The sequence below is a fragment of the Festucalex cinctus genome, chromosome 17 (genome assembly GCF_051991245.1).
Source record: "Festucalex cinctus isolate MCC-2025b chromosome 17, RoL_Fcin_1.0, whole genome shotgun sequence".
NCBI classification, from domain to species: Eukaryota; Metazoa; Chordata; class Actinopteri; order Syngnathiformes; family Syngnathidae; genus Festucalex; species Festucalex cinctus.
This window is the reverse complement of record NC_135427.1, coordinates 4,777,399-5,030,166: the sequence shown is the minus strand read 5'-3', so window position 1 is coordinate 5,030,166 and position 252,768 is coordinate 4,777,399. Positions and strand designations below refer to the sequence as shown.

Below are 252,768 nucleotides of genomic sequence, written 5' to 3'. Positions count from 1 at the left end.
GTTCTTCGGGCTTGGGCCGCAGCTTGTCCTGCCAATCCGAGACGATCGGATCTGCCAGCCAGCAGGAACGTTAATTACTTGGCCAATCTTCAGGCACAATTCGGGCGCAATCGTTCCCATCTCGCCGCCGCTCGGCCCCATTCAGGCAGCCCCGCAAACCAGGCCGTGCCTCCCATTCAAACCCCATTTCAGGGAAGAATGTAATCAAATAAGCGGAACAATAAAGACGGAATCCAGAGAAACATTCCCCTCGCCGCCCCCGTGCGATTTTAAATATTAAACGTCCTTTGCAATCTCCAAAATAGCCGGCGTGATGATGGATAATAGAGGCTTTGGCGGGGAATTGCGTCTGTCAGGGAGTTAAAGAGAGGCTAAGTGACTTAATGAGACAGATTGCATCTTAATTATCAAATCAAAGCGCTTTTGTTTTCGTGTGAATGACATTACAAACGCCTTCTTTTCCGTTAATCGGGCCTAAACATTCAACAGAAGGTAAACGTCGCCGCGCGTGGCTCTGCATCTTCACCTCCGCGAAGCTGTTTTGATCAGCCTGATTTTTCATTTCACCACCACTGTCACAACCTCCATTAGGCTGCACCCTCCAATCTTCAAGGCGCACCACTTTTCCGATGAGTGTCGGCGGAGCAATTTCACCACGGCACATGCAGGTGCCGCCTTCCATCCGGAGTGATCCATCAGGAGCCGGAAAAAAAACGAAGGGACACTAGAACGCACCCCTGCTGCGCTCTCCAGAAATCAACAACCTCAATGGGTCGCAGGTGTGAGCGGGTGTGGCACCCCGCTTATGACACCGCGCCGAACGCACTGTCCGGTTTCCTTTGGTGCGTCCAAGGTTACGGGGCCCTTTTGGTAGCCGCTACATCGGCAAAGCTCCTCAGGGTGAGCTGCCAACAACACAGCATCCAGACCAGCAAAGTGCCGTCACTTCACAGGATGGCAACAGACGACAACTCCGCAGGCAAAGCCGCATCCCACCCGATTAACCAGTCAACCGTGACGTGACCCAATTGCCAGGAGCTCACCGACATCTTGACCCATTCTCCTGTAAAATGAGATTCCGTACCTGGAAGGCGGTTGACGAAATCCAAGTGAAAAGGATACTCGGATATCTCTGAAATGGACCAAACAGAGATTTTACCCAAACTGAGCAGCAGCATACCGAGCATTGGGGCACAGGTTTAACTGATGAATGAGTCCAGTTCCAAACTAGCAACAAGTCTTTCTCTTTTCTTTTCCTTTCTGTCTGTCTGTCTTACCATCTTTCTTCCTTACTTGTGTCTTTATTGCTTTCTTTTGATCACTAGACCACCAATGAATACCAGTTCAGGATCTGGTCGTTTGTATGTCTGTCCCAATCCCTCAAATGCCAAAGTTGTGTAGCATGCTTGGATCTTTCCACCCCCACTAGACCACCAAAACATATATCTGGCGATTCTACGGCTAAGTCACAGACTTGTCTTGGACCTCTTATTCAGACCACCATTGGCATACCTGATGGTTCTTGGTGCACCTGGCCAAATACAAACGCTCTCAGAAAGAAAACCCTTTCTGGATTCGAATAACTCCTAATTCTGATTTTTCCGTGGCTATTTTTTTACCAATCGGATGTGCAGACGTTACTTGTGGGTGATATGGACAGAAGAGACCGCGAATCAAGCAAAGTCCATTTCAGGTTGTGTCCCAGAGGAAATCAAAGAGGCTGCGGTGGCTGTAGAAATTTGGGGAGACGATTCCAAAACCTTCAGAAACACACTGACATTCATCCCGATTGTGTATAATGTTAATACTTTTCTCGATACCGTTGATATTCCCGAGTCTGAGATAACCAATTCCCAAAGGCAAGATCAATCCTTCCAGAGTTGAGTTTCAGTCGTGCGTTACAGACTCGCCGAAAACTTGTCCATCTCCTCGTCCTCCTTCTGTCTCATTCTCACTCACTGGTCCAGATGCTAAATCAGGTCGTTTAGCCAGAGGATACACACATGCTGTTGCTTTTTCAGCGACACACACACAATGCCTGACTGACAGCAAACAAAAGATGACCAAAAACAGCCGTATAGGTTTTGGAATTTAATATTAAAGATGGTATCCAGAATCTGAAAGGTTGTAAAATGTGGGACCTGATCCAACAATATTGCCTTAAATGTTGAAAAAAAAAAAAAAAAAATCAGTTTTGAGTTTGGTGGCTAGAAACTGACGGGCAGCAGCTTGGAGCTAAAAAGCTAGCAGCATTGTTTGGGTGGTGAAAATCCACTTTGTTCTCTGGCGGCCTGAACACAATCAGAAACACTGACCTACATTTAGAACTTCAATTCTAATTTGTTTCGGGAAGCTGTTTTGAATACTTGCCAACAGTGTATCCGCTTTCATTTCACAGCATTTCTCTCAGTCACACTTTCAGTACATCTTATTAGGGATGTTCCGATGACACTTTTGGGACCTCAGTCCAAGTCACCTCATTTTTAAGATGTGCCGATTCAGTCCCGATTCCTCAGCATTTTTTTTTTTAACAAAACTAAAAGCTACTACAGTTAAATAGAGTTGTGTGCTGAGAGGTAGGATCCCAAATGAAGACACAAATAAGTTTATTTATTTATTCACATTGAGAGGAAACTAAGAGAGCGGTACACAGAAACAGTTAAGCAGTAATCCGGCAAAATACTGGTACTGACATGGGGTTCTCTGATTGGCTGTGACTCAACAAACATCATATAGCATAAAAGATCCTTGATGTCATATAGTCCAGACATCATATAGCCTAAAACTAGTTGAAACTGGATGCTGTTACATCAATACCCAAAACAGACACGTAACGGGTCATCAACTCTACTCGAACTAAACCCAGGCGTGGCCCCAGACATGAGACAAGACCCAAACATTACTCGTGCATGACTCGAGTCATGACAAATAGGTTTTATTGTGTTGCCAACCCAGAGGAACCCCGTCGTGAAATCAACAATTGCTAGCATCTCAAACATTCATCGCTCAGTGTGATACGGGCTTTAGAAAGAACACGTTTCTTAGAATACATGACATGAACAAAATGTCGTGTCAAAGCACTTTTTTTTTTTTTTTGCTGCTCACATACACACCGTATCTCCCGATGGGCAGAGTTGACAATGATGTTCATTTTGTAGCTGTTGCGCTTCTCATTTGGTGTTTTTGGGGTTGCAGGGCAGGAGAGATGGGCAAGGGGATGTGGAGCGTGAAGTCGTTAAAAGGTTTGGTGACGGTTTGCACACCTTCAATTTGTCCATGACCTCCAAAAAACCCCGCGGGCGTACTTTTACACACAACCTGCGCACCCTTTCACAGCGCGTGACCGTAAACGTGTCCCAATTTCACCTGCGCAAAAAACATCTAAAAAGTGTGACTCATCCGGAACGTCTTGATCAAAAAAAAAAAAAAAAAAGAAAAAAAAAGGTCTTTCTGTGATTTGAGGCACAAACGCTGAGGTTTGAACGCGGAATTCGGCGGCCCGTGGGACTTGCCGGTTGAAACGAGTCGGCGCTTCCGAAATGAGAGGAGCGAGGCAAAACAGGAAGGGGCACCTGACGTGATTACGGCGAGTTAAAGAGTATTAAATGCCATCACGCGCACACAAACTCTGAACTCGCCATGTGAGGGTTTGTAATAGATGAGCACGTCGCCGCTTATTTGAAAGGCCGAGCGGCACCGATGTGCGGAATTAAATCGGCATGAATAAATAAGAGTGCAATAATGACGACAGCCTGAGAAGCTCGGGCAACATCTCAACACTAACGTTTGCAACCTCATTTCTATCTGTCAAAGTAAAACCCTTCACCAAAACCGACGCTAAACCCAAAACCCTAATGCTAATCTAAACCATGCCGTAAACCCTCAAACTGAATTAACTAAACCCTGACCCTGAAACTTGATCCGAACACTGATCCCTAGCACCCAAACAATAACATAAACCCCCAAACTAAACCAATTCTCAACTGAACACTAACAAATAACAGCTAGCCCTAACTCTAATGAACACCACACCCTGAAACCTAATCCCAACCGAAAACCTTCTACCCTAATACCAAATCATAACCCTTAAACCCGGATCCATAACTTAACACCAAGCTAAAGAAATAACCAACGCTAAACGTAACTAACACCAATGAATGCTGATTTCACGTCAGGGTTCATACAAGGTCGCAGAATTTCCTAAACATTCTTAATGGTTCTCGAAACAGTCTGAATGGTCTTTCTTGTTGCATGGAAATTTTGAAAATTTTCCTTGTTGCAACAAAGAGCACTAAGTCTTAATTGTTCTCTAAACAGTCTGAATGGTCTTTCTTGTTGCAAGGAAATTTTGAACATTTCCTTGTGGCTGTTTAGAGAACCATTAAGACTCTTTAGAGAACCATTAAGACTTTTTGGGGAACATTTAGGAAACTCTATGACCTTCAACGAACCCTGACGTGAAATCAACATTTGTTAGCGTAGCAAATGTTTGGCTGTCAGTGGGATTCGGTCTAAACCTGTAATCATAACCTTAAAAATAAACCCACAAAGCCCCTATCCCCTGAGGGATGAACGTTTGCAACGCGAGTGAATGCTGATTTCACATCAAGGTTCATACAAGGTCGCAGAATTTCCTAAACATTCTTAATGGTTCTCTAAACAGTCTGAATGGTCTTTCTTGTTGCATGGAAATTTTTAACATTTTCCTTGTGGCAACAAAGACCATCAAGTCTTAATTGTTCTCTAAACAGTCTTAATGGTTCTTGAAACATTCTTAATGGTTCTCTAAACAGTCTTAATGGTTCTCTAAACAGTGAATGGTCTTTCTTGTTGCAAGGAAATTTTGAACATTTCCTTGTGGCTGTTTAGAGAACCATTAAGACTCTTTAGAGAACCATTAAGACTCTTTAGAGAACCATAAGGACTCTTTAGAGAACCATTAAGACTCTTTAGAGAACCATTAAGACTCTTTAGAGAACCATTAAGACTCTTTAGAGAACCATTAAGACTGTTTAGAAAACCATTAAGACTTTTTGGAGAACATTTACGAATTTCTGTGACCTTCAATGAACCCTGACATGAAATCAACATTTGTTAGCGTAGCAAATGTTTGCCTCTTAGTGGGATACGGTCTAAACCTGGAATCATAACCTTAAAAATAAACCCCTAATAACCCTAATCATAACACTAGTGCATAGACCCCAATCCTGAAACCTATAATCCTAACCCCAAACCGTAATTAAATCCAAATCCTAACTCTTGAACCTAACCCCGAATCTCTAATCTAACTCAAACCACAGCTAAAACCTTTTTTCACAACGGCAATACAAAAATGAATAAGGGACGCGGTGACCTCTGCGGAATGACCATGGACGCCTCCAAATGCGTCTGGCCCTCCTCTTCGTCCTCTTGCGACTCGCATGTCAGATGAAAGCGACGAATGTCAACTTTCGAGATCGTTGCCATCAATACTCCATGATGGGACTAAGCCCCTTCCACACAGTCGAACCAATAAAAAAAAGGTGACGTGACGACGTACGACAATCATGATGGTTTCATGTCACGGGTATCTGGTGCGCCGCGATAAAACAACAGCAAGGATTTTGTCCCGCAGGACAAAACAATCCAATAACATTGTGAAATATTATGTCACTGACCTGCTTTCAACAATAAACAACTTGGTGGAGACGCTACGCCACCGCAAATCTTTGAGGACAAGGTCACTGCAACTCCAAAACATCTCTTTGTTGACATGCAAATTGGGACAAGAAGACATGTCACAAGACTGAAGTGAGCTTTCAAGCACTGATTTTTTTTCTTTATTTTTATTTAATAGAATTTGATATTATTGATGATGCCAGTGTTGGGGCCATGAGGGATGGTGAAGGGGTTAAGAGGGATGAAGGCACGTTGCTTCCTCTTCCTCACCCGATCATGCTGCTCCATCGCTTGACGACGTCGTCGCTGAAACGTTCTTGAGGTGTGACGAAGAGGAAGAGGAGGAAATCATCTGTTGTTGGTCTCCCCCCCCCCCCCATCATGCGACGCCGCTTCTTCAACATGGCGCGTTCCGCCGACCGCCCGTCAGCCCGGACGCTGAAGGTCAAAGATGATGGCGTTAAATGAGGTGTTGGATCAAAGTGACACGATGGGGGCGCAGGTGGAATGGTAAACACGCAGGCGTCCATTTTGTTAACAGGATTCAAACAACAAGGCTGCGATTGACTTGTTTGGGTGAAAATCTGCAACTTGTGGGCAGAACTTTCAAATCAGCAGATTAAGCCAATCCAAAAAAAACAAAAAAACAATTCATAGTATGGCAGCTTATCCATAACAGACTTCGTTTCATTTCTTGTTTTTGTGTCTTTCATCAAACCTCATTACCAGCAGGTGTGCACCACATTGACCACTGTAGACCAAGGAGCACAGGTGGACTAGGACTCATGTCAAGCCATGTGGCAATACTCAAGGTAAAGAATTTAAATTTAAATTTTGTGATACTTAACTCATTTGCTCCCAATAACATGTAAATACGTTTTTGTAATGTTCTAAGTGTCCCAAAGACGTATTTATACGTTTTTTTATGCTAGAGCATACAGAAGGCTTTGATGCAGCCTCTCAACTGCAAAGAACGGTTGCAGAAATGGTAGTTATTACACAAACGGCCAGCAGGAGGCAGCAGAGCAAAGGAGATCAACCAGGGCCATGTAGAAAAAACCCCTCAATCACTTACAATTTTGAATAGATTTGTGAAAACTGATGAAACTTAGCTCTCTTCTAATGCTAATTGCTGCAAAACGGAAGAAGATAGAAACATACTTTTTTTCCTGATGAAAGAAGAGACTTTAATCTTTCTTTTGATGGGTTCCATGCTTTTATAGCAATAGAACACAATATTCTGTGGGCCTTGCAAAATCAGTCAAAATCCAGTAAAACAGCGAATGGGATTGCTTCTGTGAAAATGGCTGGGAGTGAATGAGTTAATTGAATCATATGCCACGTTCAATAAACCTGAAAGCTAATTATCACCCCTCCCACCTACCCAAAACTCTCACCCGAACCAAACTCGAGCTGTTCATGCAAATTCCTAAACCCAAACCATACCATGTAAATGTTGCCAAGCTCTAACTCCAAAACCAAACCGTAACCTTACAAAGCAAACTGTAAACTTACCCGAATAACAGCCCAACCATAACCCGCCAACGACCTCATTATAACCCCCAACCCTTACGCAACCCTGAACGTGGGTATACCGCGGAGGCTTGTTCAATACAATAACGCCGCAATGTGATTCAGCACAGAAAGAATTATATATATGATATCATAGCAAAACTAATTTTAGTTATCACTTTGACCTCACAGAAGCCCATCAAAGATACTTTGCAGTTCTTTTTTTAAGCCCTCACATGAGCTAAATATAAACCAAGGACTTTTTTTTGAAGCACTTCATAGCGACTTGAGTGTTTGAAAGATGATTTTTTTAAAAACGACTCGCGGTGTTCAAAACCTCTCTGATTCATTGCAGCGATTGTGACATTTTATGAAATATTACAAAAAATAACATCCCGCTGCATGTCAAGTAATCTCCGTCGAACGAAGAGACGAGAGGCAAAAAAAACAACAACAAAAAAACAGCGCATATGAATCACGGATGTCATTTGCGGTTATTACCGCCGGCCGCAGTGATGGACGACGCGAGCGGAGCGACGGCGAAAGGAAGCGGCCCCGAGGGCAGGAAAGATTGGGCCCCGTAATGACGCTAATGATGATTACGCTAGGGATAATACCTGGGGCTTTAGCGAAAGTAACACCCCCAAAATTTAAAATAATTGGTACTCATTTGTAGTACTAGTTTTGAACGTAAAAGTCGATGAAAATTTGTTTGAGGTAAAAACGTAATAACATCACACAGTCCAATAAAACTCAACCTTTGCCGACACAAACCCACACAAAGGACAAAAGAGAAGAGAGATGAACAAGTTTTTCTTTATCGATTGTTGTGATGGCTGTTAGTTAGCTAGCAGGAAAACGCCCCCTTCATGAATACAAATTTTTGACCTCCGATTGTCAAGCTTGTTTTGCCTTTTTATTTTTTTTTAATCACAATGGAACAAATTTCCTCTCAAATGGTACATTCCTGTTGTCTTACATGACAAACAAGAAAGTACTAGCCGACTAGCTTGTAACAGATAGACGCAAAAAAAAAAAAAAAAAAAACACACCCAAATACATTAGCTTAAGAGGATATTGTTGCCTTTTAAGTTAGAAACATTTATGTCCTAGACGTTTAAAATCATATTGTGCCGTATTTGAATCAGAAAGTCACCAGCTAACTAACAAATACGAGAAAACAAACAAACACGCATGCTATGATAGCTAGCTAGATTGCTAGCAAACAACAATTATATTTGTTTAGTGGGAATTTTGTTTCTTTTTGGCATTTTATGTAACTGAGCACCATAAAGCCACTGGCTAACAGGCTAAGCTATTAGTTGTGAGCACATTCAGTCCACTGTGTCATACTATGAGATCATAAACACTATACAGGTGGCTGTCATCTCAAATACTACATTCCTGTTGTCTTACATGACAAACAAGAAAGTACTAGCCGACTAGCTTGTGACATGTAGACCCAAAAACAACAAAAAAAACACCCAAATACATTAGCTTAAGAGGATATTGTTGCCTTTTAAGTTAGAAACATTTACGTCCTAGACGTTTAAAATCATATTGTGCCGTATTTGAATCAGAAAGTCACCGGCTAACTAACAAATACAAGAAAACAAACAAACAAACACGCCATGCTGTGATAGTTAGCTAGATTGCTAGCAAACAACAATTATGTTTCTTTAGTGTGAATTTTCTTTCTTTTTGGCATTTTATGTAACTGAGCACTATAAAGACACTGGCTAACAGGCTAAGCTATTAGTTGTGAGCACATTCAGTCCACTGTGTCATACTATGAGATCATAAACACTATACAGGTGGCTTTAGCGATAAGCAAAATATTACACAATGCAGTATGTTATGATACACATCAGTGTAAGAACAAAGAACTATTTTTTTTAATCCAAAGCTCTTTTCGTGACTTTATGCGATGAATACATCAAGATACTGCGTTAAAAAAATGACGTGTGTATACACTACACGAGGAACAAGTACACACAATGTAATCATAACACACACAAACATGCACTGACGCATATATTTGAATGAATGACGCCCATGCTATCAGTTAGCGCACCATCAATCACCCATGACACATTATTAACCATAATAGTTCTGGAGGAAATATCTAGATTACCTCGCCGTATACAAACACATACGCACACACAAATACACACAAACTATCAGTTATTCATTCAGGCTAATTGAATTTAGCGTCGCCTAATGCGACCGTTTTGTTTTGTCAGCGTGGTTGCTTTTTTTTTTTTTTTTTTTCCCCCACTTTAAAAAAAAAATGTCAGGTGAGTTTGTTTTTCTGGCACCCTACTGTTTTATTTCACCCAGGAACAAGAATCTTTCACACAAATTGGTGCCCAAGGAGACTCAAACTCACTTGACAGACGTGAGCCATCGAGCCGAGAAGTCAAACAAAAACGATGTGTCTGAGACAGCCTGATTGGTTCGTGCATTTTTTTTTTTTTTTTTTAAATGCTAATTTCGGCCTCAGCGCTATGAGGGTCTTTGGACTGGGAAAGCACATGTGACCCATAGGGAAGCACCCCAGACGTTGAGATGACTGACAGCTCTGCAGAGAGAAATATGCTAATAAAATGAACTTTTTCATGGTCCGAAGTTCACACTTACTCTCTAACAAATTGGCCAATTAGTGTTGAATGACTTTAGGTCCCGCCTTCTTGACTGTCAATCATTACATGTCGGCACCTAGTAGTCGGTTGGTGGTTATGTCAATCACTTTTCTTTGGTCGAACGACATGTCGATTACATTTCCTGGTGTTCGATAACATTTAAATGGCATTTGGTTGGTGGCCTACTCATCATTGTTTCACTTACAAGTCAATCGTCACTTAACTCATTCACTGACGGCCATTTTCACTGAAGAAACCCCTTTTACTGGATTTTGACTGTTTTTGCAAGGCCCACAGAGTATTGTATTCTATTGCTATAAAACATGGACTTTACCAAAAGAAAAATTAGCATCTCTTCTTTCATCAGGAAAAAAAAGGTATATTTCTATCTGTTTCCGTTTTGGAGCAATTAGCATTAGAATATAGCTAAATTTAATCCCAAATCTGTTTAAAACAGTGGGGAAAACAGTTTTTTTCAACATGGCTCTGTTTGATCTCTTCTACTCTGCTGCCACCTGCTGGCTGTTTTTGTAATAACTACCATTGCTTCAAGTGATTTCTTCAGTTCCGAGGCTGCATCAAAGCCTTCTGTATGCTCTAGCATTAAAAACAAAAAAAAAAAAAAAAAAACACACACACACACACAAAAAACGTATAAATACGTCTTTGGGAGCAAACGAGTTAATATTGGCGATCATGTCTAGTTGGTTCGATCGTTGATTTTTCATTTTAATTCATGATAAACAATCATACATCGGAATACATTTCAAGTTGTCTAGCCGGCGTTTCGTTCCACTGGTGAATTTTGCGGCGCACTCAAGAGAAGAGCAACTTTTCACTGCCTCCTGCAGATGGACGGCGATGGAGGCTGACAACCGGATGTCTTGAGGGTCCAAATTATTCCACCTTTTCTGTCAGCCTCTCATCACATCTTCCGTTGGAGAAAAAAAAAGGCAGAAAATGGTCATGTTTCATGAAGACAATCCTCTTAACAGGTCCGCTTGTTGCTCCTCCCTCACATCTCTTCTGGAGATTTCTTTGCCTTTGTTTCAATTCAAACTATCCGCGCTGCTGATTATTAATTCATTGAAGCTAGATTTTTTTTTTTTTTTTGGAGAACTTGTGAGAGTTCAAAGGTGATTAAAGACATCCCATCAAAAATTCCCCCACATGATGGCGCGAAGGGCCCACATGAGGAGGGGGAAATCTCCATAATGAGAGGAAATAGTCCTTTCACGCTTCCCGAGCGAGACAGCTGTGAGCGGGCCCTTCCCTCGACAGACCGTCCATCAGTCTGTCGGGCCCCGTGACGGGCGGACGGAGACACCGACTGACACGTCGGGAGGAGAAACCAGCCAAGAGGAGGATGACGGATGATGTAAGTTTTGTCTGCGGGAACAACTTGTTGATGCTCAGGAACTGGGAATTTGTCTTGTGAACGGTCCCACCTGGGGCAGATATTAACTCATTTGCTCCCAATAACGTGTAAATACGTTTTTTTTTTAAATGTTCTAAGTGTCCCAAAGACGTATTTATACGTTTTTTTGTTTTTGTTTGGTTTTTTTATGCTAGAGCATACAGAAGGCTTCGATGCAGCCTCTCAACTGCAAAGAACGGTTGCAGAAATGGTAGTTATTTCACAAACGGCCAGCAGGTGGCAGCAGAGCAAAGGAGATCAACCAGAGCCATGTAGAAAAAAAGCTCAATTACTTACAATTTTAAATAGATTTGTGAAAACTGATGAAACTTAGCTCTCTTCTAATGTTAATTGCTGCAAAACGGAAACAGATAGAAACATACTTTTTTTTTCCCTGATGAAAAAAAAGAGACTTTAATCTTTCTTTTCATGCTTTTATAGCAATAGAACACAATATTCTGTGGGCCTTGCAAAATCAGTCAAAATCCAGTAAAACAGCCGGGAGCGAACGGGATTGCGAAATGTGAAAATGGCGGCGAGTGAATGAGTTAAGAAGCTAATATGGATTCATGTACAATTTTTTGGTACCATGTCGTTAGAGCGGAATGGCACCAAAAAGAGAAACCCTAGAAACAATGGTGCCTGTTGATTGGCGGACAATGACAAAAACCCATCACACTCGAAACCGTCCATTTTGATCCAGATGCATGGTTGATTTTGAGCACTAACTGGCCAATTAGCGCGACAGCAAAAGCATACCTGGGACCACAAAAGAGTCAATTTGCATAGTCCTTGCTGGGGAACTGTCAGTCATCCCAAAGTTGGGAAAAGTGCTTTCCCTGTGGGTCGCCAGGCCCGATTAACATGATTTAAAAAAAAAAAAAAAAGCTGTTTGAAAGTGCTATATAAATAAAGATGCCTTGACTTGACTTAAAAAGTACACTTTAATCGTGCATTTACCTCTGCCTGTTTCGAACAGATTTGATGATGGATCGATTGCTGTTACCTGTTTAGTCTGTTACTTTACAGTTCACAGTGATTGCTCGATGTTATGAAACATAACGAGGTTGGGAGACAAATCACTTTATTCTCAGAATTCTCACTTTTAAAGCCAGACTTCTGATTTTAATCTCACAAGTCTGATTTTTAAAGTGAGATTTCTGACTTTATTCTCAGAATTCTGACTTTCTGACTCCGCCTTCCACCCCACAATTCATAGCGCTATGTCACAAAGTGAGAATTCTCACTTTAAAGTCAGAATTCCGAGATTAAAGTGATAAAGAATTCTGAGATTAAAGTCCGAATTCTCATTTTAATGTCAGAATTTGGTGATTAACTCATTCACTCGCTGCCGTTTTCACATTTCGCAATCCCGTTCGCTCCCGGCTGTTTTACTGGATTTTGACTGATTTTGCAAGGCCCACAGACTATTGTGTTCTATTGCTATAAAAGTATGGAATCTATCAAAAGAAAGATTAAAGTCTCTTCTTTTATCAGAAAAAAAGTATGTTTATATCTGTTTTAGTTTTGCAGCAATTAGCATTAGAAGACAGCTAAGTTTAATCAGTTTTCACAAATCTTATTTAAAATTGTAAGTAATTTAGCTTTCTTTATAGATGGCCCTGGTTGATCTCCTTTGCTCTGCTGCCACCTGCTGGCCGTTTGTGTAATAACTACCATTTCTGCAACCGTTCTTTGCAGTTGAGAGGCTACATCAAAGCCTTCTGTCTAGCATAAAAAAAACGTATAAATACGTCTTTGGGACACTTAAAACATAAAAACGTATTTATACGTTATTGGGAGCAAATGAGTTAAAGTCAGAATTCTAAGATTAAAGTGAGAATTGTGACTTTATTCTCAGAATTCTGACTTTCTGACTTCCCCTCCCACCCCACAATTCATTGCTCTATGTCACAAAGTCAGAATTCTCACTTTAAAGTCAGAATTCTCAGATTAAAATGAGAATTCTCATTTCCGATTGAAGCGATAATCCTGCCAACCCCTTTTTCCCCACTCTTCACTGGCCTTAATCCTCTTCCGTAGCGAGGCGTACCTGATAAACAATACCAAAACCAAGGTTTAGCTCACCATGCTAACTGGCATCAATTCTCGCTATTCATCTGGATGAAATGCGACTCCAAAATGTGTCCAGTGGCTAAGCAAGAAGAATTCTCATTGGTCCTCTTGCCATCTGTATATTCCTATTCCCTCCTCTAATTGGCCTCTTGGCGCTTCCTCCCGTAGTGATAATCTCCCGTCAACCATCTGTTGCGCCTTCCTTCCCGATGCAGGAGTCGAGTTGGCGTTCAACCAACACTGATGATCAACTAATCTCGTACCTTTCGGCAAATGGAGCAAAACTGAAAGTTGCCGGAAAGATGAATCAGAGAGTAAAGTACAGATATGTGAAAATTCTACCGAGTAAGTAAGTGACTGTTTATTGTTGAGCGCAGCGGGGCTAAAAATAAGCGGCACTGAAGAAGTAATTGTAATTTCCAAGAAAAGATGATGCAATTATGTCACCAACAACGTGAGGATTAAAGTTCAAATTGCTCATTTGCAAAGACAAAGTAACAATAACGAAAAGAGGATATATAATAATGAAGAATCGCACCATGAATTATTGATAGGACTTATATTACATGTCACGTATTCACACTTGGTGATTAAACTTTTTTTTCTTCTTATTTTTAAGCAATGTAAAACATGAGCTTTTTTTCATTATTTAATGCATTTCTTCGCCCTTACAACAATGCAAACTTTGCGTAATTTATGTTAAAACACACCCTTAATTGAGCTTGAGTGCTTCCATCGAGCTACTTAAGCAGCATCACGGCAGCGCCCGCTCTAAAGCACAAATTAGAACAAATAACATCTGCGCGTCATTTAAAAAAATGCACGGCTTGACTTTTTTTGTGCTGCGACATCCATTAACCCTTAAAAAGCGTGACCTTTTGGAAGCGACTGGCCTCTGAACTGAGGACAATTGAGCTTAGTCAACCCCTAAATAACTTCACCGCCTCATCTCGATCACATTAAATTTTGAAGCGGCTCCCCAGCCCAAGTAATAAAGTTAGGATTGATTACACAGGAGGGCCTACAGCTGCTTAGAAGCAATAATGCATCTATCCAAAAGGTGAGAGTCGGGGTCGACCCTAGACTGGTTGCTAGCCAATTGCAAGGCACTAATAGGCAATCATTCACACTTACATTCACATGTATGGACAATTTAGTCTTCAATGCACGTTTTTGCAAAGTGGGAACAAGTCCCGGTTTGATTGATTCCACCTTTGCGTGGCAAAAGCAATAATAAGAGTAATTAAGGAGCTAAGTAGAAAAGTGAGGATTTGAATGTTCCATTTTTCATGTTTGATTTTTGCAGTCACGCATCCGGGAGGGAAGCTCGAGAAGCGGTTGGGTGTTTATACACAGTACAATATCCCCACCTAGTGGTCATTGCGCAACCATTCAAACGTTTTGTACGGCAGCCTCATTTACAAACTTAAAGGCTGTGGTTTATTTTCTTTTACTTTTTAACTATGTTACACTGACATTTTATCAGTTTGTATTTATTTTTTCTTTCCCCAATATTGGTTGGAAAAAAACAAACAAAAACGGAAGTAGTGGTCATTGCGTAACCATTCAAACGTTTTGTACGGCAGCCTCATTTACAAACTTAAAGGCTGTGGTTTATTTTCGTTTACTTTTTAACAATGTTACACTGACATTTTATTATTTTTCTTTCTTTATTTTTTCTTTCCCCAATATTGGTTAGAAAAAAAAAAAGACGAAACGGAAATACAGGACCAAGATGGCGTATTGAAACTTCGTCACCGGGAAGCACTGGAATAAAACAGTCGCGTTGTAAACGAGGGTTGTGTTCGATAAATGTCTCTTTTTAATTATAAGTGAAATCATGAATCATATGAAGCCCACTAAAATGTGTTGTAGGTTTATTTATATACTGACTTTCGACAGTCATATCGTCACAGCGCCGCTGGTGTAGTGGTATCATGCAAGATTCCCATTCTTGCGACCCGGGTTCGATTCCCGGGCGGCGCACGTCTTTTTCTTTTTTTTTTTTTCATAGTCGTCGTCACCTTTGAAGTGTGTGCGAGCTCTATGTGGCGACTTCGTGTACGAATTCTATCATCAAGACGCTATGAACACCCATAGTGAACGTAATTGTAAAAGAGTTACACATCAACTTGACATTAAATCATTTAAAATGCATTCTGAACATGCGCCGCCCACTGTGAATGAATCAGTGTTGTGTAGTAGTCACATAACAACACAACTCGTAACGGGCATCGCCTGGTAACCAACCACGCTTGCAGCCCAAACAAGCCAGTCCAAATGTCCGACTCTCAGAGTCCTCCAGCCCGCCAGCCGGCGTGCAGCAACGCGGACGGGCCGTGTGGCATGTGCCCGACCTGCCTCTTTTCCGACCCCAGACCGAGCCAGCCCTCGCCGACGCCGCTGAACCTGTGGAAGATCTCGGACGAGTCCCACCGGAGTTTCGTCGTGGGAATATTGGTGCGGTGCAGGAGCATTCCGGTGCTGGAGAACATCCAGAGCTCGCTCCGCCTCACCTCGTGGAACTTGCTCAGCTACGCGCCGTCCAAGGGCAAGACTTTACCGGAGCTTTATGCGCGGCTCGACCGCAAAACGCGGCCGTCGCCGCTGATCCGGGAGATCTGGGAGTGGTTCGACTGCAGCCCGGAATGGGTCCAGACGCGCTACCTTTGCCTGTTGCTGCTACGGTGCGACCTGGAGCTGCTGAGTATGGCCAAGAATCTCATCGGTGTGGCGGTGACCAGGCTGCAGCGACAGCTGGATGGTAAGATTGTCAAAATATGACCTATAGTTAGGAAGAGAACCCCAGAGAGTTTTATATTTATGTTAGTGACTACAATTTTTGGACCATGTTGAAGTTTCAAGTAGTGCAGGCCAAAGCATGAAATGGGAGACATTTGGACCAGGAAGTATTAAAAAAAAAAAAAAAAAAAGTTGCTGCTCCACAGAAGACATTTTTATCCAATTATTTCATATCTGATGTGTTTTGGCAGTGAACATTTGCACAAGCAAAAAAACAAGCCAAGCCAGCAAGGATGATTCAACGGAAGCTGTGGTTCTTCCTGTGCTTCCTCCCGGATCCTCCAGATCTTTGTTAGCACTCAGCAGACCCCGAGACTTCATAGGCGGCCTTCCCGCCGACCTCTCCATGAGGATTTTGGGTACGTCCATATCCACAGCTAGTCTGACAATTATAATTTATTTTCTACAAATGTATTTCTATACATCTATGTTGTTCAACATAGTTCACAAAGTGTTTATTTGGACACTCGTTGCTAGGCAGCGGTCACGGGGCACAATTTTGTTGCGTCACTTGTCGCTAGGCAGAGTTCACAGAGCACAAATCTGACCTTAAGCTGTGAATGTGCGTGTGAAACAAAACAAAACAAAATCGGTTTGGATTATATGTCGACGTCATGTTTGGAGTCAGGGCTGCTCGACGAGGCGACGCTGAAGCGCTGCACGAAGGTGTGCAAGCAGTGGAAGAACCTGGCGGGAGAGACCATGGAGGAGATGCGCTTCAGGAAGCTCTACCAGGAGCAGGTGGACGCCATGATGAAGGTTGGTAAGGTGGCAGACATTTATGGTCGCTGTTGCTGTCGGCGTTCTGACACGTGTTTGTTTTTAGCGCTACAAAGGCGTTCACATGGTCAGCCCTTCCTACGCGAGGATGGTGGACGTGGAGGTGCCGGCCGAGGACCACGAGAGCGGCAGAGTGAAGTCGACACATGTAAGGCTTAAACACAACATTGACGTGGATGCGCAGACATGGCGTTGACATTATTTAGGTCACAAGTTAGCATGCTTGTGCAAAACTACTTAATATTTAATAGTTAATAGTTAATATCATGATTGAGCTACTTAATAGGATCATGATTTAGCTACTTAGCATAATTATACAAAAACTAAGCTTAGTTAGTTCATTTGCTGTTGTTATGCAAATAAATTCCATTTAATTTGTCTTTTAGCTGCGTACGTGATTATAAAACTACGCCTTGTTTTTATGTTCTTAGTTATAGTTAAGTTGTTAGTAGGGCCCGACCAATAATAGATTTTTTTTAGGCTGATGCTCACATGCGAGAGAATAAAAGTTTGATTACTGATTAATTGGCTAATTAATTAAAAAATATATACATAATATATAATAATAATTATTGGTCTCCTAATGTTTACAACAATAAAGCTATGAATTTGATCGTTTTACAATACTTTGCCCTTTATCATTTGTTTACCTTTACCACAGAGAGAAAAATGGGCAAAAATTAACCAACAACAACAACAATTAACATAAATTACCCCCCCTAAAAAAAAAAGTCCGATTTTAAAAGAGCTCCTATCATCTAATTATATCTGATTAATCGGTCGGGCCCTGCTAATTAGCATATGTAAGCCGACGCTAAGTTTGGGTGGTAAAGCTAGCACGATTTTACAAAGGCTACACTTAGTTTGCTAGTTAGCGCATTAGCATGATTATGCCAAAACTGTGTGTAGTTCATTTGTTTGTTAGCTAGCTAGCATGATTATATCAAAAGTAAGCTTAGTTAGTTATGCGAAACTACATTATAGCCTACCTAGCATGTTAATTACCTAGCATGTTAGCATGTTAATTAGGTAATGATAGATGATTGAATGCTAGTTGACGCGTTAGCAGAAATCGAAACGAGTCTTATTGTGTATGACGTGAATGTGGTTTCGTTTTTGTAGATGTGGCCCTTTGAAGCGGCCTACAGCGACATCAAAACCAAAACAGTGCGGATGGAGGAGCGCAACATTTACTGCGGCGCATATTTCACTTCCGTGCTGGTTGACGAGTGAGCATGTTCTTACATTAGAGATGGGCAAACGTGTTTTTTTGTACAGATCATTGGAAGATAGAGTTAAAAAAAAATGTTGAAATAAATGAGCGCAACAAATGTCAGAGGCCAGCTCAACGAGTGAGTTCTTGTGTTGTGGTCCATAGACCAGGATTCATTTGGCCACCTCACCATGTCACGGTGGTACGTTGACTTTTTCAGCGAAGACCCCCACCGCGTGGTGGACTACAAGGGCGGGCCCCTGCTGAGCACAGCGTCCAAGGACCGCGCCGTGCGTCTACTGTACGTGGGGACGGCGACCAAGCAGGTGGGGCTGATGAAAGGCCACGTGGGCGGCATCCGCGTCGTCCTGCTATGCCCCGAGCGCCACCTGGTCATCACGGCCAGCTGCGACACCAGCATCAGGTGGGCGGGAGTATCGCACGCTCACCTTGGTCATTTTTTTGAGTCCGATGTCATCCACCATTTTGTGTTGTAGGTGTTGGAGCGTGAGGACGGACCAGTGTGTGTTGGTGCTATATGGTCACTCCAGCATGATCAACTGCCTTGACATCCACGCCGACAGACTCGTGTCCGGTGCCAAAGACTGCACCGCCAAAGGTAAATCGTCTACATGACTAATTAGCATAGCATAGCATAGCATAGCATAGCATAGCATAGCATAGCATAAATTCCGGAAATAATGAGACAAAGGCAAGTTTTTGCACACCAAAGTCACTGGCACTGGTAGCACGTTTCCCTGGTTAGCCTAGCGCTAGCTAGGTGGTACGACAGAAACCGGATGGACTAAAAACGACCAAAACCGAAACAGGTTCAGCCATTGGCCAGGGTACAGCGAGGAATCCTAGAGGTTAAAGTGAGTTTTTTTTTTTTTTTTTAACTAATAAGCATTCAATCCCAAAAACGTGTAAAAACGTTTTTAAATACTTTGTCCTTCCCTCCCCAAAACGTGTAAAAAAGTTTTTTTTGTTTTTGTTTTTTTTTTGTAATGCAAGAGCATACAGAAGGCTTTGATGCAGCTTCTAACATAAAGAGGTGGATTAAAGCAATGGCAGTTAGGGCCATGTTGCAACAAGCTCTTTTTGTCAGTGTTTTCACCAGGACTGTGAATATTGACGAAACTTAGCTATAATCTAATGTTAATTGCTGCAAAACAGAAACAGATGGTAATGTACTTTTTTTCCTGATGAAAGAAGAGACACCAATCTTTCTTTTGATAGGTTCCATATTTTTAAACACAATATTCTGCGGCCCTTGCAAAATCAGTCAAAATCCAGTGCGCGAAGGGGGTTGCTTCAGTGAAAATGGCTGGTTAATTTGGGTTTTGATTGTAATTGGACAAAAAAAATAATCTGTGCCCAATCCTTGTTGTCGTGCTCGCTCTGCCAGTGTGGAGTCTGCAGACCGAAAAGCACCTGGAAGACTTCAACTTCAAGCATCGCAGTTCCGTGCGCTGCGTGAAGATCAACGCCACCGCCGTGTTCAGCAGCTGCGACCGAGGAGTCGTCAAGCTGTGGGACGCCGAGAATGCGTCGCTGCTCAGGGTGAGAGTCTCAGCTCGCCACTTTGCCGACCACCCCACCCTCTCCTCTCTCTGACGCTAATTTGCGCCGAGCGCTAGGTGATCGACGCCCACAACAGCGCGGTCCGCTGCATGTTTGTCGACGACTGGCACCTCCTGTCCGCCGACACCAACGGTCATGTGATGGCCTGGAGCAGCAGATGTGAAACCAAAGGATGCCTCATGACCGTCAGTCATCCAAAGTAAGCACCGACCAAAGTCAATTAATCATTTAGGGCAGGTGTGTCCAAACTACGGCCCGGGGGCCATTAGCGGCCCGCCGTCCATATTTTAGTGGCCCGCGACATATGCTAAAAATGGCATTTGACTCAGTTCAAATAAAAAAAATAAAAAAAATAAAAAAACAAAATAAAATAAAAATAAAAACAAAAATGTTTGGAAATGGTCAAAGTAAGAAGGGAAGGTGTCGAAAAACACAGGTGCTATTAAAGGTTATTTTAGTGAACTAAAACTAACGAAAAAACTAAAATTCAAAAAACAATTTCATTTACGAAATAAAATAAAAACGAAGATGCTTTTTAAAAAAAATAAATAACTAAAACTACAAAACTATGTAAAATAAAACTAACTATAATTATAGCATAACAAGGCCTTCGTTTTAGTCTTTGGTAAATAATTTAATGCATGAGCCTTTGTGGATGATTTTAAATATGATTTTTAGTAGATTTATTTTGATATAAACCGGAATAAAGATGGTGTTTTTTAAATATTGCGCACAGTACTACACACACACAAAAAAAACTAAAACTAATACTGAAACTAACTAAACTAAAACTAAGCATTTATTAAAGAACTAAAACTAATAAAAAACTAACAGAACCACCCTGAAAACCAATTAAAACTAACTAAATTAAAAAAAAAAAAAAAAAACTCAAAACAAAATAAAAACTAAAATGAAAAATTCCCAAACTATAATAACCCTATTGTCATATTACAAATAAATTGGTTTATATACTGTAGCATTTTTCTAAATATGCAAAAGCGCAAATAAATTATTTGTACAATTTTTAGGACTAAACACAATTTCTCTTCATAACATGATGTGGCCCTTGCGTCCTTCTGATTTTCTGTATGTGGCCCTCAAATGAAAAAGTTTGGACAGCCCTGATTTGGGGCCTTATTAGACGGATACATGCAAATGGCGATTTCTACAGGGAGGTCAAGTCCCTGACACTGGCTTACCTCCGAGTGATCACGGGCTGCGTGGACGGGAAGATCCGCATCTTCAACTTCCTGACGGGAGCCTGCCTAAGGACCATCCCGGTGGAGGCGGAGACCACCGGTCGCATGCTGTCACTGCACTTCTGCGAGAACAAGTTAGCCTCACTCAACCGTCGCATACGTACCGTATACACACTTTATATAAGTCTCATTGGCTTCCTCCTCGCCAGCATTTTGGTCAACGCCACTTCCTGTGTGAAGCTCTACCAGTTTGCGAAAGTCTTCTGGGATTACGACGAGCCGGCGGATGAGGCGAGCTCTGGTGTGGCCGCCTCAACGCCGCCAAAACCGGACCCTCCCGCCACCTGCGCCAGGGAAAATCACGTAACTACAGAACAAGGTAACTATTCCAAGTAAAAAAAATTGCGTTCTGTGATCAAAAGTGACTTTGAGTAACTGTCGCATTTTGTCTTCTCTGTACAACTTTACATTTGAGGGCCACAGACAAAATCAGAAGGACGCAAGGGCCACATAATGTTATGAAGAGAAATTGTGTTTAGTCCTAAAAATTGTGCTTTTGCAGATTTAAAAAAATGCCAAAGTATATAAACCAATTTATTTGTAATATGGCAGTAGGGTTGGAATTTTTTATTTTAGTTCGTTTTTAGTTCGTTTTGAGTTTTGTTTTTAATAGTAATAGTTTTAATTAGTTTTCCGGGTAGTTCAGTTAGTTCTTATTAGTTTTAGCTCTTTAATAAATGCTTAGTTTTAGTTTACTTTGTTAGTTTCAGTATTAGTTTTATTTTAAGATATATATTTTAAATGAATCTGTATTACTTGTGCGCAATATTTAAAAAAAACACACCATACTTTCAAACGTCATTATTCCGGTTTATATCAAAATAAATCTACTAAAAATCACATTTAAGATTAAATTAATCACCAAAGACTAAAATGAAGGACATTTTTGCTATAATTATAGTTAGTTTTGTAAACATAAAATGTAGTTTCAGTTAGTTTTCGTTTTTTTAAAAAGCATTTTCGCTAAATTAAATTAAATTGTTTTTTGAATTTTAGTTTTAGTTATTTTGTTCGTTTTAGTTAACTAAAATAACCTTTAATGGTACCTATTTTTCGACACCCTCCCTTCTTACTTTGACCATCTCCAAACATTTTTGTTAATTTATTTGAACTGAGTCAAATGCCGTTTTTAGCATACGCCGAGGGCCACTGAAAAACGGAGGGCGGGCCGCAAACGGCCCCCGGGCCGTAGTTTGGACACCACTGCTGTACAATCTCCTAATGTTGAGTTTCCCCCCAGTTGCAGAGCACTGGAGAAACCTCCTTCGACCTTTGACGGCCAACGCCGACCAGCCAACGCAACACGTCGACCAGCTTAGCAGCCACCGCTCGGAGGACAACCCGCTACACTGCCACCGCCGCCGGCCCTTGACCTCTCTCCGGAACCCTCAGCGGCCTGTCAGCGAAAGGTTGACAAAAAGACATCCCCATGTGCTTGAAGATCGTACAAGTAGCAGGAATACAATGTGATCAATTATTGTTTACTTTAAAGTGGATATATTATAGATAGTTATTTTATGTTTATATATGTACTTCAATTTTTGGAGTGTCTGTCAACCAATCAAGTATGGAATTTTACAACCGAATGAATTTGTAGTTATCTGCCGGTTTCTGAAAATGTTTCTGTTAGCATGTTGCTATGAAACATCGGGGCTAGCTAATTAATATCATAATCACACCCATAGCAAGTTTTGAGCTAATGACTTGGCAATTTAGCTGCCCAATGTTCCAGAGTGAAAGAGCCACTTTTACAGAGCCGCCAAAGCATTGTTAAAGCCAAAAGGAAAGTTTAGCTGTAGTGTTAGCACATATTAGCACCAGCTAAGTGTGCTACTAGCATTATCTGCTAATATGTTATGCCATAATTATCTTCCAAAAGACATCTGAATAAGATGTATTTGTCTTTGTATTTGAATCGCAATCGTAGTGTTAGCAGTGCTAACAGTGCTAGCTAATGGCAATATGTGCTAATCTAGATTAGCATTTTAGCTAGCAGTGTTACCAGCATTAGCTGCTGTTAATATATAATGTCATAATCTTCTTCTACCAAGTTGTTGACATCAGAATGTATTTGTATTTGAATCTCAGTTGTTGAATTAGCAAGATTTATCCAGTACACAGATTATTGTTAGTTAACAGTGTTAGCTTGTGAAGAATGACACAAGCTGTCGATTTGCTCTGTTAAATTGTTGGTGAGGCAGGAAAATAGACGGCCAATAGCCAGCAGGAATATGTCAAGTAAATAGTTTGGACTGAGAAAAGTAATACCTCATTTTGAGTTGTGATTCCCAAAGAAAAGATGACGCTATTCAGCGCCATTAAAACACAATTCTGTATCATCGGATAATTTCACAGCCTAATGGCGCATAATAGCGTCGCCCTTTCTCAACGGATCATCACAATTCCATCAAAGGACAAAAACGTGCAGCTCTTTTTGGGACGTGAGCCCGATTGTCAGTCCAAACACGTTAAATATTCCGTGGTCTTTCAATCATGTTTTGGCATGTCATGAAAATATTACTGGACTATCTTAAATAGATGAGTTTGATTCTCAGTATTCAACAAACCCTTGCAATAATCTACAATAGTTTCATCAGTGCCACTAGATGTCAGTATTGTATCATTGAATGCTAAATTGTTGATTCTGATCGTTTTACTCATTTATCATCTCTCCCATTAAAAAAAAAAAAAAAAAGCAAATTCATCTTCCATTCATTCCACTCAAGCATTTGTACGCAAATATCCATTCCTATTGTCGTGGGTAGTTTAGATAGAAAACGTGGAATTCCAAACCATTTATAATCATTTGTCCCGGCCGGCGAGCACCTGCCGTCTGAACCGGAAAGTTCTCAGTCACTGCTCACAAGTCATTCTTTGAAAGTGTCTTTTGAAGATGTCGTCAGCTTCTGGTGGAAAGATGAAGTGAAGTCATCAGAGGGATGGGGCGACCCCCCCCGCCATGCTGCCCTCTTGGCCTGCTGCCTCCGGGGCATCATTAGACTTGAGGATCAGGGGTGGAAGCACCCCCGCAACCCCCTTTTGCTTTGACAGCATCGGAACAGCTGGGAACAACAAAGAACGAGGTATAAGGCCTCTTGTCCATGGATAATAAGTGCAAAGTCCCAGGAAGAAAAGAAGGCTTTGGTTTTTATACATGCATGAGGTAAAAGTTTGACAGAATTGACAGGCAAGGTCTTGAGGGTCATAGGATCAAAAAGGAATCGTCTCCACATTTGCATCACAGTTCATTTGTCAAATTAATTTCCCCACTCCGTTTTTTGGTCACGCTATGTCAGTGACCAACAAATCCTCGTCAATTCCGCACGCATTTGAAGGCGGCATTCATCCGGGTCAGTGGAGCGCAAAGGTTCTCAGGATAGTACTGGCAGAAAAAAAAAAATGGGGAAAGAAGGCCACATTTGAAGGTTTCATGTCAGGCCATACGTAAAGGCTAAATTTCAAGATGAACACATCGAAAGACGGCCTTTGTAGGTGGCTTCACATGAATGTCATATTTGAAGGCAGGGAGATAGTCGTCATATGCATCTGAGGGATGCATGTGAAGGCATCATTTGCTGGTGGCTTCACAAAAAGGCCGCATTTGTAGCTTCCATTGCAACGCAAAATTTATCGTATTTGAAGGAAATAGGATCACAGTGATGCATTTGCATAAAACGGAAAGTGAAGGTAGCAAGTAAAAACTACATTTGAAGGCCTCATTGCAAGCCTGCATTTGAAAACGGCACTTGCAGTTAGCTGTATTTGTAGGCCACATGTGAAAGCTAAATTTGAAGGCAGCATTTGTTGGAGGCTTCATACAAGGGCTGCATTTGTTCATCACATTTGAAGGCCACATTTGAGAAAGATATCATTGTAGTGTTGTTACTTGCTGAAATTGGGAATAGAAGGAATGCTGCATTTGAAGGAAGAATTTGTTGGAGGCTTCATACACAGGCTGCATTTGTCTATCACATTTGAAGGCCACATTTGAGATAGAGATCGGATAATAATAATGTTTCCTGCTGAAATTGGGAAAAGGTAGCATTGGAATGCTGCATTTAAAGGTCACAGCGTTTGAAGGAGGTATTTGTTGCAGGCTTCATACAAAGGTTTGTCACATTTGAAGGCCACATTTGAGTTAGCGATAGGATCAGATTGACGTTTCTTGCTGAAACTGGGAAAAGAAGGTAGCATTTGAGGGCTGCATTTGTAGGTCACATGCGGTTGTAGATGGATGCAGCCGTAGACCAGTTTGAAGTCTGCATTTGAAGGCACAATTAGTTGCTGGCTGAATTTGAAGGCCATTTTGGAAAACAACATTTGTAGATCACATTGGAAGGCTAAATTTATAGACAGCATTTAAAGGCCAAATTCGAGGATTGAAGCAATGCATCTAGCAAAAAAAATGGGAGACTAAGATCACATTTGAAGACAGCATTTGTAGATGTCCCATTTGAAGGCAATATACTAGAAAAAATATTGTGGCACCTTACAGTCTTTTATTATTCCACTGTTAGAAGTACACTTCTTGCATTGTCCACTAGGGGTCGAGCTTTAGCTACATACGTATTGACATGTGCAAGCCTGACAGCTTTGACGTGTGATTGCTGTATTTGCATTTTCGACAGATAGACTGAAACATAACCTTGTAATCAGTCTCAATGTCGTCACTATGTTATTTTATTTTTTTTAATTTTCCTGACGCCAAAAAAAATAAATAAAAAATGTAGGCGCTTGTGTAATAACAACAGGCCCGTGTGAAAGGGTTCATTATGGGACTCACGCCGCCATTGGCCAACAGCTCCAGACGAACGGCGACCAGCGTTAAGTAGTCATAATTTCACTATTTTCTCACACGTAAATGCGGAGAAGTGAGAGTCAAAGGGCAGCTGCGTAAAACTTCCTTCGTGTGGAGGTCATTTGGCGCAGCTGGAGGAGTTTGGGGAGGCCGCGGTGGAACAAGAAGGCGATTCATGGAGGGTGCGCGGACTTCCTCAAGCATGGTGACATTTCACGTGTCACCTTCTTTGGTGTTTTAACGACATTGTAATGCTAATGAACGATAAATGCGAGGTCAGGCTAGCTCGGAAAAAGTTATAGACCCTTCCGGTGTGACGTCACGTTTAAGTGCTGTGGAGGGCAGGGTACAATTTGTTTGTTAGCAGCTAGCAAGCTAAGATAGCTTGAAAACTTTGATATACAGGAAGAATTACATATACATAAGATATACAGATGAATTTCTACTTTAGGGGGCGTGGCAAGGGTGGTGAATCCCACGTGACAGGAAGAGACTTCTCACCTGGAGTGGAGCTTCTACATTGTGATTTTTTTTTTTTTTTGGTCACGTTCAAAGATGGCAACCTTTCCCAGGTAGGCAACATCGTTTTTGTTCATTGTTACTCTGAATTTTAATGCCAAGCTAATGGATGACACATGAGTTGATCTAACTTAGTTTGTTTGATTTCAGGTGTTCATATTTTTCACCAATAAGATGATAACACCACCAAAAGAAACACCAAAGGTAAGGTTGACAAAATGTTTAATTGTTTGAGATACTTTTTCTGTGCACTATGTGAAATATACATGTTCCAATTACCGGTAGATTTCAACAATAAGTTACCTTTGCTGTATTTAAAAGACCTGGAACAGATTGTTTGATGAGACATACTTGAAAATGTTGACTTTTAAATGACTGTCCATATAAGTTTCTAACATTTGAAAAGATAAACATCTGACTTCAGACTACTCTAGTAGGATTTCAACATTTCAGAAAATATGTCACAGAGTCACAGTTTAAAGCGATACTTGACTCATTGATCCATTTTCAGCAGTAAAAAGTTCATATTTTATCCAGAATTAATTTGATAACGTCATTTTTTTTTTCATATAAAATTATTAGCTATATAAACACATTTTTTGACCGACGTCATCTTTGCTGAGGAAAATGGGTAACGACCAATCACGGCTCACCTGTTTTCTGGGTTTGGTCAGTAAAATGAGCCATGATTGGTCGTTACCTGTTTCCTCAGCACAGGTGATGTCATTTTCAGTTGACAGAAAGTGGAAAAATGTTTTCAAAGGTATTAATTGCACATGAAAAATAATGAAAGTATCACATTAATTATGGACAGAATATTTACTTACTGGTGAAAATGGGTCAATGAGTCAAGTATCCCTTTAAAAAATCAAAAATCCAAGTTTATGCTCACAAAATTGCTACAATTTTCTTGAAAAAAAGTCAACTTCAATCTCATAAAATTATTATTTTTTCTTAAAAACACTATTTGTTTTGAATTGCTACCACCCCCGCCCTCACCAAAGAATACAGATTTTATTATCATAAAATTCTGTTATTCTGCTATTATTTTCCACCAAAATATGACTTAACATTCCAACTTCTGACAAAATTACTACTTTTTCCCTGGAAAAAAAAAAAAATTCTTACTACATTTTCAAGTAATTTACATCAGATTTGTATTTGCAAAAATTGCTACTTTTCTCCCTCTCAAAATATCAAATCTTGTAAGATTACTTTTTCTCAAGGTAAGTGACTCTGGGAAAAAATAAACATTTCTTGTGAGAGTCGTGGGAAAATTGCATTGAGTCGACATGCAGAATGCAGCACACAAGGTCTTCTGACCACAGTCATGCTGACCGTAAACATTGAACCATCTCGTGCTCACAAACATGCGACTGTAGAATAGAATATAGCATAGTATAATAATAAGACGTTATCATCTGCTTTGCGCAACCCGAAGTTGCACTTTTCCCTCATTTTTCATCATCTGTCCACCACTTAAAGAATATGACGGTAAACACGAACACCTGCCGTTGACAAACATGTTAGTGAGTCCTCGGCGCTCGTTTCAAACTTCGAAACGACCCAAAATGTCGTGGCCGTCGATTTTTATCGACAGCTGTTTAAACATTCCACTTCACCACAAGCCTGCCTCCGCCCCCTTTTAATTATTCCAATGTGTCGCCTGTTCGTCTAATAAGCCAAATCAGGACAATAATCCGTTTCTTGACTACTGGCTTTCCTCAACATCTCATAATTATTAGATTTGTCCCATAACTCCTATGCTTCGACACATTTGGGGTTGGAGGTGTTGAACATTCTCAATTAATGACGCAGTGCCGTCCATCTGTTTGGCCCCGAATGACGTGAATGATTTTTTTTAATTTTTTTATTTTTTTTTGTAAGGTGTCAACTGATTTACATCGAGTTGACTGCGGTGAACAATATTTATTAGGGCCTGAGCATGTAATGTAATTTTAGAAAAAGATTCAGCCCTCCAAGCCAGTTTCACTGACTAGCGTGAAATTTTGTAGGCATGTATCATGAGTCACTAAAAAGTCTCTCAAGGAGCCATGTTGAAAGGACACAGTAAGTCTGCCATTTTGTCTTTTCAAATAGACATTTTAGTCATTTTTAACATTTCCAAGGCTCGTTCAGAGAAAAACATTTTTTTTTCTCCAATTGCTACCAAATTTGAATGCTGTGAGATGGTCTTAGCGATGTGAAATTTGGTCAGCATATCAGCTGTGAGTAGACCAAAAAAAATGTTTCAAGGAACCAATCTTGAAAAGACACAGGATGTCAGTGATTTTGGTAAAAAAAAAAAAAAAAGTCATTTTAAGGCATTTTTTTGTTTTTTGTTTTTGTTTCCATTATTTTTTCACATCTCTTCAAAGACAAATTTGACCTGCTAGGCAGGTTTGTGATGCTAAATTGCCAATTTTAGCTTGGTCATCATATGTGGACAGAGCATGGTAATTAAATCATTTGCTCCCAGGTTGGCCGATAGAATGAAAATAGCAAAGGCCCCAGAATTGAACCTTGTGGAATACCCAAAAAAATGTAGATTAAAAAAACGTATAAATACGTCTTTGGGACACTTAACTTAAAACATTAAAAAAACAAAACAACAAAAAACGCATTTATAAGTTATTGGGAGCAAATGAATTAAGTTTGACGACTAAATTTGATTTTTTTTCCCCAGCTGACAAATAGTTGCTTTTATATTTTTCCCCTCGCTTCTCCTGAAATATGAATTTGTTCTCATACGATCGATTATTTTTGTATTACACTTTTTTTTTTTTTTGTCTGACTTAAATCGAAAATTAACTTTTCTAGATTGAAGAAAACACAATAGAACAACTTTTACCATATTTCAACTACGGAATTTGTTAGAGAAGAAAACTCATTAGATTGTGATCCCCCCCCCCCCCCCCTTTTAAAACTCTAACTTTTTGTTCATAACTTTTGTTCTTGAAATTCTTCCCAGCTGCTTATTTCCCTGCAGTGATTGATTAAACCTACATTGCATCTGTAAGAGCTGTTAGAGCTTTAATTTGGTGTGGGGAAACGTGGATAATGGGTAAATATGGGTCCAGAAATGTCCGATATTAAGCAGAACACATTTACGGTTCTCATTGGAGTTAAAAAAAAAAAAAAAAAAAAAGGAAAAAAAAAAGTATCGTATGAGATAAAAGATGTAAGTGATACTTGTGCAGCTGTAGTCTTAACGCGTCCGAGCATTTAAAACTGCTCTCTGGTTAGCGCACTGCTTTTCTTCAACAATAAAAGCACAAAGTAGAAATGACAAGGCTAGAATTGTCCTTCCCAAATGTTGGATAAAATAATATTTCAATTGACAAACAAATTCAGGACTTCACGAGTAGATTCCAGGAGCATTTTAGGGAGAGCTCTTTTCCCCAAACACAGGAAATCCGACACCGGTCTGGAAACATCTTTTCATTCCCCGAGTGTTTGTGTAGCGAGCGTCCCGACGAGGCCACATCAGACGGCGGCGTCACTGCAGATTGGGTGTTGCGGTTTGCCGCCCTTCAGGGAAGCTTCACATGGTTTGAATTAACTGCAGAATGCATTAAAAAAACGACTCCGGCAGGTTGAGAAATTGGCAAGGTGGCCATCATTACCGCAATGCCACGGTAGGGATCACCAACGGTGACTTCGACTGACGTCATTTGAAAAGTAAAGTCAAATTACATGTAATTATGAAATATATAAAAATTTAGTGGTCATTTCATTACATTCAGTTGTACTGTTTGTGATTATACATTTCTTTCTCTCAATTGGTCCTTAGAGCTAGTGCAACATTCTTGTGGTAAAAAAAATAAATAAACTTGACACTTCCAAAATCAGGCAGTTCACAATCTTATTAATATAACTTTGTTTCAGCTGGGGTTGTTTTGTTAAAGTGCTCAATAAATAAAGTTAAGTGAGATTCCATTTTAAAAGCTGGAAGATGCTTGGATTCCATTTTACTGTCCATCTCTCCCCTCGTCAAATCCTGCTGAAGTATTGTAATTAACATCTGTTGTCCAATTTTCCAGTCACATAAAAAGAGTCATAAAAGGATGCGCTTATCATGCTCAGGAATAGTGTGAAATCAGTGCAGATTGGATGCCGCGATTGGACATTTTCCCGTCGCCGGTGTCTAATGGTTTTGTAGTGATACATTAGTCCGTCACGTCCCACGGGAGCCCACCCGAGATCCCCTTGCAGATACCGCACAAAACAAATGGCAATTTTGCGACAGCGGGACACAAAGCTTCATCCTGCCCCGTCCATTAACCCCTATCACAAAGCGCCCACACACTGCAGTCGGCGTTTGTCGGCGTCCCCGTGACAGACGGGAAGACGGAGCGCGGAGGGAAGGTAGGGGAAGTTTGGGGCGGGAGGGAAGCGGTGACAGCCTTTGGAGGGAAAATGATAAGGAGGCGTGCAGAGGAGAGGAGAGGAGAGCGGTCGCGGTGAAGAATGAAGCTGCCATCGCGGGTGCCAGAAGTTCTACGACGGGACATTGCTCATCCCGACTGTGCTGTCACAACAACAATGCAAAAAAATTGGAGGAATTTGAGAAGGAATAAACCCAAAGACAAGAAGGTGACAAATGAAGGTGAAACCAACAACTTAACAGACAAGAATCTGGCGTCACCTGAGATAACACACCTGGGTGTAATACTGGCGCTGATAGGTGTCATCTGGACAGGTCGTGGAAGGTGGAATTGTAGAGTTGTTCATGGTCAAGATGTTTAGCTTTGAATCCAAAAAGATGCTCTTCCCTTCTTCCTCTAAAGAGAAAGCCTTAGGAGTGCACAAGAAACCAGACCAAAGATTAATTCAAGATTCCTTCAAGTCTTTAAAGAACTAGAATCAGAAAGTCTGTGCAGCTTCGTTAAAACCAAAATCACTGAGTTGGGGATAGGGTCAAAGTTAGGGTTGTTCGAGGTTAGGATTGAGATTTTGGATGGGGTCAGGGGTCCCAATGCTGGAAATGGGGTTATGTTTCGGGAAGTGAAATGAATGGTTCGCTATGAAGGGTGACATGGTAGTCTATAGGCATGAGATTCAAAACACTTTACTCCTCATATCTCCAACATTTCACCCTCCAGGGTGCAAGTCCCTTGATTCTATGCATGGGTACGGTGTCTGGGGCCTGGGCAAGCCCGGAGTCAAAGGGCCGCTGGGGTTCCATTCCTGGAATGATCACCGGAGTCAAGGCACTCTTCCCGGAACCGTCGACCTCCCATGGTGCAAGTCCCCCAATGCCACGCGGGTTGGGGCGGAGGGGATGGAGACGATGCATGGTCTTCGGGCAAGCCCAGGACCCGGAGCGCCCGGAGTGGGGGTTAGGATTATATTTAGGGTTGGAGTTTAGGTGTTATAGTTAGTTGTTAAGGGTTGGAGTGAACCCAACGTTCTCAGACTCACTTCTATTTACTAGTATTTTCCCCCGAAGACAGGAAAATGTACGTGCCCAACATAACGGCAACACTAGAATCGACAACTACAGAATGAGAATTTTAGGGCTCTTAGTGTTGAGCCTCAGGGTCAGACATTCTGGTAATGTGAGTCAATGGTTGTTTGCCATTGTGTCCTGACATTGACCGGCAACCAGTCCGACGTGTACCCCGATCCTAGCCACAAAGTAAGCCGGTGTAGACTCCAGCACATTCGGGACCCATAAACTAATAAGCGGCCGATACATAGCTGTCCTGATCCTGCGAATGTCTTGTTAGTCCATCGCCCATCCTTGTAGCAGCTCAATAGCTTCCAGCTGCTCTTGTGAAGATGCAGTCTTGGGGCACAGAGGAATCAAGGGATCAGCAGAAGTGAAATGTCAAGACGCTACACGAACAAGCAGATGTCGCATCCATGAAGTCTATTTACTGACAAGTGACGCGTGCTAACACATGTTCCTCAGTGGTTCTTTGTTGTGAAGTCAAGACAACTGCCGGGAGACATTCTTACAAGATTTAGATAGGACGTTCAGGTCCGCACACCCTGGTGCTGATCTAACCCAGTCTCTCCAAGTGTTTTTGAACCTTTTCTTTTGTGTCCTTCACTCCATCTTGTCTGGCAACTAACAAGACAGTGATTGGATGATATTTTTAACCTGTTTGTCCAAAGGTCCTTGGCATATCGATAAAAACAAAACAAAACAGAAAGACGAGCAGGAAGAAAGATGAGCCGTCATCCTGACGCATTTGTGTCAGACGGGTGTCCGGTGTGTCGCTGTAATCTATGGGAGCACTTCAGGTCTGTGACGCGAAGGGGCATTCATCACCCCACCCCCACCGCCACTCCCCATTCGGTCTAGTGGCACGGCAGCTCCGGCGGAAGAATTTCAATGCAATGCATCACGATGGATGCGGTCCCTCACCACTAATTCATCATGTCTGCTTTGCATTTTGGACGCACAAACGGTGTCATTGCCAAATGTTTCACGCTGTCAACAGAGCGTAAGATTGAAAATGGGTTACAACAATAACACTAAGGTTTCCATTGTACTCCACTGTTGAGGAGAGATTGAACTGACCAGGTAGACATGACCTTGGTATGAAGGTTTGGACGAGATCCTTTTTGTTGTTCCCGAAACTTAATACCTCATTGGTTGTCTTGTGGCAGACGGAGTGTCCTTTTGATTCATTTCACGTCTGTTTTTTTTTTGTTTTTTTTTGTTTGTCTGTGAGATTATGAAACCTTGAACTCATATTGGCTGTCATGTCGCCCTGGTAGTAAATTCAATTCATTTTGTGGACTGGTGTTAGTCTGAGTCACTCACCAATGTGATCCGGTTCACTTGAGTGAATGTGTTGTTGTCCGCAGAGTTTCATAGTCCGCTGTTTATCTGGTTGCGGGAAGGTAGGAACGCAGAAACCCTTTTATGCCACAACTTTACCCAAATTGGCGCTTCTGAGGCATCACAGGAAGCAAAAAGGCAGAAAAGAAAATGTTTAAAAACTATAAAATGTCAACATATGAAAGATGTCCCAAAAATTACCATAAAATGTCCACAAATTCACCCCAAAGTTGGAAAATTGATTTAAGAAAAGGCAGGAGAGGAAATGTTTAAAATGTAGCCATAAAATGTCATAAAATCTTCAAAAATGTCAGAAATTTGACAGAAAGGCAGAAAAGTCTAAAAATGTATGAAAAATTACAAAAATAAAAATGGAATAAGGTAAAGGAAAATGAATCTCTATGTATTGGATGCTGCATATTTTTCTGTTCTGGTGCAGATCTACGTAATTAGCTCTTGGGCTCTCAATGCATTAGACTAACACTAACACACTTGTTTCCTTCGTTACAATCTTTAAATGTTTTGCGACTCCAGACAGAATTGTGGTTATTTATTTGGCCTAAAATGGCTCCTTTGGCATGAAAGGTTGCCGACCCCTGTAATGGACTAGAGCTGTAGTACATCATGATTGATTCATTAGTCAATTGACAGTCATGTCCCAATACTTTTGCCACATGCACATCTTTAATGGAGCTTTTCACAAATGGATACAGAAAATAAGAAACTATTCCAGGTAAAGGCAAGAAGCTGTGGATTACTGCGGCTCGTGAAAATGTGGAAAAAAAAAAAAAAGTCAAGTTACGACTCGGCGGCGGGAAAAGCACTGGTAGCGCTTAATTGAAAGTGTAGCGCTCTCGGGAGAGAAAAGGCGGCGTGCCAAACGCAAATCCGCTTGGCACTAAAAGACGGAGCAGTTAGGGAATCTTTAACGGGCCGCAATCCATTACGGCGAGCCATAAACGTCGCAGGGAATACACACATCATCGCAGAGTGGAATGTGCGCGCACTCTTCCTCCAGACTCATCCTCCTTTATGCGGCCATAAGACAGACTTTTATGATGACTTTGTAGAAGTTTGTCAAAGTAAAGCTCACTCTTTTTTTTTTTTTTTTTTTTTTTTTTTTTTTAATGAGTCTGAATGTTGTTCATTCACTGAATGTGACGCCGTTGCGTAGTTGTATGATATGGGGTAGCGGATAAGTCTAAGGATGAAAATAAAGTCCTGAAAATTACAGCAATAATAGTTAAAAACACGGGAAATGTGAAATTTGGAGAGATGTGCTTAGGTTTGGGGTTAGGACAGCAAAGTTTCCATTGGCCAAAGCTAAGCGTTTGGTCTGCTGAGCTGTGTTTTTCGGTGGTGTATAAAACACGCGGCACGTTGCCAAGCCATTTGTCTGCTGCTCGTTAAGATTTAATATTACATCATGTTTTTTAATAACAACTTTTGTGCCATTCACGAGGGAGAAGGGGCGGTAATGCATCAGCGGCATGCGTGAACGAGCCGCCGCCGGCTGCTGCCACATGATGAGCGATGCTTCACGTGCGCCCGACGTAAAATGAAACAAACTGCCATTTTGCTAATGCGCCGCACGTGTGCGCTTGTGCGTGCGCGGCATTATTCATAATACTTTCCTGACGGGAATGCCAACGCTCACAAAGAGCATATTTCAGCTTTTACAAGCACCTGGACATTGTCACGTGAAAAGGTTACGCTTTGAAATAACCTGGAGCGCAAAGCATTAGCACGGAGTCATGCTACGCTAAATCCCCCGCATGTGCACTCCAAACATTCCGCGAGCTGTTTCTCCTCATCCCCACGTTGTCTCCGGACTGAGGTTTATCTCCTGCGTTTTTTTTTTTTTTTTTTTTTTTTGCTGGAGCGGTGCCACGGTGCGAGGAACGTCCACGGGGATAAACATAACTTGAGCGCTGACGTCTTGTTTGTCAGCGGTGCCCCAAAACGTCTTCGACACGTCCGAAGATGGTGGCCACGAGTGCTCATACTTTGGTTTAGTGTCGTTGCTGTTCTGTTTAAGCCCTGTAGGTGCCGCTAACGCGCATTTCATATTGTTGCCAACTGTCAAAACAAATCAAGGCAACAACATGCCGGCTTTATGTGGATTAGTTAATATTAATAGCAAGATAACATGCTTCCCTTGTCATCCATATTGAAAATGAGATGGTATGTGACCATATTTGGATGAGAGGGGGTGGAGCCTAACGTCGCTGCCCAATGAAAACCTTGCACAGTAACTACTAATTTGTGGACGCGGGAGAGTTAATAATGGAAAACAAATAAAACTAGAGCTGCGAGCAGCTATAAAGGGCCCTCGCAGCCCGGGCCACGTTGGGGTCCTTGCACGTTGGGGTACTTGCACGTTGGGGTACTGGCACGTTGGGGTACTGGCATATTGGAAGCAAAATTTCTTTGAAAATGGCATAATAAACGTTTACATGTAGAATATTTTTTTGCCAGTGTGTGTGTCAAGCTCAACGGGTTTTGGTGATTGTTAAGACCTGCAAAAATCAGCGTCCTTTTTTATTTTTAGGCAATGAGTTGCCCTGATTGGTATTTTTTTGTAAAAGTGTATATACACATCATCGCTCGTTGTACTCATTGCACAATGTTACTTTTATTGTCCAAAGGGGCAATCAAAAATGAATAAAACAAAATGGAAACGTACATACGTTTGGATCGGTGTGAAGCCAGTGAACAATTTGAGTGGTGGAAACTAAAAGAATATTCATAAATGACTTAGTTATCACACTTAGAATGAGTGTACATTTTTTGTACAAAATACCGTATGTGGGGTATTTTTTTTTTTTTTTTATATAAGCCTCAAGGGCTAGGTGGCGCTGTATTTATAACTGAATGTTGTCATAGAGATACCTTCAGGCCTTGATTATAAGCATACATGTCAAGTGTGGGATTTTTTTTTGGAGCATGTACCGTGGAGTTATTAAGCATATCCTTCATTCACGATATTGCTTTTAATGTCCATAGAGGCTATCAAAAATAAATAAAAATATATATATGTTTGGATAAGTCTGATGCCAGTGAACATTTTGAGTGGTGGAAACTAAAAAAATATTCATAAATGACTTAGTTATCACACTTAGAATGAGTGTACATTTTTTGTACAAAATACCGTATGTGGGGTATTTTTTTTTCATGCCTCAAGGGCTAGGTGGCGCTGCATATATAACTGAATGTTGTCATAGAGATAACTTCAGGCCTTGACGATAAACATACATGTCAAGTTTGGGATTTTTTGGAGCATGTACCGGGGAGTTATCAAGCATATCCTTTTTCATTGTGAAACACAAATTTTGATGCCCCGCCCTCATCATATAGTATTTCGAAAAGTCAAAATTTTTCCCCCTGTCGTTGGCTCAGGTCTTGACATGGTCCAGGCCAAGTCTTAACTCAGTCGGATGAAACGTGTAGGAGAAGTGGGCAAAAGTCTGCCCCCTGTGAATGTGCAAAAATCGTCAAAAATGGGACATTCAAAAATTCGTAGCTCACTTCCTGTTCATTTTAGCATATGGGTACAAGAGACTTTTTTGTAGGTCTTGGGCTCCCTCATACACTTAAAAATATTCGGCGTTCTTGCTTAAACGTACAACCGGGGCTGCTTCGTTAAAAATTTCGAGGGGGCGCTATTGAGTCATTTTTGTAAAAATAGCACAATCAACAATAAAATATTGCTCATTTTACCAGGCCAGATGTGTGTGCCAAGTTTCAGGAGTTTCTGTGCATGTTTAGACCCTCAAAACTGGCGTTGTTTTCTTGGCGAACAGCGCTTAGCCACGCCTACAGCAATTCGCGAAAACTCACAAACTTCGTGTTGTGACATCATGAAGGCCGAAACCCTCCTCTGAGCAAATATGAGGTAGGTCCAGTTAACGTGTTTGGAGAAAAACGTAGAAGAAAATTCGTAAGAAAAAAAATTGCCACTAGGTGGCGATATCAGTTAGATGAAATGTAAGTTAGTAGATGTCTTTAGAGCTGGACTCTCATCAAATGTGTGAAATTTTGAGAAGATAGGATCATCTCGGTCAAGTTAATGCAGCTTTTATTTTCACGAAAAATCTTCAGATTTTGCGTCACCGTAGCGGCCACGCCCTTTGACGAAAAGTTACAATATTCGGTGTGGGGCATGATCAACATCTTAAGGCTTTTCTGACCAATTTTCAAATGGATCCCTTCAACAAGCTCAGCACAGTAGCTAAAAACATAAAGTATGACATTTATTGTAACCACTAGGTGGCGCTATATGTATAACTGAATTTTGTCATATAGATGTTTTCAGGCTGTGACTATTACGTTGCCTGAGAAGTTTGAGATTTTTTGGAGCTTGAACATGGGAGTTATTAAGCATTTGCTCTTTCTGGACAAATGAAATTTTAAAGGCAATATTTGATGCTCCGCCCCCGTCGTATAGTATTTCGAAAAGGCAAGATGTTTTGCCCAGCTGTTCTCTTAGGTCTTGAGATGATAAATGCCAAGTTTGAAGTCAATTGGATGAAAAATGTTTGCAAAGGGGGAAAAAGCATGACCACAGTGAATGTGCCAAAATAGGCCAAAATTGGACATTAAAAAATTCATAGCTCACTTCCTGTACATTTTAGCTACATGGTCCCAATAGACTTTTTTGTGCGTCTCGGGGTGCTACACGTGCCTGCCAATTTTCGTTGCTCTAGCTCAAACGTGTCGGGCTTGGTTTTTATTTTTCTACGCTAGGGGGCGCTATAGAGTCGCGTTGTTATAACGACTTCATAATATCAAATTTTTCGCCGGACCTGAGGAGTGTGCAAAGTTTGGTGAGTTTTCGTGAATATTTAGGTACCCAAAATCGCGATTGTTTGCGGAGAATAAAGAAGAAGAAGAAGAAGAATAATAATAACTAGAGCTGCGAGCAGCTATAAAGGGCCCTCGCAGCCCGGGCCACGTTGGGGTCCTTGCACGTTGGGGTACTTGCACGTTGGGGTACTGGCACGTTGGGGTACTGGCATATTGGAAGCAAAATTTCTTTGAAAATGGCATAATAAACGTTTACATGTAGAATATTTTTTTTGCCAGTGTCTGTCAAGCTCAACGGATTTTGGTGATTGTTAAGACCTGCAAAAATCAGTGTCCTTATTTATTTTTAGGCAATGAGTTGCCCTGATTGGTATTTTTTTGTAAAAGTGTATATACACATCATCGCTCGTTGTACTCATTGCACAATGTTTACTTTTATTGTCCAAAGGGGCAATCAAAAATGAATAAAACAAAATGGAAACGTACATACGTTTGGATCGGTGTGAAGCCAGTGAACAATTTGAGTGGTGGAAACTAAAAGAATATTCATAAATGACTTAGTTATCACACTTAGAATGAGTGTACATTTTTTGTACAAAATACCGTATGTGGGGTATTTTTTAAATTTTTTTTATATAAGCCTCAACGGCTAGGTGGCGCTGTATTTATAACTGAATGTTGTCATAGAGATACCTTCAGGCCTTGATTATAAGCATACATGTCAAGTGTGGGATTTTTTTTGGAGCATGTACCGTGGAGTTATTAAGCATATCCTTCATTCACGATATTGCTTTTAATGTCCATAGAGGCTATCAAAAATAAATAAAAAAATATATATGTTTGGATAAGTCTGATGCCAGTGAACATTTTGAGTGGTGGAAACTAAAAGAATATTCATAAATGACTTCGTTATCACACTTAGAATGAGTTTACATTTTTTGTACAAAATACCGTATGTTGGGTATTTTTTTTTCATGCCTCAAGGGCTAGGTGGCGCTGCATATATAACTGAATGTTGTCATAGAGATAACTTCAGGCCTTGACGATAAACATACATGTCAAGTTTGGGATTTTTTGGAGCATGTACCGGGGAGTTATCAAGCATATCCTTTTTCATTGCGAAACACAAATTTTGATGCCCCGCCCTCATCATATAGTATTTCGAAAAGTCAAAATTTTTCCCCCTGTCGTTGGCTCAGGTCTTGACATGGTCCAGGCCAAGTCTTAACTCAGTCGGATGAAACGTGTAGGAGAGGTGGGCAAAAGTCTGCCCCCTGGGAATGTGCAAAAATCGTCAAAAATGGGACATTCAAAAATTCGTAGCTCACTTCCTGTTCATTTTAGCATATGGGTACAAGAGACTTTTTTGTAGGACTTGGGCTCCCTCATACACCTAAAAATATTCGTCGTTCTTGCTTAAACGTACAACCGGGGCTGCTTTGTTAAAAACTTCTAGGGGGCGCTATTGAGTAATTTTTGTAAAAATAGCACAATCAACAATAAAATATTGCTCATTTTACCAGGCCAGATGTGTGTGCCAAGTTTCATGAGTTTCTGTGCATGTTTAGACCCTCAAAACTGGCGTTGTTTTCTTAGCGAACAGCGCTTAGCCACACCCACAGCAATTTGCGAAAACTCACAAACTTCGTGTTGTGACATCATGAAGGCCGAAACCCTCATCTGAGCAAATATGAGGTAGGTCCAGTTAACGTGTTTGGAGAAAAACGTAGAAGAAAATTCGTAAGAAAAAAAATTGCCACTAGGTGGCGCTATCAGTTAGATGAAATATAAGTACGTAGATGTCTTTAGGGCTGAACTCTCATCAAATGTGTGAAATTTTGAGAAGATAGGATCATCTCGGTCAAGTTAATGCAGCTTTTATTTTCACGAAAAATCTTCAGACTTTGCGTCACCGTAGCGGCCACGCCCTTTGGCGAAAAGTTACAATATTCGGTGTGGGGCATGATCAACATCTTAAGGCTTTTCTGACCAATTTTCAAATGGATCCCTTCAACAAGCTCAGCACAGTAGCTAAAAACGTAAAGTATGACATTTATTGTAACCACTAGGTGGCGCTATATGTATAACTGAATTTTATCATATAGATGTTTTCAGGCCGTGACTATTACGTTGCCTGAGAAGTTTGAGATTTTTTGGAGCTTGAACATGGGAGTTATTAAGCATTTGCTCTTTCTGGACAAATGAAATTTTAAAGGCAATATTTGATGCCCCGCCCCCGTCATATAGTATTTCAAAAAGGCAAGATGTTTTGGCCAGTTGTTCTCTCAGGTCTTGAGATGATAAATGCCAAGTTTGAAGTCAATTGGATGAAAAATGTTTGCAAAGGGGGAAAAAGCATGACCACAGTGAATGTGCCAAAATAGGCCAAAATTGGACATAAAAAAATTCATAGCTCACTTCCTGTACATTTTAGCTACATGGTCCCAAGAGACTTTTTTGTGCGTCTCGGGGTGCTACACGTGCCTGCCAATTTTTGTTGCTCTAGCTCAAACGTGCCGGGCTTGGTTTTTATTTTTCTACGCTAGGGGGCGCTATCGAGTCGCATTGTTATGACGACTTAATAATATCAAATTTTTCGCCGGGCCTGAGGAGTGTGCAAAGTTCGGTGAGTTTTCGTGAATGTTCAGGTACCCAAAATCGCGATCGTTTGCGGAGAATAAAGAAGAAGAAGAATAATAATAATAATAATAATAATAACTAGAGCTGCGAGCAGCTATAAAGGGCCCTCGCAGCCCGGGCCACGTTGGGGTCCTTGCACGTTGTGGTACTTGCATGTTGGGGTACTGGCACATTGGGGTACTGGCATATTGGAAGCAAAATTTCTTTGAAAATGGCATAATAAACGTTTACATGTAGAATATTTTTTTGCCAGTGTGTGTGTCAAGCTCAACGGGTTTTGGTGATTGTTAAGACCTGCAAAAATCAGCGTCCTTTTTTATTTTTAGGCAATGAGTTGCCCTGATTGGTATTTTTTTGTAAAAGTGTATATACACATCATCGCTCGTTGTATGCACAATGTTACTTTTATTGTCCAAAGGGGCAATCAAAAATGAATAAAACAAAATGGAAACGTACATACGTTTGGATCGGTGTCAAGCCAGTGAACAATTTGAGTGGTGGAAACTAAAAGAATATTCATAAATGACTTAGTTATCACACTTAGAATGAGTGTACATTTTTTGTACAAAATACCGTATGTGGGGTATTTTTATTTTTTTTTATATAAGCCTCAAGGGCTAGGTGGCGCTGTATTTATAACTGAATGTTGTCATAGAGATACCTTCAGGCCTTGATTATAAGCATACATGTCAAGTGTGGGATTTTTTTTGGAGCATGTACCGTGGAGTTATTAAGCATATCCTTCATTCACGATATTGCTTTTAATGTCCATAGAGGCTATCAAAAATAAATAAAAATATATATATGTTTGGATAAGTCTGATGCCAGTGAACATTTTGAGTGGTGGAAACTAAAAGAATATTCATAAATGACTTAGTTATCACACTTAGAATGAGTGTACATTTTTTGTACAAAATACCGTATGTGGGGTATTTTTTTTTTATTCCTCAAGGGCTAGGTGGCGCTGCATATATAACTGAATGTTGTCATAGAGATAGCTTCAGGCCTTGACGATAAACATACATGTCAAGTTTGGGATTTTTTGGAGCATGTACCGGGGAGTTATTAAGCATATCCTTTTTCAGTGCGAAACACAAATTTTGATGCCCCGCCTTCATCATATAGTATTTCGAAAGGTCAAGATTTTTCCCCCTGTCGTTGGCTCAGGACTTGACATGGTCCAGGTCAAGTCTTAACTCAGTCAGATGAAACGTGTAGGAGAAGTGGGCAAAATTCTGCCCCCTGTGAATGTGCAAAAATTGTCAAAAATGGGACATTCAAAAATTCGTAGCTCACTTCCTGTTCATTTTAGCATATGGGTCCAAGAGACTTTTTTGTAGGTCTTGGGCTCCCTCATACACCTAAAAATATTCGTCGTTCTTGCTTAAACGTACAACCGGGGCTGCTTCGTTAAAAACTTCTAGGGGGCGCTATTGAGTCATTTTTGTAAAAATAGCACAATCAACAATAAAATATTGCTAATTTTACCAGGCCAGATGTGTGTGCCAAGTTTCATGTGTTTCTGTGCCAGTTTAGGCTCTCAAAATTGGCGTTGTTTTCTTGGCAAACAGCGCTTAGCCACGCCCACAGCGATTCGTGAAAACTCACAAACTTTGTGTTGTGACATCATGAAGGCCGAAACCCTCATCTGAGCAAATATGAGGTAGGTCCAGTTAACGTGTTTGGAGAAAAACGTAGAAGAAAATTCGTAAGAAAAAAAATTGCCACTAGGTGGCGCTATCAGTTAGATGAAATATAAGTCAGTAGATGTCTTTAGGGCTGGACTCTCATCAAATGTGTGAAATTTTGAGAAGATAGGATCATCTCGGTCAAGTTAATGCAGCTTTTATTTTCACGAAAAATCTTCAGACTTTGCGTCACCGTAGCGGCCACGCCCTTTGGCGAAAAGTTACAATATTTGGTGTGGGGCATGATCAACATCTTAAGGCTTTTCTGACCAATTTTCTAATGGATCCCTTCAACAAGCTCAGCACAGTAGCTAAAAACGTAAAGTATGACATTTATTGTAACCACTAGGTGGCGCTATATGTATAACTGAATTTTATCATATAGATGTTTTCAGGCCGTGACTATTACGTTGCCTGAGAAGTTTGAGATTTTTTGGAGCTTGAACATGGGAGTTATTAAGCATTTGCTCTTTCTGGACAAATGAAATTTTAAAGGCAATATTTGATGCCCCGCCCCCGTCATATAGTATTTCAAAAAGGCAAGATGTTTTGCCCAGTTGTTCTCTCAGGTCTTGACATGATAAATGCCAAGTTTGAAGTCAATTGGATGAAAAATGTTTGCAAAGGGGGAAAAAGCATGACCACAGTGAATGTGCCAAAATAGGCCAAAATTGGACATAAAAAAATTCATAGCTCACTTCCTGTACATTTTAGCTACATGGTCCAAATAGACTTTTTTGTGCGTCTCGGGGTGCTACACGTGCCTGCCAATTTTTGTTGCTCTAGCTCAAACGTGCCGGGCTTGGTTTTTATTTTTCTACGCTAGGGGGCGCTATCGAGTCGCATTGTTATGACGACTTAATAATATCAAATTTTTCGCCGGGCCTGAGGAGTGTGCAAAGTTCGGTGAGTTTTCGTGAATGTTTAGGTACCCAAAATCGCGATCGTTTGCGGAGAATAAAGAAGAAGAAGAAGAAGAATAATAATAACTAGAGCTGCGAGCAGCTATAAAGGGCCCTCGCAGCCCGGGCCACGTTGGGGTACTTGCACGTTGGGGTACTTGCACGTTGGGGTACTGGCACGTTGGGGTACTGGCAAGTTTAGGTAAGGCACATTGGAAGCAGAATTTCTTTGAAAATGGCATGATAAACCTTGACATGTGGATTTTTTTTTTTTTTGTAAAAATACCGTTAAGTTGGTGTATTTTTTTTTATGCCTCTAGGGCTAGGTGGCGCTGTATATATAATGGAATGTTGTCATAGGGATACCTTCAAGCCTTGACTCTAAACATACATGTCAAGTGTGGGATTTTTTTGGAGCATGTACCGTGGAGTTATTAAGCATATCCTTCATTCACGATATTGCTTTTAATGTCCATTAGAGGCTATCAAAAATAAATAAAAAAGTACATGTTTGGATAAGTCTAATGCCAGTGAACATTTTGAGTGGTGGAAAGTAAAAGAATATTCATAAATGACTTAGTTATCACACTTAGAATGAGTTTACATTTTTTGTACAAAATACCGTATGTGGGGTATTTTTTTGTTTTGCCTCAAGGGCGAGGTGGCGCTGCATATATAACTGAATGTTGTCATAGAGATACCTTCAGGCCTTGACGATAAACATACATGTCAAGTTTGGGATTTTTTGGAGCATGTATCGGGGAGTTATTAAGCATATCCTTTTTCAGTGCGAAACACAAATTTTGATGCCCCGCGCTCATCATATAGTATTTCCAAAAGTCAAGATTTTTCCGTCTGTTGTTGGCTCAGGTCTTGGCATGGTCCAGGTCAAGTCATAAGTCAGTCGGATAAAACATGTAGGAGAAGTGGGCAAAAGTATGCCCCCTGAAAATGTGCAAAAATCGTCAAAAATGGGACATTCAAAAATTCGTACCTCACTTCCTGTTCATTTTAGCATATGGGTCCAAGAGACTTTTTTGTAGGTCTTTGGCTCCGTCATACACGTAAAAATTTTCGTAGATCTTGCTTAAACGTAGAATCGGGGCTGCTTCGTTAAAAATTTCTAGGGGGCGCTATTGAGTCATTTTTGTAAAAATAGTACAATCAACAATAAAATATTGTTCATTTTACCAGGCCAGATGTGTGTGCCAAGTTTCATGAGTTTCTGCGCATGTTTAGACCCTCAAAACTAGCGTTGTTTTCTTGGCGAACAGTGCTTAGCCACGCCCACAGCGATTCGCGAAAACTCACAAACTTCGTGTTGTGACATCATGAAGGCCGAAACCCTCATCTGAGCAAATATGAGGTTGGTCCAGTTAACGTGTTTGGAGAAAAATGTACAAGAAAATTCGTAAGAAAAAAAATTGCCACTAGGTGGCGCTATCAGTAAGATGAAATATAAGTTCGTAGATGTCTTTAGGGCTGGACTCTCATCAAATGTGTGAAATTTTGAGAAGATAGGATCATCTCGGTCAAGTTCATGCAGCTTTTATTGTCACGAAAAATTTTCGGACTTTGCGTCACCGTAGCGGCCACGCCCTTTGGCGAAAAGTTACAATATTCGGTGTGGGGCATGATCAACATCTTAAGGCTTTTCTGACCAATTTTCAACTGGATCCCTTCAACGAGCTCGGCACAGTAGCTAAAAACGTAAAGTATGACATTTATTGTTACCACTAGGTGGCGCTATATGTATAACTGAATTTTATCATATAGATGCTTTCAGGCCGTGACTATTACGTTGCCTGAGAAGTTTGAGATTTTTTGGAGCTTGAACATGGGAGTTATCACACTTAGAATGAGTTGACATTTTTTGTACAAAATACCGTATGTGGGGTATTTTTTTTTCACGCCTGAAGGGCTAGGTGGCGCTGCATATATAACTGAATTTTGTCATAGAGATACCTTCAGGCTTTGACTATAAACATACATGTCAAGTTTGGGATTTTTTGGAGCATGTACCGGGGAGTTATTAAGCATATCCTTTTTCAGTGCGAAACACAAAATTTGATGCCCCGCCCTCATCATATAGTATTTCCAAAAGTCAAGATTTTTCTGCCTGTAGTTGGCTCAGGTCTTGACATGGTCCAGGTCAAGTCTAAAGTCAGTCGGATGAAATGTGTAGGAGAAGTGGGCAAAAGTATGCCCCCTGAAAATGTGCAAAAATCGTCAAAAATGGGACATTCAAAAATTCATAGCTCACTTCCTGTTCATTTTAGCACATGGGTCCAAGAGACTTTTTTGTAGGTCATGGACTCCCTCATACACCTAAAAATTTTCGTAGATCTTGCTTAAACGTACAATCGGGGCTGCTTCGTTAAAAATTTCTAGGGGGCGCTATTGAGTCATTTTTGTAAAAATAGGACAATACATGATAAAATATTGCTCATTTTGCCAGGCCAGATGTGTGTGCCAAGTTTCATGAGTTTCTGCGCATGTTTAGACCATCAAAACTAGCGTTGTTTTCTTGGTGAACAGTGCTTAGCCACGCCCACAGCGATTCGCGAAAACTCACAAACTTCGTGTTGTGACATCATGAAGGCCGAAACCCCCATCTGAGCAAATATGAGGTTGGTCCAGTTAACGTGTTTGGAGAAAAATGTACAAGAAAATTCGTAAGAAAAAAAATTGCCACTAGGTGGCGCTATCAGTTAGATGAAATATAAGTTCGTAGATGTCTTTAGGGCTGGACTCTCATCAAATGTGTGAAATTTTGAGAAGATAGGATCATCTCGGTCAAGTTCATGCAGCTTTTATTGTCACGAAAAATCTTCAGACTTTGCGTCACCGTAGCGGCCACGCCCTTTGGCGAAAAGTTACAATATTCGGTGTGGGGCATCATCAACATCTTAAGGCTTTTCTGACCAATTTTCAACTGGATCCCTTCAACGAGCTCAGCACAGTAGCTAAAAACGTAAAGTATGACATTTATTGTAACCACTAGGTGGCGCTATATGTATAACTGAATTTTTTCATATAGGTGTTTTCAGGCCGTGACTATTACGTTGCCTGAGAAGTTTGAGATTTTTTGGAGCTTGTACATGGGAGTTATTCAGCATTTGCTCTTTCTGGACAAATGAAATTTTAAAGGCAATATTTGATGCCCCGCCCCCGTCATATAGTATTTCGAAAACGCAAGATTTTTTGCCTAGTTTTTCTCTTAAGTCTTGAGATGATAAATGCCAAGTTTAAAGTCAATGGGATGAAAAATGTTTGCATAGGGGGAAAAAGCATGACCACAGTGAATGTGCCAAAATAGGCCAAAATTGGACATTAAAAAATTCATAGCTCACTTCCTGTACATTTTAGGAAATGGCTTCCACTGACTTTTTTGTGCGTCTCGTAGTGCTACACGTGCCTGCCATTTTTCGTAGCTCTAGCTCAAACGGACCGGGATTGGTTTTTATTTTTCTACGCTAGGTGGCGCTATAGAGTCGCGTTGTTATGACAACTACATAATATCAAATTTTTCGCCGGGCCCGAAGAGACTGCAAAGTTTGGTGAGTTTTCGTAAATGTTTAGGCCCTCAAAAATGCGATCGTTTACGGAGAAGAAGAAGAAGAAGAATAATAATAATTCTTACAAAAACAAGAGGGACCTCGCAGCGGTCGCTGCTCGGGCCCTAACTAGAGCTGCGAGCAGCTATAAAGGGCCCTCGCAGCCCGGGCCACGTTGGGGTACTTGCACGTTGGGGTACTTGCACGTTGGGGTACTGGCACGTTGGGGTACTGGCAAGTTTAGGTAAGGCACATTGGAAGCAGAATTTCTTTGAAAATGGCATGATAAACCTTGACATGTGGATTTTTTTTTTTTTTGTAAAAATACCGTTAAGTTGGTGTATTTTTTTTTATGCCTCTAGGGCTAGGTGGCGCTGTATATATAATGGAATGTTGTCATAGGGATACCTTCAAGCCTTGACTCTAAACATACATGTCAAGTGTGGGATTTTTTTGGAGCATGTACCGTGGAGTTATTAAGCATATCCTTCATTCACGATATTGCTTTTAATGTCCATTAGAGGCTATCAAAAATAAATAAAAAAGTACATGTTTGGATAAGTCTAATGCCAGTGAACATTTTGAGTGGTGGAAAGTAAAAGAATATTCATAAATGACTTAGTTATCACACTTAGAATGAGTTTACATTTTTTGTACAAAATACCGTATGTGGGGTATTTTTTTGTTTTGCCTCAAGGGCGAGGTGGCGCTGCATATATAACTGAATGTTGTCATAGAGATACCTTCAGGCCTTGACGATAAACATACATGTCAAGTTTGGGATTTTTTGGAGCATGTATCGGGGAGTTATTAAGCATATCCTTTTTCAGTGCGAAACACAAATTTTGATGCCCCGCGCTCATCATATAGTATTTCCAAAAGTCAAGATTTTTCCGTCTGTTGTTGGCTCAGGTCTTGGCATGGTCCAGGTCAAGTCATAAGTCAGTCGGATAAAACATGTAGGAGAAGTGGGCAAAAGTATGCCCCCTGAAAATGTGCAAAAATCGTCAAAAATGGGACATTCAAAAATTCGTACCTCACTTCCTGTTCATTTTAGCATATGGGTCCAAGAGACTTTTTTGTAGGTCTTTGGCTCCGTCATACACGTAAAAATTTTCGTAGATCTTGCTTAAACGTAGAATCGGGGCTGCTTCGTTAAAAATTTCTAGGGGGCGCTATTGAGTCATTTTTGTAAAAATAGTACAATCAACAATAAAATATTGTTCATTTTACCAGGCCAGATGTGTGTGCCAAGTTTCATGAGTTTCTGCGCATGTTTAGACCCTCAAAACTAGCGTTGTTTTCTTGGCGAACAGTGCTTAGCCACGCCCACAGCGATTCGCGAAAACTCACAAACTTCGTGTTGTGACATCATGAAGGCCGAAACCCTCATCTGAGCAAATATGAGGTTGGTCCAGTTAACGTGTTTGGAGAAAAATGTACAAGAAAATTCGTAAGAAAAAAAATTGCCACTAGGTGGCGCTATCAGTAAGATGAAATATAAGTTCGTAGATGTCTTTAGGGCTGGACTCTCATCAAATGTGTGAAATTTTGAGAAGATAGGATCATCTCGGTCAAGTTCATGCAGCTTTTATTGTCACGAAAAATTTTCGGACTTTGCGTCACCGTAGCGGCCACGCCCTTTGGCGAAAAGTTACAATATTCGGTGTGGGGCATGATCAACATCTTAAGGCTTTTCTGACCAATTTTCAACTGGATCCCTTCAACGAGCTCGGCACAGTAGCTAAAAACGTAAAGTATGACATTTATTGTTACCACTAGGTGGCGCTATATGTATAACTGAATTTTATCATATAGATGCTTTCAGGCCGTGACTATTACGTTGCCTGAGAAGTTTGAGATTTTTTGGAGCTTGAACATGGGAGTTATCACACTTAGAATGAGTTGACATTTTTTGTACAAAATACCGTATGTGGGGTATTTTTTTTTCACGCCTGAAGGGCTAGGTGGCGCTGCATATATAACTGAATTTTGTCATAGAGATACCTTCAGGCTTTGACTATAAACATACATGTCAAGTTTGGGATTTTTTGGAGCATGTACCGGGGAGTTATTAAGCATATCCTTTTTCAGTGCGAAACACAAAATTTGATGCCCCGCCCTCATCATATAGTATTTCCAAAAGTCAAGATTTTTCTGCCTGTAGTTGGCTCAGGTCTTGACATGGTCCAGGTCAAGTCTAAAGTCAGTCGGATGAAATGTGTAGGAGAAGTGGGCAAAAGTATGCCCCCTGAAAATGTGCAAAAATCGTCAAAAATGGGACATTCAAAAATTCATAGCTCACTTCCTGTTCATTTTAGCACATGGGTCCAAGAGACTTTTTTGTAGGTCATGGACTCCCTCATACACCTAAAAATTTTCGTAGATCTTGCTTAAACGTACAATCGGGGCTGCTTCGTTAAAAATTTCTAGGGGGCGCTATTGAGTCATTTTTGTAAAAATAGGACAATACATGATAAAATATTGCTCATTTTGCCAGGCCAGATGTGTGTGCCAAGTTTCATGAGTTTCTGCGCATGTTTAGACCATCAAAACTAGCGTTGTTTTCTTGGTGAACAGTGCTTAGCCACGCCCACAGCGATTCGCGAAAACTCACAAACTTCGTGTTGTGACATCATGAAGGCCGAAACCCCCATCTGAGCAAATATGAGGTTGGTCCAGTTAACGTGTTTGGAGAAAAATGTACAAGAAAATTCGTAAGAAAAAAAATTGCCACTAGGTGGCGCTATCAGTTAGATGAAATATAAGTTCGTAGATGTCTTTAGGGCTGGACTCTCATCAAATGTGTGAAATTTTGAGAAGATAGGATCATCTCGGTCAAGTTCATGCAGCTTTTATTGTCACGAAAAATCTTCAGACTTTGCGTCACCGTAGCGGCCACGCCCTTTGGCGAAAAGTTACAATATTCGGTGTGGGGCATCATCAACATCTTAAGGCTTTTCTGACCAATTTTCAACTGGATCCCTTCAACGAGCTCAGCACAGTAGCTAAAAACGTAAAGTATGACATTTATTGTAACCACTAGGTGGCGCTATATGTATAACTGAATTTTTTCATATAGGTGTTTTCAGGCCGTGACTATTACGTTGCCTGAGAAGTTTGAGATTTTTTGGAGCTTGTACATGGGAGTTATTCAGCATTTGCTCTTTCTGGACAAATGAAATTTTAAAGGCAATATTTGATGCCCCGCCCCCGTCATATAGTATTTCGAAAACGCAAGATTTTTTGCCTAGTTTTTCTCTTAAGTCTTGAGATGATAAATGCCAAGTTTAAAGTCAATGGGATGAAAAATGTTTGCATAGGGGGAAAAAGCATGACCACAGTGAATGTGCCAAAATAGGCCAAAATTGGACATTAAAAAATTCATAGCTCACTTCCTGTACATTTTAGGAAATGGCTTCCACTGACTTTTTTGTGCGTCTCGTAGTGCTACACGTGCCTGCCATTTTTCGTAGCTCTAGCTCAAACGGACCGGGATTGGTTTTTATTTTTCTACGCTAGGTGGCGCTATAGAGTCGCGTTGTTATGACAACTACATAATATCAAATTTTTCGCCGGGCCCGAAGAGACTGCAAAGTTTGGTGAGTTTTCGTAAATGTTTAGGCCCTCAAAAATGCGATCGTTTACGGAGAAGAAGAAGAAGAAGAATAATAATAATTCTTACAAAAACAAGAGGGACCTCGCAGCGGTCGCTGCTCGGGCCCTAACTAGAGCTGCGAGCAGCTATAAAGGGCCCTCGCAGCCCAGGCCACGTTGGGGTACTTGCACGTTGGGGTACTGGCACATTGGAAGCAGAATTTCTTTGAAAATGGCATGATAAACATGTGGATTTTTTTTTGTTTTTTTGCCAGGTGTGATGAGTGTGTCAAGCTCAATGGGTTTTGGTGATTGTTAAGATCTGCAAAAATCAGCGTCTTTTTTTTATTTTTAGGCAATGAGTTGCCCTGATTGGTATTTTTCGTAAAAGTATATATACACGCATCATCGCTCGTACTCATTGCACAATGTTGCTTTTATTGTCCATAGAGGCGATCAAAAAAATAAATAAAACTAAATAAAAAATACGTATGTTTGGATCGGTCTGATGCCAGTGAACATATTGAGTGGTGGAAAGTAAAAGAATATTCATAAATGACTTAGTTATCACACTTACAATGAGTTTACAATTTTTGCAAAAATACCGTAAGTGAGGCATTTTTTTTTTTTTATGCCTCAAGGACTAGGTGGCGCTGTATTTATAACTGAATTTTGTCATAGAGATACCTTCAGGCCTTGACTATAAATATACATTTCAAGTATGGGATTTTTTGGAGCATGTACCTGGGAGTTATTAAGCATAGCCTTCATTCACGATACTGCTTTTAATGTCCATAGAGGCTATCAAAAATACATAAAACTAAATAACAAAAATATGTATGTTTGGTTAGGTCTGATGCCAGTGAATATTTTGAGTGGTGGAAAGTAAAAGAATATTCCTAAATGACTTAGTTATCACACTGAGAATGAGTTTACATTTTTTGTACAAAATACTGTAAGTGGGGTATTTTTTTTTCATGCCTCAAGGGCTAGGTGGCGCTGCATATATAACTGAATGTTGTCATAGAGATACCTTCAGGCCTTGACGATAAACATACATGTCAAGTTTGGGATTTTTTGGAGCATGTATCGGGGAGTTATTAAGCATATCCTTTTTCAGTGCGAAACACACATTTTTATGCCCCGCCCTCATCATATAGTATTTGCAAAAGTCAAGATTTTTCCGTCTGTTGTTGGCTCAGGTCTTGACATAGCCCAGGTCAAGTCTGAAGTCAGTCGGATGAAACGTGTAGGAGAAGTGGGCAAAAGTATGCCCCCTGTAAATGTGCTAAAATCGTAAAAAATGGGACATTCAAAAATTCGTAGCTCACCTCCTGTTCATTTTAGCATATGGGTCCGAGAGACTTTTTTGTAGGTCTTTGGCTCCCTCATACACGTAAAAATTTTCGTAGATCTTGCTTAAACGTACAATCGGGGCTGCTTCGTTAAAAATTTCTAGGGGGCGCTATTGAGTCATTTTTGTAAAAATAGCACAATCAACAATAAAATATTGTTCATTTTACCAGGCCAGATGTGTGTGCCAAGTTTCATGAGTTTCTGCGCATGTTTAGACCCTCAAAACTGGCGTTGTTTTCTTGGCGAACAGTGCTTAGCCACGCCCACAGCGATTCGCGAAAACTCACAAACTTCGTGTTGTGACACCATGAAGGCCGAAACCCTCATCTGAGCAAATATGAGGTAGGTCCAGTTAACGTGTTTGGAGAAAAACGTAGAAGAAAATTCGTTAAAAAAAAAATTGCCACTAGGTGGCGCTATCAGTAAGATGAAATATAAGTTTGTAGATGTCTTTAGGGCTGGACTCTCATCAAATGTGTGAAATTTTGAGAAGATTGGATCATCTGGGCCAAGTTCATGCAGCTTTTGTTGTCACGAAAATTCTTCAGACTTTGTGTTACCGTAGCGGCCACGCCCTTTGGCGAAAAGTTACAATATTCGGTGTGGGGCATGATCAACATCTTAAGGCTTTTCTGACCAATTTTCAACTGGATCCCTGCAACAAGCTCGGCACAGTAGCTAAAAACGTAAAGTATGACATTTATTGTTACCACTAGGTGGCGCTATTTGTATAACTGAATTTTATCATATAAATGTTTTCAGGCCGTGACTATTACGTTGCCTGAGAAGTTTGAGATTTTTTGGAGCTTGAACATGGGAGTTATTAAGCATTTGCTCTTTCTGGACAAATGAAATTTTAAAGGCAATATTTGATGCCCCTCCCCCGTCATATAGTATTTCGAAAGGGCAAGATGTTTTGCCCAGTTGTTCTCTCAGGTCTTGAGATGATAAATGCCAAGTTTGAAGTCAATTGGATGAAAAATGTTTGCAAAGGGGGAAAAAGCATGACCACAGTGAATGTGCCAAAATAGGCCAAAATTGGACATAAAAAAATTCATAGCTCACTTCCTGTACATTTTAGCTACATGGTCCCAATAGACTTTTTTGTGCGTCTCGGGGTGCTACACGTGCCTGCCAATTTTCGTTGCTCTAGCTCAAACGTGCCGGGATTGGTTTTTATTTTTCTATGCTAGGGGGCGCTATAGAGTCGCGTTGTTAAAACGACTTCATAATATCAAATTTTTCGCCGGGCCTGAGGAGTGTGCAAAGTTTGGTGAGTTTTCGTGAATGTTTAGGTACCCAAAATCGCGATCGTTTGCGGAGAATAAAGAAGAAGAAGAATAATAATAATAATAATAATAATAATAATAATAATTTTTACAAAAACAATAGGGACCTCGCAGCGGTCGCTGCTCGGGCCCTAATAATAATAATAATAATAATAATAATAATAATAATTTTTACAAAAACAATAGGGACCTCGCAGCGGTCGCTGCTCGGGCCCTAATAATGAAAATGCATCGATGGAGAGAAAAAATAGTGGATTTGTGTTTAATAAATAAAAAGGACAAATTTTAAAGTCTCCCTATAAAATTAAAGTGTTTAAAAAAAATGAAAAGATTTAAAATTGGATTTTTTTTTTTTTCTTATGAACATCCTATTTTAATTTCAGCCTTAATAAAACATACATTGTAAAAAATCATTCAAAATAATGAAACATGCAAAATGAGAAATATATGTTTTATATTTAGGTTTTTGTGGGTGGTACATTTATTTTATTTTTGTTTTATTTTTTTTTTTGGTGGAAGAAAAAATACAAAAAAATCCATTAAATATTAACAAATTTTTTAAAGTGAACCTCATTAAAATAAGACATGAAACTAAAATTAGCAAAATTAATATTTTTTATTCTGTTATGGATTAAAAAAAATATATTTTGTTTTGTTTTGTGAGTGAAACATGTTTCTTCTGGTAGGAAAAGAAATCCTACAAAAATCCATAAAATTGGAGATGCATGTTCTTTTGTTTTGTATATGTATTTTAAATCTAGTTTGAAAGGGATTGGAACTGGACTGCTGCTGTGGTGCTCACGTCCATTTAGTGGGCCAATTCGCACAAAAAAAAAAAAAAAAGAAGAAGAATCCAGAGCTGGTCCATTAATCTCCATGTGTGTGTTGTCATCGCTTTGCGTGCAGCGTATTAGAAATCGCTCTCCGGTGTCGCTCGCCAGCCGAGCTGCTGATGGCTTGGGAATGATAAGTGGACGGGTAAATCTGCGCCAGTAAAAAGACCCGCGACCGTTGCTGAGCGTCCGGTTTCGCGACTTGAACTGCACTGTCATTGCACAGGTGGTGCGACGCGGTCCTTCCAAAACAACCTTTCGATTCGATCAAGGATATCACAAGGCATGTCTTTGATAATCAACTTTTTCAGCTCGCTGACATACTATGCATCTGGAAAGCATTCACTGCGTTTCAATTTTTCCACATTTTTAATGTTTGAGCATTATTCCGAAATGTATTTAATTCATTGTTCCCACAGAAGAACAGTTTACATTTTTTTCAAATACAGTTATACAGTTAAAAAAACAAACTAAGAAATCACATGAACTATGGAATTACATTCCATGAGTGTCGATGTGCAGCAATTTTCCGATCTTTGCAGAGATATTCATATTCAAGTCTGAGTTCAATGTTTGACTCGTCAGACCACGGAGTCCCTTCGGTGCCTTTGGCCAAACTCCAAGCGGACTTCAATGTGCTTTTTACTAAGTTGCTTCCGTCTAGCGACTCAATCCGCTTATGTATGAGGCACACTCTGTGGGCTCATTTTCCTGTAGGCATTCAAATACATTTGTTCAAGCAGCATATGTATATTGCAATGTTTACATTTTTAAAAATACAGTAATTGCCGTTGAGGCCTTTTGTTTGTAGTGCTCAGAGTGACCTTGTTACCATGACGCCTATCTGCGTTCTTCTGCTTTGCGCCCCCCCCCCCCCTTCAGATTAAAGACGCTTTCATCCCTTCCATTTTTTACGGCTGACTTTGCGGCGCTCTTCAGCTTCAAAGCGGCACCCGACAATAACTGCCGTTTAAGGGTCATTTTTAAGAAGTTTGATGACTCAACACAAAAAACCCAAAGCTCAAATAACCACAAGATTTTTATTTTAAATTCAGCCCCTGAAGCTAGTTTCACTTAGCAGTGTGAAATTTGATAGGCGTGCCTATCATGAGTTCGAAGCACAAAAAAAAAACCTGCCTAAAAAAAAGACCTTTGGAAGTCTGTTTACACATTTAAAAATATTAAATCGAATTAAAAAAACACTATAATTATGTAAGTTACTTTTGGACCAAACAGAATTTATAATATATATTTATTTATTTATGTTGGCAAAAACTTGAAGTTGGCATGCGTGCAGCATGTGCATTTTTTTTTTTATTTTTTTTTATTTTTTATTTTTTTTTGTACAAAGCAAGATATTAAGACTAATATAATTCTTTGAAACATAATTATGGAAGTTCCTTTCGGATGAAACAAAATTTATTAGTTATTTTATAATTTTAAAAAGTTCAAATGTATACATTTAAACATATAATCTTTTTTTTTTTTTTTTTTTAAACCATTATGCTGATTTTGCAATTGTGGAGTGTAATAATTGAAATTGTAATTGAATTTCGATTAATTGCGCTGCCCTGTTTGAGATGGCTACCAATCTACAGGTTGCAGTTTGGTTTGGTTGCATGCTGTTGTATGCTAAGAGGTTGGATCCCAAAACCCAGACACAAAAAAGGTTTTAACTATTTATTCACATAACCTGACTAAAACGAAAAACAACGAGAATGCATCGAGAATCACGAGATGCCAAGCCCCCTTGGGCTGCGAGGTAGCACAGAGGACAGTGATCAATAATCCGGCAAACCACACACAATTCTCAGACCCTTATATAGACGGTCAATCAATCTCATTGGTTGTGGCTAGACATGTGAGTACCAGTACTGACATGGAATTCTCTGATTGGCTGTTCACCCAGTAATTACAAATAGTTCCTGACATCAACAAACATCATATAGCATAAAAGATTCCTGACATCACATAGTCCAGACATCATATAGCCTAAAACTAGTTAAAACTGGATGCTGTTACATCAATACCCAAAACAGACACGTAACACGTCATGAACTCTGGTGCACGGTCATGAACTCTACTCAAACTTAACCCAGGCGTGACCCCCGACATGAGACAAAACCCAAACATTACTCCTGCATGACCCGAGTCATGACACATGCCTTTGTGATGTGATGCCGAAATATCAGGAAGTCTGCCATTTTGATGTAAAGCGGCCATTTGTCGTTTACTTGGTCCTTCTTGTGATTGCCGGAAAAATTCAGCATCCTCAGCCAGTTTGTCAGCAACATGAAAAATGAGCTTTCGGTTTTCTGTCACACCACGATGAAAGCTCAAGAATGGGCATTTTCTCTCTTCATAGATTTTTTTTAATTTATTTTTTATTTTTTTTAGCGACCAAAATCATGGATGAAAGGCCCGAACACATGTCTTCGTGACTTGAATCGTTTCCCCAAAACATCGTTTCTTGGTTACAGGAGTTAAACATTAAGAGTCTCATGACCCATGACACTAATTTAAGACGTTCTGGATGTTTGCCGTGTGTAGAATAGGCTTCGTTGCCATGGATGTGACCAGATGCCAACAAATAGCTCCTCTACATGTTGATAAAAGCCAGGCGTATAGCATCGCTTTGGCAAAGGGGTTGTCCTCTGTGGGCGGAGAAACGAGCGCTCTTTGCCAACGTTACAGTATCACCAACCGAATCTCAGGTTTGAGGCTTCTCGTCCGAGCCAGACTTTTCCCGGAATGTCTGTCTTTCCATGTGGGAAAAGTTAGCCTCACATGAGACCGAAGAGGGATTTGTTTTCACCTTCCGTCACGTTGACGGCGTGCCCATTCGCGAGCCGTCACGTCTTCATGCCGCTCGAGCGAGGACGTTCCCAGAAAGTAAACGCGGATTATTTCGCCCGGCCGTTTGGAAGGACCATCCCGTATCTCGGCCGTCCGTATCTCAAACATCTCGAGTTTTTCTCGACACGCCGATCGCAGATGTGGCCTTTTTCTGCCGCCACTACTTAGGAGTTCTTGGTTGGGATGTTTACACGGTGTGTGCCAGCTGGATCCAAGATTGTGGGCCACTGGTTTGTTTGAATTATCGATGGAGAAAAAGTTTCTCGGAGGCTCACCCTCGCTTCAAAAAGTGAAGACTGCACCACGTTTGCCCTTTGAGGTCGGCTTGCATTTCAGACTGCAATGGGGTGGTCAGGATATGTTTACAGTAGTGCTGTATGGTATTTAAAGTACTAGATGGAAAATAAGGTAGTACTTAACAAAACATTTAGCTGTTTGTAACGTCAAGCTTGAATGAAAAAATAAATAAAATAAATACGGGTACTCAGCCACGAATGACTTTCGCTCAACAAATTTGAAATGTAGTTTATTTTCTTATTTCTACTACGAAGGAAACATTTGCTTTGTTTGTATGGATGGATGACTAGACAGATGGATGGATGGATGGAGGAATGAAGGTTGACTCAATGATAATGGAAGTGGAAATGGAATTATGGATGTGATTACCTGTATTATGAATGGATAATTGGAATGTAACTTGGTGAACAGATGAACTGATGATAGATGGACAACAGATGAATCAATGATGATCGGATGGATGTAGCTCTTGACGGATGGGAGGAATAGAGGATTTGCTTATGGATGATAGGATGGTTGATGGACGATTGTAAAATGGATGAATTATTGGGGAGATGGATGAAAAGGATTACCTGTTAATGGATGAGTGGAATGACTGACAGATGATTGGGCAAATGGATGGACGGATGGAGGGTTAATGAATGGGTGTACAGATGAATGGAAGAAGGATGAATGAAAAGATGGATGGTGGATGGATGAATGGGTGTAAAACAACTAATTGCTGAACCTATGGGCAAGACGTCACACTATTCGTCTTCTTGCAAGTGAGACGTGTTCTCTCACCTCAGCCCGCCTGCCCCTTGTTAGCTTAAGTGAATTCCACCAAGCCAGAGCTTCTTTTACAAGCCTGCTAAGAATCACAGCGGCCCATAAACAGCCACTCATGCTGATCTTATGAGACAGGCCGTAAATGACTTATGAATGATGCCTCCGCTTCCGACATTACGGCCCAAGCGACGACTCGAATGGAGTAGCTTTGCCCTGTCACTTCACAACACGAGGAACCGCCTTGTGACAAACATTATATTGTTTACAATTAGTTGGCAACGGGAATTCGCTTGGGTAATGAGCCACATGCTGCTTCATCAAGTATATATCAACAGTACATTTCAATAGATTTTCAGTGTAATGTAAAAGATGTCATCTTTGAATTCCTGCGCCAAACAGTACATATGCTTGTATCGAAATACAGTCTCGCTCTCCGGGACCTATTTGGCCTCCCAGGAGGTCCCTAACTGGGGGTTGAGGTCCCCGCCCATCTGTCCTCACAGTTCAGAGGCTAAAGCAGCAGAGAAACGGGACACCATCGGCCTTTGCCAGCTTGCGGGCTCCAGAAAGGTGGACATGCGAGGGTTAAACGGGGGCCAACGTGGCTTAATGTTGATGAGTGGCCGCTGATTGCACTGCAGCCTCGTCCGCTGCTGGGAACGTAACATTGAGCTGAGAGCTGCTCTCCCGGGACCCGGGCTTCCCTCAGAGGAGGCTACCGGGACCCCCGGACAGATGAAAGCCTAACCCACCCCCCTGCCACCAAACAAATGATTAAAGGCCTGACTGCTGCCTGAAGACCTTCCCCGCATTCCCTGGATGTTCGTACACCACAGAAGCACTTTTGCTATATTTATAATTACAAAAATAGTGAAATCCAAGTTACGAGTGGAAATGTGGATTTATATGAAAACAAATAAAAAATTCAACAATAATAATGGAATCAAAATAAATGCTAAAAATGTGGTTACATTCAACAATTTGATTTATAAATATAATTTTTGAGAACAAAACAAGTAAAATTTTAAGGTTAAATTTTTAGCAATGTATTTAATTCAGCAATTCGCCGTTCATACATAGTAGTTAAAAAATCATGATAAAAATAATAGTAATAAAAACAAAAAAAATAGCTTGTAATAATGGTGGCGATAATAATATAAATAAATGCCAAAAAGTAAATATACATGGATATTTAAAATTTAATACTGTAGATTTCAAAGTTGCCTATTACACATTACTGCCATCAACAGGACTGGAGTGGAACAGTAACGTTGTAGCTGTCAAACTAATCAAATCACAGTTCAGTCAGAGTAATAATTCAACCCTTCGGCTAGTTAAGCTACAGAATGATGAAGACTCAGGGGCACCACACCTACAATTAGAATGAAAAAATTAGCCTAGCTTGGCTGTTAGCATCTTGAGGACTGTGCAAAATTTACATGCTGAACAAATCGCACCCTTGATGGCAATCAAGGTTCAAATTTTCTCAAGTTACTATGATGCCTTTTTCCCTACGTGTTCTCATTTTGTGCGTTCGCCATCATGGGACGCACTTTGTCGCTCGAAGGCGATGACTAGCACAATGCTAATGGCTAGCGGTGTCGCAGGAAGGATAAAGAGAGCGCGGGGTAGGGGTGGAAATAGGATAGGAAGGAATCCTCTTTTCCCCGACGTTGTCATCACCTTGTTCTGATTGCATTTCATCACGTTCGCTATCAAGTTTCTGGAGACTCGCCTCCTTTTTCTTATTATTTACATGGGAACTGAAGGGCGGCACAGTCGAGAGGATGTTTATGTGGGCATTTAGCGGCTTTTATGTGGACAGAGTCATGAATACGGCGAGGCTTTATGCGGTTCATATTGCCTGTGTGTGAGTGTGCCAGCTGGGAATGATGACTTGATGCCATTTGTTATTTTTTTCAATCATATCTCTTCAGTCACGGCACTAACTCAACACTTGTGCCATCACATAAAGGAGGCGGCCAAAAGCTCCATTTGTTTTACTTGCTCCACTTGTAGCAATCATCTTGTTTAACTGCCTTTTAATATTTTTTTTTTCATTCCGCCCTGCTCTTAACTCATTCACTTCCAGCCATTTTCACAGAAACGATCCCGTTCGCTCCCGGCTGTTTTACTGGATTTTGACTGATTTTGCAAGGCCCACAGAATATTGTGTTCTATGGCTATAAAAGCATGGAACCTATCAAAAGAAAGATTAAAGTCTCTTCTTTCGCCAGGAAAAAAAAAGTATGTTTCTATCTGGTTCCGTTTTACAGCAATTAGCATTAGAAGAGAGCCAAGTTTCATCAGTTTTCACAAATCTATTCAAAATTGTAAGTAATTTAGCTTTTTTTCTACATGGCTCTGGTTGATCTCCTTTGCTCTGCTGCCACCTGCTGGCCGTTTGTGTAATAACTACCATTTCTGCAATCGTTCTTTGCAGTTGAGAGGCTGCATCAAAGCCTTCTGTATGCTCTAGCATAAAAACAACAAAAAAACGTATAAATACGTCTTTGGGACACTTAAAACATTAAAAAATAACACGTCATTGGGAGCAAATTAGTTAAGGATACTGTGGAGCAAGTATTGCGTACTTGTCACTCCGCAAAGTCAAAATACAGAAGAAAAAGATCGCACCATCTATGTTACATGTTTCTTTATTTGTACTTTTTGTCTTTATCTTTTTGTCTTTAAAAAAAATAAAATAAAAAAATAAAAATAAAAAAAATGGTTTGAGTACAGCTTTAGGCTTTTAAAGTGGTGTTTTAAGACAGGGGTTGGGTTTTCAAATCAGGTTTAGGGTTCTAAATTAGTGTAAGACTTTAATGGGGGCTTTAATAGGGTTCTATAGCCTTAGTTCAAGTGTCAAAGTAACTTAGCAGCTACATTTGTATTTTTAATAGAACAATAATGTCCAACTAGCTAACTTGCCAGCTGCCCTGCGTGTCTTAGCAACCTGTGCCACCAACCCCCCACAGGCTCCCCACTGACAAGCGTATATCCCAGCATGCCTCGGCTCCTCGCGTCCTTCCACAATGGCCGCCTGGTCAGATGAAAAAGCTGCGCAGGGCCGACAACATGAGTCAACAAACTCGACTGGAGTGTCACTCCGCTACTTTTTCTTTCAAAGACGGCACGTACCGTTTTGTTTTTCTTTTATTTTCCAGTCCAGCGATGCGGGATATTGGCCACACAAAGTTTGCTCATCTTTTCCTCGCTAACATTTACGACGATTGCGCCGCCATCTGCGCCTGCCGCCGTCGCTCCCGCTGCCCGCCCGCCGCCTCGTGACACTAATGGCGCTTTAAATCAGCCCCGCGAGTTCATTACGAGGTGACGGCAACGTCTCGCCGCGACGACAAGAAGTCGGGTAGGGACTGGGGGAGGGGGGCTTTGTCATCATCGGGGCATATTGCGCGCATGGACGACAATGGCGCCATTTTGTGCACCTGTAGCGCGTCGGAGGACACGCTGGGATGAAAAACGTCTTTGTGACGTGTGGAACGACGGCTCAGAACTTTTGGAAAGTTGTGGGGAAAAAACATCACTGAATTATTCACACAGAAAAAGTCTGAAAACTTCCTGCTTTGAGTGTCTTCATGTTTGAAGATACCGCACCAGTTTTTGCTTCTTGTGCTAGGAATAAAATTTGAATAGAAGTTGAGAAAGGACAGATTTTGTAAGCATATCCTGAGAGTTGCAGACTTGCATAAATTTGGTGTGGCAAAACTTTACATCAGAGGCCTCATGAACATGACCACATTGACCAACAGAAACCTGAATTCAGGGTTTTCAAACGGGTGCCATTTATGGATTCTAATCAGGATTCAGGTTTAAAATGAGGATTTTAAAGGCACGGTCTTCCGTTCTCACTCAGGAAAATGTGCTATATAAATACAGGATGTATACACATGAATTCCTTCTCAATCGACACCTCTGGGCTTCTGTTTATGTGTGGTGGTGATTCTTTTTGTGGTTTGTTTTGGGGATTGAAAATAGTATTAGAGTTTCAAGATGTGGTTATGGTTGCGTTGCAAGACCATAGTCGAAGCCAGGGTTAGGGTTTCAAGACAGGGTTATACTGTAGTTTGAATTCAGGATTTGGGTCTTAAATGAGGGACTCGAGGCACGCTCAAGGTTTCAGTTTAGAGATGAAAGACATGGTTCAGGTTTCAAAATAGCATTAGGGTTTCAAGGCGAGGTCAAGGTTTCAGGCAAAGGGTAGGGTTTGAATTTTGGGTTTCCAGCCAGTGTTAGTGATAGCTATGTTGGAATTTGTCCCACTACTTTTGCCTGTATCATTCTTGTTCTGATCAGTGGCAGCACGTTGTGTTTATCTTAGTTCATTTTCCATGGAGCTGCCCCCCTGCTGTGATGTCACACAAACGCATCACTGTCGGTCCTCCTGCAGGTCGACCAGGTGCTTCTATTATGCAGCAGCTCTCTCCCGTCACTTTGACGCTCAAGCAGTCAGTCAGTCCTCCGCTATCATCTTACAGCCTGTAATTCCGACCAATCATCTTGGATCAAGCGCATCTGCGTCAAGGAGCCAGAAAACATCTGCTGCAGTTGTGTTAACAGGTAGTCGTCACTAAAACATGACTACCTCATCGTGGTCTTTTTGTTTTTGTTTTTTTTCTTGGTAAACTTTTTTTTTTTTTTTTTTTTCCGCCAAAGAAGTCCAATTCTGATGATTGACAGTCGCAGCCCAACACGCAGCCCGCAAGCCTCTGAGTGTGATTACGTTGTTTACACAGACAGACAGCGAGGGCGGGACTGGGTGGGGGCCAAGGAGAGACACTCAGGGATGGAAAAAAACCCAAAACAAAATACCGGGACGCTCGGGATGCTTAATTGGTGTGCATTCCAGTCGTGGTCCCTCCTCGCAATGCGCGAATGGAACATTTTGGAGCATCCAGGAATGTTGTAGTGCACAGGGAAGCAAAATCAGCAAATCTCGTGAGACTGTGGTCCGAGGATGCGTGCCAGCTGGGGCAGTGAGGGAAATGTGATGATAGGCATACAAACCGGAAATGAAACTGAGATTCGGGGAAAAATGTGGCTGCTCACGACAACATATGGCATGGTCCATCTCATGCTCCAAAATATGTCCAGCCGATGTCCATTACATTCTCAAAGTATGTCCATCATATGCCCTTTAAAAGCTCACATTTCTAGGACATGTCCTTTGTATGCCCAAAACATATATTCCAGAATACGCCCAAAACACTCCTATAACATCCTTTACATACCCAGAATGCATTTTCCCAAACATGTCCATCATATGACCAAAATATTTCCATCACTTGCCCAAAACGTGTCCGTCACTTGCCTAAAATGTGTCCATCACTTGCGTAAAACGTGTCCATCACTTGCCCAAAACGTGTCCGTCACTTGCCTAAAATGTGTCCGTCACTTGCCTAAAATGTGTCCATCACTTTCGCAAAACGTGTCCATCACTTTCGCAAAACGTGTCCGTCACTTGCCCAAAACGTGTCCGTCACTTGCCCAAAACGTGTCCGTCACTTGCCCAAAACGTGTCCGTCACTTGCCCAAAACGTGTCCGTCACTTGCCCAAAACGTGTCCGTCACTTGCCCAAAACTGTCCGGCATATGCCTGAAACATGTCCATCGCTTGCCCAAAACATGACATGCACAAAACATGTCCTTCACTTGCTCAAAATGTGTCCATTACTTGCCCAAAACATGTCCTTTACTTGTCCAAAACATGTTCGTCACTTACCCAAAATTTTGTCCGTCACTTGCCCAAAACGTTTCCGTCACTTGCCCAAAACGTTTCCGTCACTTGCCCAAAACGTTTCCGTCACTTGCCCAAACGTGTCCGTCACTTGCCCAAACGTGTCCGTCACTTGCCCAAACGTGTCCGTCACTTGCCCAAACGTGTCCGTCCCTTGCCCAAAGGTGTGTCCGTCCCTTGCCCAAAAGTGTGTCCGTCCCTTGCCCAAAAGTGTGTCCGTCCCTTGCCCGAAAGTGTGTCCGTCCCTTGCCCGAAAGTGTGTCCGTCCCTTGCCCGAAAGTGTGTCCGTCCCTTGCCCGAAAGTGTGTCCGTCCCTTGCCCGAAAGTGTGTCCGTCCCTTGCCCGAAAGTGTGTCCGTCCCTTGCCCGAAAGTGTGTCCGTCCCTTGCCCGAAAGGTGTCCGGAATACGCCTGAAACATGTCCATCGCTTGCCCAAAACCTAACATGCCCAAAACATTTCCGTAACTTGCCCAAAATGTTTCTCCCACTTGCCTAAAGCATGTCCGTCTCCCGCTCAAAAAGTTCCCAAAACACAAAATATTTGTGACCAAAGATCACTATACTCAGACTATTACTACTAACACAAACAATTATGCCACACAAATTTTGTGTGCACACAGTCGTGATGAGCAATATGACTATAATAGATCAGAACACATAATTTGTCACAATGAGAGAATGCTTCTTTTATAATGTGACAAAAAGAAGTTGTGTTGGTGTAAGTAATGTAATATGATGTATGGAGTCCTATTATATAAAGACTGTTTTAATAATAGGAAGCACTGACAGGCAGCTTTGTGTTTGTTGCTTGTACTGAGCAGACAGACTCTTTGTTTCTGCACCATTAGCCTCCATTAGTGGCCTGCAGTCACCGGCACATCGGGGACCTCCGCGGGGGGGCTTTGCGCTGCAAAACTTTTCAAAAGACCTGGTATCTGAATCCAAATTGTTTGCGCTTGTGAAAGCACAGGTGGCCAGTGTCGAGCACATCCGTCATGTCTGCCAAAATCAAGCAAAACACGCCCGCGTTGTCGCCGTGAGCTGCAAAGTAGATGTTTTGGTGTGTGTAGTAATTTTCTTTTCAGCGACAAATCAATAGCACGCACCTCGTTGTTGACGGAAGCCACCCAAGCGAGCGTCTCGGACTAATGGAGCCACAACTTGCCATCTGTTGCTGCTGGGACTCATCTCTTACAAAATAAACACATTCCGAATCACATTTTGCAACGTTTAGTTCTAAATTCACGTAGGTGTAATGATGTTAATGAGTTAATTTGGGTATTTTACCCTTTTGGAGTCATATTTGTTAACACTTTGTGGCTGCTTATTGAAGCAGAATAACGAACAAACAAACCTTTTCCCCACCACACGCACATTTTTGCACTATTCCCAGAACGTTCCTATCACATCCTGATCTGATAATTCCAATCGGTTACCCAAAACCTTTCCATCAAAATGTACCCGAAACATTGCCATCACACGTCCTACATGCCCAAAAACATTCACATCAGAACCCTCTCACACTCAAACCAAATCTCCAAAACAATTCCCATCACATGCCCAAAACATTTAATCAGTATTTGTACTGGGAAAATCTTAGCTAATTACGCTCCCATACTTAACGCGCAGGCCTAATTTGACAGCGCTCTGTAAACATGTGACGAATCAGCAATGAACATAATCTGTCATCGGCGTGCTCGTGGGCCGGTTTCATGGTCAATTAATTTGGCTTCATAAAAAGCCATTTCCTGTGGGTTTAAAGGAAGGATGGCGGGGAAGGAAGGGAGTTGTGAGGGGGAGGAGGTATCATTCTAATGGGATCATCCGTCGCTCCGGATGCTTCAATTCGGCTTGTTAATGTGATTTTTCCAAGTCTGGCCTCTTTGGGAGTCGCCCCAAACAAGCCCCTTTGCCGTGAAGCACCTGCATCACTTTTCATTTGGGAACAATCCGCCGCCCACACTTGACCTTCCCAATTGGGGACAAGTGCTCAAGTAAACACGCTAATCAGGTTGCTCAGCTCATTGAAGTCTCTGAGAAGTCAATCGTTAGCTGCTGTCTACTCCAATTAAAGTCTTGGCGAAGTCCTCCCGAACGTTGGCAGTCGTTAATCAGCCAGGATGTCTCATCAGTGGCAAATCCCGCATGGGATCAAGTGGTTTTTCCAGCACCTTGACCCTCACATGCAACTTTGTCACTTGCCTGAAACATTTCTGCCTCTTACCCAAAACTTGTAACCTTGCTCTCGCAAGATGAATTCTCGCGGTATTTGTGAGTTCACAAACTTCAGACAATACATCTTGTACCGCTCTCGCAGGTAACCGCCGTTCCGAACCGCTGGTGGTTCGGACCAATCACAGAGCGACATTGTGTTTGGGGGCGGGATATGCAACTGTGGCGAAACCAGGAAGCCAGCGCCGACGCAGGGGCTAACAAACAAACCCAACGTGGACGAATGGACGCTACAATTAATTTTGTTCTCGCAGAGGTACTGGCTGTCGCCAGGTTACAACTTCATCACTTACCAAAAATGTGTCCGTCACTTTCCCAAATATTTTCCGTCACTTGGCCAAACCATATCCATCTGGTGCCCAAAATGCTTCCTCTCGAATGCCTCATTCAATTCTATCAAATGGCAGAACATTCCAGTCAAATGCCAAAAACATATCGACTACATGCTCAAATACTTTCCCATCAAATTTCCCAAAACATTTCCGTCACTTGCCCATAACATGGCAAAAATCTATCCCATCAGATGCCCTTAAAATCCATCGATTCTCAAGGGTTTGCTGGATCTTACCCCAGCTGACTTTTGGCCAAAAGTGGGTTACATCCTCAAATGGTCACCAGCCAATCACCGGGCATGTCCTCCCTTAAAATTCCCAAAACATTGCTATCATTCGTCCATTTCATATTCATGACATGACTCAAACCCTGCCAAACATGATTATATGAACCACCACATTTACAGCGTAAACCAGCGGTACAGGTTGTTTGCTCCAATTACAAACCACATTAGCAAGATGCTAACTTGAACAGCATCTCTAATTGACAGACAACTCTCGCCTCCCACCCGTCAAAAATGCAGCCAAAGGTTAAAAAGCGGCACGGTGGCCTGCAGATGTATTTTTCAGGAGGGTGGTGCCTGCTGGGTAATCGGATCAGGGCCTCCGTAAGTCCTCCAGAAGAGTCGATCCTGCCTCGTCTTGTGCCTTCAAAGAGAAACTTTTGTGACGGCTGCTCGGGAGGCAAAGAAAGAAGGAGAAAGAGCGAAGCGCTTTCTAACTCAATTTTCCTTGGAGACGCTTTAAGGGCACGAGTGAAGCCTGGTGAAGCTCGTTTCATTTGTCAGGGGGCCAAATAAACTCCTTTTGACACTCAGACTGTATAGCAGAAAGCAGATTGGGTATAGATGTCCACTGCAGGCTGAACAGTGGGCGGCATCCTCTGGGATAGTGGATATAAAAAGTCTGCACACCCATGTTCAAATGGCAGGTTTTGTAATATATCACAAAAACCTAGCATTTAAGAAGGGCACAACATGCAGCGGCCGGCGAGATCTCCCGACGCGATCCCGCCGCGTGAACCCGTCGCTGAAAGTGCAAACGTCGTAATGCGACCGTGGCCTATTTGGAGTCAGGAAGCATGTGACACGCGGGCCGAGGATCAAACAAACACGGAAGCACCAATGGCCGCCCGGCCGCCGTCAGCCACCTAGCGACAGCGGCGAGGCCGTTTATGCTCCGGCCGAGTCGGCCAGCGTTGGCACGTCATTAAAAGGTTCATTTTAAACTCGGGGGAAGCTGACGTACCCCGTCGGTGAGCTCATCGGAATCGGCTCGCGGGGTACGTAACGCCGCCAAGTGGGGCGTCCATGTTTGACGAGCCGAGAGCGACGAGAGCTCCGTCATGTGAGGGCCTCCAGTTAACACCTGCCCTCAAAGGTGGACTTGACCCATTAGTGCATGGATTAGAAAAACATCCCTCAGGGTTTTTCCTCACCAACACATTTTGCACGGCAGCCTGCTACTCAACTGTAGTGACTGATGTGATACTTTGGAATTAGAGACTAAAGCCTTTGGGCAGTGACTGATGTGCATCTATGACATGAAGAAAACATTTTTTTTTTATCCCCCCCCCCCACTTCTGTTCACTGTAGTGACTGATGCTCAACTTATACAAAATATGTGTTAAAATGCTATTCACTGTAGTGACTGATGCACATCTTTGGTATGGAAAAATGTGTTTCTGACTTCTTGTCGTGGCTGATGCTCAAATTTGACAAGATTTGTTTTCAATAGCTATCCACTATAACGACTGATGCTCATCTTTGATATGGACAAATGTTTTTGACTTCCGTCCACTGTAGTGACTGATGCTCAAATTTTACAAAAACATTTTAGATCGATATCTACTGTAGTTACTGATACTCATCTTTGATGTGAAAATGTTTATTTTATTATTCTCTCACTTGTAGTGAGTAGTGACTGATACTGGATTTTGACGTGAAAAAGAGGGTTTCACAAACTGTTCAATGTAGTAACTGATGCTAAAAGATGTAAAGAAAAAAACTTTGATGTGTTGCCAACTGTAGCGATTGCTCTGCATACATCAAAGAAGAAAGATAGTGACTTATGTCTTAATATGAGAGAAAACACTCAAGTGGCTGATGCTCAACTTTGACGTAAAAAAGGCCTATATAGATCTCCATTGTAGTGATTGATGTTCGACATGAAAAGCTGCCCGCTGTAGTAACTGATGTTTCGTTTTGACGCGAAAAGGACATCATAGTTTCCACTGTGTCATACCTACTGCGCATGATAGTTAAAAGTGAGGTATTGTTTTAAAAATAGCACCAGCGCGATGTGTGCTTGTCACGCGGGCTAAAATTAACACCACTCACCCCCCCGTGGCCTTTGTGCGCGCTACACGCTTCCACAATGTGATCAATTATCGCCATGCCTGCGAGACGACACGCCCGAATGCCGGCGCTGCTCGGCCCGCTCGGCACCTGAGCCCGAGGGGCCTCGTAATTAAAAGATCTCCATTGTCGGGCAGGGATCAGGTGACGGCGGGCCGGGACCGGACCGGGGCGGGGCGGAGAGGTGGCCCGGAGCCCGCGAGAGGGTGACGAGGAGGAGGAGGAGGTGACCTCCGGGCCGGCCCTCGCTCGCCAGCTGCCGCCTGAAACGGGACACCCGAGACCCCTTCTTGCGCGCTCGTCCACCTGTGTCGCTTACCTGACACGCAACTCGCGGGAAATACAACCGGAGGGGTCAAACGTGCGCCGTCGCATCAGTTTGATTGACGTTCGGCAAGACGCAATATTAGCTCGAGCTTTTTGCGCAACTTTTCACATCCAAAACTTGTCTACATGTTTTGAAAGAAACCAAAAAAAAAAGATTAGCAACACTTGGGTGGAGTCATAAGGATGAAACTTAACATCAATGTAATCAAGAAATCTAATTGGTCGGTGCAAACAGGAGACCCAGAGAGGTCCCTTCCGTCGTTGTGGTGATGAATTATTTCAGGTTGACTTTTTTTATTTTTGCATTTGAGTTAATTATTAACAATCTCCTTTTGGCCCATGAGCTGCTTTGTGTGTGTTTGGAAAAGTTGTGTTTGCGCGTGTGTGTTTGAGCGAGTGTAATGAGCGGGAGGTAAACATGTCCCGCCTGTCATTTATTCATGAGGCACGCACACACACGGTGCAGTGAATGGGAACAAGTTGCTGATGTTTTATTGAAGGTGATTTGTTTCACCGGCTAATTTATTTCTTCCCTCCGCCCGCACTTTATCAAACGACAAATGTTTACAACCTCCACCGTGATAAACAACGACGCCGTTTGTTTTCCCGACATGCTCCCGCTGCGCAAAATTCATTTGTGAAACGTTATTATGAATAGAATACACGAGCAAATATTTTGTGGTGCTGATCTTTTTTTGTTTTGGTTTGTTTGGCGCACTCACTAGTATGTGTCTTTGGTGTTGTCTTTTGTATTGGTCTTAAAGATGTTTTTTATTAGTCGTTCGTATGAAGTTTAGTGGGCTTTGATCATTTTGATCCGTCTGATGTTGTGGTATATTGGCCTTATTGTCTTGTATTGTTCTTTTATAGGTCATGATGATGTCATTGGTTTTGTTTGTGAAAATAGTTGGCATTTGGTCTTTGATGTTATCTTTTGATATTAGTCGATATTGTGTATAAAATGTGTGTTTGATAAAAGCTTTGACGTCTTTGATATTGTCTTTGATAGTTTTTGTCATTGATGTTTTGCTGTTGGTCTTTGATTTTAGGTATTGGTCATTGATATTGTCTATCAGCTTTAGTATCAGAGTAATAGTTATGGTCTTTGATAGTTTGTAAAGCTCTTTGATAGTGTTTGGTTTTGATATTTGGTTTATTTACTGCTGGCCTTTGATATTAGGTATTGGTCATTGATATTGTCTTTGGAATTGTCATCAGTTTTAGTATCTTTGATGTTGTCTTTAGTGTTTGTCTTTGATGTCTTTAGTATGGGTCGTAGTAATTATGATCTTTGATCGTTTATAAAGGTTTGATATTGTCTTTGATAATTTTTGTCATTGATGTTTTGCTGTTAGTCTTTGATTTTAGGTATTGGTCATTGATAGTGTATTTATCAGCTTTAGTATCTTTGATGTCTTTAGCATTTGTGTTTGTTGTCTTTAGTGTGGATCATAGTAATAGTTATGGTCTTTGATAGTTTGTAAAGCTCTTTGATAGTGTTTGATTTTGATCTTTGTTCTTTTTTTTTGCTGAATGATGATGATGATGAAAATATCAGCTTTTTCGCCGGCAATTTCAAAATAAAATGGCTGCCCTTGTGAAGTGTCACTTGCTGCAATTTGACAGGACGCTTTCCAGACACGTTTTCATGTATCGCAGACGCGGAGGACCTGCTGCCTCTCAGCCAGGCCTTGATTGAGCCTGACGCGCCGGTTAGCACGCGTTCACGTTGGCCTCACATTTTCCCCGCACGCTGACAAATGCCCAGCGACACCAGTCAAACTCCCCACGGTCCTGGAACCTCTGAGTCACACGGCGGCGAGACCTTCGCACGCCGTGCGGAGGGAGTTCCCACAACTGACAGAGTTGTTTCTGTGGGACGTTTGTCATAATATTAGGCACAGCTGCACCGCATACAACAACTGCATCAAAAACCCAAACTGTTTTAATTAATTGTCTGTTTGTTATTGTGGTTATAGCATATTCCAACCCTCTCGTGTTACTGAATAAGACATAACAACTATGAGAACCAGCTGTCACTTAGATGCAGTGCACTTGTACACCCACACCACAATAACAAACAACGCTGTTCAAATAGAAACATAGGATAGGAAACAACTGCAATGTATCCCCCTCAACATTTTTGGGATGTTTTTGCCTCTGGCATTCCAGACATTGTAAATGACTAGATCAATACCAAAAGCTAATACCAAAGACTAATTTCAAAGACAACTATCAATAAACAATACTCAAGACTAAAATCTGATCAAAAACCAGTACTAAAGATGAGTCATAGACCAATATATATTATTAGTAGTCAAGGAGACGATAACCAATATTTTAAGCCGATATTCTTTTGCAGTAAAAGTGAAAATATTAGTGTAAAAAAAAAAAATCTTTTCATTTAAAACCTAAAAAGAATTGGTAGCTTTGCCTAAAAAAATGTAACATAAATTGTAGGGAGCTTCCAGAGTCCTCTGCATGTGTTAAGCTAAATTAAACAGCAAGTGAACAGTTTTCTACTGTAAATAAAGTTCCTCACTTTCAACATAATTTCTTCATTTTATTTATTTTTTAAAAATAGAAAGTGTAGGATCATTAGCATCATTTTTTTTATAAAGTGGAAATTTAAATAAATCCATAAATGAAAAGTTCCCAGTATCATTGCTAATGTGCTAATGTAGCTAATTGGGGGGGTTTCTTCAGGGTTCGTAAAAGGTTTCAAAAGATCTTCGCCATAGAGTGAAAAACTTGAATATGTTGTAAATGTCTTTGCGACAAGTAAAAAACTGTCTGTGAACATCTTACAAATCCTGATGAAAACCCTACATTTGCTACGTTCGCAAGCATTGAACACTTTACCAGCTGTATCAGCCTTCAAACTAATATCAAAAAGCATATCAACGACTAATTCTAAGGCCACCATCAAAGCGCGTTTTCCAGGACCAAAGAAGAATACTTGAATCCAGAGAACACCGATACCAAAGACCAAATTCCAATGACTAAACACCAATACCATGAAAAACCAAACACTGTATTGGGGGCCGATGAATCCAGGTGTCTTACAAGTAAAGATTCACACAGGTTTTTCATAGCAACAACTACCCTAGAAAGGAGGATCTTTATTTGTAACGGGGAATATTGTTCTGGGATCCGAAGACTATTATGCGTGCAGTTTATTGCTACACATAGCATAGATTCCTGAACACACTAGTGGAAAGCTGGTCCTTCTGCTGCTTTGTTTTAGATGACAAGTTGTGTGACGGCGGATGGGGAAAAGGCCTGTTTTCAGTTCCCGGATTACTGTTGCCCTGAGAAGAAATATACTTTGACCAAAAGGAAGTGCCAGGGTGGGCGTTGTCAAGTGTTTCATCACGGGAATATCGGATTTATTTGTTTCGACTTAGCATCAAAGCATCACTCTCTAAGGTGCGGGTTTGCTAGGTGCTTCAGGTTTGGGGGTGCGACACGCCCCGGTCGCCCGGTCGGCTGTTTTGATGAGCCTGGTGTTAGCGTGGAGCGTGCCTGTTGGAGATATTTGCTCAGACTCGAGCAGTGGGGGGATTACGAGGGAAAACACACTTGCGACCCGCGCTGTGTCTGTCTTTCGGAGTGCGTGTGGTCACAAAGGCCCGCATTCCTGGTCTATGAACCCCCCCACCCCCCACAAACTCCCTCCCTCCCTCACGTCATCGTCATACGAGGGGCTGCCGTGAGGGGGGCCGTGGCAGCCCACCCGTCTTGTGCGCAAAGACCCAGCTCAGTGTTTTGCGTGTGTGGAGATGAACAGGGGGGATTTTGATGGGCTATAGTTAAAGAGGGGTCCGGGAGGGGGTTAATTGAGCACAGGTGACCTTACCCAGGTGCGCGGCCATGTGTGTGTGTGTGTGTGTGTGTGTGTGTGTGTGTGTGTGTGTGTGTGTGAGATGGGATGAGGCAAGAAAACAGATTGTTGAGATTCGGCAGGGTAAACAAAGACTCTGCAGAGCTCCATTTGACTGCTGGACCGCACTTGTGGTTGTTTATGTTAATCCTAGAAGAGATTATATATATATATTTTTTTCTTACTCGAAGTAACTGGACTGGAAGATCTTGCCTGCTTGCAATGGAGAGCTCCAGCAACGGACGACGTCTGCTCTCACTTGTTGTCCAACAACTCAAGTCGCAAGTTGAGGTGACGGTGGACGCGATGGTCGTCCATTGCTGGAGCTCTCCATTCCAAGCCGGCGAGACTTCCTTGTTCACCGAGCTGCTCACTCGACCAATGACGGGCAGTTTGCAACGGTGGAGTCCAACCCAAGACACGCTTAGACCGCTCCCTCATTTGAATAACATTTCGACTTGGCCAGTACGGCCCAAAACTGCCAAAATATCCAAAATAAATAAATGACTAAATAAATTACTAAATAAATGACCAAATAAATGAATAAATAAATAAATAAATGACCTAATAAAAAATAAATTACTAAATAAATAGATAAATAAATGACTAAATAAATAAATGACTAAATAAATAAATACATGACTAAATAAATAAATTACTAAATACATAAATAAATGACTGAATAAATAAATAAATGACTAAATAAACGACTAAATAAATAGATAAATGACTAAATAAATAGTTAAATAAATGACTAGATAAATAAATGACTAGATAAATAAATGACTAAATAAATAAATGACTAGATAAATAAATAAATTACTAAAAGTGAAAATAAAAATGGATTTATTTCCATTTATATTTATTTTTTTAGATATAATTTTTGAATTATTTTTTTTATATTCATGTTTATTTGCACTTTTCGTCTTTTTTTTTTTATTATTATTTATTTATTTAGTCATTTATTAATTTCGAATTTTGGCAGTTTTGGTCCTCCATACTAATGACAGAAAAGTGGTATAGAAAATTGGTCGATTGTACCTAAGACCAATACAAAAAAAACAAAATCAAGGACATTACTGAAGGCAAAGACTGCAGATCAAAGTCCATAATCACTTAACAAAGTGCATCTCTAGAAGGCTATCTGGGATTTAAAAAAAAAAAAAAAAAAAACGGCCTCAAAGGCAACCAAGGGAACACTCAGTCAGAGTTCCATCACAAAAATGCTTATAATCACGAGTGATCCCCATCCCTGCTTTTGTGCACAGTTGAAACTTTTGATGGTTTAAATGCTTCATGTTTTGGGAAATATGATTCAAATCCCAGCATGCCTTTTCAAAATGTTTTTTTTCTAATTAATCCCATCTTATTTTCCTGCTTCTTTGCGGAGAACATTTACTCGAGACACAACAATGTCTGCAACAACATTTATAGAAACAAGAAAAGCCTCCAATGATCGTGTTCTCTTTTGATGCACATCTGCTTCTCGCGAGGCCGCGCCCAACAAAAGGAGGAACACAAACGGGCCATTGTGCTCGGCGAGCGGCGCACGCGACCCTAAGGTTTTAATAAGTGACATCGAGCGGAGGCACGTCCGAGGAAATTGGAGTCCCGCTTCGGGACGAGGAAGCTCGGGTGGCGGCGAGCGTGGAGAAAAAAAAAAAAAAAAAAAAAAAAAAGCTGCTTAGGAAGACGAGAGTGGAAGTGAAGTGTAAACGCACCAGAGTGAAGTGTTAGATGCAAGTTAGTCAAAATACATGTGCAATAAATACATTTGCAAAAATACTTTGAGAATGTCAGTAGAAAAAATGTTAAGCTTCAAATCCATTATGTGGCGTTAAATCAGTCAGCGCTTTTGTAACTATTGAAACAAAAGAATTATATAAACAAACACAAGTTCCTTCCATAAACATCTGATTCAGATTGTTACAGAATGTCACACTTTGCATATTTGATGGGATCACTTTGAGCTTTCAAGGACAAGCAACACATTTTCCACATCAAAGCCAAAAAATATATAGTGATGAATTTATGAGTTCAAATCAAACACATCTGATGTAAGTTGACGCTTCAAAAAGGGAGTATTTCAAGTTCCAAGGTGCAATTAATTTTCTTGATGAAACTTTTAAAGCTTGTATCCCACTGAGTAGCAAACATTTGTGAGTGTTTGCAGGATAGATGATAGTGATTTTTCATTAGGGTTCGTTCAAGGTTGCAAAGATAGTCCCCGACAGTTTTTCTCCTTGCAAAAAATAAAATACAAAAATAAAAAATGCCTGGCAAAAATTTAGTGACCATGTACGACCTTGAATGAACCCTAACGAGAAATTTGCTATCTTGGAAAACATGCTAGCGTTCGCCCCTCACTGGGATACGGGCTTAACTGAGCATCTAATTTTTGTGTTATTTTGTTGCTGGTGTAAAATAATTACTAAAATCACAGTTTAAAAAAAAAAAAAAAAAAAAAGACACCGCTCACCCCGTTGTTTCAAACCGAACAAAAACCCCCAAAAAATAAAACCGTTGGCTTTGATATTCAATGGTTATTCAATGGTATGATTTGTCCGTAAATGCGATTCTGTGGAAAACACATTTTAATATCAATCTTGTTTGTTCCTTATTACCATATATTTTATTATTTTTATGTAACTATTTGCATTATATTTATTAAATTGATCATTTTATATTTACATTATGTTCCATTGCATTAAGCATGTATTCGTTTTAAATCAGGTTGAAAGTAATGTCAGTGTAGTTAAAATATTGAGTTGACAATTTTTTTTTTTGCTGTAAAACAGACTTACTTCATTTCAACCCAAAACCCAGCAAAATGTAAATGTTATCTTTATTGCTAGATTTGATGTTCAGATTTAGCTATAGCCAATTTGATGGAAAAAAACAACTTGAGTTTACGTGTACCCCGCTTTTTCTCCCTGATAATCCAACTGCGGTGAAGCAGATCGTCGTTCGCCACATTCAATCATCCCATCCAAAATTGTGCGCGGTCATCTGGTAGAACTTCATGTTGAAGGGCCGGTAGAAGTTTCTGAGGCGAAGCACCACCTCGGGGCGGATGTCGGGGTGGGTGCGCCCTTTGGTTTTGCCCAGACAGTGAGGCTTGCTGCTGCCCTCGGCCTTCTTCAGGCACGGGAACCCCTTGGTCTGGTTGAAGTAGAAGTGTTTGTCTGTGATGATGCGCTTGAGGCCCAGGAAGTCCTGAACGCGCCCCAGCTCGCCGGCCGGGTCGTTGATGAGACGCTCGCCGCTCACAAACAGGATCTGCTCCATGGGGAAGTACTGCAGCCAGTTGTCCAGGTGCTTGGCGTAGATGCCGATCTGGATCGCGCTCCACGACGTGTCGATGAGGCCCGTAGTCCTGTTCTTGAAAGTGAGGCTCTCGAAGGACGGAATGTCGGGCTTCTTGGACAGCGTCTGCGTGTAGTCCGAGATGGCTCGGGTGACCGGGTCCCGCACCACCACGATCAGCTTGGTGTCCCGCGACATGGCCGAGATCCGGGCGGGCGCCTCTTTGGTCACGAAGTAGCTGGGGGTCTTCTCCATGGTGATCTGGCCCTCCAAGGTCTTGGGCATTAGATCCCTGCCAGGACAAGAGATTGGAAGGAATGAGTCACATGACTGCCTGACCATAATCCCCACAGAAAAATTGTAACTTGTAGAACCTTGCCCCAACAATTGACTAAAAAATACAACACTTTGTTGTTTTATGTTCTTTCTGAAACACTCATCAGAAGCCACAAGATGCTGCGAAAGTTCTGTCCAAATAGGAAAGTAGCACAACATCAGTGCTGATATTGACTCCAGTATAAAATAGATAGACAGGTTCCCTTTCACACAGGCACGGGAAATGTGACAGGGGCTGTTGCGGCTTCAATCAGTCAAGAATAACACGGTACCACGTTTATTTATTTGATCTTGATCAGGTGTCTGCTGAGAGGGGGTGGTGTGAGCAAATATTGATTCTTGCCGTGTCGGCGTGTCCCGGGATGTCGGGACATTCTTGTGGTGAACACCTCCAGGTTTCCACCACCATGTGGCTGTAGGGGGTTTATGAAATTAAGCTGGTTGCTCTCAGTGGGACTTTTGAAAGAGGATACTTTCGCTATCATCTAATGTGAAGCCCACTTATGAAATATTGATAGTCTAAAGGGCCTCTCAGCATAATTGATCACCTGTTTAAACCAAAGATGAACATCAGTCCCACGTGTTTTTCTCACTTCTTGTGCTTCATAATTAGGTTTATTTGAAATAAGGTGGGGGGGGGAGTCCGCTAGAATCCGGGAGTTAAGCAGTTCCACTGGTCCAACCGTTGATTCCAAACCTCCTTGAAATTAAACCCCGCTGATGAAAGCCGCTTCATAAATCCAGACTCAAATATTTACGCCGACAAAGCTGCGCCAAGACATTTTCTTGGCCAAACGTCCCAACGCCTCTTTCTGCGCTTTTCATCCGGCGACCCGAAGCAATGCAGGTAAAAAAAGCAAGCCATGAATGATTAACACCGACTCTCTCTGCCATTTAGAACCTCTGCAGAATGCAGTTTTAAAATTCACTGAAGTACAGAACGCAGATGTCAATTATTCATCCGCCTCGGCAGGCGAGGACTGAAGCTGACAAAATGGCCTGGTCCAACGTCCCGCTAAGAACCCAGCCGAACTCAACTCTGAAGCTTCTTGCTGTTAGCTAGCTCTCCAAAAGTACCATATAGTAGGGTTCCGTTAAGTCTCTAAGTAGCCAAACTCTCAGTTGCAATTCTACGATATGATTGGCTTATCCATTGATTGGTCAGTGTTGACTGGTTCTTTCGCATAAGTTACAGGAAGAACACCACTGTAAGTTGGGATGGGGAAAGGAATTCTTGCAATTTGTGTCACTTTCTTTTCAACAATTTCAGAAGGAACAATAAAGCCTGATCAGAATTTACTGATCTTGATCTCCAATTTGAATCATAGTGAATTGACTGATCCGAATTGTGGTGACCCAAAAGTTAAGTCAGGGTTTACTGATAGAATCTGAATCTTGGTAAAACAGAAATGATTGATCAGAATTTACTGATCCCAAGCTGCTTTAGACCGTAATAAACAAAAAACAATACAGTAAGCCCTTTAGGTCTTGATCATGGACCTCAAACACGTACAACATGAATCGCCAATGTCCAAAAAACTCACAGCAACTTAATGTTGGCACTGACAAATTGCCTTCCCGACGCTAGCGCGCTAATCCCAGCTCGAGGAAAAGCACCCTTACGGCAACCTCACACGAGAACGTTATTGGGCGTATGAAAAAGAGATGAGGCTGCGCTAAAGGAGGCATCCATATTTGATGGTGAGCGTCATGCTTGTTCTGTGCTCAATGTAGCAAAGGCACCAGGGGCGCTAAGGGCCGCTCACGCGGGCAGGGCGCAGTTTCAGGGTCAGTGAGGTGGATGGCGCCGTGTAGCGTGTGACAGGAAGCCAAAAAAATGTGAGCGAGTCATCGCGCGTATTTGGGGCAATGTAAATTTTATAGTTATCACAAGAAGCATTTCAGATGCATCCAAGAAGTGCAGTCATGGGAAATGGATACATTCTCCGAAGCCTTCCTGGCACGGATGCACAACTGCAAAAGCACCACTTATTTACCTGTGATTTTTTTTTTTCCAGACAGAAACTTGACTTGACTTAACATTCAGGCAGGTCACGGCCCTTTGCCCTGCACTGAGGGTAGTATGAACGTGAACTTCGAATGTGGCAATGTCCCGCCTAAGTTATTTCTGTCTGCCAAAGAAATCCCTGCTCTGCCGTTGCAGCTCTGATTCGACAATTTTACCGCAAAGATGCAAATTGACAGGTCCAATTCAGCACAACTCTGTCAACAGTGTGTCGGGTGTATTAAAGTTTACGTTTTGATTGTGACTTCACGTTGTCCCCTCTGAAGCCGGCAAATGGTGTATTATTGTTGGGCATTGACAAAGGTGGAATAATCCAACTGTGGATCAGGTCTGGATAGAGGTGTAAAATATATTTTCCATTTTTAACAACTTGAGTCCCTGTCTTCTTCGCTAATTGGTGCATCAGAGGGTTAACCAGAGGTGTGCATCATTGAAATATTGACGGAAGGTCCTTCAATGACTGACGGCCATTTTGTTGACGATTGCTATTGATGGGAAACTTCGAAAAATTGAGAAACTAAGCATTGCCGGAAGGGGTTTTTCGTCCATCAATCTGTCAGTGATGGACGTCCCATTTTGCTGACTGATGACGATTGACAGATGCCCACTTCGAATGACGGAAACATTGCCAGACGCTCATTTTGCTGAGCTATCGACGAATGATGGATTGATGATTACAATGCGGTTGCAATATTGACGGATTGATGATGAGGGAAACGTGTCCAGACTGTTGACGATTGACGAATGATGGACTCAAAATTTATTGATGCGCCCACCTCTGGGTGTAACGATAGATTTGTCTAAGACGGTATTTATCTATACAGATGTGACTTCTCGTATTTAGATAGATGTGCAGTGAACATTAAGGGCATTGGGCAAATCTCAGAAGTTCGTCAAGACTGTGAGCCAGGAAATAACCTGCTTAGATGGACAGTCTGAAAGAGGCTTAATAGTCATCTCCATGCAGTTTGTTTACACTTCAGTTCTTTAACTCACGGAGAGACTTTATCGGCAAAGTCTGTGATATAAGAAAGTGTTTTACCACACCGCCACATTTGACTTTGATGTCTCCATCCGACCGCTTTAAATCAAACTTAACATCTTGCTGGCTCGCGTTTGCTTTGGGAGAGGAACAAGAAAAACAGCAAGAACAAGCCGACTTTTGGAGGAATTTGGACGCCGGCGCAGGAACGTCTTGTGAACCTGTCAGGACTTTGACGTCACAGATGGAAAAGAACGAATAAGGATGCCAGGACTCGCTGGTTCGAAGGCATGCTTTTGCTTTTTCACAAGCCAAATCCCGCATACACGCTCAAGCGCGGTGCATCTCTCAATGCTGCCTTTGTAGGATAAAAGAAGCGGTCTGATGCATCGCTTGAAAATGAACGTGACTCATGTCTGCCTGTCATATGAAAGCCCGCAAAATCAACGCCTACATGCACCACCGGGTCTCGCGGACAATACGGCAGCCGCCTCCTGGTGTTTTCCTTCCAGGAAACGAAAGCCTTTGGACGGGAGCCAGCGCCTTGTCAATGGACAAGTGGCGGTAAGGAGGCAGAAGTGCTTCTCCTTCGCATGGCAGGCCTTTTGATTCATTTTCCCAGCTCCTGCTGCCAGGCAGCCATAAATACACTCACACCCGCAGCGCGCTCCCCCGCCACTGCCAGCAGATAATCATCTTGTAATTGGCTCAATATTTCTGCTGTTTTCCGGCCAAGCAAAGGCCGGCTCGCCGAGGCTCGGACCCCGCCGCATATTTTCCAGGTCAGTGGATGCGAGCTGAGGAGGTCGCGGCTGTGATTTAGAGTAATGGCTGCCGTGCGGTGAAGGGGAAGCCCCACCGCTCCAGGCTTTACACTCGTGCTTTTACCTGCCTTGCGTAACAGTGTGGCAAGAATAATCGTCATTCGACAAATATGTTCTAATTGAGACTCTGGCTTATTTTTGTGAACTGTGGTGCAAGAGCCTGTGCAAGAGGTGATCTTGGTATGCTTACAGACTCCAGCGCAGTTGATGTAAAAACTAGGGCTGTGCCAAAAAAATGACATAAAGAATCGCGATTCTCATTTAGTACAATTCAGAATCCATTCGAAATGTTATAAAATCGATTTAATGATTTGATACCGTCTTGCCCTTGTGTAGTGGGAACGCTGTTCATGTTGTACCCGATTTGGCCACTTGGGGACAGTGTGGTTCCGTGCGTTCTGATACACAGTTAAAGTTGTAGCCAGATTAGAGAGAAGGAAAAAGTCACCATCAAGTTAGGCCAATAAAATTTGATTTTTTTCCATATACCGGCGGCGGTGTGTAATGTTAAGATGCTTCTCTGTATACATTCCTGAAGCGTTTTGTATGAATAGTCTTTATGAGGGATAAAAATGGCGCGAGTAGCGTGCTAATTAGCATTAGCCAGTCAGACTGGAGTAGATCATGACGATTATTTGCTGATCTATAAAATGAAGCAGAAATCGTTGTCAATCAAATCATTTGGAATCAAAAATCGATTCTGAATCGAATCGTAGACCCAAAAAAATTCGTAATCGAATCGTGAGATTCCCACCCCTAGTAAAAAACCTCGATCTACTACCTTTCCTTAAATTTCTGCTTGAAATTAAAAATACAAACTTCCTTTGTTTCCAGACTTTGGTTCTTGAGACTTTTGTGGACTTATTCATAACAGACCGCCAAATTTTACTAACTGATTTCTTTGTTTTTGGAGACTTTTTTTTTTTTTGCGAGTCTACTTTTTATACACACCGACCACATTTCTATTTGCTTCGTGAAGACAATTAGTTCCACAATTATTCCCATTCTTCATTGTTATATTATCGGACTTTCATATGAATGATGTTTATGCTAGCTTTCCTAGCCTTTGAAGTTCTTTATTTATACCAGTGTCAGCAAACATCTGGACATCATTCATCAGAATCATCCAATATGAATACGGAACGAACTGAATAGGAAATATACATTGCCAGCCCCCAGGCAACTTTCAACATATGTTATCTGTCACCACAACACATTAAAATGGATTTATGACACATTCGCTGTCCATTTATTTCAATCAAACCATGTTGTATATGTTTCAGTGTGTCGGCGCGCAGTTGATTGTCCGCCACTTTATCCCTAAACAGATTTTCGAACTAATCCAAATAAACGAACAGGCAGCGTTTTAAAAAAAGATGCTCAAGCATATTCGTCATACTTCTCTCAAGTATTTTTCTACATCAGTTCAAATGTGTCCCACACAATACATTTTGTCATGAACATTGCCATCAATCTCACTATCAACTTCCTGTTATTCTAAAACTGACTTTTTCCTTTGACTCATTTTTCCGCCCGAGTGACGTTGTTATCTCTGTTTGTTGCTTTATCAAAAAAAAAAGAAAAAAAAAAGCTTGTCATTTCCCTGGCGGATGACTTCAAGACGGCGTCGCTGCATGTTATCTTGTAATTGTCTAGTCTCTCCAAATTGCTTCCTACTCCCGGACGGTTCCCATGCGCCACCCCGCTTGTTTTCTGCCGGTCTGAAGAATTTTGCTTTTGTGTGCCCTGCAATTGGCTGGCAACCAGTTTAGGGTGTCCCCCTCCTACTGCCCGAAGCCAGCTGGGATAGGCTCCAGCACCCCCGCGACCCTTGTGAGGAATAAGCGGTCAAGAAAATGGATGGATGGATGTGCCAATGTGGTGGTTCTACACCAGGGGTGTCAAACGTATCTTAGCTCATGGGCCACATCGGGCAAAATAACCGTATATAACTTAAAAAACAATTGCCGTCATTTATACGCAGATTTTCATGGACTAGCCCGGAATTACGGAGCTCAACTGTAATCGTATTATTCCGAAAAATAACACGAATGCAACGGTATACGTTCCGGATGTGTTAAATCGACCTGTTTTTCATATATATGTTGTTCCCAGAATGCATTGCGTGGCGCAGTTAATGATGTTATAAGGATGTTAATCCTTGTCATATCTATTTGTGTTACCAGTAATTGAATTTGTGTCGTATTTAACATGTTTATGTCGGTGTATGATTACAAAAAAATTAAAAATAATTAAACAAATCGTAGTTTCAGTTGTGTGTAAAATAATGACATCTAGGACGACCATTCCCCGTACAAGTTGTATTGCTCATTTGAGGACTGCTTGTGAAATTACAAATTTATATGTTTTGCTTGTGGCCGGTTGATTAAGCAGTCCGACATTATATATATTTTTTTAACGTTACAAAATCATCTCACGGGCCGGATAAAACCCGTTTGCGGACCTGATCCGGCCCGCGGGCCGTATGTTTGACACTACTGTTGTTCTACACTTTAAATAAACCATGCATCCATGTTATTTTCTTAAAATGTTGTTCTGCTCTCCTACTTATCTTTGTGTTAATGTGTATTTTATTTTTTTTTAATTGAAAAGTTTTTTTTTTTTTTTTTTTTTTTAATATATAAAGTGTCACATGGCTTGAATGAATGGGAATGTCTGCCCGTTACTGTTTCGTGATTATGCTTATCTACTTTGGTACAGTTCTCGCCGAGGGTTTGCCGAATGTGTCCAGTGGCATCTTTATGCAAATACTCATTTTTTTTACAGTGGAGATTTCCTCTGTCACAGGAAAAAAAAATAAAAAATCCATACAAAAAGCCGATTTTTGTCCTTCTGGCTTCTCGCCACAGCCTTCCATCTCATCTGGGGGATCCACTTGGAAAACTTCCATCTCACCCTCAAATATTAGACGCGGGAAGGGGAAAAAAAAAAAAAAATCATCGAATGTGCTAGTTGTGCGATATGGATTATAAATGGACTATGAGAGAGAATATTGTGTCACCCGCTCTCACAGTAGAAATAACATCTTGTAAAAATAAATACAGTACTCACCTTGCCCTCTAGCTTATCCTCATTTTTCTTCCTGCACCAAATGAGCTGCCGTCATCCAGCAGAGTAAAAATTTTATAGAGTTAGCTTTTGCCGGTGCGTCCTTATAAATTTATTTATACAACAGGATCTCTTTTTTTTCTCTTCTCCGCCACGCTGTGTTGTGCCAGTCGGTCCCCAGTTTATTGCGTAAGGGAGGGGGTTCAAAAAAAAAAAAAAAAGAAAAGAAAAAAAAGCTTTATCTTTACGGCAACATGCTCTGTGAATTATTCAGCTGGGCGGCCTATCAGTGAAGGTGCGGCGTGAGGAAGATGGCTGAGGGTGAGGAAGGATAAAAACGCACAGATATGTCATCATTCAACTTCGAAGGGTGCTATTTTAGAGCCTGGATGGAGGCTAGATGAACCAGCATGTGAGAAGCTAACATGCTGATAAAGACTCATGCCACCTTCGCCCCACTTTTTTTTGTTTTTTGTTTTTTGGAAATGAAAATATGGTAACCCTAGAATAGGTTAATATTCTGTTTACATATATTCAGTGTTGCCAGCGCCCCAGTAAAGAAAGTAGCTTGGTTGTCCTTTTTAGAAGTTGCTGGAAGTTGCTAAATGATGTCATTGCCTTATATGCATAATTAGTTTGCATGTAATTGTAATGGACGCTGAAGAAAATTTAGTTTAAATTTTTTTTTTTAAAAATCCCTAATTTACCTAATTTAGTCTCCAGAAAACCAGAATAAGTTGCAAGATTTGTCGCTAGTCGCTTTTGACTAAAAAAAAAAAAAAAAGTCTCTAAGAAGGCTTTGGAAAGTCGCCAGATTTAGCGAGAAAGTCGACAATTTGGCGAGAACATCAATTCCCGTTTTTTGTTTTTTTTTGTTTTAATCACTATACGAATACAAAGTACAAAATAACCACAAATCACTGGTTAACAAAAAATATGTTTTTTGTAAGTACACTTTCCATGCAAAATTAAAATGAATCTGATTAATCAATTGCATGATCGATAGATTAATTTTCTAAAAATATTCGAGTGACAGCGCTAACTGCATATATTACGTGTTGACACACGGTGATGATTTGCCACGTACAATTCTGCTGTTTATACCCACATCTGTGTACAGAATAATTATTTATTAGTGAACAGTTTGTGAACAGTGAACACATGCTCAGTGCAAACAAAACCCCTACACCACTGAGCGAATGCTCCCTGCACACACTCTGCCAATAAAGAGAGCGCCACTGCCCCCTAAGGTAGTGGAGGTGCAATTGCACTTTATTCTAGGTCAGTAAAAAAAAAAAAAAAATAAAAAAAATAAAAGAGCATGTTCCCCGAGGTCAAACGCGCCCCCCTATATATATAGATATAGCACAAGCTAGCCGTCAAAATCTAAGCCAACAGTGAGCAACATAGTAATAGAACAAAAGGTCGTCTTCTCACAATCTTAGTTTCCAACGTTGTCTCTAAAGTGCGCTATTAGCATGGCTAATAGCTTGTTTGTGACTTGAGGAATTAGCCTGGAGCTCTGTGTTCTTTAAGCACCCCATGCACCCTCGCGGCCCGCTGCGACGTAATATTCCGAGCCCTTGCATTACTTTTTCATACTTTCCTGACCCACTTTGCGGCGATGGCACTCGAGCAAGGATTAGCTTCACTGACACTTCCTCTCTTTGCCAAGTCAGCTTTTAGCGGGCTTAAGCGGCTGGAGGAGAGATAAGATACCTTCACGTTTAATAGCAAAGCTTATTTTTAAACGTATTGTGCTCCCCGGAATGTTGGCTTACATGGTCAACGTGGCGTCAATAGGACCGCCACTACCACCAACCCACCCAAATACTTTTCTCTCTAGTGCTCGAGTTAATCTGAGGGTGTTAAAATGCTCCCCATAAGCCTGATTTGAATACATCAAGTAAAAATGATGGAGTGCACAATAGAGCTTTGGAGTTGGGGTGGTACACTCGCTCTTGTGATAATTAGCCCAGAGGCTTTTTTGTCTTTGGGATGGTTACCATGACGACATGCTCCAAAACGAGCCTGTTGGTGAGCGAAACTCAGACGTTAGCGCTCGAGTGTGATAACTTGATCCATAAGCCACAAAAAGTGTTTTTACTGGCAAAAAGACAATCCCGTTCGGTTATTCCTTCTTTCTTATTGCTTATTGCTTCCACTGGAAATTCTTTCATTTCTTACCCCTTTCGGAGGTTCGGGCTATCCGATACTCATTCACTCGCCGCCATTTTCACATTTCGCAATCCCGTTCGCTGTTTTACTAGATTTTGACTGATTTTGCAAGGCCCACAGAATATTGTGTTCTATTGCTATAAAAGCATTGAATCTATCAAAAGAAAGATTAAAGTCTCTTCTTTCATCAGAAAAAAAAGTATGTTTCTATCTGTTTACGTTTTGCAGCAATTATCATTAGAAGATAGCTAAGTTTCATCAGTTTTCACAAATCTATTCAAAATTGTAAGTAATTGAACTTTTTTTCTACATGGCCCTGGTTGATCTCCTTTGCTCTACCGCCACCTGCTGGCCGCTTGTGTAATAACTACCATTTCTGCAACCGTTCTTTGCAGTTGAGAGGCTGCATCAAAGCCTTCTGTATGCTTTAGCATTAAAAAAAAAAAAAACAACCTGTGTAAATGCGTCTTTGGGACACTTAAAACATTAAAAAACAACAACGTATTTACACGTCATTGGGAGCAAATGAGTTAAGGATACTGTGGAGCAAGTATTGCGTACTTGTAACTCCGCAAAGTCAAAATACAGAAGAAAAACATCGCACCATCTATGTTACATGTTTCTTTATTGTTACTTTTTGTCTTTATCGCTTTTCTAGCTAGTTACTATTTACAAGCTACTAATAGCTAGCTACTTCTACTAGTTGACCATTGAGCTAACATTTTGTTTCAAATTAAAAAACAAACAAACAAAAAAAACGTATAAATACGTCTTTGGGACACTTAAAACATAAAAAAAAAACCTTACACGTTATTAACAAATGAGTTAAGTGGCTCTGTTGGGAATGACTTGAATTGGGGGGGACAAGTGGGTCGCCATGTTTGTTTGTCAAAAATTTTACTCGTCTTTGTATTTGGGGAAAATTTTAATTCAAAAGGAACGAAGCTGGGCACACTCCGCGGTCGTTTTTCACGACTTGAGAGGCCCGACTTGACTGTTCACGCTGGTGTCAGGGGGCCTTTCAAACTGTTAGTGACTGTCAAAACAAATCGAGATGTTTCTGCCGTCTGTCGACTCGGAATGAAACTCCAACACCAAAGCTGTGTGCTTCTCTGTGTGTCTCTGTGAGCTGAAAATTTCAAAGGAAATCCTTTTTTTGTAATTATTTTTTATTTTAAATTTCAGTCTCCTATATCTGCCACCATCAAAGAAGCTATTCTCTCATCTAAGTTTGCTTCTTAAGCCCTTTCCTTGTTTTAAATGACGGAAGGAATGTTATCACCATTATTTTTCTTAAATACTGTAGAACTTTGTCCTAAAATATGATTTATTTATTTATTTTTACGTAATATACGGCGTGGCATTTTGAGTAGTAGCTGTATTTAGGTCCGTTCAGTCTCAAAAAGCTAGCTTCCGCTAACATTAACTTTGTCGCTAACCAAAACAGAAGCACCTACCGAGGCACGTAAACAGTCTCGCCAATGAATTAAAGTGGAGTCTTACACTCACTGGAGCTTTTTTTTTTTTTAACGGTAATACTACTAATAAGAATAATAACAAAAATAATACAATCGTGATATCGTGATATTAAAACTTCCACAATATCGTGATTATCGTCGTCATGTTCACAACATTTAAAACGAACACATCTGTTAAAAAAAAGTCCAGTTGATTTCCATTTGTGCAGTTCTAGCACCCTCTAGTGGCTAGTTTATTTAGTGCAATTTAATTTTCATTAGGGATGTTTTGGCCTTCTATGCTTAAAATCTATGCTTTTTTTTTTTTTTTAAACAATATTGTGATCTTATGTAAATAAGACCTACCCCCCCCCCCCCCCCCCCCCCCACACACACACACACACACACAATATTGTGACAATATTGTATCGTGATGTTTGGATATCATTAGTAATAGTTGAAAGAATTGTTTGAGGTGATTTTTCACAATGCCTTTCCCATGTACCACATTACATTCCGTTATTATTTTTTTAATAGTTTTTTACAGTTCTGTGTGCCATAACTCGCGGGCCGCCAAGGGTGAGCAGCAGTGAAACCTCATCTGCGTATGAAAGCGGAGAGCCGAAGTGCAAGGAAAGCCAAATATCTGACAGTAAAAGTTTTAAAACGGAGGCGTGCGCTTTGCTAGCTGAGGAGCAACAAGTTTACGAGATCGCTAAAGCAAAGCGCCCGGCTCCGGTTTCTGTCCACAGCGACCAAAGTGGAGGCGGGCGCGAGAGTCCGGCGTGACACGGGAGAGCGTCAAAGCGATTATGCCGGCTCTTCTTTTCCGCGTGTTCCGCCATTCCCCGCGTCCCCTTTCTCCCAGGCTGGGAAACACAAAGCGGCTGGCAGCGTCCGCGGCTTCCCGCGTCCTCGTGCCAAGCCGCAGCCAGAGCGCCGCAGACGGGATTAGCAACGACGGATGCTCCCCACTTAGCACGACTCAAGAGAAAACTGGAAACCTCTTGACATTTTTCCCATGAATTTACAACTTTACTTTTTGAGATTGACCTTTTTCCAAGTATGCTGTTCGAACATTGTAAATGTTCTCAAAACATTATGACCTTACAGTCCAAAAATTACAACTTTATTCTTGTATTGTTAGTTATGTTTGAAGTATAACCTCGTCCTCCCAAAACAACTCGTGTCAAGCTCATGTTAGAACAGCAGTTTTTGAAAATCTTAAATGAATATATCTTTTTTTTGTTGTTTTTTTTTGTTCGGGGTCTAGTTTGTGTAACATTAGCACTCTTCAAAGGTCGCAACTTCTTCAAAAATTGTGACTGCTTTCTTGAAAGAATTTGGTTTAATTCCTCAAAATTTTTAAGACGGCAAATATGTATCTTCATGAGATGTACATTTTTATTATAATATAATATAGTTTTATTCTGAAAAGATTAGTATTGCAACTTTATCTTATTAAAATCATGACTTTAGGTTTTGAATAATTAAGATTTTTTTTTTTTTCCCCCTCATAAGGTTACAATTAGGGATGCAATTATGGCTTGGCCGATTATTTGCACCAATATTTGGCTTTTTGACAAATATGACAAATATAAGTACCTAACATTATGTGGTCCTTCTGATTTTCTGTATATGGCCCTCAAAATGAAAAAGTTTGGACACCCCTGGCTTAATGCCAGTAACTTAACTCACGTGCACAGCGTTGCCACGGAGACGGTAAATGAGGCGTTCGCAGGGCCGTATAATTGACAGTATCAATCAGGAGGATATTTTTCAATATTGTCTTTGACGCCGTCGTCCTAAAAGCACATTAACATTGAGATGGAACTCCGAAGGAAGATCACGGCAGCGTGACAAAACTCCGCCGGGTTCGATAAACGCTTCCGCTGTCCGCGCCGCAATTACAACAATGAATGTGGAAAGCGCAACAACAGTCATCCTTCACAAGATGCACGATTAGAAGGAAAGCAGCAAAGCCAAACGAGACAGACATTAACGCCGCTCGTTTTCCCGACAGCTGAGGCTAATGTGAAGCGCTGTCAGACACATTAGCATAATGACGGATGTGCTCACAAACACATTTCAAAGTATATTTAAAAAAAAAAAAAAAAAAAAAAAAAAAACAGAATTATGTGTGCAAATCCAAACTGTGCGTTCTCGAAAAACAAAAACAAACAAAAAAAATATTTAATCCGATTCGTAATAATTTTTTTTCCACTTTTGCGTAAATAAAAATAAAAAAAAATTTTTTCAAGCATTAACTTGCATCAACTATCAGAGAAATGGCAAAAAAATTGTGATGCTTAAAATATGCTAAAATAACAAATTTGTCGTTGGGCTTAATCAATTATATCGATTAATTCAAGCACATTTGTCAGGGTTTTTCTTAAGGTCATTACTAATTAGACATCTGAGGAGCTATATTACAAAACCAGTGCCAGTTTAATTGTAAAATAATAATAATAATAATAATAATAATAAATGTGTTGCCTTGGTACGACCAAAGCACAAATGAAAAAAAAAAAAAAAAAAAAAACTTGAATCAGGATCCTAAATTCAAATTCCAAATATGCGTCGATTTTTTTGTAATATTGCAAAAAAGTAATGACCTGGCAAAACCCAACTAAATATTAGCTGAAATTTTGTTTAACGTCAAAATTTAAGTCATAATCTTGATTAGTTCATACACCTAAAAGGACGATGTTTTTAAAATGTCTTTTGTCATGACCATCATAACTTAAAAAAAAACCCCAAAAAGTATGACATTCTGTGGCTCAAGAATATTCAAAAATAAATAAAGTAAATTGGTTCTGGATCCTGATTCAAAATGACAGTGGTGACTGGTTTTACTTTAGTTTTATACAGATTTTTTTTTTTGGGTCAACCCCCAAATTTTCTCAATAATAACGTGTTATTTGCAGTCCAACTACTCTAAAAACAGCATTCTGATTAATATGACATTTGCTCGAAGCCAGCTGGAATAGGCTCCAGCACCCCCCGCGACCCTTGTGAGTAATATAAATATTTAGTCGAATAAGCGGTTAAGAAAATAGATGGATGGATGATGGATGGAGTTAGGCAGCAAAAATCCACTAGTTTTTATCCATCTCAGGTGGCCGCCATTTTGCCATGTGCTATCGACTACAAATGACATCACAGTTGCTCAGGGCTCAAGTAACGACCAATCAGGCCTCACTTTTTTTTTCTTTTTTTTTTTTCTGTAGTTTGTTCACGTGGCGTTTACAGCTGTGCTCTGATTTCCCATTACCTGAGCCCTGAGCAACTGTGATGTCATTTTCAGCCGACAGCAAGTGGCAAAATGGATAAAAATGGATGGATTTTGCTGCTTCACTCATATTCCACAAACACAATAGTATCAGAATGTAGTGTTTAGAGTACTGGGGCTACATACAACATATTGTAAATAAAATGTTTGGGTTGACTTTCCCTTTAACGCGGTCATCTGCTGTCTTAAAAGTTGATTAGAAAATTTAGCTGGCGGCTTTTTCCAAGGCACATTTTGCCATTTTGTGCATGCATGAATAAGCTGGCATGAAAACTATTTTTGCGGGTGCGGAGTGAGGGGGGGGGTTGGGACGATCCCGGCTGCTGCTTCTGCTGGATTCAGGCCGACAGCGATTAGAAGCCAGAAAAAGTGCAAAATAACATTTAGCGCCGGCGGGCCGCTGAGTGGAAAATAGTGTGACGGTAACAAATGGTGTGTCAGAAGAAGGGTCCGCGCGGGGCCGTTCACGCAATGTTTCACCCGGTGCACGGTCGTCAAGCGTGGCGGCGGCGGCGGGTTGAGGATTTAGCTTGACAACTCCAGCCTAATTACAGCGGCTTGTCTCAGACGGTCCATAAATCAACCGCGCAGGTGAATCCGAAAAGAGCACAATCGATGCGCTTGCATCTCCGCACACTTAATGAGACTCTTACGAAAGGTGAAGACGTTCTCAAGCCAGCATGGCTCGCGGAAAGAATATCGGACACGAGCCATTTCATTGACAACATCCAACTTCTCACGAGTGTTTATACAATGACATGATGGCAGGCGTGCGGGGGTTGGGCATCAATTACACAGATAAGCAAACCATAATAAATGGCTCTCAGCCAATAACTGTCCGGCGAGCCGCGGAAAAGGGGGACAACTGGAAAAGAGATTCATTCCTGCGATATGAGGCTCCATAAATCGTGGCGACAAGCTTGACTGGATGCTGATGTAGAACTGCGGAAAACAATTCTTGATTAAAGCGGAGGAGTTATTGCATGTATACATTTCTACCAGCAGGTGGGGGGAGGCCTTCATCACAAATAACGTTTGGTCAAGATCTGTTACGTTCTGAGGTTGGATCCCAAAAGCGCAGACACAAATTAGATTTAACTCTTTATTCTCATAACATCGAGAGGCGTAGACGAGAACCAATGAGAATGCATAGAAAATCACGAGACTTCAAGCCCCCTTGGGCTGTGGAGATGCACAGAGGAACCGAGGTAATAATCCGACAAACACACACTTCTCGGTTTGGCTTAAATAGACGGTGAATTGATCGGATTGGCTGTGGCCAGACATGTGTGTCACAGGACTGACATGGAATTGTAAAAACGTAAGATGCTGTACTTACAATTACTGCTTAGATGTGGATGGAAAAGCCAAAGGTACTCATACACAAACAGACAAGCGCTAGCACTAGCTAAGCAGAAACACTGGGGACAAAATGGCGGACGAGGGACAAAATGGCAGAGAAGCACGGCCATCGTAAAGTTAAAACGTCATAGGTTGAAAGGGGGGTTAATGTTGTACTATGTTGTGTAAACATTGTGTAAACGGACTTAGTTTGGACCACCATTTTGAACACCGGATAAATCATTTCAACCTTCAGGCATGGGGTGGGCGTCGACCCAGCCATTTGCAACGTTCTATTCGCCGTCATAACCGGATCATCAATAAGGAGGAGGAGCGAGCGGCAGAACGGGTGAGAGTGGGATGTTCTCCAACAAGAAGCCTGCGTGTACTTTCTCCACCAAGTACGGGCCCCCGACCCACATGAATGATTAACCTGGCCAATTAGCAAGGCTGCATTATTCACCGGGAAGCTGCGACAGCGTCCATTAGTGGCGGTGCTCTCGTCCCGCGTGACAACACCACGTTCACAACCCACGTGTTAAGTGCTTGCATTTATTTTCCCTTATGCTACGTAGGTGAGGGGATTATTTTTATATCCGAAAGAAAAAAAACAATACGGAATTTGGTAGGCATGTGTATCGAGTAGATCCGCTAATAAGGGATACTTCACTTCTTTAGCCCATTATAGCAATAAAAAATTCATATTTTGTCTATAATTAATTTGATACTTTCATCATTTTTCACATACAATTAGTACCTTGAAAAACACATTTTGCAACTTGCTGTCGACTGAAAATGACATCACAACGGCTCAGGCAACCAATCACAGCTCACCTGTTTTCTAGGTTTGGCCATGTGACATTCACAAGCTGAGCTGTGATTGGTTACGACTGGAAAAACGCTATGTGATGTCAGGAGCTATGTGATGTCAAGAATCTTTAATCCCTCACAGGCATCAGGCATCGTCACGTGCATTTGTTTTTGTAGCGTGTTTTTTTTTTTTGGGCACCAAATATTTACAGTTGTTGTTTACAGTTACTTGGATCAACAAGCTAGTTTAATTCATTTGGAACAAGACCAACATTGGGCAATATGCCACATGCTGCTTCACCCTGTCCAAAGACAAAGACGCAGCTGGATCATTTATCTCGAAGCCAGTGACAAGATTGAATGTTGCTCAGAAGCCAGAAGGATGCCAGCAGATGGGAGGGAAAGGACGGGAGTGGCGAAGGAGTTGCGCACACGGGAGGGTCGGAAAAATGGATTTGACCGTAAAGGTGATTTAACCCCCGTTCTTGAGGTGTCCGCTTTCCACATAAAAGCAGCCCATAAAAAGAAAGGGTAAAAAAAAAAAACAAGTCTTCCGGGCGTGTGAGGTCGACACCTTTTACACCAGGAAACAATAAGGATCAATAAGTCAGTGGGTGTTCAAAGAATTCCTGACCAGTCAAAAGCTTGGCATGTTGGACAAAAGAGGACAAAAAACATTTTTTATTTTTTTTGGTTATTATTCTGAGGACAAATAAATCACCTTTATCCCTCAAATTTTTACAGGTGAATTTTTGTTAAAAATAAAAAAAATGAGCTCCCAAAGCCATTTGAAATTGTCTATCATGAGCAGATCCACAAAAAAATCTCTTGAATCCACCAAAAAGTCCGCCAATTAATTAATTTGCTCCCAGTAACGTGTAAATACGTTTTTTTTTTTTATGTTTTAAGTCTCCCAAAGACGTATTTATACATTTTTTTCCAATGTTTTAAGTGTCCCAAAGACGTATTTATACGTTTTTATTTTTATTCTAGAACATACAGAAGGCTTTGATACAGCCTCTCAACTGCAAAGAACGGTTGCAGAAATGGTAGTTATTACACAAAAAAAAAGCTCAATTACTTACAATTTTAAATAGATTTGTGAAAACTGATGAAACTTAGCTGTCTTCTAATGCTAATTGCTGCAAAACGGAAACAGATAGAAACATACTTTTTTTTTTTTCCCGATGCAAGAAGAGACTTTAATCTTTGCTTTTATAGCAATCGAACACAATATTCTGTGGGCCTTGCAAAATCAGTCAAAATCCAGTAAAACAGCCGGGAGCGAATGGGATTGCTTCTGTGAAAATGGCGGCGAGTGAATGAGTTAACTTTGAAGCGGACATTTTAGGTTGATTTATTCCAGGTATCATAGCGAGACGGCAGGTGAAGTGGAGTCTGACGGAAGTCCGTCCCGGTTTGTCTCGTAGCGGGCACATGCAGCGGACGTAACGTGATCTCGCTTGAGCCGCCTCTGGATCGTGAAAGTGATTATCGACGGGTCGTGATTGTAAAAGTGGGACGCTCACCTTCCGGGGGAAGGCATGCAACACGCCGCCGACCGCCGTTCAAACGCCCCCTCCCGAAGGGGCGCCCCCCTTCTCGCTCGCCAACTCCTTTGACCTCCGCCGCCCCCTCCGACATCCTTCCATTCCCTTAGCAGCTGAACCTGTGAGGCCTAAAGCAGGGCTCGGCGAAGTAGTGCCTGTCAGCAGCTGCCCTCCGGCATGTGGGGAATCTGCCCTGAGGGGTGTGTGGGGGGAGTGAGGACAGGTAGCAGGTGCAGGGCTGGTCCACCTGGATCGCAAGCACCTGAACGCACTCATCGCTAAAATGAGAGCTGTTGTTGAGCCACTCGTGAAATATAGCCCGAAGCTATCTGGTACCTTTTGCACATTGCATTGACAAAACAGGACACAAATATTTTTTGGTGCTACAGTAGGGATGACATTTTTATGGTTAGCGACAAACCATTTCCTAATATTTATTCATGTTACATATCATAATTTCATATTTTTTTTTCATAATACTTGTGTGATTATATCTCAATGCAACTTTCTTTATAAAGCAAGACAAGCATTGCTGTATACAAATCGGTCATGCAGTAAAGAATAAGATAAGTAAAATAAGAACAAAACAAACATTTTAAGTGAGTATACAAGTAGTTTACATCATTAAATTAATAAGTTGTTATCCAGTATGCATCTATTTTTAGACTTTTGTTTTTTCTTTAGTTGAGCATTTTCAGTCCTTTTTTTTATTTTTATTTTTCATCTAATATTTTAGATTTTCTTCTGAGCATGCTGTTCTTTTTTTGTTTTTGACTATATTTATTTTATCAATTTATTTGTCAAATATTTGATGTGGTATAATAAATAAATTAATTAATAATAATAATAATTATAATAATAATAGTTCTCTATTTGTCTTGTAATTTCCCCCCAACATTTTATAAGAATTATTCCGAATAATTATGTATTATCGTAATATTTTTGTATTTGTGTCTATTATATTGTCTTACTTCTTGTGGGGGAGAAAATAAATATAACTAATAATTTTGTAGATTTTTGCAGTGAGACTAAGATTTTTTTTCCATGGTATTTTTGTCTAATATTTGTCTAATCTTCAAGTATTTTTGTATTATTATTTTTTTTTAATTCTTAATGTGTGTACTTTATTTAAATATTATCTCTACATTTTTCACTTAATTTTTAAGCTTTTCCCCTACTATCTTCATATTTACATACAATAATTCTTTCTAATATTTTTCCCCCAAATTTCTGGGTTATCCCTCTAAATGTTTTTTCTTCGCTTTGTTTTTGTTCATTTTTTTTTTCATGTATATATTTTTTTAAATAGAATTTCCCTAATATCCGTGAAATTTAATTAAATTGTTTTTTCCGCAACCTTTTCCCTTCATTTTTTCTGGTTATCTGTCTACATTGTGTTTGTTTTATTTTTTAATCTAGTCTTTGTAATAGATATTGGCCTTATTTCTTTGGTTCTTATTAGACTGCATAATGGCATCGAATATTTGGCCATTTGCGAGTACCGCTACTTGATTTATTTTCGCGATGTTGTGATGATACTGATAACGGTGATCAATTTGGTCACTTTAATAATAATTTTGTATTAGTAATTGCCGAACTCTTGCGAGCGAGCTAGCTTGTAGCTAGCGGCTAACTCCATTGATAGCTTCCGAGGGGGGTTGTTCCGCTGAACGTGCCACCCTGGGAGCGCCGACAGATGGTTTTGAAGCGTTCCTCCTCGGGTTACATTGTTTCAAGGATTCCGTTGTTTGTTCACTTTCCCCATTTGCGTGTATACAAGTCGGCAACCTGTGCGACACAACCAAGCCGCCAAGAATCCCCGCCCTTCCGTCATATCTCCGGCCCGCTTTAAGCAGCTGTCGCGCCTTTTTATGAGGTATTAGCCCATATATTAACCCAGCTTTTATTTTCGGATTCATATTTCCAAAGGAGTGCTCGGAGGTCACTTTTTATTGTCGCTCGAGTGTGCAGAAATACGCAAGGATACTCTGGAATTGCTCCGATCGTTTTTAGCGTCGACGATAGAGAAAAAGACGCCTTTCCGAAGCGCTACACTATAGAGTTAAATATTTCTTATAAATAATTGAAGTTAAAAACAGACTGATTTGTGTTATCGGATACAAAGCAAAGAGTTGTTATTATTAGCGTAATGCATTTTTTTTTCTTTTTTCCGTTTTAAATGGAAAACGGTACGTAACATTCCACATTTTTTAATAAATGAAAAACCTTTGTGCATTTTTTATTCTATTTTTAATATGCCAATGAGTCAGTGTGATATCTTGTAACATTCCGTTGTATACATTTTTTACTTGTTAAAAATGAAAATATGCCGTGTCACATTCTACTCATCTAACTTTATTGTTTTTATTATTATTATTAGTCTTAGTAGAAGTGTTAGTTCATAGAATTATTAGTAGTATTAATTTTTTTACAATAAAAAAACTTTAATTACCTTGTGAATGGTATATTTTGTTTATTCTTTATTTTTACTTTTTTATTTAAAGTATCAGTTTAATTTCTTGTAACATTGTAATCATTCCATTTGTTTTACTTTTTTAACAATGTTTGAAATGACTGTAGTGATATATTTTTTACAGTATCTAAAAACAATGGAAATTGCAAATATATCTAACTGCATTTAGAATTGTAATGTTTTATTTTGTATGTGGCATTTATTTATTTTATTTTTTCTGTTTTAAAATGGTGTCTTGCGACTTTCTGCTTTTTTAATATAAAAAAGTGTCATTGAGAAATTAGACATAAGATCTTGTCAATTCAATGTTTTGTTTTTTTAAATAATGCTGAAACTTTGAAACATAAAATCTGTACATTAAAATTTATTTTTTTTTAATATTAAAAAATATATGACGTTTAATCTTTTTTTTTTATAATTATTTATAAAAAATATATATCATTTATTTATAAATAATTTATAGTTTTTTACTTTACTGTCTGCAGCCAGAATGCAAATAAGAATATGTTCTCAACTGCCTTTCCTGTATAAATAAAGATTACATTCATGATTTTAAAGTATGAGATCTTGTAAAATTATTATTTTTTTAAGAGTTTTCTTCATTGGATTAAAAAAAATATTTACAGTGTTATTGAATATGTAGTGATGACTGTAGTACAGAACTTTATTATAATTATTATTATTATTATTTTTTTTTACATGAAGGAAAAGCAATTTTTCGTGGAAAGCCTTGGAAGTGAGAAAAAAAAATGCATCTTCCACTTTCCAAGTTAAACATTTGCTTTGAAAAAAAATTAAAAAAAAAATTTCCCTCCCTGGCAGGCAGAAAGATTGTTGAAGGAAGTTTTTTTTTTTTTTCTCGGAGCATCCACAGCGACTGCGCTCTAAGCCACGGACGCTGGCGCTCTCGCCACTTTTTGCTATCTGCAGCCGCATGTGTGGCGATAGCACGGCGCGGCGCCAATCGCCCTGGCAGAACTCGCGGACGGAGAAACAAGCCAGATGGCAAAAACCTCCTCAGGCGCAAACCTCTGTTTGAGTGCCCAAACCTGCGTGTGTGTGTGTATGTGGCGCTATCAGTCTGGGGAAAAAAAAATCTATAAAAATGAACAAACTGGCACCATTTGGATTGGTTCAGCTAAAATGAACGTAAAATTAAAGTCAATAGATGGCAGATGTTGATTTCTATTGTGCAAGGTTTGGGAGTGTCATGAATGACTGCAACTGCGTAATCATATGACTTGTACGTTGCATGAACATCCATGCAATATTATGAGAGTGGGTTATTTGTAGGTATTCTGTTGATTTCTATTGTGCAAGGTGGAAGTTAGCATGAATAACTGGCAAGAGTAGCGATTGCATAAATAATCACGACATATACAGTGTGCACGAAAGTCTGACATGGACGTTTTTGTGGCTGTTTGGATTATTTCAAGTTGTTCCATTCATTTCGACTGTTCGAGGTGACGATTATGAATAACTGCAGAGGTGCATTAGCATAAATTACACTATATGATATGTAGGTTTTGTGCACATGACCGAGTGTCCTGTAGACTATTTTGGCTGTGGAGTATTTCTTGTTTTGTTGATTTCGATTGTGCAAGTCAACTCTCATTACATAATTATCGAGAGGAGTAATTGCATTCATTGTGACACATTATTGACATTAGTTCTAGTAGATTATTTCTAGTCGTGTTTGTGTGTTCAGGTATGTTTATTTCGATTGTTCATGAGGGGAGAGGAGGGGATCCATTAATGACACACATTGAATGTATGTGTACTGTGCACTTTTTTTTTACTATGTTGAATATTTTTAGCAGTTATTTCTATTTCTGTTGTGCAAGGTGGAATTTATTGTGAATAACTGGTTGATCGGATGCTATTTGAAAAAAATGACAGTTGTCATAATTGCTTTTTTGAATGCGTGACCGGGAATGACACAAACTTCTTTGTGATTGTGGATAATTTGTAGTGACTTGATTTCTAATGTACAAGGTGGCTCATTATTAATTACCTAGGAGAAATCACATTAATTTTGACATTTACAAAGCATGCTCTTGACCAAGCGTGTTCTGGACTTTGACTGTGGACTATTTCTAGTCTTTTTGTTCATTTCTATTGTGCGAGGTGGGAGTTATCATGAATAACTTAATCTCTCATTCGCTACGTCTGGGGGTTGCCGCAGTCTTGGCCTTTTCTTCTTTCCATCTTGTCCGTCATGCCGCTCGTTTGCGGGAAAGATGGCTGACGGCTTCCACCGCGCACGCCAGCCCGCTTTGATTAAAGCGAGAGAACGTGCTCGAAAATGAGTTTGCCACCCCGGACCGCTTTATTGATAGATGGAGGGCGACAGCTCGGCCGGGCGTCTCACGAGGACGGTGATGAAGGGTCGGCGTGGCGTCGGGCGCCATGATTGATGCGCCGGCGTCAAGAGTGCAGGGAAGCCGCTCGGTAATTCGATTAATCTCAAACTGCGCGTTGGTAATTGTTACAGTAAGTGCATGTTACACTGGAGGGAGATTGCTTTCCAAGTGAGTCCAGGAGCTAATGGTAGCAACATCCTCGCTACATGGGCTTTTTTTTTTTTTTTTCTTTGACGCCATTATTATCCTGTTCTCTTTAGATGAGGATTTGCATGTTAATGAGAGCAGCACATTTCCTCTGTTGGAGGACCACAACCAGAGGAGAAGATAGATGAACCGTGGCAGGCAGATTAGGGAGGAGTTTTTTTGTTGTTTTTTTTCCACACGTGCGACCAATCGTGATCACATGTGGAAATGGCTTCCAAATAATTTCACCTAGTAAATGTTAGCTGTTGGCATACATTGGCTAGCTATGTACTGTAGGTTATATATTCAGAATGACAGCTTTTATTTTATTATATTTACATCTAGATGTGTTAAAGCACCTTTTGTTTGGACCCACCCACTTTTCTAGTTAGCAAAAGTATTGGAACAGACCTTTTTAAATGAACTTAAAGTAAATTATTTCATGTTTGGTGGCATAACCCTTCCTTAGAATAACTTCATCAAGCCTGCAACTAGGGGTGTGAATTGCCTAGCACCTGACGATTCGATTCGATACCGATTAATCCCGATACAAATTTCTAAGTTGCTTGTTGCGATTTTTTTCCCCTCAAATTTAGAAAATACTAATCAGTAAACTTTTACATGTACACTCTAAGATTTGTATGAAAATGTATTATTTATTTTATCTAAAACTTCGTCATCTTCCATTCTTAAGGTTTGAACCCTAAGTAAGACGTTTTACTCAATATTTTTCCATCAAAAATGAATGTTTAAAAATCGATTCGGCCGCCTATTGAATCGATTCGCGAATTGCGAGCTGTAATATCACGATATATTGCCGAATCTATTTTTATTTTTAATTTTTTAACTCACTAGACTGTTGCGTTCTTAATTTGAAATGCTTTTCCAGGCCTTTACAGCAGCCTCTTTCAGTTCTTGGTCATTCCTGGGGGTTCCCCCCTTCAGTCTCCTCTTTAGGAGGTAAAATGCATGAATGATAACTGACTTGGCCAGCCTACATTTTGCTGAAATGATTGAAGTGAGATTGTCTGATGGTTCTGTTGGACTGCCTGAAATACTGGTAATTTATTTTAAAAGAAAAAAAATCTAAAAACTTGATCTAACATTTAATTCATTTTTTTAAATTTTTTTTTTAGCCACCATAGAAGGAAGGATTTTGAAATTAAATTTGGAAAAACATAGGAATTTTATTCTCTTATTTTATCTTAATTCTAAAAATAATGTTAATTTTTAAAATTGCTTACATATTTCTTTTTTTTCTTTCTTTTTTTGTATTTGTATTTTTTTTATACATATAAATAAAATTAGATTCACATAATGGATGAAGATGGAACTTAATGAGGATGCAACCAGTGATTGAACCCGACACGCATCAATTCTTTTCCAATTAGCTGATTGAGATAATGGGTCATTTTTCTTGTTCCAAGAATTTTAATTTCTAAAAAAAAAAGAAAAAAAAAAAAAAAAAAAGAAAACAGGCATGTCTGGTCCTTCAGTGTCATGCGAGCAAAACTAGCAATGAGTTGGCATGCAGTGGAAAAAAAGTCCACTTTTATGACAAATGACAGCGTTTTGCATCATTGCTTTTGGGCGTGTGAGCGTCTGTTTGGGGGCACCGGGTGGAAATTCCCACAAGCGGGACAAGTGTGAGGCCGGGGTATGTGTGTGTGTGTGTGTGGGGGGGGGGGGGGGGGACGCCGGAGAAGGAGGCCTGTTGGAGCTGCCACGTCCCATTAAGAGCTTAGGAGGCGTTAAAATATGGTCGGCGGGTTCCCATCGGGGAGGGATTGGCGCCGGCGACCCGTCCTGGCCCCGGCGATAAACAAAGATCCTGCGATGGATGCGCGCCTCCCGCATGCAGACGAGGGATGACATAACTTTTAGATGAGAGGATTCAAATTAAGATCAGTCGGATGTCGGACTTGTTTTCTGCGTGAAACGGTGCTGTTGATGGTTGGCTTCAGTTTCACATTTGACTCTGTTGACGCGGTTTGTCAAAAATCAGCTGGCATTTACTTGCCAATCAATGGCAGCGTGTGATATTGACAACATCTCAAAATCGGGTAATAAAGTCATCAGCATTCAACAGGGCGAGAGATGTAAGTGTCCAGTGTGAAACGAGACCCTCAGTTCGGGTTTCCCGTGATTCCCTTTCACGCAGATTCTACCGCCAACGCCGGAAAGTTGGAACAAAAACTTCGGCTTTTAATTTTTACACATTTCAATTCTTTCGCATTCAGCCCCTTTCACGCATGCGATATGTCTTTGCAAGATCTGTTCCCCAGTTGTCCGACACAACTATGCAAGCATGTAATTATCTAAAGGTGTCACTGTGTAAAACACGCAGGTAAAATTCTATCCAGATGGGAGCAAAAGGGGCATCTGAGGTCGACTTTGTACCCTTAACTCCGCGTCGGTGCCGTTTAACACCAAAACAGCGACCTGGGTAAAAAGGCGGAAAAATTTCCGGCTTTAACCACAAGCCTCTACATGCCTCGCCATGACCCCCCAGCCAACCACTTCCCATCTGAAGTGGGGGGAGAGATTGGTGGGGGGGCCACAATCAAAGGAGAGCACTCCAAGCACATGAACTCCTGCCGAGCGGGCCTGCTTGTTTTAACACTTATTTATTCCTCTTTGCCATTCAAGGCTGCTCCTCTTCTAAATGGGCAGCATGAAAAAGGAGGAGGCGGCCGAGGAGGGGGCGGAGGGGGGGGCAAGCGGGCCCCCGTCCTTGGCGGCACGGTCCAAAATTCCGGGGAATCTTGGCAGCGTCCCGGGATAGATGGGACCCTCTTGGATATAGCCCCCGCCCCCTCCTCCCTGCAATCCCACAATGGATGAATAGGTAAACAGAAGGGTGAGAAAGAGTGATGGCAAAAAGAGAATGTTCACTCTCATGGAGGCACAAAGAGGGAGGCGTGCGCGAGAGAGACTGCGTGTGCGCGTGGAGCCAGGCTGCTTGTGTGTGTGTGGACGGTGGAGAGTGGAAGTTCGGCGGTTCGGCCCGCTAATGGCAGTTAGCTCTGCGCAAAAGGTGAATTATTCCTCCTGAGACACTCAGGTAACCTTTTATTATGGCCCCTAATCCTTCTATAGCGCGGCCCCATTAGACACACAGTCGAGTTAATGGGAATGGGGAGGGGACTGGGGGAGCATTATACCATTATTCCCCCACCGGGCCGCAGAAACGTGAACCCGCAACACTCGCCGTGACACGTGAAATTAATCACAAACTGGGAATTTGAGCATGGAAATGCTTTTATTTGGGGAACCTTGTTTCTGGAATAACTTGGAAGTTGGAACACTCAGTTATGATAACTTTTTATTTATTTATTTTGTTGCTATTTTTTGTTGTAATTCACACTTTTTTTAATTAAAAAAAAATACTTTAAAAAAAATAGACAATTTGTGGTGGAAAAACTGGTTTTAATTTTATTTTTATTTTTTTTGTAAACACATTTTAGCTTTAAATTATATTTAATTGTGTTTTGTGTTTTAAAAAGCAAACCATCACGTTTTGTTTTGTTTAAATAAAATCACAGTTGGAAAAATAACACTAGCTTTCAATTGTGCACTTTAATTTACGAAAAGCTGTATTAATTTTAATGCAATTATATGATTTTAAAATATTCCAAACGAAGAGTTTTGCTCATTTTAATTTGTGCTTTCTTTTTGTTTTGTTTTGGCTTTTTATTGTTTTATTTTTAAAGCAAATTACATTTGTTTTGACTACTTTTTTTATTTTGTCTCACTTAAAACTTCTAAAACTTTGATTTGATTGAGAAAAATATACAAATATATGACAAGTGTCTGCTTTGCACTTGCCTATTGCAGTTATTTGCACCAATATTTTCTATTATATTATTTCAGCTGGAACTAAACAATAAGGGAAAATTGTGGCTATTATTTACCTATTTTTAGCCGTTGGATTGTCCCAATCAAACTTTTAACAAAAACTAAAAGATTGGTTGACAATGTTGTCTGTAAAAAGTTTTTCACTTATTAAATATATTTTGTTGTTTCAAATAAAACTAAAGTGTTGAACTTAAAACCCTCGTGCAATTTGCTTAGCCAATTATGTAAATTAGGTTTTGATTGTGCAGGGGAAAAAAAAATAAAAAATAAAAAAAATAAAAAAATGAGCCACGGTTTTGGAAAACTGGGGGACCGTCAAAATGCGAGTGTGCCAACATTTCTCAGCCATTGCATGAGGGAGATAACAATCATAATATCCCTGGAATCGGATTTAGCCAGCCGCGTAACATTAATGTACATTATAAGTGACATTTTTGGACCGATTGGACACTGCATGTATTTTATTGCAATTTCCGTGATTTCTGCATGAAATCCTTCTATGGACATTCCTCGACGGTGCCATGGGCATGAGAAAGATTTTGCACCCCAAATCCACCAGGTGGCGGTTGAGGCCAATTAATGATTTTCCTTGCAAACGCCGCACTGATTCCAGCACACCATATTCCACACAGACTTATTTCTTCGTGCTTTTTACTGATTGTGCATTCGACAGGATGTTAGTGGATGCGCGTGCACGTTAGTGGGCGCGCGTGCGTGTTCGTGGATGCGCGTACACGCGCGCCACTTATATTTTTGTGCAGAAAAAGGTATTGCGAGCTATTGACTTATGTTTCGTGTTGGGATATGCTGTTTTTTTGTCTGCATGGACGTGGGAAGCACGTTCCCTAGTGGGAGGGGTCGAATGGCAATGCTCGTTGTCGTTTTTATTCCCCAAAATGAGCCACTGTTAGTCGTTGCAATACAGCGGTTTTCCTCAGTGTGTGAAGGCTGTTATTTATTTATTTTTTTCTCTTTCTTCACTTCAGAACTTCAGAATTAATAGCGTGCATATTCCACACGCATGCACAGTTCGATCATCCATTTTGAACAGCCGAGCATTGACATTTGCTCTGCCAAGGCTGCAGGGGGCAGGCGTGCCATTGTGGCCAAACGTGCGTGCAACGTGGAGGTGACGTATTTCCCTTCGTGCATTCTTCAAAACATGGCAAGGAGCATGGATCGGTGGAAACAAGGGATAAGACAAAACAAAAAAAACGGTTTTTTTTGCAACTTATGAAGTGTAACATGTAACGGTTGTCGAGATGAATTCCTCGTCGGTTATCTTATCTGGCCGTTGCATTTCTACGTGTGAAAGTGCTAAGCTTCGATTTTTATTCGGCTAGTTTGTATTCACAACAACGTGCTAACGTGCTAAGAGGCTAACGTGCACGAGACATGAGCTTCGTGGATCTCAGGAAAAGAAAGAAAAGAACGGCGATCGGAGACACAAAAAGCTGCAAATGCAAGTTGGCAAGTAAGTACTTCTACAAAATAAACATAAACGAACATATGAGCACGTCCTGGAATGCCGCGGGGGACGTGTAGCTTCCGAACGGTATGTAGCTCGTCGCTGTGTTGACTTCCGTTCGCCGGATACAATTGGATACAGGCGATGTAAATTTGTCCGAAAAACACGCACGATTTCCGGGTAAAGTAAACGGACGGATCGGTGTAATGGAGCTTTTTCTTTCCGTTATTTGTCCGGAACCGTACGTCCTACGGGGAAAATTACACATATCTGACACATATCTGGAACCGTGAGCACAAGAGATACGTGGCTCGTTGAAGTGCGACGCCGGATAAGGGGGTGTAAATCGGGCCTTCCTGTATCCGAAAAACAAACACAATTTGCGGCTAAAGTCACGGAGGGGTCCCGGTGCCGCTCCGGAGCCCCACAAAAAGTACTTTTTTCCCCAAAGTTTTCTATCAAAGCTACCGTGTTGCCTGATGCTCTAACTATGTCATATGAAAGATTCAAATTTATTTATTTATTATACATATATACAACACAGTTAATTTTCTTCATAATCTATTATTTGGCTTCTGTTGTCCTATGGCGGGGGGAAATAATAATAATAAATAAATATACTATATTTATGCATAGTTTTGATGCCAATGAACATTTTGGGTGGTTGAAAGAAAAAAAAATATTAAAAAATGACTTAGTTATCACACCTCAAAGTAGAATTACTTATTTGGCTAAAATTTACTTTTCCAGGGTGTTTTGCATTAAATTGCCATTGTCAAAAAATTTGGCATGCATTGAAAAAATTGTTGTTATAACTTATTGCCTTATTCGAAGCTCTAATTATGTCATATGAAGTATTAATTTTTTATTTATTTTTTATACATGTATACAGCACAGTTCGTTTTCTTCATAGTCCATTCTTTGGGCTTGTATTGTCCTAAGAGGGGGGAATACATAAAAAAAAAAAAAAAACTTCATATGTATGGATAGTTCTGATGCCAATGAACATTTTGAGTGGTTGAAATAAAAAAAAATGTTAAAAATTGACTTAGTTATCACACCTCAAAGTAGAATTACTTATTTGGCTAAAATTTATTCTTAGAGCGTGTCACTGATTCCAAGGCACAAGGGTTAACAAACAACTTAATGATACATATGGGCGTAATATTCATGAGGCAATTTCATTTCTATAACAAAAAGAAAGTCATAAACTTGCAGTTAATGACACGCAAAGAGAAATTGCCACTGACACTTGTTAGATTGACATGAAATATAATAAGTAGCTACTGTTGGTGTGGTGTGGGTAAACAAATACAAACAAGTAACACAAGTCTAATAATTTGCATATAAACGTCAGGTGTCATGCAAAGCAAACTTTCAACAAGCAAGCACATTCACGGATTCAACATTAAAACTCCAAGTCAGTTTTCAAATAACTTTATACCAGTAACACAATAGTGTCAGAATTATTTTGCAGCCATAAATAACCAAATAAATAAGGAGAAAGTGGTGGGATATTACCTGTACCACTCTAGGCCGTTGTCATAGTTGCGGTCAAAGAAGTGCGGTTCTGCTCCCACGGCCCTGATGTCCGGATGGACCCGGAGAAACTCCAGCAGAGCCCGGGTGCCTCCCTTCTTCACGCCGACGATGAGCGCCTGGGGCAGCTTCTTGGCACCTTCCCCGAGCGGGCTGAGTCTACCTGCGAGCTTCGGCGATATCCTCCGGCCAACCGGCGCCGCTAGGATGCCGACAGCCTTCTCTCGCATCCGCGGTGCTTCCACCACCGACACCCCGCCTCGCTCGTCCGCGAGACCCCGCGAGAAGCGCCTGGAGGCCGGGTAGCTCGCCGTTCCGGTCCACTCGAGCCTCCTTCGGGAGTCTGGCTCCGGCTCCTCCGCGGAGGTGGCTCGCGGCGGGACGGCCAGGCAGTGAAGCAGCAGCAGGAGCAGAGAAGTCAGCAGCGAGCCCACCATGAGCGTCGCTCTCCGGGACTGGGACGTCCGGTTCACCGGCGAGCGCCATCCCTGGGCGGTCGCTGCGGGGGCCACCGCCATCCTAGGCGCGCATCGCCGAGTCGTCTCGTTGCCATGAAGACATCGACGAGTTCATCCACACGGCGAAAAGAAGTTGCGTTCAAACCCGTTACTTACTTAATAGTTACTGCAAGTCAGTGTCGAATTTATTTGTTTCTGTTTTTAAAGATGACAGGTGACTTTTGCATCCTCTCAATCTCTCGCTCCGGTACCACACGTGTGCGCAGTTGTAAACTTCTCGCTGTCAGACAGTGTTGTTGACGGGCACACTTTCCGACCAATCAGGAAGAGGCACAAGCAGACAACAGCCAATCATATTGTAGGTAGGCGGGACTAAACCCTAGAGGGAAAGTCGAGTGTCTCAAGGTGTGTAGCAAGCTATATTTACTCTATTACCTTTACGTAAGTAACTCTGAATAAATTGTACTTGTCAGAATAGTTTTAATGCAACATACTTTAGCCACATTCCGCTCTCTACTTGTATTTTCATCTACATGGAGCCCATTACCGTATTACAACTCTCTTTTAGGTCGTCAGAAACTTCTCACCTGACCCCATTTAACCAATCCAACATAACTGCTTGGCTTTCAGCAAGGATGTGGAGAAAAGTGAAAATAAATTCCTTGACGAGTCCACCCACCCACAGTACAGGTAAATATTACATCGTGTTGCCTTTATGAACCAGGAAGTAATCAAATACACGTTCCTCCCACTTTTGTAAAACAACAAATCTATAACAAAGAAAGGCTCTTCAGCTCCACTAAATCCTCACTATTAGCAGTGTTTACTGTTTAGAGAATTAATTCCTGTATAAATGACTCTCCGGACCTTTCTCAGCATCATATTGAGACATTTATATCTCCTTTCTCTTACGTTAACCCTAAAAGGAGCCTTGCCTGCCATTTTGGAGACCTAGTAGTCAAAATTTCCTCCATGTTTGCTCGCAGTGTGGCCTTGGGGGAGGTCTAACGCTCCACTGAGTGATATTCTAGATGTTCGTCCTAGCATTGCTAAAAGAACAAATCTAACGGTGGCCCAACAATTTTTAACTGTATATTTTTGTTACACCGTGTTTATTGTTGTTAGTCACGAGTAGGATTCCTCTGAAAAACTTTTGATGAAATGGAGGGCCACTAAAGACATCTAATCCCGCACACGTGTACGCACAACACAAATCGCTCAAAAACAAACAAGGATGTGTTTTTTTTTTTTTTTTTTTTTTTTTTTTAAATAAATACATCAATGTCCCCTCTGCCTCTCCCAAACGCAAGGAGGCCACCAGGGAAGTTTCCCTCCACCTCCATGAACTCTTTTATTTTATGGCACATAGAAGAACAAAATGGCGATAACGGGCCCTATTATTCCTTTACAAGTGGACAAGAACGGAACCAAATGTTTCACATCTGTTGCTCTGCCCGGCGGCGATTTAGCATGAGAATGTGAGGGGCGGGACGCCGGAAAAAGTGGACGGAGACCTCGACACGGCGGGACAGATGTGCCGCCGTGTTGTTGGGTTGGGGGACAATGCGCTAGGGTGTCCCCCTTCTCCCCTTCCCCCTGGCCCCAACATTGCTTAACAAATCACGCACGGGTCTTTTTGTCAATCAGCCTGCATTCCCTCACAGGCTCGCCAAAGCACAAATAGGGTGAAAAAAAATGTTTTCAAAGAATTGTTGAGTAATTTACCTGTACTTCTAGTTTGTGATATTGCTAAGTTGTATCCTTCATGTCAAGGAGCTATAGTAGAATTAGCTTAGACGTGCACATTTTTAAGATAAAAATGTTTGCTAAATGACAGATTTATTACCGTGGTTGCTGTTGGAACGGTTGGGAACCCTTTGTGATATTTTGGTTACCTTACGAGGGTCTGATTATTGGGAAATGCCTTGTGTGCAACTTGATACTTTATTTTGAATCTGTGTTACTAGTAAATATTAAAAAATATTGCTGAAGTTGTGATTTTTAGGTTGCCACGACTATTTGTTAATCTATATTATTCCTGTAGTTCAAGGTGCATCGCTCTTGCACTAACATACCTGTGAACCAAATTAGTTTACAAAAACTGCTTCAGTGTGTTCGCAATATTTTATTTCATTGCGTTATATGGTTTAAAATTTTAAATGTTCATTTTTTTTGTTCATATTTTTTTCCACGAAAAAACACATATTTTGACATGATCTCAAAAGCCCAAAAAAAAAAAAAAGAGGTGTTTCTTTTTCCGAGATGTAAAAGATGCAAGTTAATGCTGAATAATTTTCTATTCTTGTTTAGTATCCGGGCAAATAAATCAAATATCAGAAGCGGGGGAAAAAAGGAACAGCTATAAGCAAAAGATAAGTAATTTGTGGGAAAAAAAAAAAATATGAGCTCTTATTTTAAAGGGAAAATCAACCCCCAAAAATGTCTTGACAGTAATATGTTCTATGCAGCCCCACTAGTCTAAATACGATATTCAGATTAATATGCCATTAGTGGAATATGAAATAAACAACAAAATCCAGCAGTTTTTTAAAATCAACATCAGAAGGCGGCCATTTTTCCACTTCTCTTGCGTGAAAATGACATCATAGTTGCTCAGGTAACAACCAATCACAGATCAGCTTGAGAAAACAGGTGAGCTGTGATTGGTCGTTGCCTGAGCAACTGTGATGTCATCTTCAGTTGACAGCAAGTGTCAAAATGGCCGCCCCCTGAGCTGGATAAAAAAACGGCTGGATTTTCATATTCCACAAATGTAATATTAATCACAATGTCATGTTAAGACTAGTGAGGTCACATTAAACGTTATTCTCAAGAAATGTTTAAGGCTGACTTCCCCTTTAAAGTCATATAGTGCTACATTAAGTGATATCAATAACGTGAAACTGAATCAAAACAGCTGACGTAATCAATTTCACGTAGACAGGCAAGAAGCTCGAGATGCTTAAAGGCGATACGATCGTGGCGAGCAGCAAATGAGCAGCGGAGGCGTCACATTAGAGCGTGTTCATTAAAAAGCAATATGTGTGGAAGTCCCACCCGCCATTTCCTGAAAGATACCCATCGGGCCCTGCGGATCCAAAGACGACAGCGAACGCCGCGTGCGTCTAATCACCGCGCTCGATCGCAAAGCACACACTGGGTCATGTGGACGCTTCGCGAGATGAATCCGCTCAGCGTTTGTTGAATCAGGTGTTTCGTTCTAGTTCAACACTAGCGGTCATTCGTGTCAGTTCAAGCATTTATTTTCACGCTGAAAAGTCACAAAATAGCAAGCGCCATGTTCTATTTTGGGTTAGGGTTTCAAAGTAGGGTTTGAAATCTGAGTTAAGAGTTCATTTGGTGTGTTCAGATCTGAGTTAGGGTTTAAAGTTCAGGATGGAGGTTCAAATAAGGATTCAAGCAGTATTAGGGTTGAATGTAAGCCTGAGTTGGGGTTTCAAAGTTGTTACGTTCTGAGGTTGGATCCCAAAAGCGCAGACACAAATAAAATTGTAACTCTTTATTCGCATGATATCGAGAGGCGCAGTACAAACTTGACTAGACGAGAAACAATGAGAATCCATCGAGAATCACGAGACGCCAAGCCCCCTTGGGCTGTGGAGATGCACAGAGGAACCGAGGTAATAATCCGACAAACACCCACTTCTCGGTTTGTCTTAAATAGACAGTGAATTGATCGGATTGGCTGTGGCTAGACATGTGGGTAACATGACTGGCATTGAATTATCGGATTGGCTGTTGACCAGAAAAATCGATTACAGATTCATGACATCACATAGCTTGAAAACAGTTGAAACTAGATGCCGATAACATCAGTTCAAAACATCACTTCAAAACAGACACTTGATCTAACGATCATGACCCAAACCTAACCCTGGCCTGACCCAGTCATGACAAAAGTAGGGTTTCAAGATGGATTAGAGGTTATGGTTTCGAAGTAAGGTTTCATTTGTGTAGTTTTTTTGTGGTAGGTTTTCATGGTGGCGTTTGAAATTATGATTTAGAAGGCAAGGTTAATGTTTCAAAGTATGGCTTGAAGCTATAATTAGGGTTTCAAATTAGTGTGAAGCTAAAGTTAAGTTTTCAAAGTAGGGTTTCAAACCTGGGTTAGGTTAGTAGGTGTCAAACTTGGACGAGTGGCAGTGTTAAGGTTTCATCATATCATTTGAATCATTACACTGTAAAGTCAGATTTGGGGTTTTAAGACGGAGTTAGGGTTTCAAATTAGGGCGTCAAACAGAGGTTAGGGATTGAGGGGAAAAAAAAAAACAATCTTCATCCCCCCCTCCTTCCTTATAATAAACTCCTTGAAGGCTGTATGAGCAGAGAGAGAGCGGGAGACAAGGCTGTGGCGGATATTGCCTTCGCTCTGGAGACAGACGAGCCGCTAATGACAAACGGACGGTTGAAGTGGCTGGAAAAAGATCCATTTAGCGCCGCAGACGTTCCCGCTTTTCCTGGACGGCCTTACGCCAGCCCGACCCAAGACTTCTAGGAATGTCGGAATCTGCGGCGCATTCGGGACGGTGGGCTTCTTGCGAGCTGGAAAGCGGAGCCGGGCAAAACCTTGCGGCTAATGAGAAGTGCGATGATTGCCAGTCGTGATCTTCTGGCCGATACCTGATACAGTATATTCGAACGGCGCTCAAAACACAGCAGAAGAACATGCTAAGCAAGTTGGGAGCGATGTCATTCGCTGACACTAAATATAAAACGCAAACCGCACAACTGTCACAGTGCGTTGCATTTTCTAGGTAGGGTATCAAAGCAGGTTTCAAGTTTGGCTTTCGACTCAACTCAACTTGATTTATAAAGCAAATGAGGTTTAGAGTATCGAGCCAAAAATAAACAAGGGTTGTGTACACTGTAGACAACCTTTGTTGGGGTTCTTGTATTTGACACCTGAACAATCCTTCCAAATAAAAAAACAACAACTGAAGACCTCAGTCGCATTCCTGCTCCCAGCTAGCGATGTTGAGACGAGCCCCTCGGCAATCCTTCCTTGTCACCCGCATCGTAAACTCGACATCGTTGAGCCGCTAACCTCCTCGCCCGCCCATCCGCCGAGTGCCGTATTCACAACCCACAGGATCTTAGCCGGTCAGGCGCAAAATGTGTAATGAAGAACATTTGTTATTGTCAGTGTCTGCCCGTGAAATTGTAGTTTTTTTGTTGTTTTTTTAACACAACTCACTCGCACACACACATGCGCACACACCTCAGAGGTCCTAATAAATGACGGCCTTCCACAGCTTATTATTAAAAAGGCAGTGATGGGATTATGATGGTGAAACATCGCTATTACCCCTTTTGAAACGACTGTTTTATCTCAACAAGTCGAAAGGCTAAACCAAAACCCAACCCCCCCAAAACCAAAACATGACAATTAAATTTTTTAAAAGTCATACAATTTTTAGAATTAAGCTTAATTTTTCAAGAATAAATGCGCATTTTCCCCAAGATAAAACGGTGAGTGTGTGTGTATGTGAAGCCATGCATATTTTTTGTGTGGAACTACTACTAACTACTTTTTGCTAAAAAAAAAAAAAAAAAAAAAAAAAACCTCACATAGCCACAACTTCCTGTGTGTTTTTGTGCTCTTGTTGTATTTCCCTAAGATGCCTCCTCTACTCCTCCTAAGGTGCCGTATTAGCATTAGCAAAGAAGTAGCTAGCGGATAGCGATAGTGAGCTAGCGTACAGCACCTTGCTACTGCAGGCGAGTCTCCTTGTGGGGTTGAGAAATCAAGGTAGTAAACTTTCCAAGATGATGCAGGGAAAGGTCCGGATCGTTCTTGGTAGTGGTGGAAAATCTTATCTGTGAAGTAGTGAGGATTCAGTGTACCGTCCTCGCTAGTAGGATACAGTATCGCTCTGCCAAAACTGCTATAATACATCGTGATAGTCAGAAAGTGAAGCCTTCATCTGCTTGACCACGTCAACGTGAAACTCCTGGAACATCTCTTATTAATTCATCCAGGACGAAAGGAAGGAACAAAATGGCCATAAATAATTGGAAAAATCCTCCCCATCCCATCCCCCTTTTACCTCCATCTCATTTGGATGTACAGATAGCAGAGATGGGGGCCACAGTTTGACACCACTCATTTACAACCGCGAGCCTCGAATACATTACCTTGCCAGAACATCATCATAATGGAGGAGCATCCATCTCTTTCACACATACGCACTGTCTCACACACTCACGCACACAGGCAGCACAGTAATAAAGCTTATCTGCGGGTGACAGTACGTCTGACTGGGCCGAGCCAAGTATCCAGCGGCTCTGCTTAACAGCACATAAATATGCACTTGTGCCAGCATGCGCCGGACGACGTTTTAATAAGGCAAAGCTGACGGCTCGGCATACAAACACCTGCTTGTATGTTCGCAAAATATACGCGCGAGCTGTGAGGAATTGCTACTTTTTTTTTCTCAAAATATTTAAACCCCTTAGCTGTCATTACGCACCCCTCCAAATTGTCTGACATGCATGTGTGCGTGTGTGTGTGCACGCATACACGCACCAACCCCCAAACATTTCTCTAATTTTTTCCAGACATCAACTCTCATCTCCACTTTTGCACGTTATTCGGACGTACGCGTTGAAAGCTCGGTTTTCGCCAACCGCCGCACCCTCAAAGTCCTCATTGTGTCCACGTTGCAGCGGCGCGATGTCACGACGATCGGACCCGTGGGAGAAATTGTGGGAATTCTGTCTGGACAAGGCCGTACATAGCGAATACGATTAGTAAACGGCTGTCGAGGAATTGAGAGTAGGATTGGGCGATATAGCCTCAAAAGAAAATCTTTGTTTTTTTTCTTGTTTTAGCTTTTAAGCACTATCCTTAGTTAACATTTTCAGTGTTCAACAATTTAACACATTCATTGCCAGACCAGCAAAAAAAATTGCATCATTTGACGTCTTTTTCCGTCAATGGCAGTGAATGAGTTAACATAAAAAAATGGGTTAGGGTTACCCCAACAATGACTGTCCTTTTGCCTGGAAGTTCCTTTTCGGAACATATTTCTAAAAGCTTATGTCCTAAACATGTTCCCGTGTGACAAAAGTAACCTAAAAAAGTATTACCAAGACTTGGAGGGGGCGAGGGGACGTAATCAAGGACTGCTCAAGAGGACGGAAAATGTGTGTTTTTGCAGCGTGACGCAATGACACTGCGCATTACGCCTGATTGACAAAGTGTACGAGAGTCCATGGCATGCAAAAACAAAGTGGCACAGTTTGGATTACTCACCACATGAGAAACGCATAAGCGCTTTAAGTAAATGCCCCCCGACCTTGTGTTTTTGTTTCCAATGGCACGCGACATGATTTTAGAGTTGAGCAGCGACCAAAGTTTTTATAAATAGTCTCAAGACAAAGTCACAGAATTTTGTATTTTAAATAAAATGCTCATGCTACATGCTTGTAATTTGTGATATTTGACACGGTGGAAAAAAACAAAACAAAACAAAACATTGTGACAGACAATCCGTCAAGAAGAACCTTTTCCGTACTGATCATATTCCGCTTGGTCAATGCAAATATGTAAACATTAGCTGGCTAACAGCCGTAAACCGATGATACCTTTATTAGCTTGTTAGCCGTTAATGGTTCTTGTCATAGCGTGACATGACGCATCGTTACTATTGCTAACACAGCCTAAATTAAAAAAAAGAAAAAGTTAGTGTTAGAAAGGGTACCGGTACCCTTTCTTTCTTGACCATGACCACAACATGCTTGCTGTTAGTTCTTATGTTAACCTGGCCAACGCAAAACAAACAAACAAACAAACATTAGCTAGCTAGGATAGCTATGTACTTTTTAAGAGGATGACGTGGTGTGATGAAGTTGAGCGGTCCGCTTAAGATCAATTTTCGCCAGTGTAGTCGTCAAAAAATGTTGGTACTGTACTGGCGATCCATAAGAACTCTCTCCATCCCGGCTTTGTTAGCATACTTGTCTTTAGCACTCATGACCAAAATGAAAACGCAAATACTATAGTAGAGAGGACAGGCATGTTATTTTCGGACAGATACAAGTATATTGCTTGCATAGGCTCAAACCATCAAAAACTTTTACTTCCGATCTATCTGTAAGAACCACAATCATCATAACCGTGCTAGCATGCAGGCTGTTAGCCCTCACGTAAACCTGACCAGTATTACAATGTGAATGTTAGCTGGCTAGCACGGATGGCTAATTCTTTTTTGGAGGATAACGTGACGTGATGAAGTTGAACAGTCCCATTGCATGCTATACTCATACTAGCATAGCCTCGAACAACCCAAAATGCTCCATCTTGACCTTGGTACCCCCTATTAGCATTCCAACACAAAAAATGGCAATGTTAGGTAAAATAAATTCTCTAGTAAACTGGTAATGCTACGTTGTCTTTTTTTTTTTTTTTTGTGTACTTTCAAGATGATGTCGTTTGGTCCGAACATGAGTGAGTCTCACTAGCGTAGCATCGGCTTGTCATCCCGCCGCGGGGCTTTAGCGGCGAGCTAGCTCAGCTCATATCTCGCCAGGTGGCAGCCAGTCTGGTGATAAGCCGCAGTCAGACGGCACCAATCCCGTCTGGTCCACGGCCCTTAATGCCACGCCCTCGCACAAAACACCGGCACAAACACAACACTACCTCAGCTGTCAATTTTACAGCCGACTTAGCATCTCGCCTTTTGAGGATGTGGCGGACATTTTTGTCATTATTCACAACTTACTTTGACGCTGAAGCGAACCCTATTTTTACCCTTCCAGGCTCTTCTTCTACCGTTTGCATAATTTAGTTTGACGCAGGCACACAAACAAAAAACAAATATTTAGAGAGCTGTACCTAGGCAGCATGGTTTAGCACATCTGCCTCGCCATTCTTGCTGCTTCAAGTTCGCGATTTTTGTTTTTTTTTCTGCATACTCCAACTTCACCCACATAATCCAAAAACATGCTTATTAGCTTCTGAAAACGTTAAACTGTCAATAGGTGTGAATGATTGTCCAGTAATTGTCCAGGGGGGTCATTTCCAAATAGGAAATTCAACCTCAGTGAGCATCCAATTTGAAAATTCCGACTAGAAACTCTGACATTCTGACTTCAGAAATACTTCCTGGGTTTGCATGTTCTCCCCGTGCCTGCGTGGGTCTTCTCCAGGTACTCCGGTCTCCTCCCACATTCCAAAGTGCGATTGGCTGGCAACCAGTTCAGAGTGTGCCCCTCCTACTGCCCATAGCCAGCTGGGATAGGCTCCAGCACCCCCCTTGTGAGAAGCAAGCGGTTCAGAAAATGGATGGATGGCTTATTTATTTTTGGAAAAAAAAAGTTTGCTATATGGAAACCAAATCGCAAAATGGACTCAAAATCTTTTAAAACAGCTCAATTTTCTCGATTAAAACATTTAATTACCCAGCCTTACGTTTAGTATAGCTTAGTCAGAAGACCAGCTTGGTTCTTTAATGTTTGTTACAGTAATATAGAACATATTGTGATGCTATTAAGGCTTCCAGAGAGAGACATTATGAAATGACATTGTGTAGCTGTCCTGCATCCCGAGTGGTGTCTTGTCTTTGTGTTTGCGCGCAGTCTGCCGAGCAGCCTAGCGGGAGCCGTAATGGCCGGAACACTGATGAAGTCCCTCCCCGTTCTTGCAAGGCTGCTCTAAACTGCTCTCAAGGGCCTTACGAGGGAATAAAAATCCTAATAAGAGTCCTCTCCATCCCGAAAGTTTCATTTCAAGCGTAATCCCGCCGTGCGCAGAGTAGGATTTGCATGGCTAATTTAGAGGCTGTCTTAGCCTTAGCTGGGCTTTGTCCTGACACCGAAGGGCGGCCGAGCCCCTCCTCCGTTGGCACCTCTGAACCGAGGCTTATGGGGGCTAAACGAAACATGTTTTTTTTTTTGTTTTTTTTTAAAGTAAACCACTTTGTTGCATATCATCCTGCCTTAGTGACAGTTTGTCCTAACTTCTCCTCCCTCAGTATGCTGGGTCTTAGCTTGGTGTGGCCTACATTTTTTATTTTTTTTTTGAACTGCCACATAAGTCTGGTATAAGTATTTGAAATCTTTAGTCCTTACTTGAACTAGCTTGGGCTCTCTATGCATTAAACGCCCCACATAGTAAGTCCCTGTTTATAAGACTTTTTAACAGTTTTCTAACTGGTATACAAAAAGAATGTTGCAGTAGTTTTTGCTTATTCATGCTAGCTAGCTAACTACCTAACTAATTAACCAAATGTTACATAATCATGCTAGCTACTTAACTAGGCTTCGTTTTTGAATGATTGAATGATTAATAGGGTTGTGAACGAACTAAAATGGTGTTTCTGAGTAATCGTTCTAGTGAGCTACCTAAAAAAACAACTTTTGTGTTTTGCTTAATCAGCCTAGCTAGGTTAACATTTAAACCTAAAACATATTTACCAAGTGTTGCATTTGCGTAATCTTTCTCCCTCCATTCCCTTGTACCTCAACTATCTAAATTCATGCTACCTAACTAACGAAGCTTAATTTCTGAATAATGGAGCTAACGTTGTACACACGATGGGAGTGAAGAGACTTATACTGTCAGCAACATTCCAAATTGTCCATCTGTCTCCGGTTTTCCGTTGTCGTCGTAACGAGTTCTGTTATCTGGCTGACTTTCCTACTATCGCGTTGGCCTCTCCTCCCACCTCCTCCTTGTCCTCCGCTTTTCTCCTGCATGCTATCTGCTGGCCGTCCTTGACTGCGGTTCCCTCCTGCTGTAAACAAGACCGGGGAGTCGCACTTTGGAATTCCTCAAACAACTCCGGTTTGATTTTTACAAGACAATTAAAACCATGCTGTAAATCACAGGAAAAGCTGCTTTGACAGCTTGTTTTATGTCTTCTTTTTACTTTACTTTTGAGTGACGCGCACTCACTGGCTTCGCAATGCTAAACTGTTGGGGTGTTCTAGGTAATTACTAGTTAGCTATCTTTGTACTTTAGCAAGCGGTGTTTATGTGCAAGCATATTTGCTACGTAACGAGTAAACTAAGCAACTAAGAAACTTAACGAACGAACTAAGTAGTAGCTAGCTAGCTAGCTAGCTAGTAGCTAGCTAACTAACTAACTACACTGTCTGTCATTTCCATTATTTTTGCTTTGTGTATGCTATTTTGATTCTCTGGCGTAGATAAATAGTCCAGAAATTAGAAACGTCTGTCAGCCTGGTGCAGTATAGTGGACTAAATGAACAGTGAATGAATAAATCTCCCACAGCTACTAGATGTATGCTAAAGCTGTCACTTGAACGGAAGCATTTGATTCATCAGGGAGGAAAAATCAATAGTGGAAATATTCCGCACTGTCGCTTGCGTACCATTAATCTGTGGCGAGATTAAAATGTCACATAGCAGCGGCTGTTCTTCATATAGCTCTACGCGCCGGACAGTAATTGCATCCGCTTATCAATCAAGACGTGTGCCACGTTGTTGCTTGTCCGTGCTAAGACAATATGAATTTATTGCATGCGCACGTTAATGACGAATCAAAACATAATTTTTTTTTTTTTTTTTTTTAAACAGCCTAAGATAAACTTCAGCAATCTCAAAGTTTAGCGATGACAATCGACCGTTCCATTTTGTATAAACAAAATGAAGGAATGTACCTATGAAAGAAGTAACAAACTAACGAAAAAAGGAATGCAGAACGATATAATGAACAAATTATGTCAAACAAAAAATGCCCATGTAAAATTTTAATTTTATTGATATTGTAAAGAAATTGATAATGATCAAATAACTAAAGAAAAAAAACTAAACTAATATTTTAGAAACAGCAAATTTTAGGAAAACAATAAGCTAAAATAATGCAACAAATAAAACAACTTACCGGTATTTTGATAATTTTCACGAGTAAGAATTACTATTTATTATCTGTGTTAAGATATAGTGGTGTCAGTTACTCACAGATTTTCACTATTTGCTTCAGAGCTTGGTCCTAAGACCCCGTGAATAATGAGGGGTCCCTATGTAACGTGTAGGTTTTATCATTTCAGCGATATTGGAAACATTAGGCAAATATATGTTTTTTTAATGATACCCAGGCTACTTTGCGCTGTCAATATTATGGTGAGTAAATTACGGGCAGATGCGACTTCCTCTTGGCAGCCTTACAAGTTCTCCCTTTGGCACCTCGCTGCCTCGGAGGAGTTACTTTCAGGAGGAGCAGATGTTATTGTGCAAGCTTGTTCTCTTAGAGATCATCAAGGGCACTCGAGGGAGTCGTTTTGGGTGCAAAAGAGCGCTCTGTGGTACCTGCGAAGAAGCCGCTCGACAAGCCCCCACGTCAATACTTTCACACAACTTTCTAAACCACCGCTTTTTTTTTTTTTTAAAGCGTCTTTTCTCATGTGCGCTAATCCTTGTTTGGTTAGTGTGCGGCGCTTTAAATTCTTTGTGAGTCAAAACGTAGGATTAGCAGCAGTGTAAATCTCCTTAGGATTACAAAGTTTACTTTCGACTTAGCCACGAGCGATGCCGCTCATTGAACGGCGGCGGCTTCATTGCTAACGCTAATGACCTGGCGTAGTGGTTTTTATTTGTATTGGCATGGATGAGTTACAGCATAGCAGCAAACTAAGTTTTGTTTTTACCTAATAATGCTATCTAATGCCATAAAAAAGTACTGTACTGTATAGTTGCCCAATCACGTTAAATAAGCAAGCGTCGTTTCTGCATATTCATACTAACAAAGCTAACAAAGTAAGCTTCAACCAACTATAACGCTTACGAACTAATCTTAGTTTCTACAGAATCATGTTACCCGGCTTTGTTCTTCTATTATATTCGTGCTAACTAAGCTTTTTTTATGTAAAGTGCAAACTAAATTTTGTTTGTATTAATGCTAGCAGCTAACTAAGCTTAGCTTTTGCATAAAAATATTGACTAACGAATACGGATGTAACGATAACTGCGATATCGTGATTTTAAAACTGTCACAATATCGTCGTCGTCACGTTCACAATATTTAAATGCAGCACATCTGTTAAAATATTCAGGTTGATTTCCATTTGTGTGGTTCTAGCACCCTCTGGTGGCTATTTTTTTTTAGTGCAACTTAATTTTCATTAGGGATGGTTTGGCCCTTCTATTAATCTAAACTAATTCAGTCAGATGAAGGGGAACGTAATACGCATGTGAAGCAAGTCAATATGTGAGGAATTCAATGTGTGCGTGCATTAACAACATAACATAATAACATATCAATGCTGTTACGTACAAAAACACAGCTCTTTTTTTTTTTTTTACAATATGACCTTTTTTTTTAAATATCGCCAACCTCCCCACAATATCGTGATAATTATCATATCGTGAGCTTCATATTGTGACGTTTTTTATATCATTACATCCCTACTAACTCAATAACTGACTAACACAAAAAATATAATTTTGTTAGCATAATGATGCTAATAAACGGACGGAAAAACTAAAAGTGTGTGGGGGGCTTTCTTCGTAGTCATCTTAAGATATGTTTTTGCCTCTTCATACTAACTAACTAACTAACTGTTAGTACCCAGTGGAATTGCTAACTAACAAAATGCATGTGCGGTATGTTTTTTTTTTCTTTAGTAATGCTGCTAGTTAAGAAGATTTGCAAAATCATTCCTTTTTGTTTTTCCGGCAAGAAGGGCGTTTAGGGGAGAAGGGGAGCGAAGACTCGTCCCGTCATTTAACTTGAGCACGGGACGGACAAGCCATAAATAAAATACTCTGACACGTTAATACAAGGCTGCGTCTGGACAAGGACAACTTACTCATCTTGTTTGGACTTAGTAGAAATATGACCGACACTTGTGTGTCAGGCAAACGTCGCAGGGCGCTCATCTCGACCGTGTTAACTTTTATTAGCGCGGGGTTGCGGGACGGGAGGGTGCGGGCTTGCCATTAATAAAGGTAAGTGCCGGATTCTCATCAGACTTGACGGCGGCGCCAGTTCCGAAGAAGAAGACGAAGTAGAAGCGCTTGTAATGAGGTCGTCAAACAGCGGCGCAGCTGCCTCGCGTCTTGCAGCTGCTCCTGCGTGAAGTGTTTATAAGCGGCAATGTTTGTCTCCTACAATACATCCCGCGTGAGTGTTGCTTACCGTACTGGTTTGTTTATGTGTAGAGAACCCGTGGTTAGCATGTCTTGAACCCGTGGTTCTGGGTTCAAATGACTCGCTGGTGTTTCTGGATAGTTTGCATATCTTATCCCACACTGGCATGGGCCTTCTTTGGTTGCTCTGGCTTCCTCACAGATTCCAAAAACATACACGCTGTGTTCACTGGAGACTTAATTTATCCTGTATGAATGTGAGTATGAATTGTTTTTGTCGGTAGCTGCAAGTATGCGCCTTGTAAATGATTGGTGACTAGTCCAAGGTGTACCCCACGATTCAAAAGTTGAAGTAGCATTTGACTCATTACCCAATTCTCGTGCACCCTTTCTCGTTCAACTGTAGTGCTGGCGTGGCAACAAAAACAAACTCGAAAAATGGCCAACGTATGAATCATGACAACAAGGCGAGCCAGAAATCCATCCATTGACGAACAAAATCTCAACTCACCTTTTATTTATAAAACGCTTTAAGCATCAACCATTTTTATATACCTCAATTCTTTCTTGTATTATTGACATGCAATTCCACAGGGTACTAACAGTTGTGTTGTGTGAGCGAAGCCCCCCCCCCCCAGTGCTCGCCTCATGTTTGGATTCATTAGTACTTCTCTTTCCCCGACACCCTCCAAGAGGACACACTTTATCACTCCCGCCGCCGTCTGTTTACTGAGGCCGTCTGCATATTTTCCTCCCTTTTCTCTCCTTTCTGTGCTTTTCCCACCAGAGCATGTGGCCAATTAAGGGCTTGAGATTGATTGAGAAACGTGGAGGAGTGGAAAACATCCCAGAAAAGAATCGGTGGCGGTTGGGATGCTTTAAGGCACAGATAAGGAAAAAATGTTTCCAATGTACCCCTTTCACATGGAGATTGTGCAAAACTGACACATCAGAAACGTGTCGGGCGTTTTCCGCAAAACTCGGAACAAACAGACATATTGTCGCCGATATGCATGTGCCTTCATCTTCTGTTAAACTTCAGAGTCCTGTATTCATTTTTTTGATCGAGAATATCATTAAGTCCGGGTCCTTATGTATCAAAGCAGCCCCAAAACAAGATGCCGTTGTGGTTGCAAATGACGGCATATAAACGGCAAAAACAAGTAGAAGCAGTTTGCGTGTGTGTGTGTTTTTTGTCATGTGTACATAAAGCTTATCAAAACCACTTGGGAAAAATATGGCCGCTTAGGAAAAATATAGCTGTTTTTACTGGGCTTCTGTTGCATAAACATACCCACTAAAAATGATACGCTAGCGTGTTGACATAATCCAATTAAGTCTAATTGAAGATGATCGTGATGGAGAAATTGCGGGCCGTCGGCTGCTGACGCACTTGTTTCCTTTTAATGATCGCGCCGGGAACATACACTGCTGCGCTTTTAATCCCTGAGCGGCGATAAAAGTCCAATAAAAGGGACGAGCAGTGAGCAGTTAGCGCACATGTCGGACGGCTTCTCCACAGATGAATTAAACATGAGGAAAAAACGGCCGAGTTATTCATGAGGCAAGTGAGAAGAGCGCAAGATGCTGGTCAGCGTGATCAATATCCACAACGAATGCGGAGTGCATGGAAGCCATTCTGTCCATTTCCCGTGTTCCTTTGTTACCTCGCAGCTATTAGCATGGCTGCTAACGTCCGTGTTTTAGTGATACCTGAAAGTTCGTCATATTGTGATATCACCACGGTTGCAAATTTTCATTTGCTTCCAAGTACGATTTTGGTGCCCGCCAAAGAAAATATCTCCCATTTTAATCTGCCAAATGTTCTCTGTGGTTAAGTGTCCATAAAAATATTGATCGGCTCTCATTTTGTTAATGACAATAATAAAAGTGATGATTCAGCGTTGAAGGAGAGTTGTTAGACGAGCTGGGAAATACGGCCTTGAAATTAAATTTCACGTTTTTGAATAAAAATAAATCAGTTGTGATTTTATCACATTCATTTTTGTCCTTCGCTAAAGAAGAAGCAAATAGTAATGAAATTATTCAAAACAAGTTTTGATCTGTTTCATCATAACACTTGTGAGGTTTTCTTTGTTGACATTTACATGTTGAGAAATCACTGCTTTTGCAACATATAACGTGAAAATGATGTTTATAATGTCTCCTTCTGCACATATGCGGTCGACTGAGTCCTCGTTACCTCATTTCCTCAACGTCTCGAAAGGATGAAAGAGAGTGTCAGACGTTCAGAAGGCTAATCTCTACAAATATAGGTGAGCTGTGCCCTAATTTCAACTCCTAACTATCCATTTCCTGCATCCATTACGGCACACTTTGGGCTTCATTCTTCTTCTCCAAAGCCACTTATTGCTTGTTGTTTTCATGGCAATTCCAACATTATTCCGTGTTTTGGTTTGCGGGAGAAAATATACACACTCGCGGAACCCCATTCAAACGCATTTGATTGGTGGCAAGTTTATTTTGTATGAGTAACGCAGTGATAATGTTAACAATGGACATAAAAATTGTGATAGAGACTCCAGTGATGTAATAAATCGGAAAATATTTGAAAATTCAGCCCCTTAAAGACAGTTTCACTCAGCAACCCGGAATTTAATGGCAACGTCTATCATGAGTAGGCTCACAGAAAAGTCTCAAGAACCCATGGCTGAAAAGACACGGAAAATCCGTTATATTGGTTCGAGGCTGAAGTTGAAGCCGTATCGCCCGTTCTGACCCCGAATGCCGTAAAACAGGAACACACATCCTCGTATTTCTTCCATTTGCATGACTTGCACAAGGTCCTCATTGATGCATGTTAACACGATGCACGACCTCTCCTTCCTGTTGTTTGTTGACATACAGAATTTTGGAAACGTATCCGTAATCCTCACCACACGCACTTTCACACAAAACACGCACTGTATCTCCTTCGAGAAGTCTCCAGACGCCGACCTCGACACAGACGGAGCCAGTTCCTTGTTTTGACGGGAGCGCCGGCGGTTAAAACGCACCACACGTGTGGCGACCATCACAACAGCCCTGTAAAGTATCCCAGCATTCCAGAGCGTTCGGAATGTCCATCTTTTCCCACCACCTTCATCTTCCGTCTCTGTGACTTGTGCCGCAAGTGCCAGATGATGACTTTTCCATGTGGAACCAATGTCCTAAAAAGTTGTGACCAAAAGGGAAAGAATAAGGCAGGGTTATGAGGCAGTTATAGCATATACGGGACCTTTGGTTTGGATGAACTCGGAATAACGATGGCGATGTTTGACACAACAAAAACACCCCGCCAGAAAGAGCATCAAACATTCCAAACTACCGAAGAAAACATTTGGCATAAAGAAGCACAATTCAAGTCAGGCATTGTATGGGAAGGGGGGGGACATGAAAGAAGCCCTTCATGAATCCAACTGGCTCAAGTTTCCAACTGGTCACCCTACACACACAAACACACTACACACAAAGCCACAACACAGAAAACCATGTGCTCGATGTCGCGTCGGGATTGGCGCTGCTTCGTAAACGACAGAATTCCGGCCAATGAAAACTTAAAGGCTTCAGTAAAGAACCCTGAGGTCTTTTGAAAGACAAAAAGTGATAAACAATTATGTATCGTGACATCTTTAAAGATACAAGGCTTTGTATCTATCCCTGGATTACAAAGAGCCTTTAGAATCCAAAATTTCTTGAACAAAACGATCACAATTCAGTCCCTAAAGCCATTTTCAGCAACCCGGGTTAGAATCTGGGTCACAGCAGCAATTTGAAAAGTGCTCGTGGAACTTTCAGCCTGTCCTTTTTATCTTTAATGATCGCAACACTATGCTAGTAGTACCTACCGGGACACTATATGTATTCCTAGTTGAGCCAAAATGATGTGGAGTCTTTTCATTCTGGATGGTCCAAAATGGTTTCTACTCTCATACATCATCAAAAGGTGACAAAACATCACAATTGTTTGACAAAACAGATGACGCTAAAAGCAGTGGCGGATGGAAGGAGCAGAAAGCAGTCTGTGGTGAAAAGTAGACGCTGTAGAACTGACAAATATATGGGACCGGTCAGTTCCAGCACAAAAATATTTGAAATTGCCACATATGCATGTCATTCTGATGTAAAATATGTGCCTTGGCTGACAAAAGGTTGGGAATGTACTCAACAGACGGGCGAAGCTAAACTATGAGAAATTTGAGTTTTTTTGTCCATGCATGTGGGCGGAGCACTGTGCGCGGATTGGCGGGGGGGGGGACATATTCCAGCGTTTGAACATGGAAAAGGACATAAAAATCCAAATATAGTTGAGCTTCCAGACGGTTTGTACGGCAGAGCGATCACGATGAAAGGATGCTCCAGGAGAAGAAACGGAACTGTGCAAAAAGAAACATGCCTCTTCAGTTATAACGTGAGCGAGTAGGAATATTTCAAGATTTTTTTTTTTTTATGATGCGGTTTTCTTGTCATTCCTAAAGTTTAAAAGTCAATTGGGTTCAATTTAGAGGGAGACGCCGATTCCCGGCAACGTAAAGTGGATTTATAGCAGGGTGAGAAGTACACAGCCGGATTAGGTTATGGGTTATGATTAGGTCAATGGGACATTATTCCTCCCGTGAAGCCATAAACGTCTGACGGAGCGGAGAGAAGTCTTCACCAGGAATTGTCTCTTAATGTCTGCTTTTGCAATCATTGATTCACCGGGGCCGGACTGGGATTTCTTTGGCCCTTTTGACGGACACAACTTGCTGAACTTGATCCTTTGCAGATTTTCCATTGAATCTCGAGTGTCTGGATAAATATTTCAGATGACCAAATAATTGATTGATTGGGTTACAAAAAGAAGGTCTCCCGGGCGGACATGACTTGAACAGGTCAGGTGGAAGTCACAGCCCAATTTGCAGGTTGACTCCTTGTGATTGTGGTCCACCATTCACGTTAACATAAATGCTTCAATCACGGTTTCAACAAAGAAAATTTGAAACTGGGGTTTCCGTGGCACAAAAGGGTTTCAAATAAGGGTTTCAAGACAGACTCATGTTTTGAATCAGGATTTTAAGCCTGTTAGGGTTTCAAAGTAGTGCACCCCTCTTCCGGGAGTAATGAGACTGCGCAAAGACAACGTAGGATTTACGAGAGGGAGGCAAGCGCGACTGAGCGAGGCCTATTTGCTCTCACCTAGGCGGAAAGCTACCGCCGCCGCACTTGGGAGATTTACGACAGGGGTGACACGACCTATTATTCCCAGTTGCTGCTGGGAAGTGGTCCTTTTTGAGCGTACACATTTTTGTTTATGACGCAGCAAAGCCAAGCTCTGCGTGTGGACCCACAAACCAAAGACCATAGACAAACTTACCTCCTGTGTCAAAGCAGACTTTAAGGCCTTTTGGGAGTCCACAAGGCCCACTCATTGGGGCTTGGATGAGGCCTCGGGTGAAAGGGGCTTTCCCGATGTGATGGATGAGCCGTGACCAATTACAAGTTTAGCCTCTGAGATAGCGCATAAACATTGGTAAACGTCAGGGGCCCGAGAATACCTGCTGTCCATCGAGAGGGGCTTGGCGTCATCCTGGCAGCTGAGGGTTCATTGGCTTCAAAATATCCATGTGGACTGTGTTGACAGGATCCAGATTTGCTGGTTTTTGTGCCCCAGTAGCCTAATGGATGACAGCGATTGTGGGTTTGAGTCCCATCTGGGGCTTTTCATCAGTCTAGAATATTTTATGAATTTGTTGTCTTTAGGTTAGTATGTTGAATCAATGTTGGGTCGTGGTTCAAATTTAGGATTACTCTATTCAACCTTTTCAAACTCAACTCAAATACGGTTTCAAGTCAATGTTAGGATTTAAGGTTAGGGTTTTCTAGGCAGCTTAGAGGTTAATGTAACGTAATGTAACAGTTTCAGACTATGGTTTCAAGCCTGGTTTAAGGGTTTCAAGTCAGTCAGGAATTCAAAGTAAGATTCCAAGACTACATTAAGATTTAAAAGCAGCCCTCAATTTTTAAGCCATTATTATAAATTACCCTGAAAAATGCTGCAGGCAGAATCGGATGCGACCAGGAAGTAGACAGCGCCAGCTGCATATGGTGGACATATGTCCCGAAGAAGACTTTTAAAAAGTTTCTTCTTCATTTGGGGCCGGGCCACGACATGTGTTCCTAGCCCCTCGCACGGTCCACGCTCGACTAGCAACAGGGCGCCAGCCGAAGGCTCTTTAGGCAACAAGAGTGTCGCCCTTGAAAATCAATTACAAACAGGACAACGCCGGCACATCTGTTTCTGTTCGAGAGTTATGTGGCACTGTCTAATTCCTACTCCGCCGCCATACCGACGCTCGTTCCTCTGGGATTAGAGATGGCACTGCAAGCCCGTGGGACCGCTTGTAAATCAGGGCGGGTGAAATGGGGCAATGACAGACACAAGCAGGGGGGGGAGTCTGTTATTCCATGAAGCCGTTTTATTGGAGTGGTGGGGAGGGCGGTCTCATTACAGGTACTCAGTGATTTGACCAGTGGACATGCTGTTAAGATTGAGTTGAGTGTGAAAGTGGAAGTATATGAATGTGGAGCATGAGTTTCAAATTTCAGTTTCAAGTCAACCAGGATCCCTTAACTCAGCGTCGTGGGTTCAAGACCCATGTTGGACATTGTGTCTTATGCAGTAAAGTTTGTGTACAGGTGATCAGATATTGGTGTCTTGGGGGAATAGAGTCCATATTATTGTGTGTTTGTGATCATGAGGCAGAGTGTTAATTAGATGACGTATACACGTATTATGTAATCAGGTATTGTCTTTGCTGAAGATGATTTTTGTACATTCTTGTATGTTTGTCATCACAAGGGCAGTCTGATGTGTTGGTTAGGTAAAAGTGTGTAGTGGATACTGCATTTTTTTTTTAAATCTTAAAATGAATATTTATAAAATGTATTCCCTTTTTTTTCCAGAAATAAACCAAAATGAAAACTAAACCTGCTTTGTTTTGACAAACCATATGCCCACTCGTCATTCATGCCGTGGTTCGTTTGTGTGGATGTTTATGGCCATCAGTGAAAGTGTTAACAAAAATGGGGCTGGGGGCATGCTGTATCAAGTAGGGTATTTACAACAATTTTATTTGTAAATAATTTATATATTTTCTTTAAAAAAAAATACGTTGTATTTCACGTTTTTGTATGTTTTAAATTATTTTTACGATGTTGGTCACGTGACGTCCTGTGCCCCGGAAATAGTCGTCACTGCCACATCCCGAGGTCAAAATGGCGTCCCACTGCATGTGAAGGAGACCAAGAAGAAAACCTGCCTTTATTGACCAAAGAACATGTATAAGACGCAATGTAGTCGGCTAACAGGTAACGGCTCTCGAACGCGGACTGCACGGCTGCATGTTGCTCCTTGTTCTTGTTTTCTCGCGGACGCTTAAAAACAACGAGCGCGAGGACGCCGGCTAGGTAGCTAAGCTAGGCGTGTACAGTTACCCAATGAAGAATGTTTTGCTAGGCTCTGACTTGACCTTCATGATGAGGTCGTCCTATTCTGCAGGGACTGATATTATTAAATAAAAACTGGTCTGTATCAGTGACAGGGTCCTACTGCTGTTTGTCGTTGATAAGTAGCGCTAAGTAAGCTAACGTAGGCTTTTCTGCTTTTTTCCAGCTACAATTTGACTAGCCATATTCAATTTCTACTCTGTGGTATATTTGGCTTTAGCACAACACAGAGAACCATATCACATGCATGCAAGGAGATGTGTCGATGTGAAAGCAAACGGTACTGTCAGTACTTCTTGAGCTGGGTGGTTGTGGTCAGTACCCAGAAGCAGAATAAGATCCCTTTAACAACTAGTTACCGTTTTATATTCGGTTATAAAATAAAAACAATACAAAATCTAATGTTAATGCCATTATTTAAAATAAGTGTCCCCTCCCCTTCTATGAATTTAATTCTCCATTTCCCACGAACTTGCATCAACTTACACAGAAATAGAAACATTTTTTTTCCTCACAGAATTGATAATATGAAAAATGTTTTTACGTACGCCGCAACATAATAGTTTAAAAAGATTGTCCCTACAAATAAACCCATAGCACAAGAGCTATTACACAGTTTTTGTTTTGTTTTGTGTTGGTTTTTTTTTGTCCTGTAGGTTTGTTTGGTGTAAGCGTAAAGCAGAAACTGGTGGGATGCGCTCCGCAATGCAAGCAGACAGCTCGCAGCCTCGTTCTGCTGCACAGAAGACATCCGTCACACTGGATGACCTATCAGCACCTCAACTTCCTTAAACGCCAGGTAACTCTTACACGAGGCTTGATTATTAGTTTTGTATGCATGCGTGTATGTATTATTATTATTTTTTTTTAAACACAGCTCATTATTGCTTTACTTGTTTTATCACCTTTTATTATTTTTTCATTCTATATGTTTTTCTTACAGTAATTAGATGTTTATTTTTATCTTTTTGTTATTTAATTTTAGGGATAGACGATTATCGGCCGGGCTGATTATTAGTGATGATATTTGGCTTTTTGACAAATATCAGCATTAGCCTTTTTATGAATCTGAAGGCCGATAAAGGTGATATCTCACTGAGTGCTGAATGCTTGCGAACGTAGCAAATTTAGGGTTTTCATGAGGATTTGTGAGATTTTCACAAATATTTTTTACTTGTCGCGAAGAATTTTCAAACCTATTCAGATAAATTTTCATTGTTTGCAAAGATCGTTTGAAACCTTTTACGAACCCTGTCAAAAATTATCTTTTTGCTTTATTTTTTGATTATTTGTGGATGTATTTTATATTTCATTTCATATAATTTCACGTTTGTTTACTCAATTCAACTTTTGTCTATATGTTGTTGATTAAAGAAAGATTAAATATAAATATTGATGGATTTTTCTTCCTTGTTCCTGTCAGTATGTGTCAAAGAACCTGGGTGAGCTTCAGCAGCGTGCCGTCCCCAAGCAGGCGGCAGCGATTGCCGACATGGACGAGAATGACGGCGATGAGAGGCAGGTCCAGAGAATTCCGACCATCAAACCCACAGCGGAGAAATTATCCTCCACCACGGAGGTGGCTCGGGAAACATCCAGAACTGTGACCATGCCAGACGAAACGCCCCACATGATGGTGGAGACGGACGAGGTCCGAGAGGCGCGTCTGGACCGACAGTGGAAGCAGCTGAAAGTGGAAACGGCTGACCTGCCCGACATCTATGCCCGACTCGCCAAATTCAAACTCACATGTAAGAACGTGCAGAAATGAATGTTCACCACCACATGCAACGTCAACTCGCTGTCCATTTCAGCGCTTGTCGTCACGACGGCGGCTGCTGGTTATGCCATGGCGCCGGTTCCTTTTGATCCTGCCATCTTTTTGGCAACATGCCTGGGGACAGGACTGGCATCATGTGCCGCCAATTCAATTAACCAGGTGAGCTTGTGTATTGTTTTGGTGCTATGTACGTACATACAGTTGACACAGTTCCACAAATGAAAATGTTTCTTCGGTCAATATGGGCACTCGCATCTAGCAACTGTGATGAGAATGTATTTTTCGAAAATACATTTCCTTGAACATGACACACAAGATTAATTCAAATAGAACTCTTTTTAAGAGTAACAGTTTGTAATTACTGACATTTTAACATCCAGTTGCACGTTTTTCTGTCTAGACTTTTTTTTTTTTTTTTAACTCATTCACTCCCAGGACACTTTTCTTTTGTTTTACTGGATTTTGACTGATTTTGCAAGGCCAAGAATATTGTGTCCTATTGCTATAGAAAACATGGAATCTACCAAAAGAAAGATTAGAGCCTCTTCTTTCATCGGGAAAAAAAAAAATCATATATCTATCTTTTTCCATTTTGCATCAATTAGCATTAGAATACGGCTGTTTCATCATTATTCACAAATCTGTTTAAAATAGTGGGGAAAAGAGCTTTTTGATCTCTTATACTCTGCTGCCAACTGCTGGCCGATTTTGTAATAACTACCATTACTTCAAGCATTCTCAGAGGCTGCATCAAAGCCAAAACATATAAACACATCTTTGGGAGCATGGTAATATTTAAAATAGAACGCATTTATACTTTTTTGGGAGTAAATGAGTTAAAGGTGTATTCAAGGATCTTTGGTCGCCGTGTCTTCCAGGTGGGTCATCTTAACGTTTGGTTCTCGATCCCGTCAATCAATCTGCCGTAACGACGTTGTAGCTTCCCCTACCACACCGCATACTTAGTGAGCCGGTTAAAGAGACTGATGATGATAAGCTTGCACATTCGGTGCTGGTGCTCAACTTTTTACATTTTGTCAAGATGTTTTGTCTTTGGAAGGCATTTAAAAAAAATATTCATGTTTATTTTTTCCCTCACACCATGGGCAAACGTAGCTATCAAGAATCCGTCTGTAATGCTTTTGCGAGGCCACAGAGCTTCTCTGTTCCTGCGTGGAAAGAATCTTGCAGGTCTGGTGTGGAGCCCCCACATGAGCGCATTTGGCCGCTGCAGGTGTTCCGGCCGTCGTCACCTTGCAGTCTGGCCACCGCGCCAGATAATTGGATAATTGAGTTAGACCAGAGTTTCAAGCTGGTGTCTAATAGCCCCCCCGGTCGTAGACGTGTAAGGGCACCCCCGCCGCGTAATTCCAAACCGCGTCGGCCTCGCCGTGTTTGCTTTGCTGCGCGTTGGAGCGGGCTCGTCTTGTGTCATTTCTGTTTTCATGTTTTCTTTTGTGTCTGAGCGTCGTCTCCCGCCGAGAAGCTGGCACGCACGAGTGAGCCCACCGCAATACCCCCCACCACCTCTGCATGGCCACTTTAAACTGTGTCCTGTTCAGGCATGCATTATTTACCCTCCTGCTTGTTTGCATTTTGGGTAGGGCGGGCCCTCATCTTGATTGGGAGTCGTTTATTTAGAGCAGTTTTTGGATTTCATTTTCCAAAATGAAGGTCTTGATATTCCTTCACAGCAAAAATTTCTTATTCTCATCTAATGCTGGTCAAAATATTATACACATTAACTACTTTGTATGAAGCGGTGTCATTGCAAGTGTTCGTAAAGGCAGATTTTTTTTTTTTTTTTTAAGGATCTCGACGATTGAGTGTACCCAATGCTGCAGCATCTTTAACAATGCACGACAATGACAGCTCGTATTATCGTCCCCAACTTGGTCGTCGTCATGTAATGACACCATTTCATCTCGAAAGTGGCCGCCATTATCGCCAATGGCATTTGTTACCGTAAAAGAGTGTCGCCGTGGCAACCGGAACCTGTTGCGTCTACTTTCGGGACCAACAAAGCAACGGGCAATCAGTCGCCGGTTTAAAAAATTTCTCACAATGGCCTCCAGAATGTAATTACCACATTGTAGTGTGTTGTTGCTTGAAGCGGCGGCCATCTTGTCTTATGGCTTAAAGCTAAGAGGAGGGGGTGGGGGGTGGGTTTAAGCTTGAAAAGGTCAAGAACATGTAACGGCTGTCTCAATTCCAAGGCGTTGGCTTCCTAGCACAGATGCCGCGCTTAAGATGTCGTTTTGATCGAGCTTAGCTAAAACAAAAGAGCGCGTTGATCTTTGACTCGAGCGCCTTTGATGCTCGCAGCTTCATTGAGGACGCATGGAGAGTCCTTTTATTTTTGTTTTAATTGCCGCGCAAAAAGAGGACTCCTCGACGGACTCCCTCCCATCACGGATGAATCTTTAACGAGGCCACCTTGTTTTTAGGCTTAATTTATTTAAAGCCTTCTTGTCTTGTGTCCATTTGAACTGTACAAATCTCCCGCAGCCTCAGATGGCAGACAGATGCTTTGCTCTGATAAAGACAAAAAAAAAATGCATCTGACTGGTAAGTGCCCACAGCAAGGAAACAGGTTAGCTGAATTAGCATACGAGCGAGTCCACTGCTGCTAATTGGACCACATGGGCAAGATGTTAATGAATTATACGATTTAAATGTTTGAAAATAAATAAATAAAAATTAACATCCACACACTGGAACCAGTGCAGCCTAGCAAAGTGATACGAAAAATATCATGTGGGGAATAAATAAATGCAATTTCATGGAACGAAATAACAAATATTAGAAATTAGGTTGTAAATAGGTTTTGTGATGTGCCTGTCTATGGAGGACAAAAAAATTAAAAATAAATAAATGACTAAAAGTGAAAATAACGGATATAAAAATATAATATAGATATAAAATAATAATTTAATATAAATATATAATATAAATGTTATATATATATATATATGAAGTAAAAATAAATACAAAAATAAACAAGATTTAAAAATATAAAAATAAATCTAATTAAATAACAATTTTCATTTTTTATATTTATTGTATCCATTTTTAATTGTCACTTTGTCATGTATTTATTTTCAATTTTGGCAGTTCCCGTCAAGAATCGCGTCTCTTCCTCAAAAACAAATGTTATGTCGCTGAAGATGACCTCAACGTGTCATTATTTCCTGGCGCGGGCTTGTCAGGGCAAACGCGTCACCAGCGTGTAACTCGCCTTGCACTGAAACGCTTTACAGACAGCTGGAGGCCCCGCGTGCCGCCTCGGCATTTGGCCTTTTAGTTGAGGACAAAACACTATGATTGCGGGCCTCAGGTCTGAAATGCCGACACAAGCCAGACTTGAGTCAGAAAGGGGGAACCGCCCAGCTGAACGACGCTTGACATCGGCGAACCTTTGCCGCTGTTTTTGGCAACAGCTGAGTAAATGTCCATAAACAAAGCGGGACGCGTCGTGATGCGTTTGTTGCCTTTGCTGTCTTTTCAGCGGGTAATGAAAGAAAGGAGGTGACGTTTGACGGATTGCCGTCATGTTTTACTGCTTGTGTCAGCCTTTTGAGCTGGCATTGTGTAGTCCTAGGTTGTTTTGATGTTTTACGTTTTTAGTCACAGAAAAATGCTTTTCTTGTCATTAGGCTAGGCAATGTGCCAATTATGCAAAAACAAAAGCACTGAGCTAAAGCTCCTTTATGGTTTGAAAGTTATGCACATGTATGTTTGATTTTTACCGTAGATAAAGGATGATTTTTTATGCAAGGCTGATATTTAGGTCATCTTGATTTTGATGTATGCATTTGCGTACAGTTGAAATTCAACTTTGTCCCCGCTCCATTTGAAGGCAGTCCGGCCTAAGGGAAGTGGCGGCGCTAAAACGTGTGAATAATTGACCAAAGTAGACCTGCTAGTGCAAGTGATGCCCGCGAGACAACGGCGCACGCTCATTTCGAGCGTCTCACTGCTGGAAATCAAAAGTGCGTCGCACCCAAGTCACCTCGTCTGTGTGTTCGCCACGCTCTATTTATACAATTAGCCCTTGTTCTCTTTTTGCATTATGCTTTTAATTTTCACCCCATCTCCTGTGCAAAAATAACCTGGCACATTTTGAGGTTTTTTATTTATTTTTTTATTTTTTATTTATTTTTTTTAATAAAACCCATTTGGATACAACTCATGGGTCATTTGCCTGCCTACATGCCTCCATCGCCACACACGTCAGTGATTTTTTTTTTTAACACATACTGTTTGGGTATTCTAGTAGAGGCTGCCTTCCATTCATTGTACTCCCACTCAGCTTTAATCACCAGTGGGTGTGGAACGCTTTCTTTGTGTAACTTAACCGGATTCTGAGGATGTAGTTGTTACACTGCGCGTTTTTGTGCTGAGATCGTACTGTAAGTTGTGGTCTCTCGCACGCATGATACTGCTCGCGTGCGCCCATTATCGCTTGAATGTTGCTCTGTAATTAGTGATGGAGTGGGCAGAGGAAGCCCCTTCAACTGTAATAATAGCGGCTCTTCAGCCGCCTGCTGCTGTGTGGCTTTAGTTAAAAGCAGCGGGTTGACTGATACACCAAGATACAGATATTTTGTCCTCGACCCATTTCGCATTAGGACAATAATTTTTTTTTTTTTTCCTTAACGCACCCTTCGGATCAAGCCAATAAAATCCCTGGAAATATGACACGGTTGCTACGGGCCCAGGCAGCTTCTCCGACCTCCCGACCGCCGCCGTTAGCGACTGCAACGCTCCGATTGGCATAAAGGCGTTTGGCAGCGGTTCAGCTGGCGCGGCTCTCGATTAAGAGCAAGAAGTACGGGACAAGGCGACGGGCTTGAATCTCATCACGTTAGTCAGACAGCCCTGCTGATGATCGCTTGCTTAACTGGTGAAAATACAGTTGGGAGGATGAAGATTTTGTAGGGAAAAAAAAAGTGGCTAAAATTAGAACATTAGACTTGGGTTTTTTTTCACCGTTTGATCAAGGGAGGCTTTGTTTTATATGCAGTCAATCACATAAAGGAAAGTTTTTTTGGAGTGAGGCTTAAAATAATAGAACTTCTATTTTTGTGTTATGTTGACGACCACGGGGAATAAATTATGTCGCAGTTTGTTACGCGTACCGAGCGTGTCTTCTCATTACTTTTGTCAGTTCTATTGCACTATGAATAGTCCTTGTATTGTGTATGACATGCAAACTTGAATTTCAACTTATCCATTTCTGTTTTTCTGTTGGAGAAAAAAAAAAAATCTGTCTGCCCAGACTATGGACATGACAATTGGGGGTATTGTTGCTAGCATCAAGTTGACGTTGGTGAAAGTGCGAGTGCAAGATCACATTTTCGACCTGGTTGCTGGTAGTTCCACTCATGGCGATCTCTTATGCTAATGATTAGGGATGCTCCGATCAGGGTTTTATGCTGCCGATACCGATACCGATCATCAATGAGTAAGATCGGCCGATACCGATCACATTCATCATCGATATTGTTTTTTCCTCAATGTATTTATGGTGAGTGCCATTGGCTATATTAAATTAAAAAAAAAAAAAAACAACCACCATATAATCACCTTAATTTTAGACAAAAACATTTTCAACAACAGTTTGAATTTTTGCACAAATTCGTCAGCCGTTAATACATTTCTGTCTGAACACCTCATGGCCCGATGGGCGAATGACGAGGACGCTCTTATATATCTGTGTACACACTTAGATTAGACACAAGCGAGGGGGAGGGGCGAGGGGAGGGTGAGGAAGTTGCCGCCACACTGTGCCCTCAAATTGTTCTCTCAGGCAGGCTGCGAAGTAAAAGGCTTTGATCAAATATTCCGATCACGTACTTTTTCACGAATATCGGCCAATTTATGATCGGTGGTCGATCGATCAGAGCATCCCTACTAATGATACTTACAAATTTGTCAAATATTTTACTATGGAGTTTGTCTGTGGTTTATTTACTGACATTTGAGCGGCAGAATTTAAGGATTGTCATTTTTTTTTAAGGACAGTTGTGACATTTTTAAGAATTCGTGGCCACCCGGTATCTAGCCCTCTAAAATGCAAGAGTAAACGGCTGGAAACTTTATTAGGTTATGATCGTGACAAATCTTAAATCATAACTTGTGATATTCCGTCAAAATACAAACAGCACCCTTGACAGAATTACTCAGCTCAGTTCTTTGGCAGTCTCGTGATTTGGACTATTACTGGGCTGGATTTGTGGAACGTGGTCTGGCATGGTTTTGCGGCACACTCGACATTTGTTACTGCTGATGCGCTCGCTTTTTTTTCTCACTCCAGTCCAAACAGGTGGGTCATGCCAAAAGACCAAATTCCTTCGCCTCTCTTGAGTTCTCCGGTCTCAGCCTGGCAAACACGGGCGTTTCCGATTTTGGACCCGTATGGCATCACCAACACTTCGGATCACACGGTTGAAGAATGCGTGTGTTTAATGCAAAAATAAACCTCGCTGCTAACTACGCAGGTGTATGTGATGTGCGGTATGAAAGGCTCTTATCAACTGTCTCGGGTGCAGCTGAGTGTTTGGATGTTCCATATGCAGCTGCATCTCTCTGGTCGGATGTCAGAGAGGATTGCAAACATGAAATGCCTCACGGACGGCTCCTTTTAAATATGAACAAGACAGAGTAAAGGAATGCTGATGGCTTTTATCAAAAAAAATCTGCTTTAAACTGGTAGGGCGGACTAGAGTCGAGGGTGTTGCCACTCAAAATCGTGACAGGCAGTTTTTCCACCTGTGGAATTACTTTTATACTGCGCTAGACCGTCCAGTGATTTAACGGACCAGACACAAGGAGATGGTGCAAAGTCTAGGTCCCGTCAGCGTGTCCACCGGGTGGGGACAGCGAGCATTTAGTTTCCCAGCGGCAACTCCAAATGAGCTGTCAAGCGTTTGTCAAAAATGATTCTTGTCGAGGCGACACTTCCACTCTGGTGGGACGGCTACGAGTGACACGGGCGTCACACGCTTGGCAAGAGGCGGAACAATCGCAAAAATTCATGTCGTAGTGAAAGCAGGATGAGGTGCAGTCTCCTCCGTTATTGTCTGAACATTTTGCATAGGAATTATTTTTGAATTGAAACTTTTGAATGAATGTTTGTTGGGTTTATTACATTAAAATCAATTAAAATCTTAATCGTCCTGAATGACTGAAAAAAATTGAGATTTTATTATTCGGCCATATCTTAAATCTCTCCTGCAGTATATGACTGGGTCTTGCAAGGGTTATGTTTGGGTCATGACCGTGTGGTCAAGTGTCTGTTTTGAACTGATGTAACTAACTAGCATCTAGTTTCAACCGGTAAGACGCTATGTGATGTCAGGAATCTTTAATCTCTTTATCTGGTCAGCAGCCAATCAGATAATTCCGTGTCAGTCCTGTTACCCACATGTCTAGCCACAGCCAATCAGATCGATTCGCTGTCTATATGAGCCTGACTTAGAAGTGTGTGTTTTTGTCGGATTATTTTCCTCTGTTCCCCTGTGCAACTCCACAGCCCAAGTTAGCTTAGCGTCTCGTGATTCTTGATACATTCTCGTTGTTTCTCGTCTCGTCAAGTTTGTTCCACACCTCTCGATGTTATGCGAACAGAGAGTTGAAATCTTGTTTGTGTCTGCGTTTCTGGGATCCAAATCCAGAACATAACAATATATACGCAGATCTGTTTGATCACCCAAACATTTTCATTCAAACAGCAGTGCTCTTTCAAAATCACCTCCACGCAACCTTGTTCCCCGCCGTTTGCGTCGAGTGTCTGTTTAGCTTCATCGTGTTCTCGCCAGCCAGAACCATTGAAGCGACTTGTGACGAGAGCTTAATCTGAGTAAATCTCTCTGGTGCTTGTTTGCGGAGCGGCCCATCAGAGGGCCGACTCTCAGTCGAAGCCTTGAACGAGGCTCTTTGAGAAGCGGCGCCGCTTTCCTCCAGTAGATTTGGCTCAGCAAACAGGTGATGTCCTGACAAGCGTCGACGCTGTCCCGTTGGCGTGTTTACTGTCGGCCCCAACACCTGCGCTTGCTTCAAACGAGTCGAGAGGCACGCCGTGTTTGGACTGGCGGATGTTTCTGGGAGGCAAAGCCTTCCAGCTGCTTGGCTGTGTGTATGTTTTCTTGCACGCACACACACACGCTAGTATATAATGGACGCAATGACATTGTTATGAACAAATTAAGTTTTAAGGTAATAAAGGTTAATAATCATCCAGTCTTGACGAGTTTTTGTGATTTCTTTGCCATCGTTGACTTGAGTTTTCCGATCCCAGATTGTGGAATTTTCGGGAACATCCTTATTTTATCTTCAAAGCTTTTGTGCCATGACCGTGTCGGAAGGGGCTGTCGTGCAGTCTGTTATCAACGGACCTCTGCTTGCACGGTCTTGGATCACGTTCAGCCTTAATAGCTCAAAGGATCTTCTGATCTTCTTTTTAACTTCCCGCGTCGCCTGTTTTCTGTCCTCGTCTGCGACGTAATTGTCATTACGCTTGTGTAGTATGTGTTTCGGGTGTGCGTTTTTTTTTTTTTTTAAAGAACAGACTCCACTCCAGCTGTTTTGCTTACGTCATTGTTTTGATGGCTTGTTTTAAGACTAATTCATTGGTTGTAATTAAAGTGTATGCATTCATTTACTGTAAAGTGTGCATAGACCACAGCACTGGTGCCTTTTTTTAAATTTTCTAGCAGTTGTTGGGTAATAAAGTGTCCCTGAATCATTTTTAAGTAATACATATCGAAGTTAGTCATTGAAATTGCCAACATGCAAATGGAGCAAATGTTCTAGCGTTGTCACACTAACACTGCAACGCACACGGGGTGTCGGGCGGAAATAATGAAAATGGGCTGGGCTGGCTGATGTGAACCAGATGGGCTTGGTTGGCTTTTTAAAGACTAAATAAAACACCACAAGTGGACAAACAGTGGAGGCGACAGCAAAGATGGTGGATGGACTTGGACGTCCTCTTCGTATTGATGACCATAAACACTTTTCTCTGGCGTCCTCAAAACGTTTTGTTCGATTTAGTTTCTTTATTTGCATTGACGCACACAAGATTTTGCTTTCCTGTGACTCACTGGACTAAATCTGTTTGGTGAGAACAGCATTACTGTCCTGTTTTGCATGGAGTTGTTCAATTTATGTTACCTGTGATTGTGAATTGCCATTAAAGCCCAGCACAGTTGAACTGGTGCTCTCAAACATGCCCAGAAAGACATCATTTTGATTTGAAGCGACTTTTTTTTTTTTTTTTACTCATTCACTTCGTTCGCGCAGGTGTTTGCCAACAGTTTTTTAATGCTTGCAAACGTTTTTTCTTGTTGCCAATTTTTGTTTGTAGGTGGGTCGATGCTTTGGAGGCCGTCCTGCACGAGGCCTGTTTCAACGCCGTTCTATTCCGACACTTCTCTCCCAACGCGTTTCCTGACCCAGGAAATAGAATTAACACCTCCGCCCCCGATCTCCAGGTCCCACGGCCGCATATGCAGCTGTGCGATCGGAACAGAACATTAAAAGCACCACCATTTTGGGGTGTGTGATGTATTTTAGCGGCCTCCGCTATTTCCGCAATAACTGGTGGTTCTCCCGCATTCCGAACATCGTTGAAAAGTTTCGCTCCCTGACGTACATCGAATGTCTGCTTTATCATGTAGAGCGGCTTTTAAGAGTGGAGTCTTTTTTTTTCTTTTTTTTTAACAGATATTCACGCTCGCTTGATCTGTTTTCTTCATTAGTCCTGGGCCGTTATGAGGAAAGCAAACGCGTGCACAATAGCTAGTTCCTGTATTTAAGCACCCCATGTGTTTGCATTTTAGTCACACATTGCCAATCCCGTGGGTGCACTTTGAAGCGTTCTCCAGAGCGAACCATAAAATGCAAGTATAAGTAGTTTTTCCACAGAGTTGTACGCCGCAACACTCACTCACATCACCAGCATCACCTCCCACCCTACCACCTTGGGGCCATTTCGACTCGAGTGTAGGGTGAGCGGTGAGCACCCTGATGCCGCTTTGTTTGAAAGTGTGGCCCCCGAAGCCAGTTTGACTTAGCAGTGTGAAATTTGATGGGTGTGTTCAACATGAGAAGACCCTCAAAAAGTCTTAAAAAGCGGGGCCTGTAATGAAAATGTAATGTAAAGTCTGCCATTTTGGATCAAAGATTCCACACATTTTGATAGTTGAGTTTGGTACTTCAAAGATGACATAAATTGAACGATACTCGATAGATTAACTGATTTACTCCCAACAACATATAAATATGTTTTTTGTTTTTTTTTTAAGTGTCCCAAAGACGTATTTATACATTTATTTATTTATTTAATGCTAGACCAGGCAGAAGGCTTTGATGCAGCCTCTCAACTGCAAAGAACGGTTGCAGACATGGTAGTTATTACACAAACGGCCAGCAGGTTGCAGCAGAGCGAAGGAGATCAACCAGGGCCATGTTGAAAAAAAGCTCAATTACTCACAAGTTTAAATAGATTTGTGAAAATTGATTAAACTTAGCTGTATTCTTATGCTAATTGCTGCAAAACGGAAACAGATAGAAATATATATATTTTTTCCTGATGAAAGCAGAGTCTTTTTCTTTTGATAGGTTCCATGTTTTTATTTCAATAGAACACAATATTCTGCGGGCCTTGAAAAATCAGTCAAAATCCAGTAAAACAGCCCGGAGCGAACTGGATTGTTTCTGTGAAAATGGCTGGGAGGGAATGAGTTAAGCTACATTTTGAGTATTTGTCATTTCATCAAGTAAAGCAGTTTGACGACACTGACCGTAAAACAGGAATCTCTTTACCAGTCAAGTCTTCAAATTTGCAGCTTGACCTTTCCTGTCCTCCCTTCCTGTGGGTTATCAGCACTAAAAATAACACTTGAAGACATGTCACTTGAATGTAAATAAATGTTGCTTGAAGAGGCAGAGTACAGCTGCACTATGTCAACTTTAAGTGACAGTCGCTCACTGCCGTTTGAGGGGGAGAGTTGTATCACTCCCACTACATATGTATACTGCACACTTAGTGTTCTGTTGGTGTGTCTCATGCATATATCCACTTTGTGTCCCTGCAGTACTTTGAGGTGCCTTTTGACTCCAACATGAACCGAACCAAGAACCGTCCACTCGTCCGAGGACAGATCAGGTACAGTCCTTTGCTTTTGCTTGACTGTTGTTGAGCTGGTGCCACTTGAGTTTCGATGCTACAAGACAAAATTAGTTCTGGACATGACAAAAGCACCCACTTCACTTAAAAGTGCTGGTTGTTTAGAAAAAAACAAAAAAACAATGAACAAGTGCTAATTTTGGCTTTAACCCAAACCAGCACAGGCACCAGCTCATTGTCAAAAGGATAAACCATGTCAGGCCAGGCTGCTAACAAAATTTGTTGACGTTACCCACCTGACATCATCAAAGCCACCTCAGGCCATGTGATGCTTTCCCACCATCCCTTCCTTGAAACACCCACTGATCCACAGCCCCCTTGCCCACCCGCCCACTCAGGCCACATAAAACACCACTAATTACATTAATGTATCCATCGCCAAAAAAAAAAAAAAAGGCAATTTGCCTTTTATTTTGAAGAAGAAAGCGCCTTGATTTGGTCAAGATCGGCGCTCTCTAATTTGCGAAGCGTCACACAGCTAATGTGAAACTGCTTTCGATAGGAGATAAGTGGATGAAGAGCAGAATGTGGAGGTCGTCATCCGCTTTAAAGGCTTTTTTTTTTTTTCTGGTTTTGTTGTTGTTTCCGGCCTAAAACTCTTATCTGATGAGCTTCCTGTTTGGAGACTCTCTGCTGACTCTTTTTGTGTGTGTGTGTGTATACTGACGCACCTGACGCCCCTCTTGTTCTCCGTTATCATCGTCATCTTCAGCCCCCTCCACGCCGTCGCGTTCGCGCTGGCGTGCGGCGTGCCCGGCGTGGCGCTGCTGGCGTGCGCCGTCAACCCTTTGACGGGCTTCCTCGGCGGCCTCAACATCTTTCTGTACACGTGCTGCTACACGCCGCTCAAGAGGCTCACCATCGCCAACACGTGGGCAGGTGCTGTAGTGGGCGCCATACCGCCTGTCATGGGCTGGACGGCTGCGACGGGCTCCCTGGATCCAGGTACCGATTTGAGAATGTCGACAATTGTTTAATTTTGGTGTTTAAGTCATTCATTCCCAACCATTTTCACTGAATCAACCCCCTTCGCTCCTGGCTGTTTTATGGAATTTTGACTAATTTTGCAAGGTCCAGAAAATATTCTGTTCTAATGCTATAAAATAACAGAAAAGAGTCTCCTCTTTCATCAAGAGAAAAATGTATATTTTTATCTGTTTCCAATTTGCAGCAATTAGCATTAGTATCTAGCTATGTTTCATCATGTTTCACAAACCTGTTGAAAACACTGGCAAAAAGAGCTTGTTGCAACATGGCTGATCTCTTATACATTTTTTTTGTAATAACTACCATTCCTTTAAGTGACCTCTTCATGTCAGAAGCTGTTTCAAAGCCGTCTGGATGCGCTAGCATAAAAAAACGTGGAAATACGTTTTTGGGAGTGTAGGGCAAATTATTAAACGTATTTATACGGATTTGGGTTTGAGTGAGTTAAAGTTAATCTAATAAAATATGACGCTTATAGCAAAACAATGAGTCAGCAACATCTAGTCACACACTAAGCCCCGCCTCTTCCTGTCTTCAGGTGCACTTTTGCTGGGCGGCTTCCTGTACTGCTGGCAGTTCCCACATTTCAACGCTCTCAGCTGGAACCTGAGGGAGGACTACTCTCGCGGCGGCTACCGCATGATGTCGGTCACTCACCCGGCAATGTGCCGGCGCGTGGCCCTGCGGCATAGCGCGGCGCTCGGGGGCCTCGCCGCCGCTGCACCCGCATTGGGCATGACCACGTGGACCTTCCCGCTGGTGTCGCTACCCATCAACGCTTACATCACCCTGCTCGCCTTCCAGTTTTACTGGAAGGGCGACCGCGCCAGCGCCCGCAAGCTGTTCTTCTGCAGCCTGTGGCACCTGCCCATGCTGCTGCTGCTTGCGCTCACGTGCAAAAAGCCGCGAGACGATGACGCTGCTAGCGCAAGCTAACACAATCATGTGACGGACTCATCGTTTTTAGCCCCCCCCCCCCCCCCCCCCCCAAAAAAAAGTTTTAAAAGCCTCTGTTTCCACTGTAAATATGTATTTATGAGTGCCTAGCACTACCTCACCGTTTTCACACTCAAGGAAGCCCACATCAAAGGTAGGCCATTTTGAAACATTTATTGACTGTACATGAAATATTTCAAGAACATTTCATCTTGGTTAACTGTCATATGATCTTTATCAGTCTAAAACGATCATGTTAAAAAGAATAAAACCACACCAATGGAAAATATGAAACACTCTACCTTTTGATTATAAGCAAATGGCAGCTGTTTAGCTGGTAGCTAGCTGAAGATCGTGATTAGCGATAGTGTTCAGCTAGCAAAGCAGTCGACATCATCAGTCAGTGGTTTGTTTTGTTTTCTTTACAACCAGTAGGACTCAAATACTCGACACGAGCAGTTTAAGACCAAATAGTCCTTTGCGCAAAAGACGTTATTGAAAAGACTGCGTTTTTAAGTCACAGATGACTAGCTAGCGGATAGCATAAGAGACTAACCAGCCGTTTACATCTTCATTCCACTAACTGATGGACTTTCATGTTCAACAGTGGTCACATGAAATCCAAGTCGTCGTCTTGATCGTAAAAAGTTAAACAAAATGGTACATTTTCACCACTAGTGACTAGCTAATAGCTAGCACAAGAAGCTAGTCTTGCAGTCAACACCTTCGCTAAGTGTTTTGTTGTACAAACATATGGTCTCAATTTCACAACACCGATTGAACAAATTGCTTAGGAAAAAAAAAAACAATTTGCCAACAAAAGTCATGGAAATTGTGTAAAACTGCAATGTAAAAGAGTCAGATGCTAAACTGAGATGTTAATGAACCATTTCTTGAAGAGGTGCGCCACTGGGAATTCCTGTGCAAATCGTGTTAAAAGGCATCACGTTTGAAAAAACTATATTAAAAAAAAAAATCTTTAAAACATCCACCTTACTGGCGACATTTTTAATCATCCAATTTAAACAATACTACCCCGGCACCTGTTTGTCAACACGAGCGTCCCTTTCCGCCCCCCCCCCCTCAGGCCGACTTTTTGGTGTTAGGTTACATCGCTATCGTTGCCCATCCTGCCGCCATAAAAGGAAAAGACGTGGTTAAGGGAAGTGGGGGGACATGCGAGGGGTGGTCTGAGGGATTTTGTCCAAGGCCGCCGGAGCTGCGGCGTCCTCGTAAAGTGCCCAAGCGGATCCGGAGTTTTTTTTTTTTTTTTTTTTTTTTTTTTTTTTTTTTTTTTTTTTTTCTTTTTTTTTTTGAAGAGCTCAGAATTGTTCATTCGGTAGTCTTACCGATTCAACGTCTTGTCATCATTGCTCTTTTCCTTTTTTTTTTTTTTTTTTTTTTTTTTTTTTTTTTTTTTTTGTGTGTGTGTATGTGTGCGTGCGTTTGCGTGCGTGCGTTTGCGTGCGTGCGTGCGTTTGCGTGTGTGCGTTTGCGTGCGTTTGCGTGCGTGCGTGCAAATACGTATAAATTTATACTCATTCATTCACCTAAAACCTTATAAATATCCCATTACCCTTCGCCTTAACCAGGTACTTCAGAATCTTGCCAGAGTCGTGAGATTTAAATGGTCAGGAGACCAGAGAAAAGGTCAGAAAAAAAAGAAATAAAGAGAAAAGAAAGGTAAATCAAAGTGACATCCAGCACCGACCAAACACTTCCTGCCTTCCCCATGATTACAAAATCAAAGTCTTACGCCAACCCCGGAAGCCTCTAAATTCCAGCAAATTTAGCGAGATCTCAAGAGCCCAGAGGAAAAACTAAAGAGAGGAAGGAGGGAAGGATCGATAAGGCAGAGTGAGATCAATAGAAGCCAGTACATCCAATCCATCAAAGTGAAGTCCAGCACCAACAAGACCCCTCCTGCGTGGTTACAAAACCGGAGTCTTATGCCAACCCCAGAAACCTCATACTTCTAATAAATTAAGATCTCAAGTGACCAGAGGAAAAACTAAAGAGAGGAAGGAGGGAAGGATAGATAAAGAAAAGTGAGAACCACAGACACCAGCACCAACTGATTCAAGGGGCTGTGGGAGGGAGAGGGTACTTCTGTTGAGTTTCAGTAGATGCTGGTGCGACGGATCTGGCATGCATAAGGACCACCACCAAAGAGAGAAGCCGTCAACCGCGGTCCAGCAAAGCGAGCACCCCCCCCCCCCCCACCCCCCCCGGAATCCCCAGGCCGCGGCAGCACCAAGGCCACCCCCAAGCCACCCGAGCGGACACCGGTCAGCGAGCCGACCCAGATACCCGGAACACCCCCGCCCCAGCCCCGGCCCACACCCCCGAGCCCAAGGCCGCAGAACGAGGCCCAGCGGGCCCCCACAGCGCCCCACCGGTCCCCAGCCCCCATCCCCCCACGACCCCCCCGCACCCCACCCAAACCCGCCATCCACCACGACCCAGGCCCCACCACCCCCGACCCCCAAACCCCCGAACACACCCCGACCCCCAGCACCCAACCCCCCACCCACCCATACCTCCACCCCCCCCCCAAACAAGCCGCCCCCCCCCGACGGCCGCCACCCCCCCCCCGCGAACCCGGCCCCCCGCGAGAACCCCCCACCCCCCCCCGGAAACCGGCACCGGGCAGCAGCGCAGAGAGGGAAGATGTGCCCACCCCACCTCCAGCCGCGCGAGATTTGCACCGCGGCGGGAGGGGGGAAGCAGAGGAGGAAGCACCAGGGGAGAAGGCGGGACACCAGAACACCGAGCCCGGTGGGGAGAGGCCCCGGTCGTCACGCCAGAGTACAAGTGACACCTAACCCTGTTACTGAGTCCGCCAGCTCGCCGACTGGCGAGCTCTACCCTTACACCGTGAATGTGGCCCCACCCAGTGTATATACAAGTGTGTGCGTGTGGTGCATTAAAATTGGGAGCAGGTGAGTCGGAGCAGAGGGAAAAAATTTCCCCTACTCCGACACACCCGTATCCCCCCCCAAAAAATGAATATGTATAGGTGTGGCGGATCCGGAGTTTTATCCGAGAGGGTGAAAGGCGATTGAGCGGGCCAGCTGTTTCATCCGAAGTGCAAGAAGACGGGAAAAACACCCGACCTGCTCGGGGATCCGATGTCAACCAGCTTGGCCTAAACAATTTATTTGCTTTTTTCCCCACTTGTGCGGAACTCAACACTTATAGCTCAGCTTTTATTAGCCGCATGCTAACTGGAAGGTAAATAATACGGGAAGGTCGGCATCCTGTGGAGACACAGGGAATCATATAATATGCAATATTATATCATAAAAACGTAACATTCAAGCAAATACGAATTTTATCAGCGTGGCATTGAGAGGGACAGAATGACATTTTTGTAATTGTTTAACAAATTTGCGGCAACTGTTAGCAAGTGATTTTTAAAACTTTTATTTCTGAATGGCCATCCTCAAATGACTAAATGTCTTTTCTTTTTTTTTCTTTTTTTTGTAAAACAGATTTTGATGGGAAAACTTTACATTTTGTTTCTTTGATAAATTTGATAAACATTTTTTCCAGACTAATTTTTCAAGTGACCACATTTGTTAAACAGTGAAAGAAATCTGATATTTAGATGTTTTTGTGAGTATGTTACGACATTACAATGTTTGATTTTACTTTTCGTTAGCACTTTTTATTTGTATGTTCACGTTACGGTCAGGATTAACTGTACCTAATGCCTCAATGACTTTCTGGAAACGGTAAAAGATTACAACATTTAATTCATGCTTAAAGACAGTCAACATGAGCGCAATCATTTGCACATTGTTTACCATACGACAAGAAAGGAGCTTAGTGGAAGGTAAGAAATTAATTATGGGAAATCTATTTTTTAGGTAGACAGACATTTGTGGGTTACAGAGCCACCTATTGCTTTAGTTGGTGAAAAAAAACATCACATGCTTGTAAAATAGCAAAGTCGAGTATTGTTTCCATTTTATGTACGTGTCCTTTGAACAGCGACTGAGCAGGAAAGCCGACGGCAATTCCGCCCAAACACTTTCGATGGGACCAGCGTAATCCTGCATGGTGAGTACATGGCAAAAGTCAATTAATTTAATAGTATGTTTACATATTTCTCAATCTTTGATTCCCACTCTAAATATCTACAAGTCAATGTTTCACAAACTTCCCGTCTTTTGTGCTTTTAATGATTTATATGGTGATGTTGTAACAATACATGCATCATCTGTATTTTTTAATCTACCTTGGAAACTTGTATATGTTTTTATTTACAGTATATAAATGGAGTCTTCATTCACTTACATTGGACTTCTTTAATTTTGTGGCAATCTATAAATGTATAACTTTACAAACTATTTCAAACTTAATTATAAATGCATATAACGATTCGCTTTAAAAAAAATTAAGACATTCTTTTTGAGTTTTTAAATTTAATTTGGACTATGTGCAATCTCAAAATTAAAATACAACTTACAATGTATTGTTTTCAATAGTTTAAACATTTTAATTTATATTTATTTATTGTACATTTTCGATTAACTGGGGTTTGTTTAGATGCGATTTAAAAGTTATAAATGAATGACTCCCTGAAAAAGTTTAGTTAAAAAAAAAAAACAAAAAAACACACTTTCTGTGTATGTTGACTTGAACGAACTACTGGTCCGTTTTATTGGGAAAAATATGGCTTTAATAATAATCGATTAGTTCATTAAATGCTACAGTTACATGCACTCCGAGTTAATAACGGCGTGACGTTCTTCAATATTAACTATTACTATGTGATAATTTTATTTATTTTTTTACAACATCGCCACAACTTTATATAAACATTTATCCATTTACACGCCTTGTGACTTTAATTAACGCTCTAAAGTGTAGTTTTGAAATGCATCTAATTCATAAATAAAATAGAAACTTCAAACTCCCAAACTCTCCTCCGCTTCTTGCCCAAACTTGACCATCCCACGAGTTCAGCCACACCTCCTCTCTCCTGATTGGCTCGCTCTGATCAACAAACAGCTGCGTGTACTATCCACACGAGAGCCACCATTGGCTGCCGTACATGCCAATCATTTCCCCGCTGCTTTATAAAGGTTCGCGCTCCCTGTCTGCTGACTCCGATGTGAGGTGAGCGCGTGCCGGGAACGAGGAGGACCTCACGCCGCCAACTTTTACACTTTTTCTAAATCTTAAAAAGATGGTTAATAACCCTCTCAAAGAACCTCCACTGTCGGATATATTCTTCTAAATCATTCGTTCGACACTGAAGCCGCCTAGTTTGAGACGTTTCCAGGTGAGCCATGAGCGCGAATCGCGGAGGAGGATTACCGGAGTGACGGAGGCGACATGCCCCGCAGGGACGTGCCTGTGACCGGGGAGGCTTATGGAATATAGCCCGCCGCGTCCCAGCCCGTGTTGCCGCTTCCCCGGCGCCGTCAAGAAGAAGGCGATCCTCCTCAGCATCATGCTCTTCATCTGGGTCTTCGTGCTCTACTCCTGCGTGGGTCCCTGCTCCACGGGAGTGCTGCTCGACTCGCCCCGGGAACGGGACGGGGCGACGGGCGAGAGGACAGAACGCGCCGAGCTGCTCTCCAGGCTCCGGTGGGAGGACGTGGACTACTACGAGGAACCGGCGGCCGCCCGCGGAGCCGCGTCCCGGGACTTGCTGCTCAGCGACGAGCCGGAGCCCCGGGAGCCGCTTCCCCGGGCCCCGGAGCCCAGCTCCATGTCAAGCTTCTCCAACGGCGCCGGGAGCAAGAAGCTGCCGCAGGCAATCATCATCGGGGTGAAGAAGGGAGGCACCCGGGCGCTGCTCGAGTTCCTGCGGGTGCACCCGGACATCAGGGCCGTGGGGGCCGAGCCGCACTTTTTCGACCGCAACTACGACAACGGCCTCGAGTGGTACAGGTACGATCTCACGCCTTCCAAATGACTCGCATTTCGGTCATTTTATACATTATTTTTTTTTTTAATCACTTTTTCCACACATTCCCCATCTAAATCCAGGCTTTCTACTACTTAACACATTTAATGACACTTGAATGCAAAAAAAAAAAACATTTTGAAACAGTTCTTACATCATTTTACATCTATTTTGTTCAATTTCTAATCTGCACTATACGACTTTATTAAACGATTTAATATGAATTGACTCGGTCTTTAATAATAATAAAAAAAAGGAAGCTCGTTGATGCTGGGTTAATTTTTTGTGTGCATTTAAAAAAAAAATGTAGTCTATTATTAATGTGCAGCGTGCACTGATCTCTATTGGACGCGGTGCAACACTGCGGCTCCTGTGGCTTATTTTGTTTAAACATTTTTTTTTTTTTTTTTTTGCATGCTGTGAGACTTTCTTTACAGTGTTTTGGTTTGAATTATAAGGGCAGCTTCGGTTTGGCACATTTTGCTATAAAAATTCCAAAATTCTGCAAAATTGACACATTTATTGCGTGTTACACAAAATAATGTTTTGGTTTGAGGCCACAAACGTCTCAATGGGGAAGAGGGAGGGAAAAGTGCATCTGCAAGATAAAGCCAGCAGTCCTTGATGAGAATCACAAATCAACTGTGCTCTTGTTTGTTGTTTACATTCTGATTTTCTTACATCGTTACATGTTTCATGTAGGGGGGGCTTTTTATTTATTTTTTTTCAAATGTATTGAAATGGTAAAATGGTAAGTGCGGTCATGTCTGCTTATTTTATTGTTCTTAGTTCTTATTTTCTGTGACTTTAAAGGACCACATTTAAGCATTTAATTTTATTTTTTTACATCAATGACCCAATAAATCTACTCTGATCCACATACAAAGATCGATTCAATTGATGGGAATTAACAGTGAATGTGAGGGGAGGAGGGGGTGTATTACATTGACAGATTTGTGTGTGTGGTCCTTTTTTTATTTTTACCCTGATCTGAACATTGACAAAAGTTGGAATGTTTTCTTCATTATTTAGAACTTTTATCCGGTTTTTCTTTTCAGTAGTTTTGAAGTTAAATTTCCACTACACTTCATTTTCATGTTATAGTGCGTGTGTACGCATGAGATGTTGCAGTATTAGTTTTGTGTGTGTGTGCCGCTATGGTTTGAAGCGGAACTTGCATTAGATGCATAATGATAAATCCGTTATCAAATTATTTTTCATTTAGACGCCTATAGTTAAATCTGAAAATGTCCAAATCCGCAGAATTTCAGCCTCTCACCAGATAATGTTTTCCAATTTCTGTAGTTCTCCATGAAAGCAAACTTAAAGATGTTGAATCAAAACAAAGTGTTTGGTTCATTATTTTTTTTCATTATTATTTGTGCATTTTCTGCATTGTCATTTTGAAGTAATGACCTTGTTTTGAATGAAGGGATAGAATTTAAAACTTTGATTTTATTTATTATTTTTAAAGCCATCAAATAATTGACAAATTAATCAATTATTTGAAAGTTTGTAGTTGCAGCCCTGAATCATATAATAAAACAAATGTGACACTTTTTGACACGGTGACCTAGTGGTTAGCATGTCTGCCTCACAGATCTGAGGTTCGAGTTGAGGATCTCAGCTATGGTCTTTTGCATGTTGCCCCTCGTGCTTGCGTGGCCTTTCTCTGTGTGCTCCAGATTCCTCTTGCATTACAAAAACATGCATGCTGGGTTTATTGAAGTCTCTAAATTGTCCATAGATGTGAATGGTTGTTTGTCTACATGTGCCTTGTGATTGGTTCACAACCCCATAGTCAGCTGGGATAGGCTCCAGCTCACTTGAGACCCTAACAAGGGTAAGAAGTATAAAAAATTGTGTGTGTTGTATTTTTGTTATTGGGGGGAAAAAAACAGTAGTTAGTGTAGTTGGAATTGTCTCCTCACAGCAATCAATAGCGTTAGCATTTTTTTTGCAGCACTTTTACCTGCTTTCATTCATCCACAAAAAAAAAAAAAGACACATTCATTTATTTTCCCAAAACACATTCCCCTGCCAAGGAGGTCAGGCTCGAAGGCCCCTTGCATTAAAAAAAAAAAAAAAAAAAAAAGGCATCAACTGCATGCAAACCGGAGTGCATTTGTTCTCCGTTTCCATTTTGTCTTTGCACCTGTTGGCTGGCTAGTAATAGCATGCTAGCAACAAGTTTGTTTGTTTGTTTTTCACAAGTACAACCAACTAGTCACTCTATGTACTTATTTATCACTGCTGTCTTAAAAGATGATGATGGTCTTGTGATTTCGGACTACCCCCAAATCCCCCACTCGTCTCTTCCCGTCCCCCCGAGACACATCCGGGACAGTCCTGGATGGCTGCTCGCTCTTTCATTCATCCTCGGCGGGGTGCGCTTAAGTTTCCTGGCAGGTGACCCCCGTCCACTGTCTGCCGCCCGTGACCTTCCTTCCTTCCTTTCCCGTCCCCTCTCAAAAAGAGGCCACCTGCTCCTTTTTTGTTAACTTTTCGCACCGTCTCGCAAAAGCGTCAAACCGTCACGCTTCCTCCTGTGGCGCCGTTTTGCCAACGCGGAGGTTTGCATCTCCGTCGGCGCGGAACCTTTTGTCGGACCGCTCTACGGCTATCGACTGCCCGGGCCTGATTGGAGGGCGTGCGGGGTCACACTGCCATCTGTTGACCATCTGACCACTGGACGTAACGGTTGATATGTCGATGGGGAACAACCATAAACAAGGCCATATTGCTTTATTGTCAAATAATACATTTAGTTTTCAAAATCGCCAAATGGATTGTCAATTTACATCTCCAGACCTTCAAATAGGTTTCACTGTTTCTCCTGACTGCACACTAGTGGTTGAATAACTGTCAGTCGATTTCATTGATAACGTCAATGACGTATTTTGACGGTCTTAAACACTAATAAAAGCAAATATTTAAAAAATGCAAGACAACGGGGAGGGTCATAAGTTCTCTGTAAATTGGATTAGAAGATGAGACGTAAAAGGAAGTCGTCTTCAGTCACAACCCGTACAAAAAACATAAATATAACAATGACCAACAGAGGGAGACAGAACAGGAAGCCTGGTGGCTCAATATCAGCGCACAAAGTTTCGTAAATGTAAACTGAATCATAATAAGTGGGGGTGAAAACAAGGCTTGCTCCTTTAAAAGGGGGGAGCACAGTATGAATCTGGAAAAAAAAAAATACATCCACATAATTCCACAATGTCCGGCGACTCTTAAACTCATTCACTGCCAGTCATTATAGAAAATTTTTACATTTCCAATACTCACGTGATATTACATTCAATAATTATATATAAACCGAATCTACCAAATAACAGAATAGACTCCCTACTTTTTGTCCCGTCCCGTTCTTTTATAATTGACAGCAGAAAAATGTAGGTTTGCCAAAATACAGCCATTTCTCCCATGGACTCTGAAACTGTGTTTATTTCCTATAAAATGGGGCAATGATGTCATCTACCTGTGGTTGGGCATCAGTAAAGTTGTTTCCAAGTTTGATATTTACAGTGGAGCATGCTCAGATTCGCCCCCATTTAGCACCGCTCTAAAAAATACAATTGACAAGTATACTTGTCAAAGGCAGTGAATGAGTTAACAGCAGGTCCTAGACTCAGCCGAACGGGCCTGTGTACCATCTTTAGCCCCCAAACGAGGAGCTTTTATGTTGAATTGTTCCACAGGTTGTCCCCTCCCCCCCCAGTCGACGCACACACCAACTCATTGACAGTCCTCCAGCGTGTGTCACGCTTGACCCGTCCAATGTGGGTTGACGCTCCCTGCAGGCCTCGCTGACCACAAGTGTGGCCCCGAAAGCCTCCTTTGGTCAGCGTGTATGGCCCCGCTCCCCTCCTGCTGCCTAAGCCGCCATTACAAGTGGTTAATTGTGAAAAGCGAGGGACCCCTCAGCCCACACCGATCGGGCCAATATGGCCGCTGCACACATACATTAGTGTTTTGTGTTAACACAGTCCACAATAAAAAACACAAACCCCTCCCTGTGTGTCACTTGCAAATTAGTTTCATTTTTAACGAGGTGATAATTCAGACGCCAGTGCGCACCCACCCCGCCCCCCGAGTAAACGTCTATTCACCGCTGCTAAATAAACGCACGTTAGCATGTTAAACTGCTGCGCTAATAATCATTATTGCCGCACGACGACGACGACGATGATTCGTCTCTCTCCAAAGATGACAAGGAGGGGAAAGTGTTGACAGTCGACCCGTAAAGCGGCTCCTCTTGCTTCTTGTCGCAGGTATTAAGTCCCAGAGGTGGCCATTAGGCTGCGGGAGAAGGGCCACCGCCTCCGGGAGACGCATGGATGGGGTCTCCCGAGGTTTCCATTATTCTGGCAGTTAAAGCGCAGAGCTCATTAGAAGCCCCGAGTTGTTCGCCGATGTCCGCATGCACTCCCTCAAAAAAAAAGTGCACGTCCATGTTCATGCCAGCAGCAGCTCACCTGTTTTTGACTCAACTGGTGGCCTGTTTTGCGTCTAAAAATGGCATTTAGCGTAATGCTAGGTAGCTAGCATTCATTGAGGGGTCATTTAATCACATGATGATGTCAAAAATTTGCATCTTGCAAACTACAAAAATCTGTTTTGGTTTTTTTGTTGTTTTGTTTTTGCTAGGGATGCACGATAATGCTATTTTCAACAGATACCGATAAAGCAATCATTTAGAAAGTGTCGATTTCGATAACCGATAAGCCGATAACTATTTGAATACAATTGAATTCAAATTGGTTAATAATTGGCAATAATTTTCGGCAGATTTCTCTATTATCCGGTTTATCTGGATGAAATCAAATTGGTCGATAATTTTCAGCAAATTTCTTTACTGTCCGGTTTATCTGCATGACGTCAAGATTGGGCGTTAGTTGCCGATAATTATCGGAGGAATTCTCTATTTGGTTTATCTGTTTGACGTCAAATAGGTCGATAATTGATAGTTGATAATTATCGGTCACCGATATTATCGTGCATCCCTTGTTTTTGCTTTTTATTTTTGTCAAAAAACGAGTCTTATTTGCACGTTTAACAGCCTGCATGCCAATCAAAATAATGCTCAGTGATCGACATCACGTAATACCTGATAAAAGACAAAAAACAAATGTGGAAAAACAAGTGAAGCTAGAAGTCGATGGCAAAGCCTGTTGTTGCACACCTGCCAGTTAGGGCTGATGCAAAACAAAACAGCCCCCCAGCTCTTACCCCTCACACACTTCCTGTGTGTGTTTCTGTGTGCATATGTGGGGAGGGGGACTGAGGTGGCATGTGCGTTTTTCATCTTTTATTCATCTTCGCTGCAGCGAGATCAAGGCGTCGCGTGTCTCATGGTGCATGTCAACTGTCAGGAAACGCACACGCATGCTGACTCTTCACCTGCAGCTCCTCTCTGCACGGCTCGCCACTTTTGTCACACTCTGCTCAACCCTCCCAAGCTGACAGCCGGTATCGTCTTTCATGCCGAGACCCTGCAAAATTTGCACGGCGACGCAGCCGCATCGCACAGTCCGACACTTGGATGGCGCCAGTGTCGTCGTCCGACTCCGTCGTTACATCGGCCAGTCGTTGACGCAAGTGCTTTATCGACATCGTTCTAATCGGATTACATGGCTTCATGTAAACACGGCTTCTTTAAAAAGGCTCTTTACTATCTCCACAAGTCTTTGAACTTTTCAGAGAAAACAAAAAGCGACCACTCCTCAGTTTCATGCGTAGTACACGCCGCTAGCTGGGCCGCAGTCTCGTTAGCGCTGGGTAATTCTTGGGCCGCCGCGGTTGCAAGCTACAGGAACACCCCCCGCCCCCCCACCTCCCCCTCCTTCTGCTTTTTTAAGGACGCTTGATGCCTACTTATGGAATTGAATCATTTGAGCTTGTCACAAGCGAACCGCAACCCCAACCACAATCGTGTGCTCACTACTTGTCTTCACTACTTCTGATGTTGTCTCCAAGACATTATGTGGCCTCGGAGCGCCTATTTCTTTCTGTAGGTTTTTTTTTTTTTCTTTTTTCTTTTTTTGCTCGTTGAACAGCCTGATGATGGATGGGCCGGGTTGCAGCGGTCGGGGTCGACTTGGGTTCGTGTTGGAACGGAGGGTCAGCGCGTTCCCAGGCTGCTGTGACACGGTGCCACCGTTTCGAAGCTGCATTTATCAAAAGAAGACCGGCATCGCCTTAACTGGGAAATCCTGCTTTCTTGGACACGTGGTTTTTGATAAGCTTTCTGCGCGAGCCATTGAGTTGTTTCACGATAGCAGAGTCCTCCCTCGTTGCATTCTGATGCAGTCAAAGGCGGACACATGAGCTGTGCTATCATGTTTTCACTAAACATTTATCCGTTTTGAAATATTGGAGTTTCTCTAGTCTATGATCAAAATGTTTTATGCAATAGTTCTGGTTTCTGTTGGCGTCATCACATTTAATAGCAGAGCCCTCGCTCAATGGAGTCCAACTCGGTCAAAGGCTTTTATCGTTTGCAAAATGTTACTTTTTCATCCAGGCAGGGAAAAACGGTGACACAGCAAAGATGGCATTGAAAGTGTAAGCTTTGAGTCAGGTTGGTCCGATGTCATCCACATTTGGATAGGGGGACTGTTCCGGTGGTCAGGTCAGTCCAGTTGGCGAGCTAATTCATGTGTACAGAGTTGGCAAGGAATTTAACTTTTAAATTCCTTCCTATTTACCGTCAGATTCACATTTGCGTTCTCATTCTCATCCACATCTAATCTCTAGCAGGCATGTTTTCGTCACACCGGAACTAGAACTACTTCTTGCTTCCATGGCTAAGAAATAATCATGGGGAAATGTAGTGCTGCTAGCCTTTGCTGGGGTCGCCGGTTAGACCCAACACAAGCCGAGCTTTTCGGGCAGCTTATTTCCAATGTTACAACACGGGACCGGTGTGATGTTAACAGCACAGCCATCTTCCAGTAGCTGCCGGGAACGAGCAAAATATGGTTGAGTGCTACCAAGATAGCATTTAATATTAGCTGAAGTAATAACAACAACAACCGGTTACCAGATTGACTTGCGATTAAATTTGTTCTAAATAGTTCTGGATGAGAATTGTATATTTTGTCAGCGTACGATATCGAGGGATAGTTATGCGTCCTCTTTCTTTGGCATTTTGATCCGAATGCAATTTATGAAGGAATTGACACTTTGTAGCTATGCAACGGGTAGAGGTGTGCAAAATTTCCGATTCTTAGATTATTCACGATTCGGCCGTGGAACAATCGAGAACGATTCACAAACGTCCAAATTCCGATTATATAAATATGCCAAGGGAAGCGAAACTAAAGTGACCGGAGCGAAAAGTACGCGGAACTGAAACGCAGTAGCGCGCGCGGTCTTCGGGACGCTTTTTGGGACGGACCGAGATTACACATCCACAACTCACGCCTCGAGATTCAAAACAACAACAAGCATGGCTGAGCTGACCAACCCACCTCTTCGTGGGATCAGACCTGCTCCGAAAGGCAAACAACTTGAGGCGGAAGTATCAGCTAGCTGGCTGCAGTGCGTCGGTTAGCGTTCTACAGGGCGCCGCGCAGTGATACGAACGAACGAACAGAAAAGTAGTGGCTGGCGGTAATGGCGTCTGACTTTATTCAGAAAAGAGTATTGTGGTGTAAATGTATCACGCTTTTGAAAACAAAAAGTTTTTAGAAGAAAAACGCTTTATTTCCGAGACCCCAGCCAGCTTGGTGGACTATTTTCCTCTCGTCCAACGCCGAAGTCAGCGCTGATCGCACACACGGGAGGTGAGGATCAAATTGAGATTCATGTTAAAAAAGCAGAACGATCCCATTAATGTTTACACGTTCATGTTTACACAAGTTAAAAAGCAGAAAAGCACTTGAGTTTTTTTTTTTGTTTTTTTTGTACCTCTGAGAAACTTTAATGTTTACATGTTCATCTTTACACAACTTTTTTTTTTTTTTTTAGGCATTTGTATTGAAGTAGTAGTTCACATTGTCTTTCATTTATACCTCAGTGCACTTTTGAGTGGATAAAAATAATATATTTTTGCTCAATGCTATGTTTTATTCTGTTGAAGACTGAATATACTTAAAAGCTGTTGTTACAGAATGAGGACTTGAGTATTTTATTTACTGTTTTGAACTGTTAACTTGATACTGAAATAGTAGTTTGTTTAGGCCTGAGAGGACTTTTGTACTATTTTTGTAACTAATGTACGAAACATTAAAAGCACCAAAATACATTGTTTTTTTTCTGCTGCCTGGGGGGGAAATCAATAATCGTTTTATAATCGAATCGTAGCCTCTGAATCGTAATCGCAATCGAATCGTGAGGTGCCCCAAGATTCCCACCTCTAGCAACGGGCGCGACTCCAAAGCGTGTCGTCTCCTACGCTTTGGATTTACGAGCGACGCTGCACTCCGCGGTTAAACTCCGTGTCGGCGCAGACTTTTATTTCACGACGTCTGGCTTCTGTTTGTGCTTAAGTGCCACTTTATAAAATATACAGCAGAAGCCCTCCGTGGCAGCGTTCCGATGATGAATGCGCACAATAAAGCTTGCTCATATGAACGCCGGCGTCTAAAAGCAAAGAGAGAGCGTCCCCTTTCAAACATTAGCACACGTGCAGTAGGTTTGATGTGAACAATCGAGTGGTGTTTAAGATCCTTATTGGATCCTTCGACGAAAAAAAGATCTTTGTGTCTCCCACTTGATGTTCTTGTGAAGGATCTGGATAAGGATGAGAGGCTCTCTCGAGAAGAAAGGGAGCCTTTCAGTGCTCGTTTCCTCCTTCCCCTCTTGAGGGATGTCACTTTGCCGTCGGACCTATGGAGCCTGCCGGGAAATCTCGGGGATCAATGGAGGCGCCAATGAATGTGGAGTGGCCCTCGAGTGGCTTTTGGATCCCACTCAAGTGTGGATGGTGCTTGTGGGCGCGAGGCAAGTTCCCTCCGAGTGGTCGGCTATTAAATTTGGTGAATTCAGGTGCTGATTCCACATAATCGTGATATTGCGGGTCGCTAACTAATAGCACAGCCCTCACTCAACGGATCCTGACTCAATTAAATGTCGCCAGCAGGTCCATAATGTGACGTATGATAAAAATTCGAGCTGTAGTAGTTAGTTGCATACGGTTGCAAGCTACTCCAGCAATCAGAATGAGAAAATGTGTTTTTGTTGATTTTTGGTGAATATTTTTGGACATTTATGGTAATTTTTGTCTCTTAAATGATGCCAGCGTGTCCAAAATGAGAGGTATGATAAAAATTCGAGCTGTAATAGATAGTTGCACACTATTGCAAGCTACTACAGTGATTAGAATGAGAAAATGTGTTTTTATTGATTTTTGGTGAATATTTTTGCACATTTTTGTCCCTTAAATGTCCCCAGTGGGTCCAAAATGAGAGGTATGATTAAAAATTTGAGCTGTTATAGTTAGTTGCATACGGTTGCAAGCTGCTACAGCAATCAGAATGAGAAAATGTGTTTTTGTTGATTTTTTGGTGAATATTTTTGGACATTTATGGTGATTTTTGTCCCTTTAAGGGTAAATAGTTTGTAGCTTGCGTCAAAAGAATGCCATTTCTTAACTTAGCCAAAAGTTTTATGTCAGTTCTGAAAAAGTGGACTTTCTGTGCAAGGTCAGAAAAGCGGTAATGGGATGCGGGAATGTGTCGCGGCGCTCAAGCGGCTCACTTTTTTGATCCCACTCAAGTGTCGATGGCGCTTCTTGGCAGGAGTCGTCGTCATTTTAATTTGAATTCAAGTGTGGTATCATGGAGGGAAAAAAAAAAAACAAGACAAAGTATCATCCCGCCTTTTCCAGGCTACACAAACCGTCCGCTTATTTGCTTGCGTTCAAATCCAAACAAACCCTCCACGATTTGACATTCAGATGCATTCAGCATCCAAACCCAAGCGACAACCTTTTGTATCAAACAGAAAACCGGCCTGCGGTGGGCCATTATCGTCCAATCAAACGCGACAGGCGGAAGACGGACACATCAGACAGAAATAACCCACTTCCTCTGTGTTTATCTCAGCTGGGAACTGGTGGGTGGTAGCGGGGGGGAGGTGCAGGATGGTGGGCGGCCGACCTCCGTTTGATGGCGTCATGTGACAAGAGCCTCTGCTTTGTGTCTTATCGCCGCTTTTGACTTTTTCTTTGTTTTCTTTTTTTTTTTTTTGATAATGTTCCCAAAAGAGAAAGGCGTCATTGGTTTCCCTTCCACAAATGTTTTTTTGGCGTTGGTATGTTTTCGCATGTTCCACTTGAAGCGCGCCCCTTGAAAGGTTTCTCCGGGCCCTAGATAAGCGCCTCCCGTGCGTGCCTCGGACCTTTTCTTCGCCGCAACTCACAATGGGTCAGCTTTGAAAAGGCGGTGAAGAAGCACAAGAGCTTGCTGACAGCATCTTTTTAAGAGCATCAGCTCATAAATCACAAGGGAGGAGAATGGCCATTGTTTTCCCCAAGAGCCAAACTCCACCCGTTCTCTTTTCTCCACTTTTCTGGCAACACAGAAAAGTCAGAGGTGAAGATTTTATTTTTTTATTTTTTTTTTAGCTGGGGGCCTCTCCTAGAGGAATTTGGCGGGTTTTTTTTTTTTTTTTTTTTTTTTTACTGTTTCGCCATCCAAGCGTCCTCTTGTTTGACGCTCCTGCGATCGCAAAGGCTTTGAGGGATTCGTGCCGCTCGGATCAGCATAATCGCTAACCCGAATGTTTGCACCATCGAGTGGGATTAAACTTGCTTTTTCTTTTTGTACGTTTTCTGAGAATACAATACAAGCAACTCTAGAAAACTAACATTGTTTGTTGCAGTTTTTCCTCATAGTTTTCATGTGATTTTTTTTTTAAAGTTTGATAACTCTTTGCTAACTTGACTGGATTCCATCTCATTGAAGGCCAAAATATGCAGTTGGTCTAAGATGAGTGTGCTATTACTGTATTTCTGATAAATGTTCAATTCTGAAATATTGGAATTTTCCACCATCTTTAGTAAACTTTTATTTTTGTGGTTTCGGTTTTATCAGACCAAATAAGAGCCTCCGTTCAATGTGTCTCAGACCCATTCAAAAGACAAAATATGCCGCTAATCTGGGATACATGTGCTATTGTTTTAATGTCCTTTGAATGTTTATCGGTTTTGCTATACGGTGATATCAATATCTTCAGTAAGAATGAGTTTTTGTAGTTTTATGTTGGTTTTATCTCACCTATTAAAGTCTCCGTTCAACGGGTCTCAGAACCAATCAAAGGGCAAAATACGCAGTTACTCTCACACAAGTGTGCTATGACTTTAATTTCCCCAATTCTGAAATATTGGACTTTCTATAGTCTGTCTCAGTACGGGTTGTTATGAGGCTAATTTGGACTAATCTCATCGGGTTCACCCCGAAGTGTCCACCATCTCTGGCCACCATCGTTTCACCGATTTTTTTTCTTTAGTGTCGTCAACCTTTTGAGTGATGTTACTCTAGATCAGGGGTCTCCAAGTTGGGTCCTCGAGAGCCCCTATCCAGCCTGTTTTCCACGTTTCTCTCCACGAACACACCTGATTCATGATCGGGATCGTTATCAGGCTTCTGCAAAGCTTGCTGATTAGCTGATCATTAGATTCAGCTGTGCTGAAGGACGGGGACATGGAAAATGGGCTGGACAGGGTCTCTCGAGGACCAAACTCGTACCAAACAATAATACCAGGTCGAGGTTAGTGGTCACTTATAAATTCCAAAGACGGGTTTCTTGCGAGACCGTGATCATGCTAACGCAGTGAGCTAATCGGTTTAAACTTAACTAATTGCGTTTTGAATCCTCCAATGAGGCAAATTGGAGCTCTGTGAGTCATCGATCACAAACGTACTCCATCTACTCGATTACACGACACAACATGGCTAAACTCCCGTCTCTTGTCCCGGCAGGGATCTAATGCCCAAGACCTTGGAGGGCCAGATCACCATGGAGAAGACCCCCAGCTACTTCGTGACCAAAGAGGCGCCCGCCCGGATCTCGGCCATGTCGCGGGACACCAAGCTGATCGTGGTGGTGCGGGACCCGGTCACCCGAGCCATCTCGGACTACACGCAGACGCTGTCCAAGAAGCCCGACATTCCGTCCTTCGAGAGCCTCACTTTCAAGAACAGGACTACGGGCCTCATCGACACGTCGTGGAGCGCGATCCAGATCGGCATCTACGCCAAGCACCTGGACAACTGGCTGCAGTACTTCCCCATGGAGCAGATCCTGTTTGTGAGCGGCGAGCGGCTCATCAGCGACCCGGCCGGCGAGCTGGGGCGCGTTCAGGACTTCCTGGGCCTCAAGCGCATCATCACAGACAAACACTTCTACTTCAACCAGACCAAGGGGTTCCCGTGCCTGAAGAAGGCCGAGGGCAGCAGCAAGCCTCACTGTCTGGGCAAAACCAAAGGGCGCACTCACCCCGACATCCGCCCCGAGGTGGTGCGCCGTCTCAGAGACTTCTACCGGCCCTTCAACATGAAGTTCTATCAGATGACAGCGCACAACTTTGGATGGGATTGATGTGGGGGGGAAAAGACTTCATCTGCATTTTTTATTATTATTACTATTATTATTGTTAATATTATTATTATTATTATTGTCAGATCCCTGGTAATTGAATGGCAAAATGCGGAGATATTGCTATATATATGTAAAATGTACAGAAATCTATTTTATAATAATTTATTTTTATTTCTTAGCAATTAATTCACTAAGCTGCCTAACCATATTTGTTCATAACATCCGGCGCACGTTTTTTTTGTTTTTTTTTTGTTTGTTTTTGTTTTTAGTGAACATTCCTCTTGTCCGTTTTGTCTACTGATTCCGGCCCAAATGGTCCTGCACTGGTTTCCAGTTTAGAAAACCGAATCGTTGATGGATTGAATACAGAACTCGAGTAAGAAGCGCCATATTACGGGTACGATGTGCTCACAGAGATTTCCTTACTATCATAAGAACCGCAACTTCTGCTAACAATAGCATCGCTAACGATAGCATTGCTAGTACCTCTACTCTCCATCTGATTGCAAGTTCTCCGACTATTCTTAGTACTGACTGCAACTTTGTCTATTATTGCTAGCACTGCAGCTATCGCGATTGTTGCTTGTATCACTACTGTCGATAATATAGTTTATCACTGCTATCGGTAGTATTGGTTAGTAGAAGTGGTATCACTAGTTTCACTACTAATACAGTGGTACGTCGACTTCCGAACATCCCTTCATATGAAAGTTTCAAGTTACGAAACTCCTCAACAGGAAAATATTGCCGCTAGTTACGAAAGAAGTTTCAGGATGTGAAAGGTAAAACTACAGTATGGGCCGCTAATCGCAGCTCCCAAAGTTTCCTGAACGCAACATAATTACAGCTGCTTTCCCATTGGCTATTACTGGCATCTTCCTGGCATCCCATTGGCTAAGAGTATTTGACCATAGATGTAAAATTGAGTGTGTCTATGTAGCGTCCTCGTCATTCGCCCCTCGGGCCGTGAGGTGTTTAGTTTTACGTAAATATTAACTAAAAGCCGACGAATTTGTGCAAAAATTCAAACAATTGGTGATTGATGAAGGCTACGTTGCACAGTAAGTTTTTAATTGCGACGAGACGGGTCTCTTTTTTTTTTTTTTTTTTTTTTTTTTTTTTTTGGAAAAAGATCATTCGCGGTACCTGAAGTTTCCATCGTTTTGTAATTTATTGAAAAGAATCACCCAGAAAATGTGTTCACGATTCGGGCGATCGCTCACTATGATGTTTGCCATGGACATTTTCAAAGGATTGTTTTTAAAAAAAAAAAAAGCTCCAGGTGGAGGAGTGGAACCGTCGCTTTCCTTCGGTACCGGATGGCGTAGGTTCACTTATCCTCCTGGGACATCATGTGCGGCTTACATCATGTGAGTAATTAAAAAAAAAAAAGAAGAAGAAAAAGAAGTTTCAAAAAAACAAAAAAAACAAACATCCTTGGATCAGTTCTTTACAAAACAGCAGGCAAAAACACTTCTGAGAGAGAACATGAACCAAAAAGAGGGCAAAAAAACGAAGAGGACAGCAATTAAACAAGGTAAATGACCATCATTTTTATTCTTTGTTTTTTACATTATGCACAACTCATTTATTGTGCAATAATCTAATTGTAACATGTATTTTTGTTACATGTTTTGATGCATTTTTATGCGTTATAAAACATTTATGTCTGAATTTTGGGAGGCTTGGAACGGATTAGGGCATTTACATGGAAAATGCGTCTCTACTTAGAAAATTTTCTACTCAAGAACTTTCTTCCGGAACCAATTAATTTCGTAAGTAGAGGTACCACTGTACTGGTGTTGCTAATATGTAGAGCAATTGGAATAATTGATTCTCAACGTGCGCTTCAAAAATCCATCCAACGTTTGCATTTTTAGGACTCCTTTCCCCAGCTGCTGCCCACGCTAACAAACGAGACGTCCGTCAAATGTTTTTGACGTTACGCTAATGCTATGTCGCTAACGGGCGACAATTGATCTGCATCTTTTTTTTTTTCTTTTTCTGAACGCTGAAAGAGTTCAATCAAATGTACTCGTATGAAGCATCAGGGAGGCTCGTGTTTTAGCATCCAAACTGTTTTATGCCTTATTAACAAACCCTTCATGCGTCTGACGACTCCCAAGTTTTTGCCAAAAAAAATAAAAAATAATAATCACATCTACACACATCCCACCGCCTTATCTTTTTGCTTTTCTTGTTTTCTACTTGAATCGTTGATATGCAAGAAGGGAGAGCATGGTTACGGTTGCGCTTTTTGTTTGACCGTACATTAGCAGACGTCGCGTAATAAAACGTGAGGCCCGAATGTAGCAAAAAAAAAAAAAAAACGCTCTGATGTTGTGCCTCTTTAAATTTATACAAATCCACTCCTTTCGGCTGCTTCTTGTCTCAGTTTCGATGCTCGGTTTGCTGGGATTCCAACTCGTGTGTTAGCAGTTTGTTACCTCGGCGCAATGTTTGAAGAAGCATTTATACAGTTGTTCACGTTCTATGTAAAACTAAAGTGTTTTTTTTTTTTTTTTTTTTTTTTTAAGGGGAGGGTCTAAACGGGACCGCCGCAATCATGCGAAATGAGATTAAAAAGTGTCACCCTGCACTCGCGGCTGCATTGTTTTTACGCGGTTGGAGTTTTATTCAACCTGACACGGAGGCTCGAAAGACTATTTTGAATGGTGGGTGAATTTTACGCACCATGCAAAGAGCAACATGCAACAGCTGTTTCTAGACAATTAAATACTAAACATTCATAATATTTCTTTGTATGAAGAAATAAATAAGTATATATTTTACCAAACTCTTGTGCTGTGTTTCCTTGATTTGTATCTCCATAAAACACAAGTAGTCGCAGAACAATATGTAGCCTATAACACAACATAAATACAAATCGTCATACATGTGCAAATCACATTATGGTACAAAGTAAGTAAACAATATATATGAGTATAAAAATTGTGCAAAGAAGCAGGGTGTAAATTAGCATTTTAATTTCCATTTTGTTATCCCCTCATTCCTCACAAGGGTCACGGGAGTGCTGGAACCTATCCCAGCCAGCCAGCTTTGGGCAGGAAGTGGTGCACACCCTGAACTGGTCGCCAGCCAATCACAGGGCACACAGAGACGGAACAACCATCTACACTCACAATCACACCTCGGGACAGGCATGGGCAGAACATGCAAACCTGGGCTCGATCTAACGTCCCCAGCACTGCGAGGCGGACGTGCTAATGCTAACCAATCAGCACGGTATTGTATACAAAAACTAATATGTAATTGTAACCACAACATGTCCCCTTTTACAATGATTGTGTACGTTCAGTGTTTAAAAATAAATAAATAAATAAATAAAATATGACGCGAGCTACTTCCAGGTGGTGTTGCCGTCGTGATTGTCCAAAGCATCTTGCGACAGGTGTCTCATTAGAACGAGCGAGGCGAGGCTTGAGTCGAAAACGGAAGGCATCACATCGCGAAAACTATCGATTTGGCCGTGTTGATAAGTTTTACTTCTTCTCAAAATGCAAACATTCGTGCGTGCTGTGCTGCTGTTGATAAAGAAGAAAAAAAACAGACCGGCCACTTGGAGGGAGACGAACAACCGACAACACCAAGAGGACGTTTGTTTGTTTGTTTGTTTGTTTGTTTTAAAGTCTCTTCAAGTGTGGCGGCTGAGGACCACTTCTTCTTTCCACCCCTTTCACACAATGGAGACAGCTTTATCCAGCCAAGGTAAATGTATTTTCTTTTTCCTGTCGTTTATCTCACGAAAAAAATGTTAATAGAGTTTTACTTGCTAGGTTTTTAGTGTGACAATCATTCCTTCATAACGTTGAGTGACCATACGTGTAATAGAAAATGGATGCGTGCCGTTGATGCTTCCTGTCCTGTTCTGCTCTGGTGTGGCTGGGCCATGACGGAAGCAGTTGCGGGTGGCTTCAGATGCCCCGCAAGCTGTTTGGGAATTATTTTCTCGTAAAAGACGCCAATGTTTCCGTCATGACGGCACTGCAGCTCAGCTGTGTTTGTTTACAAGCTTGACAAACACCTCTGCACAAGAACAACCATTCAGGATTTTTTTTTTTTTTTTTTCACTTCGAAATATTTCACTTAGACCTGATTTTAATCTGTAACCAAGATTCGAAACTCTAATTCAGCTTTGCAATCATAATTTTTAAACCTAATTTTAAACCCTAAACCTGTCTTGACTCACTCTTTTTAAATTCAAATATAGCATTTTCCCTTAATTGCATTAAATTAATAGCAGTTTTCTATTTTTCTTATTGCTAATTTCTGATCATAAAATGGTGGCGTGTCGAGTGCTGATACCGAAAGTAGATTAAAAGGTACTCGCCCATCCCTACTTAAAACCCTAAACCAGGCGTGAAACCTAATTTTACCTAACCTGATTTCAAACTGATTTAAAATTTTGATTTTGAACTCTTAATCTGGATTAGTAATAGTAGCTGTGGCTTGTTAACCTCAGTTTGAAACTGTAACACTATCTTGAAACTGAAATTTGCAACCATAACCCCATTTCAAAACCCACATTTAGACCATAATCCTGGTTTTGAATCCTAATTTGAATCGTGAGACCATAACACAGTGATATCATATAACCATGTTTAGCACTGTCATTTTGAAACCCAAAATTTGCCAATCCTGAAGCTACATTTAAAAACTGCTAGATGCAATGTTAGTGAGCCAGTGATGTGGAAAACGGCAGGAAAAGTAAACGGCACATAACAATCTGGTGGTGGTGGTAACCTGTTGACAAAAATCGTCGTGGACATGTACAAGTCGAGATAATTGCTCAGCTGGGGCGCTGAAAGACACGAGGAAGACAAACAGGAAGCGCTTGACTTGCACCTGTGCTAACTGCTCGCTAACCCGATCAACCCGCCGCTTGATTCAATGCGATACGGCAACGGCGGGGGGGTCCGGGCACGCTGCCAAGCGATGGCGGGAAACGATTTTTCCAAGCAAAACAAACCCCCCAAAAAATAAAACAAAACAATGACAAAGTGCAGCATGTGCAGGTGACGGCACGTCGTCATCCGGCATGCCTCCGGGGCTGTTATGGATACAAGCGCTTTAGGAAAGAGGAAGAGTCACCTGGCAGCGTTTTGGCACGCAAGCTCGCCGATTCACAAGTCAACCCTGGCGTCCCTCCGGGCCAGCTCGCTATGTGGTGCGTTTGATCGAATTAGCTTCAAGCTGCTGCCGCGCAAAATTGCACAACATCCGCTTGTCGTAATGGCTGGAAACATGGCAGAAGAAGGGCTGCGGGGTGAGGGGTACTTGTTGGGGTGGGGGGTGGGTAGTCGTGGGGGTTTAATAATTTAGTCGTCTACGCTGGCTTTTCTTTCAGAATAGCAGACGCTACACACGCGAGCTTGGCTAGATTTCAAAACGGTCAAGAAAAGATCAACAGTGGTTCCTTGGAGGTCTTTCTGCATCCCATACACAATAATGTACCTTTTATAATAATGTACCTGTAGGGTGTGCATATTTATGCAATATATCAGTTGTTTAATTTGACTCCTCCTGATCTTGACTTTGTATCCAGAAAATGTACATATGCTACAAACTCACGTGACTAGCAAATTTGAAATGTGCGCTACCCCCCCACTTTACCCTCAAGATGGCCGACAGGTGCAGTGCACGGATGAAAGAGAATACGTTTAAAAAGCAGGACAGATGTTTTGCCGCGTTACAGCTGCTGGCAACCGCCACTGTTGTCGACAAATCGCCCAAAGGTGAGAAACGTGACGATCAAACGGAATATTGTCGTAAATATCGCCACAGCTTACGTAAGAGCTTCCCACGCAATCCTCGGGCGTGTTTGTTTACACATTAGTGCCACTTTTAAACGTTCCTTGATGGACTCGATACGTGGCGCTCGCTATCTGGAACGCCCCCCCCGCCGCTCCCCCGCTGAGGCCCTAAAATGGTAGCGGCGTGCGACCATCAATAATGCACGCGGCGAGAGCACCCGGCCGCTCTTATCATCGGGGGGAATCATGGGGTCTGCCGGAGGCTGGCGTTGCTGCAGACGGATGGCGGCAATTTCTTCTTGGATGAGAAAGAGAAGGAAGAGTAAAACACTCTCGCTAGGCTAGCTAGTTTGCTACGTGTGCATCGTCACAGAGTCTGATGCTAGTATTTGCTGATTTTTGTCTCGTACAGATCAGATCAGATCACATTGGGCGCAGCAAAGTGACTTGGCAGAAGTTGGTATGCTAACATTTAGCATGTTTAACATCGCGTACTATCGCTAATGAGAGTTGATCAAAAATGCTGACACGTTAGTAGGTCGTACGCAAACATAGACCAAGATGAACCTGAGTTGAAAAAGAACTGAGGTGAATTGATAAGGTATTTTTTTTTTTAGGTACAATTTCTAATGGGAATTGATCAAATGTTGACATGCTAACAGTTAGTATGCTAACATTGCTGAATAGCAACGTGAGTAGCGAAACACTCGGGTAGCTTGGTCAATATTTAAGTACGACAGATTTAACATCATGCCCTTTACATTTTCTAATGAAATTTAATAAAATGCTAACACTCGGTATGCTAATTTTTGTTTATTCAATAAGTACCTCTACTATTACCTTTTAACTGCTTCCACCCGCAGGCTTGAAAGGCGCGCTTATTTTTTATTATTATTATTATTTTTTAATTATACAGTTGTTGTTTTTTCAGTTGGCTAGAAGTAAGCGTGCTGCATGAAAATGTGTCGTCATGCATATTTTACGGCGTGGCGCTCTTTACAAGGTGCAAGTGGCCGAAAAGAGGTTGCCACCAAACTCCCCTCTCAGCAGCCAAGTGAGTGCTTACTGCTTAGCCGAAGAAGAAGAATGTAGGCGTAACGTACTGACTGGAAAGAGGACGAGGGAATCGGCCGCATTTTCTCCATTAGCGTGAGTGCCCGGAGGGAGGGAGGGGGGGGGGGATCGCAGCGAATAAAATGAAGGAGACAGCAACACAAGTGGGTGGTAATTAGAAATATTACCTCCGTGTCGGAGGTTATCTGCCCGTCGCGAGTGCCGCGTCATTCTTTTGATGCTGACAAGTTGCACCCCGCCAGCCAATTAATGGCCTGCCTGATAAGAGGCCTCCTGTTATTAAGGAGACTCTTGGAGCTAGCTACCGTTCACCTTCATCCAGTCTTTTCCTCGAGCTCCTGAAAAGATTAAAAAAAAAAAAAAAAATCACCTACACTACTAAGAATAGCCATAATCTTTAGTGAAAAAGGAAATCTGTGAAAATATAGGCATATTATTTCAAGAAAAAAAAGTGGTACTCTTAGAAAAAGTCACAATTGTAGGAGAATAAACTCGCGTTTGCTTAAAAAAACCAAAAAAAAAAACAGTAATCGTACATCAGATTGAAAAAAATAAATTGTAATGTTCCAAGCAGTTGCATCTTTTATAAAACAAACAAACAAAAAATTGTAACCTCATGACAATAGTTGTGTGTGCGTTTGGGGAGGGGGCAGTCATAATTTTACAACAATTTAAAAAAATATTTATTCAAATATTCAGATTTGAATTTGAGAAAACATTTTACCTAAATAAATTGGGATTTTCCCTTAAGAATGAATATTTTTTTTCCCAAAAACAGTTAATTTAGTTTAATAAATTATATTTTAGAAAAATATGTAATTTGAAGTGACATTTTTAATAATTTGTTCAAAATTGTGAAATCTTTGTAATTTTTTTCATATTAAAAAAAAAAAAAAAATCTCATGAAATTTAGTTGCATTTTTTTTCTCCAAGGGGGAAAAAGTCGGTTTTATGAGACTAAAATTAAAGGTCCAGATTACAGACAAATATCTCAACAAAAAAGTTCAGGTTTTCTCTCAGTTATAGTTGTAAAACAACGAGGGATTATTTTTTTTTTCAATCCTATGAGATTGAAGTAGGATTTGTTTTTCTAAGAAAAAGTTGTAATTTTAGAAGAATAAAGTCATATATTTTTTTTTGAGAATAAGCCATAGTATTATCAGAATAAAATCTAACATAAAAAAAATAACAAAAATATAGATATCTTAATCACATTTTTTTTCTCAGGACATTTTCTAATCTAATTTTTGTCAAAAATGTTTAATTATTTTATGAGAATAACGGAAAAATCCAGAAAAAAAAGGCCACAATATCAAGAAAATAGTCTGAATTTATTTTCGGGTAATGAAGTCGAATTGTTGTTTTTGTTTGGGAAAAAGTATAATTTATAACCGACTGTATCAATAGGTGATCCCCTCCAGGAAAAAAAAAAAAAAAAAAGTCACAATTTTATGTTATGAGAATAGTTAAATAACTTTTTTTTTTTTTTTTTTCAAGAAAGAAATAGATGACTTATGAGAATAAAATTTCTTCAATAATCTTAATACTGTATTTTTTTTTTTATAGCTCCTTCCGATATTTTCCCTATTTCACCTTTAGCAAGCGTAGTTCCGTATAGTGCAATGAAGAGAGCGGAATTTAGGTAAAAGCCAGAGTGCATCTTGGGAGACGAAAGAGTGAGCTCTGCGGCCGCACTTTCACCGATGAAAATTTGATGACGCTAAATCTAGACAGACTTTTAGTGTCGGTCGGGATTACGCCGGCGGCCTGAAGGCTCATCAATGATTCAGGCGGGAGAGAGATCCCGCCGCCGCCGCCACCGCCGACGTCTGCCACACGCGGGGACGGATAAATGGATCGGGTGGAAGCAAATACACCTGGTCAATAATGGCCGCCATTTTGTGGGGTCTGGGCAATTAATTGATTTTATGGAGTTGTTTTGGCATGACTGTATTGTTTTAGATTCATTTGAGTTCAAAACACTTGCTCGTTGATGTGCACTGCTTACACCAATAACAACATGGCTGCGAGCAGAGCCGAGCTTGATGAGTCATGTTTCAAAATGATAGCAGTGGCTCCGTGGCTATATCGAGCAAAACAAGTTTAAAATGATGTCATTGTTGTTTGCTTCGAAATGCAAAAAAAAGGGTGGAAATCAGATTTGTGGGTGGCAAAAAAATGGAGATTTTATTTAAAGGCCATATTGCCCAGCTCTACTTTAATATTCCTCTCCTATTCCCACTGTATTTGGTCATGGCAGAGATGCATAAAAAAGGCATTACGGCGTCTTCAGGGTTACGTGCCGGGAAACTCAACAGGGTTTTTTGATGGACAGGTGCAGACAGGGATGACGGCAACAAGTGGACTAGAGTTACTTGGTTATGATGGGAGATGAAGGGGGGGGGGGGGGGGGGGGAAATAAAACACCCGCGGCGGCTGTGACGAATCAGAGGCTGTTGGGGTTCAAAGACTCAAAATGGCGGCACGGAGGTGTTTTGAATGAAAGAGTGGACATCAGAATGATAGTGATCTATGGGGAGGAAGTGCGGAATTCACACGGGCGTAACGTTAGCGGCAGCTTGTCCACATTTACGCTCAGAGGTCAGACTGGGGGGGGCAAAAATGGCGGAAGGTGGACTTGTATGTAGCTGCTGACAACACGCAACCTATAAAGCAGATTTATGTGAAATCATCTTTTTGATTAAGCATGTAAATGTTAACTCATTTGCTCCCAAAGACGTATTTATACGTTTTTTTTTATTGTTTTTTTTTTTTATGCTAGAGCATACAGAAGGCTTTGATGCAGCCTCTGAACTGAAGAAAACGCTTGAAGCAGTGGTAGTTTTTACAAAAACAGCCAGCAGGTGGCAGCAGAGTATAAGAGCTCAAACGAAGCCATGTTGCAAAAAACTTTTTTTTTTTTCCCCCCCCCCACTGTTTTAAACAGATATGTGATGAAACTTAGCTATACTCTAATGCCAATTGCTGCAAAACGGAAACAGATAGAAATATATTTTTTTTTCCCTGATGAAAAAAGATGCAAATTTTTCTTTTGGTAGAGTCCATGTTTTATAGCAATAGAACACAATACTCTGTGGGCCTTGAAAAAGTAGTCAAAATCCAGCAAAGGGTTTGCTTTAGTGAAAATATGTGGGAGTGAATGAGTTAACGAGCTAAATGGACTGAAAGAGCGTGACGGACATTTGTGTTTGGATGCTCCAGACGGTTTTGGCTTGGATCCAAAATGGCGGCAACGGCGAGACTTAGCATGGCCCGCGGCAAGTGCGCCAAATAATACTGCCGACGCTGTGTGAAATGGCAAGCGTGTTCCCGTTTGATTTGACATAAGGCCGGGATTGTTTTGTGTCAATTTCACGCACTCACAATCAGTTTTCTTTCCTGGCCACTGGTTTGGAGGATTGCGCGCCGTGTAATTGGCGTCTCTCGCCCCGAGGACCTCGAAGCAGATAATAACGGTCGGTCTGAGGAGAGCCACTCAAGCTGGCGAATGCGCCCCGATTCATTACTCTATTACTCTTTTTCTTTTTTTTTTCTTTTTTCTTTTTTTTTACACTCCCAGCGTGCGCACGTCGCGCGTTATGGGCGGCGCTCGAGCCGAGATGGAGATGAGCGGGCGCCTCATAAGAGCAAGGACGAACGGCGCACTGAAGCTTCCGGAAGGACTTTTGACGACTGACAAATTAACGGTGTCGTTAGCAAAATGACAGTTTCGTTGGGATAAGTGTTGCATCCGCGTGATTGATAAATTATGATCGCGAGGGCTGATTAAAGTGGCGAGCAGCTTGAACCCTTCGGCAGTATTGTGACCCGTTTTGGGCTTTTTGTTGGTTCTGACCAAGTAATTTTTTTTTTTTTTTTTTATTATTATTTTATTTATTTATTTGTATTTATTTATTTATTTATTTTTTAACCTGACCAAGTAATTTCAAAATAAGATGTGGCCTACGGGCTACGATCGGAGTGTTGTTCCAGTAGGGGGCGCCTATGACTCTCTACAGCTTTAAAAAGGGCCAAAATGACACTAAAATGGCTCCTTCAAAGCAAAATGGCCGACTTCCAGTGCTTTCTTGAGACTTTCTTGGGGGATCTATTTATGATAGACATGCCTCCAAATTTCTGTATCAAACTGGAATTGAGTGCAGAATTTTCAAAAAATTCTTGCAGTTGATTTATTCGTCCTTTGTTGTTTACGGCCAAACAAATTTCGCAATGATGAAAACCCTCAAAAATACCAACCAGTCGTTCCCGACGGGAAAATACGCATGCTTTTCAAATCACCGTAACTCCTGAACCGTTTGCGCTAGCGACGCAATTCCAACGGCATCTGAAAGCAGAGAAGCAGAGCTTTACGTCGATACTGCATATATCACAGTAGCTGGCAGATTGTCGCATGTGGGAAGCGGTGCGTCATAGAGGAGAGTGACGCAGGCGACAGGAATTTCTGCATGTTTTTCAAATCACCGTAACTCCGGAACCATTAGTGCTAGCAACGTAATTCCAGCGGATTCTGAAAGCAGGGGAGCAGAGCTAAATCGGGGGGACTGCTATAATAGTAGTATCTAAAGGTTTAAAGGGGGGGTATAAACTCAAAATTATCCCTCAAAATCCTGAGCAATAACAAGGGAGAAACAAAGCAATTTCAAATTAATTTTACATACCATTATCTGTAAAACAAATCCAAATTTGCGGGAAAAAGTGCCTCTAAAGTCACACAAAACATGTTCAGACATAAGTTCGGCGACATTAAAAGGGAAAAAACACCAAGACCGGCAGGAGGGAGCGGAATACAACCGCACATGAATGATTCAGTGTTCACCTCTGGGTATGTCTGGGAATTTCCACAAGGAAGCCCCGCTACACCTGCTGATGACGCCTGCTTGTCTCGGTTTAACGGTGGAGTTGTCACAAGATCGCCGGTGACGAGAGAAAAGTGGCCCCGATGGGGAATTTCAGCCACAATTGCCATTTCTCGTCAGCAAATGTTGGTCGCTTCATTCGTCCCACCTGTCGGCCTTCCTGCCCCCTCAAAGCCAAGCCTGGCATTCCCCACATTCCCTTTTCACTTCCGATTTACAATCCCTCAGGCAAAACTCAAGTGGGATCTTCCTCCCAACTAGTCTTTCGGAAGACTAGTTGGGGGAACATCCACACGTAGAACGTCCACTCCCACATTCCCAATCAATGTTATTCCAACTTTTTGAGGTGTGGTGATAAGACTGAACACGCCCCCCCCCCTCCTCCCCCTTGTCCATAACGTCATAAACCCCCTGCATAGGGGCTAATCACACACCCTCCGGGAGAGCTGAGGTCAGAGTCTGGGGACGGCGGAGACGAGGCCCGACTGGAGACAGCTGGAATGACGATGGGATGGGAAACCTGAACCGAGAGAGGGAATGTTTGGAAAAGGTGAAAGCGGGAGGGACACGATCACAGAGTACCAAACTACACAAATAAATGACACTTCTTTTGATTTTGATATGATGCCATAACCTTGAAAATATTTTTTAATGACCACAACTAGACGGTGTTTTAATTCCAAGATGCCAGAGGAATCACTAAAGTGGATTCGTCAAGACGCCGCCGACACATGCAAAGGCGTTTTAATGTCGACAGGAAGCGGGAACATGGGAAACGCTTTAACCGGGCCCCCCCTTGAAATCAAGCGGATTAGGAGCCATATGTGAGGGTCTGTAATCTCATTTGGAAGAGCCCCCCGGGTGCTCGCAAGCCTGTGTTTTACATTAGTCCCAATCAAAGGCGCTCCCGACGACGGCGAGGTGGCTCCACCGGTTTGAGGATCAGGACGACCTGACCACTTCGCGCCAGACGCTCCAGAGAGAAGCAATTCGACGTTGCTGGTGTCAAAATCAGCCGAAATTGTAGAAAACGTCACATTTTTGACAAAGAAAACAAAACAAAACAAATGGACGTCCTCCAGAGAAGTGCTGCAATGAGCTCCACAAAATAAACAAGCTCCGCAAGGAGCCCGGTTGGAAATGACTTGAAAGCCACGAGAGCTTTGGAAAGAACTCAGACGTGAGGTCTGTCCGTCGTCGCAAAGATAAATTTCACTCTTGAAAGATGAACTTGTTACTAAACGAGATGGAGAACCAGAAGCTTGATTTGTAAAAGCTTGAATGATTAATACAAGTTAAATGGAGCCAGATAGGGCTTAAAGCGCCACTCATTTGCAGTCTGGATGTGGAGAGCGGTGAACATCTCCTGCTCTGGATCTTCTCCAGAAGCCTCCATTAACACCTCACAAAGTCACTAGAAATGTTTCTCGTCACTTTATGTAAGTCAGAGCACTGAGTAGTTTGCTCGCGTCGTCGCATGCCCGCCACATCACAGACAGAATCACAAATGCAGAACCGTTCCCACCTAAAAGCAATTCCAAATATTTTGTTTATGTTGACAGGAGAACGTCAAAGGCTCCTTTACTATCGAGTGCAGGGGTCTGCAACTTGCGGCTCTGAAGCCACATGTGGCTCTTTATTTTCTTAAAAAAAAAAAAAAAAAAAAGCAGAAATTAATTGGATATTTTGTTACACATTTATTTTAATTTTTTAGATAAAACATTCTTTAATAAATGAATTCGTGATTTCAGATAAAAATAATAATTAAATATTTTTAAAAAAAGTAGTTCAAATGTTTTTAAAATTACTTTAAAAATGACCAAAAAATACCAAAAAGTAAAAGGGAGCGCAGAAAACTGCCATACAATGTCAATGAAATTGCCAAAAATGTCAGAGAATTTAATAATAAAAAAAAAAAAAAGACAGAAAAGAAAACATTAAACAAGTAACCATTAAATGTCCAAAAACAAAAGAAGAAAGTCACAAGCTTTCCATAGAATGTATTTGGAATTGCCACAAAAGTCAGAAAAATTATTTTTTTTTTTAAAAGGGCAGGGAAAAAACATTAAAAAAGTAAATAATTCAATGTCCAAAAATGGAAGATAAAATCCCCAAAATTGCCATAAAATGTGCAAAAAAAAAACTGCCAAAAATTACACAGAATTGATAGCAAAAAAAAGTAACAATCAATAAATAAATAAAATACAAATGAAATGTCAAAAAAAGAGTGTGGGGTCGAAAATTGCCAGTGTCCATAAAAATATAAAAACTTGACAGAAAGGCCTAACCACAAAAGTGTAAACATATGTGAAAAACAAAGTGTGAAAGATGACAATTGAGGGGGGGGGAAAATTCAAAGATAAAAGGTAGAAAAAAAATGCATGTCAAAATATTGGATGTTGCTGTCATATTTTTGTGTTGCAGTGCAACTCTAATGATCTCTTGGGCCCTCAGCACAGTAAACTAACACTAACACATTTTCCTTCATCCCAATATTCAAATATTTTGTGGCTCCGGACATGTATATATTTTTTTATGTAAAGGTTGCTGACCCCTGTGCAAGTGTAAGAATAATAATAATAAATAATACCTTGAAGCAAAGTATGTATCACTAGCAAATCACATGGGCTGGTCTGACTCGTTAATCTAAATCTATCCCCACAACGAAGACCCCCCCCCGCCGCTGACCAATGTCCATGATCCTGCCTTGCAATAACGCGCGGGTCAACGCTGGCCAACTCTCCATTCATGAACACACTGACCCCCGCCCACTCCTCTGGGTCGGCAGCCTTTTTTGTGCCCCCACCCCATTGTGAGGTGGATTTGTGTGGCCGCCCCCCCCCCACCTCCCCTTGTGATTGATGCCGGCCTGACTGACCCCCACCTCAGGACTGTCCGGCTCCCAGAACCTCTGGATGCAATTAGTGTGAATTTGTTCAAACTCGATTGTTCTTGTGAGCCCTCAAGAAGGATGAGTGTGATGCGGAGTAATGTCGAGAGGGAGGATTTATTTATTTTCACCCGGTGACAATGAAAGAAACAGAAGAAGAGAAAAAAAAACACATGAGACATGAACTGAGAAGGATTTTTGTCTACAGCTTCCACCTCTCACGGTGTTCTCAGCAACTGCTTTTATCTACGGGAATTTTTGGAGCGGTCGGGGGGCTGCCGAAGAGATGAAATGTAACTTCCTTGTGATTTTTTTTTTTTCTTCCCCTCTCAGTCTTATCCTCCCCATCCCAAGGAAGTACTTTTTAAAGGAAGCGCTCCCGTCATATCCTATCTCATCCCGCAGAGAAGTGTCACCACTCTTCTCCGGAGGCGGCGGCGTCTGCTCCCGCCTTGTTCCAAAGGGGCGATAAAGCGCGCGGCAACCCCGAATGCCCTCCCGTCTCCGCTCGGGGACTTTCAAACCGGCATCTTCTCGTTCTCGCACCCTGTCATGCAGCTGGGAAACACTTCAAGTAATAAACCAGAGAGTTGCCATCGGTCTCTCGTCTAGGGGGGGGTAAATGTATCTTTCCCGAGTCGCAGAGGATGCGCCGGATGGGTTGTGTTAGCGGGAACAGCGCGGGATCTATAAAAAGAAAACTCTGAGTTTTGCTTGTGAACAAGTAAAAAGTAGAAGTGGTAACAGTTTCCTTAACACTGCATGGGAAATTTTGGAGGAAAAAAAAATACTAATTTAATAATAATAAAATTAAAGCGCTAATTTTGAGTTAATTTAAATTCCCTTAAAAGACACTATTTTTTTTTAATGCACGATTAAATGTGCACCCCTTAATTGGAAAGCCTGGAGTGGGGAAATTCCAGTCGTAACTGAGCAGACATGTCCATGTCAAAATTTAGCAGTAATGAATTTCATAATAATAATGCGTATATTTGTGTAGACTGGGGTTAAGTTGTATTTTACAATTTTACAAATGTGCAGAATTTCACAAGTTGCTTCATGTTAAAGATTAGATTGCTTTAATATGAAAAGATGCACTGAGCCGTCACTGTCTTACATATGCAATTATGCCATCTAGTGGCAGAAAAAGAAACCAAGTTTTTTTTTTTTTATAGAACCACACATTTTAATTTACCTCAATTTTCTGAGTTATAATTAAAATAGTGTATCAATGAATAAAAGATGCTGCCATAGTTAACAAGTATGAAAATGTGCGATTGATCGTAAGTTTAACTATTGAAGTCATGCGATTAATTACGCTAAAAAAATGTTCATCGCCTGATGCCCCCATTTTTTTTTCCCAATTCCAACACAGATAGGACAATTGAATTGATCTTGTGCAGTGTCGCTCCTTCTTCATGTTCTCCTCATGGACGTCTCGCCATCCGTCAAAAATCTGGATCGTGCTCGATGTGACGGACGCATGGCGTCTGCTCTCTGTGCTCTCGCCTGACCTTCTTTTGGCCAAAGGTCTCGGGGACGCCACTCAAGGCGGCTCTCCAGTGGCCTCACCCTGAATTGCATTACGGAAGCACTGCAGATGGGCAGCGTAGAAATAGCGTTCAAGTACTCTAGATCAATCCACACAAAGATGTTTGTTTGTTTTGTTTGTTTGTTTTTACCTCAAGAGCAAACATGTATATGGGACATCATACAAAAGTTACACTGTTTTTAAGAGGTTTCTGGCATATGATGTTCCAAAGCTATCAACTAGATTGTGCAGCACGGTAAGAATATGTCACACTTAACCGTCTTCATTTGAAACCACTTTTGGGCGGAGCCTCGGTCTTGTCTCAGACTTGGACATAGACGACTTGGGATCTATTTTCAAGACTGGTCCAACCAAAGTTGCTCACCACATTACTTAAAGTGATACTTTACTTATTTAGACATTTTTGGCAGTCAAACATCAATATTTTCCCTAAATTCATTTGATATTTTCATTATTTTTCATGTCAAATTAGTACCTTTAAAAACACATTTTGCAACTTGCTGTCGACTGAAAATGACATCACAAGGGCTCAGGTAACCAATCACAGCTCAGCTTGCGAATGTCACATGACCAAACCTAGAAAACAGATGAGCTGTGATTGGTTACCTGAGCCCTTGTGATGTCATTTTCAGTCGACAGCAAGTTGCAAAATGTGTTTTTCAAGGTACTAATTGTACGTGACAAATAATGAAAGTATCAAATTAATTATAGACAAAATATGAACTTTTTACTTTTTATTGCTATAATGGGCTAAATAAGTGAAGTGTCCCTTTAATTTTTAGTACTTTTTTTTTTTTTTTTTCTCTCACAGAAAAATTCTACACTTAATCTTAACTCTGCTGCAGTGAAAAACAGGGAAATCCCCCTACTCGCTACAAAATATTTTGGGCAACCAAAGAAAATGTCCTTAAGAACCTAATGTTTGAGTAGTGGTTTCTTTTAACCCAGGCTCGTTATGTGTCACTTTGGCCCACTTGGTGACACGGTGGATTGTGATGGGGGGTAAAGGTCAACATCTCGATAGACTTGCAATGTTTGCCTTCAGTGTTTACGTTGGCATTTACAAAAAACACGTCTATCTTAACTCATTCACTGCCATTGACGGAAAAAGACGTCAAATGATGCATTTTTTTTTTTTTTTGCTGGTCTGGCAATGAATGTGTTAAGAAAAGGCAGGAATTTGTTTTTGGATTTCTTGCAGCACATTACGGGGGAGTGCGTCCATGTTATTCCTTTGATGTGGGGTGGGGGGGGGGGTGATTGGGGCTGTAATAGGGGTGGGAGGACGCCCAGCACCTGTCCCCTCTCCCACTTGTACCACGCACATTTTAAAAACAACCACCACACACAAGGAGTGTCAGTCAACGGTGTGTCGGCTCACCTGCTTGGGCTAAAGAACGTGCGGCCATATTTGCTGAGCTGCTCGCTAACGTCCCCCCTCCCAATGTGCTGCTCTCCAGGTCGACGTGACGCACAGAGACGAGTATTGGGTCGCGCTTCTGATTGTCAACAAAGACACCAACAAACACGGACGTGTAAGTACAATTCTGATATGAGAATTGTGTAGACGTCTCAAGGAAGATATGTTACGATTATTTTGCACCTTTCCAATGGCGAACTTGATCCCATGCAGAATATACAATACATACCACACATTTCCTTTATAAATGCAAACATGGAAGACGCTTTTTTTTTTTTTTTTTTTTTTTTAACCCCCTTCCTTAGAACTTTCAGTGTCGGAACTCTTTGTGTTTTTCACTGTCATGTCCATTTGTGATTTTGAATGTTTTCCCAATCAAATTACCCGTTTATGATCCCCCGCTGTTTTGAATTGACTGGTTTTCTTCCTGTTAATGTTTTTTTTTTTTACATGCAAAAACAACTCAGAGGCAGACAAAATGGACTAAATCGTAAACATCTTTGGCCCCGCAGACAAACACGTCGCGTGCAATCGCTAATGAAGCTCTTTGATGTCGCATCGCGAGTCTTCCCTGCAGACATCCAAGCGGCCTCTGGGATTGCAATATATATATTAAATATAATAATATTCAGCAGATGGCTTTAGGCCAAAAATCAGATCTCCGATTTTTCAATCATTTTTTTTCTCGCTGATTATTTATATGTATAAAAAAAAAAAAAATAATCACTTGAAAATAACATTATTCAAAACACATTTTGCTCTTTGTTTTTTGAATTGCTTTTTTTTTTTTTTTTTTTTTTTCCTGATACATAAGTTACCCCCATCCCCCTCCCCCTCCCCCCTAAGCTGTAACTTTCACAGAAATAATGAAGTACACATAAAACATGCACATAAACATGATTTTAAGTATTCAACTTGAAATGAGCCATCCGCTTGCACAGCTTAGCTGGTGCAGACAACTCCTTAACTCACTCTTTCCTCATGTAGAGCTGTACGGGTGAGGCAAGTCGACTTGTTGGAAGCACATTTTGTTGGTAGCTTGGGTCAAATAATCTTGACTTCATTGATTAAAATAGCTCAGCGCTACTTGGCCTGATCATTGCCAGGTTGAATGAACTTTCTTGACCACGTCCAGGCCATACGAGGGAGTGCAGACCCGCCGGGGGGCTCACCATGTTCGTTTGGAGGTCTGCCAGCATCTCTGGGTACAAATCTGAGATAAGCCTTTCCCTCGCGGGGCAGCGACCTTCAGGATCTTTTGCGATCCACTGCCAGCGTGGAAAAGAACCTTCTTTAATAACCTGATAAGCTGACACGGGAACAGGTGTCTGCAGATCCCGCTGGAACAGGAATAGGAAAGGCACGACGAAAATAGGTTATCACTTACCCAAATGTAGTAGTAATTTAGATTTGCGCCAGGAAAGAAGGCTAAAAGCCACGTTTAGCATCCATTAGCATTGTGGCATTGAGACGCTCGTAAAGGTGGTGGCAGAAACTATAAGTGCATTCTGCTGTTTCCACCTGCCGCCACCTCAGACATGTCGCAGGCCTCTCAAACTTTGGACCAGCACGACGAATGCAACATTGATCAAATTGGACCTTGACATCAAGAAGAAAAAAAATGTTCAAGGGGAGCTCAACATGGAGTACTATTACAAAGAAATGTTTTGCCTTGAGTTCCCTTTTAACACCTTGAGATGTTGAACCCTGACCCTGGTTTGTAACCCGAGTTGTAAACCCCAATTTGAAATCCTAATCTAGGATTAAAACCCTTATTTGGAAGGGTATTTTGAAACCGTAATACTGCCTGAGTTCAACCTCCAACTTGAAACCATCTCCTTATAATTAAAACCCTTTCGACCCCTACCTGGACTGCACTTCAAACCTACTTTGATATTCTTGGGTTATTTTTTTTTATTTATTTACTTATTTTAATACCAATCCCAAACCAGACATGTGACACATATTTAATTAATTACAGTGCCATATTTTCTGCACTATGAGGCGCACCGCATTATAAGGCGCACCTTCAATAAACGACATATTTTAAAACTTTTTCCACATATAAGGCGCACCTCATTGTAAGGCGCACCTTCAAGGAATGACATATTTTAATACCTTTTCCATATATAAGGTGCTACAGTAGAGGCTGTGGCTACATTATGCATCCATTAGATGGTGCTGCGCTAAAGGGAATGTCAACAAAACAGTCAGACAGGTCAGTGAAACATTATTAATAGATTACAAAGCAGCTTTCTGACAACTCCATTCACTCCCAAAATGAAAAAACAGCTGTTTTATTATTTTTTCCTGAGGTAAAGTACTAGTATTAGCTAGCGATCCAAGATGGTGGGAGGCGCACTGGATTATAAGGCGCATGGTCAGCTTTTGAAAAAATCGAAGGCTTTTAGGTGCGCCTTATAGTGCGGAAAATACGGTATTTTTAAAAATTATTTCTGGAATGATTATTTCTCATTGCACTCATGAATAATAAAAAAATAAAAAAATAAATAAAAATCAGTTACCCTGCCACGTGATGTGTGTCATATCAACAATCCTATTTGAAGTTGCAGGGTCTCTGTGCCAAAGACTCAGGTCAAATCCTTGACATAAAAAGTTGCTGTCTGTAGTGGCTCTAATTAAAAAAAAAAAAAAAAAAAAATGCTGATAATGATCCCCGCCCCCCCATACCGGACTCCTGAAAACTTCTATCAGAGCTTTTAGAGGCACTCTCAACCAAAACAAAGGAGACGTATTGGAGATAATAAATCACCAAAATAGCGTATTGTTTTGCATGTAGATATTTCCGCCAGGGCTTCAAAACCAGACGTCGTCTTGACGTAATCTCCCGATCAGCGCGGATAGCAATAATCTTGAGTTTTCCCCCTGCATGTGAAACCTCAGCCCGGGCTAAGAGGCTATCGGCTCATCTTCTCCATGTTTGGGTTTGTCTGCAGGAGCCACGTCGGATTTGTAACTTTTTTTTTTTTTTTTTTTTTGCGCCGAGAGTCTCCCGCAGTGCACTTAGCGCAATCTCCAGCCTACCCGGCGAGAACCTCCATCAAAGCCGTACGTCTCGATTAAATCCTTCCACTTGTTATTAGAGCAACGTATCAAGCCATCGACTCCACCGAGTGTTTGGTATTCATCATCCCAAAGCTTTTATTTCGGATGAAAAAATATTTGTCTTGATTTTCACCATTCAACATTGGCATGGTTCTCGCTTGGACGGTTATTCCTGGACCGTTGTGCTTATTGTTCAAAGAAACCCACTGGGAAATTTTTGCTTTATCGCGGTAAAAGTCCAGACTGGTTTCGAGGATCAAACGATGCAAACATTCGGCTCGGTTTACTTTTGAGATTATTCAAAAACGAATAAGGTTTCTTGATTTGATTTAAGCGACAAGCATTCCCGTTGTGGAGCAGTTTGAGCAACGACCCTGAACAATCGAGTCGGAACCTTATTAAAAAAAAAAAAAAAATAGTTGGGTAAAGACTTGTTCAACTTGCAACAACCTAAATCCTGCAGCGTTCTTGTTTTGACACTAAATCAACCCTGATCTGTGAAAACCTGCCCAGAAACTGTGAGCTTTTCAAAATTGTGGTCTGATGAGACCTGACCTGTTCCGTTCTGACATTTGAAGTAGCTGTTGGAAGTTATTCTCAAGTCCCTCTTCCTTTAATATAATACAAATGTGGAGGAGTTTACGTAAAAAGAATCCTACTGATCTGATGTTGGCATTGCGCTACCTCTCGGCCAGACCATTTTTAAAAGTTGTAGTAGTGCTTGCTTTGCAAATGGGCAATCTTGTTTGATTTTACGTTGTTATTGGTGAAATGAGATGGAGAAAAAATGGCATAAAAACCTGACTGGTCTCCATGGAGGAAACAGGAAGTATCTGCTGCCAAATATGGACACCTGATTGCTGCCTTTGACGTTGAACATGCACGTGCAGTTGCAATCCGCTTCATTAAAAAGTTGAATAGGAGCTTCTAAAAAAAAAATAAAAAACAACAAAAAAACCTTTGTCTCATCCAGCGTTTGCGTCTGCTCACGATCACAGTCGCGTCCCCGATTCTGACCCTGGTCCCGGCGCCTCATCGCCCCCGAAGCCCGTTTTCTCTCAGTGCCGGAACCACATGTCAGTTTTCCCGCCATGAAGCGACTGGTTTCCATTAAAACCAAAATGGGATCTTTCAGGGGACAAGTCAGTGGACTATCAAATCCTTTCTGCCGTCGTCATCCGAAAAGATTTCTGCCGGGACGCAGCGCTGTTAACGGAACAGTTACAATGCACGATAGACGTGTGACTTGGAAGCACGCAAGCGCGGAGCATGCGGCAAAGGTGATTTACGGCAGTGGTGCACTTCAACTGACCTGCTGAGATTTAGAACGTCTTTCAGAAGCATTCCGCCCGGAGAATTTTGACAAAGCCACTAATGGCACCCAAAGTTCAATGCCTGTTTGAAGACCATTCACAGATTTGATTTGAAAGATCTCGTGCCAGAAATATTCCCTAATATACATATAAATGTTTTTTTTTGTGTTTTTTTTGTTTTTTAAGTTTACTGTTCGGTGTGTAATGGCTCATTAACCAAAGCAAAGATCTTTTTGGTACTCTCTGTGGACTACAGGCGGTTTCCTCTATTTGGTGAGCTGTTGGTGGTAGCTAGCATACTCGTTAGCATAGCTGACTTTTGTGCAGTCCAATTTGCCCGATCAATGATGATTATCACTGTTTTTTGAAGACATTTTTGGGCTTAATTGTTAGGGGTGTGAATTGCCTAGTACCTGACGATTCGATTCGTATCACGATTCACAGGTCACGATTCGATTCGATACCGATTAATCCCGATACGAATTTATAAGTCGATTGTTGCGATTTTTTTTCCATTCAAATTTAGAAAATACTAATCAGTAAGCTTGTAGAGTGTAAGATTTGTATGAAAATGTATTATTTATTTATCTGAAATTTCAGTCTTATAGAGGTTGTAATGTGTTTCATGTTTGAACAGCATTAAAATAAAATATTATGGCTTAATGTTCCGTTCATATAACATTCTTCCATGCTCAAGGTGTGAATCCTAAAAAAAAAAAAAAAAAAAAAAAATCGATTCTGCCGATTATTGAATCGATTCGAGAATCGCGCGATGTAGTATCGCGATATATCGCCGAATCGATTTTTTTTTTTAAACACCCCTATTAATTGTTATTATTAATCATTTCAAATTGATGCCAATTTCACGTGGATTTTTGCTTTTCGTGGGCCAGGCCATAATGGCGGCGACTGTAATAATAGAAGCTGTTTAAATAATGTTTTGCTCCATCTTCTGATTGAATCGGTGATTTTTACCAAACTCTCTGATCGGTGATCCAAAAAAAATCCAGATTGATTTGACCCTAATATATATACGTAAAATCTCTAATGCAAGGTGACCACGACGTTACACTTTTCTTTAAGGGCGCCGTCCAATCAGCACACATTCGGATATTACTGCAACCAGTTAAAAAATATGAGCAGAGGATGTGGCTCTCAAAGTAGGCCAGATGAATAAAAGATGCTCTCTGCAACGTCGCCATCATAAAACTTTAATTGACAACTTAACAGGAAATAATGTGCCGGACCTGCGTCTTGTATTGAAAAGTTACATTCTACACAGGAAATGCTTATTTTAATCTTATTGTGAAAAGTTTGTTAATCCCTGATTTGAGCCAATGGAACAGGGGTGAAGTGACTCCAGGCCAAACTAAACGATGAGGAACGTTGGATATAATGGCACCAAACAAACATTTTCCCAGCTCAACCCCATTATGAGCTTTGCTGCGAGTGCTTTATGGCTTTAATTTAACTGGAAACTAACTAACTAACTGGCCGGGGTAAGTGATTATATTCTCCTAATAGGCCAACTTGCATCAAAAAGCGAATATGTTTGGCGATAACCGTGCGCAGAGCAGCCCTTGGCCAGCGCAAAAAAAAAAAAAAAAAAAAAAGACTCGACTCAGCGAATGCACCGTAATAAAGCTGTCATCGGCACAAGGGCTCGTTTCTTATTCTGCTGCAAAATTATACGCGCGCAACTGGAGCATCTCAGGAATTTTGGCAACGACAAATCTTCGGGGACTTTGCCTTTTTTCTTTCTTTTTTTTTTTCTCCGCAAATCCATCTATGCGACAGTACAGACAACAGCAGTTGTTTGGATGAAAAGTCTGTAAATGTTGACATTTTGGGCAATAGTTGTACCGTATTTTCCGCATTATAAGGCGCACCTTCAATGAATGACATATTTTAAAACTTTAAAAGGCTGGGGTTACGTTATGCATCCATTAGATGGTGCTGCGCTAAAGCGAACGTCAACAAAACAGTCAGATAGGTCAATCAAACTTTATTAATAGATTACAAACCAGCTTTCTGGCAACTCCATTCACTCCCAAAATGAATAAACAGCCGTTTTAATATTTTCTCTGAGGTAAAGTATTAGCATTAGCTAGCGATCCAAGATGGCGGGATCTTCTGCGCATGCGCGTCACCGATCGTGCAGGGTCACCGATAGCGTCTTGACAGCGAGACCTCTTACGGCTCAATATTGATCCATATATAAGGTGCACTGGATTATAAGGCGCATGTTCAGCTTTTGAAATATTTTTTTAAGGCTTTTAGGTGCGCCTTATAGTGCGGAAAATACGGTATGTTATGATTGACGTGATGTAACCAACCGAACTTTGGTGCTACATATAATGATTACCAAGTAGAAAACGTAAACATTTTAATTACCATCATGAGTCATTAACCGTCCTTGGGTCCCTTGGGGGGGGGGGAAAGACACACAGATCTAAGATATATTCGATATTATTATAAGATTTTACTGTGCATTTGTTGTGCACAATCTCTCTCCTAATTGTGCGCGAGTGCTGCATTTGAGGCTTTGTAAGAACTCACCGGGTAGCAGCATCAATTACCAGCACTACTCCGCATTATCTACACCCTCCTGTGTCTGATTCCTTGCAGCGCTAAACCTCGGGCGACCGCGCAGGGTGTGCGCGCGGCGCGCGGATGTGTTTGTGTCGTCTGGTAATATATCATCAGTGCTTGAATGGCCCCCCCGAGCCAGAAGTTAATGAAGTGAAATGAGACTTATTAGGCAAACAGCCTTAAAGTCACTGACAGGCAAATGTGGTAGGGGGGGGGAGAATTATTCATGACAGTTGAGACAAAAGGTGAACAAAAAACGAGACCCCACAACTGACATTTTGTACACATTGTGGTTACATCTGAGATGATATTTAAAAATGCTTTCTAAGAAGCATTTCTCATGACGGTTGTAGCATTGTGCCATGATTGATACGTATACGGCTGATCAAAAGACCGAATTTGCACATCGCGTTTGACATTTGGCCAACCAGTGAGGAGTAAAGCCCTTTTCACACTGCATTTAGCAGGGAGCGGCGGCCCCGTCAGCAAGAAGACTTCTGTCGTGGTGGCAAGGGCGCGTCAAATTGGAAAATAACTTCCTGGTTGGCGCTTAGGTCAGCACTTCCAAATATGGGCACACAGGAAACTGGTTATTTTGCATTGCAAGCGCAGTGTGAAAAGAGCTTAAGATTTGTAAATAACGAGGGTTCAAATCAATGTCGAGAATGCTGTCCCAAATCTTTATCCGGAGATATTTTTTGGCCCAAGTTTTGGGGACAATTTCGGAGTCGCCTGGTGTTGACTGTTTGAGCTCCACGCGGCGCTCGTCATGCTAATTACCGCCCGTCCTCATCAGGTGATGGTAACTCCAACGTCCCTAAACGCCTCGCCTCAAATTGTCCGCCAGCTGCACGCATGCACGCCGGCAGGGTGCCGCTCGCAGGTCAGCCAGCGAGCAGGGGCGGCATTACTCATCACTGTCACATATTTGGAAGCGGCTTCAGTATTTTGGGGCCGCGGCATCCGACCCATCCCCCCCAACTCCTTGTCAACATTTGAACGCAATCATTCTTCTTCGCCGACTCGTAACGATGACCATCAATTAAAATATCGCGTTGCGTGCCCACCACCCGAAGACCCGGAGGTCGACGGCAACTTTGAAGCTTGATACTTTTGCTTGCTTAAAAGGTGTTCGAGTCAAATCCTTTTGCACCCCCTCCCAAACCTCTCAACACCACGGGACCCTCACCCCGTATTGACCCCTGAGCTGCGTTTGCTTAAGGGGTCATCAAGACGAGGTCGCTCGTTCAAACTCGGGCCGACGCCCTCAAAGGACCTGGAGTCCCAGAAGGTAGCCTGACCCCGATCTTTACTCCAACTCGAGGTCGGAGCTCGGATTAGGAATTAGACTTTGACAGCATCATGCTTGTGATCTGGCAGTGAAGGTTACACGTGCGCTCAAGTTGAAAGGAACACCACTAATCCGTTAATTAATCAATCAGAGGTTGGACTTGAGTCACTTGTTATCACTGAAGCTCAATTGTGCTGCTTAGCTTGACATTTTGGACAGTTGTATGCTTTCAACTTTGTTGGATTTTTAGACAATAATGCTGATCTTCCTTTATGATTTGTATTACTTTGCCTCGGATGCACGAGCCTTGAGGCTAACGATAAGCTTTTGGGGGGTTGCTAGGTCACCATGTGCACGTCTGGATGGGAGTGGCAGGGGTGGTGCGCATTTGGGGAGCGTGTGTGTGAATTACCATGTGATGTTTAATTTAATGGGGAATTATTCAAATCGCGTCAACTAACCAATCAGGAGTCAATTACTTAACAGTTACACTGATTAATTAGCTTAATTATCCGACATACTGCCTCGCGTCACGTGACGTATTCCTGGGAGACACCCAGGAATATGCTCAGCAGCGTGGGGGGACACGTACGGGTTGTCTTTCAGCAGACGTCTGGGAGCGCGGAGACGAGAGATAAGAGGAGACCCAGAGCGGTGATCTCCGAGATCACCCGTGCTGATAACCTTTGCAGACCTTCTAATGTCGCCCGTCCGAGTCGTTTTCATATATGCGTGAACCATGCACCTAAAAAAAAAAAAGTCAATTCCTAGGGGCGATTTAGGAAGTAAAGATGCGACAGAAGTCAGTTTCTGTGTCTTCAGCACATCTAATGCCGTGATTCCCAACGTTTATTGAGCCAAGGCGCATATTTTTCATTTGAATCTAGATTTCCTCGCACTTTAGTTCGCTAGAAGACATTTTGGACTCGAAGGTAACTGCCCCGTTTCCACCTGACTATTTGGTGTGGTTTTGTTTGGTCATGATTGTCAAAAGTTCTATTGAACCATACCATACTAATGTGGCCGGCATCCCAGCCAAAGAGCAAGATCATACCGATTGGCTATTTCAACACCTTTTGACCAATGGAAATGTCACGGCCATTTTGCCTTGATTTTTTGGTCATTTTAGCCATTTTCAGGGCACTTTGAAGACGGCGACAACCTAGAGATTTTAGCAGAAAGCCATAAATGACAACCACTTTAAAAGCAGATCACACTGAGCAACACGAATTTTGGTAGGCATGTCTCATGGGTAAAACTTGTTTTGAAGTGGCCATTTTAGGCTAATTTTAGCCTTTTCAGGGGTCCTCCAACATTGAACTTGTCCTAAAGATTTTTTTCGGTTCACTACCAAATTTTAACCATATATAATATGGGCATATCCGTACAAAATTTTAAACCCTAATGGGTAAAACCAGTTTTTTTTTTTTTTTGTACAGTGCCGCAGTACAATGGAACCAACTGCCAAAAGAATTAAAAGTGAGTGGATCTTTACGTGTTTTTAAAATGGCTCTCAAATTATGGTTACTAAACAACTTACTGGTGAGACATCAGGTCTTTTGCAGAATAGATGGGCAAATGAGATGAGGAGAAAAAACCCCTCCAATGATGCAACAATGCAGACCCACTTCTTGTCTTTCCTCTCTTTGATGCATCACTACGAGCTTCCTAATGTAAATACCGACTAATTGTCTGGATCAGGTCGAGATTATTATCTCTGCATCCCTTCCGCCCATAGCAATCAGATCTCTGGAGGACACTGGGCTAGCACCCAACAGTCTCCGACCGCAATCCTCCATCAAACCCACCGCCCCCCCCCCCCCCCCCCCCACACACACACCGCCCCTCGCATATCTCGTGACCTTTTAATCCAGCGAGCGAGCCTTACAATTAACACAAACACCGATAAAGGACAACTTCTAGAAGCTTTAGCACCCTGTTTTAATTGTGCACTTATCTTTTAATTGGCTGCTTGCTTACACACGCGCACACATGAGTTGACTTTGTTGCCAAGTGTATGATTTGGAGGTAGGAAAAAAAAAAATCAGGGGAGAGGGAAGACGAGCTAAAGCAGGTGACGAGACTCTGAACATCTGGCAGATGGGAAGTGAAGACTGCATCGTTCGTTTTGAAGTGTGCAGGATAAATATTGGTGGTGATGTTGTAATCTGTTTCCCTGCAGACCCTCGTCTCACGCACCCGCACGCACGCACATGTGCACCCGCACGCACACATCCGATAAGCCCTTCATGTGTATTCTGCTAGCCTTCTGCGAAGGTGGATGGGCAGAGTTTGGGGTGAATTCGACTTCTTGTGCTGTCTGCGGTAGGCGGTTTCTTAAAAAAAAAAAAAAAAAGTAAATAATTGTAGGCTGAGGTTTGAAATTTGGTGGGCGTGTCTTTTGCTTATATGAACAAGTGTAGGAAAGCCATGGGTGTCAGGTGATTAAAATTTTTTATCCTTATCAATCTAAATTTTTCATACTCGTTAACATAAGTGTAAAAAAAAAAAAAAGTTATGCTAATAGAAATATGGCTGCATCTTTGAGTTATTGATGCATTTTAATAATTCATAAAGATTAATTCAAATGAAATAGATGTACTGGATTGTTTAAAAAAAAAAAAAAGTGTGATTGATTTGCGTAGAGGTCATTTTTCTGCCACTAGATGGCATAATTGCATTTGTAAGCTCATTGCATAGCTATCTAATCTTTAACGTGAAGTAACTTGTGAAATTCTGCACATTTTAGAAATTGAAAATATAACTTGACCCCAGTCTCCACAAATATATGCATTATTATTATTATTATTATTATTATTATTATTATTATTATTATTAAATGTATTACTGCTAAATTTTGACATGGGGATTTCCAAGTAAGGGGCGATCATTAATCGCGTAAAAAATAATAGTCGCGTTGAAGGAACTTCAAATTAACCCAGAATTAATGCACTAGTTTTGATATGCCGAATCAGAACCCATGTTCAAAAAATTATACGAAGTCCATGTAACTTTGGATGGACTTTTCCTAGAGATTTTGTGTGACTGTTCCCAAACTTCGCCTTCCAAAAAGCCAGAGGAGTCTGGTTGCTCTGAAACGGACATTTTAGGGCCATTTCCTGGCATCATTTTAAGACGGACTTGTCCTAGCGATTTCATCCAATAACGACCAAATAACGACTTTAGTTTTCTTCGTCATAGCATGGCAGCGAACTCAGACTTTCCCCATTTAAAAAAAAAACAACAACTTGAGTTTAAGCTCGATTTTGAACAAATACACTAAATACGTTAAGTGCCTTCTTACTAACGCAAATTTAAAGAAGCGACAACTCTTGTTTTTATTGTATCCCGAGTATTGCGTTTTATACCAAGTGTTGACGTAGCTCGGCCATGTCAGCATGTTTGTGTATGAGACGGGTGGCGAAGGAGCATGGCCGCTCTCATCGATTTGAATAAATCGCCATCCTGCCAACCGCTTGTCACTCCTGTTATGCCCCCCCCCCCAAAACTCAAACTGGCACTTTGTGGAATAAGGGGGCTTGGTGTTTTGTCGTTTGGGGGTTGCTGGTGTCAAGGAAGCCGACAAGACTGACCGGTGAAGTGACTCGTGCTCGTCATACATGTCCCGACGTTAACGTGTTATTTGTGCTAACACAGCTGCCTGTGCTTTTCGCTCAATGTTTTTCTGCCACTCAAAACGGGGTAAAAAAAGAAGAAATAGGTCGACGCGTACACTGACACTTTTGGCATCTTAAATGAGTGCTCAAGGGCTTGCGGAAGCAGCTGGGAGTGATCCATGTGGGGATTTTCCAGACTGTTTACTTGTTGTTCCCGTTCGTGCAGTGGCGAATAAGCTACTGCAAGTGGAATATTAATGTGGTCTTGCTGTACACCTGTGATTTGACTGAAGTTTTTGTACTTTGCTGGGCATATCGGCGTACTAAGGCTGAGATAAAATTCCAAAAATATTGCAGGGTTTCATATTGTTGAATATCAAATATTGGACAATAAATGTGCTTCCAGTGGATGGCAAATGTTGCCAGAATAATGGCATTGTGTTCAATTTAACAGGACCAGATTTTGCACATTTAAAATGATATCATCATTTCAGTAATGAGAGTTAACTGCCATATTTTTTTCTGTTGGTGTGAGATTGTTCAAATGAAATATGTGCTCAATACATGCTGGGAAACACTAATAGACAATATTGCCACAAATCAGCTGTCAGATCTGAGCATAGACTGACAGATGCTGGAAGAAAAAAATGGCTCTATTCATTATTAAAAATGACTTTGACGTGACGAGTGTTGGAAAACTGCAAGCCGACGTCAAGTTATTTAGCGCTAACACAATCGGCGCTGACGTGCATCGAGATTTACCGCTCCCGTCAAACCCTGAATGGGATTTTAACTGCGAGTCGCGAGTTGCTGCACGCCCGCCCAAATCCAACATTAGATCGTTGTCGCGGATTGAAGCTCAGCCCACCGGCGTTCCCTCCAAATCGTGTCATTTGACCCCGAATCTCCGATTCCATTAGCCGGCATTTCCCCACGGGGCCACTAGCGCTTCCCTCAACACTTGAACTTTGACCCGCAGCCAATAACAGCCAGGGTGGTTTTATAGGCACGCATGCAATTGGAGTGGTCTCGCTTTCTGGAATTTCATTTTGTTCTCCGTATGCCTGTTGGCATGTGACTAAAAATCTCTCATAATGTGTGTATGGAATATAGGGTTGTCATGCCGACAGAACAGGAGTAATGGTAACCAACAATATAAAGCTATCACCAAATGATGATTTTATCAACATTATTCTAAACAGTATTCAGATTAATGGAATATGAGTGAAGCAGTCAAATCCAGCAGGTTATCAATAACAGAAGGCGGCCATTTTGCCACTTGCTGTCGACTGAAGAGGACATCAATGTTGCTCATGGGTCAGGTGACAACCAATCACAGCTCAGCTTCACAAAACAGGTGAGTTGTGAGTGGTTGAGTAGCTATGATGTAATCTTCCGTTGACAGCAAGTGGCAAAATGGCCGCTCCTGAAATGGATAAAAATGGCTGGATTTTGCTGCATAACTCATATTCAACACATGTAATATTAATCAGAATGTCATGTTTTAGACTAGTGATGTCATATATAACGTTATTGTCAAGAAATGGTTCCATTTTTTTTTTTTTTTCCCTCCCCCAACAGTTGCCCGGTCTCTTAACACGTCATTTAAAAATCCCAAGGGGAAAAATGTAGATGTAAATTTTAGCCGCGTCTGTTTTGAGGGGGCCGTCCTGGCTCATGAAAATAAGACGCTCTTCACCCAATGCAGTCGAGGAGCCACTGCTCGGCTGGAAGTCTTTTGTTACCATGACGACCAGGCGTATAGCTAGCTTGTGGCCGTGCGGCGTATATTGTAAATTAGTCACACTCTTCACACCCGGCAAGCAATTAAAAAGTCAATTTTCTTTGTTTTTGTTGCATGTATAAGGTCACAGCCAGTCACTATTATTTGTTTTTGTCAGTTGAAGTCGTTATTGATGCTAATTTTGACTAGCATTGTTTCATTAAGGACGATGCTAGCTAGTTATACAGCGCCAGGCTTCAGTTTCGTTGTTCACATGTCCAAATACATTCCATTCAAGCATAAACATGAACATTCTGTTTCAGATTGCGACGAACAGCTTCGGATTTAGTCCGCTTTCAGCACAAATTTACATATCCTTCGAGCGGCGGCGTTAAATCAAAGCGAACTTGATCGGATCAGAACGGGCACGTCATTCTCTGATAAACACCTGCCGATTCCTTTTTTTTTTTTTTTTTTTTTTTTTTTTTCCTTCCCCCGAAGCCGATAATGAGTCTGTGCGCGTGACTGACGCCGACGCCTTCGGCCCCGAGACTTTGATGCGCGAGCACATCTGAGGCGCACGTTCATGCATAATCCCGCGCTACGCGCATCAAACCCCGAACCGGCTCTGAAAAGGAATGAGTAATGACGACGCCGAATGTGGAAGCTGCTCAAGCTTAAAGGAGTGGAGAGCGATGGAGGAAGTTGATGGTCCTGAAGGACCCGTGGGAGTCGGGATACAAGGCAGAACTTGAAAGCTGCAAGCCAGGAGCTCAAGATGCTCATCAAGAGTTATTGGTTGCCTCCATAACAACCCCCCCCGTCTGCCACCAATGCTTCCCTTAGACCCTTCAAGCCTCACTATCGAGATCCCCGGCTGGGAACAAAGCGAAGACGATGGGCGGACGCGTCGGCTTTCTGGCCTCTTGTGCCGTCGTCGATCCAAAACGTGAATTATTGCTCCCTTCCTGGAAGGCTCCCGCAAGATGTTTCGAGATGTCCAACGAAGGAGCTGAAGTCATGCCTTACTGTGGCGGCCAGTAGGATGTCCGCATAACAGACCGGGGGAAACCATGGAGACCAGACAAACGGACAGGGCGTCGTCAACAGAAGATGTTTGTTGGAAATATTTTAATATCCAGAGCTCTAACCATAAAAGCTGGAGTGCAACACTTTTTTTTTTTTTTTTTGAGCTGCATTAATTTTGAAAATTGGCTCTAGGGTTGTACACAAACCGTACATATGAATTTACATGGATTTTTGGAACAAAATTTCAGTTTTCAATCTAGAATGCTTCACTTTGGTACAGAAATATGTTAGGCTAGTATTAATTTGACGGTATTATTATTTTTTTTGTACAAAACACTGTGATTAATTGTTGCCGTGCAGGGTTATTTATTATAGTTAATTTTTATTTTGATATGGGTTTTATTTTTTTTATTTTTTTATTTTTTATTTAGTTAGTTTTAATTAGTTTTCATGGCAGCTCTGTTAGTTTTCTTTAGTTTATTTAAAAAAAAATGCTTAGTTTTAGTATTAGTTTTTTTTAAGTGTATGACTTAAGTGCAAGATTTAATAAATACCATTGTAAAATTAAATAATAAAAAAAAAAAAGCACTTTTTACCGAGCATCGTATTTCGGCTGAATTTAATGGAAATAAAGCAGGCAAGGCAAATTTGTTGCCATCTGAAGATGCTTTTCTATTGGCTGCAGCTAGATGACATCACTTCCATGTGTCACACCTTCAAACGTCCTTATTCCGGTTAATATCGGGGAAAGATATACTTAAAATATATACTTAAAATTACATTTAAAATCAACCTAAATGTTTTTTTTTTTTTTTTTAAATAATTAAATTATTAATAATTTAAATTAATAAATATTTTTAATTCATTACCAAATACAAAAACTAAGGACATTTTCACTGTAGTTAGTTTTCATTTTTATTTTATTTCATTAACGGAAATGTTTTTTAAAATTTTTTGTTGTTTTGTTAGTTTTAGTTAACTAATATAACATTGTTGCTGTGTAGAACAGAACCTTCTGAACACAGGACATCCCCGATGGTTGCAGTTTCAAATGGAAAACGTTTTCCAAGTGGACTTCTATTCGGTTAAATATGTCCCATCATATGAGCTCCTTTGGAAAATGTTAATGCACATTCATCCCTACCAATCACAATGAGGAATGGACCAGATTGCTTTTTTTTTTTGACTTTGCAAAGATGACTTATCGCTTCCAAGTTGGGCAAACGACGGGGTCGGCGAGGTCAGCGGGAAATATTCTCCCGACGAGACCCGAGTAGAAGCAACGGACAGACTGTATGATGGTCTTCTTTGATCAAATCCTTCCCGCTATGAAAATGTGACGGCAGGAAAAGAATGCGGGGTCCAACTGCGGTTCTTATGAAGCTCCTTCATAACTATTAACTGTGCGATGACACTGCTGGATATTCGGATTGATTTACCTCCTCCCGGGATCACTTGGCCCGGACCAAAGATTCATTGGGGGCCCTTAATGGCTCCTCCTGCCTCGGCAGGGCTTCAAAGGCAAGATCCAGCGACTCCATACTTCACATCATCGCAGTAATGCTCTTATTTATGAGCTCGCTGCCGAAAGCTGTAGAATTAGACGGATCGGAGACCTCGTTTTTCAAGAAAAAAAAAATAAAAAATCAATAAAGTATGAAACTATAAAGTAAAAGTATGAGGAAAGTTCTGAAGCAGTACTTCATGGAAGGTAACAGGAACCGAGAACACATCAGAATAACAAAGATTAGACCTCCATGATAGAAAAGTGAAATAATGACTTGCACACAAGTAGTTTTGTGAAATTTCACAACCAACTACATCCTTTCTTAGATGGCTTTTCTAAAAATGTGAGAATAAATATAGCATCAAAGGTTGAAAGTTGGCAGCAGTGCGGACTTTTTTTTTTCTCCCTCTTTTTCCTTTTCCATTTAATGTTTCCTTTTTTTCTCTCTCCTGTTTTTGTCTGTTTTTATCCTTTTACCTTGTCATTCATCAGTTTTCTCTTCATTTTTCTTTCCCCCCTTTTTTTACTTTGTCTGATTTATTTCATCTTTGTTTATCCAGCAAGGCAATTTGTGATTTTTATTTAACTGTTTTCCCTCCCTTTCTCTTCTTCTGTTTCTTTCCTCAAATTTTCTTTTCCAAATATTTTTTCTTCATTTTCTATTTGCATTTTTCCATTCGCCGATGACCAATTGCGGCGCTCGGCCTACTGCAGGTCGTCCAGGTAACCAAATCTGTCCTCAACATTTAGAACTGCGTACGACAAGTGAATGTAATTCTTTCTACTTTTGCGCATTTTAATGGAAGAATGCTCGGTGACTTTTATTAAGACACGTTAGAACTCTTAAAAATTATGTGGAAATAAAAGCGCAATGCGTCTCCTTGAATTATCAAGAGAGGGCAACGTGACTCTGACCAGACCCGGAAAGCGATGTCGTCGTTTGTCACCAATATGTCCGCAACAGCGACATGATGAAGGCGGCATGGGTCCGTGTGGTTTTTCTTCGTTAGCCTGTTAACTTGTTTTCCCTCTTTGCACTTATTACAGAGTACGCACACTCTACTACTTAAATGGAAGTACAGATACTTGTATTATAAATAAATACATAAAAGACATTACTCTGGTAAAAGTACTGATTCGACTCAATACTTTAAAGCAAACTTTTTTTTGTGTGCCAGGTACTCTGATTAATATTGCAGATAACTTTTTAAATGCAGTAAAGATAAAAAGTAGAGATGTTCCAATACTAGTACAAGCATTTTATTATTTTAATATTGCTGTTTATGGATTACAGCTTAAGAAAACTCAAGTATCCTATCTCAAAATATTAGAATATTTCCTCAGACCAAGTAAAAAAAAAGAAGAAGCCATAATCAGCAATATTAAAACAATAAAAGGCTTGCAATATTTCAGTTGATTCGTAATGAATCCAGAATGGATGGCATTTTTGCTTATTTTATTGCATTACAGAAAATAATGGACTTTATCACAATATTCTAATTTTCTGAGACAGTCGTGTAAGGCCGGTATTGATCCGCTATCAATACCTGCTATCTACTCGCCCATCCTCGCCCCTACTTATGCACAATAATGAAGTATTTGTACTTGATTCCTTCCCACCGATGTTCAGTTGTAATGATGTTGTTGCTGCTACTGGGCCGTAGAGATTCCATCAAGTGAAAGCAGCACCGTGGCTGCCAATTCAGTTAGCAGGGAAGCAGCAGCGGCGGCGGATATGAGCCAAGGTTATGAACCGGAGGACATCAGCACCAATGATAACGTCCTGTTGCTGCTGTTGTTGTTGTGTGTGTCCTTGGCCGAGCCAGGAGGAGGAGGAGTGCAATGAGCTCCACTGATGTTGTTTGCGCACATGAAAGAGATCACGACCGAGAAAAGAAGACAGTCAATGACAAATGATGTTTTTCTTTTTGGTCGTAGAGTCAAGCAGGTGGAAGCTTTCACAGTTTTCAACATGATCATGTTTTAACATTCAAGGTCAAAATACATTTTAGATCCCAACAGTCTCGTACAGTATTGCTAAGTGCTAACTAATGCTAAAATAAAGCCTAAAGCTTTTCTCGACAAACCAGGAAGTCCGTAAACTAATATCAACTTGGCTTGTGTGCTGCATGAACGTGGAGATGAGGAGCCGCTAATCGGCCTGGAGGCTGCATACTCTCCCTCAGGCAAACAGGATGCAACAAGTCAGAGGAATCAGTATTGGGGGGGGGGAGAAAGGGACGGTGGACGCTCAGACAGCCAGAGGCATGAGAATAAACCCAAAGCAGATGTACAACACGTGTGTTAACATCAAGCAGCACGGTGGAGAAGTGGTTTCTGTTAAATGTGTTCTGCACACAAGTTTGACACTTCCGATGATTCAGCCCTAAAGTGGATCGTTTTTGTTTTTTTTGTTTTTTTTGTCATCCTTGTTAATAACCGGACTTTTTTTTTTTTTTTTTTTGCCATTTTAAAACCTTCATCAAGAAGTTGTCTTTAGATGTCATGTTTTAGTTGCTGTGCCTAACTCGAATTCAGAAATCTAACCTTCAACCAGTGGTTCTTAATTTGGTGCGCTTAGTCAACTTGTGGCTATTGTGATGGTACATCGTGTTATTTCTTTATTATTTAATCTAGAGATAGACCGATATGTTTTTTCTTTGTTTCTTTTTTCAGGGCCGATACCGTTGCAGATTATTAGTAGTCAAGGAGGCCAATCACTGAAATTTGAAGCCAATACTCATTTTCAGTGTAAAAAACAAACAAACAAAATTTTTAAAATACAAATGCCAATATTTACCTTGTTGTAATGTCTTGAAGCATGTTTATTGAACTTTTCAAAATGCAGAAGTTTTATTTATTTATTTTTTTAAATCTTAAACTTTCACATTTATTTATTTTAATGTAGACAAAAAAAAAAAAAAAGGTTCCCAGGGTCATCAGCATCTCTTATAAAATCAACTGAAAGAGTTTAAAATAGTTTTAGATGTACCTTTTATCGGGCGTCAGATTTTTAAAAATGGCCAATACCGATATTCGTCAAAATACCCAATATCGGTGCCAGTAATCGGCCAGGCCGATTATCGGTCTATCCCTATTGTAATCCCTTCATACTGTGTTGAGCGAAAAAAAGGAAAGTGGTTGGACGCATCTATAATGGAACGTATGGCGTTCCACAGGGTTCAATTCTGGGGCCTCTGCTGTTTTCACCGTATCTGCTCATTCCGCGGCCACCCACGCAAATCGAAACCGACCAAATGTGTGCACCGTACATTTTGTCCTGTTTAGTGCTGACACTAGTGACGTGAATTCATCGAGTTGTGATTTCAAGCAGACTCCACCCTTGTTCCCTCTTCAAGTTCCACCCTAATGGCACTAATGAGCATGTGAAACAGTTGGAAATATGACACGAGTAAGGAGAAAAGGAATGACTGAGCCAAACGTCGGGCCAAAGAGACCAGGGAGCAATTTATTCCTCCTCCCCTGAGGAATTACAAGCTTGAGTCCTGGTGTCTGTGAGCCAGGGACTTGGTTCTGGCCCCAGACGCCTGCGCGATTTTTGGGCACGGGGTTTGAAGGACTTGGCAGCCGAAACCGTTTGCTCTTCAACTTTAAAAGTGTGAGAGAGAAAAACCGGTGCAGTGGAAATATGTTTCATGGCGTGGGGCTTTGTTTTATCAGTATCATATTTGGAAGAAGCTTCCCAGGGTGCCGCCTTGACCCCCATCTCATTATTTAGTTTACATGCTTAGCCAACGAGGGAATGAAGCAGTCGACATTTGTTGGTTAACCATCTGAAAAAGTGCCAGATTCCATCTTATAAATGCTACTCGAGCTTCGAAAAAGAATCTAATAAGCTAATATGCTGTCATCAGCTCAGTTGGAAAGACGAGCTTGGTTTATATGAAAGAGAAAAATAAATATATATAGCAGCTAACTAGCATCCTGATGATTGGACATTTTGTGACCATTTACAATGGGGAATTTAACATGGGGTGGAATTCGATCTACTTATCTTTAGACTTGATGAGTCATCAGATGCCCTGTTAGTCAACATACCTTGTACACAATTTCTCTTCTTTCCTTAAAGAAATAAACTCAAATGAGAGGACGGTCTGGCGCTCAAGCCGTACCGCAAAATCCGACCATGGCTCGCAACGTGGTGTTTGAGGTTAGCAAAGTGTGTCGCGCGCTTTACGACACGATTTCTGTCATTTTTGCGCACTTTGATGCTGATGGCGGCCAGATGAGTCGGCGGCTGGAGAAAAAGTTGAGTTTGGGGGAATTGGGACAAAACCGCAACATGTTAAAAGGATTCCGAAGGGGTTACCACGTGGGTGTTTCTGTTTTTTGGGGGGGGTTTTGCCGACGCCGTAGCACACTCTTCAGACGTGATTTGCTACCACTCGGTCTTACATCTTGTGCCTCTCTGACCACTTGGCACACTTTACCCTTCCGAAAGAAATTGTGCATCACAAGGATGAAGCAGATGAAGCGCTTGTTGGTCTGCTGGGACTGCCACGGCGAGTTGTTGGCCCGAAATGCTGGCCATTGTCTGCGGGACCATCTTGTTAAAATGTGGGCCAAGACCCCTCTGGATAAACACCATATGGCCCCCCTCCTCCTGGCCTGCACTTGAGCCAAGACATACGAGACATCCTCATTGGTTTTTGAAAATGTCAAATATGCTTCTGATGCCGTCCGTCCCATGTCGAGTCAGTCATTGAGCGCATCCATAATTTATGCTTGTGAGGTTTTGTTGAGGTTGGTTGGTTAGTAGGTTCAATCATCGGTTGTTTTGTTTGGTTGGTTTATCTCATTAGTTGGTTACTTAAGTTTCTTGGTTAGCTGGTTAAGTAGTTGGTTTGTCCTTCCAGTCATTGGTGTGTTGGTTAGTCTATAAATTTTGTTGAGGCTTTGGTTGGTTAGTTTGCTAGTAAGCTATCCAGTTAGTAATATAATACATTTGTTTGTCTGTCCTTTCTACACTCGGATAATTGGTTGGTTTGTTTGTTGATTCACCACTTTTTTTCTTCTTTTTTTTTTTTTTTTTATTTAATTTAATTTTGAATTTGCTGTCGTTGAGGGATTTTGGTTTGCCAGAATATTGGTTAGTTATCTGGTTGGTTCTTCCTTCCATCTTTAGTAATGTTTGCTAATCAGTGTTTTTATTTCTCAGCATGTTAATTTGAAAGTGTGCGTGCCGATTCATGGTTGCTTTTGTTGGTGTGATTGTCTTTCTGTCCAGAGATTGGTTGTGGTGGTCTGTTTGGTTAATTAGTACTCGGTTGAATCATTAGTGTTGCTGGTTCGATAGTTAGTCCATTTTTTTGGGTGGTTTGAATAGCTACTTGTGGGATTTGTGAGGTTTATTGGTACATAGTCTGTCCATCCATTTGATGGTTGGTTGGTTAGATTGCTTATTTGTGTGTTTGTTTGCAAATTGCATTAGTTGGTTGGTTTGTACGTCCATTTGTTATTAGACTAATAAATTCCCCAATCAGTCCCTTGGTCGATTGACTGTCTTTAATTTGTCGTAGTTGTGAGGTTTGTGTTTATATGTTACTTTGCTCGTATGATTTTCAGTTGCTCATTCACTTACTGACTCAGACTTCATAACTTGCTTGTGTGGTGAGAATTCATTTCGGCAGTAACAAGGAGCCGACACCTAATGTTGGAAATTTATCATAAGTAGTTTGTAATTGGTTATTAAAGATGTACGTTTATGTTGTGTTTCTGGCTGCTTTTCATTGGTCTCTCTCACCTCACTGGTCCTTATTAGTTCCAGAACTAGAACCGCGTAGACACCCACAAGCAGTCCCTATTTTGAGGGGCCTTACCGCAGCGTGCATGTTGATGGTTATACTTGTGTTTATGTATGTGTGTGTGTCTAATGCGTAATGCGTGTCTGTCTCTCACCACCAGACAGAACCTCACCCTGGCGGTTGTGAGACAAACTTGCGCATGAACCGCCATCAGAAGAAAACTGCCGTTTAGTCATAATCAAACCGCCGCACTGCCTATTATAACTTAAAGCATGACAAATACACTCTCGAGCTAATAGCGGTGATTCTGTGCCCCCCGCTCTGCTTCATTATGGCAACAGCGAGAGGTGCGTTTGTCTTGCTTTTGCCCGCCGAAGAGACTCCCAAGTACAACAAACAGCTCCAACAAAAAGGCCGCCTGGAAAATAAAGACTAATGAGTAACTGCAAGTCAAACAGCGCAGCAACGCGCCGCTTGTTTGCCTTGTGGCGCTCGCGCATGTCAACATGCTTTCATTAAGACAACGAGTGGCCATTCATCACTGCTACAACAAACAGTGTTGTGGCAATATTTGATATATTAATTCCATAAACACTGGGGGGAAAGACCAAGAGTTTTATTCTGGCGAGGGAGTGTAGAAACTGCATACAAGCCGGAACGTAGCGTACAAAGTCTTCGGACTGCTGTCACCCGAGTACAAAATGTTGCTATCACAAAACGACACAGTTGTTTACGGACTATAAATCACCTCATGCGGCTTCATCAAATCGTTATGTGCTCATGTGGCAGCCTACTATGGTAAATGTATGTTACAATGATATTTGTCATGTGCCACAAGCATGAAGCTTATTTATTTGAAGGGAATTCCAATCAACCAAAACTCCGTTTTGTGAAAACTTTAGCAAGAAGATAATGTCAACATTTGAGGGAATACTGCTTGCTTATGTCAGAGCAAGAACATGGCAGTAATGTGCCATTTTGCATTGTTCAAAAGTTTAATGACTTGATTGATTTTAAGTGATTTACAATCAAAGGTCAATCTGACAGGACTCCATCTTGTGTAAAATGTAGGGCCATATCATCAACAGGTCAATTTCAGTTCTTTTTTTTTTCTTTTTTCTTTTTTTTTTTTCCACACAACATGGCTGCGGCCAGAGAGTTGTTAGTTTCCAAAAGCGCAGTAATTTTTCCAGCATTTCCAGCGACTATTATTATTATTATTATTATTATTATTATTATTATTAAAAAGGAAAGGAAAAAAAAAAAGGCAACAACCAAGTTGAATTTCCGCTTGAAAACAACAATAACAACAAAATGATGAGAATCAAAAACCAAGTCTGGTGAAAAGCAATCCCCGAGTCAATCACGTGGAACATTGCATGCCATCAACATTCATACATTTCTAAAGAAGTTATTTATTGACCTGTGTTATGTGATTCCATGCTGCAAATATTTTTGCCTCGCCTGTAAATCTTTACATGTGCAAAAAAACAAACAAAAAAACACATATGGACATCTGGGCCAGCCAAAATGTGCAGTTTGACGGCTCAATTTATGATACTTAAATCAGAATCGGGATCATCTTTGTTGGCCCAGTATGTTAAAACATGCAAGGAATTCTGAAAAAAATCTGTCAGATGTTTTCGTTTTCATCATGAAACCTTTTCACTGAATCCCATCAAATTGACTTTCACTTTGACACATTTTTAAACTGAATCTTTCTTTCACACAGACAAACTGTGATTTCACAAACACACTGCGTACCATGCAACCTGCTCCGTTTTAACCCTTTGACTCGCCACCTGCCCGCTGCAATCTGCTCGGCATGTTCCGCGCTCCAGACATGCTTGACCTAGGAACACGTGTCGACAAACAATAAACACGCTCAGGTCAGAGCCCCCCCCCCGACTAATCTTTTTTTTGGGAAGGTGAAACCCGAAAGTAGCCATGTGAAGAAGGACGTTCTAACAGGCCTCCTGAGGTCCACGTTTGAAGAGCTTCAAAGAGCAGCTGTGTCATTTCTCAAAAGAATCATGCAAGTGGACTATGATTGGTTCAAGTTTTGTTTTTTTTAGTGTTGTTCCGATACCGTTTTTTGGCCCCCGATACCGATTCCGATACCCAGCTTTACAGTATCGGCCGATACAGATACCATACCGATACCTAAGGTTTTTTTTTTTTCCCCTCTACATGAAAAAGCTGTCCTGCCATTGGTTCAGAGCATTCAAGGGCCAATAGGATATCTTAGATCGGCATGCAGTGAACATGTCACATATCAGTGAATGTTGTGCACGAGCAAGACACAAGATGCTGCATGCAAAATCCTATATTAGCGTTGGAATTAATGGTATCGGCATGTTACTTGTGAGTAGTCACCGATACCGATACCACTGTTTTTATGCAGTATTGGCACCTCTGCCGATACCAGAACAACACTAGTTTTTTTTTCTCCTTTTCTTCTCACATAAATTTAGAAAAGGACCAGTATGATCTGTCAAACTTGAGTCAATCTTTCCGTTTTCTAGTTGCTATCCATTGTTCCGACCAAGGTTGTTAAAATTTGTGGATTCTGAACTTTTGACTTGTATGTAATGGATGGTACGACACATTTTGAAGTTTTCTGTTGAGTTCATTTGTCGTGGAATGAAGTTGCTGGATGCTTGGAGCAAAATTGATGACACGGTTTGGCGTGATTGGTTGTTTGATGATCTTGTGCCATCAATTGTTTGGCCAACTTGTTGATCTGGTCAATGTCAATTTTTTTGGAGCGAAGTTGTTGACTGAGATAGGTGTGAATTTTCTGCATGATTGTGTTATTGAGACAGTTGGTTGAAACTGTTTTGACGACCAGCTTCTTGTTTTGGCTACTTGACTCGAGGGCATTTGGGGTATTTACTGTATTCTATTTATGGGGCTGATGATCAAAGTGGTGTCCTCTTGAAGAAGCTTCGACAAGATCAAGCATACCAAATCCAACACCTTCACAGATACTGACCTCTTGCCTATGCCAGAGTGCCGTCGTTGAGATTTATGAAATTACTGCGGAATGCCATAAAATGATGAGCTACGTATGCCCGAATGGGTCTTGGATCGGAACCAAATGTCCAGTCCAATAATTCATTTTATTATTTTTTTACATAATCCTGCCAACTAACAAAAGCCAACATGACAACGGCGCTAATCCACTCATACAAAAAAACATATGGACATTTTTTTTTTGACACGTTTGCATCATGTGAAATGTCGGCAAGTGTAAGCGGAACGATTTCACGGGATGTCACGCTAAGAAAAGCAAACGGCGATAAATCAGCCGCGGGAAATGGCCGCTTACAGACGAACTGCCGAGACGTCAATCACTGGCTCGACAACCGGTTTTTTTTACACATTTAACACGGCCTCTTAAAATGGGGTCTGAAGGGATACGTTGGAATGCAGAGAGAAGAAGACAAAAAAAAAAAAAGAATGAAAGGAAGGTTCTTCTTTATTGGAGGTGGGGCGGGGGTCCCATCTCCTTCGCATGCACAAAGACATGTTTGTAGATCAGTGGCCATCATTGCCAAACTGCACCTTAACACCTCAACCGGTCTACTTTGGTGGAACAAAGATGGAATGAAGATGGTCAAAGATCCAGGATTCAGACCGAGAAACTCTTTCTCAAAACCAAACGCAAATATATTTCGCCGAGGGTCCTAAATATGCTCAGATCTGCAACCTCCTTTCTCTTGGGTGACGCGTCACCCAGGCGCCTCGCCAAAGGGGGGGGGCCTCGTGAAAAGCCTCCCTGAAAAGGAGCCGCCAGTCCAGGCCCGGCGAGATTTAAGGGGGAACGAGTTGAGGGGGTCGGCACGGTCAGTCGGAGCATAAATGCCTGGCATTGTCTCTTGTGAGGAGATGCTCTCAGCGGGGAGTCCATAAAACCCCCCGGCGGCAACACTAACACTTGCAACTCTGGGGGGGCTCCCCAGGGGAACACCCCAAGACCCTCTGCCTGGGAGAAACAGCTGAGGGGACCCCCCCTCACCCCATGTCTGTTTTTCTGCTCGTCTGCGAGGTTTATCATCCCGGGACATATGTATGGGGAGGTCACCTTGTGAAATGTCGGACCCACCCCCGCCAAAATGCCAAAACCCAAAATGAAACAGAAGCTTCTTTGTGGCAAAGCGGCTTTTACTTCTTCTGGTGGAAACAATTGGCGTGCATGCCTTTACCTATACAAGTCTATATGTCTGCGTAGAAGAAGGGGAGGGATGGTTGGGGGGGGTCGACATCTCCCCAAGTCTTTTGTGGAGCGTTCCTGCCCGCCTCGTCTCCGAAGCTGTGAGATGGGCAAACATGAAATCCGAGTGGAAAAGGCCCACAAAGGCTTGCAGGAGGATGACTACGGAAGGCGCGCTGGGGGTAAAGAGGGGGCGGTTTGTCCCTGCACCCCAGGCACCCGAAAGTAGCAAAACCCCACAGATTCATGTGAAAGGAGTCCTTATGAGGACCTGGCTGTTATTCCACAGGCGGATTAAGAGGTTGCCAGCTCCTGTATGGCTCTGTCCTCCTTTCTTTTTTTATTTCTCACTCTCACAGGACCAACATTCTTGTGTGTTTTTATTACAAGCAGACAAATTCAGACCATCCTTCTCTGGTACAGAGTTGGTACTTCAGTTCAAACAACTTCTCACTATTGGATCTCCAAGATTTGCAACTTTTTTAGGGTTTCATATCAGGATTAGGGTTTCAAATTAGGATACCAAGAACCAGTTTGGTATTCAGATAAGCGTTTCAAGAAAGTGAGAACTTCCAAGCCAGTGTCAAGCCACAGTTTGGGGTTTTAAACTAGGCTAGGCTTCCAAATTATGCTTCCAAACCAAGGTTAGGGTTTCAAATTGGTCGTCCAAGTCTAGGTTAGCGTTTCATGTGAGGGGTTTCAAATGAGGCTCCCTCTGTAATTGGAAGAATCGGAGATTTACGGGATCAAAAGCATGCGACATGATAACCAATTTGTCATGATAATCATGAGATCACCGTCTAGTTTTTGTTGTCATTTCGTCTTTTGAAGTTACAAGAATTGGCGAGACGTCAAAGTCTCATTCCACCATTTAGCGTCTCTCGTTCATTTAAATCCCTCTTGGAATAAACAAAAGCAACCTTCGTGAACGTTATCTAGTGTCATCTGTTATGTCTTTCCTGATGAACTCCAAGCGACCAATCTCCCGGAAGCGAAAGGCGAGCCAGGAAGAATTCGGCTAAGCTGGGGAACCCGTGCGGATGTCAAGCCCCCCCCCCTCCCTTGATTCTGCCCTGTCGCTGGCTAACTTCTCATTCAGAAAGATTTACAGTAATCTGCCTGATCAAAGACGGCATTGCAATCCCATTCCGCTAATCCGCTTTGATGGCGACTCGCGCGCATGTAATAACGCCGACATAGTTTTTTTTTTTTTTTCCCCCCATTTGTGAGAATCCTTTACTGGAAAAAAGTCAAATGTGAAACCATTTTAGCCTTTGATTACCTCAATAAGAACAAATCTAACGTAATGAGACAGTGTTGGGTTTTCAGATTAGAGGTTCAATACAGGGTGAGAGTTTCATGATTTGGAAATTCAAGTGATGGTTTCAAACTCGGGGTTAAGCATTCAAGTTAGGTTTTAAAGACAAAATTAAGTTTAACATTAAAGTTTAAAATCAGTATTAGGGTTTAAAGACGTTGGGTTTTCAAAATGTGCTTTCAAGTCAAATTGTGTATTCACAATTCACACGGGAGGGATATCGCCATATTTCTGGCAGAGGTTAGGGTGTCAAAATGGAGTTTTGTCAAATTAGGACTGTTCAAATTGGGGCTTCAGTTAGGCTCAAGTTAAATATTTTCAAATTAGGATCTCGAGACTCAAATTTGCGTTGCAGTGTCTGAGGTTTCAAATCAGGGTTGGGATTTCAAAATATAATTTCAAGTTAGGGTTAAGGTATCAAATAAGGAGTTGAAATCCTGGGTTAGAGTTTCAAGATGGGAGTGGGGGCTTTCGAACAACAATTAGACTTTTAAATTAGGGTGTCAAAGCAGGCTTAGGGTTTCAAAATATAGTTAGCATACATTCATACGACACCAGGTGTCCTGCCTTTTGGTTCTGTGAATCATTTTCATTCATTTTGATTGACATCTGTTTCAGCTCCCATGAGGCGTATTAATAATGTGATTTATTTTTTTTTTTTTCCCCTGTCAAATTTGTAAACATTTGCAGAAAACTTCAAACTCTGGTGTGTGTACACTGTGTATAAAGTGAGCATGTGTGTGGGCTGTGAGTGCTCATTGAGACAGCAGAAGGTGGAATCGTGTGGAGTATGCAACCCCTAGTGGTGATTGTGATTGTTGCACGTTAGCATGAAGTAAAATAGTCTTGAAAACAGTACAGTATATATATTTATTGAATTATGAGGACCACATATAGTATTCCATTGCAATTCTTAGGAGTGTCTTCTGTCTTTATTTATTTTCCAGAATTATAAATATATATTTAGCAAAGTGGGTGATCCTATAAACCTTATGAATAATTTTATGAATACAAAAAAGTTGTCATAGTAAAATTACCCCCCCCTCCGACTTTTATTTTATTTATTTTTTTTATTTTTTATTTTTTTAATAAAAATGACTACTGGTAAAATAACATTTGCTAGGACTTGTAAAGAATGTAAAAAAAAAAAAAAAAAAAGCACTACAACTAAATTTCAATCTCTATTCATAACAGTTCAGAACATGAATGGTTCTTCAGTATTGTTTTGAAAAAGACATAACTAGCTGTCATGAACCTGAGATAAGTGATTAAATAACACCAAGGGAAACGACAATGCAAATAACATTGGGGGCCACACGAACATTGGCGTTAAGTAGGGAGCCTCAAAATGTCATCCTGAAAACGGCCCTCAAGTCGCAAGTTTGAACCTTTTGGTTTAGAGTCTTTCGTGAACCACCACAGATGGAAAATAGCCTTTTGGCTAATTCTGGCTTTTTCCCCTCATGAGTTTCTATGTTTTATAAAATTACGCTGTCCCCTTTCTAATAAATCAAATCAAACCACATTTCCATACATACTGTATTCTTGTCTCAACAGGTTGATGGTTTGGTGGACAAAACAACTAAAAAATGAAGACATTCTGCTATTGGATGACATGCTAAAGCGAAAAGAAAATCAAAAGATTTGTCCGGTAAGGTTGCATCTGTTTACATGCTATATACTGTATGTGTTGTATATATGTTTTGTATACAGAACATTTCGTCAGCTTTATCAACTAATACAGAACAGCTCAGCCTTTGGCTAGCAGATGTAGCTAGCTTGCTTCTTCCAGAGTGACAGCGAGCCTAGCCTAGCCTAGACAAATCAAGCTTTTATTGCCAGTGTGCAAAAATTCATCCATTTCAACCTCCTCATTCAGCAACGGAAAACTTAAACGCAAAGATTCCAATTTGGACCCTTTCAAGTAGCAACCACATTTATTTCCATATACAGTCGCTGCCGTATGCATGATGTCACACCCGAAAATTTCACACACACTACATCCCGTCCGAGTCGGAAGGTCACCGTCACAAACCGTGTCCGCGTTTAAACGGACTGAGCTCATGGTTCCGGAACGCCACCGGCACGCTAGCCTTACTCGCTAGCCTTACTCCACTAACACCTCGGCCGAGGCCGTCGTAATCGCCGTCGCAGCTCGTTATCCCGCCCGTGACGGCACAAGACCTTGCAGAGAGGCTCCTCGGGGAACTTTTTTTTTTTTTTTTTTTTTTTGTGGATTTAATTTGAGGAGGTGCGGTTCATGCCGGGGATGTCGAGGCATTGGACACGGCGTGGCTTATCTCCAACTCAGCCCGGTTGATAACGGCCTTTGGCCGCATGGCTGACACCGTGTCGAGATTTCCTTTTTGAGGCATTCAAATGAACGAGATGTGAATCAGGAGGAAGAGGCCATGTACGGTTCATTTTGTCATGGGCAACTACATTTCGGACACTAATATATGAAATACTATTTCATATCGTATATCAAAAAGAATTATCCTGATGAGTCAGTGCTTTTCCGCAAACAGACGACAACATACAAAACACCCGGTTGCGCGCATGCTACATCACACGGATAGCAATAGCGAAGGCGCCTCATTTCAAAACGGGGATATGCTTGTCTTCTCTTGACGGCGTCCGGCAAGCTGTGGCGGCGAGATAAGCCGGGCTGGCATTTTTCATGGCGACGGCCGCGTCTCCGACTTGGCCCATTATCATGAGAAAGAGGCAGGGAATTAGCCCGGAACGCTGATTCATGTTCAAAATTGGGATTAGCAATCCGGGCCAGTCAAATCCCTTCAAACGCAAAAAAAGATAACGGCCGGGCGGACGGCACACTTTTCATTTTGAAATTGTTTTATTGACACTCAAAGATCTTTTTCTTGCATGTCATGGAGAATTGTGAAGCACTTTGACGTTTGGAAATGCATATTATTTTCAATGGAGACAAAACTGACTCATTATTTTCACAAATTGTGCGTGACGTCTTAGAGCAATTCACATTGTTTGGCTCTCGGGAAGTAAATCAACATTTGGTTGTGATGTTAGCATGTTAGCGGCTAGCAGGGGTTCCACCTACATTTTCAAATGTTTGTTTTGTCCATTGATCCCACCAAAACTCCAAATCTTGTACATCTATTATAGCAGGAAACTCAAAGAAATTTAAATTGTGGCACTAATTTCACAGATCAACAAATGGAAAATTCTTAATGTAGGCTATTTCTGAATAAAGCAATAATTTTGGGAGGAATTCCAGGACTGACAAACCAATGATAATTTGTCTTTTTTTTTTCTTTTTTTTTCCCCCAGGATTCTCGATGAAAAACGATACCAGTTCATCTTTATTGACTTCCCGGTGTATCAGAATAGTTTGTATATATATTTTTTTGTTTTTTCCTCCCTCGGAGCAACTTTTCCAGCCACGTGTTGTGACGAGTTTAACGACACAAACGCACACACCCGGGGAGGGTTTTAATTCCAACGGATGAAAGCAGAGTGGAAAAGCTTTTTGAGGGGAAAAAAAAAAAAAAAAAAAAAAGACAGCCGCCATCGTCGGGAGGAGAATCGAGTGAAGTCGTGTGGCTCCTCATTAAGCTTGAAGAAGCTTAGCTTCTGTCTGCCACTCCCGCCAAATGAACACTTTACTCACACGTACACACACACACGCTTACCTTATCATTGAGCGCCAGTGGTTATTAGTCAGCGCCTGTCTGTGCTGATTAAAGGAGGGAACACACACCGGGATGCGAGTCACGAGAGCGAAGGAATGCTGGCGCTGCAAATAATTCTTTCTTCCATTTGCACTGTCACCGTGTTTATGCAATATACAGTAGAACAAAACGATTGGCGCAATTTTTACAGTGTGCTTCTTTGAGTGAATAAAATCAAGGCGCGCCCGCTGTAAGATTAACTCATTCACTGCCAGCCCAGGTGTAAAATGGATCTTTGACGTGTATGGCCGTCAATGGCAGTGAATGAGTTACTAGTGTAGTGGTTCAGTTTTGTACAACTTCGATCCGGAAAGTGTCACAGATACAGTTGCCTTGTCAGCTGGGAGATGAGCGATAGAAGATGGTTGGATGGATGCATGATGCGTTGGCTGTTTTTAGCGTAGTGGTTCACAAAGCTGATTTGTGCAGCTTGGCTCAATCTGAACCCTGTAGTTTTGCAGTTGACCAGTTTAGTTGTTCACAGTCAACTTGGATAGGCTAATCCACAACCGTAAGCAAGCCCAGGTGTAAAATGGATCTTTGACGTGTATGGCCGTCAATGGCAGTGAATGAGTTAAGAATAAATTAGGGCTTTCTTGAAATCATTATTATTTCTTCTGCAAAAAAAAAAAAATGTTAGAGGAAGTCAACCACAAAAAAAAAAAAAAAAAAAAAAATATATATATATATATATATATATATATATATATATATATATAGACAATATGTAATGTGTTCTACGCAGTCCCACTAGTCTAAATACAATATTTTGGTTAATATTGTTCAGTAACAAAATCCGGCAGTTTTTATCAACATCAGAAGGCGGCCATTTTGCCACTTGCTGTCGAGTGAAAATGGCATCACAGTTGATCGGGTCTCAGGTAACAAACCAATCCCAGCGCAGCTTCAGAAAACAGATGAGCTGTGATTGGTCATTGCCTCAGCCCTGAACAACTGTGATGTCATCTTCAGTCGACAGCCAATGGCAAAATGGATTAAAACCGGCCTGATTTTGCTTCATAATTCATATTCCATAAATGTAATACTAATTAGAATGTCATGTAATGATGTCATATAACATATTATTGTCAAGAAATGGTTAAGGTTGACTTATGCTTTAAGAAAGTTAGGGGAAAATTAGTGCATCTTACCAATGGACAGAAAAAAAAGAAAAAAAAACAGTGGACGTGTCTATTTTAACAGGACACATAAGAAGGTCTCAAGGACCCATGCGCCAAAGTGAATAGGATTTTGGCCATTTTGGTTTCAAACTAACATCAATTATCATTTGACAGTACAGGCCAAATTCATTAAAAAGGACCTGAAAAGTTCAAACGAGAGCCTTCAACACTGGTTAGACTGATCAACATAAAATGGAGAGGATATGCCCATCATAGCAAGGCCTCATGACCAACGACAAACAGGAAGGCCATTTTAGCATAATTCCAGAGCTCTTAATCTGTCAAGATCCAACAAGAGAATTTGCCAAATTGAGTCCCAAATTCCTTTCAGTGTGCGGGCTGAATGTGGTATCAAAATGTGATAATTTGGGTGTTTCGTCATGAAAGTAAGCATGCTAGGCCCCATTTCAGCCATCAATAAGAAATTGTGTATCACGGGCCTCTGTCTCAAGTTGTTTCCGAAGTCTTCCATTATGTTTTGAGGCAGCCAATTTACAACTTTTTACAAGCATTACTTTATAATTACTGCAATATTTCACTTATGGGCTTAATAATTGTGGCTGTGAAATGAAATGCATCTATCTCCAAACATATGTTGTCAAATATCTACTCAAGCGTGTTTGATTTTATCACTGCATCCCCCACCCCCTAATGTTCAACCTCATCTGAAAAGAAAAGCTTTATTAATCACAAGAAGACGCTAACGAATTAGGTTATTTAAAGCGCTGTAATTAAGAAGCGCTGTCTGGGTTGGATTTCAGACGCGGATTGATTTAATCCAACCGAGTTCATGGGAAAACGTGGAGATTGAAGTACAATTGGTGAATTGTGATTGAATTACTAATTTGATCCGACTGTTTATACATTTATAATTGAAGGCAAAAAGTCATCGTGTTGCACAATGAACATGAAGCGACGTGCTAATGAGGTCTAGTGGAGAGGAACGACAACATTTATCCTGCTTTTATGCACACTTAACTCCTTCACTTGCAGTTATTTTCACTGAAGCAACCCCCTTCGCTGCTGGCTGTTTTACTTGATTTTGACTGATTTTGCAAAGCGCACAGAATATTGAGTTTTATTGCTATAAAAACATGGAACCTACCAAAAGAAAGATTAGAGCAGTGGTGTCCAAACTACAGCCCGGGGGCCATTTGCGGCCCGCCATTCATTTTTGTAGTGGCCCGCGGCATGTACTAAAAATGGCATTTGACATAGTTAAAAAAAAAAAAAAAAAAACATAAGAAGGGAGGGTGTCGAACAAATATAGGTGTCACTATTATAAATAAAAACTGTAGCATTTTTCTAGATATGTAAAAGCACAAATTATTTGTACAATTTTTTTTAGGACTAAACACAATTTCTCTTCATAACATATGAGGCCTTTGTGTCCTTCTGATTTTCTTTATGTGGCCCTCAAATGAAAAAAAGTTTGGGCCTGGATTAGAGTCTCAGTCTCTTCTTTCATCAGAAAAAAAAAAGTACATTTCTATCTGTTTGTTTTGCAGCAATGAGCATTAGAATCTACCTAAGTTTAATCATTGTTCACAAATCTGCTTAGAATTCTGGGGGAAACAGCTCGTTTTCATAATGGCTCTTGTTTATCTTTTATACTCTGCTGCCACCTGCTGGCCGTTTTTGTAATTACTACCTTGTTTCACCTTTTCTCTGCAGCTCCAGCATTAAAAAAACAAACAAACAAAAGAGGCATAAATACGTCTTTGGGACACAATATGTTTAAAATAGAACATATTTATACGTTTTTGGGAGCAAATGAGTTAAAAACACTAACGCAAACAAGCTAATCCCCCTCTACATGAGTATGCCATATCATTGCACATACAGAATAGTAGGCCTATAGTGACCATTAAACATGGCCGCCATCAAAGCCAATGGTGTCTTCCTTCCCGCTAAAGCTAAAGTTGCGCTGCCTCCGTTGGGAACGTCACCACCTGGTCTCCAGTCCCCAATTCATCGCCCGAGGCGAAGCGCTGATCACACGGGTCCCGCCGGCTGTTTAATGCCTCCGCTCGCTGAACTGAAGTTGTCTGCGCAACTCTCTCCGGTCCTCATTTGCCCTCCGCCCGACACGATCCATCACTCGCCGCACAAAGGGACAAAGGGGGGGGGGGGGGGGCTGTACCGCCAGAGGCGAGCCCTTCTTCTGGGGCGGGGTGAGGTGTTACGGCGCAACTCCCCCATTCTCTGCTCTCCGCAGAAGGGTTAATGACGGCGTGAATGAGCTGGCATTGTCGCGAGCGGCCATTGTGGCAGCAGGACAATGAGTTGGGCCTTTGAAAAGTTGAGGGTTTTACCTCTCGCAGCTCAAAGGGAACCTATCGGCTTGTTTTTTGGGTTTTGTTTTGTTTTTTTTTCTTTGTGTGCAATGAGCTGTGCTAGGACTTCAGGTCGGTTCAATGGCTGCCTTTGATTGGGCGGGACTGAAGTGGGAGGTGGGAGGGAGCGTGCATCCGGGCATCAATCTTTAACCTGTGCGCTAACAAAGCAAGTCAGGCCACCGTTAATAATAATTCAGTTCACCCTGTGATATGTCCATAGTATGGACGTTAAAGTGTGGACTCCATACTCATATAATTTAAATACAGAGAATGCAAACAATTATTGACAGCTGATCACTTGTAGTTCCAACACAACTTTTTTTAGGCATAATTTTTGAGAGCTTTACCGTCAGTCTCGGCTGTCTGCCTGAACTCAGTTGGAATCTTCCATTCACGCTGCTATTCGATGTCAAGCTAACTGGCTATCCTCCATTAGCGTGGTACCTTGGAAGTAGCATTTGCTTGGCATCTTAGGGCGTGACAAAAGGAGCACAAAAAAAACACGATAGATGGTTGCAAATAGGTGAATTTTCTGCTACTGTCTACAGAAAATTTTGTGACAAGTGAATTGCAAATTAGCACAGATGGGAGGCAATTTAGTCACCTAATCATGCTAATCATCTAGCTAACCTATTAAATCATGCTAACAGCTTTTTTTCCCCAATAGTCATACTAAATAATGTACCAACAAACTAAGTGTAGTTCTTGCATCATCATGCCAAATACTGACGACATTTAGCGATGCCTCAAGAGAATTATCGAAATTTTGCGCATGTTCGGCTCACCACGTTAGCAGTTGAAGGTGACAGCGAATAGCAGCGTGATGGAAGGTTCTAGTATGATGGCAACTTGCTAACTCACCAACTAAGCTTAGTTTTGCATGATCATGCTAAATAAATCACATATAAAAAAAGACTTGATATAGTTTTGCTCAAGCTTCAGCCATGTCCACTACAATATTGACCAAAAAAAAAAAAATGTAATAAAAATTAATAATGATGATAACTAACTAATAATTAACTTTATTTAGCCAGAAAAAAAACCTCTTGAGATTAGAAATGTCTTTTACAAGAGTGCCCTGGTCAATAATTAGTTAACGACACTCCATATAGCAAAATGATACTGTCTTAACTTTAATGAGAAATCCCCAAAAAGACGCTCCACATTAAACGAGTTCATTTAGCTAGTTGTAATTGGTCTCTAAATGCGTCACATATTTATCACAGCTTTAGCCTGAAGGTAGGACAGAATCAAGCAAAGTCCCCCCAAAAAACGCAGCTTTGTGTGGCCTTGATGCGTTTTTACGACTCGAGTCCCCACAGCCCCCCTTTCCTGCTGACACGGCGTCTACAATCCTGCCATTTCATTTCTAATAAGTGCAAATTGTCCCCGCCATTTTATGGCTGTGCTGAGTTTGGCTGCATTTTTTTTTCTTTTTTTTCTTTTTTCCCCCGAGTTCACAGCGCTAACACTATTTAGCTATTTCTTGTTTCAGGTAAAGTGATTGATTTACAACATTGTAAGTTTTATCCATCAACACAATTAAATAAAAAAAAAATTGTTTTTGGCTTAGTGGTTTTTAGTAAAACTCCATGTTATCAGAATGGAAGAAATATTTTCTTTGTATGGGTTTGGCAGAATATTTCAGAAACGTTTTTTTTTTTTTTTTTTGGTCGTATTTCTTCATTCGTACTTGTATAAGGTAAATGCTTATGTAAACATGATTCATGTATGACTTGTTTGTGAAACTACAATGCAAATATTGTACTTTTTCTGTTTATTCTCTAGTTTTCACGGCGCATAACAATAAAGCACTAAAGGTCATCGACACCCGTTCGAAACGCTCTGCGTCTTCGTTTGAAAATCCAAGGGGCCGCTACAACAAAATCAGTGGAACAACGTATCAATAAACAGTCTGCATTTAAGCAATTCCTAATAAAATAACACGAATCAAAGAATAGACTCTAAGCTATACGAACAGATTCTCATGTTGCATTGAGACGACGGTGGCCCGATCGTCCACTTTTCATTGGCGCTCGAGCCACTTTCTGGGACAATGCGATTGTTCCTCTGCTTCCAGTGTGACCAGCAGGTGGCTTTTAATACGCCAACAGCTCCGCGCTTCTCATTCTGCCGGCGTTACGCGCTCTAATTGTGGCTCAATCGTTCGACTTTACAGTGAAAGTTTCCTGTCAATGGGAGTCTGCTGCCCCCCTTCCGTGGCAAAGACAATGTCTTTTTTTTTTTTTTTTTTTACAGCACCTCATTAATGACAGCATGATGGCACTTTGAAAGGAAAACTGTTCTTGCAGGAAAGTTGAGGCGATTGCCGGGGATTAAGGCACTTGTGGCCCTTGTAGACCCCCCCCCCCCCTTCTTACTAGCATTAGCATCCAAATGTCCCGAGTGATTTAAAGAGCCTGACGGGAGAAATAAAGTCCAATTTGCATTTGACTTGCGCTTAAATGCAGCGGGCAGGCAGCTCCAAGCTTGAAAGGACACATCTGTTTTTGTCTTTAAATGTTAAGTGAATCCAAGAGCTTGGCTGTTAAAAGTAGTCCGTCTATAAACATCGAGTCATAAATTATTTCATACAGAAAACGAAAATGGATGGATGGAAGTTAGGGGCAAAAAAATCACGCTTATGTCTTGAAAGATTTTTTTTATGGTTATCGGTGTAAAAAATGGGCGTTGGAGCAAGTAATAGTTCAGTTTGGGACTTTGAAAATTGCTTTGATTTTTGTATTATTGTTCGTACATTTTTTTTTATTTGACTGTGAAAGTTCCGGTCAAACTTTCAATTAGAAACATTGAATAGTGGCCTTTTTATTTTTCTGAAGTTGTGCATCTTTGTTTGAAAGTAATTCTGGCACACTATATCGATGGACAGTGACTTTAAACTGGACCGGAAAATTTCCGCTGTTGTCAAATCCAGCTTTTTTTCATCTTAGGCAGCTGGCTAAGGTGAAAAATCTCCTATCTCAGCAGCACTTAGAAATGGTAATCCATGCTTTTGTTACATCTCGACTGGATTACTGTAATGCACTTTACCTTGGAATCAGCCAGTCCTCCCAAGCGTCTCCAGCTTGTGCAAAATGCTGCTGCTCGTCTCCTTACTGGTGCCCGTAAGAGGGAGCACATAACCCCTATCCTGGCCTCTCTTCACTGGGTGCCTGTGAAATATATTTAGTACAATTTCTTGCATCTTTGTTTAAAAGCTGCCTTTTTCTGGAAAATAGTTATGAGTAGGGGTGTGAATTGCCTAGTACCTGACGATTCGATTCGTATCACGATTCACAGGTCACAATTCGATTCGATACCGATTAATCCCGATACGAATTTATAAGTCGATTGTTGCGATTTTTTTCCATTCAAATTTAGAAAATACTAATCAGTAAGCTTGTAGAGTGTAAGATTTATATGAAAATGTATTATTTATTTATCTGAAATTTCAGTCTTATAGAGGTTGTAATCTGTTTCATGTTTGAACAGCATTAAAATAAAATATTAAGGCTTAATGTTCCGTTCATATGACATTCTTCCATGCTCAAGGTGTGAATCCTAAAAAAAATAAATAAATAAAAAATCGATTCTGCCGATTATTGAATCGATTCGAGAATCGCGCGATGTAGTATCGCGATATATCGCCGAATCGATTTTTTTTTTTTAACACCCCTAGTTATGAGACATCAAATGTTGCTTATGTTTTTACATAGTTTTACACGCATCATTTCAAATTGTCCGTTTATTAACATTAAAAAAAAAATCTGTATTTTCTCGCAAAATACCCATGTCAAAAGATTTGGTATGATTTCTCACAAAACTTTAGTTGGAAAATGTGGATCGTTAATATTGAAAACTGCTTATACATATTGGTCCGAATTTCTTTATGAACGTTGACCATTTATCGTATGAACTAGATTGTCCAGTTGCAGTGCTTTTTATTCTATTTTTTACTGAATAGGAAAGCAAGTGTGAATGTCTCATTCCAATTTTCATACACACATCAGACAAACGTGTCGAGATTGTGGCCCCACAGTTGCGTTTTTCTTTGAAGTGAGCGGTTTGTTGCCCGAACAATGTATGGAGACCTTCCCATTGTGTCATGTCATGTGGGTCATGACTAGTGGAAGTGAAGCCCAGCTGGTATCTTCTGCCAGATGATGACGAAACAGGACAGCAACTGCTGCTGCGCTGCTCCACCTGCCACCCCCCACAAATCAGCCCCCGGGGGGTGCGCGGGAGCTCCCGCTGGGCGGCGCCACGGCAACCTAAAGCACTCCCCCGCCGACTTGGGCCAAGCTGTTACATGTCAGCACATCCTGGCGGCTTCATTAGCATATAAAGAGACAGCAGCATCATCTGGGACCGCAGTGCACCCTTGAGGTCCTCCAAAATGACTTCTTGGGCATCTTGTGGCCGGCCAGTCGCCCTATCTCAAATTTGTCAACCAGTTTTTACATTTTTGTATGAATTGTCACAATTCTTTCATGCATGTGTTGTTGATTCCTGCAAAATATCCAGTTAGCAAAGTCAACGTCCTTTCACCACCATCCAGGAAAATTGAGACAAGGTGGTTTTGGATAGAGCAACATTATGAAAAGCTCATCTTATTACCTCCATTTCCAATATTCCACCCCCAACAATGTCCCTTGCTACGCCGCCGCCTGGCAGATGTACATACTCGTGGCAGGCTAACAGTCACTAGAGGTTCAAAGGTCAAACAGTGGGTAGTCCATGTGCTTGTGGTTGTGTTAATGAAAGGAGACATCATTAAAAGCTAGTTACCAGGAAGTTTATTGACGTCTGCCGATTGTCGGATGATACTGCAAGGTGCCGTTTCCTATCCCTGGTTAGCTAGGCACTCGATGGTCGAGCAGAGTCGTCATTGCAGACATGAGAAATAAAAATAAACACAATGTTGGCGTTCCTCGTTTGGTGTGCCACCACTATCTCCCTTCGCCTGTCCGACGTTGACCAATTAGGCCTGTATTGACCGTCCAATGGCATCTTTTGTCTGGCTTCAGGGTTCTAATGATTTTTTTTAAATTAGAAGAAGTTGGAACAATGAAGCCTCGCTTACTTGCAAATGAGGTACAGATACGACGTCCGGCTGCGTCCATGTTGATTACGCCCCAAGCTAACGACGCTAATCTATTATTGACTATCAGAATTTGTTAGAGACTCCCTGCCACTTTGTCATGCTGGACCCATAGCGAGTAGCCGTGATGCCTCTTTTTGTACACAGCATTCTTTATTTATTAGAATGGAAGATGTGCAAATTCAGCCTGTCTCAAGTCTGGTTTGTTTTTTGGCACTCCTTGCGTGTGTCATTTCGTATTGAATAATTGGGAGAAATAAATAAATGGTAATGGGCGGCGCGGTGGATGACTGATTAGCACGTCCTTCATGATGTCACAACACAAAGTTTGTGAGTTTTCGAGAATCTACGTGGGCGTGGCTTAGCACTGTTCGCCAAGAAAACAACACCAGTTTTGAGGGCCTAAACTGGCACAGAAAAACATGAAACTTGGCACACACATCTGGCCTGGCAAAATGAGCAATATTTTATCGTGGATTGTGCTATTTTCACAAAAATGACTCAATAGCGCCCCCTAGAAATGGATTTCCCAAACGCCATGATGATGAACTTGTGTTACAAAAGCAGTCGAGTTTATTGTTAGTGTTGTTTCTTGAACCGCAAGTGTTGGAATGCAAAAGTAACACTTGTAAAATCGTAGCTCAAGAGAAGGAAGTTTCCAGATGTTGTAGCACTTGTCAGTTCCACTTTTCCAGCACTCCAGGTGGCGTCCAGATGCGGGGTTGCGCCATCTCGACTTGGGGTGACTTACGACGCGTCGTTAAGAAAACGAAGGAAGAAGAAAAACACCTCGCAGAAGGAGACCAATACGATGGACTTCCTTTCGGCGTTGCACTAATGTTGTGGCAGCTCGTTGCCGAGGGAGTTGACACATTAGCCCTGCGGGAGGCGGGGTCAGGGCACGGGTGGGTGTCGCCACGTGTTCTGTTCTGGATCAGCGAAAGCGCGAAGTGGCAGCTTGGGGTCACTCGAGGCCTTTGACGTATTGCCAGCTGCCAAGAGCGGGAAAACGGCAGCAAATTTCCTCTACCAAATGTCCTGTTAGCGTCAGAGCTATAGCTTGCACCATCAGTGTAGAATTTTCCACAAGGTCCAGCAGATGGCACTGTGAGGGGGGGAAAAAGTAACATTGTTTGATACATCAGCAGCGTTGTTGATTTAACGTTTTCCCCAAATATAACCAAGGGCGTCCACGCTGACACGCCTAATAGAAATAACGTCTCTCTAATGGACTGGGGGCCGACTATATTAGGTTGCCTCTGGAGCCCCCCTGCCCTGGCCCCCTGCCTCCCTTTCTTTAAACACCAGCCATAAAAGTTCCCGAACCGTATAGGAATATGTTGACCACATGGCCTTGCGTATGATTTACTGCGGCTAGTGCAACAGTGCTTTTTTTCTTTTTTTTTTTTAATGCGTCGAGCTAAGTGGCTAACGTCTTCCCTGAAGGGCTGCCATCAAGATGACAAACAACCCACTTTTTTTTCTTTCTTTTAATTAAAACGGTAAACGCTCATTCACGCAGTTAAACATGCTGTGTGTTTTGAAGCCAACAGCTTTCCAGTTGATTTCATGTGAGAAAGGAAGTGCAGTCAGTTGAATGAGGGACAAACAAATAAACTTAAATAATTGACAAACAAACAAAAGACTTGACCAAATGATGGAATAGCCGGAAAACTAACTACCTGCTCATTTGAGTACTTGCACAGAAATTCAGTGCCTTAAATTGGAAGTCAACCTCCAACATTTCTTGATAATAATATATGTGACCTCACGAGTCATGACATAACATTCTGATTAATATTACATGTTTGGAAAACGAGTTAGGAAGCAAAATCCAGCCGGGGGGCGGCCACTTGCTGCTGACACAATTATGACATCACAGTTGCTCAGGGGTCACCTGTTTTCTGAAGCTGTTATAAGACCTGAGCAACATTGTTGTCACCTTCAGTCGGCAGCAAGTGGCAAAATGGCCGCCCCCTGAGATGGATAAAAACGGCTGGATTTTGCTTCATAACTCATATTCCCCTATGCAATATTAACCAGAATACCATATTTAGGCCAGTGGGGCTGCAGAAAACATTATTGTTAGGGAAAAATAAAATAAAAATTGGGTAGACTTCCTCTTTAGGGGGTTTGTGATAGACTACTGCACATTGGTACAAATTGGGGCTACCATACTGCTTGACATAAGAACGTAATTGTCATAAAGAGCCTGCATGTGCTTGCAATAGGAATGCAAAAAACGACCTTGAGGGATGAACCGCATGCTGCTTCACCATCTAATTGTGTAATGATGTCAATACATCTGATTGATGTCACAAGCCTGACAGCTGTCAAAAGTTCTTTGATGCGCACGTGTTGATGGACGGCTGAGCATGCGGCCCCATGACCTTGATGGCGGGGGTCTTGACCTTGGAAGCCATTAGAAGTGTCAGCTGTGCGCACTAAATGAGTTTGTTTATATCGTTAGGGAGGGAAGTTTGGCTCTCTGTGGCATCATGTGCAGCAGTCCCAAATGTGCTAACGCTAACGTGCTAAAGGTGAAAATGAGCTCGCATTACACAAATGATCCGCGCCCCGGGGCTATTCCCGCGGCGGCGATGGCAAGCAGATGGCGGCAAGACCCCCGGATATTGTGCGCAATTTACATTTCATGAGCCTTAATTGAGTCTGCTGATCTTCTGACCCTCTCGCTTAGAAAGACCCGCATGCACTGGCTAAGCTAATTTAGTGCCACGGTGCAAGCAGCGATCGATGATGTCGCAATTTCTGTTTGTAGCACTATTTGACAATATTTGGGTAGACTATGTTTAAAACAATTGCAATTACAAATTTGATTTTAGTGGGGGGGGATCTGAGATTTTATTTTGAGGCCATTTTGTCCAGATCTAATATGAAGATGTATAAAAAATAAATCCTATTGGTAGTGTTCCAATCATTAATTGCAGCTATTTTAGTTGGCATCTAACTTTGTCTTTTATTACAAAATGACTTTTTTTTTCAGGGCTTTAATTAATATCATTATTAATGAAAAGTCATGACCATGACACTGGTGCCAAATGAGACACGATTAACAGACTAATTCAAAGGCAGACCAGTCGCACATCCAGACCAGATTAATCGATCACGTGTCAAGTTAATGATGTGGGGACAATTGAGTGCGGCAAAAAAAAAAGAAAAAAAGATGCTTGCATCCCTTATGTGAATTGAATTGTAATGCTGCCAATTTTCCACCTGGGGGCAGTGCGTGTTCGAAATATTGTGTTGTAATAGTGTTGTGTGAGTCTTGTTGCACTATGCAACTGTAGTCACCAGATGGCAATGTTGTAGAGGGTTAGTTTTTTTTTTTTTTTTGGTCAAGCATTTAAATATGTGATATCAGTATTAGTGAGTATTCTTATATTGGTTGTGCATACCAGAAAACATAAAAAGTCAAGCATCAGAACAGAAAAAGATAAATTGCAACATTTGGTGTGAAAATGCCATTAAAACAACATCAAACTCAAGATATATTGATATTTTATATTCAGATCATTTATAAAAAATGAAAGCAAAAAATGTTTTTGGGTGGTCAGAGAGGTCCTCTTTATTGGTTACGCTATAAGTCACAGTTAGCTTTGGTAACATGGCGAACGCTACACACGCGTGTAAACATGAGACAAACAGGCACACGTAAAGCACACGCGGCAAAATGGCCGGGCAGTCGTCATCAGAGCGTGACGTCTCTTCTAACTGGACCCACACTAGACATTATACAATATATGTATATATGCAAGGTGGTTGCCGCTTAGTGCTTGATAGTGCTGGCAGCTTTGTTGTACAGTATATGATCAGCTCACAGATTAATACAATGCAAATTGTTCAAAATTAGCTTTTATTTTCATGTTTGCAGCCCTGCTAATGTAGTGTGTGTGTGTGTGTGTTGTTGTGTATGTGAATGTGTAGTGACATCAGTTTATTCCCACATGCATCAAGTAATTAGTGCTTCAGTCCCTTTTCTCGGCGGAATACATCAGTGCTAGCTAGTTAATCATGACTCCTTTTCTTTTCAATGGAGGCGTGTGCATGTTTTTGTTACGCACAACTTAACGACACGATGTCGTCGTGCGGTCGAGTTCAAGTATGCGTACAGCCGCGTCGCGCTCTTCTCTGCCAACTTGGCCTCGTTTGCATCTAATTTGCATACGTGGTTAACAGTCATAAATACAAAGTGGTATCGCCGCTCTGGAAAAAGAACAAAAACGAAAGAACAGGCAAAAAACGAGAACAAAGCTGCGAAGCGCAAGCTGCAGAGTATATCATATTATCATGTTATTGTACTGTACTATTCTACTTAATACTGATAGTCCAAATGACTTGAATGGATTGAAATCCGATGTCCACCGACTGACCCACGAGTGGCGTGATGGAAGAGGAATGATAAATATTTAGAATAGAATAATAGCACCATATTTTGTTTTTGTTGAAAGGAAATATAAAAAGCTCACACGTAGAAAAAAAAAAAAAAGGACCAGATCTATCACTTATTGTTGTTATATTCTGGCTTGCATACCACTCTTGTTTTTTAAACACACAAAACAACTGGCTAATCCTTCTAGCTTGTTTTTAAACATGCACTTTGGTTAATGTACTCTTCTGTTAATCCTTTGGCAAAAGAACAAAACAACAACAAAAAAACGCGGAGGCACTTAATCAAGCTAACCAAGCTCACGTGACAGAGCAACACAAAAACTATGTACATGTATGTAAAAGTGTTACATTATAAATAGGTTTTAAACCATAGATACTATATACATCTTGAAAACGGAGATGCGGTTGGTTTGCTCGGGGGGGGGGGCGTCGGCAAGTGGCGGCGTAGCTGAAGGGGGGAGATGACGTCAGTGCGGTGTCGGGGATGGCGGCGGCGCTCATTCTCGCTTCCTCAAGATGACGTAGATGAGGCCGCTGATCAGTGCCAAGGGGAAGGCCACCCACGCCAGGATGTAGGAGTAACCAAACTCGTCCGTCGCTGGCACCCACTCCGGACTCATCACTGTGTAGATGATGGCGCCGCTCATCACAAACAAACCTGGGGAAGGTAGGCAGAAAGGTTTATTTAAAAAAAAAAAAAAAAAAGACATCCAATTTGGCACGGTCTTTTGGGTATGCCCAAGACCCTGGAACAGATTTATCCTAAACCTAGGTCTGCCTTTGCTGTCTTTAAATGGGTCAACTTGCTACGTGTCTCCAAAAGCAGTTGGGCAGTGTAGATTCTCCTGGATACCTCCCTGACAGGGTGTTACAGGCACATGCCAAAACCCTGGGGCAGATCTAGGACTAGATCTAAGTCAGAACCCAGCCTCTGCATCTGCAACATTTGGAGGTCACTCGTCAACCTGTGTAAACCATGCAGGGTGTCAGACTGGACTGTCTAGACTTAGATGCCCCCTGGACAACTCCCTGACTTGGTATTCTGGGCATGTACAACCGAGAATAGATCCTGGGGCAGATTTAGTACTAGTTACAGGACCTTGATTGGCCACCTAGCCTGTGTGGTCCACAAAGGGTAGTAGTTGTAGTATCCAGGCTCTCCTTTAGACGGTCCTTATATGCCTCCATGGCGGTGTGATCTAACCATGTTCAGTTTAGACTAGACCAGGGATGGCCAAACTCGGTCCTCAAGATCCGGATACACGATTAGCTCATTAGCAAGTTCTGCATAAGCTTGCTAATGATTCTGTTGATTAGAATCAGCTTGTGTTGGAAGAGGGAAATCTCGAAAACCTGCAGGACGCCGGCCCTCGAGAACCGAGTTTGCCCACCCCTGGACTAGACCATGGGGTAGACCTAGTTGCCACAGTTTCTAGGTTGAACACCAGTAATCAGTCAATGGAGACAGCAATTTGGTCAGTACTTTAAAAAGCAGTTGGATGGTCTAGGTGTAGGATGGTCAAGGTGTACTGGGCATGGGCGACAAGGACTAGACCTAAGACATGATGCGTGGACTAGATAAAAGGTAAAAGCCTCATTATAGCTGGGAGAAGACCTAGGCTACGTAGTCTACAAAGGTGCAGATTTGGTAAGCATTTAAGAAAAACAGTTGGATGGTGTCGGACAGGGGCGGGCAAACGTGGTCATCGAGGGCTGGAGTCCTGCGGCTTTCGGGGGTTTCACTCTTCCCGCCCAAGCTGATTTCAATCAACAAGATGGTTATCGGCCTTATGCCGAACTTGCTGATGAACTGATCATAGATCAGCTGTGTTGGAAAAGGGAAACATCCAAAACCTGCAGGGCTCCGGCCCTCAACGGCCGAGTTTGCCACCTCCCTTTGATGCCTTCTGGAAATTTCTGATGAGGGATTCTGGGCATGTCCAACCAGGACAAGACCATGGGAGAAAAGCTAGGACAGACGAATGTCAGACTGAGGACCTTGGTGTGAAGTCTGTAGTTGTAGTCGTGCATTGAGGTTTGCTGTTTAACACTAGTGTTACTAGTGTCATGACAATTTCCAAATCCCCAGTAGAGTGCCCCAATCTCTTTTAGTGTCTAATATCCTACAAAAGTTGTTGGGTTAATTGGGTTGATTAGCCTTTGTGAGAAGTGAAGAACTGCCAGCTTGGTAGTTCTTGGTAGTTGGTTGTGTACCGGTGTTGTACTCACTGGCAAGGATCTGGAAGGTTCCGGTGATAAAGAAGCGTCCGCCCTTCTGCAGAGTAAAGAGCTGGCAGAAGAAGAGGAAGAGCGCCAGGCAGCTGAAGATGATGGACAGGATCATGAGGGCCTGGACTGCCTGGATCCACTCTGGACATAAAACAGCAAGAGGAGACGTAATCAATAACAGGCTAGTCACCGGAGACGGCAGTGGAATAAACGCCCGTCATTAAAGCTGTAACGAGGGCGGCGAGCAAACAATGGTGGGGGGGAAGCTGTCCAGAGCATGTTTTCTTCAGGGAGCTTGTAATGGATCCATAATGATGCTACTAGCCAGGGTATCTTGTTCTTTAACCCCCCCTCCCCCCAGCATCTATCCCTTGCATCAGGACCGACGACTAAACATCGATCTAAACACGCCGAGACCTCCAAGGCCAAAACACTGGAGTCCATTAACCCATTATCAGCCTGGCATGCTCGGAATTTCTCAGACTTCCAAATGGGCCACAGCATAAAGTATGGAACACATTCTATCCAATATCTAATGCACGGTTCTTCAAACTATCTTCTGTTTTGTACTCGAAAGAGCTCTCATTATGTTGCCATGCGGTGTCTGTTGTACTAGTGCCTATAGTTCCCAATAGTGCTACGACGTAACTGTCTACTAGCTCTCACACACATTTGGTTTATTGTGGTCAAGGCAGAATTTTCCTTTCATTGGTCTAATATTTTGACAATATCTAACAAATTGATGTACAGTACATACCCTGCCAATGCCACTAAGTCATCAAACTTCGCCGCAGAAACGAAAGTGTTTTGCAATCACCATAGCTGTCTTGTGTATATAATTCACTGTTCTGTTGAATGACTCTGGGAAATGGCCAAAATGACTGTAAGCTAAATTGGAAGACTTCCCATGCCTTTTCAGGAATGATGGGCATCTCTGCCAAATTTTGAGTTCCTAAATGAAACTTTACTATTTCACAATTTTGTGCCATCCATCTGAATCTGACTAGAAGGGCTGTAAACTTGATAGCAATTACACAAAATCTCGAGGGCAAGTTCTCCTTTGAAGTACACTAAATGTACCATCAAGTAAACAAAACGGAATCTAGGCATGGGTTTGTCTCAAGTTAAAATGGCCGACTTCCTGTGTTTTCTTGAGGACCCATATACAGTAGAAATTCAAATAAAATCAAATTAGGCTATACAATGACAATGTTGTGTTTTTGCTTTCTAAACAAAGCATGCTGTGTTTATCTATGTGTGTGTAGTGGACCGCTTCCTGTCGAGCGAAATGGATGAGATAAGCGAGGAAAGCCGACACGCTCGGACTATTAGCGGCGCACTGGCCATCTTGCCGCACTGTGGCCGCCACCCCGCTGCTGTGGGATTTAGTTTTTGCAAATGTTATGTAATCCCGCAGGCTGATAAGATGATAGCTGGCCGGAATGTTCCGTCCGTTGGCCTTTAAATACGGATGCTACGCCGGCGAGCCTTTTTCCTTCCTTGACTGTCAACACGGGACGTTTACCCTCCCGGTGTCATAAAAACACACAAATCAATCATGCTGCTGAGCATCACTCTGATGCCAAACAGGAAAATAACAGTTGATAAGCGATATTGGTGGTGGTTCTTAGTGTTTAATTATTTATTTATTTATTTATTTATTTTGGGTCACTCTGCTAGCTTATGTGTTAGCGTTACTAACAACGCATACAACAACAAAAGCTTCAACATCGCTCTGAGTTTATTTTTCTGAAATGATGCTAGCATTAGCCTAATAATGTGACATATGACCATACAGGCAAAACTTCAGGACATTTCTCGCTTTGTTGTGACGCTAGTTGGCTACATGTTAGCATTGCTAACATCACATATTTTAACAAAAATTCAAACATCCACCTCAAACTCCACCTCTTTTGACAATGTAGCCTTCGGGAGATTTTCTTGTTGCATCACAGAGCTAGGTGGCTAACTGTTAGCATCGCTAACGCCGGTCTCTGACTTTTACTTTCCAGAATAAATTCTATGAAGTCATTTTTCCTGGGTGAGAAGGCGCCGTGCATAGCCTACGTGAGTCTTAGCATGTGACCGACGTGCCCTCACTGCCTACTCCCCAACATGCTTGTCTCCATAGCGATCAGAAACATCAAATTATCTCAATTCGGGTTTGTAGTGTTAGAGTGGGGAAAAACAACTTGATTACTCAGCAGACAATCACGTCTGGTGATGCCCTGGCTGCCTTATCTTCACTGTCATCTGCCACACACACACCTGCTTAAATAAACACAGTGTGTCATCGGGCACCGTGCAAGCAAATCAAACAAACTACTGGGCCAGTCCAGTTTGGCTCATTCTGGACCGGTGACATCATTGGCAAAAAAACGCAAACAAACATGCACTACACGTTCTAAAGTTGCCACAAAATACCCTCCACTCAAATGTTGTCACACACACATGCTATATAAATCTCTTATAGATTGCAGCTGCTGCCTCCCTAAATTGTCATGCTAGACGCTGCAAGCTAAGATGGGACACGGTGCTCTGACACTGGGCGTGACCCGTCATCGGCATCGGCATGAGCGGCACAAACTCGCACTCACACACACACACACACACACACACAGGCATGCTTTAAATACTCCTCCGCAACCCCACCCACACGCACATGCATCCCAAATGGCCGGTCACTATGCCGTTTCTGCACACGGGACCTCAATATAGACATCACGCCACCGACTATTTATACAAGCGGCAGGCCTTTCCAGTGGCCGCTGGCGCATTCTCTCCCTTAGATGGCGCCAGAGGGGCAACCCTGACACGCCCTCACAATCGGCAAGTCATCCTGCACTGTCCTCCATCGGTCGCAAAACACTTTTAATAATGTCCTCCATAACATGGTCACTGCTACTGACAGTCATGATGAGAATATTAATCATAATGCCAGTGTGGGTTTCTGAGATGTTGTCACAAATAATAAGAATGAAAGTCATCCACAGCATGGTCACCCCATACTATTGAGAATTAATAATAAGGATCATTTCATAACACGCGTTGCACTGATGTCACTGCAGGACATCAAGAAGTCATCCAAAGCGCTGCCACTCCTCTGTTATCATTTGATTCGTGTCATTTTGTCATACTACATAAATCCTTCATAGGTTGTCTTTGAAAGTCCTTCGCGGTTCTGGAAATGCTTTATTATTAATCATCACATTAATAATGTCATAAACAATAATATCAAGAACCATGCTAAAAACCATTAATCATATTGCATAAGTCCTGCACTGGCACTCCTAGTGGGGATTATTTTATTAAGATTACAATTGCACCACTAATAGTATCGAACATGTCAATATTATTAATGGCAATAGCATTGACTGAATAATAATGCTGATAATGTCCCCCTTTGCATTTCCATATGGCAACAATTGCAATGTCATTTCACGAATCCTACATGGGGTACTGCATTACTTCATGATCAAAATAATATCAGTAACCAACTAATAATGTCTATCATTGCAATTAATCATTTCATATTAATGCCAGTAATAACCCTGTTAGTAATTAACATTGACATCATAGGTCCTCCATTGCACTTTCACTGCTACCATCAGCTGTCATATGTGCATATTGTCAATAACAAGTATTAATAGTCATATCAATAATCCTAATGCTCATAATCATGTCAATGGGGGTGGGTTCCTCCATTGCACTTGGTCTGTCACTCATGATTATGAATCCTGCTAATAATCCATGATGTGAAATGAAGGTGACTGACCTCCAGTGGAGGCGCCATCGCAACGGTAGCCGCCATTGACGATGGAGCAATTGGTCCACAGGTCCGAGGTGCCGATGTCACTCGAGGTCCACACCTGTGGACCAAAAAAAAAAAAAAAAGATAGGAATCATAACTCAGGTGACACTTTTATTGTTTACATTAAGACAAACCCCGTTCAATGGGCAAAAGCGGGACTTACGCTGACTATGGTGGAGACGAAGAGGAGCACCAGAGCGGCGACGTGCAGGAGGACGATGCCCAGGAGAAGCAGCAGCATCTTTGCGAGAGAAGAGTCTGGAGCAAGACGGGGAAGAAAAAGAAGAAGAAGAAGAGTAGGAGGAGGAAGAAGTGGAATCAGAGCGTGTATGTGTGCGCGCGCGTGCGCGCGCGTTAACGTGCGCGCAGCCTAGCGGGACATGGGTGTGTCACTGCAGCATACTCGGGACAAGCGCTCCCACTTTTAACGCACCGAATTCAAGCCATCACGCTGCGTCAAGTGTCACCTTTTAACAGCATTTACACGCTAAACCTCACATGCAGCTATTTTTAATCGTCTTAAATCATGTCAGGCATAGCCAGCTTTAAAGCACAAAGTCCATTGAAAATGCACTTTTTGAAATCAACACAGGACGTTGTACTTACTTGGAGAAGCGTGTATTCACGGCGGGTGCGTGAGGGGGGAAAAAAAGCGGTGCAGTAATAAGAAGTTGTTTTGTCCAAACAAGGAGCCTGAGGAGAAGTTGCGGGTGTTGTCCTGAAGCTGCTGTGTGCGTGTGTGTGACAGCGCGACTGACAGCCGGCCGCCTCTTATAAAGTGTCTCATTATGGAAGAGACAAGACACGCCCAGGCGGCCCGGCCTCCCTCATCCAGACGCACGCTGCGTAATGGCGCGCCGTTGCCTTGGTTACCAGCCTGTGTGTACGTGTGCGTCATCACTGTTTTGCTTTAGTAGTAGAAGGCGCATGCTTTACAAGACATTTTTGAACTTTTTAAATTGAAAACTAATAATAATAGATGCAATGTTAACAATAGTTATTTAAAAAACACTCAATTGAATGAAGCTAATTCATTCATTCACTATTTGGAAGTAAATTACACTTTATGAAGTGCAGGTTGAGGGTTTGAGCCTCTGACCATTTTGCTTGAGCAAGATGTAGAAATTCTTCTGATGCTGCATCATTAGAAGGTGAATGCGCACAGCATTCAAGCACTTTTTGGAGCTAGCATCTATCTTGGAAGTAGATTTTTAGGAAACCACCATACCCGAGGGGGAAAAAAACAATCAAACACCCATCGAAATGTATTGGAAGATTGATTTTGTAAACCAAAAAAATGCTAACAAACATTTAATATACGGTTCAAATATGTGAATCCTTGGATGCTGAACAACAAGTATGTGTGTGTGGGGGGGGGGGTCGACTGTATAGTAATATAATGTTCCGATGATGGCTGCGAGCTGGGGGGCTCCTTCCTTGACATTGCTTGTGGTTTCCATAGCAACAGGAAACAAACATCTATGCTTGTGTTACGATCCCCGTGACTCACGGCCTGTGTGCACGTACATGCTACGCGAGCTAGCATCTCTGTAGGGCTCTCCCCTCTGTTTGATATGACTCAGTCTTCTGTCGCCACTCTGTGTGTAAAAATATCCGCCCGGGTTGCTCATAGCGATGCAACGAGCGGAACTCCAGGAAATGTACAAGGGGCGGTCAAAGCTGTAAATATCGCCAAATATTTGCTGTCGTGGATCCTCAGCCGACAGAGTTCCTCATAAAGACAGGAAGCGGCCTGCGTGCGTCATGGCGTGCGCTTCCTGTCGCCGCTAGTAACTAAAAACGCACACACTGCGCTCATTTTAGCAGCCAAGACGTGTCGACATCAACTCTCCATCTCACTGGTGTCAAGATGGAGGCAGGCACGAGTCTTAAAGTGGCCGCCGATGGAGTGCTTAGCAAGCCCTCTGATAGCTCAATGAGCCGATGGGAGAGTGGCGAGAGAGCGAGCTTCCTCTCGGTAGTAAAGTACACACCGCTGCCGCCTCTCGTTAAATGTTTTCCATCCCTTATATGTTCATGTTTGCGCAGACATGACATAGTGGACGGCCTTTGCTGCTAGAGAGCTGCAAATGTTCGAGGGATGCATGAGGATGTGCTTTGATTCTTCGATATAGGCTGGCCAGGGTGATTAGAGGGAAGCCCTTGAGGGGATGCGGGATGGGGCGGTCCAGATTGAGTTTGGCACCTGTGCTGTGCTGTAAGAAAGGACTCTGAGCAGCACAACGGTGTCCAAAAAGTCAGAAAATGTAGCAAGAATGTAGACAACCTGTAGCTAGCTTTAGCATCAATGCTAAGTAAACTGATTTTATATATTTATCACACAGCGACTTAATCATTTATAAGCTGGCAGAGTGGCATCTAAGTATTGGGCACGCTTTGCCCGCCATATTGATTGTCTTTAATATAAAATCAATCGAGGTCTTTGCGGTCTGAGCCAACTGAGTCGTAGTAGTAGCACATTCAAAATGAGTAGTTATTGATTGGCATACTTTACCATTAGAAATACGTTTAGTTCTTGCTTTGGCATGGGGCTTAAGAAGGGCGAAGTCAACCTAACTCTTATACTGCCACACGTTAGGGGGAAAAAAAAAAAACAACCCACAGTGCCATTTCACTGATTACGAGCATTCATCATATTCCATCACATTTCATTGTAATTCCATACAGCAACAGCCCATTGAAAAGAGACATAATGGCTGCTGGCCATAGTTAGGTGGTGTTTTTGATTCCATAACCCATTGACCAGGCAGCGCTGCACTTAGACGTTGCTCCGTCCATTTAAGAAGGAAAAAAAAAACATAGATAACGTCATTTCACATTTATAGCAGCATACATCGTGATTTTACTAATCGTTATTAAATTTTTTGGCAGTCAAAGAGTTACTGGTACTGTTTTTAGACTTGTGGGGCTGCATAGAACATTATTGGTAAGAATTTTTTATTTTTTTTTTTTGAGTGGTGGGTTTGACTTCCCCTATAAGTCTAGCTGGAGTAGTGGTCCAGCTATTTCACTGTTGACTTTGAACAGGAAATTGAGAAGGGGGGTCGGGGTGGGGATTGGACAACAGATGGACTTGTTTGTTTTGACCTGTCGTCACATTTTAATCAGACCAGACCAAACGCGACGAGTGCAGATGCGTGTTAGTGCACAAATCACCATGACCAGCTGTTTTTTTTTTTTTTTTTTTTTAAACAAATTTAGTCATACACATCTGCTGTAGGCCTATTACATGCTTCTAATTTGGTAGCTATCCGATAAACTCTAGGACTAGTTTATCTTTGTCGGACATGGTCAAAACTGGCCCTAAAATGGTCACTCTAATGACATTTGGTCAACCTCCTGTACATTTGACAGCAAAGTTTAAGAATTTTCTTACGTGTCTAGTTATAACCAATTGCACCCTGAAGTAAAACTGGCTTTAGGGTCTAAATAAAAACCAAACAAACAGGTGTCAACTGCAGTGGTTTGTAGTCTAGCGTCCTCCGTCTGTCTGGTATACTTTGTTCAAATCTGCTAGCCATTGGACAAAACCTCTTGGTTGTGTTTGAAAGAATCCTGGAAATAGAGAAGATAACCCAAAAATGGCTGCTTAAAAAAAACAAACAAAAAAAACAGTGGACTTCCTATGTCTGTTTCAGCAATGGCTCTTCAGGCTTGTTTGTGGGTCGACAATGCCAAAACTAATGAATGCTCTACCACATTATATTGGCTTCGTGGGCAGGATTTTCATAGAATTGTTGGTGACATTTTGAGCAGAAGTCGACTTCTTCCAAGTGTAAGGCCGTTGGGATGGGAAACCGCAGGGTGCTTATCTTCTGGTCTTAAGACTTCCTCGCCCCATCAGTTTTTTTTTTTTTTCAGTAACGTTCAGCAGCCTCTTGAGAGGCTCCTTCCAAAGCTGTGGCTGCGCTCCAACAGCCACAGGAAGTTCCCATGAACATTCCCAATGCTTGGCCGGAGTGTGACGCGAACAACCGCGGAGACCACAAGGGAGGTCCCTGTCACATGCTAACAGCTAACATCCTCGTTGCACGACTTGATGTGTATTTTGATGTGCATGACTTACTGTACTGTACTTTTGGATTTCGCCTTATTCTGCAAGTTTTAAATATTGTGTGAAAGTTCAGAAAAAGCAAATGTGACCAGTAAAGAATTTGGCGATGGTTTGAAGCTAGCAAAGAATTTTTTGCTAGCTTCAAACCATCGCCAAATTCTTTACTGGTTTAAATTCTTGCAACTATCCTTAGTTGTGCTTCTCTGGGAACAATTGACTTGAGTAATACTTCAGAATAAGTGAATCTGACATGATTCAATTTTATTTATTCATCTATTTATTTATTCTTGAACGCAGGCTCCATTAGTAATTGCTGAGGGGAAAAAAATCGTACCCGGGCGACTCACTCACTTTCCCTCTCGAGTCTCTATGTCGTTGGAATGTCACGGTGCAAAATAACACGCGGCTGTTAAAAATAACCCGCCAATATGTTTGGAGCGTCGCGAGGATTCCAGCGTACATTCCTTATGTTTGGGGGATGGGAGACCCTGGTTGAGAGTGGGGGGATGCCAAAGAGGAGTGCCTATTTGCGTCCCAGCTAAAAGGAGACAGACACAAGAACTTTCTCCAGAATTCTCCCTGTACATTTTGCGAGGTTGGGGAGGGGTATTCTGCACCAGTCTGCTCCGCGCAGACTTTTGTGGACTTGACTTTCTGACCCCACGTTTTTTAGAGTTGGTATATACTGTTCATAGCTGCTGTGGTTGTGGGGGGCCAAATATTTGCTCGATACCTCTTGGACTGCCATGATAGGCTGAGCTTGACTCAGTCCACAAATTTGTCAGTGTCGGTTAGCATGAAAGCCTTCTCCCAAGAGCCCATTTGATATTCCTGACTGTGGAATGTTGTTGAGTGTATATGTACACATAGCTCTCTTAAACACGCACACACGTTTGAGGGCGCCATGTAGCTCCTGGTGTTGTGAGTCAAACTTGATGCTGTTTGCACAGCATGGTAACAGTGGGGCTGTAAAACATTACACCCCAAAGCAAAGTGCAAGTGGCACACAAATACAAAAGCGCAACACAAACGCGCACTCATAGTGTTATCAGCTTTATAAGTGCAGTCACTCCCACCGGTGTCACAAACGGCAAAAAAACTGCACTGCAATCACGCCAGCGTGTTAAGATTTGTGCCTGCTCATCTATTGATTTTAAAAGCATTAGTATGCCGCTGCTGTCCGCAAACCTGCCCCCAGGCTTGGGGTGGTGGTGGTAGCAACTCGATCACGCCGTGGTTTGGGGCCATTGCGGTGTCGAGCTTAAAGTGCTGAGTCATCGTAAAAATGTTGATAAAGACCGTCAGTGACCGTCTTGTGTGGGTGCGTGTGTGTGCATGTCGGCTTTGGCCATGAGTTGACACTTGGGTCAGATTAAGATGACAAATGTGAAAGAGTTGTCACAGAGTTCCGTGTGCGTGTTTTTCCTCAAAGACGATAAAATGTAGGTTGGGATACCTGACACATAATGGCGGCGTCATTTCTTGATAAACTCTAAGGTAACAAACACCAAACTGTGCATCTTGAATGCAGCGTTTGCACTAATAACAATTTCCTTCCATAGTGTGAAAGCAGTCACAAGATGAAAGCATTTAAATAATTTAATGGGGTTGAGTTTATTGCCACTGCACAATTCACAACAGAGGGAGAGAGAATGGGAAGCCTGACGGGCCACCAAAAGCGGTGCCCTGATTTTTCAGATGAAACAGAAAATTTATTTGTATTTTTATAGACTACATGATGATACTTTTAATACAATTGTTGTGCTGTATTAAACTGAATCAAACTTATTATTGATGAATGATTCTAAATACAGTACTTTATGCTGGCAAAAACAATGCAAACAGCACATAACAGGATTGTCACTTTTTTCAAATTCAACTGTAAATTGTGCAGCATGTTTTCTCTTAGTACCCTCAAGGAGTTTGTTGCCACGGCGACAATAGAAGCTGAACTCCTTTAAAAAGATACTAACAGTGCGTAATCACATTGTCATCGATTCGGACGTGGCAAAAACTCAGCTGTGCATCTTACTCAGGAGTCTGTGCTTGGTTGCCATGGCAACGGCAGAAGCTGAAAGTGGAAGTTGTGAAATTGGTTTTGATTTGGCAGAAGTCACAGAAAATACACGTATAGGTGCAATGCTGCAGAGTAAAAGTCACGTTTTCTTAACAAATATTATACTTTGTTGACAAATTCAAATACAACAAACATCAAAGTGTGTCTAGTTTGTGACATTAGCAATTTGTGACATTAGAACTTGCTTTAAGAATATCTGACTTGCACATATGTTTAATTTCAGTAATATCATGAAAAGTTGGAAATGTGAAGCCTTAAAGATAGTGTCAAGATTCAGTTGCCTTGGCAACAACAGAAATGTTGTTTATGACAGTCTGGAAACATACACAAAACAGTCAACAGTCACATGTTTTGTTCTCATTCATTTTAAACTCGTATCGTTCACGTGTATCCTGTGAGCCGCGGCACACTGGGGAAGGTCTTGCGTATGCTCATGCACTTCTCCTGGTCCAGGAAGAGCGAGTTGGCCTTGATGGAGAGGTCGTGTTCCAGCGTCACTTTGGCCCTCAGCAGGGACTGCAGGCTGCCCTCGGCCTCCCGCAGCCTCTCCTGCAGCTTGCGGATGGTACCCTCGATCTCCCGAACCTCCTCCACCAGCCTGGGAACGGGTTGATTACAAACCAAAAACCGTTTCCCTGCTGAGTGTCTTGATACCTGTGGTGTGGGTTGTCCCTGCAGAGCTCCACGTTGGGTCGGCGGGTGCGCTCCTCCAGTCGGGTCTGGGCCACCTTCAGTGGGCTCTCTTTGTCCCGAAGGGCCTTCTTCAGGGACTCGATCAGCATCTCCGTCTGGAAGATCTCCTGCAGGGTCTAAGCGAGGTCAACGCAAATGAGATTAGTAGCTAACAACAAAGCGCTCCAGTGTGCGTGGCCTGGGAAAAGCCACTTGGATGTGTTCAGATGATATTTGAGCTCTAATTTTGGAAAATGTGTCTAATGATGGACGCTGTTTGGCTTCTTTTCTAAAGGCAGGTGTTTGTCTTTACAAAATTGTCTTGAAGTATTGGAATGCTTTTACATTTGAGGGCGGTGCTGTGACTCAGTGGCAGAGTGGTCGCTGCCCAGAGGTTGTGGGTTTGATCCCATGCCAATTAGGGATGCAATGATATCCAAACGTCACGATACAATATTATCATGATATGATGGTCACGATGCGATAATTATCACGATACTGTGGGGAGGTTGCCGATAAAAAAAAAAGTCTCAATATTGTTTAAAAAAAAAAAAGCGCTCATACCAAAAGAAACAACACAATATTGTGTTTTTGTACATTACAGCAATGAAAAATATAAAAATATGTAAATATGAGAGAGAGAGAGAGAGAGAGAGAGAGAGAGAAATACAATTAATTAATTAAATAAGAAATTAATAAATACAATGAATTGAGTTCCTCCACATATTGACTCTGTTCACAAGCATATTTCGTTCCCCTTCATCTGACCATTATCGTGGCTTTTAAACATAGATGGCCAAAACATGCCTTGTGAAAATTAAATTGCACTAAAAAACTTGCCACCAGAGGGTGCTAGGACTGCACAAATGGAAATCCACCCGACTTTTTTTTTTTTTTTTTAAACAGATGTGCTGCTTTTAATATCGTGACATGATGATGACGATATATTATGGCAGTTTTAATATCGCGATATCACGATATTGCTGTTATCGTTACATCCCTAATGCCAATGCGACAACATGGAAGTAGCCCTGAGCAAGATACTGAACTACTGGTTGCTCCTGATGCTGTGTCATCAGTAGGTGAATGAGAAGTCAAATGTAAAGTGCTTTGAGGGCCTTGTAAGGTGGAAATGTGCTATATAAATGAAGTGCCATTTACCATGTATTACCTAACTTGACCCTCGACCACGAATAACATAATGGAAAATATACTGATGAACTTTCAAAATGGTTTTTAGGTTGAACAGGCAGCCTTCTAAAAACACAAATGATCCAACAATCAGTTGCGACGACATGGACCTTGGCGAGGTGCGCCTGCAGGCTGTTTCTGGCGTCGGCCGTCTGCGCCACCCTGCTGGTGAAGGACACGTTGACGTTGTTGAATTGACTCCACATTTCGCCGGAGGTCATGCTGAGCAGCGCCTCGATCTCGTCGCGCAGTTTGCGCGAGGCGGCGCGCTGGCCCTGCGAGCGCAGCACGTTGTTGTCGGTGAACTTGGACCACGACTCTGGCAGGGAGACCCTTGGGGGCAAAATAAGTGGGACACAAGTGCCATGTTGACACAATCGGGGTAAACGGTTTTGATTGATTGACGCCTACGAGGGGTCGAGTTGTTCGATGCCGCGGAAGTAGCCGATGCCGTCCGATGTGTTCCTCAGGTGATGGCAGCGGTTGTCTATCCTCTGCGCCGTCACTTTGTCGCTTAGGTCTCGTTCCAGCTCGTGCTGTGCCTCGCGGTTCAACCTGTTCAGTTGCCCAGATAAACCGACAAATACCAAAACAACACGATTGCGCTTCTGTTCCATCTGCCATGATGAGACTCACGCCAGCTGGGCTGTGGCTCTCTCCAGATGTTGCCTGATTCTAGTCTGACAGGATTTTATCACCTCCACTTCCTGTTTGAATCAATACTTTTGTCATTGCAGTTTATTACTTAATTTGATTTCTTTTCTCACCTTGTTCAGGTCCTTCTCGACGTCGTCATGGACCAGGTCGATGGCCATGCGCTTCTCCCGGTGGTACAGGCATTCCTGGGTGACCTGGCGAAAAGGTAGACTGCATTGATGCTAACGTTCTGCTTGGATGGTGAGCAAACAATATTCATGTCATGTTTAAAGCATGTTCAAAGACAGACAGACACTCCAAACAAGGGTCTGTTAGTCAGCACATTTTCCTGCTATCAGCTCATGCGCCTTGCAGTGCTAATAATCAGAATTGTTTATGGTGGAGATTGAAGAAATTGTCAACTAATTTCTGGATGCTCATGATTGTTTTATGCTGCCTTCATGTGGTATTGAAATTATGGTAAACGCCACATGCAGAGTATGAAAATTGCATGCGGACACCCCCTCATGTCGAATTTTCAAGTTTCAAAATGGCAGAGAGGGCGCTGAAGGAGTTGTGAATGGTGAGAAATTTTAACACTTATAAAGGCAACAACTCATTATTTGCCATAATTGTTTGGTTTCACGGGGAAAGACGACATCATCTGCCCTGTGTATTTTGTTGCTACAACATGAACAGAACACAGCTGCAGTGAGGAGTTACTGAGTGGCAAGGTTCATCTTTCAATTCAAGTAGCCGCACGCTCTGTTGACAGGTTAGCATGTCTTAATGCTTGTGGCTAACTTAGTGTGGCAGTTTTTATGTCGAACCAGGTCAAGTTTGCTGAAAATTTGTGTTCTTTCTGCAAGTCCATAAATTGTGACAAGATGCTGCCAAAGCCCCGTGGTATGAGGAATGCAGTAATTGGTGTCAAGGAACTGCTGAATTGAGACATTGACCCCAACTGTATAATCATGGTACGGCAATTACAAATTTGAGGAGGATGAGGAGTTAAGATGGGTTGTTAGCATATATGATGACCTTGAAATGATGTTAACAGATCATAGTTTGATAGTAGCAAGTGTTTTTTTTTTTTTTTTTTTTTTTTTTACATTTACTGGCTTTCTCTCTCTGTTCTCTGGCAGTGCTTACATAAAATATACATGGCAAGGCAGCATTGCGACAGAAATGATGGGCAATTTTGGATGATTAGTGTAGTTGGCACATCTTGGCTGTGCTATGTCGTCTTCTGTTGCTTTGCAAATGACGGAATAGACGGTCTTGAGTATTTGAGCTTTTGAGTGTCATAAACAATAAACAAACAATCTCATACTCGAGGTGTCATTGGATCTCCAACGTCATTGTTTGTCAACCCTCACCTGAAGGGGCCGCTCGGTTTCCGCCAAGGCCCTCTCCAGCCGCCTCTTGACCTCAGCCAGCGCTGCGGTCTCTCCGACCACGTTGTCCACCTCGTGACTCAGCTCCGAGCGCCAGAAGGCGATGTCGTTGAGGCGCTCGCCGATCTTCTTGCTGGTGTTCTCCTGCGTGCGGCGCGTCAGCTGCTCCTTGTCCTGGATCAGACGCATCGTGTCGCGCCGGAGCCGCTCGGCGCTGTTGCGGGATGCCTCCGACTGGCGGCAGTTGCCCTGGTTGGACTTGAACCAGTCGTCCGGCGTGTAGCGGGCGCTCAGCGCGCTGCGGGTGGACGGGTAGAACGTGGTGTCTGCGCGGATGAGATCAGGGATGGCTTGCTGCAAAGTGGGGACGGTGCCGTTGTTTCTGTAGTAGCTGCTGCTTCTCCACTGGTTGGCGCTGTGGCTGGCGGGCTGTGTGTTTCGGTAGCTGGATGCCATGGTGGTGATGGCGGGGAGGAAGTGGCCGGTCTTGGGCCGAACATATGAGGCGGTCAGCTCCATTGCCTCCAAATCTACTTGAAGATGTACTTCCTTTAGCGGCAAAACTTGAAGCTTGTGTTTCTCTGTGCCACTCACCTGCAAATGAGCTCAAGTCCTCCACAAGGTGATGGCACATGCATAATACATCAACGTATTCTAAGTGCAAGTCATTCATTGGCTGGGCCAGCCAATGGCAGCGCCAAGTGGCCTGTCCAAGATTTCTGTTGACACAATGCTGGTTGCCGCGGGTTACAATTGCCCTCCCCACTGAGCCGTGTTCATGCTGAGCAGGTGCTTTTACTTTGTAAATAAAAGAAGCCGAAGAGCCGCACAGTATAAAAAATGTATTCACAATACAATGGCATTGCTGTTGGAACATCAGGTGAAAATTGGAATTCAATCAAGCACAATTTTTGAGTTACTTTATTTTGAGGTAATAGGAAAAAAATCATTAAAATTGAGCCATTTGTGTTGTGGAATGCCAACCTCAATTAAAAGTCGAAAGAGTAATTTACAGTAGAAATATATTTTATACAGGAAAGTCTTAATTTAAATATGAGTAGTACAACTTTTTTTATATTAGACTGCTGTTTTAATTAAATAAAAAATAAATATTTGTATTTATTAATTAGCACTCAAATTGTTGTGCTTACATCATAGAAAGCTAGGCTATATTCTATTGAATTGTTTTGTAGTTTCATTTTTAGAGTAATGGTAACTTCAATAAAGAAGCCAGGCTAGGCGAAAAGCCATCTTGTTTCTTTTTTGCTGTTTTTACATTTAACATCATCGAGCAGGAATGTCATTTTTTGAGTACATTTTTTTTATGTTAATTCAATTACCATTTACAGCTGAAATCCTTAAGTTAGCGACTGCAAGCTAGGCTAAAGCGCATAGAGAGATCATTTGTTTCAAATCAAATTGTGTTTTTAATTGTTTGATTGAGTACATGCTTATATTTAACCTCCTATTACCAAATCAGCTACCACGAGCTGGGCTAGGCGCAAAGCCAGATGGGTATTTTTGTGATTGTAAGTAGCTACAGTCATATATTGAATTCTCATTTTGGTGGTGCAGTCTGAATTCGCCTTTTATTGAGGAAATGCTGGTACTGCATGTAAATGTATTATTCTGTAGCTGAAATTATGGTCATTGTATAGAGGAAACAGAAATAGCTGCGACAAGCTAAGCTTTGGTGCATTGCTGGAGTGAAAATGATTTATTCTGATTTAATGCTGCAGAAAACTAGTGCAACTTCTTATTTAAAAATTTCAATCAAATGGTTGTATGGTGTATTTAATCAAATTGGCTACATCAAGTTCGAAGCTATGATCATAGTCAGGTTCTTGATTTTTTTTTTTTTTTTTTTTTTTTTTTTTTTTTTTTTTTTGTCGGGAGGAATCTCTGACTTTTTAAAAGAAATATTTTCGCCTTAAATGGGACGACAAGCAATCTGAGCTGGCAAGCAAGCGCCGAGCTGTCAGTTTGGATTACACTCACCTGTTGAATAATTGATGCGGCAGGAAGAGGACACACAATCGTAATCTGTGTTGAGTTACACGTCTGTGTTTGAAAACGAGGATCATTTACAGGAATGTCTACTTGAGAGCTTTTGTAGTGTAGGTGCTGAAAAAAATGGGAACCTGTAAAGTACCTTTTATATGGAGCAAAAATTTTGAACGGTTATGGGTTAACATGGAAAATTATGTTGAAATGTAATTTTACATTACAATATTTTGCTAATAGAATTGGCTAATACTATGAAGTTTCTTTATGTACTTAATTTAATAATACTGGGAATTCCTACTCTGCATTTAACTTAATTGCCCCAAATTAACTACTCTGATTCTTGTGTATCAATTTGTATTTTTCTCTGCATAAAACCAGAAAACCAAATGCTGGTTTTCGTGCAAGCTATAGCTTGCTTTAAGTGCAGGCAGTTCAGTGTTTTTAGGGTGGATGGGTGAGGCATGATGTTGACCAATTTGAGGTACCGTAGTCATCATGAGCTCATTTTTGTCAACAAAAATTGCAAACACGGTTGCTTGTATTTAGAATGCGTAACATGGTAAGGCCAAAGAAATCTTCCCACATACACACTCGCCTGTCCAGCTGTGAACTCACCAGATATAAATAAACCTCCTTCCAAAGAAAGCAGAAATGAGACAGTGGAAAAGAGGTTGTCGGATTTAAGAAAAGTGTTACAGCTGTGTGCATTTGTGCAACCAGTGCACAAATGTAATCATGCTACATGATTCCTGTGAGTTGTGTGCGGTGTTGGTGTTTTTCCTCACATAGCATTAAAACGAAACAATCTCCAATTACTGTAGGTAACCCCAAAGAACATTACTTTTTTTTTTTCCAAAAAAATTGAAAGTTATAGCACTAAAAACATGAGAAATGAGAAAAGGTCTGCTAGCTATTTGCACTATCACGCTAACTAGTGTGGCTTGCGGAGCATGTACCAAGTGAGTCAGTAACTAACTACCTAACTAAATAAATGTCCCAGAATCATATGTTCGAGTCAGGACAGTGAAAGCTCCCCCGCAATGGCTGTGGCCTCTCCTCCGCTCTGCTGTGCTTGACACAGTGCCTCCGATGGAATGTGATGACCACGGAGTGGACAAAGCCCACCATTCATGGCCACTCGGCCCACTCTGGATGCCTGCAACTGGGAACCTTGATTTCATCGCCAGGGGCATAGGCGACAGGAGAGGCTTGAGTCCGCCCCGGTGTCATTCATTCTGGAGCATCAAATACATGGCTCGAATTGTTAAAGACGACTGAAAGACTTTTTAAACGACACAGTTGGCCGTCTACTTCCTGTCGAGAGCATCCAGCGCGGAAACACAATAGAGTCTGCGCTGTTGCCGTGCGACCAGCTCTGTTAGTGGCCGCTCCATTGCCGTGTGACATCTATACTCTTGCTGGGTGTCATTAACATGCCTACAGTTGTTTATACAGTACATAGTAGTGTTCATTCTGTTAATAAAATGCAAAAACATGTTTTTTTGTCAACACACCTTTTTCAGTGGATTAAAACCCCAATTAAAAAATTTATTGTTAACTCATTCACTCCCAGCCATTTTCATGTTCTATTGCGATAAAAACATGGAACCTACCAAAAGAAAAATGTCCCTTCTTTCATCAGGGAAAAAAAAAAAAAAAAAAAAAAAAAGTATGGTATTTTTTTTAATCTGTTTTTATGTTTTGTAGCAATTAGCATTAGAATTAGCTAAGTTTCATCATTATTCACATACCTGTTGAAAATACTGGGAAAAAGAGCTTGTTGCAGCTTTTTTTTTTTTTTTTTTTTAATAACTACCATCAGTTTAAGCAACCACTTCAGGTCAGAAACTGCATAAAAGCCTTCATACAAAAACTCTAGCAGATAAAAACCTAAAAAAAAAACAACGTATAAATACGTTTTGGGGAGTGAATGAGTTAATGAAGGCGAGATTAATAAATATGTTGTCTTGAAATAAAATGCTAGATTTATAGTTGACTAAAAATGGACTAAATAAAATGGGATGAAGTTGAGTGGCAACGGCAAAACCTAACCAATGTGATTGAAACTGAGACAAAATTTTAAAATGTCTTATAAAATTAACACTAGTACTTAGATTTGGTTCAAATTTGAAAGTGGTTGGACCGATGCCCAAAGAGGAGAGCGAAAAACTCAGACTAGTTTGGAATAGTTGAAATGGACTAAAAATGGTTGCATTAAAGCAAAAATGGCAGACTTCTGCTTTGTTGATGACGTGAGTACTTGGACTTTATTGTGTGTTGCAAAAAGGAGCGTTTGTCTGACTTCGTCTGGTGTCTAAGTGCGTTTGTGGTTATCCAATTGCCGGGAGGGAGTTCTGGGGCAATGTTAAAACTACAACCTAGAGGATTCAACTGTGGATCAAGCACTGTATCAGAAGTCCAGCTGTGCAGCTTCTGTCGCGCATGTACCAATAGAAACATCTTAGTGCGGAGAGGACATTGGCCTCCAGTGACTATAAAAGGGGCACTGAGGCGATGGCAGCAGCCAGCGGAAGGCTCCAGTAGGTGATTGAAAGCGGCGAGGAACAAAACAAGTGAGGCGAAAGAGTTATGACGGAGGAGATTCTCACCTGAGCGTGGCCAGTTGCTGTGCAACCGTTGGTGCTAACCCAGCTAGCACAAACTGCAGTCGGGGTCTCTATGTGAACGCCATCCCTCCGAGTTATTGTCAGAATTGACTGGCTGCTTTTTTTTCACACTCCTCCTTGGCGGAATTAGAAAAATCCAGGTCCGGAAAGTAAAAACCTTGCCATAGTTTGCCTTTAGCCCCTTGTGCTAGCTAGCCAGATCCCTAGCGGAAATTTTTATTTAGTTTTAGTTAGTCTTTTGACTAAAATTAACTCATTCACTCCCAAAAACGTATTTATACGTTTTTTTAGGTTTTTGTTTGCTAGAGTTTTTGTATGAAGGCTTTTATGCAGTTTCTGACCTGAAGTGGTTGCTTAAAGCGATGGTAGTTATTACAAAAAAAAAAAATGGCCAGCAGGTGGCAGCAAAGTATAAGAGATCAACCAGGTCCATGTTGCAACAAGCTCCTTTTCCCAGTATTTTCAACAGGTTTGTGAATAATGATGAAACTTAGCTAATTCTAATGCTAATTGCTACAAAACATAAAAACAGATAAAAAATATGCCGTACTTTGTTTTTGTTTTTTTCCCCCTGATGAAAGAAGAGACATTTTTCTTTTGGTAGGTTCCATGTTTTTATAGCAATAGAACATGAAAATGGCTGGGAGTGAATGAGTTAATTAAAGTTTCAGTCATCTGATTGCATTTTAGTTTTAGTCCAATTTTAGTTGACGAAATTGACAGTGTAGTTGTCTTCATCATACATTTCTACTTTTATACAGGAAAAAATGATAACACACCAATTTGTAACTGCAGTTTTAACATGCAAGACACATTTAATACAAAGGTAACTTGTTTCAATGAAACATGTTGAACTGACAATATAACTGTTTAAAAAAAAAAAGTGCATAATTGCCTGAGATTAATCTTACAGTTGTGCAATGAATTTAAACACGTTTGAACATTGAAGTGCAGTAAACATTGAACAGTTTTTGAGTGGTTCTTTTTTCCCAACTCATGTTTCATTCCTTCTGATTGGATTTTGTGAATTTTTGCCACTGTTGTTTTTCTTTTTCTTTTTTTTCTTTTTTTTAAATTGTCAGTCAATTTTAGTTATTGTTATAGTTTCAATGAATGCTATTATATTTGAGTTTTTGTCTCATTTTGGCGCAAAAGTCAAGCTGTGGCAGTGTTTTTACTTTCTGGACCTGGATTTGTCACCCTTGCCGGAATAGCTGTACATATGTGACACGAACATTTGGCCTTGCTATGGTCTTTGTTTGCTAACATCACACGACTAAACCTAGAAAAGACACGAGTGGCGATTTATTGTTGTGGAGCCTGAAACGGTCGAGGTTTGTGAGCATGCAACCTCATTCCGTGACAAATACTTACATATTTCCGAAAGGCAATTTACCCAGCCATGCTAGTGTGTATGTTCTGTTGTCATGGATTAATTGTTTTTGTTGATACATTTTGATCAAGGATATCAGATGTCTAACCCTAATCCACCGTCCAGCGGGATGGCTTCTAAACGAGCGCAACCTGAGCACGGCGAACCACGTGTGACATGTAAACCCGACACAAACAGCTGCTCCCGATGCATTCCTGCGCCCGATCGGTGCGCGCGCGCGGCGGCGAGGTGTTGGATGCGCCGACGGGCACGTGAGACACACCCTTGCTGCCGTTTAGTGGCTCCTGTTTGCACACCCAAATAGACATGTTTGAGCGCCAACATCGGCTAAATTCCTCGCCCGTGAACAAAAGAGAGAGGGGCGGGAGATGGAGACGTGCAGCTTCTGTGTGAGGCGGAGAAGAGGCATTTAAAAACCAAGGCCTTTTTGTTCCTCCAGGCATTTTCCAACCCGTGCGCCCGAGCCTCCCCCACTGACAGCATGCCGGTTGCACAAGTGCTCAAATTGTCCTCCCGCTTCCCAAATTTGGGACCTGAGTAGAACGGGGCCTTTTGTCAACGTGTGGCCCGGCTGTGTCTGTGCTCTGTTTGCTGGATGAAGGGTGCTCTTGATGGGGACAAGTGGGTCAGCCCACCCCAAGTTCATCTATTCAGTCCAGCTAGTAGTGAGCACATCTGCCTCATGATTTTGAGGCACTTGCTGTACAGTGTTCGGTCTGATGTGCCTTCATTGTGTCAGGTGCACGAGCCATGTGAGAGGTGCCCACACCACTCTGCGTGCGCATGTGTGTGAGATGGCCCGCAGCAGCTGGGAATGCCGGTGACCTCAAAGCGCCTCTGCCAAGGGCAGATGGGAAATCTAAAACTCGAAAACGGCACGATCCCCAATGGCCGCTTCCAAAACGGCAGAGATTCACGTAGCCACCTGAGCGTGATGTCATCAAGTTCCGGGAAAGCCCCGCAGCTAAACGCCAGAGAATGCGACATATCGCAGCCGCTGCCATCATGAGCTCGTCTGTACAGTTGTGCTTGTTTTGGAGGGTGACCACCCAATGACTTGTGGTCACGTGGCAGATCCTGGCCTGACCTGGAAGCGTTTTTGCCCCTTCAGTGCCAACCTGCCGACCACAGGCTTGATCTCTGTGGCCCCACAACATTGTGTAAATCCACCAGACAAAACATTAGGAACGCTAGCAGGAGACCTCAGATGACCTCATTTATACTTGTACATTATAAGAGTACAAAATGAACACAAACTTCAATAATAGATCGATATGAGTACAAAAGATCAAAGTCGACCTTAAACATTTCCCGATAATATGAACTCATATTCCACTAATGTAACATTAACCACAGTACCACATTGGGAGTAGTGGGGTTGCACAGAATATATTGTAAGTAATTTTTTGGGGGGTTGGCATTCCCTTTAACAATTGATGATTGATTAAATCATGCCTGCAATTTAGTACCATGATGATAATAGATGTATGGTGCATTTTCACCGAGTGTGCTCATGCCAGTTGGATGTAAATGAGTGGCAAAACGCTTGTACTTAGCAGTCATTTTATAGCTCATACATCACATCAGACCCCCTTTTTTTTTTTTTTTTTTTTTTTACAACCTCATTAATTCTGCTGCTTCAGTCGACTCGCCGCCATGTTTGCACTTATTGTCCCGCCAGTGTCACAAGCTTTGGCTCTGCGCGCTTTGTACTGTCTGCAGCATGGAGGTGGAATGGCTTGCTTGAGTGACGTCAGTGCTGCAGACCGGAAGTCTGTTGGGACTTGGGAGGGGCTGCTCGGAGGGCGTTGGTAGAAAACCCGCTGCGGAAGTTGAACAAGGACAGAAAGGGATCGGAGTGCACTGATGCCCCCTGCAGTTCACAAGTGGAAGTTGCGACGTTTACGGGCGTGCGACAGAGGCTGACATTGTCTGGGCACGTGATGGTGCTGTAAATGATTTCAAGCGGGTGTCATTATCGTTTTATGGCGTTTGAGACAAAGTCACCGGCAGGAAGTCTTCTTATGAGCTGGCTGATTGTCCTCTGCTTAGAAGAGGTTTGGGAATGCAGAATTTACGATAGGAAGTCAAAGAAAAAGGGTTTGAAGCCAGTTTTGGGGCTTTAAGGGTGCTTTTAAGCCAGTGTTATGTACAGACCCCTCACCAGATCCCAGGCGTAAGGTGGGCACATGAAATGCATAGGTGGGCCCAATTATAATGAATACCCTACAGACTTGTCCAATGTATTTGGATAAATTTATGTAACACTGCCATGCATCGATCCACTTAAAGGCGCCCGCTGACAGATTTGTCATAGACCACATTGACAGTACATACACATACAGTAGACTGCAGCAGCGGCGTGAGTAGGTTGACGCCAAAGCCATATTGGATGAGGCAAAGTGAAGCTATTTGTAAAGATGCCTCGTTCCGTTTCTCCTTGGAGATGTATCATCAAGCCACAACTCATTGGATTCATAAGGAACTATTACCTTTGATTATATTATCCCATTCAAAGTCAATGTTACTAATTATTTAAATACAATTGCCACATCCAATATGGCGGATGCGCTGATATATCGCTTCGAGCGAGCCACCTGTTTGAACGGTGTCTGCAGCAGAATTAAAAAGAAAACTCACTCGGACATAAGAATGGAAAAATATAATAATAATTTAAAAAAAAAAGAGAACCATTTTAGAGATCCATGCCCCAAATGGGCAGGCACAAACATCTTGGTGGGCGGGCACGGACCCCTATGGCCCGCCCATGGTGACGGGTGTGGTTATGTATGAATTGTATGTATTGAAGTAAGCCTTTTGGTTAGAAGAAACCAATGTATGGGTATCATACAAGGGCGGGGCTGGACAGGGATGGCCATCTGGCATTCAGGGCAGATGCCCGGTGGGCCGATCTCTTTTGGGGCTGATGCAGTGCTTTTTAATTACTATTTTCCTCAATTTTAATGTCTGAGTACATGCAATCAACCACCAAATACCCTTTGATGTATTTATATTTTAAATGCAAGATCAGCCATTGGCACAAATCATTGGCTTTTCAAGGTTGTAGTGGTAACCCATTGTCATTTTGGAGGAAAATGGGAAATGCCTTGGGGTCTTTTTATACCAAAAAGACCTTTTTTTTTTTTTTTTTTAATTATTATTTATTTATTTATTTTATTTTTTTTACCAATGAGGAATTCCTCCAGGTTGGTGGGGTATGAAGTGACCTTATCGTGACCGTTTCCACCCAAGGTGAGGTCACAGAGTTCTGACATCCTGCCAGGCGGTGTTTCCTGCTGTCAGCAGACGAGGACTGTCTTCCTTCCTGTGAGAGGCCAATGAATGAACACGCTGGGTGGGGTTGGGCGTCTCCATATCTCAGCATTTGTGATTTTCTTACCCAATTTGAGACCCATGTTTGGGGGTTTTTAAGCGAAATGATAATCAGCGTAAATAGGCTTTTTTTTTTTTTTTTTTTTTTTTTAAATGACATCTGCATAGTAAGAGTAAAATAATGAAAATATTCATATACATATGGAATTAATAAATAAATAGACATTATGCTATTTTTTTTTTTTTTTTTTTTTTAAATGCCGAAGTCAACTCACCAAAATGTTCAATGAGAATAACACCCCCTTAGTTTAATTAAACATGGTGTTCGGGTGGTGGCAATTTTGCCACATGCTGTTGTCTTTAAATGACAGTGTTCCTCAGGCAATAACTAATCATGGCTCACCTGTTTTCTGAAGCTTAGCAGGAAATGGTTTTGGCTACTGAATAATGCAAAGTGTTGCCAGTTTTATATACATTCCTGAAATAACAAATATGCTCAAATTCCCTTGAGCCATGTAATACAGTATGGTGTAATCATGTTCTTGAATTTTCATTGAGGAAACAGGTGAATATGCAGCACTTGATTTCTTTAAATCTCTGTTTCTAGAAGGTCAATAGGTGCCATTACTGAAGAGCTATTTTTAGGGCCACCACGGGCATGTGAACCTTTGGGACTAAATAGTGCCCCCTGGTGTATGTCTGTTCGCTACACAGAACATACACATGCAGGAAAGATTTTTTATTTTATTTTTTTAAGTAATTATCATGTAAAGGCGTTCTTTCTAAAAAGACCATTCTCGTTTCATTGATGGTATGTATGGCAAGAGTTTTATATATATTTTTTTTAATTCCAAATACTGAAGCATGGAATTGTCTTGGTGTCATATGCACAGGAAGGCAGAGGGAAAACATGCAGGACTTTTATATAACAAAAAGGTGGGCAATACTGACGAATGAGTCAAACTATTCAAGCTCATTCCAACTCTGCCCTATAAAAAAAAACTAAAGCCAAATGGTCATTTTTTTGTTAGAAAAAAAAAGCCTTACGATACATGGTCATTTTTTGTTAGAAAAAGAAAAGCCTTACTATACATGGTCATTTTTTGTTAGAAAAAAAAAAAAAGCCTTACTATACATGGTCATTTTTTGTTAGATAAAAAAAGCCTTACTATACATGGTCATCTTTTTGTTTAAAAAAAAAAAAAAAAAAAAAAAAAAGTCTAACTATACATGGTCATTTTTTTGTTAGAAAAAGAAAAGCCTTACTATACATGGTCATTTTTTATTAGAAAAAAAAAAGCCTTACTATACATGGTCATTTTTTGTTAGATAAAAAAAGCCTTACTATACATGGTCATTTTTTTGTTAGAAAAAAAACCCTTACTATACATGGTCATTTTTTGTTAGAAAAAAAAAGGCCTTACTATAGATGGTCATTTTTTTGTTAGAAAAAAAAGCCTGACTATACATGTTCATTTTTTGTTAGAAAAAAAAAGGCCTTACTATACATGGTCATTTTTTTGTTAGAAAAAAACCCCTTACTATACATGGTCATTTTTTGTTAGAAAAAAAAAGGCCTCACTATAACTGGTCATTTTTTTGTTAGAAAAAAAAGCCTTACTATACATATTCATTTTTTGTTAGAAAAAAAAGGCCTTACTATACATGGTCATTTTTTGTTAGAAAAAAAAGCCTTACTATACATGGTCATTTTTTTTGTTAGAAAAAAAGCCTTACTATATACATGGTCATTTTTTGTTAGAAAAAAAAGGCCTTACAAACGTGGTCATTTTTTGGGAGAAAAAAAGGCCTTACTATACATGGTCATTTTTTGTTAGAAAAAAAAGGTCTTACAAACGTGGTCATTTTTTGTGAGAAAAAAAAGCCTTCCTATTCATGGTCATTTTTTGTTAGAAAAAAAAAAGCCTTACTATACATGGTCATTTTTTGTTAGAAAAAAGAAGTCTTACTATACATGGTCATTTTTTGTTAGAAAAAAAAAAAAACTTACTATACATGGTCATTTTTTGTTAGAAAAAAAAAAGCCTTACTATACATGGTCATTTTTTTGTTAGAAAAAAAAGCCTTACTATACATATTCATTTTTTGTTAGAAAAAAAAGGCCTTACTATACATGGTCATTTTTTGTTAGAAAAAAAAAACCTTACTATACATGGTCATTTTTTGTTAGAAAAAAAAGGCCTTACAAACGTGGTCATTTTTTGGGAGAAAAAAAGGCCTTACAAAAAAACGACCATGTATAGTAAGGCTTTTTTTTCTGACAAAAAAACGACCATGTATAGTAAGGCTTTTTTTTCCGACAAAAAAACGACCATGTATAGTAAGGCTTTTTTTTTTCTGACAAAAAAACGACCATGTATAGTAAGGCTTTTTTTTTCTCCGACAAAAAATCGACCATGTATAGTAAGGCTTTTTTTTCCCCGACAAAAAAACGACCATGTATAGTAAGGCTTTTTTTTTTCGACTAAAAAACGACCATGTATAGTAAGGCTTTTTTTTCCGAAAAAAAACGACCATGTATAGTAAGGCTTTTTTTTTTTCTGACAAAAAAACGACCATGTATAGTAAGGCTTTTTTTTCTGACAAAAAAACGACCATGTATAGTAAGGCTTTTTTTTTCTGACAAAAAAACGACCATGTATAGTAAGGCTTTTTTTTCCGACAAAAAAACGACCATGTATAGTAAGGCTTTTTTTGTCAGACAAAAAAACGACCATGTATAGTAAGGCTTATTTTGTCAGACAAAAAAACGACCATGTATAGTAAGGCTTTTTTTGTCAGACAAAAAAACGACCATGTATAGTAAGGCTTTTTTTTTCCGACAAAAAAACGACCATGTATAGTAAGGCTTTTTTTTCCGACAAAAAAACGACCATGTATAGTAAGGCTTTTTTTTCCGACAAAAAAACGACCATGTATAGTAAGGCTCTTTTTTTCCGACAAAAAAACGACCATGTATAGTAAGGCTTTTTTTTTTTTCGACAAAAAATCGACCATGTATAGTAAGGCTCTTTTTTTCCGACAAAAAAACGACCATGTATAGTAGGGCTTTTTTTTCCCGACAAAAAAACGACCATGTATAGTAAGGCTTTTTTTTCCGACAAAAAAACGACCATGTATAGTAAGGCTTTTTTTTTCCGACTAAAAAACGACCATGTATAATAAGGTTGTTTTTTTTTTAGACAAAAAAAACGACCATGTATAGTAAGGCTTTTTTTTTGGCAAAAAAAACGAGCATGTGTAGTAAGGCTTTTTTTTTTCCGACAAAAAAACGACCATGTATAGTAAGGCTTTTTTTCCGACAAAAAAACGACCATGTATAGTAAGGCTTTTTTGTCCGACAAAAAAACGACCATGTATAGTAAGGCTTTTTTGTCCGACAAAAAAACGACCATGTATAGTAAGGCTTTTTTTTCAGACAAAAAAACGACCATGTATAGTAAGGCTTTTTTTTCCGACAAAAAAACGACCATGTATAGTAAGGCTTTTTTTTTTTCTGACAAAAAAACGACCATGTATAGTAAGGCTTTTTTTTCTGACAAAAAAACGACCATGTATAGTAAGGCTTTTTTTTCCGACAAAAAAACGACCATGTATAGTAAGGCTTTTTTTGTCAGACAAAAAAACGACCATGTATAGTAAGGCTTTTTTTGTCAGACAAAAAAACGACCATGTATAGTAAGGCTTTTTTTTTTTCTGACAAAAAAACGACCATGTATAGTAAGGCTTTTTTTTCTGACAAAAAAACGACCATGTATAGTAAGGCTTTTTTTTCCGACAAAAAAACGACCATGTATAGTAAGGCTTTTTTTGTCAGACAAAAAAACGACCATGTATAGTAAGGCTTATTTTGTCAGACAAAAAAACGACCATGTATAGTAAGGCTTTTTTTGTCAGACAAAAAAACGACCATGTATAGTAAGGCTTTTTTTTCCGACAAAAAAACGACCATGTATAGTAAGGCTTTTTTTTCCGACAAAAAAACGACCATGTATAGTAAGGCTTTTTTTTCCGACAAAAAAACGACCATGTATAGTAAGGCTCTTTTTTTCAGACAAAAAAACGACCATGTATAGTAAGGCTTTTTTTTTTTTCGACAAAAAATCGACCATGTATAGTAAGGCTCTTTTTTTCCGACAAAAAAACGACCATGTATAGTAGGGCTTTTTTTTCCCGACAAAAAAACGACCATGTATAGTAAGGCTTTTTTTTCCGACAAAAAAACGACCATGTATAGTAAGGCTTTTTTTTTCCGACTAAAAAACGACCATGTATAATAAGGTTGTTTTTTTTTAGACAAAAAAAACGACCATGTATAGTAAGGCTTTTTTTTTGGCAAAAAAAACGAGCATGTGTAGTAAGGCTTTTTTTTTTCCGACAAAAAAACGACCATGTATAGTAAGGCTTTTTTTCCGACAAAAAAACGACCATGTATAGTAAGGCTTTTTTGTCCGACAAAAAAACGACCATGTATAGTAAGGCTTTTTTGTCCGACAAAAAAACGACCATGTATAGTAAGGCTTTTTTTTCAGACAAAAAAACGACCA

The 252,768-nt window shown here is 41.5% G+C and overlaps 6 protein-coding genes, 1 long non-coding RNA gene and 1 other non-coding gene across 13 annotated transcripts; 5 read left to right on the top strand and 3 right to left on the bottom strand.

Moving 5' to 3' along the window:
- The first annotated feature begins 15,220 nt into the window (after positions 1 to 15,220).
- trnag-ccc (transfer RNA glycine (anticodon CCC)) lies at positions 15,221 to 15,291 on the top strand. Its single transcript has one exon. It is a non-coding gene; the product is annotated as a tRNA-Gly (tRNA).
- A 115-nt stretch (positions 15,292 to 15,406) lies between these two features.
- Positions 15,407 to 23,643, top strand: fbxw10 (F-box and WD repeat domain containing 10). The gene is made up of 12 exons (XM_077503693.1): positions 15,407 to 16,069; positions 16,299 to 16,466; positions 16,736 to 16,866; positions 16,934 to 17,035; positions 18,010 to 18,116; positions 18,321 to 18,524; positions 18,598 to 18,719; positions 19,509 to 19,663; positions 19,741 to 19,883; positions 20,856 to 21,017; positions 21,093 to 21,262; positions 22,184 to 23,643. Exons 1-12 carry the CDS (start codon positions 15,586 to 15,588, stop codon positions 22,411 to 22,413), a joined length of 2,178 nt encoding a protein of 725 aa, XP_077359819.1. The 5' UTR covers positions 15,407 to 15,585; the 3' UTR covers positions 22,414 to 23,643.
- Positions 23,644 to 25,710: 2,067 nt separating this feature from the next.
- On the top strand, positions 25,711 to 142,553 carry cox10 (cytochrome c oxidase assembly factor heme A:farnesyltransferase COX10). 5 transcript variants are annotated; one of them, XM_077502756.1, is made up of 10 exons: positions 25,711 to 25,923; positions 26,193 to 26,313; positions 26,411 to 26,464; positions 106,619 to 106,740; positions 128,269 to 128,411; positions 129,036 to 129,363; positions 129,427 to 129,551; positions 140,495 to 140,565; positions 141,299 to 141,531; positions 142,112 to 142,553. In XM_077502756.1, exons 4-10 carry the CDS (start codon positions 106,686 to 106,688, stop codon positions 142,507 to 142,509), a joined length of 1,353 nt encoding a protein of 450 aa, XP_077358882.1. In that variant the 5' UTR covers positions 25,711 to 25,923; positions 26,193 to 26,313; positions 26,411 to 26,464; positions 106,619 to 106,685; the 3' UTR covers positions 142,510 to 142,553. The 5 variants fall into 5 exon arrangements, with proteins under 5 accessions (XP_077358882.1, XP_077358883.1, XP_077358885.1 ...); XM_077502757.1 differs by having other exon boundaries at positions 25,711 to 25,946; XM_077502759.1 differs by lacking the exon at positions 106,619 to 106,740 and having other exon boundaries at positions 25,712 to 25,923.
- LOC144005476 (heparan sulfate glucosamine 3-O-sulfotransferase 3B1-like) lies at positions 75,511 to 106,143 on the bottom strand. The gene is made up of 2 exons (XM_077503692.1): positions 105,575 to 106,143; positions 75,511 to 76,132 (listed from the first exon to the last, which is right to left on the bottom strand). The coding sequence occupies exons 1-2, from the start codon at positions 106,108 to 106,110 to the stop codon at positions 75,511 to 75,513; spliced, it is 1,158 nt and encodes a 385-aa protein (XP_077359818.1). The 5' UTR covers positions 106,111 to 106,143.
- A 5,084-nt stretch (positions 142,554 to 147,637) lies between the features above and the next one.
- hs3st3b1b (heparan sulfate (glucosamine) 3-O-sulfotransferase 3B1b) lies at positions 147,638 to 161,885 on the top strand. Its single transcript, XM_077502761.1, has 2 exons — positions 147,638 to 148,416; positions 160,369 to 161,885. Exons 1-2 carry the CDS (start codon positions 147,893 to 147,895, stop codon positions 160,985 to 160,987), a joined length of 1,143 nt encoding a protein of 380 aa, XP_077358887.1. The 5' UTR covers positions 147,638 to 147,892; the 3' UTR covers positions 160,988 to 161,885.
- A 2,268-nt stretch (positions 161,886 to 164,153) lies between these two features.
- LOC144005344 (uncharacterized) lies at positions 164,154 to 237,671 on the top strand. Of its 2 annotated transcripts, XR_013279540.1 has the most exons (5): positions 164,154 to 164,233; positions 164,638 to 164,716; positions 178,615 to 178,689; positions 207,569 to 207,662; positions 237,584 to 237,671. It is a non-coding gene; the product is annotated as an uncharacterized LOC144005344 (long non-coding RNA). The 2 variants fall into 2 exon arrangements; XR_013279539.1 differs by lacking the exon at positions 164,154 to 164,233 and having other exon boundaries at positions 164,354 to 164,716.
- pmp22b (peripheral myelin protein 22b) lies at positions 221,909 to 229,591 on the bottom strand. Its single transcript, XM_077503467.1, has 5 exons — positions 229,399 to 229,591; positions 228,956 to 229,050; positions 228,757 to 228,850; positions 224,982 to 225,122; positions 221,909 to 223,410 (listed from the first exon to the last, which is right to left on the bottom strand). The coding sequence occupies exons 2-5, from the start codon at positions 229,031 to 229,033 to the stop codon at positions 223,250 to 223,252; spliced, it is 474 nt and encodes a 157-aa protein (XP_077359593.1). The 5' UTR covers positions 229,034 to 229,050; positions 229,399 to 229,591; the 3' UTR covers positions 221,909 to 223,249.
- tekt3 (tektin 3) lies at positions 235,003 to 239,409 on the bottom strand. Its single transcript, XM_077503468.1, has 7 exons — positions 238,823 to 239,409; positions 237,575 to 237,658; positions 237,444 to 237,514; positions 237,219 to 237,362; positions 236,918 to 237,140; positions 235,599 to 235,753; positions 235,003 to 235,542 (listed from the first exon to the last, which is right to left on the bottom strand). Exons 1-7 carry the CDS (start codon positions 239,357 to 239,359, stop codon positions 235,326 to 235,328), a joined length of 1,431 nt encoding a protein of 476 aa, XP_077359594.1. The 5' UTR covers positions 239,360 to 239,409; the 3' UTR covers positions 235,003 to 235,325.
- Positions 239,410 to 252,768: the final 13,359 nt, after the last annotated feature.

Coding starts and splice junctions, on each gene's coding strand:
- fbxw10 (XM_077503693.1), top strand. CDS start 15,586: ATGTCCGACTCTCAGAGTCCTCCAGCCCGCCAGCCGGCGTGCAGCAAC. Junction 17,036..18,009: donor GCAGAGTGAAGTCGACACAT/GTAAGGCTTAAA, acceptor TCGTTTTTGTAG/ATGTGGCCCTTTGAAGCGGC. Junction 19,664..19,740: donor AGAATGCGTCGCTGCTCAGG/GTGAGAGTCTCA, acceptor GCCGAGCGCTAG/GTGATCGACGCCCACAACAG.
- LOC144005476 (XM_077503692.1), bottom strand. CDS start 106,110: ATGGCGGTGGCCCCCGCAGCGACCGCCCAGGGATGGCGCTCGCCGGTG. Junction 76,133..105,574: donor AACGGCCTAGAGTGGTACAG/GTAATATCCCAC, acceptor TTGTCCTGGCAG/GGATCTAATGCCCAAGACCT.
- cox10 (XM_077502756.1), top strand. CDS start 106,686: ATGTGGAGAAAAGTGAAAATAAATTCCTTGACGAGTCCACCCACCCAC. Junction 128,412..129,035: donor TCAACTTCCTTAAACGCCAG/GTAACTCTTACA, acceptor TGTTCCTGTCAG/TATGTGTCAAAGAACCTGGG. Junction 141,532..142,111: donor GACGGGCTCCCTGGATCCAG/GTACCGATTTGA, acceptor TCCTGTCTTCAG/GTGCACTTTTGCTGGGCGGC.
- hs3st3b1b (XM_077502761.1), top strand. CDS start 147,893: ATGGAATATAGCCCGCCGCGTCCCAGCCCGTGTTGCCGCTTCCCCGGC. Junction 148,417..160,368: donor AACGGCCTCGAGTGGTACAG/GTACGATCTCAC, acceptor TTGTCCCGGCAG/GGATCTAATGCCCAAGACCT.
- pmp22b (XM_077503467.1), bottom strand. CDS start 229,033: ATGCTGCTGCTTCTCCTGGGCATCGTCCTCCTGCACGTCGCCGCTCTG. Junction 225,123..228,756: donor CGATGGCGCCTCCACTGGAG/GTCAGTCACCTT, acceptor TTTTATGTCCAG/AGTGGATCCAGGCAGTCCAG. Junction 223,411..224,981: donor AACCTTCCAGATCCTTGCCA/GTGAGTACAACA, acceptor TACCTTCCCCAG/GTTTGTTTGTGATGAGCGGC.
- tekt3 (XM_077503468.1), bottom strand. CDS start 239,359: ATGGAGCTGACCGCCTCATATGTTCGGCCCAAGACCGGCCACTTCCTC. Junction 235,754..236,917: donor TGCAGGCGCACCTCGCCAAG/GTCCATGTCGTC, acceptor GACCTCGCTTAG/ACCCTGCAGGAGATCTTCCA. Junction 235,543..235,598: donor AGGGACAACCCACACCACAG/GTATCAAGACAC, acceptor ACCCGTTCCCAG/GCTGGTGGAGGAGGTTCGGG.